This window comes from Nannobrachium achirus (genome assembly GCF_963921795.1).
Source record: "Nannobrachium achirus genome assembly, chromosome: 6".
NCBI lineage: Eukaryota > Metazoa > Chordata > Actinopteri > Myctophiformes > Myctophidae > Nannobrachium > Nannobrachium achirus.
The window spans coordinates 60,365,726-60,607,419 of record NC_137815.1 but is presented as its reverse complement, the minus strand read 5'-3'; the positions used below and the strand labels follow the sequence as shown (position 1 = coordinate 60,607,419).

At 43.2% G+C, this 241,694-nt stretch overlaps 1 protein-coding gene across 3 annotated transcripts; it reads right to left on the bottom strand.

The window, feature by feature from the left end:
- Nucleotides 1–17,930: 17,930 nt before the first annotated feature.
- pdzrn3b (PDZ domain containing RING finger 3b) lies at nucleotides 17,931–164,990 on the bottom strand. 3 transcript variants are annotated; one of them, XM_080727874.1, is made up of 11 exons: nucleotides 164,165–164,990; nucleotides 157,602–157,688; nucleotides 153,651–153,758; nucleotides 28,037–28,290; nucleotides 26,209–26,296; nucleotides 23,449–23,547; nucleotides 23,260–23,322; nucleotides 22,810–22,911; nucleotides 21,149–21,265; nucleotides 19,883–20,212; nucleotides 17,931–19,471 (listed from the first exon to the last, which is right to left on the bottom strand). In XM_080727874.1, the coding sequence occupies exons 1-11, from the start codon at nucleotides 164,876–164,878 to the stop codon at nucleotides 18,284–18,286; spliced, it is 3,150 nt and encodes a 1,049-aa protein (XP_080584000.1). In that variant the 5' UTR covers nucleotides 164,879–164,990; the 3' UTR covers nucleotides 17,931–18,283. The 3 variants fall into 3 exon arrangements, with proteins under 3 accessions (XP_080584000.1, XP_080584001.1, XP_080584002.1); XM_080727875.1 differs by having other exon boundaries at nucleotides 19,883–20,209; XM_080727876.1 differs by having other exon boundaries at nucleotides 157,608–157,688.
- Between the last annotated feature and the right edge of the window lie 76,704 nt (nucleotides 164,991–241,694).

Genomic DNA, 241,694 nt, shown 5'->3' with positions numbered 1-241,694 from the left:
ACAGAATCGCAATGAAATCGTCAACCGCACTTATTTGAGTGACAATTAATCGTCATGTAAAATAATTGTGACAGCCCTGTGTGTGCACGCGCTCCCCCTCCAGTGTGATCAAACTAAAGCTATGTGACCAGGCCATCTGTGACATTGACGGGCCTTATCTTGAGCAGAAAGTAATTTGCTCTACAAAAGTGTGCCAAAAAAGTTGATAATCCCAGGTCAATGTTTTTCCCAATGTCAACTAGAGGCTAAAGGATGCACAAATGTGTGAATTTCAAATGGAGAGTCTGGGGACGGCATATTAATCAAATTGGACTATTTCCTCAGAGAGTTTTGTGGGCACAGGAATTACTTATGGGGCTTGTGTTAAAGCTCACCAATTATATGGTTTTGTATCAGACTGAATCCATTTTGAGCCTTCTGTACAGTTCCAGCAGTAATGTCTACCTGGGATCAACACTTTTCTAACTAAATAAATGGATCTTCACAAGCCCCAAAATATGTTCTGAGTAAATGTACATTATCTGCTGCTGCTATTGTCTTGGCTGCTGAATTAGCCCGGGCTCTCTGAGGAAATAAATAAGTGGCTTACATAATCCAGCTAGCACTATTCTGCAGGAGGGGCTGTTAAAACGTCTTTGAAGAGATTCGTCTCCAGGGAAATAAATGCTAGATCGTCTGGGGAATTAAGAACGGTGTGACATAAATCGAATCTTAATTAGATCCCTCCTCCATGAATGATGCTGCCTAATTATTGTGATAGGAGCGCTGACATTTGTCTGATTTATGTTTGTCAGTGGTACATTTAAAATACGCAAGATTGCATGCCAACCATTCACACGTTTCTTCAGGAATTCAGAGTATACTCCACTTGTGTACTGTTTTGATACCCACTGCCAGTGCCTATGCAAGGATGCAATGCAAGGTCTACAAATGTACCGTATACACATTGCAGCGCTATTGCCTTTGGCATTTCTGAGCTGTCAATCCTGCCAGTCTTTGATGTCAGATCCCTGGTCCCTGAGGAGCAAAATTCATTAGTTGAGGATAAAAGCTTAACAAAAAAAAGAGGAAAAGACCATCCAGGCTTTATTGTTAGATATGCACTGAGAGAGGCTTCATTATATTCTGGTCCCGCAGACAACCAATAGACATCACAAAGGGCCAAGGCAATGCTGAAAGCCTAACATCAACGCTTTTATGGCATACCCAAACTTTAATGTTCTCATGCAAAGAGTCTATAAAGTGGAGTAATAAGAAGCAAAGGGGTTGGTGATATCAAGTGTTTGTTTTGTAATCTTGCACATAAGGCATCTGCTTGCAGATTGCTTTTTATTTGGCATGATGTTCGGAACTAAGGCTGAGATTAAATGTATCTGCCCACTAATTGCATAAGTCAGTTCAGTTGATGATGGCACTCTCACTTTGACTCAGGAGATTTGCCAGCTTTTAAATTTTACATATAGGCCTATTTGACTTTCGTCTTAAAACACTGGCTTGTCAACTGTTCAGGTTTTTGTTTGTCTAAGATAATTCAGTTAAACCTTCTAACACTTACTCTCGTGGACTCGATAACCTTTACTGTTAATGTTTTGGCTGAACAAATTGATCACATTTAGATTTATCACATTTCAAACCTAAATGTCAACTCTAGGTATATGGTTTAAAGGTGCAAACCTCACAAATATGAAATGTTGCTCTTCAAACGGCTGTAGATGTAAGTTACTGCATCAAGGAATTAGCAGCACACAGTCCAAGATACTGTACACAAGGCAAGCCACATGTGCTAGCCCGATAAGTAAATGTTCAAAATGGTCTTTTTGAGAAGAAGGCAGGATATAACCCCTTTACAAGAGTCATCTGCCTTTTAGGATAGACACTTGGAAATATCAATTAACCACTTTCAACCAAATAGCCATCCTTATTTTGGGCATGTCAAGAGTTTCAATCAAATGAATTAATTACATTTTTATATAAAGAAATTGTGAAAATAGCAGATCTATGTACAAGCTCACAATGTCTTGCATTGCAGTTGCAACACGTGAGCTTGCAGATTGTCTATTTTAGTAAACTAATGGTCACTTGTTAACTTGGTATTTGGCACCATCACTGACACAACATTTATTGATGGGATTTACAGAAATACACTGTCTCACAACATATGACCTGTGATTCTGTGAAGTGTATATTACATGTCTGTTATTTATGTGTCCGGTACATGTCAGCTGTAGAAAAGGCAATTGTTGGGTGGCCAAAATATGTGGGTTAAGATTTAAATTACACTGATGACACACTGTTTAGTGCAACAGCAGCTGCTGCATCACTAAGCGTGTACACATTGTCAGGCAGCAGCACTGGTAATCTCTGTGTCATCCAATAGAGGGTACTGTTTAGTTTCCAAGCCATAACATGTTCCAGAATGATGTCTGAGATCTCTGCAGTGTAGTGGGTCAGGAGGCGGTGACACATTCAGCATGCCTCCGCATGACATTAACCATATTATTTTCTACATACATACACAGTACACACACACACACACACACACACCAATAAAATAATATAAATCTAACCTCTACACCAGGGGTCTTCAACGTTTTCAGGCCAAGGACCCCTTGGTTAAAAGATAGATGAAGCAAGGACCCCCACAACCTGTTAATAGATTCCATATAGTTTCATTTTGTTGACAGCACATTCATCAGTGTAACTGGAATCATGTCAATTTGTGTTTTCAGATGTTCACAGCGCGAGGCGTTGTGAGCTTGTAGATCTGCTATTTTTGGCTAAAGTTCGCTAGGGTTCAAATGGTTAATATAAAAAAGGTGGAAAAAAAGTTTCTATCACACAAAGATTTGGAGGACCTCTTGTAGAAACTCTGAGGACCCCCTGTTGAAGACCCCTGCTTTACACCTATTAGAATGCAAATCAAAACTTGTTTCTAATGTCTCTCTCATTGGTGGCAAGGCATGAGCACAACATTTTTTTGGTCAATGTCAAGTTCCATTGTCTGGCATACATCAGGGTCAAACATTCTGAGCCACTGTGACAAATGGCAAGTGCTACTAGTGGGTGTAAGCTGTCAATTCAGCTGGCAGACAGAACAATGTTTATTTTCCTCCCTCGGGGACACTGAATGTACATGAAAATGTGTGTGGGCCGAGGGGACAACAGAAGGAGTTCCAGACAGACTTCACTAGAGCCGCCATGAGGCGTGGGGAGTGGGGAGATATTCCGTCAACTCTCTGAGGGGGAATTAGATGTGGGTTTATTTTGATGCCCAGGCTCACAGACAGGGGCGTCACAAGGGGGGGGAGTGGGACTGAGTTACTATGGCGGTGGAGGGGCCTTAATTATTTTATGCTTTAGCTATTGAAAAATAGCAGATCTACAAGCTCACAGCGCGGCACCGAGTGCCGCGCTGCGAGCTTGTAGATCTGCTATTTTTGAAAATTCGTGAGGATGTTTGCAAATCTTTGAATATGTATTTTTTGTAACTCAAATTTAGCTTCTGGGGGGTCCCTGGAACTAAATACATATTATTTTGGGGGTCCTTCACATGAAAATGTTTGAGCACCACTGACATAGAAACATAGGTTTTTCAAAAAACCTTTAGAAGGATTTGAAATATTCAAAGGCTTGCACTCAGTGCTGCGCTGTGAGCTTGTATATCTGCTATTTTTCAATAGTTAAAGCACAAAATAATGCGTTCCCAGTCTAACTGGGTTAAAGCCCCTATGAAGAACATTCATGGGGGGCTCGCAGTGAATCCTTGTACCCAGGGCCCAGAATTTGGTGCGACACCCCTGCCTAGGCAGGCTCACAGTTTGAAGACTGGGATTGGTGTGTGGGTGGGGGCGGGATGCTGAGTGGGTGCCATTCACAGGTAACTGTTGTTTGAATTTCCACAGACCTGTCGGGATGGAACCACGAGAGGGAAAGTGTGGGGGAGGCTGCACATGATTTATGCAGCTCTGTGGAGAAGAGGATGTCAAGCTGGGACGCTCTGACACATGAAACGGTTACATTTAGACTTGCTAATATAACAGTCGTATGAAGCTTAAGCTGGCATTCCATGTTTCTGAAGCTATTAAAGTGTTCTTGGTAATAAATATTTCTACTTAATGCGTAGAACACCAGGCGGGGAGGCCCCAGATGATTCGTGTCAGAGAGGCAATGTTCTCTGATTCCTTGACAGTTGCATATAGGTCTAATTCAGTGAATGCATAAAACTGGGTAGAAACAATTAAAACAATTATAATAATAACAGCATCACAGTGGACAGACTTTAGGGTGGTGCTTGTCATGTTAAGGGCCTCTAAGGCAGGGGTCTTCAACAAGGGGTCCGGGACCCCTAGGGTGTCCTCAGAGTTACTACAGGGGGTCCTCCAAATCTTTGTGTGATAGGAACTTTCCCCTTTTTTTTATATGAACCACTTGAACCTTAGCGTCCATATTCAGAGAACTTTAGCCAAAAATAGCAGATCTACAAGCTCACAACACCTCGTACTGCGAGGCGTTGTGAGCTTGTAGATCAGCTATCTTCCGCAAAGAGCTTTGGAGGGAGAAAAGAGCTAAGTACTAAGTACAGTGAAAGGTTAACTTTAGTAAGTATTGACCGTTCAAGTGGTTAAATATCTGAAAACACACATTAACATGAATCCAAAATACACTGTTGATTGTGTTGTCAAACTATATTATAAAATTATATCTATGAACAGGTTGTGGGGGTCCCTGCTTCATCTCTCTCTCAAGTAAGGCGTCCTTGGCCTGAAAACGTTGAAGAACCCTGCTCCAAGGAACTTGTGGTTTGGTTGGCACATGTTGGTCTTTTGACTCACAGCTTGAACCACAGACCTGGACACCATTACCTGGAGTTATCCTGTCAAACCACACCACCTCCTCCTCTTCTCTCCCTCTCCACTTCTCTCTTCCATCCCCTCCGCCTCTTCCTTCCATCCCCTTCCTCTCTCTCTCCTCTCCCCCTTGAGTGTGGGTTCATGTCCTATCAGTGCATGTCAATAAGACTGTATGGATCCATGCTCCAGTAAGGCCTGCCACTAACTCAACATCTGGGGACCCGCTCCCCAGGGTTTTTGTGTTTCCCATCCCACGATCAGGGTGGGACAATGTCGGATCTAAAGTGTCTTGAGACAACTTGTGATTTGGCACTTTAATAAAATGTAATTGATTTGGTTTATTCTCCACACTTAAAACTCTCATAATTTGTCACATTTATAAATGTATAATGTTGGTGTTCATTTAGCCTAATGTTGGCTTGCAAACAGGAGGGACAAGAGTGTTGAGTGACGCTTATCTCATAGCCTGGAAAAATTGGGAGAATTGTCCATGGCCTTCTATGAGTGTGCCTAATAAATATGAGGCTGATTGGCCTCGTCTGGTATGCAAGATCAGCTCAGACACATGCATTCCACTTAATAGGGTTCAGATGAATATGCAACACAACCAATTGAATAGAAATACTCTATAATCGAACTATTCATTTACCGAATGTCTGTCTGTCCACCGTCTGTCCGCAACATTACTTCTTCTGAGACTCCTGAGGGACATTCAATCCCTCATATACTGTGCACACCCCCGGGCACAGGACTAGTAATAATAATTTGTCATTATTTGCATTATTTATATTTTACTAGAGGAGCATGGGGAATGTTATTGATTACAATATTTTGATCTCTATTTTAAAGAGAAATCCTGACTGACGATTTTGATTACCAGAGTTGTTGGGGTTACGACCTCTCTACAAGTACACTGCACTCTAATGAAGTACAGCTAATTGACTTGCTGCACACATGTGCAGCACAGAGCTCTGTCTGCCTGCTCCTTCAACCAGCACTCAGCCTAATGGCAATGAAGGAGCTTGTTTATAATACAGCCCTAGGCTTTTAGAGGCCAGGCTGCTTTTTGTATTAGGTTGTAAAAAGTGTGAATGGGAAGCTAATAAAGGCCCAATTATAGTAAATCTGTGCTTCCTGCTGATTGTCTCCGCCAGGCCATAGCCGGAGACTATGTTTTCGCCCCTGTTCGTCCATCTGTGTGTGTGTGTGTGTGTGTGTGTGTGTGTGTGTGTGTGTGTGTGTGTGTGTGTGTGTGTGTGTGTGTGTGTGTGTGTGTGTGTGTGTGTGTGTGTGTGTGTGTGTGTGTTTTGTGGCGTCTGACCCAACCCAGCACAGTCAACAGAGGCAGTTCAAGGCTTCAAACGACAAACGCCGTTTATTAGGGGAAAATAAACAAAGTTCAGGGAGTGGGCTGCATGTCATGCACAAAAACATCAACTTAAATTCTTCCCAAGACAGGGGTACGTACGTAGCTCTGAGGATAAGGGAAGCAGCCTTTATTCACAGTCGTAAGTTGCCTAAAATGCAAAATAAAAACAACATGAGTGTCTAATTCAAACACAACAGAATAAGCTTGAGAAATGAGTGGAGTGTATCCCTGTGTTTCACCAGGGAGAGTCAGGGAGCGAGTGACAGCACCTTTTATCACCTCTGCCCAGGTGTCTTTGGCCAATTTTTGCAAACCCTTTTTTATATATTACTGCCACCAATTATGTCCAAACCTCGCCTAAATTGATTGGTACGTTATATCTCTGTAGTCATGTAATCAAGATGTATCTGTCAGATTCTTTGGATTCCATTCCGATTGGCTTTTGAAAGTTTGCGGGAGGGGCCTGTACGACACGCCACAAGCACTGCTGGACCGATCAGCAGGAAAATGTGCATGGACACCTCCCAGTAGGCCAAATAATGGATTTAGCACAAAAAAAAGAGAAACAAACTCATAGTGGCACTACAACAGCCTCAGTTTTGGCCAATAACTCTGGTAGGTACAATTAAAATATTTTCCCCCTGGATTCCTTGGATCATGCACTCTTCATACTTTTTCCAGATTACATTTTCCACCATTTTGCGCTTTCTTCAAGTCAAGACACACTTTTAGCTACTAGGATACTCCATTGTCTTTGGGGTCATGTGTGCAACATGTATACGTCTGCTTTTTCAGATGCCATTCCTCCAAAGTTTGCGGGCCCTGGGTAGGCAAACTGGCCTGGCGGACATCCATGTGCTCCGAGGAGCACACTTTTCTAGTTTTGTATGTATTTCATAATGATTATGGTGGCTTGTTAAGCCACAGTGGTCCTTTTCCTTTACTAGAAGTTCGGGCCAGTGGGGCCACCATGCATTGTATTACGGTAGGCTGCTGTATTGCGTTGCACAAGGTTTACGGTATGTTCAGGATGTGGTGTTATTACGCTCCCAGTGAGCACCAAGAATGCATCTGGCAAGTGATATGAGTGATATGACTGCCTTCCCAACGTTGTGGGCTCTGGGCAGGCAACCTTACCTGGCGGGGACCTATGCTCAGAGGAGCGTACCTTTCTAGTTCACATTCTTATTTTCAAAAGTTTCAGCTAACACCGACCAGAGCCTATTGCATGGGTCTTCAACAGGGTGGGACCCCTATGGGGTCATCAGTGAGCTTCTAGATTGCCATTTGGTGACAAGACATTTGGTGTAGAGTGAAAAAATAGCAGACATTACAGAGCTAAAGTATTGAGGGTTTAAGTGTTTAAATGTCTGAGAATACACATTAACATGAATCCAACATATTGATAGAAAAGATAACGTAATCGGTCTAATGTTAAGTAATATATATATAATAATATATATATAAGTCATATTTAGATTCTTCGAATGAGAGAAAGGGGAAGACGGAGAAGGAGATCAGCCGGAGAATCGGAGCAGCAGGAGCGGTTTTGCAGTCGCTAAATCGCACTGTTGTGAAGAAAAAAGAGTTGAGCCGGAAGGCAAAGCTCTCTGTCTACCGAGCAATCTTCGTTCCTACTCTCACCTATGGTCATGAAGTGTGGGTCATGACCGAATGTATAAGGTTGCGGGTGCAAGCGGCCGAAATGGGTTTCCTCAGACGGGTGGCTGGTTAGAGATAGGGTGAGAAGTTCAGTCACCCGAGAGAGACTTGGAGTAGAACCGCAGCTTTTACACTTGGAAAGGAGTTCGGGCATCTAGTACGGATGCCCCCCAAGTGCCTTCCTAGGAAGGTCCTCGATGCACGTCCCACTCGGAGGAGACCCTGTGGCAGACCAAAGACCAGATGGAAGGATTATATCTCTAAACTGGCTTCGGAAAGCCTCGGAAGTTGCTCGGGATATGGAAATCTGGAAGTCTCAGTTGTACTTGTAACTGTTACCCCCACAACTTGATTCCGGATAAGCGGTTGAAGATGGATGGATGGATATTTAGATACTTTGAAGGCAAAGCCATTCGAAAACCAAAGAAGCCAGAAGATGATATATAGTAATATCGCATCTACACGAGAGCTTATAAGAAGTTTGGACCAGCTCTGCTACCAGAGCCTGAGGACTCTGGTGGTCCTTGTCGTCAGTTAGGCAACCAGGTCACAACGATAAGTGACCTTATTTGCCTCTAGAGCTCAAGGCCAAGACCAAGACCTAAGAAGTTTTTCAAAGGCTGTTTATTTGTATTTTAAGCTTTTATTAGCTGCCTGTCATCTATAACCTGTGAAATTATCCACAGTCTGTCTAAAGTGTGGTTATTTTCTCTGCTTTGGGTGATACTCATCTAATACAATTTTAAAATTAAAATTCAATGGTCTGTTCAGTTTGGTCAATTCATAACATGAACGGTAGATATTTTTTGGCTAAAGCCAACCAATCAGAGGTATCTGTGCCTCCATGTTTATGACACCATACGATTTGTTTCGGCCTAAAAACGCGTTCTAAATCAGGGTAAACCAATCGGAAGCCTCTGTGCCTATGACATCATGGACAAATCAACAAAATCGAAGTGTTTCATTGGTCTGGCTAACTCATGTCATCATCATTAGTGACATCATTTTTGTAACAAAAAGCGGGGCATAGGAGCGGTTTGCACCGCTCAAAAACAATGTTTTTTCCTTTTTTTGGTGAAATATGTGGGGAAGAGGTTCTGCTCTGGCGAGTATGTGTACATAGTCTCATGACTTTCTGGCCAACGGTGCCGGAGATTAGCTGTCCACAGACGGACGGACAGACACACACTTGGTAGAAGTGCATGGCACCGTAGCCCCTTACCTTCAGGACAGACAGACAAGCACACAAGCTCAATCCTAGCTGTGACGTAGTATTTCAATGAAGTGCAGTGCTGACTGAAGAGGCAGCTCCTGAGTTCTCCATAAATAAAGCAGAGACAGCCTGCTGATATTGGCCCTGGTGGAGAGTTTAAGGGGGGGGGGGGGGGGGGGGGGGGGAGAGAGAGAGATTCCAGCGGAAATGTGTATGGGATAGCAATTAACATATCTGGGAGAAAAATAGGCATTGTCTTCACTGATTGGCTAAACCTTCCAATGAGGTTTGTGTCGCTTTACCCATATAAGTGATCGCACACTCAAACAAAAGGCATTCTTTTACAGAACGACATTGTTTCCATCCGCTTTAATCCACTACTGCAGGACTGTAAGATGTTTCACTGGACCGTTCATCTCAACGGAACACCATATGGATTCTATCGTCAAGCTGCTGTTGCCGCTGACAAAAAGCTGTATTACTTTGGCGTGTACAGAAGCACGAATGACAGCGGTCAGATGGACGTGTACATCTTCAACACTGTGTCATTACGCTGGAGGACGTTGCCTCCAGTGACAGCGGGAAGAGGAGAGCGTCACCTTGAGGTTCCATCCAAGCGTCGTGGCCACACAGCTGTGTTGATAGAAGATATCAGCTACATCTGGGGAGGAAGGTGGGATTATCCCATAAAGGATTGCTGCAACGTGCTTTATGCATTTGATATCGAAACCCAGACATGGTTCAATCCCAGGGTTTCTGGTACAGTTCCAGAAAAGAATTGCTACCACGTAGCTTGTGTCTTGGGGAAGGTCATGTATATCCACGGAGGATACAACACAAAATACTACACAAAGGATAATGGCATCCACAAGTTGGACACCACCACACTGTTCTGGTCTTCAATTACAACCAGAGGCACTCCACCTTCTGTTTCATCAAATCAATCTGCCACCATCATCGGGACAAAGATGTTTTTAATTGGGGGCCTATGGAATACAATAACCACCACAGTGTTTGACACAGAGACCAACAGCTGGCTGAGCACACCTTCTGCAAAGATTTTTCCAGAACCATGCTGCGGTCATTCAGCCTTTGCCTACAATGGAGAGCTGTACATATTTGGTGGCAAGTCCTCTGGCCAGGACTTCAATGATCTGTGGAAATACAATCCAGAAACCTTCTGCTGGATGAAGGTTCAGCCCAAGGGAACAGGCCTGTGTTCACAGATGCGTTTTATGTGCTGTTGTATGGTGAGAGATCGTATCATCTTCTTTGGAGGAGAAACAACTCCTGATGAACTGTACATCTTGGACTTGAGTCCTAGTCTCAAGACGTTATGCAAGCTAGCAGTTATTCAGTACAACCTGAAGCAGTCAGAACTAACACATGACATCAGGTGGGAACTGGCAGCCATGACTAACAAACATGACTAACCGACAGCAAGAGAAGAAATAATAGGAGAAAAAAATAATTGCACAAAAAAATTAAACCCAACAAAAACATTCACTAGAGAAAAGGCAAAAGAGGAAAAAACAGCTACAGGCCACTAACAATTTGTGTGTGTGTGTGTGTGCGCGCGTGTGTGTGTGTGTGTGTGTGTGTGTGTGTGTGTGTGTGTGTGTGTGTGTGTGTGTGTGTGTGTGCGTGGGCGTGTGTGTGTGTGTGTGTGTGTGTGTGTGTGTGTGTGTGTGTGTGTGTGCGTGTGTGTGTGTGTGTGTGTGTGTGTGTGCGTGTGTGCGCGTGTGTGTGAACGTGCGTGGTTCCCCACCAATCAGGTTCCTCTTTTGTGTTGAAAGTCCATGCATAGCCCATGAGACCCAGGCATGGGTGACCAGTTCTAAACCATGCCCACTTAGCCCATACATAGCTGACATGAGAACCAGCTATGGCTGACCAGTTCTAACCCATGCCCAGTTACCCCACACAAAGACAATTTGGGACCCAGATATGGGTGACCAGTTGCAACTCACACCCACTTAGCCCATATAAAACTCTTACAGGACCCAGACATGGATGACCAGCTCTGACCCGTGCCCACTTAGCCAACTCTTACGGGACCCAGCTATAGTTGACCAGTTCTAACCCATGCCCACTTATCCCACACATAACCCATAAGGGACCCAGGCATAGTTGACCAGGTCTAACCCATGCCCACTTAGCCCATACATAACCCTCATGGGACCCAGCCATGGTTGCCCACTTCAAGCCCATGCCCACTTAGCCCACACAAAACCCTTATGGTAACCATCAGATTTGCCCACTTCAAGCCCATACCCACTTGGTACCCAGTTACCCATATTGGGCCCATATGGTACCCAGGTGGACATGTTGGCTGAGTACCGGTCCTCTCTCACTCATCTGACAACTCTGTTGCCACACAAGTTGGGGCCCAACAGGCTTTGGTTGAGGCTGAACTTGGACGACCCCCTGTGGTCTAGCTGATGGGTGGCTGTGGTTGGTGGGTGGACTTGGAGACAGGCAACAAGTGTCTGTGTTCCTTCCTGTCTGCGCTGCTGAGGAGCACCAGCTTTGATGAGGCTCAGACCGTCCACTGAAATCCACCACCCAAATCTCTAGACATGTAGTGTTGCACTTATCACATCATGCTACAGCTGCTACGGAGCACTGCACAGGATCACACACCCTTCACCAGGCTCTTTGAACATGCACGATGGATATTAGTAAGGGAAAGTTAGCCTATTGCTACATCAATCTGGGAACTAAATCTAAATCACTAGCTTTCTTCACAAATGTGTTCACAAAGGTGTCTACTATCACCTCTGAACTTTGTCAAACCCAACTCCCTTGACATACTTTGTGGGAGCCAATCAAAGTTGGGGGTATCGGGATACCCAGGGCCTGGGATTAAAGGGGGAAAAATAAAACATGGCCAATATGAACGTATGAAGTGTGTAATTAGGGTATTGTTGGGCTGCTGAATCCATTCCAACCATTAGTTATAAGTAAAAATGACTCCTTGGCCATAAAAAAGGCCTAATTGGCTAAGGCTTAGCCAATCATGTCATTCGAGTTCACCTGCGTCCTGTTAGTCCCTATGTTTTAAACCCTGTGTTTGAATGTTCCTTGTCAGATTGCATCATGTTATCATGTGTGTCATGTGTGATTACCCACCTGATCTTGAATAGTTTTCATGAATTCAAACACTACTCCAACCTTTTTTTTTATTGCCAATATTATATGTCTCATGGACACACAAAATTAGGTGTGGCCTATTTTATGGTCAAGGAGTCATTTTAACTGAAAACGAATTGTTGGAATGGATTCAGCAGCCCAAAAATACCCAAATTACACACCCCATACGCTCATATTGGCCCATTTTTTATTTTTCCCCCTTTAATCCCAGGCCCTCGGGATACCCAATAACTTTGATTGGCTCCCACAAAGTATGTCAAGGGAGTTGGGTTTGACAAAGTTCAGAGGTGATAGTAGACACCTTTATGAACACATTTGTGAAGAAAGCTAGTGATTTAGATTTAGTTCCCAGATTGATGTAGCAATAGGCTAACTTTCTCTTACTATATGTTCCACAAGCGAGCGAGCAACTTTCACTGGATCCATCACCCTCTGAATCTACGTGATCCGTTGCCTATCCACTTGACCAAAGCCTGTAACATGGAATGTGTATAATGAATAAATTAGCTGTCAGCCAATAAATCTATGCACGGAGAGGCGTAGCGGTTCATCTGATCTGACCCAGGAAGCTCCACTGTGGGAACAGTCGTTCAGACTTGAGAGGCGAGCCGTGGGAGGACGGAGCACTGGGAGCTGCAGCTCTGACAGCCCATAAAACAAAAGCAACCAAAGGGACCTTTGACCTTAACAAGACCATGCTAAGTTCAAGGGTCAAATAGGTACTTAGGACCAGGGGTCTTCAACGTTTTCAGGCCAAGGACCCCTTAGTTGGGAGAGAGATGAAGCAGGGACCCCCACAACATTTTCATAGATTCCATACAGTTTCATCTTTTGACAGCACAATCATCAATGTATTTTGGATTCATGTCAATTTGTGTTTTCAGATTATTTTACCACTTGAACCGTCAATACTTAATAAACTTGACCTTTCACTGTGTATTTAGTCCTCTTTTCCTCCCTCTACACCAAACCGCTTTGCTGAAAAGTTTCTATCACATAACGATTAGGAGGACCCCCTGTAGTAACTCTGAGGACCCTTCTAAGGGTCCCAGACCCCCTGTTGAAGACCCCTGACTTAGAAACATTTGTGTGGAAGTGGCATTGAAAAACCCAGCACTTGGTAGCCATTAAACGAAACGGGTATTTCTTACATTGATGCTCCTACATATTATCATGCAAGCACCAGTTAAAGTTACTTTCCATCCCTCATATACTGTATGCACAGTGCACATCCCATAACCCACACACTGCACATCATTTTGGAGCTCATATCTTTGAACGGGTAAGGGCTAGTGAGGCTAACACAATGTTCAAACATTTGACAAGAAATATTGGTTGCACCCTCAAAGTTTACCCCCCGTTGAACGTTGTCTACTAGGAATGATCATGCATCCCTTGAAGGTAGGATTTGCTACCAACTGAAAGAGATGCAAATATGCTTTTTCATCCATGTCACAGTCCATCCATTCATTCAGACACCTCAGCCTCCGTTTTGCAATGAAAGTGTCATGACCTGAAGACCCACCTCCTTATCAGTTAATGGATGGAGATGGAATGTCAGCCTTTTCTCTGCTCTGCCAGAGTGCCATTTAAACACACGTACTACTCAACAGCCCAAACGTGGGACGGTCAGTCCAACGAGAAGATCACTCTCATTCACAAGATAAAAAAGCAAAATAAATACCCAGGGAAAAAGCTAAGCCATGAAGTACGTCATCAACTTATCTCCCAGCATCAGGGTGGATATTCCAAAATTGATTACAACTGCTTTTTTTGTTTGCCTGCCTGCCATATTGTTATCTCCCATTAAAAGACTGTGTACGCAGTTTGTACTCGGACATAAATCACAAGGCTTTGGCTCGCTCAGGCCTTGAGAGGAGCAATCAATTATACACTGGCTGACATAGAGGAAGAGGCTGATCCTGCACCCTTGGCTACTCTCATTATCATAATCATCCCCCTTAAAGTAAGACTCCACCACAGACACTACACTAGCACACTCACAGACCCATTCACAAGGTAAGAAAGAAGCTGTGCTCAGTTAGGGGTAAACATGGTTCAACTCACCTCATTCACTACATCTGACTGTGTATCAGGCTAAATCCTTCTAAAACATTTTGATAGAGCACTGATAATATGCCTAAAACATTTGTGTTTAGCATAAATTGAGTATTAGTTATTATTTGAAATTCATAAAAAAGGTAAAACTCAGGGATTGTGCATTTGTAAACAAATCATGATCCACAATCAAGAATCTATTGCTAAACACTGCCTTTTAAAGGGATATTCTACTTTCAACAGGGAGCACGTGGTATGGCCTCTCTCCACATACAAACCCATTGTAACTTCAAACTCCATTTTAACCATGATAGATTCATTAAAAACACCCATCATTTTTTCTGGAGACTCATTTTACCTTCCTAATACGTGAGCAGGCCGTGTTATTTCCATAACTTTTTTCATTTATTTTTAATAATTATTTGAAAAAATGAAATACAAAAAAATAATTATTAAAAATAAATGAAAAATGTTATGGAAAAAACACGACTTGTTCACATATTAGGAGGGTAGTATGAGTCACCAGAAAAAATAATGTGTGTTTTTAATGAATTTATCATGGTTAAAATGAAGTTTGAAGTTACAATGGGTGTGTGGGGAGAGGCCCTGGGCCTGGAGGGCCTGGTAACATTTACATCAAATATCTAAATATTCAATCAAGCTAATTAAAAACTGTTCAGGGTGTTCATAAAAGCCTGATTAGATGATAAAATTACCAAAAGTTTTTTTGAAAGTGAAATACCCCTTTAATATAGTAAGGGGATTTTATAAGAAATCTGCGAAGTAAATCGTTAGCAAGAAATTTCTTCACCAATGTGTTTCTAAAGGTGTGTAATAATATGTACTAAAAGGTTGAAATTCAACTCCCGGGGGAAACCTCATAAAAAAACTGATTTGTGTGTGTCCCATTAATTTACTATACAGGAAAACAATACAAAACTAAATCTGCTTTAAGTAGCATGTGAGGTGTCAAACTAGAGGTTTTTCATGATGCTGAATTCATTGCAAGCATTTGTTTTGCACGAAAAACATTCCTTGGGCTAAAATCGGACCCACAAAACGATGGTTTAGTGATGAATCATCACTTTTCACCATTTTGTGGGGGCTATTTGTAGCCCATGGAATGTTTTTCGTGCAAAACAAATGCTCGCAATGGATTCAGCATCATGAAAAACCCCTAGTTTGACCCCTCACAAGCTTTTTTCCCCTGTATAGTTAAAGGAGTAGTTACCCCCCAAAATGACTTTTTTTTCCTATTGATTACTCATGCCATGGAGAGTAGAGTTCAATAATATTTTTTGTTTTTGTCACATTCCTAAGACAAAAATTTGATTCGAGTAAATTTACCCCCATTGATTCCGGAACGAATATGGGTAAATTTATTGTTATCAAATTTTTGTCTTGCGACAAAAATGCGACAAAAAACTAAAAATATTATTGAACTCTAGTCTCCATGGCGTGACTAATCAATAGAAAAAAAGTCATTTTGGGGGTGAACTACTCCTTTAATGGGACACAAACACGAATAATGTTTTTTATGAGGTTTCCCCCGGGAGTTGAATTTCAACCTTTTAGTACATATTATTACACACCTTTAGAAACACATTGGTGAAGAAATTTCTTGGTAATGATTTACTTTGCAGATTTTCTTATGTTCCCCTTACTAATAGGATTGCTGGCTGGTGAAATGGTAAAAGAAAGTCATACTGTGTAACATTAATTTCAGTAGTCGTTTTGACAACAGCTCTGTCGTCTTTACAGCGCTTGTCTAAACGGAAGTACCAGTACTATGTATCGGCCCTAAGACGGAATACATTTCCCAGGGATTCCTTGTGACTCACGTCAGGGCAACCATAGAGAATTGCATCTTTCTAGTTGTGTTCTGTTCTTTGGTTTACTGTTTGTCATTATGTTTTTGATCATTTCATTAAAGTTTCAGTGTAATAAATAAGAGCCGGACCTCTGACATCGGGCTCATGTCACCATGACTCAGGCATAACCATATAAGAAGCTCCCAATGCAGCTACGCCCACATATGGAGTCGTCTAACCCCAATGTGTCATCAGCCTAAACTCTAGATGTGAGGACCTCGCAGCGGCCCAAACCTCATTGTCCATATATAGGCATATATAGATATCCAGTTGTCTAGAACCGCCGATCCAACTGATCAGGCATATTGGTCGGACTGGTGGTGCGACGTAGGCCTGAACTCTAGTTGTGAAAATACAAGCTCATAGCGCTGCGTTGTAAGCTTGCAGATCAGCTGTTTTCACTTCTTTTGTGTGACAGTCTTGTATGATGAAATACAGTAAGGCAGGGGTCTTCAACAGGGGGTCCGCGACCCCTAGGGGGTCCGCGGAGGTACTGCAGGGGGTCCGCGAAATTATTGTAAAAAAAAAAAAAAAAGATTTCAAAAAAATGTTTTTTTTTTTTTCATTTTTCACATTTATGTTAAAAAATAAATCATGATTCTATCCATTTTGAATAGCTTGAACACATGATTACTATGCAATTGACAGATTGTTGATATTATTGACATTGGTTCTCAGTTAATAAGTATGTTTAGAAATGGTAGTGGTACGGCCCACCCTGCTCGCTGTAACTTGTACATGTTTAAAATAAAAAAATATGTCGTAGCCCCGACCCCCCCACCCAACGAGGTGGTAGGGGGTCCCTGCTCCATCTCCCCATCAGTTTGGGGGTCCCCGGCCTGAAAACGTTGAAGACCCCTGCAGTAAGGTATTCATTTACGAAAAAACTTTTTTTTCTTTCAACAAGGTTTCTGCTCGACACCAGCAATATAAAACACCATTCATCATTTACACCGGATGAGAAAACTGGAGGATTAACACTGCCAGATCACACAGGATAAAGCATTACATTTTTATGCTTCAGTGCCGTATCAACTGGTAGTATTTGCGTAGGAGCTTTGCTTTGTGTACTTAGGCTGCATATTTTCATCTAGTGGAGCACACAGCAGTGATAAATGGCAAGTGTCAAAAGTTCTGTCAAAATGTGGATTCCTTTCTTCCCATGCCGCAGCATCTTCCTGGCCTTCTATAAATAAGAAATACTGACAACATTTCAAAGCTCGTCATATATAAAACAATAATTTATTATTTCTCTCATTTTACAAGACATCAAATTGTGTGGCTAGCTAAGGATTTATTAGGCTGTGTTATTTTTGCTCGATACATGAATCCCTACGAAAGCAAGGGTGGCTATGATGTGCTTCAACAATAAACGCAGAAATAGTTTAAATTCAACGATGTGAAGGGATGTCATCCCCAAGCGTACACAATGATATCACTTAATGATGACAGTCTACAGTTTGGAACATGGGACATCAATGGTAACATTTACAAAAACAGCACCGTCAGAGAAATGCAAACAAAAAAAGTTCTTCTTTCATAAAAAACATGTTTTGTTAAATTTACAAAAGTCCTCTCAATAAGGATTAAATGGTTCACCTTGTAGGGAAATATTATTGTGTCTTTCAATAGGCATTGGGTATGTATAACAGTAAAATACTGATAGGAGATAATTGGTAAGAACAAAATAAACAAAAGCGTAAATGCTGGCTGTTTACTTATGGCACACAGTCTTTACACACTTCCAAAACCTTCTAAAAGATTAAAATCTTGCATTTTCTCAAATATTATTCAAAAGAGCAAGCACAAAAGGTAGAAAAGGTTATTGAAAGCATTTGAAAAAGGAGAAAACATTTTCAAATCGTCCTCGTCGCAGTCGCGTCCGATTCATGTGTAAAACGTCCCAACCACAGAGCACTCGACAGTGCAAGGTCAAAAGTTCCTTCAGAAAAGGCCTTTCTTGTTTCTTATTTACAAAATGTTGCCACATTGAACGAGGCAGGAATCTCTACCTCAACTGGTAGTGTTCTATTTACAGGACTTTACATCCAACTTGTAGGCTCTCCTCGTCTGACTGACGACCATGGACTGGGGCCCAGAGCTGGACCTAGACTGTGGTCACAGACAGGAGGGAGTTGTAGACTCTCGTGCCGTCTGGCGACTTGTTACCGTGGGTGAGCAGTTCCTGGATGGTCATCCAGTTGTCAAAGATTTTCTTGTTCCTCTTTTTCACCATCTTTTTGTTGCTCAGTTCAATGATGTTGGGTTCTTTCTTGTTGTCCTCCTGGCTGATTTGCTCCTTCAGGCTGTCGGCGCGACTCTGCTTCATGAACTCGCGCCGCTGCCTCTGTTCCTTGGCGCGCACCGCGTGTTGCTTCCTCTCCTCCTTGCTCCAGTAGCGGCCCATCTTGAGCTCGCTGATGGCGTCGTCGTCCGTGGTCATGCCGCTGCGCTCCTCGCGGATGCGCAGGGCGCGCTCCTTCAGTAGCTTGTCCCTTACGGGCCGCTTGGTGATGTAGCGCGTGCCGTCACTTCGTACCTTGACCTTCCACTCCATCTTGGGGTCCAGGTCACTGGGCGAGATGGGGTCCCGGCACATGCTGACCAGGCTCATCTGGCTCTGGGCGTATTCCACGGCCGACTTCTGCTGGATCAGCTGCATGTAGCTCTGGTAGTGCTGAGCATGGGCAGGGATGTGGGCGTGTTTATACGGCGAATGGGGCATCCGGCCTGTTTTACCAGACTCTCCCGATTTCCGCTCCTTGCCCTCTGGCAGTACACCTCCATCGGTGTCCTTGGAAGAGGCCCTGCTTCTGCTGGGGCTTCCAGCCTCCTGGACAGGGGACAGGAGGGGCTTGAGCATCCTGCCGTTGAGGCCAGCGGAACTCGAGGCCCCTGCCGGACCCTGGTCCTCCGCTCCCCGGCGGAGGGAGTTGTCCGGAGACAGTTCCAAGGTCAGAGGGGTGCTGCGGCAGCTCTCCCCCGTGTTGTAGGCGCTGGAGCTGTCCTTGTCCGACTTCTCGGGCAGCTCGGTGATGTCGGAGAGCTCGTGGCGGCGCGCGTCGATGCTGGTGTTGTAGTTGCGGAAGCCGCTGTTGTGTAGCATCCACGACTCTCGGTACTGGTCCCTCAGCTGCTGCATCTTGTGGGCACGGACGATGTTCAGGCACTCCAGCTCGATGCTGCGGAGCTCCTCGTTCAGCATCTCCAGCTCTTTGTCCACGCCCTCGGCCTCCTGGCCCCCAGCACCCCCGCTGCCCTGGCAGTAGACGCCCTGGCCTCCGGGGTTCCTCACCTGTGTAGTAGATTAGATAGTATCATGATTGATTATGTGTGATGTTATTAGAGTAGATCATGTTGTGTGTTCATTGATTATATTAATATCTAGTTCTTATGATACATCATTGATACTGGATAGCTTGTAAGAGTCTAGATGTCTCACTAGGACTGAGTAGCTATTGTTTTGGTAAAGCCTATCTTGTTAGGGTACAGCTTGTCCCAGAGGCCTTGGAGCTACACAGTATAACTCTAGCATCTGACCATTATTCTTGGCAGAACTACTTTACCACTGTCCAGAGTGTGAAACTGTACTTCTGTCCATGATATCACGTTACATAAAGCATTAACCACCACCACCACCACCTAATACATTGTCTTGTCTCCTCAGTTTCTCATTGGTTATTGATTGATCTGAATTCCACCTCACCTGGCACTTCAGCTCCAGGAGCTCTCGGAAGCGCTCGCACTCGTCCGCCGGGATCCCCAGGAAGTCGGTGTCGGCGTAGTCGGCGGAGATGAAGGACTCGCTGCTGAAGGGCAGGTCGGCACTGCCCAGCGTGTCCTGGCTGTAGGTCAGCTTCCTGCGGCTGCCCAGCGTGTTGGAGGCCGTGGTCTGGTCGTCGCACAGGTTCTCCTGCTCCGAGCTCTCGTCGTTGCGCGTGCTCTCGTCGGTGCGGCCCACCCCGCTGTCCTTCTCGTGGTGGTTGGACAACAGCGTGGCTGTGTCTGTGGTGCCGCCGTCCTCCTCATGCTTCTTCTGGTACAAGAGACAGCACAACATGATGAGAAATAATGCTTCACCGCCTAGGTGTCTGTAGTTGCTATATTATTGGTATTGGTGTGTAGTAGCAGTGGAAAACAATCAGGTTGTCAGAATCTGCAATAAGTCTGCAGAGAAAGGAAATCAACCTTGATTACGTACTTACTGGTATCGTTTGCTATTATGATGTTGATGTCTGAATATACTTGCCTTGTATATGTCTGATATACAAGGCAAGCTTGTATATCATATCTTCTAGAGTCTAGAAGATACAGTATGATATACAAGGTTGTTTTGTATATAGACCAAATGTCGTCTAAAAATGTATTAATTTGTTTTCTCTGTAGGTTTACCACAGTCTTGAAAACAACGTTATTAAAATATTTACTAACAATGATGAAAAAAAAGAAAGGCAAAAATGCATTGTACCTGAACAGCTGCTGCACTCTGTGGACTATAGGTTGATTGAGATAGCCTGTCAGTTCATGCTGTGAGTACGCACATACTGTATGTGCCTGTTGTGTGTGGGTGTATATTGTCACTGTCAGGCGGAAACCTTGTATTTCCAAGTTTAAATTTGTATGTTTTTTAGGTAAATTAAAGCCCTACTTCATCTTACAAAAGTAGTGAAAACAGCAGATCTACAAGCACTTGTAAATCATTTTTTAAATAATAACAAAAAAAAAGGAAGGTTTGGGACATACAAGGTTTCCACCCGACAACAACGATATGTGTGTGTGTGTGTGTGTGTGTGTGTGTGTGTGTGTGTGTGTGTGTGTGTGTGTGTGTGCGTGCGTGCGTACGTACGTGCGTACGTACGTGCGTGCGTGCGTGCGTGCGTGTGTGCGTGTGCGTGTCTGTGTGTGTGTGTGTGTGTGTGCGTGTCTGTGTGTGTGTGTGTGTGTGCGTGCGTGCGCGTGTGTGTGTGTGTACCTGCTGCAGCATGCTGGCGGTGAACTGCATGGCCTGGTGGTGCTGCTGCTCCAGCATATCCATGTGAAGGTCATCCAGAAAGTCGTTCCTGTCATCATCCATCCAGCCCTCGTCCAGCTGACACACAACGGGGGGGTTCGTTAGAGGCCAATAATAAACTACAGCTGAGGTCCTGCACCAAAATGATGATTATGCTATGGAACTGTCACTCTCATGGAAGAAAAAAAAAGAAAAAACACGGCTACTAACCACAACATATACTTTTATATATCTGTAGGGGTTCAAGCCCAAAGGGCTGAATATTTGTGCCTGTTAACCATTTGTCTTCTGCTGCAGTTTAGCACAGTGATACTCAAACTTCCGGCCCGCTGCGCAATTTTGACACATCCAACAAGCTTTAAACTAAGCAGATTGGACCATGTGTTCCAGAGATAATGGCCAAAACCTTTTTTTCCCCCAGTGGCTCTGCCCAATAGAGTAGCATACCCCAAAACGTCATTTGTAGGCCTAATGCAAATCAAATGAAAGAGAGATGTACTGTAGCTCTACTTACAGTAACAACTGCATCATTAGCCATATAGCTAAACAGTCTGGGTAATCTATTTTAAGTAGATTGTTTGATTTTTTTTCTCCTTAGCCATAACAATCTATTTTCACGAGTTTATTTTCTGTAAAAAGCCATTTGTGTTGAATATGGGCCAAGTCATAAATAACATTGGGAAGCAATTGAAAGAGAGATGTGCTCAGCTATCTTTAATGTTATCCCACTTGATAGCAGTCAGACAGACAAATAGCAGACAAATGTACATTAGTTTTAGTGTTTATGTGGAATATGCTAATTGCACAGCATTATTAAAAAGAGAGAAAATGTAGCAAATTACTTTGATTACAAATTGTGTTATTGACAGAATATAAATGGAATTCCAAGCCATAAAATAATGCACATTGCACTTGTCTTAAGTTATGTGAAAAGTTATGTGAAAATAAAGCTAATAAAAGAGAGAAGTTATCAAGTAATGTGATTTTATCAACTGGCCCGTGGCCCCTTGACATATTTGTAATGTGGCCCACTGGTTCAGAGGTTTGAGTATCCCTGGTATAGCACATTTCTGTGAGATAATAAATGGTAGGGACATTACATTTTCACCAATGATTGGAAGCTGTGTGTAACAACTATTACCCAAATCGGCCTGATGAGGGCGCTATAATTAAAGGTCCAAATTTCTCACTTTAAAAAGTCTCTTACTTCGGTAGGGAGAATATGGTCCCCTCTGGTAGTTGCCTTTGTTGCTCTGTCACCACTTTCCCTTCACTCTAGAACTGTTTCCTCACTATACAAATCTGCCTCAAGAACTACTCAAATCGGTCAAACACCACCAAACCTTCTGGATTTCAATAATATTAAGCCATTGAAACATGTACCAAAAATATGTATTTTTTAATTGACCAATAGGGGGTGTTATCATTGAAAATTGACCTAGCCTGGAACTAATTTGGCTATGAATGAATTAATGTCTGTACGATGGTGGTAATTGAAAGTTGTCTTTAATACAGGTGTTGGAAATTAGTCTGTGTTGCTTGAAAACCCCCAAATTATTGCTTTGTGTCTTTATTATTATTTATATTTATTGTATATATTTTTCAATTCAATATTTTGTTACCTGAATTTCTGGTCTGGCTACCAATAGACAGACATTGCGGTTCTCCTCGCTGGTCAGCAGTGCTACAGCTTCCTCACGGTTCTGGATTTCAACACCATTGATCTGGGACAGGAAAGATCAATGAGATTACGCCTCCATGATTACATTGTAAGGATTTAGTCTGTTTTCCAAATAATGTACTGTATAATAACAGTAGAAAGAGCTGTAATCCCTGCTTTGCCAACACAGGCAACCGGTAATGTAATACAGTAAGCCAATAATATGTACAAAGCCCTAAACTCAAACAACAGATAAGTAACAATAAATAAAACAAATCCGTGGATACAAGTGTCTTTAACAAGTAGCTGAGTAATTTAATAATAGAGAAGTGGTATGTAGGCACAGAATTATGAGCCCAAAGTTAAACCGAAAACAAACAAAGATGGTTGCTTCAGAGCTCAGAGCATGTACCTGGATGATTCTGTCCCCTTCTCTGATTCTGCCGTCCTTTGCAGCAATACTGTGTGGGTCAATCTAAAGCAAACAAGAGAAAAGTAGAATTAATCATTGGAAGACTTTGTTAAAAAAAGTACATGTCCTTTCAACAGGCTCACTATTAACAAATCCTGAAGCTGCTCTTCAGTGTTTCGGTGGATTCACCTCGCTGACGTATATCCCGGTCTCGTCCTCGTCGTCGGTCCTGTAGCACACAGTCAGGCCAAGCTTGTCCTGGATATTGGCGCGGTACAAATCCACTTCCTAGAACAAAGACATGAGCTCCAGGTTACACCCCACTACTCATCTGACGTTTGCTTTCTTTAGCTCATCCTAAAATTGGGTCAAGAACTGTTATTTTGATATTTTTGACTTCTATAAGGACGCGTAGAGCAACAATGATCCATAAATCACTGTCATGATTCTCTTGGCTAGATGCCGGGAAGCCTTTGTCTGGTATAAGGCCGGTGACAGCATGAGGGATGATGTGCTGGCCCGCAGCCGCAAAGAGTCACGTTTGTCACTTGTCAACACCTGTAATCTGGGCGATCCGGTTAAAGATACAAGCGGCGCTTTTCTTCAGTAGCCGGGGTGGGTAGGGATGGGTCAAACCCAAAAACGCCGCCTCGAAAATGTTTCAAAGCAATTCAAGCCGGCTACTGAAATCCTTTCTAATCTGCGGCAGAATAGAATACTTCACACATTCAGGAAGAAATGCCCCGTCGAGGGGTTTTCCAAAAGACACAGAACATTTTATTTGGTGTATACTCTGTGAAGTGTTTTCAATAAACAGACTTTAATTTAACTGACCTCTTTGCCCGTAATCTGGATTCATATAACATAATCATGGTGGCCCTTTTGCTCTTCATAGTGGATGAACTAAGAGCAAAATGGCCACCATGTGAATTTGGTCACTTGTCCAGTTAAGGTTGTGGCACAGCACTACGTTCTTAAAGCATTGCATTTAATGCATTATGCCCTTATCCAAATGAACTAGAGGCGATAGGCCTTTGAAAGGACAGTGGTCAGATTGGAACTTAGTTAACAAAAGTACACATACTGTTCGTATTAAAAGAGAAAGCATGACATTTAAGTGACTCAAATAATTTGATCTAAATGTAGCAGAGTAGCCTTGCCTGATAATCTGAAGCCTAATATCAGCATCTTTTAGATGAAGTGTCAACTCAGGACACAGTCTTTAGTGAAGGGGTCAGTAGGCATTAGGCAACATGTACATTCTGCTGTGCAGCTGCCTTTTTGGTCTGTCTTAGACAGGGGTGTCGCACAAAATTCTGGGCCCTGGGTACAAGGATTCACTGCGGGACCCCCATGAATGTTCTTCATAGGGAGAGGGGGATTAACCCATTTAGACTGGGAACTAATTATTACGCATTATTTTGTGCTTTAACTATTGAAAAATAGCAGATATACAAGCTCACAGTGCGGCACTCGGTGCCGCGCTGTGAGCTTGTATATCTGCAAGCTTGTAGATCTGCTATTTTTGAAAAATCGTGAAAATGTGTGCAAGTCTTTGAATAATATTATTTCAAATCTTTCTAAGGTTTTTTTGAAAAACCTATGTTTCCCATCTCAAAATATTTAGTTCCAGGGACCCCCCAGAAGCAAAATTTTAGTTACAAATATTCGCTTAAAAAATCAAAATATTCAAAGATTTGCACACATTTTCACAACTTTTCAAAAATAGCAGATCTACAAGCTCACAGTGAGCTTGTATATCTGTTATTTTTCAATAGCTAAAGTATAAAATAATCAAGGCCCCTCCGCCTTGGGCCCTAGTAACTCAGTCCCACCCCCCCCTTGTGACGCCCTGGCCTGGCCATGTCATCCAGACCAAAACACATATAGGGTTAAATCTGCCTATTATCATACCCCTTTATACCTGCTTTAGTCCATTTTATTCATAGCTGCCCCTGTTGCTAGATTTCGGCTGCCCCTGTTGCTAGATTTCGCAGGCCCTCTCATAACTAACAGTTATGAGAGTTACTTGTCAAACCGACCCCTCCCTCCCCTCCCTTTCTAGCCTCTCCTCTCCCTGCTCTGGTGCAGAGCAGAAGCCGTTTGACAAGTAAGGGTGCCTGTGAGGTCAAAACAGCGGTTTGGTTGGTCTCAGGACGTTGTGTAAACACAATCCAGTAAAAAAATACTAACTTTGAAGCTGAAGAAATAACTGCACTAGTATAAAGTCTATCTACTCTGTTAGTTATGAGAGGGCCCGCAAAATCTAGCAACAGGGGCAGCCGAAATCTAGCAACAGGGGCAGCAATGAAAAAAATCAACTAAAGCAGGTATAAAGGGGTATGATAAAAGACAGATTTAACCATATATGTGTTTTGGTCTGGATGACTCCTTTAAGGCTCCGCAGTGGAGGACGAACGGAGCGTGTGTTTGGGGGCGCAGGGGGTCATAGGAATAGCAGCAGGGGTGAAGAGTCACAATCGCCTGGTCACATCCTCCCCATCATGTCCTGATCTGGGCATTGTTAACGTGCATCATCTGATCCGTCATGGCAGAGCTATTATCTGCTCCATCTAATTACCCACTGGGCCTGATGGCCACTACGGGCGGAGCATCTCCTGTGGAAGACGTATTACACCTTGTCACTAATAAGTAATGATGTCACAGCGCTGCATCTGCTCGGGACAAACAAGCTACTCGATTCCTGTCTGTCCTGCATGTGAGTGTCGTTATATGCGGGGGGAAGCGGGAGCCGGGGCACATCAATTATTGTGATCTATCGGAGAGACTTGGCGTTGTGGTGACCAACGGCATCGTTGGGCTGGAGACACAGAGGCTAAATCAGACCCGGCTGATGGGACCAAAATGGATTCTGCGTCTGTGTACATCTTCATTGAGGAGGCAGCAGAGAAGGAAAATGGAGAGGCTGAGATGGAGAGTACGTCATACCTCATACTCCAGCTCCTCTCGCTCCATGTCCTGCTGTATGACCTCTAGGAAATCGTTGGGGTTGAAATATGCATGTCCCGGTGGGTGCCTGTGAAAAGCGAGATGCAATAATAAGATATAAAAGCAGTGTTATCGGTTCTGCAGAAGGACCTGACACACTGGATGGAAGGACAGTAAAAAGGGGTTCTTGAATAGAACGTTGAAGACTATTGACCGCTCTTTTTGTTTTTGTTTGAGTGTACATTTTTGGAAATATAAAAGGGTATGACTCATATACTGTAAATCAGTTATGGGAATTCATTCCATGTGTACAGCTTGTATTCATTCATTCTATTTTTGGTTTTGAAAAAAGAAAAATAGGGAAGCACTTCATAATTGTTTGAATTGCATGTCTTTAGCCTGTGCTTCACAATAAAGATATCTGAAACAGAAATGTAAACAGTCAGACATTTGAGCTAAAAGGATAACGAAGTATACAGTATAGCATGGGTCTTCAACAGGGGGTCCTCAGAGTTACTACAGGGGGTCCTCCAAATCTTTGTGTGATAGAAGCTTTTTCTATATATATTTTTTTATATTAACCACTTGAACCCTAGCGTCCATATTCTGAGAACTTGAGCCAAAAATAGGTTTGGCGTAGAGGGGAAAAAGAGCAGACTAAGTACAGAGTGAATGGTCAAGTTTATTAAGTATTGGCGGTTCAAGTGGTTAAATATCTGAAAACACAAATTGACATGAATCCAAATCACACCGATTGTGCTGTCAAACGCTGAAACTATATGGAATCTATGAAAAGGTTGTGGGGGTCCCTGCTTCATCTCTCTCACAACTGCAGTATAGGGTTAATGTACGGTGGTTAGACAGAAAACAATGAGAGAGAAGGATTCGATGTAGATGTCACGCCCCGAGGCTAATCAGAAATTAGCATGTTGTGTATTTAATTTGACTCTGAAATCAAATAAATAAATAAATGATGAGTGATCATTAAAGGGCAGCTGCTTCTGGCACGGTAGGCAAAATGTACCCAGACTATCAATGCCCTGGGGCCACCCAGAGCAACAACACACCAAAACCCCGACTTCATATGCAAATGTAAAAAGAACATCGCTGTCATAATGCATTTGTGTTCCCTGGGATTATGGCAGCTCCATCTCTTGCAAGTGACAGGCAGGATGTTTTCCGTGAACCTACCAAAAAATACAAGATGTCCCTGTCTTAATTAACACGGAGAATGACAGGTTCCATGTGCGCGCATGTGTGTGTGTGTGTGTGTGGGTGTGAAACAACCTTTTCAGAGTCGCTGAGTTCTGAAAGCTTTTGAGTCCCCCCCTCCCCCCCTTTTCCCCTTCCATTTGATGTGTCATTCACTTAAAAGTCACTCTCCGGCAGGAAGACTGCATTAACAGCATCTCACTGAAAAAATCCCTTTCTCCATAAGAAAAAGGAAGGTGCTTCATCACTGCTGTCAGCGAGCGGTAGGGATGGGACGATACGCGATATTATCCTTTATCGTGATAAAAAACACACACGATAATCGTATTTAATTTATCGTGATATCGTCCTCCGTCATGCACTGGGATCAATTCACCTTTTATTTGCCGAGCTGCATATCCGGTACCACTTAAACCCTCTATAATTGGTAAAAGGTATTTATAATATGCTTACTTGTGATACAGTCTTTTTTCACTCTATCAAATGTCTGACGCTTTGGCAGCTTGTAGAGGATTTTGATTATTGCGATAATAATCGCACATCGTGATTTCTTTTGTCACAATAATCGTGATATCACATGTTCATAACGTCCCATTCCTAGTCAGCGGGTACTCACTCCTCAGGAAGAAGATATTGCTCCAGCACAGCCATGGTGGGTGCAGAGGCAGGCAGCTTGGTGAGGGCCATGATGTGCTGGAAGGTGATCTCAGTCTGGGTGCTGATGTCCGCCACGTGCGTGTCGGCGGTGGGGCCGGCTGGTTTGGGGCGCGGGGCACGACGCAGCACCTGCACCATGATGGGCTCCTTGGCTGTACGGAAAGCCTCCACCGCCTGGTCGTGGGTGGCCTTGGACAGGTCCTTTCCATTGACCTGGATGGAGACAAAACGTGACAAGAGAGCAATGCATCGTTAATCGTTACAGTGGTGGATGTTCGTTACATCCTGTGCATGCATGCACAGGATGGTTTATATGTACACACAATGTTTACTGCTTTTCAGCAGACCAGTCCCTTTACTTCACTGTTTCCCAAAACCACTTGTGGGTTGCAGACAAATTTGTCTGGTTCACGAGTCACAACGAGTGAATATATCCCTTGACATTTTGTTTTCATTATTATCATTACAAAACATTAAAAACTAAAAATATTTGAAGCGGTGAAAGCCGCTTCCAAGGAGTGGCTTTGTCTGTCCCGTACATGTTTTTTTTGAGGATTCCCATAGATTCTCAAGGAGTGGCTTTGTCTGTCCCGTACATGTCCCGTGCATGCAGAATTGAGGATTGGTCAAGCTTCACATGACAATTTGGCCCTCCAGACAAAATCATTAATTCATTCAGAATTCATAAAAATATAGAACTAAAGCACATAAAAAGTATAGATCTAGAACACAGAATGTATAGATCTAGAACACAGATTTCATAGCTCTAGAACACATAGAATAAAAATTCACCGCTTCACTTCGAACCGAGGTTTGATTTCTTTCATGAATTAAAAACTAATCCAATGATTTTTCAAAATAATTTCATAAAATGAAACGCATCACATGGCGTTGTGTTGTGAGTTTGTAGATCTGCTATTTTCACTAGCTTGGATCCCGGGGAGATTTCTCTTTTTGGGCTCTCGAGCTAAAAGGTTTGGGAACCACTGCTTTACTTCGTCCAAATGTTGACTGTAGGTGTAAAACATTACCCGCTGTAGATGTAAACCTCATGTGAATACCTTGGGAGAGGAATACTGTGTGCTAGCTTGGTTATTATTCTAGTGGTTAACAGAGTTGTAAACCTATCCGGCTAAAATTGGAAAGAAAACATGGGGGCGGAAATAAATGCAAATAAATAGTTAAAAATCTTGTAAACACTGATCCAATCGGCTCTCTAGTGACTAAAGCATGACATAATTCAGGCTTGTCCCCTTACTCAAGCACTGCAGCAGCGATATTCCATTTTCAGTGAATTATTAGTGCTCTAGCCTCTCTTTTACAGGGTCAGAGTCCCGGATCAAGTAGAATAAGACCTTAATTAGAAAGAGTCTCTCTTTAATTAATCAAGGTCATTAGCGAGGGCTGCATGGCGGAGCCCTCATTTAGCTAAGTAATTTCTCAGAGGAGGATAAATCTGACCTCCCGTCAGAGACAATGGAGCGGGAGCAGTGTGTTAACCTGAGAAGATTAATTCCGGGGAAAAGGGCCGCAGCATGCCGTAGTGAAGAGGCTAATTAAGTTTGGTCGAACCACTTAAGGGTTCTGTGTGGCGATGAAAGACGAGCACACGCCCTAAATCAGTCCTCGCGGTCCCGCCAAATGGCGCCAATACATACATACTGTACCTAATGCACCTTGGGGGTTGGGGGTTAACCACACATGAACCCAAGTTGTATTTCACCCCCAAAATAACTTTTTTTTCCTATTGATTACTCATGCCATGGAGAGATTGGAGACTTATTTTCAATAATATATCTAGTTTTGTCGCATTCCTTAGACAATAATTTGATTACAATTAATTTACCCCCATTGATTCCGGATGAAGATCCAAATGCATTCGGGTCCCCATACGGAATTAATGGGGGTACATTTTAAATAATTAAATTATTGTCTTAGGAATGTGACAACTCAAGTCTCCATGGCATGAGTAATCAGTAGGGGGAAAAAAGTAATTTTGGGGGTGAACTCCTCTAAAAACTAAAAAATAGTGAAAATAGTGAAAATAGCAGATCTACAAGATATTTTCACTATATTTGAAATAGGAATGGTCGTTAAGTGGTTAATTCAATTCACAATGTACTCTTTCCCTTCCGGGAAATGTAGTGGAGTCAAAAAGTACAATATTTGTCTTACGTAATCGCGTGAAAGTCATATCCAAAGATCCATATAACAAAGTACAGGCACTCAAAACAATTAAAAAAACTAAGTAAGTACACTTAAGTAAATGTACTTGGTATGCAGTGAGTAATAGCAGTGAACTGAATTAGGATGCCAGGATGGCAACAGAACACATGAGGTGTGCTGACCCAGGGTCCTACACACCTCAAGCCCCTGGGCTTATCAGGGTCTGAGCAGCATCACAGCTCTGCTCTCAATCATCACATCATTTGGAATTTGTTGCTTGTTTGGCTTTGATAGAATCTGAGCCTGGGGCTCTTCTCATTTCATAGGCTCTCCACGTTACCTCTCCTTCTGCACACACACGCACGCACGCACGCACGCATACACACAATAATGCTGCTATTTAAGAGGACCAGACTGACTGATGCACAAGAATTGCATGGTCCAGCGTTTGGCTTTCCAGCTCATTAGCCATGTTATTAATCTTTAGCATCCGCTCTCACTTTCCCTGACATTGAACACACACACACACACACACACACACACACACACACACACACACACACACACACACACACACACACACACACACACACACACACACACACACACACACACACACACACACACACACACACACACACAATCTTAGGATTCACTTTCTGATAAACATACAGCTGCTTGCTGCCGTTGCCCCTGGCTAGACTGCTCTCATTCTAATTCATAGCATTAGTTTGCACCTCTCGACACCAGGAGGAACTGCAACGTCTAACAGCCTCCAGACAGAAACTAATGTCCTGTGCTTTCTGCACAGTAAACTCCTCAGTGTTCATTTGAACCAGCGAAGAGTTTACAAATGGAACAACTGGTTCCATTTGTAAACTCTTTTGGGTTAAATTAACACTGAAGATTTTACTGTGTGGGGTCTCTGCATGCAAGTCATTGTGTGTGTGTGTGTGTGTGTGTGTGTGTGTGTGTGTGTGTGTGTGTGTGTGTGTGTGTGTGTGTGTGTGTGTGTGTGTGTGCGCGCGTGCGTGCTGTTGAAAAATGTTCATACATTTTCAGAAATAGTGGAAATAGAAGATCTACAAGATCACAACGCGTTGTGAGCTTGTAGATCGGCTATTTCCACTATCAATGTTATTTTGTAAGTAGTAAGTTGTCAAATATGTCAGTAATTTATTTGTATATTTAGGTTATGTGTCATATCTGCCATGTGCATCTTCAAAGCCTAAAAGCCAAACAGGAATGTAATTCTCAACGACAAAAACACAATTAAATCATTAATCGCTATTATTTGAGTGACAATTAATCGTCATGTAAAATGTCATATCGTGACAGCCCTAGCAGCACCTCCACCACTTCTATTTGAGCTGTGATGTTGCACATCAGCTGAGAGGAACACAAGTGCCTTTCTCTTGCTCTTCCTCACTCTCTCCCTACATGGCTCAAACAAACAAACCTCGTTGCCAAGGAGTCCCAGGCCCAGGGCCACTTGAAGATGACGAACCGTAGACAAAGCACCAGCCCCCTTTTCTCTAGGAGCCCCGGAGCCCGGAGCGTTCTGCCTCAGTGCGCTCAAAGGTTTGAGCCCCCCCACAGCCTCCATTCACAGCACTCACCTCTGACACAGCCTGGCCCCTGTGCAGCACACTGGGAAAATACACACAGCGCTCTGCCGACACAATGCGCCGCTGTCTACCACCGCTGTGCTCCCCAAACGCTGTGAATTAACCCTGCTCCTCCTAAATCACTGGTTCTCAACATGTGAAAAAAAAAAAAAAAAAATAGCAGATCTACATGCTCACAACGCCTTGCGGCACGAGGCGTTGTGAGCATGTAGATCTCCAATTTTCACAATAGAACCGTGTTGTACAAAATGTAATGCCTCAACTCTTAGTGCTCGTCAGGGTGGGGTGGGTCCCAGGTTAAAATATGATTATTTGGGGGGCCGCGGCCTGAAAAGGTTGAGAACCACTGCTCTAAATCACAACCTCAGCTCAACTTCATGCTTACGATTGGCGGAAAACATTTACAATGTGGGTAAACGAGCCGGGGACACAAGTTTAGAAAAACATCAAGTTCATATTCAGTGAATGTTTTCAGCAAAGTTGGTTTGGCTTTTGCGAATGCCCCGCATGACTTAAGATCTGTTGGATCACGCAGGGGTTACTTAATCAACCTCCTCTGGTGGCCACTCAGAGAGGGTCTTTGGAAATAAAAAATACAAAAAATATTTAATGAGACAAAGGCAGCAAGGTCTGTCTTTAAAGGCATAATAAAGTGATTTGAATCACATGTCCGTTGCGTTGGATGATTTGCAAGTGTGGAATATAAACTTGTGGATTTGATATTCAGAGCCTATCTCCGGTCTAGCATTATTCAATTAAAGTATTGCATGCATTAAAAAGTGGAATGAATTATAAAGCCAATGCTGCGCAAGACTTGGTTCTGCTTATTTTGAGAACATTTCAAGGCTGTGGTGGGTTTTATCACTGGGATCTTTGATGGATATGCCAGCCTTCATCCTGTGGGTAATAATTAGGGCCAGCAGGGGACAAGCATGCCTCAATTCCACACTCGCCATCATCCCTGGAATGCAAATCAGTCAGATTGAAACCTTGATCTCTGTGTGTGTGTGTGTGTGTGTGTGTGTGTGTGTGTGTGTGTGTGTGTGTGTGTGTGTGTGTGTGTGTGTGTGTGTGTGTGCGTGTGCGTGTGTGTGTGCACATGTCATCCTTTCCCTGATTGCCAACCAGCTGCCAAAGATGCTTATCTGTGAGATTGGGAGAGCAGTCCCTCTCACTGTCATCGCCATAGCTCGGGGGGGGGACCTCAGGTGAACTCCATCAGTGGAGAAAATCTAGGGCTATGATAACATAATTCACTTCTACCATATAGAAACCTCACATAGGAAAGGCCTTTTATGGAATGCTAAGCCAAATTCACTGGACACATTGTGTAAAAATGACTCTTTGATAAGGCTATTGAATCTGCAGCTAATCCTTTTATAAAGCAAAGCACATCATTAAAGAGCCACTGTTTTCTGTTTCCTTGGGGGGAAATGCAACGGAGTGAATAGAGTGGAAACTTTGCCAGCCAGGACCAACGGTGCTTTTCACTGCTGGGCAGAGAAAAGCCCTGGGAATTTCAGACTATAGACGGGTATTCAGGAAGCCATGAGAGCCACGGCTCTTGCCTCTTCTTTCTGGTCCGATACACTTCCTTAAACAAATTCTTTTAAGTCTGCATTTTTTGGAAACAGAGAGAAGCATTGACGTGATAGAGAGCGTGAAAGCTTGAAGACTTACGATCCGGGGGCCTATATAGCACTTGATTGGCAGTCTGAATATGGGTCATTCAGCTTTGAAAGCCAGTTAATCCCTCTTTTATTTCACAGCTATTTTCATACGAAAGAAAAAAAGGAAATATAACTGAGCGAGTGTGCAATTGTTTTTCACTTATCGTAAGTATCCGTTACTGTATGAGCGTGTATTTGCACACTTCATGTGTGTATTTTAGTGTGTTCAAGTTGATCTTTTTCACTTACTGGAAACTCTTTGTGGTGTTAGGACTTAAAACCACAGCAGACGTTATTTTGCACAGCATGCAGGCTTAACGAGGATTACAGAACAAACGGCGAGAAACTTAATTCTGCATGAAAAAGACACCACTGTTTACTTTTCCCTAATCTGATTTAAGCATGGGACATTGTTATCCACCAGCAGATCAATTAAAGAACCCAAATCACCTCCTGTAGGCTTTACACAGCCTTCCTCGGCTCTAATGAGCACAACGGAAGGTTTTAATCAAAGAAAGAAGGGCTTCAAACTACATTCTATCGACCGCTGAACAAAGACACTAAAGACTCCACTTCTCTTGATATAAAATACACATGCAGGTAAAACATGGGCAGCGTGTGTCTTTTACCATTTGAGAGTCAACCTCTGCATCAGTAACACACAGGCACGTGCACACATAGACATCAAAGGGGGCTTGAGCCCCTGCCTTTTACCATCTGTAAAAAGTGTCCTCTCCAGACCATGAATGCCATTTTCAATATGGTGAAAGAAACGCAAATGCCCTCTTTCCATGCCATACCTAAAGGCAAGTTAGGCAACATTCATGAGAATTGCCTTGCATTCATGAGAACTCTCCTGAACTTGAATGCAGCTTCTTATGTTGAAAGAATTGTCCTCTCTGTGTAGAAGTCAAGCATCGAAAATAGCCGACCTTCAAGTTCACGAGTTGTGAGGTCTGCTATTATAGATATTTTTCCCAAAAGGCCCTTTTAGACATGTCAACCCCTGCCTCTCTAACATTCTCTGCACGTCCCTGGTCTTCACTGGTTGAGCGGATAAAAGTGCAGCAACATCTTCCATTGTTCCTTCACAGCCAAGATAGGAAATGGAAAGGAGGCATGGATGTATGGACCTGAGACATCTCCAGACCGTGGAGTGGTGTCACCCTTGATTAGGCCTGTTATCTCTCTGCACTGAGCCAGTCCCTGTCCATCCCCAGAGACAAACTCCTTTCTCCACAGACATCCATGTCTCCTGGGAGGAAGGCTGCCCTTGATCAAATTATGTTTAGGGCCCCAAAAAGACTTGAGCCTGCACTGACAAAACTGTAGAAGTTCTTAGTAAACTAATAGTCATACACATACACATTACACAAATAGTTTATTTAATTGACAAATCTGTGAAATTGTAGTTTTATGCAGAAGGACCTCTTTAGATTATTCAGGAAATGCCTCATTCAGTGTGGGAAAAACAATCATCAAATGGATTCATGAAAAGGTCTTGGTAGACTAAGACCAAACCGACCAATTAATAGAGTAAGCTACAATAGCCCTGCCTATGAGCAACTGATAGAGTATTGGACAGAGCAACTCTACAGTCAAGTCTGCAAAATCAAGTTCAAAATAGGGTGACCAGACATCCCGGTTTGGCCGGGACTGTCCTGTTTTCAAGCTGCGTGTCCCGGTGTCCCGACAAATATCTCTAAAACACAAATATGTCCCGGTTTTCAACATTCACTACAAAATTGTTCCGGTTTTCGCCAGAATTAAAATAATAGTAGCTGTTCAGTAGTTGCATAGACATTTATCTGTATATGTTCTTTTCATGAAATCAGACGCTGATTCTGTTTGTCAATCACTGCCACTGCCTGTATGCAACCCTGCGCGAGTGTGCGTATGTGTGTGTGTGTGCACGAACGTTAGAGAATGGGCACATGCGTTCCGTGGTAACGTGCGCATTGCTTTTAGGGTCCTGGTTTTAGGCAACAGTGGTTCACGTCCCGGTTTCAGCGGCTGAAAATATGGTCACCCTAGTCCAAATAGAACAAAGTCATCAAACAGAGATGCATTCCCCCAGACAGGGGCGTCACAAGGGGTAGGAAAGTGGGACTGAGTTACTGGGGCCCAAGGTGGAGGGGCCCTAATAACTTTATCTATTGAAAAATAGCAGATATACAAGCTCACAGCAGAGCTTGTAGATCTGCTATTTTTGAAAAGTTGTGAAAATGTGTGAAAATCTTTGAATATATGTATTTTTAAGCGAACATTTCTAACTAAAATTTTGCTTCTGGGGGTCCCTGGAACTAAATATTTTGAGATCGGGGTCCGTGGCCAAATACATATCATCTTGGGGGTCCTTGACATAGGTTTCTTGCACACATTTTCACGATTTTTCAAAAATAGCAGATATACAAGCTCGCAGCGCGGCACTCGGTGCCGCGCTGTGAGCTTGTATATCTGCTATTTTTCAATAGTTAACATTCCTGGGGGGCCCGCAGTGAATCCTTGTACCCAGGGCCCAGAATTTGGTGCGACACCCCTGCCCCCAGAATTTGGCTTACATGGTGCAATAACAGACCATGTGGGCTGATGATATGTCAAACAGACATGTGATGTAACATGTTAATACAAAAAGGATCACACACCCCTGGATGTAAAACCTCCACGGAGGAGATTCAGAGATCAGAGTCTCATTTTCGGGGGAACGACTGGAACAGGCTGCCCGGGGCCGGAGGGAGCCTGTTTTTTCAGCGAGATAATGAGGAATAATGATCCTCAATCATCTGCATTTAAATGGCCCCAGCAACCAGTTCTTTAATAGCTGGTTATTGCCCACTGTTGAGATGTTTTATTCATTATAGGGAGCACACGCATGCACGCACACATGCACACACACACACACACACACACATGCTCACATGCACACACAGTGGATTTGTCGCCCTTTTCACAATGTACATTCTGGCTAATGATATATAGGGTTATCTCTTAATGATACACTATGACTAGCTCACTTATGAATTACTCATCTCTATGTGCATAGTGCATACGTCAATTATAACGGCTTTAACAGCTGACTTGGGCAAATTACAAGGACCGTGAAAAAAAGTCCATCAGGCATGCCCTCTAATAAATCCCATGATTTTCTTTTCTTTTTAATCCAGTAGGCCTACGATCTTAGTTGCCAGGTAATCCAGCAAAATAAATAAAACTGATCTCCTGATGCATCTGCGCAAATTACAAGCGCCACACAATCCCATTGGAAGCTCCTCGTAAAAGGATCAGGGCAACGTGAGCCCATCCTGCGTGATGCAAACTAACAACATCTGTGGTTCCCAGATGGGACAAAAATTGCTATGTCTATTTTGGGAAACAGGCCTGGGCCTTAATGGCAAATTTAATAATCTGTGTCTTTGGTATAATCTCTGTTTTTTTGTCCATTCTGCTTGTTGTTGTTGTCGGTGGTTGAGGGTGGCTCACATTCTGCCATTCCAAAGTCAATGAAAGGTTATGCTTCACACTAGGACTCAGGGTGGTGGAGTGTGGACCAAAAGGCATGGCTGACACAGTGCACGGTGCAGAACCACTTAAGGTCTACTGCTTTTTTTATATTAACTAGCGTCCATATTCTGGGAGCTTTAGCCAAAGATAGCAGATCTACAAGCTCAAAACGCAGAGGCGTTGTGAGCTTGTCAGCTTGTTGTGAGCTTGTCAGCTATTTTCAGCAAAGAGGTTTGGTGTAGAGGGGAAAAAAGAGCAGACTAAGTACAGAGTGAAAGGTCAAGTTTATTTGTGGGGGTCCCTGCTTCATCTCTCTCTCAACTAAGGGGTCCTTGGCCTGAAAACGTTGAAGACCCCATGTCTACTGAACAACTGTTTTAATACGCAAAATGTCTATATTAGAATTTTTTTTTAGGCTGCAGTCATATATTTGTCAATCTTACATTACATAAAGCTTCAAATGGAATTTTCGGTCATGGCCTCAGGGGGCCAGGACTGTTATGTCTCCACGCTGTCCCACTCAGTGTTGGCAGTGACAGTATGTACTGACTGTGTCTCTCTGAGGGGCACCCCTGTGGCTGCCAGCCACCTGCTCCAATGCTTGACAGATGTGATGTGTGCACCGGGCTGATCTCTATTACAGTGAGAGCGTGCGTGCGCGCACACACACACAGAGGGGCGTCACAAGGGGTAGGAAAGTGGGACTGAGGTACTAGGGCCCAAGGTGTTGGAGGGGCCTTAATTATTTTATACTTTAGCTATTGAAAAATAGCAGATATACAAGCTCACAGCGCGGCACCGAGTGCCACGCTGCGAGCTTGTAGATCTGCTATTTTTGAAAAGTCGTGGAAATGTGTGCAAATCTTTGAATATATGTATTTTTTAAGCGAACATTTGTAACTCAAATTTTGCTTCTGGGGGGGTCCCTGGAACTCAATATTTTGAGATGGGGTTCTGTGGCCAAATACATACCATGTTGGGGGTCCTTCACATGAAAAGGTTTGAGCTCCACTGACATAGAAACATAGGTTTTTAAAAAAAACCTCAGAAGGATTTGAAATATTCAAAGATTTTCATGATTTTTTCAAAAATAGCAGATCTACAAGCTCACAGCGCGGCACTCGGTGCCGCGCTGTGAGCTTGTATATCTGCTATTTTTCAATAGTTAAAGCACAGGGGCCCCCGCAGTGAATCCTTGTACCCAGGGCCCAGGACTTGGTGCGACACCCCTGCACACACACACACACACACACACACACACACACACACACACACGCACACACACACACACACACACACACACACACACACACACACACACACACACACACACACACACACACACACACACACACACACACACACACACACACACACACACAGAGTCAGGCTCCCCCAGCGCCTCTCCCAGTAGCCACTGATCTCTGCCTTTTGTCGTTCCACGCTGTCTCCGTCAAGCCTCATTACAAGGGGGGCGGACAGAGCAGACGGAATACCGAGCACGGCGGCGGTTCCCTTTTTGGTCACCGGTTTCGGCCATAATGACGAGTCTCCTGGCAGCGGCGGGGGGTCAGCGCTTGCTCTTGTACAAATATTTCCATCTCATTTTCTCTGTCTGGTCAAAAAAGATGTCATACTGAGACTGTCTGGCGGTGTTGGGGACAACTTGGCCTCTTGAACCACGGGTGACATCTTTTGCATTCCTCCTCCTCCTCATAATAAAGTGCAGCCTAATTATACATTTTCACTTGACATGTAGGACACACACACACACACACACAACCCGGTTTGTGGACTTGCTTTTCCTACTGTAAGTGGATCATTTCGATGGACAGAAAGACAGATTTTGCACCAAGGGACAATAACACAGATTAGTGCAGCGCGGAAACCAGATCCTCAATGGCCGGCTTGTGTTGAGGCTCTAATTAAGATCTGGGCATTGTAAGAGCCGCAGCAAGGCGCCACAGCCATTATAGGGTACTTGTGGGGAGATTAGCAGCCCTAGGACTGTCAGACAGAGTTTCAAAGCCCTCTAGCTTTAAGCGGCCAGACAAAAGCAGCTGAGCTTACATCTCGGCATGGTGCTTACCTTTAGCTTTGAAGACACACGGTAAGGTTCACTGCTGTCACGGGGTTCAAGTTTAAAAGGGACCGGCAAGACTAACACAAGAGTCCTAATGGGCTCGATCGAGAGAGAGAGAGAAAACAGCAAAGCCGCTCTGCCCTGACTGGCTCTGATATATAATTTAAGATTCCCATTCAGGCGTTATTGAAAATCACCAGCTACTGGTTTTCACTCAGCTGTTTCTGTTTTGTTTTTTCTCGTGGTAAAAGGAATTTGCTCTAAAAAGCCGATTTCATCATGAGAGACTGCTGAGGTTTCAAACGGCGCACCCACGGCTACTTCTGTATGGATTCATGAAAATGCTTCCAGAATAAGAATGAGATGGCACTCTGTTGATACGTGAGATACGGGGCAGAATTGCATGTGCCACGGTCTCTCCGGGAGCCAAGGTGTGTAATGAAGTGGAAACTTTTCAAGTGTTCATGGATTATTAACCCATCCAGAACGGGTACAATTGTTGTGTATCATTATTTTATGCTTTAACTATTGAAAAATAGCAGATATACAAGCTCACTGCAAGCTTGTAGATCTGCTATTTTTTGAAAAATCATGAAAATTTGAATTTTGACCTGATTCTATAAGTGTCTTTTGAATCCTTCTAAGGTTTTTGGAAAAACCTGTGTTTCTATGTCAGCAATCTGGCCGGCCATCGTCAAAGAAAATGTCCTTCTCACTTAACTGGAGCTCAGTTAGTCTGTTCTTGAGAGACTACTATGTCAGTGGTTCTCAAACCTTTTCATGTGAAGGAACCCCAAAATGATATTTATTTGGCTACGGACCCCCCATCTCAAAATATTTAGTTCCAGGGACCACCCCCAGAAGCAAAATTTGAGTTACAAGCGTTCGCTTTGAAAATACATAATATTCAAAGATTTGCACACATTTTCACAACTTTTTCCAAAAATAGCAGATCTACAAGCTCGCTGCGCGGCACTCGGTGCCGCGCTGTGAGCTTGTATATCTGCTATTTTTCACTGGTTAAAGCCTAGGCCTAAATGGGTTAACCCCCCGGAGAGGGAGGTCAGTGTTGGCACTTGGCATGGTGCCAGTATCTCTGATCAAGGGGATCTCTGTGTGTGCGCCGTTGTTGATACGGAACACAACCCCTACCAAATCCTGCTCTACACACCTGCTGCTACAAACCTGATTGATTAACATCCACCACACAGTCAAATATGCAGTATTCTACTGCAGGCACGTGCACACATACAGTAGACATGAAAGGGGGCTGCCTTGAGCCCCTGCCCTTTTACCCGTCTGTAAAAAGTGCCCTCTCAAGACCATTTACCTACTGTATGTTTTTTTTTTTTTTTTATGTTTTCCCCTTTTTTCTGACTATATCTACTTCATAGTACGGTGTTCTATCCGTCTGTCTTTCAAAGTTAAATGAGATACTTCAATGGTTTCCTATAGACAGGTTTCTGGTCCACGTTACACTGATAAGAACTAGATGCGTGCGCAGGGTCGGTACCAAAATTAGCCAATGAAACCAGCGCTCCCCAAAACAACAGGTTTGGGGATTGGACGTAATTGATTACATGATACAGTCAGCTGTGCATTTAGTCTCAATGTTTGTAAACAAGAAACCCGTCTATGGAAATAAGCTTAGTCTTTTCTAGGATCTCCTTTTAGTAGACCTTCTACCAATGAACTGTACCGTCATGAAACTGTACCTTTTCCTATGCAAACTTCTAATAAAGTCTTCAATCAATCAATCAAACTGAATGAATGCAGTTTTTACAATGGTGAAAGAAATGCAAATGCCCCTCTTTCCATGCCATACCTGAAGGTGGCATTCAAAAGAATTGCCCTTTCCAAGCTCTCCTGCCTTTTCCAAAAACTCTTTGAATACAGCATCTTATGTTAAAAGAATTGCCCTCTCTGTGTAGAAAACCATGCTGTATGCCACACTGCCTTTTTTATGCTTAGTTTAGTGTGGTATCAAGTACTGAAAATAGCCGACCTCCAAGCTCACAACGCGTCGCAGCGTTGTGAGCTTGGAGGTCTGCTATTTTCAATAATTTCACCAAAAGGCCCTTTTAGATATGTCAGCCCCTGCCTCACTAACATTCTCTGCACGTCTCTGTTCTACTGTGCGTTTTACGGTAAAATATGTAACAGTTTACTGTGCGGCAGTGGCAGAAATGACATGAAAATGACTTTTCATTTACATCAGCAGACTCACACAAACAGAGAGAGAGAGAGAGTGAGAGAGACAGACAGACAGACAGACAGACAGACAGACATACAGAGCATTCCTATGTGTATTACACAATGGTTAATAAAGTAATCTGAATCTGAATCACTTGAACTGTCCTAATTGTTGTCTCATCTCTGACTACTGAGGCATCCTGTCAACCCACTGGATGTCCAGAATGAAGGTTATGGATGAGCCCAATGTCCTGTAGCCACGCCACGGTCACAAAAAGTTCAATGTCTTTAGCACTTAATTATCCTCTCAATTAGAGGATTAATGGCTGGGGATTAATGTGCTCTTGATCGCGGCTCTGTTCAAACTTGAGCAGAATCTCTTGCAAGACAAAGACGACCTCTGACACCCCAAAAAGAGAAAAGAACTGCCCTCAGCATGGTGCCATGAAACGTTTTGGTGAACTTATCACAGTACAACTGCCAGTCTTTGTAATGACAATGTCATGAGATAGTTTAATCTGGAGAGCACAAAGGAGAACATTACATGACTACACATTAGGGCATTCACCAAATATTCGACTATTCGAATATCAAAGTCACTATTCGACTTTGTTCACCGAAGTCGAACATTTTTTTTTGTCTTTAAAAAAATATATTTCTTCATGGTTTATAAAGCTTGGCTTGATAGGAAGTCATAAGAACCCTGACAAGCACTTGGAATTCTAGGTATTACATTTAATGTGACCGGTTCTGCAGATAAATATTGTGAAAATAGCAGATCTACATGCTCACAACGCCTCGCAGCGCGAGGCGTTGTGAGCATGTAGATCGTCTATTTTCACAATGTTCGCCTCTTGCTTACTTAATATTTGACAGTTTGGTCAGTTTGGCCAGTCCTGTCGAATATTCGACTATTCGAATACTTTGAGGTCGAATAATTCGAATACTAAAAATCACTATTCGTGAATGCCCTACTACACATACAGTACATCACTTCTGACCATTTCACCTTAAGGTGCATTACAGCTTATCTCACTGAATCACATGCAGCGTTCTGTTTGAACCTAGCAGAGTGACAAATGGGTTTTTCATGTAGAAAAGAGAGTAGTGGCTTTTTTGTCAGCGGGGCCTCAAGTCTAGTCAGGTGGCTGTCATGGTTGAAGTGACCAGCAGAAGAGAAGAGCGCCACAGGCAGAGCAAACTGTGACCTGTGTCAGTCGGCGGCCTGTCAATTATATAAAGCATATCTGACACATGCTAAATGACACGTTCACTGCAACCGATGTGACCGGGACAAAGGAACCGACCGCAGGGGTGTCGCACCAAATTCTGGGCCGTGGGTACTTTAACCATTGAAAAATAGCAGATATACAAGCTCACAGCATGGCACCGAGTGCAGCGCTGCAAGCTTGTAGATCTGCTATTTTTGAAAAATCGTGAAAATGTGTGCAAGTCTTTGAATATATTTCAAATGTTTCTATGTCAGTGGTTCTCTTTTCATGTGAAGGACCCTCAAAATGCTATGTATTTGGCCACGGACCCCCATCTCAAAATATTTAGTTCCAGGGACTCCCCAGAAGCAAAATTTAAGTTGCAAATGTTCACTCAAAAGAATACATGTATTCAAAGCGCTGTGAGCTTGTATATCTGCTATTTTTCAATAGCTAAAGTATAAAATAATTAAGGCCCCTCCACCTTAATTGGGCCCTAGTAACTCAGTCCCACTTCCCCCCCCCCCTTGTGACGCCCCTGACTGACTGGCCTCCTCCTACCACGGTCACCCATTATTCTGTGTGTCATTTTCCAGGTGGAGAGCAGAGGAAAGGCAGGGTAGCAGGAGGCGCGAGTGGAGGTCTTTCTTTTGGTCCTGTTAGATTTAAAGAACCCATGATCCATTTAGCACAGGGGTCTTCAACAGGGGGTCCGGGACCCCTAGGGTTACTACAGGGGGTCCTCCAAATCTTGCAATCCTTTTTATATTAACAAGATGAAAATAGCAGATCTACAAGCTCACAATGTGAGCTTGTAGATCGGCTATTTTCGGCAAAGAGGTTTGGTGTAGAGGGGAAAAAGAGCCGACTAAGTACAGGGAAAATGGTCAAGTTTACCAGGTAACGACGGCTCAAGTGGTTAAATATCTGAAAACACATTGACATGAATCCAATATACTGTACACTGATGATTTTACTGTCAAACGATGAAACTATATGGAATCTATAAAAAGGTTGTGGGGTCCCTGCTTCATCTCTCTCTCAACTAAGGGGTCCTTGGCCTGAAAACATTGAAGACCCTTGATTTAGCATGCCACTCTCCTACAACCATTCCCTGTACAGAGAGACAGTATTCTTTGTTTGGTGTAAAGACACAGCATGATCAAAGGCCCCTGCCCGAAAAATGGAATGGGGGCATTTGTGGGTGGGCAGGGGGGTCTACTCTAAAGAGGGATATTCACAAGGAGTCTCATCATGACATTCGTTAAAGCAACCACTAGATACAGAACCCCTGCCCTCCCCCTGTCCTGTAGTAGATAGAGATATAATTTGCCCTGATGGGAGAATAACATGTGGCTGGGTTCCCGATGGATTAACAGCGGGAGAAACGTTGAGAGATCATCGTTGACACCAGCCCTCCAAAAATGACAGCAAAGGCCATCAGAGTCATGCACTGCATGGGAACCCAGCTCTGACTGCTGTCAAGAAAGATCCCCTGTTCTTTTTACTCATTAAAACAGGACCACCGTTTAACAGATCTGATTGATAAACTGACATCTCGCTTAGTTCTGACACTGGGCAACACCTGTACAGACCACAGATTAAGGTGAAGCAGGTTTGGCTGTGAAGTGTCCTGTTTTTGAAACAAAGTGAGCAATACCCATTATTGTTCCTCTGTGAAACGGGCCGCCGGTGTGGTGGTCCGGGCACCCTAGGCTGCAATGTCAGCCTGACAGCGTGTCGTGTTCCGACGATCTTTGCTGCGTGTCACTCCCCATTTCCTGTCAGTCTACTGTCCTATCAATAAAGGCATAAAAGCCCCAAAATAAAATCATAGAAAAGGGTTGTTTTTAGCCATTAACACCACTGACCATTCTGACTTCAAGAGGTAAACACTACAGTACCATCTACAACCAGCTGATGTTAACCACTTAAACCTTATATACTCTGTTGCACAACAAATAATGAAAATTGCCGACTTAAAAGCTAAAAATGTGACACATTGGAAGGTTGTAGCTTGGCTACTTTTCAAAAGTTTGGGTTACTAGCCCTTACCCGTTCAAAGATATGAGCTCCGAAATGATGTGCAGTGTGTGGATTATGGGATGTGCACTGTGCACACAGTATATGAGGGATGGAAAGTAACTTTAACTGGTGCTTGCATGCTAATATGTAGGAGCATCAATGTAAGAAATACCCGTTCCATTTAACGGCTACAGAGATACTGTGTACCGATCTGCATGATTTTGGACAACATCTGTAACAGGGCCAGAACCAACCCCCCAACCCCCCCCCCCCCCCCCCCCCCCCCCCGCCCGCCCGCCCGCCCGCCTGCCCGCCTGCACACACACACACTCCCCCCCCCCCGTGTGTGTGTGTGTGTGTGTGTGTGTGTGTGTGTGGGTTTGTGTGTGATTGTGCATGGCCTGAACAACAGCGCCCCTCCCTTAACATGTGTGGTCACAAAAGGTACTGTAGGCTAAATAGATATAGATACACCATAAAAATGCAATTATACAGCATACGATTTGTGAAAGTGACAAACGGGCTTGACAGTTATGTCAGGTGTGTTCATATGCTGATGGTGATGCGATTTCAGATCAATTGCTCCAGCCACCGAGGAGAAACGCTGTTTCATACAGACACTCACTCAGACAGACATTCGCAAAATTATAGTATAGATGGGTAGTTAGGGGAACAGAGCTGCTATTCAGGACAGAGCTGGCTCAGGACTGACAGGATGCAGTGGACGATGAGGCCTGATTTATACTTAGTTGCTCACCGGTGTCATGCACCGACAATTAGCCGATCTACAAGCACACAATGTGTAACGGTGCTACACGTTTGGTGCTTGTAGATCGGTTATTGTCGGTGACACAATGCACAACTAACGACTACGTAGAACCAGGTGGTTTATCATTCCATTACCACATGAAAAGCCAAAGAACAAATCGTCGCTGTCGGGCAGAAACCTCGTATCTCCAAGTTTCAAATTTGTACGTTTTTGTCGTGAACTAAAGCCCTGCTTCATCAGACAAGGCCGTCGCACAAAAGTAGTGAAAACAGCAGATCTACAGCACACAACGCCTCGCACCGCGAGGCGTTGTGTGCTTGTAGATCGTCTGTTTTCACTAGTTTAGTTAATTTTTTAAAATGATAAAAACGAATGGTTTTGGACATACAAGGTTTCCACCCGACAACGACGAAATCCTGGTTATTAAACCTTCCATTCGATCTGTGAGCTCATGCACTGGAGTTCTGTTTAATTGTTAGCAGCATATTTTACATTTTGGAAAGGTTCTCTGTAGACCTTTTCAAATAACTCGGCCATGTCAAATTGAAAACCGTGCACAGAGTGGAAAACGGATAATAGGATTGGGACCTGTTTATTGTTCGAAGACAGCCTGAGCAAACTTTGTTTCGTGGAATTAAAAAGAGCTTTCCGGTGCTCTCGACACGAAAACAAATTCCTGCTTTTCTTTAGTGAGGTCGTCTGTTATAGCACGCCATGTCTATTTCCTTTGACTAAAAGAGAGAAAGAAAAAGTGCAAAATAAGCACTTGAGTGTTAAACATAAACGTAAGGGGAAAGTCAAACGGGGGTTAACAGGCAAATGGCTCTGAGTCAGCATTCCGTTGACAATGAGGAGGTGGGCAGTGATCCTCACACACTAGCAGTTGCATTGAGTCAACTGTCACCTCTTCATCACCCAGCTCCTCTTAGCAACTCTCACCACCTCTCTCTGACCCCGATGCCAAGAGTTCAGGCAGCTCAGCTGCAGAGAGCTCTGTCTAAACAACAACAACAACTCTATTCTACTCCCGCTTAAAGCCACTCTCACTCTCTGGCCAACAGCCACCAAGGGACCAACATCAGCTGCCTTTTTAACAAGTCACAAAATAATGATGCAGGGGTCTTCGACGTTTTCAGGCCAAGGACCCCTTAGTCAAGATCTTCATCTCTCTCTTCAGTCTTCAGGGACCCCCACAACCCATAGATACCATATAGTTTCAACGTTTGACGGCACAATCATCAGTGTATTTTGGATTCATGTCAATTTGTGCTTTCAGATATTTAACCACTTGAACCGTCAATACTTCATAAGCTTGACCTTTCACTCTGTACTTGGTCTGCTCTTTTTCTCCTCTACCCCAAAAATATTTGCAGAAAATAGCCGATCTACAAGCTCACAACACCTCGCAGCGCGAGGTGTTGTGAGCTTGTAGATCTGCTATTTACGGCTGAAGTTCTCCGAATATGGACGCTAGGGTTCAAGTGGTTAATATATATGTATCACCAAGATTTGGAGGTAACTCTGAGGACCCCCTAGGGGCCCCAGACCCCCTGTTGAAGACCCTTGTAATGATGTATAACAGTGATGACAAAAAAGGCAAGGCGAAATCCCGCCCACACACAGTCACGCGCACGCACGCACGCACGCACGCCCGCCCGCCAAACAAACAAACTAATTATCTATGAGAATGAGAGAAAGCTTTCCTTGGTCAGCGTACCTGGCAGACTTCATAAAGTAGCTTGTATTGCTCCCGAGGCGTCTGCAGCGTGCAGAGGTTACATCCCATGATGGACGAGATCACACCATGTAGGAGGCTTCCCCTCCAGCCATGCAGGGCAGGAAGACCGGAGATCCCCTCTCTACTTGTTTCTCTTCTTCACTTCTTTCTCCTCTCTCTGAACTGACTTACGTGAAGCTCACTTTTCTTTGACTTCTTCTGCTGTTGTTCCCTCTCTCTCTCTCTCTCTCTCTCTCTCTCTCTCTTTCTATCTGTCTTTCTCTTTCTCTCACCGACTGGTCAAAGAAATGACTTTAGCTGTCAGGATTCACATGCAGACTCCCATTGCTGTGTCTTGTCCCTGTGTCTGAATGGGAGCACACACACGCGCTCTCTCTCTCTCTCTCTCTCTCTCTCTGCTCTGTTACTCTGACATGCTCCCCCCCTCAACCAACACACTCCCTCACTCTGCACGACTCTCCTGCTCTCTGTTTGAGCCAAACAGGGGCCAGTGCCAAAGCACAGTTATATACACCCCCTCATGTTTATTAAGCAGTCACTCATTGAATATTCATGAGGTGGTGGTGGGGGGGTACCTCGTTTTAAAAAAAAGAGGCTGAATGGTTTGATTGTGAAGGAGAAGTCTTAATTAATAAGCGTCGTGCGTGTCTGTAGTTTGGAAACAGAGTGAGTGACATGAGGGCCCTTTTCCAGTCGTGACAAACAAATATGGCTTTCTCTCGAGGGGCCGGTGAAGCTTGTCAGTTGCAACGGTCCCAGCTATTTAATTTGAATCACAGAGCAGCGAGACAATGGGTCTGGTCCCATGTGTATTTTGTGGTACAAAAAGGCATTAATCTGACAGCAGATTAAGCACATGTTTGTTTTTGTACATAGGTCTAAAGCTATGCTAATAGTTTTCTTACAGAAATGGGCTAGTTTTCACACCCCATTTGAGTCAGGGCTTTGTCATTGTTACATAGAACTCTGGCTTAATACCGGTACATTGATCTAACAAAGAGACACTATGTATCACCATGTATTACTTCAAAACATTTGGTCCACAGCCAAATACCCCAAATAACAGGAAAAATGTTTACACTGGTATTACAAGGACACACTTTATCTAACTGATGCTCAGTGACATATTAAGTACCATGCATAGTAGTACATAAGGACCGCAAGAATACACAAGAGACGGAGGGGGAGAGTGATTTAATCCGTTTCCTCCGGCCGTCCGGACGTAATTGATTGTCTCCGTAACCTTACGGACAACACTCAACCCGACGGATAAAAACCGCTAAAAACGTACGTACACATGAACTACCCGTGGCGAACTTGTGTCAACCATGGGGGCAGTAGAGGGAGAAATGTTTCGTCTTTTTTTCTTGTATCCATTTCGTTGGAGGAAGTAAAAAAACTAACCAAAAAATCACAAGTACACGCTGAACAGTGAACAGGCCAGCCCAGGACGCAGACCCGCATGTCAGCCTAATCAGCGCTCTGCCGCTCTCTACCAGCTGAGCTCTCTCAAATGCGTCTCTCTCCACTCCCGTGCACGGGGTGTTTTTAGTCGGTTTTGGGTCGGTTTGGGTGGCTACCGTACCGTGGCTCACTACTGTCGGCGGCGCCCCCATTGAGATTGCGCTCTAGGCGTTCGCAACGGCATGTGTCCACGCACCATTCTCCAGTCCTTTTTATATTATACCCGGACAGCACAGTGACTAGCGCCGATGGTTAGTGTCGTTCAATCCGAGTGTATCCTCCAAGGGTGTCTATAAACCTCTCTGTCAACAATGTAGGCGCTATGTATGTAGCATGTAGCATTTGATCATTGGGAAGATGCATGTGGGTGCCATCTAGTGGATATAGTATGTACATATAGGCTTTATTGAACCCTGTACACAGAGACCGTACGGTAAGTATGAATGTCAACGCAATTACCGTACGTACTGTCTAACCCCCAAACGTACACAAAATCAACCATACGTAACTATAAATGGCCCTTTAGTCTCTAGGTCATTTACTGCATCCTTGAATGCCCTTTTTAAAAGGGTACAGCTCCATACTGCAGACCTGGCATGTCGTCAGTCCTGCAAGCCTCTGCCGTGTCACACAGCCAACCAGGCCTAAATGCCAATTACAGCCACAAAGAAGGGCACTAGCTTATGTTGCTTATTATGACTTGATGGCACTGTGTTTTCCTAAAGAAAAAATATACAGACAGCCTCTGTCGCATTGCATTAGTGTAGCTCAGTGTCGCAGCCAGAACTGAAGTATTAACCCATTTAGTGCTCCAGACATGAACGGGTTAAATGTCCAGCGCGCCTTTCGCCTGCTCCGTCCGCGGCCAGTCTCTTATTTTGAAGGCCAGAAGTCGATTGCGCAAACATTTCCTGTTTGACGTCATGACGTCATTCACCGGAAGTGATCATCGTCCCATGCGGTTGGAGTAATGGCGGATCGTTCCCTTTCAGCTTGTGTTATTATAGCGAGAATCCAATGCCATCCTTGGCTTCAAAAGTGTTTTTTGGAGAAAATGGACATTAAAGATGAGATAGACAGTCGGCTACCATGTTAACTTTTTCGCCGCCGTTGACAGTCCTCACCGTCATTGAAAGGGTTAATACCATGGCGCCGTTGACGGTGAGGACTGTGAATCTTACTGTATATACAGTAAAGATATTATTACTTACTTAATGTCGCTCCGGTCCCGCTCGCATCGGTAATGTCGGCGATTTGTTTACAACGCACGTTGGGCGTGCACGCGAAGTGAAGCTCCTCAATGTTAAGTCAATGGAGAGGCCCATAAAGAAACTTCATTTAAACAAAATAGCCATTTTGAGACATTTTGCAGCAGATCTAAATGTAAACAAGGCACAAGGCAGGGCGCAGCCATCTTGCCTCTTTTTGTCCCACACTGTCATGTGACTAGATGACGTAATCGTTGCCGTCAAGTGATAATCCAAAAAAACAAAAACAACCCCCTTCCGGCCCTTCAAAATAATAGCGGCGGCCGACGGAGGAAACGACGTGGCGCCGAGGCACCAAGCAACCTTCAGATTAAGAGGCAGTAGATGTGTTAAGGAATCACTATTGTGTGCACGTGAATCCGCGATGATGATGAATCGGCGAGTCCAATCGTGCCAGGACTTTCCAACGGACCGTACGGTAAGCTTGCCAGCTTTACTGTATATACAGTATATAGCGCGAGTATACTCGGGATCGGCAGTCCGAGTACTCGAGTATTTTTCACAAGTATTATCAGGAACGGCTACAAATGGGTTAACAGGCACGATGAAAAAAAGAAATGTATTATTTTTGCCTTCAATTAACTCAAAATGTCTTTAACAGGTGTCGTGATATCACAATGGCCAACTTAACTATATCTGGTCTGCTCCTCTCTTTCTTTCCTTGGTGATAATCCTGCATACCTGGACAGGCGTCTGGGGAGAACCAATCTGGCTTACAATCGTCAAAGAAAAGTTCCTCTTCCAGTCTGTTCTTGAGAGACTAGGGGAGAACTGACGTGTGCTGATAAAGATGAACACAATGAGCTCCAACTGCTTCTTTCACTGTGATGTTTCCACTGATCCGCATCAATCAACATTCTATTGGTTAAAAAAATATTTAACCGATGAAAAGGAGTAAAGGACAAAACCTGACTCCACTTGAGCTGGATGTTTTTTCATTTCCTGAAAAACAAAAAAAAACAGCAGAGATATCTGGCCCAACCCTACATTAGAGCGTAAAGTAAAGTTACTTTACACAATTGTGAGCTTGTAATGTAGATTGGCCACTGCGTGACTGTCCATGCGTGCGAGAATGATATGAGAGTACTTTTACTTAAGTATGAGTATCTTTTCCAGTCGAGCTCGTCACGTGGCTCGCACAGCCCACGGCTAGATGTTATTCTGCTACCCTGTCTTTAAGACACCAGTGGTTCACAAAGTGGGGTCCAGGATCGCCCAGGGGTCGTTTAGGGGGTTCCAGTGGGTCACCGAAAAAATTAGTGAATATAGCATCAATATCATTTCATATACCTCAAAGATTCAGGGATTCAAATGAATAAATGAATAAAATAAAATATTGTATGGGTGTCCCTGACTCCCTGGCACAACATATTTTCAGGGTCCGTGGTCAAATATCTTACTATAAATGCGGGAAATCTCTGTCCATATCTGCGTCCATCTGTGTGTGTGTGCGTGCACTCGAGAAACGGGTACAACGGGTACTCTCTGTCCATATCTGCGTCCATCTGTGTGTGTGTGCGTGCACTCGAGAGACGGGTACAACGGGTACTCTGACAACCCGGGTATTGCATAACCGCGTGGGGCTTGCATTTCTAACTTGCATTGTTCCAGACTTGCATTGTTCCCAAGTAGAACCACTGTTATAGACAGCTTATTAAACCAACGCTCACCTCAATGTGGGATGATTGTGTTTTTATTTCTCTCACAGCCTTCGACACAAAGCATGTTGGCTCATTTGAAAAAAATGTATGTTAACTTAAAATCCTTAAAGCATATAAAGATCATCCAGTGCTGAGAAAACGCTGCCCCAGGCAGCCTATGAGTAAAGCTGTGTGAAGTTTACAACTACTCACAATTACTGTAGGGACAGGCTATTCTTTCCTGGGTGCCAAGGTGGGATTCTTCTTGACGAGTAGCATGAAAACCAATGCTATGCTCCCATTAACTCTACTGCTGTGCCTAGCGGCTGGGATCAGCGGAGGGGTTTAGTCTGCGCTCTTGCTCGGCTAATCTCTCTTTCACACTGAGATTACCCATTCATGGAGCCAAGACAGTGCTAGCTCTATCTACGGTGCGAATGACTGCAGTAGGAGTTTGTTGTTGATGCAGAAAGGAGTGCATCTGTTCTCATGAACCGTCATCAACGGTCAAATGTGCAAATGTGCGAAATCAATCCCGACAGCCGATCTCCGTTGGATCTGTGGGTTCCAGCATCTGCCTGCCAGGACATTCATTGATTTCATTCCTTTGTTGTTAATTCAGTGCTGCTTTGCCCTAGTGACAAAACATCTCTTTCCTCATCCCCGGCATGTGGATGTGCCAGCAGATTATCTCGTGCACACGCACACGCACACACACACACTTTGTCTCTCATTCATTAACGGTCCAGACACTGACGGAGGTTCCTGTCTCAGTGGGTTCCGATAACAAGTTTTAGACCAAAAAGGTAATAATATATTTTTGTCAGGGGGAGGGTTGAGACAAGCGGGTGACAAGAAGATGACGGGTTACCACATCCCCTCTAATTGGCAACGTGATCCCCTGATATATGTGGGGGTCTTATGCATTTGATCTATGCTTGGCTGGATCATTCATATTCATAGAGGCTGCAGTGGTGGTGTCGTACCGGTGTCCCCGGGTCCCACAGGGCCCAGTTTAACCGTCGTGGTTTCAAAAGAGGGATCAGGTGGCCCCGCACATTGGCTCGCTTGTAACCCTCCGAACACACACCCTTTGTGTCTCCTCTCCTCCCTGTCCATCGCTTTAAGTCGCTCACAAAAACTCACTCACAAAATCTCTGTCATTGCTTCAACAGCCTCTGCATCGCTCTAATGTAGGGTTGGGCCAGATATCTCTGCTGTTTTTTTTTTTTTTTTTTTTCCAGGAAATGAAAAAACATCCAGCTCAAATGGAGTCAGGTTTTGTCCTTTACTTTACTTTTCATTGGTTAATTATTTTTTTTAACCAATAGACAGATGTAAAGACTAGCACTGATTTGTGAAAAAAGAAAAGAAAATGGAGTTTCTGCCGGACAGCGACGATATGATAGATATGATTTTGATATTGTGATGGCATTAGTGCCGTTTTTGCACATTTTTAAAAAATGTATTTTCTTTTACCCAAATCAAATGGCAGCAATATATATTTTGTCCATATCGCCCAGCCCTAATTTAATGCAGTTTGCCTGTGGCTCATTCTGTCATTGGTTGGCAAACATTTACAGGAATTGTCCTGAGTGGACGACAGTCTGAGGGTTAACAGTGTTAACAGTGGCCCTCAGCAGGGCTAGCGGTCACCGCGCTATTGCGGGGCCACGAGACAACGTTGCCATATATTTCACTACGGGGTTGTCATCTCTCCAAGGTAGGTTAATGTGTAGTGACCTAGACATTTTAGTGCTCCGTGGCAAAATGCCAAGCTATCCATCGCTCCATCTGCCCCCCCAACCCCCTCGGCTGTTGAGTAGCGGAAGTGGGAAGTGGTCCAGCCTGAGTGAGACTTCAGCTATCTGAGAGGAACAGGGAAATAGCGATGTTGAGCCTGGAAGTCTGCTGAAGCCTGAAGGTGATGACGTGGTGACATCTGATGAAACATGAGCATGATGGCTGTAGGTGATAGCACCAGAGAACACATGGCATTCAGGTGTTCACACACCACTCCACCGCGGTCCAGACAGGGACACACAAGGAGGAAGGAAAGGGTGTGGAGATCGGAATGGGAAATTATAAAGGGGGCAGAGGACAAACCAAACATTACACTAGGGATGGGACGATATGAAAATGTCATATCACGATTATTGCGACAAAAGAAATCGTGATTTACGATATTATCGTGTTAATCAAAATCCATTATCCTGGGTCAGAACATTTTCCAAAGAATTGAACATTTTCCCAAAAAATAGCAGATCTACAAGCTCACAACGCGTCGCACAAAGACATTTGAGAGAGTGAAAAAAAAGGCTTTACGTCTGTGTGTTGGTTAAAATAATATTGAACCAATGAAAAGTAGTAAAAAGCCCTTCGGTCAAAACCTCCTAACTCCACTTGAGCTCATTTTCCAGAAAATTATTATTTTGGAGTTAGGAGGTTTTGGCCCGACAGCAGAGATATGGTAATTCATAACCTCCTTGTCCCAGCCAGGTCCATGATAAGCGGGATTAGCATCGTCCACCTCACTTGACTTTGGCCTTTCGCTGTAGGATCCCCTGACTTGACTTGATGTTGGCCTAAACACTCCTCCCCTGGAGTTGACCTGGGTTTTTTGAGCGCTACCTATCAGCCCTTCTAATCTGCAGAGAGGATATGAGAGGAGAAGGGAGTTGATTTAAGACATGCACTCTCCTAATGGCTAGAGCAGGTGAGATGCCCTGTCACATCACACTTCCCATCTTCAGACGGAAAGTCAAGCAAGGCTGCATGGGGTAACAGCCAGAACAAACGCAAGGAATGTTAAAGAGAGAGAGAGAGAGAGAGAGAGAGAGAGAGAGAGAGAGAGAGAGAGGATGATCAGGAGGATGGTGGTGGTGGTGCTGTAGCAGGGACGTGCAGAGAATGTTAGAGCGGCAGGAGCAGAAATTCCTAAAAGGGCCCTTTGTTGGAAATATCGGAAATAGCAGACCTCCAAGCTCAAGACGCGCTGCACTGCGACGCGTTGTAAGCTTGGAGGTCGGCTATTTTCGGTGCGTTATACCACACTGAACTAAGTAAGCTACATCAGTCAATACTGGAGATGTGGCGTAACGGCATGGATTTCTACACAGAGAGCGCAATTCTTTCAACATGAGATGCTGGGTTCAAGTTCAGGAGAGTTTGGACAAGGCAATTCTCTTGAATGCTGCCTTCAGGTATGGCATGGAAAGAGGGGCATTTGCATTTCTTTCACCATACTAACAAGAATTGACACAGTCAATATATAAGCTGGTCACTGGGTTAAAAAGTAGGGGTGCAGGAAAAAATCGATTTGAATTCGAATTGGGTTTCTAACAAAATTCGATTTTTTAATTTTTTTTTATATATTTTTCTTTATGATTTTTTTTTCTTAAATTTTTCATTAGATATTATGTTTTGTTTGTACAAGTTAAAAGAATGTGTGCAAGCATGAATAAATCAGACATGTTGTCTTGGATTTACCTTTGTGTGTTTACATTATTGCAATAAGTTGATAAAACCTTTACAATAAAAGCCACGTAAATGTACTCTGCTTTCAGGCCAGCAGACTGGAGTAGATCCTGATATCCTATTAATTGAATAGAGAATCGTTTTGAATCGAGAATCGTTTTTAAATCGGAAAATAATCGTTAGAATTTGAAGGATATTAAATTGAAGTAGGACTGTCATCTAAGGGGTAGCCTACTGTCATTTTAAAAAGTAATCTTACAATACTAGTTAATATGTTTATGATGTCATTGTGAGAATGTGCTATAGTGTTGTAGTCGAGTCCACCTAAAGTGTCCAAGTCAAGTCCAAGTCCTAGGGGGTTCGAGTCCGTTTTGTCTTATTAAAAAAAAGGACAAATAAGACTTGGACTTGGACTATATGTAGTACAATATCCCAAATCACAGACGATAATTATCCAGTCTAATATCATGATATGGATACAAAAATAATATGAATTTAAAAAGAATTATAGATTATAGGTCTACTACTGTAATCTATAACATTTTTAAACATTGCTGTTATAGCTGTGTCATTGTAATAAAGCTGCATGATTATGGCAAAACTTATATTATCAAACAAAATCTTATTTTAATATTTTTTAATAAAAGCTAAAATAAATAAATAAGGTTTCCCTATTCAAACACATAGCAGTACGTGCATGTCTGCATTTCATTGTTTAAGGTGAGAAATGTACCTTATGTCATTAGTCTGATGCCTTCAAGTATATGCAAAGCAAAAAAATACCCCATGTTACTGCTTCAAGTTGTTTTGATTCGTTTTAACCTCTCTACAGAGACTTACAATGTTACACTTCTCTCTATTGATCAGTGCACTTTAAAACGTACGAGGCTAACGAGTTGTAATAGGCTACACCTGGAAAGACAAAAAGAGAAAAGACGTCAATTCTTAATCCAGCGGTACGGGTGGATTAATGATCACAAAGGCTGTGTTTGGAATTGGAAGCTGTGTAGGCCTACTGTTTAAATAAGGACTTATTTATTTGGGAACATGTCGAGGATGTCCTGCAGGCTGCAGGTAAGAGGAAAGCAGAGAGAGTTGTCTGTTGGCGAAAAAAGAACTTTTGGGAACTTGCTTGCTGCTGCTGCTGCTGCTGAGCGGAGGGGCTCTGCGTGTGTGGCTGTGTGCCTGTGTGTGTGTGCGTGCGTGCGTGCGACTGTGTGTGCCTATCAGATGCGCATCAGATAATTCAGATATGCTCCGGCGCAACATTAATAGGCTATATACCATTAAAACCAAAGTAACGAGCCTGTTTTGAAAATGTAGCAGAGTAAAAGTACAGATACTTGTGTTAAAATGTAACGGATAAAAGTAAAAAGTACTCAGACAAATAACTACTCAGTAAAGTACAAAGTACTGAAAAAAGTACTTTGTTACAGTAACAAAGTATTTGTACTTCGTTACTTCCCATCTCTGTAACTGAGTACATCTACAGTGCAGTATTGATACTTTTACGATACTTTTACTTAAGTAAAACATTTGAGTACTTTTTCCAACAGCTAATTTCCCCCATAGCCTGGAGGAGCGGTAACTGCTATTGGCCCAGTTCTTTCCCCCCCATTGTCTGGAAGGGCACTCCTGGGGTACTGTCCTGCGATTGGCCCTTAGCTCAGTACCATGTAACATGGATAGCCTATCCAGAAGAGGTAATCAATGGTCGTCTAAGAAAATGACCTGATTACCGAAGCTGGTGGCCCAGCTTAAAAACTGCATTTATGGTCTGGAGAGGGTGCATAAAAGGGCTGGGGCTCGAGCCCCCCTTTGATGTCTGTGTGCGCACGTGTCTGCGCTGTAGGGGGTTGGTTTGGAGGTGTTAGTAAAAGCAGAAACAAAGAATAGGGAGAAGTTTAATGAGTCTCCAGTTCCCCTCAACTGTACCGCTGGGGTTTGTGAGCACACGAGGATGTGTGTGCAGCACCAGGGGCGTCACAAGGGGGGGAAAGTGGGACTGAGTTACTAGGGCCCAAGGTGGAGGGGTCTTAATTATTCTATACTTCAGCTAAAAATAGCAGATATACAAGCCCACAGCGCGGCACCGAGTGCCGCGCTGTGAGCTTGTAGATCTGCTATTTTTGAAAATGTGTGCAAATCTCTAACCCTAACCCTTGCTTCTGGGGGGTCCCTGGAACTAAATATTTTGAGATGGGGGGTCTGTGGCCAAATACATATCATTTTTGGGGGTCCTTCACGTGAAAAAGTGTGAGCACCACTGACATAGAAACGGTTCTTCAATAGTTAAAGCACAAAATAATGCATAATAATGTGTTCCCAGACTAAATGGGTTAAACCCCCTCCCCCTATGAAGACCATTCATGGGGGGCCCGCAGTGAATCCTTGTACCCAGGGCCCAGAATTTGGTGCGACGCCCCTGTGCAGCACGCGTGTGTGTTCTACTTCTGGAACGCTAGGCTGTGCATAATTCATTAGACAGCTGTCAGCTTTGTACTCCTGTTTACTTGGCTTGCCAGATCCTGGGCCCACAGGGAGCCCAGCCAGAGGGAGTGACAGCCACCACAACAGTTTAATTGGAGGCTAGAACAACTAATAACGCCATCACTGTCACCGGGAACGCGTCTCAAAAGTAGTGCGGGAGAGATGTTTAATGAAAGTGGCGCGTTTAAAATGCTATGATGATGATGCGGCGTCGCTGCACATGAGCTAAAAACGACTGGGGGGCTGTGCATGGACGGGGGAGGAGGAGAAACGCTAATGGAGACATCAGGCGTAGTTGTGATATAAAATGTTTTTTTTAGTTCTCCGTTTGCCATCGACACCCAGTGAAAAGAAATTATAAAATAAATAATATTAACACACACGCACACACGCGCGCAAGCAAGCGCGCGCACACACGCACACGCACACACACACACACACACACACACACACACACAGTATACAGTATATATATCATTTCAGGATATATGTTAGTTTTTTTTTGTCATGCTGTATTTTGTTGTGTCGTGTCCTGTATTTTCAAATGCATGTATTCCATCTGATTGCTGCAGGACCAATTATGTTTTCCTTCACAATAAGCTTTTGAGATTTTCTTTTAGGATTAGAGTTACCACAGGTGAGACACCACAGGTGTCCATTGTACTCTAATCGACACGCGTGGTACCTTGCCTCGACTGCTTGCAAAGTGCTTCCGGACAATTGTGTGGCCTTGATTGAGCAATTTGACCTGCTGGGCGGTGGAGAGGGAGAGAGAGAGAGAGAGAGAGAGAGAGAGAGAGAGAGAGAGAGAGAGAGAGAGAGAGAGAGACGCACGTAACAAACAAACGTTCTAAACCTCCAAACGTTTGGTTACAGCCCTACGAAAGTATAGTGAGACAAAACTTTCACTGGAGAGAGATGGGGGGGGGGGGGGGGGGGTGACACACACCAAAGGTCGTCGGGATACGGGACTCGAAGCCGTGACACGCTGTCAGGCCTAGGCGCCTAGGTCCAGGCCTAGGTGCCTGGACCACTACGCCAGTGGCCCAGGCCCTCCAGTCATTTTGTAATTCCGGAAGTAAAGAAATGTAGTACTTTTTCCACCACTGGTGTAATGACACAGATGTGATGCAACACTAGACTGTTGTTTCTTTTCTGAATGTGGTGCCGCCGTGCCACAGCAATGAGGGACTACTGTACATGTAAGGCGGGCACTGTTTGGACTATGTAGACAGACAGCAAAACGTTTTAGTGAAAAGAACGATTATTATTCCCATTCCCATCACTACTGCCCCAGTTTGAGTTCACTCTGAGCAACTCGACACAACCTTCTCCAGGGGAAAGACGACCATCAGCATCAATGTTTTTATTGTGGGGGATGAGGAAGGAATGACCGACTGTTATAAGGCAGTGCTTCCCAAACTTTTTAGATCGTGACCCAAAAGAGAAATTAAGACATTGGCCGGGAACCCAAACTAGTGAAAATAGTAGATCTACAAGTAGAGCTTGGCTGCGTCTTTAAGATCGATCTGGGGATCGGTCGTATTATAGATAAATATTGTATGACTACTTGAAAAGGTAAGAAAACTGAAAATTGGCAGCAGTGGGTGGTAAGTAACTAGAAACTAAAGTTGTCAAATAATTGTAGTGGAGTAAAGGTACAATATTTGGTAGAAATACAATTATTAAAAAACAAAACAAAAAAAAACTCTGGAACTTGGCCATGACGACCACGTAAAAAAAGACCTCCAAGTACCTAGTACGTGGTACCAGGTTTTAATGGAAAGGCACAAGAAATGGGTACAGAGTCTACAGACATGGCATGCCGAGGCAGGACTATGCAGTGGAAAGACGCCAAAAGTGACTCCAGTCCCTGCAAACCAGCGCCACCTTCAACTGACACCACAGACCTCCGGATCAACCTGTATTTAGTGACATAAAAGCTCCAGTAAAATTGCCACCTAACCTTTAGCACTATAAAAACCTAGACGACGACGGCATGATGGCGAGGCATAATAAAACACTATTTACAGCTAATTATCCAAATGCCACGACATTCCTGCAGAAGGTAACTCATTAGCAACTCGTTATAAGGCTGGATATTGAAAGGAGTGCATATTTCATCACCACCCACAGCACCCACCCAACACACACACAGGGGCATCACAAGGGAGGGGTGGGGGGGTGGGACTGAGTTACTAGGGCCCAAGGTGGAGGGACCTGGAATTATTTTATAATTTAGCTATTGAAAACTAGCAGATCTACAAGCTCACAGCGCGGCACAGTGTGATGCGCTGCTAACTTGTAGATCTGCAATTTTTTGAAACGTGAAAATGTGTGCAAATCTTTGAATATAATGTATTTTTTAAGCGAACATTTGTAACTCAAATTTTGCTTCTGGGCGGGTCCCTGGAACGATATATTTTGAGATGGGGGTCCGTGGCCAAATACATATCATTTTGAGGGTCCTTCAAATTGAAAAGGTTTGAGCACCACTGACATAAAAGGATTTGAAATATTCAAAGACTTGCACACATTTTCACGATTTTTCAAAAATAGCAGATCTACAAGCTCGCAGCGTGGCACTCGGTGCCGCGCTGTGAGCTTGTATATCTGCTATTTTTCAATAGTTAAAGTACCCAGGGCCCAGAATTTAATGCGACACCCCTGCCACACACACACACACACACAACAATGAGCTCCCCCAGGTTGGAGTGGCAGTACCTCAAGACACCACTTGGGAATAGGAAAGCCTCCCAGTTCAATCCCTGCCTCTCCCCGAGTTAAGTTAAAGGACAACTTTAGTTTTTTACAACAAGGGTTCATATTTTAGATTGTAATTAAAGAATATAAAATATGAGTGTTAAATTGATTTCATTTACTTCTTTCTATTGTTTTAGGGATTCTTATTTCAGTGGTTGGGGGCATGCGTTCCCAAGATACAACGCAACCTTTCATGGTTGGATGTGACTTATGGGGGCTAGAAGTGTTACTGTAAATAGCAATAAAGAAACTGCTGGCTTATTTAGTCTAAAAATACATATTTAGCCACTTGTACGCATGCCCCCATGCGTACGCAACGAAGCAAATGAAAACATTTTAACACTCACTTTTTCTTTTCTCGAATTACAATCTAAAATATTAACCCTTGTTGTAAAAAAACAAAGTTGTCCTTTAAGCATCGTCGTGCCCTTGAGCAAGACACTGAACGCCTAACTGCTCAGGTTGATACCTTGCATGGTTTCCTCCGCCGTCGTGTGCGAATGGGAGAAGTAAGTAATGCACATTGTGGAGAAAGGCGCTATATAAAAGCACCACTTACCATTTCCACTCTGCCAGCTGGGAATGGACTCTTAATGTCACAAGCTAATTCCCAGAGCCACCATTGCTCCTGGTGGTACCTGTCTGGCACATGGGCAGCAAAAGTCACCGACAAAGTCCACAGCACAGGTGTGAAAGTGAGAAAGAATGGGTGCACTGCACAGTACACACACCAGTGGTGGAAAAAGTATCAATTCTGCAATGTAGAAATACTCTGTTACAAGTAAAGGTCCGGACAAAAGTATTGGTGTCAAAATGTACTTAAAAGTAGAAAGTACTCATTATGCTTTATGTCCCATTTCACAAGTTTTCAAATGTACATAATGTGTACAAATAGCAGATCTACAAGCTAACAATGCATCGCATTGCAACACAATGTGAGCTTGTAGATCGGCTATTTTCAAAAGGCCGAAATGTATATACTGTAGGGCGGAAGTGGGTAATGTAGTATGTACAGTATGTTTTGTAATGATAATCAAAATCTACAAAGTAAATAGGAACCTAAGTTTTCAAATAATTGTAGTGGAGTAAAGGTACAACATTTTCCTCTGAGATGTAGTGGAGTACAAGTAAAAGTATTGAAAATTGTAAATACTCCAGTAAAGTAAAAGTTCCACTGCTGCCGTCCTTCACATACATCTAAAAGAGTGGTTCTCAAAGTGGATTTCAGGGACTCTCTATACAGTCTATAGGTTCCTTTATGGAGGTCTAAATGAGGGACAGCGGCTTCTTCAAACGGCCCCGGCCAGTCCCGTGTCCCCATGGAGATAAGTGACGCAGGTGAAATGTTAACCTGCCGACGGCCTTGCTGGAAATAGACTCATACAAGTCGGTAACTTTGACAGTGTACAAATGGAACCAAATGGACCTGTTAGGGTCCATTTCGTTCCATTTGTACACTAAGATTTAAAAGTTTGAGAACCACTGATCTAGAACTTGCATTTCTGTGCTTCCAGGGAAGTCCGTCTAAGCCTGCCTTTCTGCACCTGTCTGAGCATCTATGAAAGGTGAATTATGTCCCTCTATCTCATTACATTACCACGCTCCAACAAATTAAAGATTCCAAGTAAGTGCTTAGGCCATCTATGAAAGGCAACGGGAGGTGGAATGGGAAGTGAGTGACATTCAGAGTGACATCACTCAAGCGTCTCAATAACCCACTAAACCCAGACGGACGTACCTAGACTAACAACGCAAGAGACAGCTGTGATGAACGGCCGCCCTGACCTGCTTCTAGCAACAAATGGCATTATTCCAAACATTCCAGACGTATAGCTCTTTACAAGAAATTGATGGAATTGATAGTGAGGCCAACAAGATGTCTTGGTCAGTCAGTAAATCTCTTTATTAATGACCCCTGGACCTATTAGTCAGGCACGGCAGTGACCTGGCCCGCCTCTCCTTCCCAGCCTGCCTGTTGTTTGGCCAGCCGCTCAACTGTTTCAAAGCAAACCGTCTCACTGCTTCGTCAGGCCCCGCTGGCGGCCAGATACAACTTTGGGAAAACGTCACAATGAGTGATAGTCACCACCGCCTTATGTGCACATGAATACACCTCTGTCTGCAGAGCAGAGATGCACAAGCAAGATGTAAGCGCTTTGGGCTATTTTCCGGTACATTACCTACACAAATGATGGGAAGCAAACTAGACAGACTGTTAATGCTTGAAAGAGAGAATAGCCAAAACAAAACAATGTCCAATACAAATGTACTGGATAGCAAAAATAGAGTTAAATTGTTATGAAATATATTATTAGCATGTCTGCTATAAAGTCATCAGATATTCATGTTTAAATCTACGGAGGCAAACAAGCCTCGTGGGGAATAGCAAATTGGATATTTGTACAGACGCTGGTTGAAGCCATTTCATTTTGGAGTAGGGCTGCATGATAATGCCAACATGATAATCATGATAAGGTAAAAGTTATATACTGTATTCACGATTATTGATGGTCTTTGGTGGAAAATATGTTATAATTGTGTTGCTTATTGTGTTCATCAGTGCCATATATTTGGTCACAAATGGTACTGTATGTAGTGTGCCTCTGTAAGGCTGATGGATTGGGAGATGATTCGGATTAACCTCCGTCATGCACTGGGAACAATTCACCTTTTATTTGCCTAGCTGCATATCCAGTACTATTTAAAGTTTTAAACCCTCTATAATTGGTCAAACGGACCAGGAAATAACAAGATACAGTCTTTTTTTCACTCTCTACCAAATCTCTTTGCCAAAAAAATAGCCCATCTACAAGCTCACACCACGTCGCATTGCGGTGCTTTGTGAGCTTGTAGATCTGCTATTTTTTGGCAAATGTTCCGTCCCAGGATAATGGATGTTTTGGGATATTTTGATTATCGCGATAATATCGTAAATCACAATTTCTTTGGTCACAATAATCACGACGTGACATTTTCATATCGTCCCATCCCTAGTTCTGGTTACTTTCATTTCATGCTATCACAGTACAATACAGTTCCTAAACCCAAAGGATAATAACTCTACTAACTATTGTATAATGGGGAGACGAGGGCAAGGTCCAACAGCCGACCAAATGAGATGTTTGACTCAATTGCTAATTTTCATAATTACATAAATTGTGAAACCTAAAATCACAAATTTCAATTAATTGTGCGGCCCTATTTTGACCCATTGAAATAAAGGAAGCATCCCTTTGCTTCCCATATCATGCCAAAAGCCACGAGACGTGTCCAATTTTACAACACAATGATGTTCTAGTGGTTCTAATGGAAGATAATTATTCAGTCTTTTGGCATTTATGTCTTTCAAAATGATTAGCTATTAGGAGCTAAAATTGTGAAGCCGAGTGGGAAAACACAAACTGAATATGAGCACATTTCATTTCGGTGCCATCAAAGGAGCTCTCTCTGTGTTTCACCACAAATTGGAAAATTACCACGGAATATAGTTTTCTCCTTTGATGCCCGTGCCTTGTTCACCAGAATGTAATTCTGTTCCCAACAACACATCCTCAAGAAGCTAATTCATCCTCTCCCTCAGCCTTTTCTTCCTTCCAAATGGAAGGGAGTACAAAACACACAGGCTTTTAAAGAGTCCAAGGCCTATAATTTCCATCCAATTCCGACAGGATTTGCACTGCCAGTGCCTGGCAATGTTGTCATTACTGAACACAATGCTGCCAATGCTAAGAGGACATGGTCCATGGAAGAGTGTAAGGATGGTCAGACCCAGGGACGTGCAGAGAATGTTAGAGATGCAGGGGCTGAAATTTCGAAAAGGGCATTTTGGTGAACATATAGAAAATAGCAGAAGGTCGGCTATTTTCGGTGTGTGATACGACACTGAACTAAGCATAATACGTACGGCATGGATTTCTACACAGAGAGGGCAATTCCTTCAACATAAGATTCTGCATTCAAGTTCAGGAGAGTTTAGACAAGGAAATTTTGTCTTGAATGCTGCCTTCAGGTATGACATGGAAAGAGTGCGTTTTCATGTCTTTCACCATAGTAAAAACTGCATTCATGGTATGGAGAGGGCACTTTTTACAGACGGATAAAAGGGCAGGGGCTCAAGCCCCCTTTGATGTCTATGTGTGCACGTGCCTGGTCAAACATCTTCTGTTGGAAGAGGAGTGCAGAGACAGAGGGGTGGGTGCAGGGGCTGGAGACGGACAGTGGAACTGGGGGCGGGGGGGGGGGGGGGTCTGTAGTTTAATGAGCAGACAGTGATTCTGAAAGAGAGCAGGGGGATGCTATGATCTTTGACCCCCAGATCCCTTGGTGCGTATGACAGGCCTTAGTGCAGACATAGGATTAAGGTAATCAAGGGAATAATGACAACAGGGCACACATTCATGAGCTGGGGGCAGCAACAACCCCACCCGCCCACCCCTCGAAACCAAGGATTCTGCACATTACTCACTCTCCTGCGCGTGTGTGTGTGTCTGTGCGTGTGACTGTCAACTGTATCTGTGTTGTCTTATGACCATTCTGCATGTTGGTTTTGTTCCCATGACAGAAATGGGCCATTCCAGACAGATACAGGCATGTCAAACAACAACCCCCAGAACAACACCCCAGGGTAAACCCCCTGCCACACAGGTGAAATGTCTACCCTTTGCCCCACTTTGCTACAACATACAAAGTACAAACTTTGCTTTTTGTGGGTGGAAAACACTTTGATTGGCACAAATTCAAACTTATTGTAACAAAAGAGTTCAAATTTCAGATACAGAGAATACATCCTCTGAGCCTGAAGCCAACTTATGTATAGAATAAGAATTAGAATAAGAATTAGATACTAATATATTGTAACCTATGATTAAAGGGACTGATGGATTGAGACAGATCTCAACACCTCAACTAAGCTAGCTGCTAGCTGTGCAAGTACAAAGAATGAATGTACACTTAATTGGGTTTTATGCGAAGGACCTTTACTTTTACTCTTGTACTACAGGCAGTGGGCAAGGAGACGTACAAGCTTTTGCCAATCCCAGCAGAACTCTCCACAAGGCCCCATAGTCACCTCAACTAAGCTAGCTGCTAGCTGTGCAAGTACAAAGAATGAATGTACACTTTATTGGTTTTATGCGAAGGACTTTTACTTTTACTCTTGTACTACAGGCAGTGGGCAAGGAGACGTACAAGCTTTTGCCAATCCCAGCAGAACTCTCCACAAGGCCCATAGTCACCTCAACTAAGCTAGCTGCTAGCTGTGCAAGTACAAAGAATGAATGTACACTTTATTGGTTTTATGCGAAGGAACTTTACTTTTACTCTTGTACTACAGGCAGTGGGCAAGAAGACGTACTGTACAAGCTTTTGCCAATCCCAGCAGAACTCTCCACAAGGCCCATAGTCACCTCAACTAAGCTAGCTGCTAGCTGTGCGAGTACAAAGAATGAATGTACACTTTATTGGTTTTATGCGAAGGACCTTTACTTATACTCTTGTACTACAGGCAGTGGGCAAGGAGACGTACAAGCTTTTGCCAATCCCAGCAGAACTCTCCACAAGGCCCATAGTCTAGGAGGCACTTTAAAATGCTACGTTCTGCCTGCAGCAGACTAGTGGAACATGCATTTTCACAGCCTGGGACAAGCCCTTCAAAACAGTGGAAAAAAACACCTACAGTACTCAAGGCCATGTATTTTGATGAGGGTGCCACGCACAGACTATAGGGATGGGACGATAATCCTTATCGTTTATCGTGATTAAATAAAAATCAAACCTCGGTTCGAAGTGAAGCGGTGAATTTTTATTCTGTGTTCTAGAGCTATGAAATCTGTGTTCTAGATCTATACATTCTGTGTTCTAGATCTATACTTTCTATGTGCTTTAGTTCTATATTTTTATGAATTCTGAATGAACGAATGATTTTGTCTGGAGGGCCAAATTGACATGTGAAGCTTGACCAATCCTCAATTGGTCGAGCATGCACGGGACATGTACGGGACAGACAAAAGTGACCAATCAGATGGGACAGACATGTACGGGACAGACAAAGCCACACCTTGGAAGCGGCTTTCACCGCTTCAAAAACACTGCACTGTGAGGTGCCAACTTGCCTCTTGTGCACTTCCATGCCTATGTGGCAATGCCTTAGTGGTATGTGCCTGGTCCAGTAGGCCAGCGGGCGTCCTGGACACAATAATCTCGACATTTTCATATCGTCCCATCCCTAGCACAGAGATCAACTTTTCGTTCTTTTGAGTGATGCTTCCGATGCCGTCATATCATAGCCAGAGCTTGTCCCTCCATTTTGCTGCCACTCCGTACTTATCGTATGTTTTCAGTTACTTTGTGTACACAGAGGCATACTTGGGCAGTTATTCAACAAGGACACAGGTCAAGGGGTGGGGCCATCTCGTATTGTTCCGGGACAGCTGAGTGACAGCGGTGAGCACTGCGGCTGCTCTGCGGGACCCCGGGGTTGCAGGGGGGCTACTTTGTACCTGTCAGTCAAGCCGGGATATGGAGGGACCCGCTGTGATCTGGCACAGGGTGTCTCTAGAAGTGGGCGAGGTGAGAGGTCCCGAGGCACAGGGTCAGTCCCCCAACAGCAGGTGACTCCGACCCAACCCTGTGCGTCAAAAAGACATCGCGCAACAATGGCAAGAGCTGAGCAGCTGGCTGGCTGGCTGGGACACGACACGACAATTTATGCTAAATGATGATATGCACTGTGGACTCTAAAAGACCTCCGCCGGGCTGCACAGGCTGCCTCGAGAACTCCCAAGAACAAACTGGGTCCTATCTTATCTAGAGCAGTGGTTCTCAACCTTTTCAGGCTGTGATCCCCAAAATAATCATATTTTAACTGGGGGACCCCCAACCATGACAAGCACTAAGATAACACGGTTCTATTGTGAAAATAGCAGATCTACATGCTCACAACGCCTCGCAATGCGAGGCGTTGAGAGCATGTAGATCTGCTATTTTCACAATTTCTGCCTCTTTTTGACAATTTGTCCAATGTTTCATTTGTTGTTTTAGAGGTATTAAAAAGTCCTTAAATTGTCACTTTAGAAATGTGCATATACCATCTATACACTTAAACTTTATGTTGGTTTGTTTTACTGTTGAGTGAGAAAACAATGTTGCACATTAAGTTAATCATCTGGGGACCCCCCAAAATAATTTGGGGACCCCTCTGGGGGTCCCGACCCACAGGTTGAGAACCACTGATCTAGAGGACATGTGACACACTAATATCCAACCTTGATTTGCAGCCTTGTGATTGTAATGCAGAACCTACTATGTAGTACTGTATTAAGTTGTTTTTAGATTCTCCTGGAATGTAGAGGAACAAATCAATCTTTAATCACTTTCAACACCGCCGTTCCTATTTTGGATCCTTGTCAGAAATGTTCCAAGATTTTGAAAACTTTGAGAATAGGAGACCTTCAAGCTCCTTCACACTCTATGCTATTTTCACATGACGTCGTACAATGAAGGGAGTATGTGTTAAATAACACAGAATAATAACTGTGTTGAAATCTTCGATATTTTAGGAAGCCAATGTTCACTCTGCAACACCAGACCCTCCATCTTGACCTTCCGCTGAGGATGAAACTCTTGCAAAAAATATATATATATTTCACCAACACCCGTAAACCTCTGATGTGACAATTAGAAGTGAATCTGATTCTGAATTGCCCCATTCCCTGGAGTGGACATCCCCAGCCAAGGCACACACAAAAAAAGCCTCAATAACAGCACAGACTGAACTGGATAGGAGGGTAAGTGAGATCATAGAGGTTGAGGAGGGCCCTGATATAAACATTAATGGAAGGGACATGGACTGCATAAATGTCAGACCATAACCACCTCATATAAGAAAGATAGAAGTTATGAGAACTGGTCTGGGGAAACCAAGGCAGTGCCTGAATGGAAACCTAGAGAACAAGAATGGAAAACCCCTGGTTTGACTTGTCTTTGACCGGTATTTTCAGTCTAGTCTACAAGTGTACAAACCTTTCCTATATTTGTAAAGTTCACTCAAATAGTTAACTTCCCAGACTGTAGATAATAAAAAGAGAAAACAATCCCAAAGTCCTAAAATGTTCAAACAGATTGAAAGTCGGTTTGTCTGAAGTCTTAACGGCAAAACAAAACTAAAAAAGCTAAACAAAACACTTATCTTTTAGATTCACTACCTGCCCAAAAGCAAACCCTCCCCCCACCTGTCATGTCTCATTTCTCCTGCCTAGCCTCCTCCCGTCCGGGGGTCCCAGGTCCCAGTGGGGTGTCATTAGCCTTCCTAAGGTAATAATTCCCTCAGTCCTAATTGAGAGCCACAGGTTGACATGGCCTCTCATTACCCCCTCTGCTTTGATGCTGTTGTCTCCTTCATGGCTCACCAGACACCAGCTCCTAATGGCAACAACAGGTGAGCAGAGGAAAACCATTACCAAGTCTCTCTTACTAGAACTGAGCAGGACTATGTCTACAAGTCATATGGTCCGTCTTTATTGTGGTGGTTATTAGGGCATTTATTGTGACTGTAGGTCGCAGTTAACTATGGAAACGGCACATCTTCTCCGTATCTCTGTCAGTCACGCCTGACACTGTGGTTCCCCTGACACGATACTCAGAGTAGGGATCTCCATGTATGGGCATAAACAGGTCACATCAAAGTGTGTGGCTGGTTTAGACAGGAATCTCCAGGTATGGGCATAAAATGGATTGTATGTTGTGATGTCATGGGAACCACTCTAAATCCCTTTTATGACCATATATGGAGATCCCTGATGTCATCAATATTAAGCCCATATCTAACAGGACTTCATATGAGAATGCCCATACAGTATATGGAGGAAGACAGCCCATATCTGTGTGGCTGGTTCAGACAGGGATCTCCATGTATGGGCAAAAAAGGGATGTACCATATACAGGGACATGGATCTCCATATATGGGTGGGTACCAAGGGTCTCCATATATGGGTAACTGATCCGATATATATCACTGGCCAGATGGCCAAGAATTGGCGCGACCTGAGGCGTCTTACTAGTTGGCTCTGTAGGAGCCGCTTGCCAACATACAGGCTGGAAATGGTTTGTGTGAATCTTAGGAGATTTGTGCAGCCTTGCTGCTGAATGGAGCGCAGACACTGGCAAGGAGGCAGACAGGGAGCCTCAGCCTGAGAGGAGGCTAACAATGAAACTAATGCACACTCCGAGCAGGACGCCAGTCGCCAAGGAAACGCAACCTGTTTCTGATCGTCACTATGGCAACCGGCATCCCAAAAGTGTGCCGGGATTTGAGGATCCTGCTCTTATGGTAACATGTTACTGTTTTTCACAAGAAGTACACGAGAAGAAATGAGTGCAGGCTTGGTTAAAGCACAATGGAAACACAAGCTCTGCAACTGCAAGCTCTGACACATAAGAGACGATTTGTAAACATTTATCATAAATAGCATATAGTTCACAGCTATATGCTCTTGTAGATCAACCCGCTCAAGGACCCTTGGGGGTCCCCAGATCCCACTTTGAGTACCAGTTTTGTAGGAGTCTATAGCAAATGTCATGAGGTCAAACACTGTTCATGTGAAGATAATCCATTCTGATATATAAGACAGGATCACAAATGGAAGGTATTAATTGTGAGCTTGTAGAGGCTATTTTGGCTTATTTCGAAACTTTTTGAAAGTGGTCAAGTCTGAAGGTTTTAGAAACTGCATGGGCATGTATTCGACAATAATGTGACTGAACACCATGTGTCTTCGTTTCCAAAAAGAACATAAACCAGTAAGACTCCGTAATCGGGAGATAAGCGACCGCCATGTCGCATACACAAACTTTAGAAGGGAATCGTAGCCAATCAGGAGGGAATATGGGAAATCCATGTTGATGACATGACTTTAGAGATACTGTGTACTGTGTACTGCGTGATTTTAGGGCAAAATCTGTAGGAGCAGTGTTCAAAAATGTGTTTTGCAAAAATCGGCCTGATGGTGGCGCTAGAAGAGGGGCATGTGAGAAATGAGGGCAACGGTGCAGGAGATCTGAGTAGGGCAAAAGTGTGGACGTGACGTGTGACGGACAGACTGACTGACAGAATGACAGACTGACAACCGGCGGAGGTTTTGATAGTAACTAATAAAAGGCGCACATTGACCATTCCATCCGTAGTCTTGTACATCAGAAGACTTGGCCTTCATCTCCGACCCTGGTAGCCGCTCAGCCAGCTCAGTCTCCGTAGTCATGTTATGCAACCTGATCTGGCTTGGGGCAATGTGATTACTCCGTCCTGTGGACTCTAATGCCGCTCTTCATGTGTAATGAGTACAAGGGTTCAGGTGAACCAAAGCTTTTGTTCTCTTGGCGTGCTCACTCCAGTAATGAGATTACAGGTTCAGATGGGAGTTGTGCTGCGGGGGGAGGGGGGGGCTTCTCAGAAAAGCAACAGAGGGGCGCAGATTAATTTCTGATTACATCACAAATCTGCACCAAACGAATATCACCACCACCATGCCAATACATCCAGCACAGGAGATTTGGATTGAACGGATAATAATACACATATATCTGTAATACATGTCTGTGATAGTCACATCTAGGGCTGTCCGGATTATGACATTTTACATGACGATTAATTGTCTCTCAAATAATTGCGATTAACGATTTACATGTGTTTTTGTCGTTGACAATTACATTTCTGTTTGGCTTGTAGGCTTTGAAGTTGCACATGGCAGATATGACACATAACCTAAATATAAAAAGAAATTACTGACAAATTTGACAGCTTTATACTAAAAAAATAACATTGATAGTGGAAATAGCCGATCTACAAGCTCACAGCGCGTCGCAATGTGACGCGTTGAGAGCTTGCTATTTCGATCTGCTATTTCCACTATTTTTTTTAAATGATATGATCGTTTTTCAACATGGAAACGATTATGACGATTATGACAAAATAATTGCGATTATGTCAAATCATTGCGATTAGACCATTATGTCATAATTGTGATAGCCCTAGTCACATATCGCCGTTGTCGGGTGGAAACCTTGTATCTCCAAGTTTCAAATTTGTACGTTCTTTCGCAAAGTAAAGCCCTGCTTCATCATACAAGGCTGTGACACAAAAGTAGTGAAAACAGCAGATCTATAAGCACACAACGCCTCGCGGTGCGAGGCGTTGTGTGCTTAGTAGATCGGCTGTTTTCACTAGTTTAAATCATTTTTAAAATGAAAAATGCAAAACAAACGGTTTTGGACATACAAGGTTTTCATCGGACAACGACAATGTGCTTTCTCTCTCTCTCTCTCTCTCTCTCTCTCTTGCTCCCTCCATCACGTATGCATGCAGGAGTACAGAGCCACATGAGCACGCACACAGCTGCACATGATGCGCTGTAGCACAGCTGTGCGACGGCACAGCAACACATTCCTCCGGCGATGTGGAAACAACAGACCCACTTAGCTATGCAAACATAAACAAAACAATAAGAGCCCAGACCATCGCAGCACAGAGAGGAAGAGTGAAACGGAGACAGTGAGAGGGGCCACTTAAGAGTTCAGCGATCTTCCTGCAAACCCAGACTAAACAAAACCTCACACAGACAGGGCTCCGTTCTCTGCGAGGAGCCCGTTGTCCCGGCTCACTTTAATCTACTCATTCAACACAGAGGTCATGTAATGTGAGAGGGAGAGATTGAGACTCCTTCCTCGTGGTTCTGTCCACTAGGTCAGCCCATTCACACACAGGTATAGAGAGGAGTCAGATGATCTACACCAAATCATATTTTAACTGGGGACCTCCCACCCTAAGCACTAAGAGTTGAGCCATTACATTTTGTATAACACGGTTCTATTGTGAAAATAGCAGATCTACATGCTCACAACGCCTCGCAACGGCTATTTTCACAATGTCTGCCGTGACAATTTGGCCAATGTTTAATTTGTCATTTTAGAGGTATTAAAAAGTCCTCAAATTGTCACTTTAGAGATGTGCAGATACCCTCTATACGCTTAAACTTTATGTTGGTTTGTTTACTGTTAAGTGAGAAAACAGTGTTGCATATTAATTAATCATCTTGGGGACCCCCCAAAATAATTTGGGGACCCTTCTGGGGGTCCCGACCACCCACAGGTTGAGAACCACTGATCTACACCACTGGTTCCCAAGCACTGGGTCGGTGTTTTTCTTTTTTTTTTTTTTTTTTTTTTCAAATTTCATTTAAAAAAAAAAACATCTACAAGCTCACAACATGGCGCGAAGCGACACGTTGTGAGCTTGTAGATCTGCTATTTTCACTAGTTTGGGTCCCAGGCAATTAACCCATTTAGGCCTAACCTATTAGAATAGGGCTAAATCAGAAATTAGCCTACAAAACAAATATGTACTGTACATGTACTGTAAGGCCCTCCCAAACAGCAAAATGTGTTCCCGGCCTGAATGGGTTAATGTCAAATTTCTCTTTTGGGTTACATGCTAAAAGGCACACCGTAGTTTTGCAACATTATGGGTTTAAAATGAATCGTGTAACTTTTCAAGAATTTGACCCATTCACATAAGTTGCTCGTCCATGTAACTGCACAGAATAAAATAGGTTCCTGTCAGTTTCAATACTGGGTCAGAGCTCGAAAATATATGGCTGACAAACTCTCTAAAGAGTGGTTGGGGTCTTATCCTCATAGTGAAATCTGTCCACACAGTATGACAGAGACTGACCTCCGTAATCCTCAAATGATTGAGTGTGAGTGTATAGATTGATCCCAGTGGGGAAATTCAGGTTCCATATACAGTAATACCCTGTGATGAAGCCAGGACCTTGCTGGGTACCATAATGATGCTGGACGCTGTGGGGTGCTAGAAGCCATGCGAGGACATCTCAATCACTATCTGACAGTGAGCAATCCATCAAATCAGGTGTAAGTACCTTTTGAGACTCTCTTTTTAAAGGACAACATTGTTAGGGGTCATATTTTAGATTGTTGTAATTAGAGAAAAGACTAAATGAGTGTTAAAATGTTTTCATTTACTGTTTTCTATCGTTTTAGCGATTTGAATTACTTTGATTTCAGTGGTTGGGGGCATGCATGCAAGTTGCTAAATATGTCTTTTTAGATACAATAAGCCCATTCCCAAGATGTACCACAATCCTTCATGGGCAGATGTGACTTATAGGGGCTACTATAAATAGTAATAAAGAAATTGCCGGCTTATTGTGTCTAAAAATACATATTTAGGTACTTGCATACATGCCCCCAACCACTGAAATCAAAGTCATTAAAATCTCTAAAACTATAGAAAGAAGTAAATGGAAACATTTTAACACTCATCTTTTCTTTTCTCTAATTACAATCTAAAATATGAACCCTTGTTGTAAAAAAAAACAAAGTTGTCCTTTAATCTTCATATCCTTGCTGGCCACTAACGCACAGGGCTTGCTGCATCTCAGTACAGACTCTATTTGTGCTTGCACAATATCCCACCGTCAAATACATATTCATGATGACTCTCAGTATAACAAGAGCAGCCGGCTGAATATGGATAAAAAATTAAAAAAAACAAGGGGGAAAGAAAACATGAGAAAAAAAGAAAAACAACATATATATTTATATCTGCAGCTGAGCAAAATTCTGAAACCCCAAATGTGTTTTTAAAAGAACATGCCCAGCACTAACGAGACAATGTTTTGCTGTGGAGAGAGGGATCAAACAAGGGCAAGGTAGAGGTGATTCTCAATCTAAAAATAAACAAACAGCTTTTTTATTGAGGTTATAAAGAGTCATATCGCCACCTACTGGTGATGTTTTGAAGTATAGAAAGAAGAGCTCTCAACAACACAAAGCTCTACAAATGATGTACTAATGCAATAACTACAAGATTTACATTGGTGGGTAAAATAAAAGAGAATAATTGATTTATTTGAAGATAAATGAATAAATAAATACATAAAAATACACACACACACACACACACACACACACACACACACACACACACACACACACACACACACACACACACACACAGTAAAAAAGACAGTAAAAGGTCTTATTTGGGATGTTCCTTTTAGGCAGGGTGTTTAACTGTACTTGTACTGTACTACATTTCAATTGAATTGACTATACTTGTACTGTTCTCCATTTTTTTCTAATAAAATAATCAATCAAAACACACACACGCACACGCACACGCACACACACACACACACACACACACACACACACACACACACACACACACACTTTCTTAAGTAGAAAGGACAGGAGAAAAGGATACACAGACAGAGATAGAGACAGATAGAGCAGGGGTTTTCAAAGTGGGTGACGGGGCACCCTGGGGTGCCGCGACGGCAGTCCAGGGGTGCCGCGAGATCATTTGATAATATTTGGAATTTATTTGGACACTTGAAGAAATATTTTGTATCATCTTAAACTTGAAGTACAAAGTTATTTTCAGTCACTTCTAACCAAAATGGCTATTATCTCAACGTTTTCCTCGCAACATAATCGCTAAAATATCGTCACTGTCAGGCAGAAACCTCTTTTGCACAAAACTAGTGAAAACAGCCGATCTACAAGCACACAACGCCTCGCGATGCGAGGCGTTGTGTGCTTGTAGATCGGCTGTTTTCACTAGTTTAGTATATTTTATAGATGATAAATACAAAACAAACGGTTTTGGACATACATACTCGACAACGACGATATGCTATAAATTTAAGGTGCTGCGTGAAAATTATAATGTAGGGGTGCCTCGGATTAAAAAAAATATTCATGGGGTGCCCTGAGACAAAAAAGTTTGGAACCCCTGAGATAGAGACAGCGAGTCTGTCGAACAGGTTGGACAGATGGCAAGACAAACCTGTAGTAAAGTAAAAGTGGGAGGTGGGGGAGTAGAGCGGCGAGGGACCTGTTCAAACCCAGAACTTTTGTGGAAAGAGCTTGGACAAATGGCCCTAATCCCAGAGCGCCGTCCCACACGGGAGGAGGGAGGGAGGGGCCACACTGGAGTTTACCTGCTAGATTCTACAGAGGCCCCCTCAATCTGCCTGGGGGCCTTGTTGTACGTACGGCCCCCCCCACCACCCACCCTTTGCATTTCATCACTCCTCTCTGCCACCTCGCTCTTTCCATTACACACTACTTCTCCAGCCTGTGTGTGTGTGTGTGTGTGTGTGTGTGCGTGTGCACGTGTGTGTGTGTGCACGCGCGTGTGTGCGTGCAGGCACGTGCACACATAGACATCAAAGGGGGCTTGAGCCCCTGCCCTTTTATCGGTCTGTAAAAAAGTGCCCTCTCCAGACCATGAATGCAGTTTTTACTATGGTGAAAGAAATGCAAATGCCCCTTTCCATGCCATACCTGAAGGCAGCATTCAAGAGAATTGCCTTGTCCAAACTCTCCTGAACTTGAATGCTGCATCTTATGTTGAAAGAATTGCCCTCTCTGTGTAGAAATCCATGCCGTTACACCACACCTCCAGTATTGACTTGATAATTCTTAGTTCTGTGTGGTATCAAGCACTGAAAATAGCCGACCTCCATGCTCACAACGTGTTGCAGCGCAACGCGTTATGAGCTTGGAGGTCTGCTATTTTCAATATTTCCACCAAAAGTCCCTTTTAGAAATTTCAGCCCCTGCCTCTCTAACATTCTCTGGCACGTGTGTGTGTGTGTGTGTGTGTGTGTGTGTGTGTGTGTGTGTGTGTGTGTGTGTGTGTGTGCATCTGGATCTTTCACGAGCCCAGCTGGTTAGGTAGGCAGTGGAGAAGAGGGAGACGGAGGAGGTGGAGTGAGCCAGAGAGATGGCTCCAGTCTAGCATGACTCAGGCTCAGTGCATCCATGCCCCCGAGGCAAAAAACAGCCAACACGCACCACAACAAGCACACATGCACACGTACACTCGCATGCACGCACGCACACACACACAACCCCCCCACCCCCCTGTAATTAGTGTGTTCAGATACACACTTTCCCCCTTTAACGAGCATTTCCGTGTCCCCCTGCCCCAGCTGTGCAGAGCGGTAATAACAGCAATGACAGGAGGGGTGTGGGGGGACTGGAAAAGCATTAGCGTGACTGCGAAAGCCTGAAGAGAACGCAGGAGTGGAACAGACCGGCTCCTATCTTGAGCAGACTTGCAGTTGGAGACGTGTGTGCGCGCGCGCGCGTGTGTGTGTGTGTGTGTGTGCGTGCTTGGGTCCATTTTTCATTTTTTTTTTAAAAATTCATTAACGCTGGGGATTTTTTCTGAGCTCCTCTGCCGTGCAGAGAGTGCTGGGGGGGGGGGGGGGGGGGGGGGGGGGGAATGCGACACCCAGGAGAGCGCAGACTGGACGGACGCGACGCTCCGGGAGCCACTGGAGCATTCGCAGGCCCCCACGCAGCTCGGGCCACCTGTTCAAACAGCCAGCAACTATCCTGGGGAAATGAAAACTTCCATCTCTCCACGGCAGAGCTGTGTGTGTGTGCACGGATCCAGCACACTAAATCCCCCTTGCTTCCTCGCTGGCTCAGTCGCTATCTTCTGTTTCCACAGCTGGCCTCTGGCCTGTGTTGTTTCCCTGGCCGTTCTTATAGGTTCCAGTGTCCCTCCCGACACCACAAGCAAAGAATAAATACAAATCTAATTAACATTGAAAAGCCCTAAAAACTAATTAAAGTGGATAATTAAATGTCAAGCAAATTATGCAGTGATGTAGTTCTGCATGAAGATGTGTGTGTAAAATGTCAGGTGAGCGAGCCAGCTTTAACAACGTGAAAGCACCGGCCAATCTACATGCTCACTATGTGTCACCTTGTGACGCTTTGTGAGCATGTAGATCAGTTATTTAAGAGATTTTTTTCAAAGGGAAAAAGGGAGCAGACCAAAAAAAAAACTGTGTAGAGCCCTGGGGGACGCTGGTCAAACAAGTATACGGGGTTAAATAGGTCACGGTTGTTCGGCACGTTCAAGTGCGTCCATTATCATTCACCGGTCTTTTTTTGTCACAAAGGAGGAGACCCTATTGGTTCAGATATAACCTGGGCATATAGGGGTGAACCAGTTGAACTTTTTGGTTTGAACAGAGAGGCGTGGAGGGCTGGAGGCCGGTGGAGATACTGGAGAGTCCACACCACAGGTCAGGGCCAGACATGGACAGTGACTGACCTCTCAGACTGACATTGTAAAATGCACTAAAGAAAAGTTGTGAGCTTGTAGATCGGCTATTTTCGGCAAAGAGCTTTGGTGTAGAGGGGAAAAAGAGCAGACTAAGTACAGGGTGAAAAAGGTCACGTTTATTAAGTATTGATGGTTCAAGTGGATAAATATCTGAAAACACAAATTGACATGAATCCAAAATAAACTGTTGATTGTGCTGTCAAAAAATTTAATTATATGAAATCTATGATAAGGTTGTGGGGCCCCCACAACCCCCAAGGTGGCGGTCCCTGCTTCATCTCTCTCTCAACTAAGGGGTCCTTGGCCTGAAAATGTTGAAGACCCCTGCTATAATGGCTTGATACAAATCACTTGTGAGCTTATAGAGAAAAGGCAGTATAATTGATTTATCGAGGATTTCTGTTACTTCCCCACACTGTAACTTTAAATTGTTATACACCCTTTCACGCCACGCATGGGTAGACTATATACCTCACACACTCTCTTGCACAACTTTACCCTGGAGCTATAGCACACTTCTCCCAGACATCAGGTATATTAACCTTCTTCTCTGTCTCTTTCCCTCAGCGTCTCTGTCCTTATCAGCAGAGACAGACGCCTGGCGTCGCGTCGCGCTGGGCAGACTGCCTTACCTGCAAATAAACACACCGCCTTAACTGCCCTTGGGGAAGGGCCCAATGAAATGCCTGGCGAAGGGGAGAACAACTCGGTGATAAACACTGTCGTTTCTCATTTTATGAGCAACTAATGTACTCTGTTATATGTGTCAAGGTAGGTCCTTTGTTGCCGCTGGTTGTTTAGCACTCTCACACTGACAGACAGATAGACAAACAGTTAAGGCTCTCGACAAAATGTGTTATATATATATGCGGCAGCTCGTCACACGACTCCCGCTGGGGACAGGAGAGAGAGTGGTGGCTCCTGGACCCCCCTGAGTCCTTCCACTGGACAGACAGTCTAGCCAAACAACTAAAAATTGGACTGATTTTCAAAATAGTCAATGCAAAACTACCCACATACCTGACCAAACACCTACAAAAGGTTAGCGACACCCACAGCTACAACACTAGAGGGAGCGCACAGCCGCACACAACGATTTAATCATACAAATCCATAGTACAAATATGGGAAATTCTCCTTTTACAACACTGCCACTCGAGTGTGGAATTCCTTAACGATTTCCCTTAAAACATGTAAATCGCTGGCCCACTTTCAAAACGGCCCTGAAGATTCACCTTTCAGGTGAGCAGAGGCGAAGGTAGTCATCACTTCTCCCATAAGACAGGCGAGAAGTGAGATCCCCCCCCCCCCCTTTTTTACCACCCACCCCCACTTTATATAATGTATTTTTATTGTGTATATCACTGTCGGGCAGAAACCTCGTATCTCCAAGTTTCAAATTTGTATGTTTTTTCATAAAGTAAAGCTCTGCTTCATCATACAAGACTGTCGCACAAGACTAGTGAAAACAGACGATCTACAAGCACACAACGCCTCGCAGTGCGAGGCGTTGTGTGCTTGTAGATCGGCTGTTTTCACTAGTTTGAATCATTTTTAAAATGATAAATGCAAAACGAACGGTTTTGGACATACAAGGTTTTCACCCGACAACGACGACATAGGCGACTCTAGCCTCTTCCAGCAAGGGGTGCACGACCTCTATTACCTCATGCACGCGCGCACAGCGCGCGTGTACGACGTTCGCGCGCGCGCGAAAAAATTGCGGATATTAGCGGTTTTGTAATGTTGTTTTAGCGGATTTCTGCAGTTAATTTTGTACCCAATGCATTTTTTCAAGTTAAAATCGGTTCGGTTCTACACGGCGGCAGAACCATTTTGGGCTTAATATAATAGGGTTTATAAAAGCATGACCTGACTGTCTTAGTCTTACCTTGGGCTGGTCAGGAGGAAATGGTTCAGTCACGCACAGTGAGACAAGAGTCCTGGCTGATAGAGCCTGAGGTCTGTGTTTTGTAGAGGAAAGTCAGGTACAAAATGATCCTCTCCATGTGATGTTTCAGGGCAAGCAGCTATATTATAATATCTACCGGTAGTCACGTCCATAGTAGTGAAGAGCTCGAACTCCATGCTTTATTTTTAACAGATGTTGTTTTCAATTTCAATACTGGCGCGTGGATATGACATCACATCAGGAGGGGAGGGGGGGGCTGCCTGGAGCTGCCAGCCTCTATCACTACCACTAGGGGGTGTTGTTGTATTCGGTCTGAGTGGATGTAAAGTTACATTACAAAAAAAAAGAAAAATCAAAATGGCCGCCTGGCGGCCAGGGGTTGCACGTGCACCCTAGGACACCCCCTTAAAATCGCCTATGAACGACGATATGCTACAAATGTTATTGTGTTGCTATGTTTGCAAATTGAGTGCCAAGGACTTCCGACGTAAACAAGACTGTAAAGGCCTTATTCGGGATGTTCCTGTTGGGCAGGAGGTTCTGTACATGTGCCGTGCTGCATTTTAAATGTGACTACTGTACATGTGTTGTTGTTCCAGGGTTCCCACACATTTTTACCAATTAATTTCCAAAACTTTTCCAAAACTTTTCCAGGATATTTAACCCAATTTCCAGGACTATATAACAAGATAGATAAATAGATAGATACCTTTATTATCCCAAGGGGGAAATTCAGTTGTCCAGTAGAAGCACAGCAGTATACAGTAATAATTCAGCTCAATAACAAGTCGCTTACTCCTATGCGCAATGCCCAAAGACAGGTAGTGTATGCCAGTGGTTCTCAACCTTTTCAGGCTGTGACCCCCGAAATAATCATATTTTAACTGGGGACCCCCACCCTGACGAGCACTAAGTGTTGAGGAATTTTGTATAACACGTACCTATTGTGAAAATAGCCGATCTACATGCTCACAACGCCTCGCACTGCATGTACTGTAGATCTGCTATTTTCACAATTTCTGCCTCTATATATTTGACAATTTGGCCAATGTTTAATTTGTCATTTCAGAGGTATTAACAAAATCAATAACGAAAGACAACACATACAGTAGCAATTTTTTTTCCAGGACCTTCGAGGACCCTTGATCAATTCCCAAACTTTTCCAGTACTGGAAAAATATTTTTCTAATTTCAAAATATTTCCAGAATTTCATGACCATCGGAACCCTGTTGTTCATTGTGACTAATAAAATATTCAATCAATCAATCAATCAATGTGAGAACTGTTGTGTTGTTGTTGTCGTCGTCGACCGCATGATCTGACAGTGGAGCGACAGCTCCACATGACAACCAACCCCGCCCCCTCCCCCCAAAGCTTCCACTAAATTATACCTTTCAGTGGGAGTCATAAATCATGCCTTGTTACGTTAAATGTTTCTCTGTCAAGAGATAAAATAAAAGACAAGCATGATTGCGCACCGGCTGCATCAAGAGTGAGTCAGCCAATAAACCCGCAAGAACATCGACAAGAGAGAGGAGAGAAAGTCCAAAACAATGAAACAGGCAATGAAACAGTGCTCCTCCAAAGCAGTGTTTCTCAAACTTTCAAATTTCAAGGTCTCTCCTCAACTCTGACAGTGTACAAATGGAACCAAATGAACCCGTTAGGGTTCATTTGGTTCCATTTGTACACTGTCAGTTACAGACTTGTATGGGTCAATTTAGACCGCCCTAAAGGAACCCACAGAGTCCCTGGAATCCACTTTGAGAACCACTGCTCCAGAGCATGAGAAGTTTTCTGTCTTGAGGTTGTGAGAGCACACAGCGAGAACGCAGTGTGACCACTAGGAGTCTCTCTGGTGCTGTGCCTTGCAGATCAAGTCCAGGGCCCTTTGCTGGACGGGCTTTATTCACAGCAATGATCTTCACAGAACTGAGCCTCCGTCCGAATACAAAACCCAGCCTGTGAGCCGAAATATGGCTGCGGCACCTTGACCCACAAACCCTTTTTTTTCTGACGGAGGACAGCTTCAGTTACACATAAAATGCATATTTCAGGGAGCATATAAATACTTTATGGAACAGCCACAGCTGGCACCAAAGCACGTAAATCCCCTCTCACTTGTGAAAATATTTGTCAGAATATTCCTCATGCCTCCCCCTCCGAAGGCACTCCTGGGCCCCGACTTGCACGTTTATGATGAACACGGTCTAGGTGTGTGTGAGAAGTAACCGCAGTAAACAAAGAGAGAGAAAAAATTAAAAATGTGGCATGGAAAGAAAGACACAAGATGACAATGAAACCAGCTCTCACGACCAGGCCTAAACCAGGAACGCAGAGGAGATGAGAGCTCTCACAGCTAAACATTTAACTGACTCGGCAGATGTGGGAGACAAATCTATTTGCCATCACTCATTACAAAGAGAGAGAGAGAGAGAGAGAAAAGGAAAAGGGAGGGAGCGAGAAAGAAAAGAAAGAAAGTGAAAATAGTTGGATGTTTAAGCAATATAGGCCTAGAATTATGGAATGCTTTAACTATTGAAAAATAACAGATATACAAGCTCACAGCGCGGCACCGAGTGCCGCGCTGCAAGCTTGTAGATCTGCTATTTTTGAAAAATTGTGATTTATTTTTTGCAAGTCTTTTTGAATATATCTTTTTAAAAGCGAACATTTGGGTGGTCCCTGGAACAACATGTTTTGGGGGTCCGTGGCCAAATACAAATACAATCTTGGGGGTCCTTGACATGAAAAAGTTTAAGAACCACTGATTTAGAAGAAGGATTTAGAAGACATTTATAGAATCGGGTCAAAAATATTCAAAAATAGCAGATCTACAAGCTCACAGCGCGGCACCTGAGCTTGTATATCTGCCATTTTTCAATAGTTAAAGCATAAAATATGTGTACCCGGCCTAAACGGGTTAAAGCCCTGTTTGACTGGTCCCAGCGGGCCGTGCAGGAGCAGAGGTGGCGTAATGCTCAGGGTTCACTTGGCCCATCATGGGCTCACTCATGCTTTTCCAACAGGCGGACAGGAAGCACCTGGAACCCGAGGGCCACAGAGTGGCAGACAGGCAGCAGTCAGGGGGCCCGAGCTGAGCCCCACCCAACACAACACAGTGTCAGCCTGACAGGGAGGATCCTGGGCAGGCTCCATGGCACTAACAGGGCTGCCTGGCTGCCAGTGTGTGACCAGCGCCACCCTCCCAACCCCAGAAAAATGGTAGCAACACGGGGGACTCCCATCTTTCGTTGCAGCGTTTCATTCCGACCCCCCAGGCTTAGAAAAACAACGGAACCAAAAGGTGAGTGGTTGAACTATGATTCCTATCTTCTTTGTACACTAAAGCCTCCAATGAATTAAATGCCTTTGCCCTCAACTTGAAATCCAACCGTAGCAAGCGGCCACTACAAAAAAAGCAGTGGTGTAAAAAGTACTTGATTGTTTTTACTTACTGTAAGTAAAAGTATCAATACTGCAACATAATAATACTCCGTTACAAGTAAAAGTCTGGAATTCAAAATTTACTTGAGTAAAAGTACAAAAGTATTGGCATCAAAATGTACTTAGAGTGCCAAAAGTAAAAGTACTAAATGTTTGAAAATAGCAGATCTACAAGCTCACGGCGTGTCGCAATGCGACACGTTGTGAGCTTATAGATCGGCTATTTTCAAATAGCCTAGGTATAAAATAGGGCTAAAGTAGATTAATGTATGTTTTATGATATAATCATTCATCTGCAAAGTAACTAGTAACTACAGTTTTCAAATAATTGTAGTGGAGTAAAAGTACAATATTTAGATCCGAGATGTAGTGGAGTAGAAGTAAAAGTACTGAAAACTGGAAAAACTCAAGTAAAGTACAATACCTCAAAATTGTACTCAAGTACAGTACCTATAGGTAAATCTACTTAGTTACGTTACACCACTACAAAAAAGGAGGGAGGAGGGAGGTTTTGCTTAGGGAAACATACTGAGCCGAGTGAGGTTTTGGGGAGGAGCTCAATTGTCCACGCGGGAGCCGGGATAAATGGGCCGCCGGGTAGCGTTCTGGTGAACGGTGTGTGGCTGCCCCTTGCTGGACTCAATGGGGGGGACGAGAGGTCGGCCACAGGAGCCAGAGGCTAGTGGCCCAACGTAAACAGCTCATTGTGGGGAGTCGGTAGGGGCAGAGGAGCTGCTGTAATTACTGGTGGTCATGAGAAGATGAATCAAGGCCCGAGAGAAGGGACAAGCAAGAAGGAAAGAGAGGAGGGATGGAAGAGGTGCGGAGGGCATGTTTCCAATCCTCACAACGATCGTTGTCTGACTGCCACAGAAGTCCCAGGGAAGGAAATTAAACTCAGGCCCGGGAGCGGCGGCTGTAGTGTGCGAGCAGGGGTGTCACAAAGGGGGGGGGGGAGTTACTAGGGCCCAAGGTGGAGGGGCCCTAGTATGTTATACTTTAGTTTTTGAAAAGTTGTGAAAATGTGTGCACATTTTTTGAATATATGTATTTTTTAAGCTAACATCTGTAACTAAAATTTTGCTTCTGGGGGGGGGGGGGTCCCTGGAACTAAATGTTTTGAGATGGGGGTCCGTGGCCAAATAGATATAATTTTTGAAAAAGGACTTGAAATATTCGAAGACTTTTTTCACAATCTTTTTCAAAAATAGCAGATCTACAAGCTCGCAGCGCGGCACTCGGTGCCGCGCTGTGATCTTGTAGATCTGCTATTTTTCAATAGTTAAAGCACAAAATGTGAGTGAATCCTTGTACCCAGGGCCCAGAACTTGGTGTGGAACCCCTGGTGGCGAGCGCGGTTCACACTTCACACCGACTGACTGCACTCTGTGCCCAGAGAGTTTTCAGAACAGCTCCGTGCTCCCAGAGGCCCCTGGCAAATCATCTCCCATGCTACTGTGGGAGCCGGTCTGCTGAAACAACGCTGCTGGTAGAGAGTCAGTCTGGTGACAGGTTAACACTGCTGCAATGACTCCGTGCATGACTCTGTCTTTTTCTTTTCATTCCAACCTTTGCTTACTACTCTCCTTTCAAAGAAATACGACCTAAGGTAGTGTGTATTGAACAGTTGTTGTGTGTGGGCTTTAAGCGACAAAGGAGACTGAACTATCTCTCAAACTCAAATCCGCAGGTACAGTAGAAGGAGAGAGAAAAGTCTCGAGGTAAATGAGCGCGGAAGGCTTTATAGACACGGCGTTGTGTATTTTCTCCACTCGCCTGTCTCCTTTTTTTATCCAGCAAAGTCTCAGAGGAGCTTGACACCGCTAGCCAATTAGCAATAAACCTGGAGTTTTGCTTCTCACATCACTCACACCTCGCTCTATCCAAACAAAAAAGGCTCAGGGCACTTTATCTTTCAAGAAGCTTTCGAGTGCTGTTGATTAGGAGTTATTCTTTAACTTTGAGTGTAAAAGTTAAAACTCCAGTGTGAGTGAGAGCTCTCTGTTAACCATTTTCTCCAACACCTACTAAGGACTTCAAACTACAGTACGTCCACTGAGAGTGGGACACAGTCCTGACATGAAATAACCCCACCATTCCTTCTCATTTCCATCTTGTTAATGTAGCAGAACTCGCCATCTTACTGTACACATGGGTACACTGCTACAGCAAACAGCTGCTTTAAAGAGGCCCCACCATGCTTTTCAAATATATATTTTATATAAATATTGGTCCATAATACGGTTTTATACAGGTTTTAGCCTAAACAACCACTCGGATATTGAAATTTCATGTTCTGTCTGTCTCTAATTCCAAGCCGTTTCAGATGCAATACCGAAATGCAACAGGGCGCTGTCTTTGGGCTAAAATTGGAACGATACAGAGAATATTAGAGAACCACGATGAGAACCATGTAGAGTCAATCGTTATCTTCTCTGTATCGCTTCAATTTTAGTACCACTATACCTCATGGTTCCACCTCATATAGTCTCAATAGAATATAACCTCCCAAAAAGTACTGCCCGCTTCTTGAGGGGGCCCAATAGGAAATGAGCCCCCTGTGACATAGCATGGGGCCGATTTCAAAAGAGTACCGTTCAGTCACGCCCATTCAGAAAATCACTGAAATTAAAGGCAAAGCTTAGAGTTAATTAATGGGTTTTTTGGGGGGCTGGAAGAGACACTGGGAAGACCAAAAAACAAGAAAAAAATGAAAGAAATTGAAATTCATGGTGGGGCCCCTTTAAGACAAAAGTGTGGCGGAATGTACTGTACATATGAATATGAATGTGGATGTGTGTCCTCATTATTCCGTGCATTAGCATGTCTGTATGATCCCGTGTGTACGTCCGCGTGTGTGCAGCTCATCCTCCGCTGATCCTCCGCTCGGACCTCGCACCAACCCGGCTCTGATTAACAAATTAACGAGCTTGAGAAGTGATCCGGGCTTCAGGTAGCAGCACAGGAGTGCGCGACCCCTGCCCCCGAGGATTAAACCCTCCTTTCTGCACAGATTACACAGCACTTAGTTTGTAGTCCTCCTCCTCCGACAGAGGCAGGGGCGTCACAAGGGTGGGGGGGGGGGGGGGGGGGGGGGAGTGGGACTAGGGCCCAAGGTGAAGGGGCCTTAATTATTTTATAGTTTAGGTATTGAAAAATAGCAGATATACAAGCTCACAGCGTGGCACCGAGTGCTGCGCTGCATGTGAGCTTGTAGATCTGCTATTTCTGAAAAGTTGTGAAAATGTGTGCAAATCTTTGAATATATGTATTTTTTAAGCGAACATTTTGTAACTCAAAGTTTGCTTCTGGGGGGTCCCTGGAATTAAATATTTTGGGGGTCCTTCCTTCACATGAAAACTTTTGAGAACCACTGACATAGAAACATAGAAGGATTTGAAATATTCAAGACTTACACTTTTTCAAAAATAGCAGATCTACAAGCTCCCAGCACGGCACTCGGTGCCACGCTGTGAGCTTGTATAGCTGCCATCTTTCAATAGTTAAAGCACAAAATAATGCGTAATAATGTGTCTAAATGGGTTAAAGCCCCTCCCCCTATGAAGAACATTCATGGGGGGCCCGCAGTGAATCCTTGTATGCAGGGCCCAGAATTTGGTGCGACGCCCCTGCTCCTCCGACAGAGGAAAGGGGTGGTAGTGGATGGTGGTGGCCTGGTGGGGTATGTCAGGTGTGCCCCCGCAGATTAGTGCAAAGCTCTCCGTAATGAAAGAAAGGATGGCAACCACTCCCCACATCGCCTTTGAAGTCTGGCAGGGGGGGTTGTGGGGATGTGGGGGGTGAGGAGGGTATTCAGGGTTGGGGGCATTTGAGGCATTTCCCCAGTAGGAGCCCTGCAGGATCAAGATCCACAAACACATGTCTCCCATGAGAGGCCTGTGCTGATAAGGAGGCCCGGGAGGGATTAGACGGAACCACCTTAAATTCTGGTACTTTTTCTTTTCCCGTTCTCTACTGTGCACTGTTTTGCTTCTCTATGCTACCTCACCGTAACAAACCTTTAGGACATTTTGAGTTTTGTATAATTGTACTTTTTTGCTGTTCAAATGTTCATCTTCCTCCTCTTGTCTTCCCCGCTGTCATTCGAGCCTTCATGCGCTGGCATCCTACTTGCTGAACTGAATCAGGTTCCTTAAAAGTAGGGATGTCCCGATACCGATACCAGAATCTGTACTCGCCCCGATTCCAGCCTATTTTACTCTACTCGTACGATATTGTTCACGAAAATAATTTCCCCTTTGTATGTACGAAGGACAATTTCACGATAAATTAAATCTCCGCAATACGATTACTGTGAGCGTCTTTTATCACAATATACGATCATAATGATCGTCCCATCCCTAGAGCCAAGGCTGGCACAAAGACAAGGTGAGGAAGATCCTCTTCTCAAGGCACACCATCTTATTGGTACTCGTATACTTGCGAGTACTGGAGGGAAAAGACACGTGTGTCATGTGTGTGTGTGTGTGTGTGTGTGTGTGTGTGTGTGTGTGTGTGTGTGTGTGTGTGTGTGTGTGTGTGTGTGTGTGAGGGGTCTGAAATCATGAAACCAAAACATAAATAATAAGACAAGGTGTGGAGAGACAGCGTTGAACAAAAGACTAGGGCTGTCACGATGACATTTTACATGACGATTAATTGTCACTCAAATAATTGCCATTAACTCATACCCTGCCAAAAAATATGTTTCTATGATAAAAACGTCTTTAAAACGTCTTTTTCACTATGGACCTCCCTGCCAGACGTCTTCTGAACGTCTTTTTTAAAAAAATAATAAAAAAAATAAAAATAAAAAATTGAAAAAAAAATGTTTTGAAAAAAAAAATTTTGGACCTCCAACAGTGTACTAGGCATGATCGCGATCGCGAAATTGCATGTTTAACCCCCATACCAACCCCATCTTTCAAACATGGCAGCCATGTTTGTTTACATTTGAAGAAAACATAAGGGCCCCTTTCTCCTGAATGCCTGAACGGATTTCCAAGCGGATTTTTTTGTTTGAAAGCTGTGAAAAGCATGCACATGCATAGTGCATGATATGTGCACGAATGTGTGCACCAGCGTGCACACTATTTTTTTAACCCTTTGTTGGTGAACCGGCAATATAAGAGGTCATCCCACTTTAAATATGGCACCGACTGAGTTAACGATTTAATTGTGTTTTTGTCGTTGACAATTACATTTCTGTTTGGCTTTTAGGCTTTGAGGTTGCACATGGTAGATATGACACATAACCTAAATATACAAATAAATTAAGGACATATTTGACAACTTCATACTTAAAAAATAACATTAACAGTGGAAACAGCCGCTTGTAGATCTGCTATTTCCCCTATTTTTTTATTTTATTTGAATTTTTAATATATGAAAAATGTTCAACATGGAAATGACGATTATGAAAAATAATCGCGATTATGTCAAATAATCGTGATCAGACGACTATGTAATAATTGTGACAGCCCTACAAAAGCCATAGAGATGAACAGAGCAGAGCACCAGACAGAGCTGTGGTTGGAGGCTCAAACGCAGAGCAGTGAGGTAAGGGATGACACGGATGATGTGTCATGTTTGATATTGCATGCAGCATGTGGATGGCGCACGCACATGCACACTGCATGTGCACATACTGTAACGCACGTGTAAACAACATGCAATGCAGGTGTACGAACACACAGCTTTCAGTACAGTATGTATGTGTGTGCAGTTTCAGTTACTGCACTGGGGCTCTTAACAACCCATTCAGAACGGGTACACATTTTGTGTATCATTATTTTATGCTTTAACTATTGAAAAATAGTAGATATACAAGCTCACAGCGCTTGTAGATCTACTATTTTTGAAAAATCGTGAAAATTCGAATTTTGACCCGATTCTATAAGTGTCTTTTGAATCCTTCTAAGATTTTTTGAAAAACCTTTCTATGTCAGCAATCTGGCCAGCCATCGTCAAAGAAAAGGTCCTTTTCACTTAAATGGAGCTCAGTTGGTCTGTTCTTGAAAGACTACTATGTCAGTGGTTCTCATACTTTTTCATGTGAAGGACCCCCAAAATGATATTTATTTTGCCACGGACCCCCATCTCAACATATTTCATTCCAGGGACCACCCAGAGGCAAAGTTTGAGTTACAAACGTTCGCTTTGAAAATACATATATTTAAAGATTTGCACAACATTTTCACGACTTTTTCAAAAATAGCAGATCTACAAGCTCGCAGCGCGGCACTCGGTGCCGCGCTGTGAGCTTGTATATCTGCTATTTTTCACTGGTTAAAGCATTCAATAATTCTAGGCCTAAATGGGGCTCTTAAACGGGTTAAAGGTTTTCCCAACCAATCTCTGCCCTGGGTAAGTGGCAGGGGTGTCGCACCAAACTCTGGGCCCTGGGCACAAGGTACCCCAAGAATGTTCTTCACAGGGGGAGGAGGTTTAACCCATTTAGACTGGGGACGCATTGGTACGCATTATGTTGTGCTTTAACTATTGAATAATAGCAGATATACAAGCTCACAGCGAGCTTGTTAGATCTGCTTTTTTTTTTTTTAAATCGTGATTTTATTTTTGTCAGTAGTGCTCAAACGTTTTTATGTGAAGGATCCTCAAAATGATATGTATTTGGCCACGGACCCCCATCTCAAAATATTTAGTTCCAGGGACCCCACAGAAGCAGAATTTGAGTTACAAATGTTCGCTTAAAAATATATTCAAAGATTTGCACACATTTTCAAAAATAGCAGATCTACAAGCTCGCAGCGCGGCACTCAGTGCCACGCTGTGGGCTTGTATATCTGCTATTTTTCAATAGCTAAAGTATATAAAATAATTAAGGCCCCTCCACTTTGGGCCCTAGTAACTCAGTCCCACTTTCCCCCCCCCCTTGTGACGCCCCTGGTAAGTGGAATATGCACTCTTGTGCATGGACAACTCTGGGTTTCAGGATGGATGGGGACGGGGGACGGGGACGGGGGGGGGCGGGGGGTCTATAGAACGTTCCAGTGGAGATTTGTATGGTATCCCTCCAGCTGCAGCACACCAGGGTTATTAATGGAACACTACAGCGCTAGCTGTTTTAGCTCTCCCTCGAGCCTTCCGCTTTTCTTTAAAAGACCATGCAATAAAGTACATTATTGATGCCGCGATTCTCTAACCTATTTCCTATTCAAATGTTCATCCTGATTAATGGTAGTGACGTGAAATTAGTTTTAAAGAATTCTAGTATGAGTCTGTTCATGATTCATTGGCGATAGCTAGGACAGTTTCAGAGGGGGAAATTAGAACTTACTGTACTGTATTGCAGTATGCATACGCTTGCAGCAATATGTAAATACACTCCTATTGCTGTGATTTTGCATGGCCAGCCCGAAGACCTACAGCTAGGACGGCCAAGGCACTGACCATTTGCCCTGATGAGTTGGGGCGGAGTTAACTACAGTAACTTCATCAGAAAGCTATGTATGGCTTATGATAGTCAGTCACTCATAAGTGATAAAGCCTGTTTCTAGCGAAAATGTAACTAATTTTGGGACAGTAACATTAGCGTTTTTTCACCATCAGTTGATTCTTCATATCCATATGAGTCATTTGTTTATAATTGGAACACAGTTCTTATATGACGCGATATGAAAAAGGTCTATGGGAATTCAGAATGGGGGAAGAAAACCGCGAACTACTCTATGTGGATGACAGGAGGTTGGCCAGTTTGGTCCGCCCTCAGCCCTCCACTTCCAGTCCACGTGTCTTAGTTTACATTACTAACATTACGTTTGACCTTGTACCAGTGATTTGTACTGTCATGAAACTGTACTTTTTTCTATTGCAAACTTCTAATAAATTCTTCAATCAAAAAACTAACTCTACACATTTTTTGGGACGCCCAATACTCAATTAACCTCTCCCCCACGTCATATACAACCCGAGTACTCTACACGTTTTAACTGGAGCTGCTGACAGATTCAGATGCGGAGCACTGAATCTGTCTTGAGAGCTTAATGAGGAAGAAGCTCTTCCCAGGTCAAAAGACTTAAGGCCGTTTTCTGTAATGGACAGCAATGGGTTTGGGAGGAAGTTTTGTGTTTTCATCACAGCCATATTTTATCCCAGATTTATACTTGGTTGTGCATTGTGCCACGTACTGAAAACAGACAATCTGCAATCTCACAAGTGAGCTCTTTCAGATCTGTTATTGTCACTGTGTGACACCGGCAACATCAGGCATTAGTTAACCCATTTAGGCCTAGAAATGATTGAATGCTTTAACCTGTGAAAAATAGCAGATATACAAGCTCACAGCGCGGCACCGAGTGCCGCGCTGCGAGCTTGTAGATCTGCTATTTTTGAAAAAGTCGTGAAAATGTGTGCAAATCTTTGAATATATGCATTTTCAAAGTGAAGGTTTGTAACTGAAATTTTGCTTCTGGGTGGTCCCTGGAACTAAATACTTTGAGATGGGGGTCCGTGGCCAAATACATATCATGTTGGGGGTCCTTCACATGAAAACGTTTGAGATCCACTGACACTAGTAGTCTCTCAAGAACAGACTAACTGAGCTCCAGTTAAGTGAAAAGGACCTTTTCTTTGACGATGGCTGGCCAGATTGCTGACCTAGAAAGATGACTTAGAAGGATTCAAAAGACACTTATAGAATCGGGTCAAAATTCTAATTTTCACGATTTTTCAAAAATAGTAGATCTACAAGCTCGCAGCGCGGCACTCGGTGCCGCGCTGTGAGCTTGTATATCTGCTATTTTTTTATATTTAAAGCATAAAATATTGCGTCATATTGTGTTCAGGCCTAAATTAGTTAAACTACTACTACATGCTACGTGTTCTAACAAAAGCTAAAGTGACACTTTGCTTCAAACAAGCAAAGTGCATCTCGTTACCCACAAAATCAGAATATGCAGAGTATTGTACTGTAGGGATGTACTCTACTATTGTTAATTATGTAAAAACTGTGGGGATTTTATTGTAAGAGGAAGCAAGAGCGACAGACAGAAATACAAATAGACAAAGAGGGAGACAAAGTGTTGCATGCCACAGATGAAGTGCCATCAGTGTGGCAGATGGCATTAGCTGAATGGAACCTCCTTTTTTTTCATTATCTTCTCTATTCGCATCACTTGGCATTTATCACAACCCTCAACTCCTCCTCAAATACCTCTCCCTTTCCCTTCTGATAACAACCCCAATATGGCCCCTCTGCCTCTATCTCCGATGGACCCAGCATGGAGCCTCTTTACCCTCTATATCACTGATACGATACCACTGCCCACTCCAATTAGAGACAGAGCTACAGCTATTTTTAAGCTACTGTAATAGGAATCTGATACTATGATGACAAAGGCTGGTCACTGTAGTTTGCTGGCTCCTGAAAAGTGTCTCTTTTCTAAAAGAAATATTAACCAAATTCTGTATTGAAAATTCATTATTCATTATCTTCCCTCTATTCATTTGTGATTGCATATTTCTGCTCATGCTGGCTACTTATGAACAATGTTGGACAACTCACAGACAGCGCAACAAAACACCAGCCAAAACAACGATGTGTAATCCTTTTCTTCTTCTTCTTTAATCAGCTCAACATGGAAAGTGAAATGAGCAAATATATGTTTTTGTATGTTTATGGTTGAGGACATAACGCTCCTATAATGTGCTATAACTGTGATAGAGTGATAATTCTGGGTTATTACGAGTGTCGCAAAACATTCTATTTTTCCACCATGCATTTACAATTTAGCACTTATCCAATATGACTTACAAGAGCGAAATCAGAATATGGAGAGTATTGTATTGGATATATGTACTCTGCTATTGTTAATTATGTAAAAACTGTGGGGATTTTATTGTAAAAGGAGGCAAGAGCGACAGACAGACAGGAATACAAATAGACAAAGGGGGAGGACATAAAGCTTTAGCTCCTTCTATAATGTATAACTGTGATAAGAGTGATAATTCTGGGTTATTACGAGTAAAAAAATTCCAGAAATCCTCTTCTATTTTTCCGCCAAGCTTCATTGACCCCCCCCCCCCCCCCCCCTGAAAGTCCTGGCATTTGCAGCAGAGACAGACTCACAGATAAAAGACTTCATTTCAGAGCCAAACCCTCAAAATCAGCACAAGACAGCTGATGTTACCGAGTGTCTTTAATTTGTTATGAACGCGACCGTGCTCACCAACTGTTTCTGTTAGCATAAACAGCCCCAAGACGGCTGTGGACAGGCACGTGCACACGTAGACATCAAAGGGGGCTTGAGCCCCTGCCCTTTTATCCATCTGTAAAAAGTGCCCTCTCTAGACCATGAATGCTATTTTCAATATTTTCACCACAAGGCCCTTTTAGAAATTTCAGCCTCTGCCTCTCTAACATTCTCTGCACGTCCCTGGCTGTGGATATATCAGTCCTGTAACGGACCGACATGCCTGACTCACCACACGTCCACAAGTTTGTTTTATCATGTCATGTCTCCGTAGCCTCACCCTACCGTGCAGGCAAACCTCCACACTTTGCCTTCCAATAATGAAGAGACTGAGAGAAGAGAAAAAAAAATCGGTTCAAGGGATGTTGGGTGTGAGCCTGTGCTTGCAACAGGCACGTTTCTGTCGACCTTGCAGACAAACAATGATTTCCAGAACGTTTAGTCGAGCAAATGCGATCAGAGATGTTTATAAATACTGTGGGGGCACATCAAGCTGCGCTCCGCTGTAAAAACGTACATGAAACCGAGGGTAGTTATCGGCCAGGTCCGACGCGATCCCTATCGGAGGTTGTGATTGTGTGATTGTGTGTGGTTGTGTGCGAGGGAAAGATTATACGCACAAGCCAGTTACAGAAATATCGACGTTTAGGATGTGTGGTCTGGGCAAAGACGATGAAGGTTTGGAAGGGAAACTAAGTTGAATATGAGTTTGCACAACATGCTCAGTTTCCTCAACACTTGGGACTGGCTGGCTCCATAAAGAACCCAGTTCAGACGCTCCGTTTAACAAGAAGACTAAAATACACCCTCGACCTGGTCTTAAGGTGACGCAGCTGTTTTTCAGAGAGAGAGAGAGAGAGAGAGAGAGAGAGAGAGAGAGAGAGAGAGAGAGAAAGAGAGAGAGAGGCAAATGTTATGCACTGAAGACATCAGACGAAACAAGCAGCGTAAAGATAGAATTGCTGAATTCAGTTACAGAGAAAAGTCCCTCCCTTGTCACCGTGGTTGGATCAGAGTTGTACAATGGAATTTGTGGTTGGTTATGTAGGCCAGACGTGCCAGATCTTCGGCCATTTCTTGCCACGGGCCAATGTTTATGTTACCTCCCAATGCTTGAGCAGCAGAAGTGCTTTAAGGCCCTTAAAGCCTGTCCATACTTTCTCCGAAACCGAACTTTTCGGCGAAAATTTGCACGTTGGAAAGTCGTAACTCACCGAACAAAAGTTTGGTTTCTGAGATACTATGGACAGGCCTTTAGTCTGACTCTAAGGAATCCTTAGATCCTTAGAGTTCTGTGCTTACACTTCACTTGTGGATGGTCCACTGCTGCAACTTGTCCAGCCCCAAACCTATACCGTAAAAATGTGGCTAATCTATAGATTCTTACAGCTAACGGCCACCAGGGGCGCTCTAGCAGGAAGCGCAAGAGACACCTGCGGCTTATAGCCAAGTGCGGCCTGAATATGTACACATTATGTTTTTCGTTCAAAATTTAGCTGGTGCAGCTTATATTCAGGTGCGGCTTATAGTCCAGCAATTACGGTATATTCCACATATTGTTGGCCATTGAATCTTAGCCAATAAACCTCTGTGCAGGGAAACACTAGTGGATGTAGGCTCAAGACGCTGGCTCTGTTTAATTGTGGTACAAACCCTGTCTTGTTACTATTGTCTGTATTCCAAACTTGACATTGCTTTAGCTGACACTAGTGGATGTACACTCAAGAAATACGCTAGCCCTGTTTAATTGTGATTGAGTACAATCCCTGTCTCGTTTCCATTCTGTCTGTAATCCAACTTGACATTGGCTTTGGCTGTTGGCAAGGAAACAAACGAAGAGAAACAACGTGAAGAAAGAGCTGTGCAGCAAAGGCCTTGTGTGTTTTGTTGACAATAGAGTGGATGTTCCAAGAAAGCAACAATGTTTACATGCTTTTCTGTTGTATTCTTTGCAGTCCTTATCATTGAGAGCTTCTAAAGCTCTTGATTACCCAAATGAAGGCTATAGTAACTCCTGCACATATTCTAAGGCAGTGGTTCTCAACCTTTCCAGGCCGCGACCCCCAGAATAATCATATTTGAACTGGGGACCCCCCCCCCCCCCCACCACCCTCACGAGCACTAAGAGTTGAGGCATTACATTTTGTATAACACGGTTCTATTGTGAAAACGCGAAGCGTTGTGAGCATGTAGATCGGCTATTTTCACAATTTCTGCCTCTAATATTTGACAATTTGGCCAATGTGCTGGATCAGAGTCCCTGACTGAAATGTTAATGTCAGGTGCTCTTTTCTTTAACTCTCTCTCTCTCTCTCCTTCAGCCCTTCTGCTGTTTATAGGGTGGTGTCTGGTGGAGGTTCAGTGCTAAGGATGGCAGGTTATGTAAGCAAAGGTTATGTGTGTGTGTGTGTGTGTGTGTGTGTGTGTGTGTGTGTGTGTGTGTGTGTGTGTGTGTGTGTCTGTGTGTACTGTAGGCTAGTTGCTATTGGCCATGGCCATTGCCTTCTAGAGGTTCTAACCCCTTCCAGGACCCCACTCTATATGACCTGCTTGCCCCTACGCCCATGGATGGGTATAGCAGCTGCTGCTTCCATCCCCAAAACATCACTGTGATCCAGACTCCATCGCTCACTTTTGATGTCCAACGTGAGCGCCAAGGAGGCCCCAAGCCGTGCACGGTGACCAGGCATCTCGGTTTGTCCAGGACTGTCCTGGTTTCAAGCAGGGTGTCCTGAATACAGACTGATTGTCCCCGTTTTCAACATACGGTACCGAAATATCCTGGTTTTCACCACAATTGAAATAATTATACTTGCATAGATCTTTATCATGTTCTGTTCTGTTGAAAGGTGCAGTCACTAGGTGCGCTAAACACAAAAATAATTGTCTCCCATCAATGGTGAAAAAGGGCAATGGTGTGCAATCTGCGCATACATATGCGTTTGCATCGATGTATGATCGTGCACATGCATGAACATTTCGTCATTGTCAGTCAGAAACCTTGTAGTTTCAAATGTGTTTTTTTCTCGAAATTGAAGCCCTTCTTCATCATACAAGTGTTGCATAAAAGTAGTGAAAATAGAAGATCTATTTTTTAACAATAATAAAAAAGGAACGTTTTGGACATACAAGTTTTCCACCTGACGACGACGATTGTAAGGGTCCTGGTTTGGATGTTTGAAAATATGGTCACCCTAACCCAAGCCCCTCGTTCTCTCTCTCTCTCTCTCTCTCTCTCTTTCTCTCCCTCTCTCCCTCTCTCTCTCTCTGTAACCTCAGGCCTCGGACAACAGGGGCCCCTTGAGTCAGGATTACTGTGCTGCTGTGTCACTGGTCTGTTTACTTCTACGCTACTGCCCTTGTAATAACCGCATGCCTCTCTCCCGACTGGAAGTTACACTTTAGCTTCGGCTCAAGGATTATGCAAAGGAGTAAGTCAATATAGGTTAAGTCTCTATTATCACAGAGCCAATACTCCCTGGTGGTAAATTGCCCACGGTAAATGGGCTCCTTTTGTCAAGGCGGCACAATAGAAAGAGGGGTGGGGGGGTGGGGGGTTAGTGATAGCATCAGCTTGTGCCGGTAATCAGCGGGCTATGTCTGACTGACGCACGGGATTATTAGCATGACAGGCGGCGGGGAACAGGAGCTCCCAGCTAACAATTCATGCACTATCTCCCAACGAGACTCAAGTGAAGAGGCTGTCACAACAACAGGTATCCTGAGGATATCGCACGCACGTTTGCACGCACGCACGCACGCACGCACGCACGCACACACACACACACACACACACACACACAGGAAAGGCACCGGGAATTAAGGAGTGTGGCAGAATGGAAAGACAATTCAAACTCTGACATTTTACTTACATGGCACCTCACAAAGGCTTTTAACAGCTACAATTTTCCCCTTACCTGCAACAGACACACAGAGAAAGAGACAGAGAGAGACAGGGAGAGAATGTTAGGCCATTACGCATTCCTTTTACACAGAGTGTGTGCACATCAATTGTCAGGCGGTTGGTTTGGACTGAGGGTGAGCAGTTGTCCATATTTGGCTGTGTGGGCGCTCCCCTAGACGGTTTCTGTTTAATAACACACTGCCTGCCTGCTTCTCAGCTGGTTCGGCTGACGGGCAGAATTCCTTTTTCCTCGGAGTTAACTCTTATCTCCAACAAGCTCATCCCACACAGGGGCCTCGCTGCATCATACACTACACATACACCCCCTCACACTCCCATACTCTCTCTCTCACACACACACACACACACACTCTCACATGCACGCGTGCACAGCACACCGAAACACCCACCCACCCATTGCACTCTTTTCATATATCATTGTCTCCACCAGCCGAAGGCATGGGGAGAGACTGTTTTCGCCCCTGTCCGTCCGTGCGTGTGTCCGTCCGTCCGTCTGTTACCAGCTAATCTCCGGCGCCGTTGGTCCGGTCTCGGCCAAACTGCGCACACACACTGCCTGGATGCCATTTCAGAACCTCTGCCCCACAAATTTCTCATGGGCCTTTTATAGCGCCATCATGAGGCCGTTTTTTGTCAAACTCATTTTTTGACAGTACTCTTATAGATTTTGTCCAAAAAAAAAAGAAAAAACTGTCTACCCGAGTAGACGTTAAAAATAAAATGATCCCATTTGTTGTATGGAATCTCGCTTTAATGTTGTAATGTGAATAGCCCAATTTCCAGACAGTCCGAGCTAAAATACATATATCCACAACTTTCCAACATCCCATCGTGCATTGCGCAGAAGTTGCACGGAGCTTCCGGCACCGCAGCCGAGAGTGATCTACAAGCTCACAACGGTTCATCTGCGAGAGGAGAGGAAAGGGGAGAAGAGGAGGGTCTTGGCTCATCCCGAACCCCACCCCATAAATCCACACATCTGCGACGCGACGTGAGCTTGTATGTCTGCTGTTAACCGGAAGTGTGGTGCAAAAAAGTCTCCAGTAAATTCCCGCGGAAAGAGGTGGATAGACAAAAGAGTCAATTAATAATGGCTCAGTTAATGTCTAATAATAATGGTCTCACCTGAAGAAATATTGCCACCACTGCTTGTCTCATGAACAATCTTGTAATATTTGCATAAAGAGTATGGGTTGGAAACACATACATTTGCATTTTCTTTTGGTGATTTTCAGTTAATTCTGCGTACATTTTAATTGATTCCTCGTTGTAGCCAATCTCGGCGCAAGATAGTGACCAACAGCGAGAGAGAGAGAGAGAGAGAGAAGACAAATAAAGATAAAGAGCGGGCGCTTCCTCTTAATTCCCCGTCTAATTACTCGTCCCTGGCTCACCCCATGGGTCACAGACCCTGCAGGTCCCGCTCTAATCCCTCTCCCCCGGCCCACTTCAAAGAGCCCTGATTACAGGGAGCAGAAGAATGGAGTGAGAGAGAGCTATGGAGAGACAGAGGGAAGAGGGAAGGGCAGGTCTGGAGGAAGCAAGGAAGGAGGAAAGGAAGACGGGAAGGGAGGGGGGGGGGAGTGGGACTGAGTTACTAGGGCCCAAGGTGGAGAAGGGGCCCTAATTATTTTATATACTTTAGCTATTCAAAAATAGCAGATCTATACAAGCTCACAGCGTGGCACTCGAGCTTGTAGATCTGCTATTTTTGGTGAAAATGTGTGCAAAGCTTTGAATATGTGTATTCTTTTAAGCGAACTTTTGTAACTCAAATTTTGCTCCTGGGGGTGTCCCTGGAACTAAATATTTTAAGATGGGGGTCCGTGGGCCAAATACATATCATTTTGGGGGTCCTTCACGTGAAAAAGTTTGAGCATCACTGACATACAAAAAAACCTTAGAAGGATTTGAAATATTCAAAGACTCGCACAAATTTTCAAAAATAGCAGATCTACAAGCTCGCAGCGTGGCACTCGGTGCCGCGCTGCGAGCTTGTATATCTGCTATTTTTCAATAGTTAAAGCATAAAATGATTGAAGTGAATCCTTGTAACCCAGGGCCCAGAACTCGGTGCGACACCCCTGCGGGAAGGGAATCTAATCAGCGTGACAAACAAACGCGTTGCAGCCTCTGGACAGTCCGAGGCTGGAAGGTTCATTGGTTTTGGCTCCCCACTGAGAACCTGCAGAGAACCCTGCCCGATCCGGGAAGGTTAATGGCCATCAAGTCCCACTTCAAATCCACTGCACTTGAGGTTTTCCCAGTAAAATGTGCACCCATGCACAGTGCACACACAACCTCTATTCCCCCCACTGTCAATTAGCACAATTAGGCAGGCACATTCGGAACAATAACAGTAGCACATGGCATCTGTGTGTGTCTATGTTTGCTTTTGAACATTATCCCAAGCTGTACTCTTCAACGACAGAGAGCCTCTCAGGCAGTCCCTTACCTGAGAACAGTCTACCACAGGGGTCTTCAACGTTTTCAGGCCAAGGACCCCTTAGCTGAGAGAGAGATGAAGCAGGGACCCCCGGATTCCATATAGTTTCATCGTTTGATATCACAATCATCAGTGTATTTTGGATTCATGTCAATTTGTGTTATCAGATATTTAACCACTTGAACCGTCAATACATAAGAAACTTGACCTTTAATTCTACTCTTTTTTCCCCCCTCTACACCAAACCTCTTTGCCGAAAATAGCCGAGCTACAAGCTTATAGATCTGCTATTTTTGGCTAAAGTTCTCAGAATATGGACGTTAGGGTTCAAAAAAGGAGAAAAAAGGTTTATATCACAAAAAAAGATTTGAAGGACCCCCTGTAGTAACTCTGAGGACCCCCTAGGGGTCCCGGACCCCCTGTTGAAGACAGCTGGTCTACCATGCACAGTATAGATTCAAAGCTGCAGTGTGAGGAAAGGGAGGGAGAGGCCGATGAGGGCAGGGAAGGAGGGGAGCGAGAAGAGTAGGAGGACAGACTCAAAGGGCTGACTCTCTCCTCTCTCCCTCTGCTGTGGTTCATCAGTGGCTGGAATGAACCTGGCTGCTGGCTAGACTTGTCTGTCCACAGGTTTAAATTTAGGCAGGATCAGACAAGACGCGCCCCGATCCGCTCCCTCCAGTCAGCCAGCCAGCCAGCCATACTTGTGAAAGCCTTCACAGAATGTGCTATCATTTGTCCTCACCTCACACAGCAGTGGGAGAGATGCTGCTGAATAACACAATGTTATACTACACGTGGCTCCATGACTACCGAGGTCAAATCGTTTTAAAGTGTACAGGTCTGGAACTGAGGCATCCCATCCCCTGTTGAAACACTGCCGACGCAAGTTGTTAACTTATAATACATATTGTTGGGGACCATATTGTTAATCGTGGTACAGTAAGTGAGAAAAGTTCCACAAGGCGAAGAGATTTGAGGAATTTTTAGTTGGCCAAAGTTGAAAAGATATTAAATGAATAAATCAAGTAGATAGTGGACCACAGTTCATCTGTGAATTGGCAGAGAAATGGAGTTGCTCTGAGAAATGGCCGCAAAACTTCAGAAGGGTCACAAAACAAATTCACTCGGCTAGAAACGCCGGCTTCATAGGCTTCTCCGTGTGACCAGTGCATAAACAACAGTTCAAGCCGAGGTAATGATAATAGTGAGATACTCTTATCAGCGCTTCTGATGTGGAAAGTCTGACGAGCATCAAATCTGCAAATAACACGTAATTACGGCGTGGGTTCGTCCAGCTCTCCGAGGTACGAGTCTTTTTGATCAAAGAATATGGGTTTACAAGCCATTACTCACTTCCCTTTCTTTGCCGGTCTGTTGTCCATGTTGTGCTATCTATTCTGTAATTGTGCCTTATTATGGCGGCTCGATAAGGGCTGGTGAGGCGGGGAGGGCCGCCTCTCATGTAAACATTTGGATGTGATTTGACTCTCTTTATCTAGGTCTGTTTCTTTTTCACTGTTTAGCGTATGTAATGTCTGCGCATGTGTGTGTAGTTTGTGTTGTAACAAGGGTTCTCTCTGTGTTATTTGTACATTGGGGGTATAAACCTCATACTGGAGATGGGCTCCGGCCCTCTCCCTGCAAGCCGAGGCTGCAGCAAGGACAGACAGACAGTGTGGAGTCTGTGCAGATGTTTCTCCGCAGCCACGGAGGGGAGCTTTTAATTGAATGTGAATGCAGTGGCAAAGGCTTTTAATTTAGCTCTGGCTGGAGGGACAGGCACACCGAGGAGAGGTGGTAGTGGGAAGAATACATGAAGAGGAGGGAGGGGATGCAGGGGCAACACAAGGGGGGGAAAGGTGGGACTGAGTTACTAGGGCTGGAGGGGCCTTAATTATTTTATACTTTAGCTATTTTTCTAAAAGTTGTGAAAATGTGAGCAAATGTGTGCAAATCTTTGAATATGTGTATTTTTTAAGCGAACATTTGTAACTCAAATTTAGCTTCGGGGGGGTTCCCTGGAACTAAATATTTTGAGATGGGGTCCGTGGCCAAATACATATCATTTTGGGGGTCCTTCATATGAAAAGGTTTGAGCACCACTAGCATAGAAACATAGGTTTTTCTAAAAACCTTAGAAAGGATTTCAAAGACTTGCACACATTTTCCAGATTTTTCAAAAATAGCAGATCTATGCCGCGCTGCAAGCTTGTATATCTGCTATTTTTCAATAGTTAAAGCACAAAATAATGCGTTCCCAGTCTAAATGGGTTAAACCCCCTCCCCTATGAAGAACATTCATGTACCCAGGGCCCAGAATTTGCTGCGACGCCCCTGGGGGGATGGGAGGACAGGAGAGGAGAGGAGAGATGAGGAGAGGGGAGTTGGTTACAGGGGAGGGGAGGACAATAGATGATAGGAGAGGAGAGGGGAAGCGGAGAAGAGGAGGGTCTTGGCTCATCCCGAACCCCACCCCATAAATCCACACAATCACACGCCCCCTAATTACCAGCCATGAGGAACGCTGGGAAAACAACACAGGGCGATGTGATGTTCAGAGCGATCAAGCTGAAACATCCGCTTGGTCAGGGACGTGCAGAGAATGTTAGAGAGGCAGGGGCTGAAATTTCTAAAAGGGTCTTTTGGTGAAAATATTGAAAATAGCAGACCTCCAAGCTCACAACGCGCCGCAACGTGTTGTGAGCCTGGAGGTCGGCTATTTTCAGTACTTGATACCACACTAAACTAAGCATAAAAAAGGCAATACTGGAGACATGTCATACAGCATGGATTTTGTTCTACACAGAGAGGGCAATTCTTTCCACATAAGATGCTGCATTAAAGTTCAGGAGAGTTTGGACAAGGCAATTCTCTTGAATACTGCCTTCATGTATGGCATGGAAAGAGAATATTTTCATTTCTTTCACCATAGTAAAAACTGCATTCATGGTCTGGAGAGAGACGGATAAAAGGGCAGGGGCTCAAGCCCCCTTAGATGTCTATACTGTATGTGCACGTGCCTGCTCTTGGTACTCAAATCAAATGAAAGGGAACAGAGACGAGTATGAAGAGGGTCGTACCGCCTCTTATTTAATTTTTTTGCATAACAATCCATCCAGACAGAGACATATCCAGTCGTGGAGTCGGAAGCCTGCGGTCCAACTTTGATGGGTATTTACTATTTACACACATGGTAAGGCCGTTTATTCAAACAGCCCTAATTGTGCGATAACTCAATTGGCTCGGAGGAGACGGGGAGAGTCACGTGCATCAACAACAGAGGGGCTCAAATCCACAGAACCCTCCCTCCTCCCCTCCTATACCCTCCCCACTCTATTCCCTCCTCCCTCTTCTCCCTTTTCTGCCGTAGCACTGCAGTGGAAAACATTGCATGACTGAGGACTTGATGGAAACGCATACACGCGCGGGGTCATTTTTCGATTCAGTAACTCACAAAGCACTGTGTGACGGTTCATATGGGTTTGATTTGAGCTCTGCTGTAGGTAAGAGTGAAACAGAGGTTCTGGGTAGGAGAGTTAATAGCCCCCCCCCCCCATAACTAAAGTCTCAAGGATGATAGAATGTGGATTTAATGTCATTGTGGGAAAGGGTACTTCCCTCCAAATCTCTCGACGGACTGCTGCCTCACCTTCCCAGCACTTCCAATTGAGTGAAAATGCTGAGCAACTGCCAGGCCTGTTCTCTCTCTCCCAATGAGTTATGGGACGGCGTAGAGGCACCGATGAGCCTGTTGCTGTAACATAGCCTCCTCCTTCCCTTCCCCTTCTACACAGTCAAATCCTTAGCTTAGCTTCGGAACCTCTCCCTCTGCTATACAGCTCCGAGATGAGATTCCTGCTCATAACTAGCCCATATGAGCTGAAACAATACTTTTTAAATCGATCGTTTTGTCAGCCAGTTCCATGTTTTCGTCAGCCTGGCTGTGGCCATTCCTCGCCCCGACCGCTTGGTGGCTGCAACACAGATTAATGGCGAGTCACGTGTGCACACATCCGCTTCCGTAACATTTCACTGGGGAAAACATGGAACTGGTTGACAAAACGAGCGATTTAAAAGTATCGTTTCAACATATCGCTTGGATTACCGCAGTTAAAAAAGTAGACATGAGAGAGATGGGTATAGGACCTTTACTTTTTGGATACGATGTTTGGTGAAGGTAAGAATGGTCAAAAACGTGGCGAACTATCCCCGGAAAAGCCCATATGGGGTCGTTATGAGCAGGAACCTCATCTCGGAGCTGTATAGTGGAGGGAGAGGTTCTGAAAGGAGCTATCAAATCCTCAACTCTGAGAGTGGAACTGCGCAGAGGCACCAATGAGCCTGTTAGATATGGGACGTTCGCGAACAAATCGAGTCTTTTGAACGGCTCTTTGAAATGAACGATGGGATCCGGTTCGCAGTAGGGTTGGCCTTTCCTACCTAATGAACAGTTGTGGGAAGAGTACTCAAATTCTTTACTGAAGTAAAAGTATCAATACTGCAATGCAGAAATACTCCGCCACAAGTAGAAGTTCAGAATTAAAATGTACTTAAGTAAAAGTACAAACGTATTGGTATCAAAATGTGCTTAAAGTACCAATAGAGTAGAAAGTAGCCATTATGCAGAATGTCCCGTTTCACAGGTTTTCCGATTCCGATGAATAAAATGCAGAAATGTATATACAGTAGGGTTGAATTGATTTGTAATTCTAATAAAAATCTCCAAACTAAAACGAGTCTTTTGAACGGCTCTTTGAAACGAACGGATCCCAGAGATACGGCTCACTTCAAAGAGCCATAAATCCCATCTCTAGAGCCTGTTGCTGTAACATAGCCTCCTCCTTCTCTTCCCCTTCTGCACAGTCAAATCCTCAACTCTGAGTGTATTCATACAATGCAAGGTCTGTGTATCCATCCATGAAAAAACAGCACTGCGTGCCCCTGTTCTCCACATCTCCAGCCATTTAGACACAGCACCTTTTCACACAGACAGACAGGCAAACACGCAGACAGACTAGAACGAACTCATTGGTTGCGTTCTGAAATGGCCGCGGGGCCGCAGCATGCCCCGGAGGGCGTGTAAACACCAGGCGACGACAATGAGCAGACTGACCAGAGTGCACACTTTTGTGTCAATCATAGCCCGCTTTACAGCTCCGTTCCCACAAGCCGCAGAGCAACGCTGGAAAACAATACATGCTGGTTTAGCATCACTCACGTACTGTCAAGCCTCGGCTCACTCCAGCCAAGCCGGAGTGGGAGCGGAGTGAGCAGAAAAGAAAAGAAACCCTGTACTTGAACTCGGAGGAATGCTGCGTTGAAGAGGAGAAACACTCGAGGAAGAACTTTCTATCTGACGTGATGTTTTTTGTTTCGACATCGGGAAGACGAAAGTTTGAGTTTTTTTTACTGCTTCTCTCAAGCACAACACAACATTCATAACATATGTAAAAAAAAACTGAAGAAGAACAACAATATAATCTTAAAAGCCTTTAGTTAGGAGAGAGACATTTTTTTCTTCTTCAAATTACATCTGGAGATGTTTAAATGTCATTAAAATATGTGCTGAGTGAACTGCTGGGGGCTCAGATTACCCCCCCACCCCACCCCCACCCAAAAGAAAAGAAAAGAAAAAAGGCTGAAGAAGAAGCGTGGAGATCTTGTGCCCGTCGTCCCCGCCACTGGTTTCCACACGTTCCAGTCAGAGGCACCAAAACTGTTTTACCAGTCAACATTTACTCCCCTAGTGGTGTGAAACCCAGAGTCTGACCCAAGAGTGATAAAAGGCCTTGGTGTCCTTCGCAAAGGTATGAAGAAGAGAAGAGCAGAGGTGCACAGATCATCAGAGTGAAGAAAAAGGAGAGGTGGTGGTGGGGTTGCGAGAGGGAACGGTTTTTTTGGGAGCTTCAGAGTTGTGTGTGTGTGTGTGTGTGTGTGTGTGTGTGTGTGTGTGTGTGTGTGTGTGTGTGTGTGTGTGTGTGTGTGTGTGTGTGTGTGTGTGTCTGTGTGCGGCCCGAGCCAAGAAAAACAAGGCTCGGGCGATGTTGGGATCTGATTTCAACGCAGAGGCATGACAGGAAACGGGGCTCCTCTGAGAGGAGGGGTGGGGGTCCGCACACACACACACACACACACACACACACACACACACACACACACACACACACACACACACACACACACACACACACACACACACACACACACACACACACACACACACACACACACACACACACACACACACACAGGGGTGTCGCACCAAATTCTGGGCCCTGGGTACAAGGAATTCACTGTGCGGGCCCCCGCTTTAACTGTTGAAAAATAGCAGATATACAAGCTCACAGCGCGAGTGCCGCGCTGCGAGCTTGTAGATCTGCTATTTTTGAAAAATCATGAAAAGTCTTAGAATAGGTTTTTGGAAAAACCTATGTTTCTATGTCAGTGGTGGTCAAACTTTTTCACGTGAATGTATTTGGCCACGGACCCCATCTCAAAATAGTTAGTTCCAGGGACCCCTGGCACTTGGTGCCGCGCTGTGAGCTTGTATATCTGCTATTTTTCAATAGTTAAAGCATAAAATAATGAAGGCCCCTCCACCTTGGGCCCTAGTAACTCAGTCACACTCCCCCCCCCCCCACCCCCTTGTGACGCCCCTGCACACACGCACACTCCATAGCCTCACAGAGTGAGAGAGTGAGAGAAACATCCCGCAGCCCTCCTCTACAGACTTCACTCAACACAACTGCAGATATGATTTTCAGCGTGTACTCATCGTTTTGAGTAGGTGGCCCTATTTACGCCCGCACCGTGTTGTCATCGCCGTTGTTTCCTCCCAATAACACTCTCTCGTGGCGATCGGGGAGCGTCGTCGGGCACAGCGATGCTGCCCCTGCCATGCATGCCAGGGACCCTTTATGCCACAGGGAGGTCAGCTCAGTTCAGAGCAGAATTCTATCTGCATCTGGATTACTGACTCCACTCCTGGAGGGATATTACTCACCACATGTGCAGGGAATTAGTGCTGGCTACGCAGCATTTGGAGGCTTAACCCCCCCCCCTTTATTCAACTCGCCCTCCATGTAACGTGTTACCCGGTTGGAACTGTCCTGATCTTATTTGTCATTGTGCGAGTACTCTTCACAAGCCGTTGTGTATTGCGACTGGTGGCTCCCGGCAGCGATCTGTTGCAGTCAGAGACAGCTGCTGCTGGCACTCCAAGCCAGGGGCTAATTTCCACCCGAGCACAATAGGAAGCGCAGACAAACGAGACACTCGGAGCAGAACGCCCTGATTAAAAGGAGCGGCTAGTGTGGTGGAGACAGTCTGCTGCTGGCCTGGAGTGGTGTGGAACCAAGGGAGGAGGAAGACTATAACAGTGTTTCTCAAAGTGGAATTTCAGGGACTCTCTATGATCCTTTATGGGGGTCTAAATTGACCCATACAAGTCTGTAACTCTGACAGTGTACAAATGGAATCCGGGTTCATTTGGTTCCATTTGTACACTGTCACAGTTAACACTCGCATGACTAACAGGTCATTTTGGCCTGTTTTTGAGATTTAGAAATGGAACTAGAATGCTCAGGAAACACTCAAAACATTTTATTTCATATTTACAAAACGTCTCAAAAACAAGACTTTGCTTGTATGATAAGGAAAAATCATGAAAGGGAAAATTTCTCAGAGTTTCAGGGGCAAACAGAAACCACCTAAAAAATCTCAAAATCAGGTTCAGTCATGCGAGTGTTTTAAGGGAAGACCTTGACATTTCAAAGTTTGAGAAAGACTGGACTAGAAAACACAAAGCCATCCATGTTGCTTTTAGCTAAAGCCCTCACATCCAGGTCTGAGTACTGTACCCCCCCCCCCCCCCCACCCCCTCAGTCACTAACACAACCCCCACCTCTTTCCTCCGTGCTGGACAACTCTAAAAGGTGGAAGTAATGATGCCAGATGTGACCAATCAGGCTGATAAAGAGCGCGGTCTGCTGTGGTCCAACACACAGCTGTGGGCGCAGCTGTGCTCTACCATCAACCCAGTGAGTGTGAGAGAGAGAGAGAGAGAGAGAGAGAGAGAGAGAGAGAGAGAGAGAGAGAGAGAGAGAGAGAGCTGGAGAGAGAGAGAGAGCTGGAGAGAGAGAGATAGGGGACAGAGCGAGAAGAAACAGTGGCACAATGCTGAAACCATCAGCCCAATCAAAGCATTGACAACTCCCAACAACTTCTTTGAACTCACCGAGGGTTTCACTTTGTATTTCTCTACCTTCCTGCCCTGTTTTCCTTTCTCCCTCTCTCTTTAATATGTCTCCCTTCCGCCTACCAACCCACCGCCCCTCCCTCTCTCTCTCTCTCTCTCCCTCTTCTTGGCGGAGCACGGCCTGCTCAACACATTAGCCAAATATCCCATTCTGACAGCAGCTTTAGCTGAAATCCAGCTATCATGAAGAGTTATGCCATTGTAGCGAGCTGAGAATTTGAGAGATATAATACAAACCAAACCAATGGGGACCTGGGGGAGACCTATGCTCCCATAAATAGAAGATTGAGTTTCACTGAAGACATCTTCAGTGCATGTAAAATAATTGGTCAAGGTTTCTGTTCAGCGTAATGTACAAAATGATAGCCAGCACAAGTTCTAGTCGAACCGACTTCCATTATGACATTAAAGTTAAATAATTTTATAACTACAAATCATTATGTGAAAAGAAAATAATGTGCTGTGGCCCACTGGCAGTGTGCATACCTAGTTTGGTGGTGAGTGGTCCAGCCACAGCCACGTCACAAAAATAAGTAATTATAATATAAGTAATTCACATCATAACGTGACCATGGGTTAGTCAACGTTTTCAGGCCAAGGACCCCTTAGTTGAGAGAGAGATGGAGCAAGGACCTTATCATAGATTCCATATAGTTTCATTGTTTGACAGCACGATCATCAGTGTATTTTGGATTCATGCCAATTTAATGTAAACTTGACCTCTCACTCTCTGTACTTGGTCTGCTCTTTTTTTCCCCTCTACACCAAACCTCTTTGCCAAAAATAGACGATCTACAAGCTCACAGCGCCTCGCAGCATGAGGCGTTGTGAGCTTGTAAATCTGCTATTTTTGGCTAAACTTCTCTCCGAATATGGACGCTAGGGTTCAAGTGGTTAACACTTATGTTGCTATGATTTCCTCTCTTCAATGTCCCACGTTGCCATGGTTACCATAGACTTCCATGTAATTGCGCAATTGTGTAAAAAGTGCACGCCCATGCCTAGATGATGCACCACGTGTGTGCACACTGTTCACAGCTTTCAAACAAAAAAATCCGCTTGGAAATCCGTTCAGGCATTCATGATTTATCAGCCATTATGTTTTCTTCAGATGTAAACAAACATGGCTGCCATGTTTGAAAGAATGGGTTGGTATGGGGGTTAAACATGCAATTTCGCGATCGCGATCATGCCTAATACATTTCTGGAGGTCCAAAAAACATTTTTGAAAAAAATAAAAACTCAGGAAACTCGGGGTTGGCACAGCGGTAGTACCTTTTCAAACTCGGGAAACTCGGGGTTGGCACCAGATGTGTTAATATAAAAAATACATTCTATCACATAACGATTTGGAGGACCCCCTGTAGTAACTCTGAGGACCCCCTAGGGGTCCCGGACCCCCTGTTGAAGACCCCTGGGTTAGACAATGAAGCAAACATAGGTTTTCCAACATTTTCTCCTGATTATTTGTCCACCGATATCCTGCACTGCACACATCCCTGTCAACAATGACAACAACCTGATGGGAACACGCTTAGAACAGTCAGTGCCAAATTACCCATTTAGGCCTGAACACATTATTACGCAATATTTTATGCTTTAAATATTAAAAAATAGCAGATATACAAGCTCACAGCGAGCTTGTAGATCTGCTATTTTTGAAAAATCAGCAGATATACAAGCTCACAGCGAGCTTGTAGATCTGCTATTTTTGAAAAATCTTGAAAATTTGTGCAAATCTTTGAATATTTTGACCCTTCTAAATCTTCTAAGTTTTTTTTTCTTTTTTTTTAAGCTATGTTTCTGTCAGTGGTTCTCAAAATGTTTCATGCCAAGGACCCCCAAAACTACATGTATTTGGCCAAGGACCCCCATCTCAAAATATGTTGTTCCAGGGACCCCCCCACCCCCCATCTCAAAATATTGTATCAGGGACCCCCCAGAAGCAAATATTTGAGTTACAAATGTTCACTTTCAAAAAGATATATTCAAAAAAAAAAAAAAAAAAAAAAAGTAAAAAAAAAATATATATATATATATATATATATATATATATATATCACGGTTTTAAAAAAATAGCAGATCTACAAGCTCACAGCGCCGCAGCACGGCACCGATATCTGCTATTTTTCACTGTTAAAGCATTCAATAATTCTGTAAATGGTGAAGAAAGACAAATGGATAAATGAACACTGAGGATTTTACTGGGTATGGGCCAACTCTCCTGAGGTCGACTGACACGTGATACAGAAAGAAACAGCTTGCACTCCAATATCGGCCATATTTAAATGGTGTCAAAGTTGACTAGATGGATGACTGTGTTTAGAAGACTTTGTCACCTGTTGGGAATGGTTCCAGGAAGGTTATGATGTGCTGCAGTCATTTGTGTGTACTGACCAGTTCCGTCACTGACTGTACCAAACCTTCTGGAATATGCGTTTTGTCTCGCCCCCTGGAGGACCGGAGGTCCAGGGCTTAGGGATTATGTTTTCAGGTTGTTTATTTAACCAATAACATTGCATTGACAGGGTCAGTTGAGAGGGGTACAGCAAACGTATACCAAAGAGCTTGGGAAAAAAAGAATATGCAAAACAAGCACTGTAAATGAGAGTCTAATGAACAAGGGACAGGTGAAGGTAACTGAAATTGAAGTAGCTGAAGCAAGAACTGAGTTTCTACATAAGATATCTACATATCAGAACCGTTATTCTTTTCATGTATTATTTTTTTATTCTTTCATTTGAAAAAAAGAGAAAATAAATGCATTACAAGGACAACCACCTTAATATTGGCATAGGAAAAAACTATGGGCCCTTCCCTTATACTGTATTACTGGTGTAAAGTAACTAAGTACATTTACTTTAGTAACATTTTGAGGTATTTGTACTTTGAGTATTTCCAAATTCCAATACTTTTATGCAGAGGAGAGAGACACTGGAGCAGCTCAGACGGTTCATTCAGACTGACGTTTCCATGCAAATGCATCTTCCTCAGAGTAGTACTGTTGAAAAGAATATTTTGCAAGGACACGGTCAAACCGGTATTGATAATGAACAGCTAGGCTGTTCATTATCAATACCGGAATGGATGAGCAACCTTGTGGCTGCTGGATAGGGAACAAAACAGAAATGTTTTCATAACGTTGGCAGCAGCGTGAAAACATACACAGCTGTTAGGGTGAACTTGGTGACATACAAAATGATGTGACTCATATTTATATTGATGTACTGTATTACCTGCTTATTGTAAGTCGCTTTGGATTAAAAGCGTCTGCTAAATGCCTAAATTGTAATTGTATGGTGCAGTGGAGAGGATCTAATACGAACATCTATTTCTTTTCTTTATAATTTTTATCTCACGATTTTGTAACCCATTTTCACCCAGTGCCAAATGCCTATGAAATCCTGGGCTCTGCTCTCCCTCTGCCACGCTTGGGGAGACAACGGACTGACCTCATGCTTCCTTCTATGCATGAAGAGTCCAAGTTGCTTCTTTTCACCTGACAGTGGGGATTTCCCCGGTTTTGGACGTAGAGCATGGAAGGAACACGTTATTCCAACCAGTTCCTTTCCCCTCCATCAGGCGCCCCAGCTGGCCAGGGGGAGGCATTATAGAGACCAGGATTACTGCATGCTTTTGTGAGGGTATCTACCCTAGGAGACACGGGGAGAAAATGCAAACTCCACACAGAAAGGCCCTATTGCCAACCCCACCTAGGGGCTGATGACGCTAACCACTGCACCACCGTGCCCCCGATGTTTCTTCTAATGACAGAAAAAGAGCTGTAGTTCCAGTCACACAACTTCATGATGGAGTTGGAGAGCGCTTGTCCCAAATACAGTTTTCAGGGACAGCAGAACTTGCAACTAACAAGACTGAAAGTGGCCAGCCATATCAGACCTACGCATGATATCCTATACTCCATAAAAACACAACTACGTATCTAACATAAGACTTGCAACATGGCCATAGACTCACAAACCATGCCTCACTTGACTGCCGTTTTAGATGAAAGGAAGTCTAATGAGTGACCGGAACGTGCACACAAATATACTTAACTGACACTGACACGACAAAATATCATATCTCGATATTCATTCGATATAAATTTCAATATAAGAAAAGTGTGCTACTAGGAGCGCAGATCCCTGCCAGGCCAGGTCGCCTACCCAGGGCCTGCAAAGTTTGGAAGGCAGTCATAGCCAATTGGAATGGAATCTGCTAAATCTGACTGATACATCTTCATCACATGTCTCCAGAGATAGTATGTACTGATTTGTGTGTCGTCTTATGGACAAAGTTTATAGTAGCGAAACGTGTATTTAAAAGAAATCGTGAAATGCCGAATAATCTAGTCTGGTACAAATGGCCTATTTGAGGATTTGCACAATGATCTAAGGAATCCAGGGAGATTCCAGATTTAGATTGTATGACCTAAGGTTCAAGATCATATCTAATCACAATCAGAGGCTATGTTCCTGATTGTGGCATTTTGTGCAAAATGGAACGCTCCTGCATACTTGAAAGCATACACATCATGATAACGTGACCAAAGAAATGTTGTGTACCAATTTCATGAGTTTTGGACTAAATCTGTAGGAGTAGTAACAAAAGGTGTTTTGAAGAAAAAAATCGGAAATGGACCTATGGTTCGAGGAATCCAGAGAGGAAAACAAATCGATTTTATGACCTACGGTTCAACAGTTATAGGCCAAACAAAGTATTGCAGGATAGATGGACAGACAGACAAGCAGTGAAAACACAATCCTCGCCTTTGGCCATATAATGGGTTCACTTTTGTTATTTTAAGTGCAGAAACAGTGAAGACTAAACTTTCGAATTTGAATTTGGAAGACAATAAGAAAATGTTTAGTTTTCTACGCCTTGACCTATTTTGAGCCGGAAGTCTAAATATGTTCGTTTGACTTGACAAAGGAAATACAAATGCCCCCGTGTCAAAAATATTGCTTGTAGCGGATTACTGCCCACGCTGCATCACTGTTATAACAACATACAGTAGTCACTTCTCTGGACACAGTTGTGAATTGTGATGAGGTGGCGCTTCAGGGGTTGGTTGCTACAGAGTACATCTCACAATCGTCACATTGATCAAATATACCTTTCTCTCATATTTTCTGTACAGCATATGTTTCATGGGTCATTCATACGATATTACCCATGATTGATTGACCTTCAAAGTCCAGGTAGGGCTTCCTTAAATGCCCTAAATTTACTGTATATTTTTCACGGAGGCAATTCCTGCATTTCAGGAGCTGACGCACTTCTGGTCAGATCACACAACAGGCGCTCTGTTGTAGAGCCAACGAGTTGCTAGGTACTAGTGGGCCTCACTGGATGAATGTGGACCTTTACCAAGTGCTTAAACTGCACGCACGCACGCACGCACGCACGCACGCACACGCAGGTAGACACAAATAATCTAAGCACAGGTGTGAGGACGAATGCACGGATGCGCACACACACGCACGCACACAAATGCATGCACGCATACATATTACGCACACTGAAGATCTGCTATTTTCACAATTTCTGCCTCTTAATATTTGACAATTTGGCCCATGTTTAATTTGTCATTTTAGAGGTATTAAAAAGTTCTTCAATTATCACTTTAGAATTATATATTCTGATTATATTATACCCTACGCTTAAACTTTATGTTGGTTTGTTTGCTGTTGAGAGAGAAAACAATGTTGCACATTAAGTTATCATCTGGGGGGACCCCCCAAAATAATTTGGGGACCCCCAGGGGGGTCCTGACCCACAGGTTGAGAACCACCGACTTAGGACTTGCATAATTAAAACCCCATGTCACAATGCAGGATGTTTGTAGTTGAGCAGTACGCCGCTTAGTGTGCAGGATGTTAACAAACACGGGAGCACAATCGTGACAGAGCTGGGGAGAGAGAGCAGCCACACACAGTGTCACTTAAGTTACTGTACACGAAACCCACAAAAAAGACGAAGTGCAAACATTTAGACTCGGCTATTGCTCTCTCGCTTTCATCCTAGAGCTTTGCTAAAAGCGGGCCTCCAAGGTGTAAGGATACAAATGACCTAATCCAGGATAAACATATAACCGGGGCGGTATAGTGGAGCAGGTTTATATGTCTGGGCTACCTACGGAGCGAACAGCGTGCCAGTGTTACAGCAGGCCAACCACCCAGAAGACCTCCATAGTGAATTCCTGTGCAGATGGAATCCTGACACCTGAGGACCGGGCTATTAATAAAGGCCGTTTATGAGCCGCGGCGCGTCGTCTTGGAAAACGTATGTGATTTTTTTTATGCACTCAGCGCCGGGTTTATGTCGGTGGTTATCAGCGTAAATCCACAAGGAGGCATGCGCTGGCTTGGGGATGAAGTTACGTGCCAGTGCGCTCTTCAACGCTATTAGTTTCCACTGCTGCTGATTGCCGTTACACATCGAGCCGCCCGGGCACGGCGATAAAACAGATCAGTTTCCCATGCCAAATTAAAGGCTGATATACTACTCCGACTTGGACGGCAAAGGATGTTGATGCCAGTCCGAGAGCGTGCAAACAAGCCACAGACTCGCGGCTGAGACACAGAGAGAATGAACACACGCCAAAGAAGGGAACGACCAAGCGCCCTGCCAAAACATGCATGGCTTATCATGATGAGACAGTGCATGCCATGCCACCTGTTAGTGGATTCGTCGGAGTCACACATGCACGACAAAATGGCGCGTTCGCGTCTCGCGTGAAACAGCATATCATGAAAACGTGAAGCGACGGCACTGCCGTGTCTAGCATACACAGGCCTGGCGATAAATACAGTGCGTGAGTGGATTCCCTTTCCTGAGACATTACATAAGGACCCACAGTTTATAGAAAACTCATAGTTCATGTTTCCAAACTCTCAACGAACTGAGTAAAATCAGCGACACACGGAGGGCAGAGCAGAGGTTCAAATTCCTCACAATAGGAGATGCTTGGAAAGACTTGTACGTCAACAAAAGGCTGACAAGATGTCAGAGATCATGTCCATAAGCACCAAGAACACGTGGGAGTATTACCATGAGAGAGGCAAGGCACTCTAAAGCCTCAATGTTCTAAATGTTCTTTAGAGTTTGTTTCTAAAAGATTGAGGTCAGTACTGGAGCCAGTTCAGAGCTGCGCCTTTATACTGAAGCGCTCCCTGATGGGCCGAATGATGTCTCACAGCAACAATGTGACCACCCAGGTCATGCAGATATAACTGATGAATGTTAATGTAGCTCTCCCAATCTGATCCAACAGCACAGCATGTACACACATGCACAAATTCACATCACACGCACGCACGCAGGCACGCACACACCCAGACACAGACACATGCATCATCTGCTTCTGCGATCAGCCCTGAGTCAGAGATGTGAAATGAGCTCAGCTCCAGCTGGATGCTTCCTGCGTCAAGAGCCAGTTTTCTGGCTCGAAACCCAGTCAGCCGCTCCCCCGGCCCAGCGCGGCCCAGCACAGCATAACCCAGCACGACCCAGCACCGCCCGGGACAGCCAAGCTTAACATGGCTGCTACAGCACCTAAATCAGAACCTCTCTAAATCAGCACACTCCAAAGAAAATGCCATATTTCACCCATTTGTTGGCTTTCCACTTTCCAGCCATATTGGCAGAGGTGGTTGCATACTAGTCTGCTAATGAAATTAGAATGGCTCGTCTGTGCGCACGTGAACAGCGATACTGTACATGGACCCGGTCGTGCTCCCCGACATGGTGTCTGGGGCGGCCTTAAGCAGATTTACGGTCTCCGGTGGGGAATAAGGGGGGATTCTGACCCAGACCTAAATCATGACTGGGACTATGAGGAGCTAATTAGCAGAGCAGAGCAGCAGCAGGCAAGGGGCCTGAGTGGTTTTCAGCTCCGCAACCGTGGACTAGGCTGCAGCATACACATGTACAACCATTTTTCTACCATACTGTAGATGGTGGCTAGCTTATTGGTGGGGGTGAAGCATGGTCAAATCCATACTGAGCTGTGTTTGGACCTGGAGTCACCTCCAAGGGAGAATGACTGGGGGAAATTGGAACAGCCATCTGGGCAGCCTTCAGTAGGCAGAATCTGTTGCCGGAGAAGTTCTCAAGCTCAGATACTAGCTGCCTGTGGTTTGCGAGCACATGATGTGCTCTGGGCCTCATCTCAGCATAATGTTAAAAGGCAGTAGCCTTCCTTGAGTGCTGCCTGTTCTATGGAAGGGACTTTGAGATTGTATGTACCGTAGCTACAGTAGGCTACATCTGTACTGCAGTAGACCTTGGCAGCAGTCTTTCAAATCAATTCAGGTCAACCAATTCCACTTAAACACGTCGCCTCAAGTAGGTAAACTAGAACAAAGTGGCAGAGCAAAGACAGGGTTAAGATGTCTCAGCAAACATCCCACTGGCTCAGAAATGAGCATGCCGCATTTTACAGGCCGTGAGTCACGGCGCACAGAAATAGCATCCAAAGTAGCATGGCCGTTTCATTCCCAGCCAAAAGCTCCCACCCTGACTTACTTGACGCCCTCAATGGGTGGGACGTGTTCAAGGCACAGCGGAACAGGGTCCCACCTCCTGCATGTGTTGGGGATTTGCGAGCAGTTGATGTTGATTAAGTAAGTGGGGTATGACACCCCAACACCCGCACCCTGTTCTGTTTGACGATAAGGCTTTACGGGACAATAGGGAATGTGTACAGGCTGGAAGGAGAAAAGTCTGTATTGTTCCAACACACGTGCACAGACACACACACAGGTTTTTGCCTATGCTGAGAAATCAGCATAGGCAAATAAAACATATTGGGAATGTTTTTTTTAAATAAGGCAGCACACACACACACACATCCGATCTGTGACGTGTGATTGTCTGACAATCTCTCTTATGTGTAAAATAAGGGCACCGTTTCCATAAGAAACCCTTTCTTGTCCTTAGTTCTTCATTTAATTTGAAAGTTGTAAAAAATATGTGCATGGATATGTTAGAATTGCACATTTAAACAAGATTCTAGATTCCACAATTAAACATTATGCTTATAATGATATTTGAATATCCTATCTACAGTATGTTGTGTTACTTTAATGTAATTACAAATTGATAATGTGATTGAAAATATTAGACGTACACATACTGTAAGGTGCTGCTCATTGTCCTGTAATCCTGAAATCCCCTAGCTAGATCAACACAGTCCAGCTCTGTGCTTATGATTTTTAATATGTTTGTACAAGTCAACATTGTGACCTGTTAGATAGGGTTGATTAAACTAACTCCAGGTGCAGTTAACCTTGTCACCAATGTTTTGCTGCTTGTACCTGTATGAGTGAGTGGCGAATAAGCCCTCTTGAATCTTGATATCCAGTACAGAACTAGCAAGACAGTCACAGCACAATACATTCTTGGCTTGCATTGCAGCCGAGTGACAGATTTAGCACTCATTAGATCAGATGCTATGGGCCCCAAATTGCTTGATAAACCGAAGCTGACATTTTGAGTGTTCAAGTGGAAGCTAGCATCTGAAGGGCTGGGAATGGTTAGCCGATGGTTGTTGCTGTCCATTTCACAGTGCCAAGGTCACCAGAAACTATGGGCTGTGCTGCTATGACAGGACATCAGATCAATTCAGGGCCCTCTCTCACTGTGGCCAGGACTTTGGTTTATCCATGGACAGAACCCCATCCAAGCAGGCTGTGTGTCAATGACCACCATAGGCATTTGTCTCTCTCCCACACCCACACACACACACACACACACACACACACACACACACACGTAGGGTGTGGGGTACATAATTGATTGTCTAATCACAATTATTTGACATAATCGCAATTATTTTGAGATAATCGTCATAATCGACAAATGTTTATATATGTTCATTTATTTAAAAAAATCACACCCGTGTGAACTGAGCGGTGGTTCACCCCCCCCCCCCACCCCCCCCCGTGTGTGTGTGTGTGTGTGTGTGTGTGTGTGTGTGTGTGTGTGTGTGTGTGTGTGTGTGTGGCCTGGACAACAGCGCCCCTCCCTTAACATGTGTGGTCAGAAAAGGTACTACACAGGCTTGAGGCTACATACAGACCCACCCACATACAAACAAACTAACAAACAAACATACCTACACACACGGCCACGCTATGGAGACAGTGTGACCACCGCTCAAAAATAGTGGAAATAGCAGATCTACAAGCTCACAACCCTCGCGCGTTGTGAGCTTGTAGATTGGATATTTCCACTATCAATGTTCTTTTTAAAGTGTAAAGTTGTCAAATATGTCATATGTCATTTCTTTGTACATTTAGGTTATGTGTCATATCAACTTCAAAGCCTACAAGCCAAACAGAAATGTAATTGTCAACGACAAAAAACACAATTAAATCGTTAATCGCAATTATTTGAGTGACAATTAATCGTCACGTAAAATGTCCTAATCGTGACAGCCCTACACACACACACACACACACACGCACGCACACACACAGTATCTGCAAACCAATACTGTGAGGCACTCCTGTGGGTTTCATGCAACAAGCTAGACCAGCTCTCGAATACGAAAGAGCTCCAGCTCACTCAGCGAGAACGACCCCCCATCCCATCCCATCCCACGTTACTCCCCCGCTCCCGTCCTCCTCCACCACCCCGCTCCCTCTCCTCCTCCTTCTCAGACATGCACTGATGAAGAGATAAGTTGAAGGTCATCCAGAGAGAACAGAGGCTCCGCTGAGGAATGTGTGGAATTGCACTCTCTTGTTCTGCAGACAAGGAGCGTATCTGAGAATGGATGTCAGGGTGTCACATGGGCCTGTGTCATCACGGCGGTTAGTATGAGAGCTGGGGCTGATGATACGTGCCATCTAAAATTATTGCAGCCTTGTATAATACAGGGGAGGGCCCTCCGAGAGCTGGTAACAAACCCCTTGTTTATATAACAGGAGCAATTTACTCCATACTGTACACCAGTGTTTCTCAAATCTTTAAATTCCAAGGTCTCCCCTTAAAGTAGGACTGTCATCTAAACTGTCACTTTAAAAAGTACCGGTAATCTTAAAATATTAGTTAATATGTTTATGATGTCATTGTGAGAATGCGCATATAAGCCAATCAAATTAATTGACTGTACTTAGACTACTTACTGTAGTGGTCAGCTGTTGTTGGGGATCGAGGGGCAGATTACACTGTGACATGAGTTTCAGACTATTTCAGACCATTTTCAGAGAGACCACGTGACCTACTGTATCATACTATTATAATTTCGGGCGTGTCAGCGGGCCTTTAACTCCGACAGTTAAAGCTATACTGTGTAAGTTGCTAAACTAGTGGTCAGTAGCGGTATTGCCGTTTTTCGCCCGGTGTCGCCGCGGACCACCGGAGCGGGGCTGCAGACCACCGCCGCAAACCACCGCGACCGATACGAATCCGTAGAGGGGTAGAACTTAATTTTCTGACCAGGATTTGGGGAGTAAGAGGCAAGAATCCTTCACCATCGTAAACACTGTTGCTGATGTAGGCTACTTCCTGAAGAGACGGCAAGACACGCTGTGATTGGCCGGTAGTGTATCATGTGTGTATGATCCGCGATGTGATTGGCCAACGTATACACAACGTATACAGATGATGCAGATGACATAATTTTGCCGCGAAATCCGGACCCCAGACAGGATCATAGAAAACATATGTACAGAAGGCTTTAGGGGCTGAAATTAACGGAGTGGGTGTTCTAAAACTTTAGCGATTTAATAGTTAGGACAACTTTAAGATTTGTTTCATAAAAAAAGTTACATAGTATAACTTTAAAGTATAAAATATTGATTGCATGACGTCCCAACATCTGAACGGTAGGTTAGGTTGAACAGTGAACGAGGCAGTATTAACTTTGGCTATGCACAAACACCAATTTCAATAGCTTATGATTCCAATACAATGGTCTGCATGGGACAATACAGGCGGTGGGGGAAGAGAAAATCAACATATGATGAGATGGGGGATGAATGAGGATGATAATAATGAACTTCAGTGTCAGAGTTACAAACTTGTAAGATTCAATTTATACCATCCAAAAGGAACCCACAGAGTCATTGGAATCCACTTTGAGAAACACTGCTGTACACTGTGCACTTGTGCGGCCAGCCAGGCACACACTTTATTGGCCGTTCTTTGGCTAGCAACTTGGCTAACAGTTGCAGTGTCTCTACACAAACAACACCCCTTTTTTTGCAATTGCAGCAAGACGCATGTCTTTTTTTCTGTTGCAGCTGTACATGTGGGGAATTTATTTGAGATTCTGATTAAAACAATGCCAGAAGTGAACCCGATTTATAGCCCTGCAATGAAAGGCTGACTAGTAAATGAAATTGCTGTTGAGAAATGGGACGCACCTCTGACAGCAGAAGAAAAATATATATAAAAGCGAACCGCCTTTAACTTAACGCCAAGGACTTTTGTTTCCCAAAACTCGTAATCCCAGATCACACTATCAGGTGAACAAAGTCAGACAGATGGCCTAGTTTCCTCCTCAAAATACCATTGCTCTTGCAATAACACATTTTTTGAGAGTGTGCAAATGGACTGAAATGGACCCACTGGGGCTTTTTGCTGTGCAGAGTGCCAGAGAGATGGAACTTGGCAGACCGGTGCTATAGGAGCGCAGAGTGGGTAACGGAAGATCTCTATTGGCAGCGCCTTCCAATAACACATTAGTAATGAGTTGGTGTCATGTGAGACTCCCAGCTGTTCCAAATGCATGCTATGCAGGCCGGATGAATCAGCGAGCCGAGAAAATGAAGAGCACCGCTCACTGGATCATCAGACACTGTAGGTCTGTACTACAGCAAGGACAGCGACCTCGCCAAGCATGTCGACTCAGATCCACTGTAGGCTACAGTAACCAAATTAACTCTAGCGTCCCTGTTCTGGGTATGTCAAGATAGGCTAACATTTGGGGCGAAAAACACAAATCCATAAAGCTTGCGACGCATGTGAGCTTGTAGATCTGTTTTTGTCAAAGAGATTTGGTGTAGAGGGAACAAAGGAGGGGGGGGGGGGGGCAAGTACAGACCCCAGGGGGACCGCAGTAAACAAAGTATATCATACTACAGAAATCCTTCAAAGTAGACTGTGTGTGTTTCATCCGACGATTAAGAAAAGAAATCACACCTGTGTGAAGTGAGCGCTGCTGCTGATGATGGAACCACATGACGTCACATGGACGTCATAATTCCAGGAATCTCTGTCTGTCTGTGTTTACGCCTGTAGCCAATCACAGGGCCACAGGCCGTGTATGCCCGTAAGCCAATCAGAGAGGGGCAAAGATTTAAAAGGTTATACAGGTAAGAGAGAAAAATAATTATCCCGGGGAAATGTGTTAACAATAAATTGCCATTGGTTAAGAACAAATACAGTGCCTGTTAAGTGTGAAGTTTGGTTGGTCTCTCAACTCACAGTAGCTTAGTGTGCCGTTCTTTTACCTTGGTGGTCTGTACACGCTGCCAGCATTTCACCTCACTCACAATGGACCACACATCCAACTCAATGCGTGGAGGAAACCCCGGAGCAGAATGTGAGCAGTGGGTCAAAACTGGACCAGATTGGATGTGCTTAGATAAGCACAACCAGAGTGACTTGCCCTCAAGGAACCACAAAGCCAGCCAACAGACAGGCCAGTAAGGACCACACCTGCAGGCTTTAGTGGTACAGTAGGTGTTGTTCGGCTTTTTGAAATTAAGCTGCAAAAATGGTGGTCAGCCGACCACATGCTCCTTGTGAGTTGGGAAGAATCGAGTTCCAGTCCAAATCACATCGTGTGTGTCTCCCCTCTCTCTGCCCTCAGTTTCCTCTCTCTCTGTACTATCCTACCTAAAATAAAGCAATAAATGCCCAAAATAAATATTTAAAAAAGAAAATATAATATGGTGCTCCAAATGTATTTCATTACGTTATTTTCTTTGTACAAATTTTTTATTTTTTACCTCTATTTCTCCTTTCCTTTGTCTCTCCTTGTCTTTTACAATACAAGGCTCCTTTTAGTCAGTCAACAGAATCTTTGTACAGACTTGACAAGCTGGTGATCTCACACTTGCTAATCAGTGTAGCACCTGCCTGCATGGCAGAACCGTTCACTGTAAATCCTTCCCTGCATCTTAAAAGACTTTACTGTTCTGCACATTCAAACATCCAAGAGGTTGTAAAGTTGCCATTCACATAAGCAATTTGCCCCCTTCCGTTTTCAGCAAAACGAAACACAGCATCTTATGTTGCAAGGATGAAAAACACTTGGAATATGTCTCGTCAGGGATGGGACGATATGAAAATGTCATATCACGATTATTATGTCAAAGAAATCGCGATTTACGATATTATCACGATAATCAAAATCCATTATCCTGCGGAACATTTGCCCAAAAATAGCCGATCTACAAGCTCACAACGCGTCACAACGAGCTTGTATTTTTTGGAAAAGACATCTGATAGAGAGTGGAAAAAAGACTGTATCAAGTACGTATATTATAAGTACCTCTTACCAATTATAGAGGGTTTAAATGGTACCGGATATGCAGCTCGGCAAATAAAGGGTGAATTGATCTCAGTGCATGACGGAGGACGATATCACGATAAATTAAATCTCCACGATACGATTATCGTGAGTGTTTTTTATCACGATAAAAGATAATATCACCTATCGTCCCATCCCTAGTCTCGTGTTTAATCTATCTATCAGTGCCGCAAAATCAATACTGCATCAAGAAGGTTAGTGACATCGTTTGAGGAAATAAAGGGTCAATTTGACATATTAGGGCTGCTAATTTCTTGCACTAAAGCAGCTCCTCAACACTGCAGTTTAATCCTCCTAAAACTGTGTACCAGAGTACCAGACCACAAATCCTCCTTCTGTTATCCACAGCAGTGTGCCAATACTAACCAAACTCTTTTATGAGTTTTATAAAGCCCAATATGTATAAAATGAAATCCTCAGTGTTCATTTAACCCTGGGGGCCCTACTTCCTGAGAAGCAGTGTTTTCCCCATTAGTGTGTAGGGAACTTTGGGACTCATTGGGTACTGATGTTGGAGGCAGTGTAAGAGTTGTTTGGAAATCAGCAGCTTATTGCAATTTTGGTGTCAATGATGTCAACGACTTGTGCAATCCATCTTCATCTCCAAAATCACACAAACCCACTTATTGTAAATATAGTGTCAGCAAGAAAAAAAACATTTAGTACATGTTTAATACATTCTAACCATGCAGTTAGAATGCATAAAATAATCTACAGTTTCAGACAAGGCAATGGTTGTGTGCCATGCACTGAGAATATTGAAAGCAAATACCCTTACACTGTAGTTTTCCCCTTCATAATATTTACTGAGGTTACTAGTGAAGCATGATATTATCGGTAGCATATCGATATCATAAAAAATAAATATTGGTATTGAACCAATGTCAAAATAATCCAGATGTTTTTTCACCGATACAGAGCGATATTTCACTGACTTTGACTGATAATTCACTGATAAAGCAAAGCCTTTGTGAAATATTCAACAATGAGCTCAGTACAATTGCGACTGACGGTCGCAGTTTACTATAAGAAACGTCACAGCTCGTCCGCGTCCGTCCGTCCGTGTACACATCTTTGCGGTCTATGGGTTTGCCGCTCTGACATCATGCTCTGATGTCACTGTGATGTCAGGGGAACAACTCTACCAGAATGGGTTTGCCACTCTGACATCACTGTGATGTCACACTAACAGAATCCCTTTTATGCCCATATATGGAGTTCCCTGATGTCATCAATATTAATGATGCCCTGTTAGAGAGATCCCTGTGATGCCAGGGGGAACAAATCCCTTGTATGCCCATATATGGAGATATGGAGATCCCTGTGATGCCAGGGGTACAAATCCCTTTTATGCCCATATATGGAGATCCCTGATGTCTACTACCCTGATGTCCTCATCCATGATATCCACCTCACTGTGGCGCGACCTCGCCCTACGTATATAATAATGTAATATATATCGGTAATGGTATCTGTATTGGCCTATATGACCCTGCATATTATCGGATACCGGCCAAAATTTCAACATCGTGCATCAGATAACACATAGCTCCACATTCTAAATTATATAATTAATCTGTTTATTACACTAAGAAACATTTGTCTCTGGACCAGTGCCAGACATAATAACTGCATTTGGTCATTCCTCCCAAGATAATTTGACATCATTTGCTGTTGGTGGTCTATCTGAGGCGCTGTAATTTTGTCGTTTAAGTTGATGACTGCATCTCCCGCACAAGGACATCAGTTTGCTTTTGGGAGGTGTTACATTTCCAGTATGGGGTTGTGAACTCTGGTCCTGAAAATACCAAAAATCCATTGATTTACAATCCATTGACCAGCTGTTGGTGGCACTACACACTGAATTCGCCAGTTAAAACCAAAATAGGGCCCCGAGAGTGAATACCATGCAAAATGTAATGCAAAATGTGTTAACTGGAAATGTTTTTTATTATATTTTAAGTTTTTAAAGAGGTGGTGCTATAGTTTTGTACTGTCTATGGCAGTGGTTCTCAATCTTTTTTGGCTTGAGTACCCCCTTTCGCTGATTTTTTAATCCAAGTACCCCCTTTACCCGACAACAATATTTTCCCAACTGCAATTAAAACAATACTAGCGGTATATGATAACCCCCCTTTTCAAGAATACAACATCACAAAACATAAAAAGGGAGTGAGAGTTGGCCACAACACTGTGGCCATAACATTTCAGTCCAGTTTTCATGTCAATAAGTTACATTCAAACAACATTCAAACACATACCATTTGCCTGGTACCATGTCATTTGGGTTGTCAACTACTGTATCAGGCTCACAACAAGTCTCTCCAAGTATCATCATTAAACATAACAGTAAATGTTGTTTCTCCTTCTAATTCAATTGTAGTTAATTATTTAACTATGAATAATAGTATCATGATTCTATTTTTCTTTTTGGGGGGCATCATCTTGAGTACCCCCTGCAGTACCTCCGCGTACCCCTAGGGGTACACGTACCCCCATTTGAGAAACACTGAGTTAACATTACTCTAATAGACCCTCAGGTGTGGTTATAATATGCAAATATGTCTTACTATTATGTCCCCGTGTACTATTTTTGGTTACTTCCTGAAAGCTGATGAGTCAAAAGGCCCAACTGAAATACTGTACACTGATATAATGACATCTTAATATCACCCCTCCCCTTTTTACCACACAACAACACTGTCAGCTCACTGACAACCAAGCATACTTAACACTTTGAGTGCCTAAAACGTCCCCAAACGTCTTATAGTGTTTACCCCCTGTGGAGTGCTAAGTCCCCGTTAAGACGCACAGAGACGTCTTACCTGGTTACCATGGTTACCAGGTAAACAGACGCTACTGCAGACGACTGGTGAGCGAAACAACTTCATATCCCATGATGCAACGCGGCCGCCAGTGTCAGGAAGCATGTCATCTCCATAGGCTCCTATTCATTGCTGCTGCAAAGAAACAGCTTTATCTCTGAATCTATTTCCACAAAAGCTTTGAACGTAGAGAACCGATTTTTTTCACGGCGACACTGGGCCGTGACGATCGGCCGCGGTTAGGATTTTTCATTTCCGTTTGAAATAAACATACTGTCTGCCATTACAAGACTGAATTTCCACAACATGGACTCGATATAAATAATGGCATCCTACTGTATGTGTTAATGAACAGGTGGGTGTGGCCACATGAAAACAACTTTAACACTTTCTGTACACTTTTTTGAGAAAGAAAAATCTTCCTCCAAATATAATCATAATACCTGATGATTGTTGTAGGGGGGAAAATATCTCAGCACCCCATCTTTAAATGAACATTGAACATTTTACTGTGCATGCCTCACCATTCTGATTTCTATACTGATGGAGGATATACCCAGCAGACATAGTATTACTGATTAACTCATTTCCCGCGACCCCCGTCGAAACCGTTGATTTCCCGCTGTACCACGCTGCGATGCCCGTCGATCCCGGAAATTTAATTAGCTTTAATCATTATGAAACGATTAAAAGTATGGTCGCTGATTATAGCCGCTTCGGAGACTTTAGGCCCGCCCCCTAACTGTATCCGGTCGTATTTCCTGTTTAGACCAGATTTAGGTTTCCATATCCGGTCTGACGTCAAATCGTAGCTCCCGGCCCATAGGGTTTCCTCGTAAACAAACGAAGGAGTTGCACGGACACAGAATGCTCTTTTTTCACACAGTTTTTTTTATTTGGTAGCTGTTTGATTCTTGTGCCCGCTTGGCATATCGTGGCATATCGTCTGCTATGTGCGCGAACGTGTCCACGTGTTACCATAGCGCACAGCTGGCCGTTTCCAATGTGTTCTTATGTAACACTGGCGGATACAGCAGGGGTAACTGCCTGGCAACGGATTTGTCTATTCCAATGGATTTTTTTTTATTCGAAAGCTGTCACCGAGTCTACACGTCTACTAGATGAGTCGCGCACAGATAGTGCACAATGCGTGCGCGTGCCCACGTTAAAAGGTAAGGACAATTTGGCAGCTGCTTACTACAGCTATGTTTAAAATGGCAGCAAAATTGTTAAGCTTGAAATGATCAGCAGCTGTCACTGTGCATAACATATTTAAAAGCACCTAGTAAAACGTTGTATTCCCTGCCATCCATGGCAAGAAACACTTTATAATTAAATACAATGTTTTTGCCTTTTGGATAAACGGTAGGCATATAATTGTGTGTGTAGTTATGTTGTGTGGATGTATTTACGTGTCAGTGTGTGGACTTCCTTTCTTCTCCATTGTGCATAATTTGGTTCAGCACCTGTGGATTCTTTTGAGATGTGCACACTTCCCCCTTGGACTCTTATTTCTGTATTTACGTATGCATTTTGTCTTAACCTTCACATCAATCTGGAGGTGCACATTTATAACTCCTAACCTTTACCAATTCCTGGGGAGTTAAAGCTCTAACCTTTTTCTAAAATGTAAAAAAAAAAAAAAAAAAAATACTCTCATCCATTCCTCTTCCTCCCCAGGCTGTGCCTTCGCTTAAAACTCGCTTGTTTACCAATTACAGATGAGCCTCTGGAATGAGGCGCACAAAAGCAAGGCATTTTTCTAAGGAGGTATAAAAAGGCTATGCTGAATGGAGGGGGCTAATTTGCCTAAGCGAATCATGTGTTCCTAGGCAAGAGTTTCTCCTCAAGTTACAGCTGGATAATTCTTGTTCTAGTGATTTGATGAGGGGGGGTGGTAGGGGTGCAGGAAAAACAAAGTCTCCATCATACCAAGTACTATACTGGTGGGCAGTCCGTTTATTTCACAGAATAGGTTCCATCGAGTCAATACATGTAAATGTATCAAACCTTTTGAGTTTTTATACTTTCTCAACTAAAGTGTCCTAGTTTCTCTGTAATACTCTGTTGTACTAGCATACAGTATGCACAACTATTGTGCCCCACCCTTCAATTGAGTATCATCCATCCTGTATGAGTTACATTGACCCATTTAGAACGGGAACCCCTTTTGGTTGTTATACCTTTCGATCTGGGAAGTAGCTGTTGCTATATACTGTACACAGCAACGTATTCGTTTTTTACATTTTTGAGCGGTGGTCCCGCCGCTCCTGTGATTCGCTTTCAAGATGTTACTGGCTGGCTGGCCGGCCGTGTATGTCTGTCGCCTGCCATACCTCTCCTGACCACACACACAGACCACACACACACACACACGTTAAAGGAGGGGCGCTATTGAGCAGGGCAGGCAGACAACACACTCTCTCTCTCTCTCGTGCACGCACGCGCACGCACACACACACACACACACACACACACACACACACACACACACACACACACACACACACACACACACACACACACACACACACACACACACACACACACACACACACACACACACACACAGTCAAGAGATATAGAGCAGCAGCAGCAGCTCCAGACACACGCAGTGAAGGGCGAACGTGAACTGAACGTCCTTTGTTTTCGCTTGATGAACGAATTGTCGAACACGATCATTCTGACGCCCGTGAACGGCGTTCGTCGGCGTTCGTCGGCCGTTCATGTGGCGGTCCGCGCCTCCGTGCGGTCGTCTGTCCTCTCGTCTCTCTTTTCATTCACATGCTCCAATAGTACGCACTTCAAGCAGCTCCTCGTGAACGTTGATTATGCGGTGCTGTCTGCAGCTGCACTGTGAATCTCCTCCTCTCGCAAGTAAAGCCTGACTACTTTGTAGGGATGCCCCGATCAGGGTTTTTTTGCTCCCGATCCGATACCGATCAAATATTATTGCTTCCGATTCGATCCCGATCTTTCCCGATCCGATCTTTTGGCAAGGCATTAAGAAGAAAAAAAAATTCTATTCATTCTATCACTTGGTTCTCAACCTTTTCAGGCCGTGACCCCCAAAATAATCATATTTTAACTGGGGACCCCCGACCCTGAAGAGTTGAGGAAGTATATTTTGTATAACACGGTTCTATTGTGAAAATAGCAGATCTACATGCTCACAACGCCTCGCAACGCAAGGAGTTGTGAACATGTAGATCGGCTATTTTCACAATTTCTGGCTTTAATATTTGACAATTTGGCCAATGTTTAATTTGTCATTTTAGAGGTATTAAAAAGTCCTTAATTTTTCACTTTCGAAATGTGCAGATACCCTCTATACACTTAAACTTTATGTTGATTTGTTTACTGTTGAGAGAGAAAACAATGTTGCACATTAAGTTAATCATCTGGGGACCCCCCCAAAATAATTTGAGGACCCCCCTGGGGGTCCCGACCCACAGGTTGAGAACCACTGAGCTAGTTGACAGTGCAGAGAGACATAATTGCCTTCCTTTGATCCATTAGCAAGGGGCCAATTACTACTTATTGGCATCAGCTGCCAGCTGTACACAGAGTCTGACACAATCACCTTCCCTCTGCAGTGCTCTGTCTGTCTCATTTCTCCAAAAGCCCTTGAATATGATTGAAAATGATTAAGGATTACTGTGATTATGGTAAGCTTACATTTCATATCGCATTCACCTTACCTGTAACTTTCAGTACTCCCAGAAAATATTCTTTTGAAAAAAAAAAAAAAAAAAAATTCGATTTGTTTTCCCCGATCTCCGATCTTATAAAAACGGCCATATCGGCGGCCGATCCGATCACGTGATCGGGATCGGGCAACACTACTACTTTGTCATGTGTGTTGCACGGCGAAAATAGCTGATCTGCAAGCTCACACACACACGCTCCACTTCAAACGAGGTTTGATTTTTTACTCATAACGTAACCACTTAACCACTGATTTTTGAGCGGTGGTTACACCGTCTCCTATACGTGGCCGTGTGTGTATGCGTGCGTGTGTGCGTGTGTGTCTGTCTGTATGTAGCCTGCAGGCCTGCAGTACCTTTTATGACCACACATGTTAAGGGAGGGGCGCTGTTGTTCAGGCCAGGCCAGACACACACACACACACACACACACACACACACACACAGGGGGGAAGGGGAGAGGGGGGGTGGTTGGTGGGTAAACCACCGCTCAGTTCACACGGGTGTGATTTTTTATTGTTTTTGAGCGGTGGTCACACCGTCTCCTATACGTGGCCGCGTGTGTGTCCGGCCGGGAGGGGTGCTGTTCTCACACACACAAACACATACACACACACACGCACGCACGCACGCACGCACGCACGCACACACACACACACACACACACACACACACACACACACACACACACACACACACACACACACACACACACACACACACACACACACACACACACACACACACACACACACACACACACACACACACAGGGGGGAAGGGTGGGTCAGCATGTGTGGTCAAGTATTATTATTATTATTATTAACAAACTGAATGTTTTAGGGTCAAATAAATTAGAGTGTGTGAAGAAACTACAGCATTGTAAAGCACACTAACCCCGCTGCACCCACCCAGTAGTGCTGTTGCACAGCCTCCACGACCACCGCTCAGTTCACACGGGTGTGATTTTTAATTAAAATCTGAAGTTTTTCAAAAAGGTCAGGATTTAGAAGGCATTTTTAGAATCGGCTCCAATCTAAATGGGTACTCATGATGATACTAATGAAATATGATTGATTCTGCATTTTAAGCTCAATATCATGTTACAGAAATGTCTCATCAAATAGAGTGATTTGTCATTCTTTTGATGATTAGTCATCAACCTAGTTCGATAGAACGCTTTCAATCTTGTTCAGTGATTGGATCTGATTTAATCGGTCCTCACTTGTTCATTGCTTGTCCCGCTTGCCATGCCTTTTAAGCTATGATAACAGGCAGTCTCGAGTGGTAAAATGGTCAGTCAGTCCACTTCACAAGCACTCCATATGTTCAGTACTAACCCAGTACATAACATACCAGACAAAAAACTACATTTGTTTGTTATTATTCACCTATTAATAGTAAGAAGGCATGTTGCACACCTTAATATGGATTTATTCAATTCAAACTGTCTGGTTGTGATGTGTCTTGTAAATGTTATGATTCACCAAAACTCAAAACCAGGACCTCATCTGATTTTACTGCAGGGTTTTGTATTAAGGTAACCATATACAATGATTAACTGTCAGAAATAGCTTAATCGATTGTAAGGGTGTTTTACAGTATGTCATCCATCCTGGCTAGATTTGACATTCAGCTCCCTATACATTTCATTGTCGGACACAGTTGCATTTTTCTTTCCTCTAAGATTCCACATTTCATCGGTCGGAGGTTGAGGAATGAGTGAATATGAGACCGTAGTCGAGAGGAGGAGAGAATAGCATGAATAAAAAAAGAGACTCTGGTAAGAGCGACATAAGAAAGAGACAGATATAGAAAGTAACAATGCTGTCAAAAGCTACTCCTCATCATTTTCACACAAGAACCTACCAAAGGGAGACGGGGAGTTGTTTCAGTGCCTCTCACTGCTGAGTGAGCACTGAGCGGTCTCCAGTCTGCTCCCCCCTAGAGTTCTGTTACGTACTCTAATTCATAAGCCACAAAACGTGGCTAAACAAAGCTCAAGCATAGCTAACTACATACAACCGTTCATGAATGACAGTGGTGGTTACTTATATTGCCCGACAAATGACTCGAAACCTCAGAGAAAACATTTCCCAGTAATTGTAACAGCAAAGTTACCCACTTTCTACTTGCAGAGAATAGGGTCCTGGAATACAACTCATGACCAGCACTTACAGTACAGTGTGATCTTATGGGGAAGGCTTCACCGCAATGGCACCAGTGCTGACTATAATGGCTATTGACCTCCTAATAACTACTGTAATTCTTGTCTCTGCACATGAGAATGTCTGCTTTCCTTTTAATTATTTTATGGGATGTCATAATACAGGATCATTTGAGACATGTCATATAATTACAAGAAAGGATTGAGCCGTTTCTTTACAGATATTCCTCGATTCTGTCTTCTTTTCACTTCCGAGTGCAGTACGCGTCGAGGAATGTACACTTTGCTGCTCCTGAGGCATGTCGAGAGCGAATGTATTTGGGTTGAGACCCAAATGAGAGATTAGACGTTTGCCCACAAGCATACAACGCGTCGGTTTGGGCCGCGTTGCGAGCTACAAAGGCTATTTTCGCTGCTTCTACTGCTGAATTACTTTTTTAATGTTATTTCTTACGTTTGTTTGTTTGTTTGATTTAACACTTTTACTGCCAGGGGTTTATGATTTTGGTAGATTAGTTCTGCCAAAGAAGGAGATCTCCGTCTTAGCGTTTTTTTTTAAATCAGCGTATTAAGATCGACGTTGTGCACCGTTCGATCGAGCTACGGCTGCTAATAGTTGCCGGGAATAACCCCGGAAACAAAACCTCTGTTCCCCATCCGGTCCCATTTAACTGCAGAAGAAGAAATGCGCTTTCCTCGCCGTTCTAGGTTTCGAGAGGTGAAAATGGCCCCGCCCGCATTAATTTGTGCACTCGTCACACAGAGTACATTTAACAAGAAAGTGAATCCACTGCACGCTCACACACAGTAAGGGTGTAGAAATCACCGTAACCAATCGGAGATCACGCATGGCAATGTGCGAGCGCGCAAGCGTCCTCCAAAAACAGGTAAAAACACCAAAATAACTGAACTATCAAGTGAACTATCAAAAAAAAAAAGACGGAGATCTCCTTCTAAGGCAGATAATATGTATAAAAAAAAAAAGAATGGAGGAAAAGAAAATGATATTTTTACTCATGTCATGAGTCATGACCCATATAAATTGTGTTGGGAGACCATGGGGGATGTGCAGTAGCATCAGCCCCCCCATGTACGGGGCATCGCTCGATTCCGTGGCGAACACCCAGCTTGACATCTGATTACCCCCGGCCTGGCTAGGTGCTTCTGTGAGCCAAGTCAGGGGAAGGTCACACATGAAAGAGATGTTTGATCAGAGCACCGCCCGCCCTGCCCCCTAATGTACACGCTTACATAAATATTGACCAGCTTTTTGAGGGCCGTGTAAATTGTTCCACAGGAGAAAAGGGGAGAGATAGTTGAAACACGCTCGACAGACTCCTTGAGGCTTTGAACGTGTTTGAAAGTGTTGACTAGCACTACTTGACTAATCGCTCGCCCTTCAAAACGAAATCCCCTCGTGATGAAAATGTTTGTCCACATCAACTGAGCTGTGGCACTGACGCGCAGTTTTAAAGCAGCGCCGCAGACCAAATACACCTACGTCGCCCTCTCCGACGTATATGATCGATGTGAAATCCATTTGTCTGGACACATTGTGAAGGCACCTTCAAAAGCTTGGCTCGAGCAAGGATTTGTATATTTGTCTAAAAACCTGCCTGCTGACTACCTGACAAATGATGTTGTGCAAATAAACTGAGTCGAGGATAAACCGGGGGCCTGTGAGGTGCTCTGTTCTTACCAGAGGAATGTTTTATAGCAACATTTACAGAGGAAGAGCTTAGGAGGACAGCAGTAGCGGAGGTGGAGGGGGGGCAGTACTTTTTGTGCTGCGCACATCAAGCTACTCAGCAAAGTAAGGCTTTCGAGAAAGGTCAGAAAGCATGGCACATTTGGTTCAGATCAGCAGGGTCATGACCCACACGGGGGTTTATTTGGACCTTTGCACCAAAATAATCACAGGGCTCTGGCTCTGCTGTGACAGACATTAACAGTCTGGAACCACTTCGCTTTCGGACTAAATTATGAGAACACAGCCCATAACTTGCGGAATACCTGCGACGCCGTTAGTGTTGGCTGGTGCTGTAAACGTTTCCTATATTTACTGGGTGAGTTATGTGCTACTCGGGACGGGCGCGCGCGCGTGTGTGTGTGTGTGTGTGTGTGCGTGCGTGCGTGCGTGCGAGCGTGTGTGTGTGGAGGGTCCCTTATTCCTGCAGATAAAATGTGTTCTGGGGCAGCCGGGTGAGTCTGTCTTATGTACTGTGGCTGTGGTTTGTTTGCAGTAGCATGTCTGCTGCTTGGAGGTAAGGGACAAGTTGGAGGTCCAGGACAGACAAGAGGAGCTTTCATTTCACTTCAGCCACATATGCACATGAGAGTGTTGTCCCAACATGTGGTACTCATTTCCACGGCAAAGCTTAACACGGGGTGATAATGTTTAAAAATATTATTGCAGCCATTGAATACAAGTTTTTAGAAATTGAAAGAGCTGAATTGAAGTTATGTCAAGGAATCAAACGAGGACGGCAGAAGATGTTAACCCCCCCCCCCCCCCCCCATTTTTTCCCTTTTTTGTGGGACAGCCATGACCCCAAAAATAAAGGGCCTTGTGTAAGATCCGGTGTGTGTGTGTGTGTGTGTGTGTGTGTGTGTGTGTGTGTGTGTGTGTGGTGCGTGGAGGCCAAGCCCAGGGAGCCAACATGCCTTTGCTGAGAGACAGCAGCTGCTGGCCTGATATAGCATGGCTGGAAAGCAGAGGGGCCATGGTGTTAAAACCAGACTCTCTCTCTCTCTCTCTCTCTCTCTCTCTCTCTCTCTCTCTCTCTCTCTCTCTCTCTCTCTCTCTCTCTGAGTGAGAGTCACACAGGGTGCTTTGCCAATTGATTGAGGAAAAGTCCTTGGGAAAATGTTCCTACTCTCAATCCAACATTGACAATTGACCAACGGCTTTTCATAACATAAATGTCAGTGGTGTAAAGTAACTGAGTACATTTACTTAAGTACATTTACTTAAGTACTGTTTTGAGGTATTTGTACTTTACTTGAGTGTTTCCAGTTTCCAGTACTTGTACTTTTACTCCACTACAACTATTTGACAACTTTAGTTACTAGTTACTTTGCAGATATAAATGATTATATTATAAAACATACATTAACCCACTTTAGTCCTATTTTATACCTAGGCTATTTGAAAATCTATTTGTAGATCTGCTATTTTCAAACATTTTGTACTTTTACTTTATTAAGTAAATTTTTTCATACTTTTACTCAAGTACATTTTTGTAACGGAGTCCTTCTACATTGCAGTATTGATACTTTTACTCAAGTAATAAATGTGAGTACTTTTTCCACCACTGATAAATGTGGGACACGGGCCGATTCTCACTTTATCTTCATCAGTGCTGCATCAGGTGGCTGGATTCCTGAGCTCCTAAATCTCACATTGGCCTTGTTGTTTGGTGCCTCTTATCCCTATGAGTGCATGTCCTGGCAGAATACGGCTGGATGATGGCATATGATATGAAAACAAAAGAGAAGATATCTGACATGAATCTAGGCCAAGTTTGAAAGGAAAGTGGCCACCACACACGTGCGAGCAACGCTTGGCAGGAGGAAGAAAATGAAAAATGAAATGGAGAAAGAAGGGAGCAGCAAAATACACAGTTGTCGGTGTGTTAGCACTCTTCCCTGTCGGAGCCTATAGGGCCTCTACAGTTGCCGGGAGGTTTATTTAAGATCACCCACCTTGACCAATTCGCACAGCTGAAATCCCAAAATCTGTGTCCTCTTGGCCCCCATCATGAGCCCTGTGTAGCCTCTGCTCTTCAAACAGTAATATATTTTAACTTGACTTCTATTTCATTTCTGACCCACTTCTGCTGGAAGGAAGGCATCAGCTCTGGATTCCAATCTGTATAGGTGTCTGACTCTATTAACTGCTCCATTTCTTTTTTACACCCAATCTAAAAAGTCAGGCAGTTACAGGTATAGGCTCTCTCACAGCACCTACTTTTGTAACGGCAAATCACCGGGGCTTGTACATTAAATCAGGGGTCTTCAACGTTTTCAGGCCAAGGACCCCTTAGCTGAGAGGGAGATGAAGCAAGCAAGGACCCCCACAACCTGTTCATAGATTCCATATAGTTTCATCGTTTGACAGCACAATCATCAGTGTATTTTGGATTCATGTCAATTTGTGTTTTCAGATATTTAACCACTTGAACCGTCAATACTTAATAAACTTGACCTTTCACTCTGTACTCAGTCTGCTCTTTTTCCCCTCCACCAAAGCTCTTAGATTGTAGATCTGCTATTTTTGGATAAAGTTCTCCGAAAATGGATGCTAGGGTTCAAGTCGTTAATATAAAAAAGGAGAAAAAAGTTTCTATCACTCAAAGATTCTGAGGACCCCCTGTAGTAACTCTGGGTCCCGGACTCCCTGTTGAAGACCCCTGATTTAGCACACTCTTTTACACCTGTAAACTTGTGATTCGACAATAAACTTGAAGCTTGAAGTTGAAGACTCACTCTGCCTTACACCACAGCACAAGTACGCTCACCTGGTCATAGGTGAGACAGAAAGAGTCCTGCAGATGTGGGGTTGCAATGGTAAGAAAAGGCTACAGACCTTTTTTGAGCGGTGCTCCTGGAAGGAGCTAAGCTCCAACATCTGGCTTTGTCCAGTTCCCAAAAGATGTCCGGTTACAAAACAATTTCCGGGCTCTGAAGCGTGGCCTACATCTGGCCTAGATTTGGCCCACATCTTGGCACAGATGGCTCAAAGTTTTTGTCCAAGCTTCGTAGGACAGGCTGTGATTGGCCAGCGGGACAGTTAAATTAACTCGTAAATAGCACCGCTCACTTCACACTAAGTGTGATTTTTTTAAGTGAACCTGAGCTGAACAGGCTTACGGTATTGACTGAAAGGGAAAGAAATAACAATATCTACAATGGACTATTGTCAAGCATGAAGACATCCACAACATTAGACAATGTACTTGAAATACGCCTCCTTTTCTTTTACTGGGCTTTCCTATCTCTCTGCTGTGGACTACTGTTTTCTTAAAACGGCAAGGGAGGGAAATATTCCCTTTCAAGTTTGCAGGGAACTTTTACTCATGGGGATATCCTTTACCACCTGCACATATCAATCGTGCATCTGGCCGAGCAGCAATCCTTTGGAATAATAGGGGGATGGGGGGGGGGGGGGGGCGCGCTCCTCTTTGGATTTCCATCCAAGATAAGACAAAATGGCTTCCACTGTAGGCTGGTGTGATTGTCTGATTCGGTCTTGTGATGTAGGTGTCCTTGTTGTAGATGTTCTAATCAGAGCCCAACAGTTGTCAATGGTATCTTTATTGACACTTTGAAGTTGACATTGGAACCAGGCTCTCCGCAGCTCAGCTGGTGGCCCATGGCTTCCCCTAAGCCGGCTAGTTACCCCCTACCTTCACACTATCATGTGTCATAATCTACAAGAATTTGTGGACACAACCTCTTTAACTTCAAGTAAACACTACTCAAGATATGGTGTGGGTTTTAGGTAGGGGTGGGGGTTGGCATATGCCCAAGAAGAAGAAGAAGAAGAAACATAAAACACTGTTACTGTGCTTTTAAACTAACTTTTTAAAATCCAGTTTAAAAATAACTCGGCAAGCACACCCTGGCATAAGTACAGAAAATAACTGGATTCTCACAAAAAGTGAAAGAATCCCTGGTGGATTCGGAATAAGCACATTGTTGCTGAGGGTGTGATTCAAAAATAGCTTCCTTTCCGCTGTGTCCTTGAGGTTTTCACTAATAACCTATGACAGCTAGCAGTTAGTGTAATACAAGCCTGGAGCAGAGCTTAAAAAACACAGGCTATCCATCGCCAATGTGGTCTAATTCACAATGACGTTTGTTTTGCCTCCATTACGTTCTCAAACATTCGTAATGAATAACAGCTCTGTTTTTTCTGATTAAGCAATGATACATGACAAGTGACATCAACAAACACATTGCATAAGTACTCCTCTTGGAGGAAGAGTTTACTTGCAGGGACCCAGCAGCTGTACTGTATAAGTATCCTCATCTAAAGTGGGAGGACACAGTGCGAGAGAAAGTTACCCCACGCTTTAGAACACAGCCTCTGAGAACACAGGACAAAAATGGAGACATGTGGGGAGAGACGCCTGCAAGGACATATCTCTCTCTTTCTTTCTATATCTCCCTTGCTCTCCCTCACAAATCTGCTTTTCGTCAAAGGAAGGAGGAAGTCTTGAATGAGAGAGATGAGCACTTGAAAGGGAATATCTCTCTCACAGGACCACGGAAAAGGTCCCGAGCAAAGCAGCGTTAACACAGACCTACAACCACGCTCATGAACAATGTTTTCTATTTGCACACATTTGCATCAGAAAAGGCAACGCAGCGGTCACCAGTTCCACTTGTTGGCCACTGAATGAGTGCCATCTGAAAAAAAGATAAAGAAAAGAAAAAAGAAACCTCTGCCAAGGCTAGGAAGAATGGGAGAGATTCTAAAGCTGGCTGTATTGTCAAGATTAGTTGGTGGAAGGAAGAAAACATTTCGACAATAGAAGCCTGGCCTCTGCTTTGGTACCTTTTAGGGGTGTAACGATACATTTGAACAATGATACGATGCGCATCACGATACATGGTTGACGATACGATACATGGACTATATTGGTTCATTCATGGCGATACGATACAATTCGATTCAATGATTTAAAATCGATATAGTAACTATTTAGCAAAGACATTAGATCTGTGTGAAACGTGTCAATAGAGCAGGTTTTTTCAGGGAAAGATCTATTATTATGGATATAAATAAGTAAAGACTGATTCTTTAGCAAATACATGGACATTATATTACAACACATGGACAAACGTGCACCTTGACATGAACACAGATTACACACATTTATCGATAGACCAAGAGTTGCTATATGGAATAGAAAAGTAATTAGACCCCTCTTTTTAATTTTCCCTCTTAAAATAGCTAAATACAGGGCACAAATACTTAGTTTCCATACAATTGATTATTTGCATTGCAAAACGATTCAATACCGATTATGTGCATTCAAAAACGATATAATACGACACAAAGCCAAAATGGTACAATGTGTTGCTTTTGCAAACGATATAGTAGATCATTGCAAATTAAAATAGATTTTTCGATTCAGTTACCATATCGTTACACCCCTAGTACCTTTGTAACTCGTCAAAGAACTCTGACTGGGACACGAACCTTCAGCTGTCAAATGATACCAATTCGCTCTCCAGGCTTGACTTGAAATATGGCATCCGCCGGACAGCAATGTTATTCTAAACTCTACACATCCGTAACATCTGTGTGTCGATGTCAATGTGGTCCAATTAGCTCCGATATAAATGAACATCTGCCAGTCAGAGTGGGGCGAATTATCCACGGTGATGCCAATGCCATGCTTTCTTTCTTTTGCATATCATCTCAAGGTGGAAACCTTGTATGTCCAAATCTGTTATTTTTCAGGAAATGAAACATGTGTTTCAAAGGATCGTCGAATGTAGTTATGATTACGTTATGATAATCTCTCAAGATTATGATGATGATTAAGATGTTTAGGGCAAGAATGTTTAGAAGCACCCGGGAGGAAGTGGACTAAGAAAGGGGGGGAGCCAAACCGAGTTCCTGCTTCTGCACAGAGGACCCCAGAGGCAAAAAAGGAAATATATTTTTCTCCTTTTCTTTACCGAATGGGTTCCCAGATTGCGTTCTGGATAATATAATTATAAAACTCATAGACAGAATTAACCAATTTCAACCTGTCCTTTGGGTATATCATTATAGGCAAAAAGTTTTTTTCACAACACATGTCCCTTCGCAACGCGATCGTGAGGGGACATGAGCTATTTTTTTTCCCCTACTTTTGCACAACACTGTCAAAGTATAAAATTGGGGGGCGGGGCACCCGCTGGCCTACTGGTCCAGGCGCATACCACATAGGCTATGATGCCTGACGGCACGTCGCCGGTTCGATTCCCGATCCGGACAGTCTACTGTCAGTCTACTGTCCTGTCAATAAAGGCATAAATTATAAAAAGTATAAATAACAGGGTTTGAAATATGGAGATACACGGTTTCTGCTCGACAGCAATGATATGGAACATCCTAATGGGGCCGTATAGAAATAATTTTAACATCTGTTGGCAGTAGCTGGAACCACACCCTAATTTAGTGTAAAGTGGAAAAGACAGTTTGGAAAGCGGTAGGCCTACATTATGCTATCAGCGTAAGATGTGTAATTGAGTTTGAGAGTGTGTAACAAAGAGGTCCCCACTCCTATTTCACTGGAGCACAGCATCCATTTGAAAGGAATATAAGAATACTCTTATCATTTTTGATTTATGATAGGAGAGCAGATATCTTGGAACTATATATCCAATAGTATAGTAAAAGGGGCGATGTTGGATCATGAAAATGTCACACAAAACCATGTTGTAACCACTAAGGGTCCATAGCCATCGCCTTACTGGAACGTCTGAAAATATCAGCGCTCCTGCTGCCAACAGGCAAAATATGGGATTCAAAGTACTGAAACAGGAAAGTCCCATCATGTATCACCATAATGTTGGGGTTGCGTCATAAAAAGAGCGCGCCTCCAAAAGCACATTCACTTCTGCCCATAATGGGGCAGCACAATTGCGTACGGTTTTACCGTAGGCTACATTGTAGAAATGCTATTCCCGTGGGCACCTGCTGGCCTACTGGTCGAGGCGCATACCACTTAGGAATTGCCACATAGGCATGGATGCCTATGTGGGTTTGGACGACTTTTGCCCCATGTCACTCCCCATCTCTACCCCCATTTCCAGCAAAAAAAAGAAAAAAAGAAATGCTATTCCCCCCAGCTTCCTCGCACTCTGATGGGCGCAACCTTCGACATACACAGCCCTAAGCAACCCAGCTCCATAGAGAATACACTCTGAGCAATGCAGTTTTCTAGTTTCCACTGTACAAGCACTTTTTCTGTTTTTAACAAGTGTAACAGTGTACACCATATATCTGACAGACACAGCATCAAAGCACTATGTTTGACTATGTTTCACGATTTCCTAAAGAAAGAGAGAGAGAGTACTTTGTCAGACAGTGTAAGTATTAATAAGGCATGCCTCCTGGCGCAGATTTGCACTCTACTGAACCCACCTTATAGTTTAAGTTTAACACAATCATTGCCAGGTATTGCCATGACAAGTATGACGAGTTGTCAATATGCTGTAATCGCTATAAAACAATTAAAATATGATCGCCGATCCACCATTATTTTTTCCGGTTGTATCTGCTTGATATCTAAAGGTAACGGCAATCTGGCAAGTCCCGGAAAAGACGCGCTGTGATTGGCCAGGCGTCATTTGAGTGGCAGCCTCGCGAGGCTTTTCCTCCCTTACTAATACAGACAGAATACCATTCCCAGCACCTGCCTCCGTGGCTTAGTGGATTGCTCTCTAGGATTCTAATCCATGCGGCCCAGGTTCGTATCCCGGTCGTGCCACTTTTTCTGGCTACACCCCACGGAGGTTAGGTTAGGGGTAGAGTTGGGTTGTCGAAAAGATAACATGTAGACATAGCGACAATGCGGCTCAAAGGGACTGTAGTGCCTTGGACTGCTGCAGTCCAATCACACGCTGCCAGGGTGGGGCTTGCCAGATAGCCGTTACGGGAAAAAATCACGCGTTGTATCTGTAGGTCAGTTATTTCCGGTTTCTCCTACATTCATATGTTGGTGAAGAGCGCCATCTAGCGTAATCACTGAGAACCAGGGTTTGACATAGATCTCTGTCTTTCGCAGTGAAGCTTTGGAGTTGACATGCCGTAGATCTGTCTCTGGTGGTGAGTGTTTTAATATACCTACAGTACAATGGGCCTACCACCACTAGAGTGATTAACTGCCACCATGTTAAAGCTGACAAATCTACCAGGTAGAAGACGTCTTAAATCTCTCAGTCTGTGTTTAACTGAACAAGGCCACAAGAGGGCACCAGAGTGCCAGAGATACTCCCATAGCCCACCGTTGTAACATACGGGGACCCACGTAGCAGTGACGCGTGCGTTCACGTTGTGCGTGTCATGAAAATTACCCGGATGAAGAGAGCTACAAGATAGCAATAGGCTATCACTCATTTTAGAAGCCCGATCTTCGGCGATTTAGCCGTAAAAAAAAAACGTTTCCGCTTCCATAAGAACACAGTTCAGAGAAAATGGGCTTCAAAGATGTGAGAATGTATTGGATTCGGCGGCGCGATTTGGCGGCGTTACCCTCTCGTGGGCCGGTGTAAACAGATCGCGGTTGGCGGCCTGGATGAAAACTTAGAGCCAGGCTTCGGTGAGGCCTCCGATTATTTAATTCATTTTATTAAAAAAGCCGATATTGTTCGGGATCGGCACCCCGGAATACGTCGCGCCGCCGACAGCATAGATGGAGTAAAAATTGGGGGGCTCTAAACTTGGCATTATTGTATGTATTGTATATTGTATTGTATTGAAAAAAAGCCGAACTTGTTCGGGATCGGCACTGGAAGGGTTAACTGTTCTTCTAAAAAAGGTGTGCACAAGCCCATTGGTGGAATAATGGAGCATCCACAGTTTGTCAGGCCAGGCTCTTCCATGCATGAAAAGAGAGTGAAGGAGAGAAGTAGAACAAGAATGAAAGGCAGACAGGCAGGCAGGGAGAGAGAGACACAGACATAGTTTCACCCCTTTCAATTGTACGTATTATTGCAGTTTACCATGAGAAACCTCACAGCTTGTGCATACGGTCTACTATGGGCAAACCCATAGACCGTAAAAATGTGTCATCATGATGTCATCATGCTCTGATGTCACTGTGATGTCAGGGGAACCTCTCTACCAGAATCGGTTTGACTGCTCTGGCTTCACTGTGATGTCACACTAACAGAATCCCTTTTATGCCCATATATGGAGTTCCCTGATGTCATCAATATTAATGATGCCCTGCTAGGGAGATCCCTGTTATGCCAGGGGGAACAAATCCCTTTATGCCCATATATGGAGATAGGGAGATCCCTGTGATGCCATGGGAACAAATCCCTTTTATGCCCATATATGGAGATCCCTGATGTCCACATCACTGTGGCGCGAGGTCGATTGTCGCCCTGAGGCGTCTTACTAGTATTTTGAATGTATTATATCGATTGATTGTATTGTTTTGTGTACACTTCTGCTTTGGCAATGTAAACGTATGTTTTCTCATGCCAATAAAGCCAATTGAATTGAATTGAATTGAATTGAATTGAGAGAGAGAGAGAGAGAGAGAGAGAGAGAGAGAGAGAGAGAGAGAGAGAGAGAGAGAGAGAGAGAGAGAGAGAGAGAGAGAGGGGCAGAGGCAGAGGCGTACTGTATAGAGTGATATGGGAGTAGGCAGTGATTAACGTGCTGCAGTTGGGCCACATTTCAGAGGGGGACTCTGAGAGGAAACGACGCGCCATTACAGCACAGCCAAGGGTCTGTTAATCAGCCTATTAGGGTTTAATTGAGGGTAGTTAATTAGGGGACGGTGGGCAGTCTGAGCGTATGGGTCTGGACTGACAAGCAGAGCAGCTGGGAGGGCAAGCTGAGACGATTGTTACTGATCCATTTACACAAACCTGGTGATTGATTGGCGGGCAAATTTGCCTTAATTACACCTGTCTATTTCTGACCCCCCCCCACTCCCCCTGAAAACCTTTTAGGGGCCATAAATTAACCCAGCAGCTCCGATGAATAAGGAGCCAGTGGAGCGACCATAAAGAGGCCATATTGGAGCAGAGCAAACACATTTACAGTAGGGCCAGACTGTGCGTCTCCACGAAAATCATCAAGTGCCGGCTCGCCTTTGAGGACGGCAGGCTGTTTAAACGGAGTGGAAAATACAATGTTGTGTGTGTGTGTGTGTGTGTGTGTGTGTGTGTGTGTGTGTGTGTGTGTGTGTGTGTGTGTGTGTGTGTGGGGTGAAGGACATAGACAAAGGGAGCCTTCTGGCTTCAAGCAAGGCGCGAGCTCACCTCACACCATCTCAGGGTTGAAGCGACTCCACAGCCTGGAAAAACAACAACAACAAAAACGACCATGTCTCTCCTCCCCCCCATATGGAGCAGCAAGAAAACAAAGATGTGCCTGTCTTCATCTCTTCAAACCAACCCTTGCATAGCACAGCGGCTACCACCAGAAGCTGATTATGGACGCTTTAAAGTTAGATTTGATTTAATGTCCTGCTCCTTTCCTCAGCTGGTCCACGGGGCAGAGGAATGTGGCTTGCTGCTAGGCTTGGCCTGAACACAGGGGCGGCCTAAAGGGGGGGGGAAGGGGGGGGGGGGGTAAGTGGGACTGAGTTAGTAGGGCCCAAGTTGGAGGGGCCTTAATTATTTTATACTTTAACAATTGAAAATTAGCAGATATACAAGCTCACAGATCTTGTAGATCTGCTACTTTTGAAAAGCCTTGAAAACGTGTGTAAAAATCTTTGAATGTATTGTATTTTTTAAGCGAACATTTGTAACTCAAATTTTGCTTCTGGGGGGTCCCTGGAACTAAATATTTTGAGATTGGGGTCCGTGGCCAAATACGTTATCATTTTGGGGGTCCTTCACAATGAAAAGGTTTGAGCCCCACTGACATAGAAACATAGGTTCTTCAAAGACTTTCTCAAAAGACTTTTTCACGATTCTTCAAAAATAGCAGATCTACAAGCTCGCAGCGCGGCACTCGGTGCCGCGCTGTGAGCTTGTATATCTGCTATTTTTCAATAGTCAAAGCACAAAATGTGAGTGAATCCTTGTACCCAGGGCCCAGAATGTGGTGCGACACCCCTGCCTGCACAGCGTAGGGTTGGATCCAACCTGGCTAGGAGGCTGACAGTGCTGCTGCAGAGCAAAGCCACACTCATCCAGCCTGCCCCATCTGGGGAAGAGACAGGCTGCCTGCACAAGGCCCAAAATCCAATAAAGGGCCAAACAAAGGTCTGCTTCTTGCTGCAGAATGCCAAATAACATGTGATCCCCCTTAGGGAAATAACTGCCATGTCTGTTCCTCATAGCCCTCCTCCAGGTCAGAAATAAACGCCTGGGGAACTCGCAGCACATGTCCTGCCCAAGGATGCCATGTGCTGTGACAACCCATTAGTGACAGTAGTTAGGACCTTGCAGTGTGCCGTGATGGACCGACTGACATTTTGCATAAAGTCGTGCGAGAACCGAAGCTCTGTCTAAATGAATTAGATCAGGGGTCTTCAACGTTGTCAGGCCAAGGAAGGACCCCTTAGTTGAGAGAGAGATGAAGCAGGGACCCCCACAACCTTTTCATATATTCCATATAGTTTCATCGTTTGACGGCACAATCGTCAGTGTATTTTTGGATTCATGTCAATTTGTGTTCTCAGATATTTAACCACTTGAACTGTCAATACTTAATAAACTTGACCTTTCACTCTGTACTCAGCCTGCTCTTTTTCCCCTCTTCACCAACCCTCTTTGCTGAAAATAGCCGATCTACAAGCTCACAAGTGAGGCGTTGTGAGCTTGTAGATCGGCTATTTGTGGCTAAAGTTCTCAGAATAGGGACGCTAGGGTTCAAGTGGTTAAAAACGGTGAAAAAGGTTTCTACCACCAAAAGTTTCTACCACACAAAGATTTGGAGGACCCCCTGTAGTAACTCTGAGGACCCCCTAGGGGTCCCAGAACCCCTGTTGAAGACCCTTGGATTAGATTAAAACCAAACTAGAAGCAGTGCTCTTCCGAGCACAGGTCTCCACCAGGCCACACAAATCGGCCTGTTATAGCGCCACCATGAGGCTGATTTACAAAATGTGGGGCAGAGGTTCTGAATTAGCATCCAGGGAGTGTGTGTGCTCAGTTTGGCAGCGATCGGGCCAACGGCGCCGGAGATTAGCTGGTAACAACCAGGCCACACAAATGGGCCTGTTATAGCGCCACCATGAGGCCGATTTGAAAAATGTGGGGCAGAGGTTCTAGATTGGCATCCAGGGAGTGTGTGTGCTCAGTTTGGCAGCGATCGGGCCAACGGTGACTGAGATTAGCTGTTCACAAACTGCGAGGACGCACGGACGGACGGACGCACGGACGGACGGACGCACGGACGGACGGACGGACGGACGGAGGGGAAAACATACTCTCCCTCAGCCTTCGGCTGGTGGATACAATAAGAATAGCAGTAAGACTCCCTAATCGGGAGATAAGCGACCGTCAGGTTGCATGCATACACAAACTTTAGAAGGCAATGGTAGCCATTCAGGAGGGAATATGGGAAATGGGACAGATCCATGTTGATGACAAGACTCTAGTATCTTTAATCCTGAGGTTATGTTACTAGGATACAGCAGAGCTACTTGAAATTGATTTTAAAGTCCCTGATTTACAAATCTCTGCACCAACAGCAAAGCCACAAAAGAGTTATTGAATCAAAAAGAAGTAATGAACATTTAACTTTTGGTAGTCCCAATTTTCCAACGATTAGAGCAATATTTGGAGTGTTTACAGGAAAAAGTGACAGAGCCAGTAGTATGCCACAATGCTGGAAGCTAGCGACGCTCATTTCCTTGCTCATTCTCTCCACCAAACGCTTCAGACAACTCAGTGCCCTTTTGCCTGGGAGGAGGAGAAATACTAACACCCCGAGATCGGAAAGAATAAAGGGCCTTCCCTTAACACAGCTCACATCAGCCACCATTCACAAGTGGTGGCTTGGCTGTGGCTGACAAGGTTTGTGATTCTGGCCTGGTAAGCCGATATGAAAATAAGGTACGGGGTGTTAAGTGGTACACGGTGGGTTACCTCACAACTCCAACGTAGACAAGTCATGCAAGTCACACAACAGAGCACCACAGCCTAAGTGTGGACACGTACGTACATCAGTTAACCCTGTTACAAAGCTAAAGCAATTCAAAACACTCTGACAGCTGCTACTTAAAACAACCCAATTAACTGATTTGCTCCAAGTTAAAAACAGCAACCCCCATCAAGAAAAGCCACAACAACAACAACAACAAAGCAACAGGGGCGACCTAGAGATGTGCATAGCTGAGCGGCTACATGCCAAAGTTTAACGTTGATTTATACATTGGCTCTTTTATGTCATCTGGGAAACTTTATGCAGTGGGAGTGAAATTACGTAGATGCTTCCAAATGCAATCAGTGTCATCCTTCTAGGATGAATAGCTGGTTTTAGTAGTGTGACAATGTGTTAATCAATAAATGACTTTATCTTGAACACCTAATTGCACCATATGTCAGATACTGACTTGGGGATCTGACAGTGACCATGCATTAAAAGCATTGAAGCTGGTCTAGACGAGTGAGGAGTCTGCGGTGTTTAATCAGAGAGACCTGTTGCCTTAGATTAGAGCATTGGTTCACAAAGTGGTGTCCGGGGACCCCCAGGGGTCCTTGAGGGAGCTCCAGGGGGTCCCCAGCTAAATGATTGTTAGAAACCAAATGGAACCTTATGGGTATGCAACTCAGAGAGTGCATGAATGGAACCAAAATTCGTACACTCTCAGGGTTCAATTAACATTGATTTACAATACAAATGGGGTCTCAGAGATAGAAATGCCATTAAATGGGGGTCCATAGCCTAATGCATGTCAAACTGGGGGTCCTTGATATTAAAATGGTTTGAGAATCACTGCTAGAGCCGATATGCCCGTGGCATATCTTTTCAAATGGGGGTCCGTGGGCTAATAGGTTTCAATTTGGGGGTCCTTGACATGAAAAGGTTTGAGAACCACTGCGTTAGAGCCATCTAACATATAATTTTCCGAATGTCTGTCTGTCTGAGTGTCTGTCTGAAACCGCGTTTCTCCTCAGTGGCTGGAGCAATTGATCTGAAATCGCATCACCATCAGCATATGAACACACCTGACATAACTGTGAAGCCCGTTTGTCACTTTCACAAATCGTATGCTGTATAATTGCATTTTTATGGTGTATCTATATCTATTTAGCCTACAGTACCTTTTGTGACCACACATGTTAAGGGAGGGGCGCTGTTGTTCAGGCCATGCACAATCACACACAAACCCACACACACACACACACACACACACACGGGGGGGGGGGGGGGAGTGTGTGTGTGTGTGCAGGCGGGCGGGCGGGCGGGGGGGGGGGGGGGGGGGGGGGTGGTTCTGGCCCTGTTACAGATGTTGTCCAAAATCATGCAGATCGGTACACAGTATCTCTGTAGCCGTTAAATGGAACGGGTAGGTCTATTTCTTACATTGATGCTCCTACATATTAGCATGCAAGCACCAGTTAAAGTTACTTTCCATCCCTCATATACTGTGTGCACAGTGCACATCCCATAATCCACACACTGCACATCATTTCGGAGCTCATATCTTTGAACGGGTAAGGACTAGTTGTATTTAAAGCAGATGCAGACTCTTTTGCTTCATACATGCTTGATTGCGACCTGTGGCATTTTTCCACGACGCACCTACTCCTCTTCCCGAGCCAATCGTGCAAAAATATATTATGCATCTCCAACAGGTTAGACAAACAGTGGTAATTGCCAGTGAACAAGCCTTGCGTCATCTGGTACACTAATCTTAACATCACAAATTGGACTGGAGTCCCTTTTTTAAGATGCATTGTTGAGCCCTGTGGAGCCAAATTGTGCAGCCAGTTTACAGGGGTGAATAATCACAGTGGAAAAACACATGGATTTCTGGGGGGGAAAAAAACTTGATTAGTGCCATATGGTGTTAATCAAAATGATATAGAGTCGTTAACAGAATACAAAATAAATAAAGCGATCATTATGCCCAAAGTTTGTGCTGATTTGCGGAAATAATGCCCTTGCAGTCTCCAATTGTCATTTTAAATGTTACTTAACTTAGGACAGACCTGAATGCTTCTAAGCTTTGTTTGGGTCCATAGAATTAGAATTGCAAAATATATGTTTTAAATGTATAACCCCTCATCTCGTCTAACCGTAACGAGACTGCTGTGCCTCCAATGCAACATGTTGTATGTTTTTCTCCTCGTTAACACCTCCTCTCGTCGAGTTGACAAGTCCACCATGCATGTTTACCTGGAGCCTGTACACTCTGCTAGTGGCTAACAGCTAGGCTAATTGCACCAACGAAACTAAACAAACCCAATATGGATTGAATTCCATCTTGAGGAACGTGCAGCTAAACGCAAGTGACACGCAGTATGGGGCAACGTGACATTGACAAGTACTTCACCATCAGGTTGACCATATGGAACTGTGAAGACATCACCATCAGGTTGACCATATGGAACTGTAAAGACATGCAAGTACATTACGGAGACGGCTCATTAGGATAAGCAGCGATGAAGACAATGCAGCTCACATGATATTGTCCGTATAGAGAATACTGTACATGTACATCTGTATTCTGTAAAGGATTCTACGTAATATCCACACAACATTTGGAAGCAAACAGTGATTTACTGCTTAATGTCAGCAAGTGTGACACGTAAATCGAACACATTCACATACTCTCCAGAAAAAAAGAAAGACAGAAAAAGTCTGGAGTGCTCAATAGTCCAAAAAGGTGGAACTGGGAACCCAAAAGTACAAATTCCAGTCCACGGCACTAAAGACATATTTAAAGAGCCTTTATTGGGTCTTATTTCCTATTGGAAATATTTATAACGATCTTAAAAGCATATTCTATGACTATACATCTATATAATTTATCTTTTGCTTCTAGTAGTTTAAGGCTGCAACTCATGTAATACAATTTCAGCCACTATTTTAGAGCAGCCACACAGGCCGCAAGAGCAGCACAGCTCAAGCTCCACGAGTATTATTAATTCCCTTATTATTATTATGAACAGCCCCCCCCCCCCATATCCCAATTGTTGAATACTCAAATTAATTCGAAGTATAGCTCCAGAAGCTGCGATGTCCCAAAGAAGCTTTGAAGCCAGCTAGTGTAAACAATGACAACAGAACAGCAGTGGTATAAACAAATGTTTATCTCAAACCAACTGGCTTTAGCACCACAACCACAACACTGCTTTCTTCCTAAGCCTTCTAAATGCTTACACTGCTGTCAAAACCCATCTGTAGGGTACAACCCAGCAAGCACGTCAGGACCTGGACCAATCAGTGACGTCTCGATTGGGGCCAGATCACAGCCCATATGGGGACGATCTTGACGTCATTACCAGGACGTCATATGGACTTTTTTGTTTGACAGGATTATTGTTATTGTTTGTAATGTTAGTTGAAATGTGAGCATATAAGGTTATATTCTGGGACATATCTAACTAGTAATGATATTGATCTGGCCTAGAATATCACCTGATTTCAACCAACATAAATCCTATCAAACTAAAAGGTCCATATGACGTCCTAGTAATGATGTCAAGATAATAATCCCCATATGGGCTGTGATCTGGCCCCAATCGAGACGTCACTGAATGGTTCAGGTCCTGACCATGTTTGCTGGGATGTTTCTGCAGGCCATTGATTGACCCACCCCCCCCTCGTCCTTCACATTGGACCTGCATCTTCCCAATGTAGGTTTATTTTAAAAGAGTTGTTGTTGTCCACCTTCTGTGACCCGAGTATGTTTGCACTTTGCAGAGGATTTACAAGGTGACATTTACAACTGTAGCCTTTTAGCGCCCATTCCCAGAGTCAGATGGCCACAGACAAACAACCTTTCCTCTACCCTGACCTGGCCTACTGATTAAAAAAATTTGTGAACAGGCCTGGACTGCTGGCGTAATGGTCAGGGCACCTAGGCTCCAACGTAGCCTGATCACAGGTTCAAGTCCCATTCCCGATGCTCTTTGCTGCATTTCTCTTCCTATCTCTCATCAATCTACTGTAATCTATAAATAAAGTCCAAAAAGCCACCAAAAATATAAGCGAAAAAAAAGGTGTTTCACAAGGAATATCTGAGCTAAGATTTTAATATATAGGGTGACTCTTGAAAGTACATACATTTTTGAATTTAAATTAGTGTAAATAACACAGATTGGTCCTCATTCAAGCAGTGCCCCAATATAGTACTGAAGCAACACCATACTGTATTAGTTATGATAATATAATAATAATATAGTTATAGGTCCCACGCCTTGGGGTGTCACAGTTTTTGTCACAGTACATTTGCACTTACATGAAATTTGTCCTCTGCATTTTACCCATCCTATAACAACTAGGAGCAGTGAGCAGCCATATGTGGCGCTCGGGGAGCAATTAGGGGTTAAGAGTCTTGCTCAGGGACACACTCAGCTAAGGCCGCCCCTAAAACTACTACCAAAATGTATTTATCAAAACGTAAATGGGACAAACACAGGCAGCTCCTGACTAGAGAGAGTGCTAAGATTTTTCTGCTTTTTCAGCTAGCAAAAGCAAATACGGCTTGAGTTTTTTTTTTTTTTTTTTTTTTTTTACTTAATTTTTATTAGCAGATTTCAAATACAGAAACAGTTGTAGTGCAGGGGTTCTATATAACATTATTATGCATCTCATTCCAGACGGTTCATTGTTGTTCGTTTAGTCCTTTTGATTTCCATTTTCAGTCCATTTCTCACATTCTTTGAGTTTTTTTTTTTAATGAGAAAAAATGTCCCTGGCTGAACAAGGAGGCATTCATACACTGATTCATACCAGCCTGTATAGCATGCTAGAGGACCGCCATCTGCTATCACACTCCCCTGCTAAGAGCCTGTTATAGAGGGAACAGCCACGGATCATCATGTACATGTTACATCCATGTAGACTTACTGGAACTAACACCTCTGGTACAGGAAAAGAAAACAGCCGTGACTGTTTGGAATACAGTGGTTATGATGGCTGCTTATGGGGAACTTGTTATTGACCTTTCCATGTTATAACAACAACCCCCAGCTTGATCTCCCATATCAATATGGCTTCATAAATAGCTTTCTACATTAACTTTTTGTCTGTTTGTTTCAGAACGATGACAGAAAGAAAGTCACCTTCGTTTTCAATGTCACGATTGAAATGCAAAATGGAAACTTTGTCAAGAATAAGCACAAAATGTTTGCAAGCTCCCAAATTTGAAAGCGTTCGTCGTCTTTGACTGGAGAGAACAGGGCAGAGTAACCAGTGACAGTAGGGAACGTTGAGTTTCCAAATCTGGAAGCTAATGTGAAACATTTTGTCCACTGGCTTGGAGTCGATTGAACTCACTTCAGGTTCCAGATAAGCTCTGGAGCCTGAAGCACAGGAAAATAAACTGAGCGAGATGTGTTGTGTGGAATAACAACAACATTCAGATGACATTCTGGAGGACCAGATCTTTAAAAATGCACACTCACGCAGTGTCCAACAAAGCACGCAAAGTAGGACGGACCTACGGGCTGTTTGGTTTTGTCAAGCCACAGATGTTCTCTACACAAGACATAGAGAATTGCCTGTGGGTTCTCGGTATTGAATTCTCCCTCAGTGTACCACTATACAGTATATCCCAATGGGGATGGTTTCACAAGCAGCATCACCTCAGGTAAAAGATGCAACCTACGCAATTGCAAGCCTCTCCTCGTGACGCAGCAATTCCATCCTTATTATGGTTCGAGAAACATGACAAGGAACCTTTCTTTTACCAAGTAATAGAAAGAGACTCAGCGAAATTTGAACCACCACCGCCGGTATCGGTTTTCCTAACCAGTGGAAACCACCAAGGGAAAACAGCAACTATGAGCCGTCTATACATCACCGTTTCAATGCCTGGATGATTAACGGTAGTTTTTGTCTAGTAATGCCTCACCTCTTCAAAAAAGGTCACTCAATAGGGCCCTTTGCTGTGTCCTTAGGCTTAATATGTCCCCTTTCTGCTCATGTTTTCTGTTCTTTGGACATATTTGGTGACTTCTCTCACAATGGCTCAAAGACAATATGAGGACAGAATTGCCCACGTAAGTGCAATACCATCCTTAAGCTAAATCTCTTTTCTTTTAAGCTGATAAAGGGTGAATGGTTACATTAAAGGTAGTTCTCAGGTAACCGAGTATCTAGTCTGTTAATGTGAAACTCCAGCATTCACACATAGTACACACCTACTACACAAAAACATACACAAAGTTTCAGTGGTATATCCATATGACATGAAACAAATCCCCTCTCCCACACCAGCTAGTGGCCCACTTGGAGGCCTCATCAGCCTTAAGTCACCAGGCGCCAAGTGAATCACAATCACATTTCGGAGGCTCAATCTCTCCATTGTTAAAGGAGCTTATGACAAATGTCAACATGCAGAGGGCTTTGAGACGCTTGATTCTGATACTTGAAGAGGTTAAGACTGAGGACTTAGATATCACATCTTAGTTACACCATTGACAATAGACAGTGGGTAGAGCAAGAGAGGTGGATGAGAGAGAGAGAGAGAGAGAGAGAGAGAGAGAGAGAGAGAGAGAGAGAGAGAGAGAGAGAGAGAGAGAGAGAGGCAGGCTTGTATGTTGTATCATTACTCTGGTGATTATAGTTAAGTAGCTGGCATTAATCTGTAAGAAGGCAAAGCGATACAGTCATCGATATAGTCCAGATGTTCTCTTCTTGTTAACATTTTTCCAATGGAAGCAAGCAAACATCAACACGAATCCTGTGCTGGTCAACTTTCTCTGGTACAATTTAACTGAGGTTTGACAATGCTGCCTGTGACAAACCATATTTGTCATCTTGCGGCATACAGCAATATACACTTGTGATCCACATAAACCTCCCAGTTAAATGCTTCCTTTGTGAAAAACCTCGGGTTGACACTCTGTTATAATGTAAGCCTTTATGGTGTTCTTTTCCCCCCCCAAAGCACCCCTCAAGTTGACCTCAGAGAGACATGGCCTTTCCACATGACATTCTGCTTGAAGGCAAAGGGAGATGCGGCTACAATGCTGTCATGTCATGTGAGATTTCTCAACCAAGGGCTCTCAAAAACCAAAGACAGGCGGCCAAGCCTCGGATTTATCTCATTTCACCCACTACCCACTGCTGTTTGCTTGAGCACTATATGCCAGAGAAATGCATTTCGCTTGTATTTGCTTGCCATAGGATTCATTATCCTGTGACACTGAAACCTAAATGCTGAAACGGAATTTCTGCATTTCATGTTGAATGAACTGAAGGTTCATTCAGATGTCACTGGCACACAGTGGTTCACATGTACAGCATTAACCCATTTAGGCCTAGAATTATTGAATGCTTTAACCAGTGAAAAACAGCAGATATACAAGCTCACAGCGCGGCACCGAGTGCCGCGCTGCAAGCTTGTAGATCTGCTATTTTTGAAAAAGTCGTGAAAATGTGTGCAAATCTTTGAATATATGTATTTTCAAAGCGAACGTTTGTAACTCAAATTTTGCTTCTGGGTGGTCCCTGGAACTAGATATTTTGAAATGGGGGTCCGTGGCCAAATAAATATCATTTTGGGGGTCCTTCACATGAAAAGGTTTGAGAACCACTGACATAGTAGTCTCTCAAGAACAGACTAAATGAGCTCCAGTTAAGTGAAAAGGACCTTTTCTTTGACGATGGCTGGCCAGATTGCTGACATAGAAACATAGGTTTTTTCCAAAAATCTTAGAAGGATTCAAAAGACACTTATAGAATCGGGTCAAAATTCAAATTTTCACGATTTTTCAAAAATAGCAGATCTACAAGCTCGCAGCGCGGCACTCGGTGCAGCGCTGTGAGCTTGTATATCTGCTATTTTTCAATAGTTAAAGCATAAAATATTGCGTCATAATGTGTTCAGGGCAGGCCTAAATGGGTTAAGGCTGCAAGGCTTTATGTATATTCAGTCATAATCTTTACTAGGAAAAACGACAGCTGTCTCATAATCCAAGAACTCTGGCCCGACAAAACCCTGCTTTTTTCCCATCACACCAAACTGCCAAAAGGGGCCACATACCTCTATTATTCTGTCGTGGATCTGAAGTCCTCCCTCTTTATCCGCAGGACCTCTCTCAATGATCTTGGATACAAATATGCCTTCATTAGAAGTACCGTCTTTCTCCTCCTGTGGAGAAAAACACTTATATTAGTGGTACCAGGGCAGGAATTTCAGTGATGCCGTTAAGGCCATGGCCTTAAGTTCCCCCTCACTTTGGCTTTGTGCCCTTCTTAAAAATGGCATCCCCTGAGGCCAAAGTGGCCTTAATGCCCCAGCTGCAAATCCAGTATCTTTGATTTGTGCTGAGTGAGCATGGATCAGATTGTAAATACAAATGTATTTATTTCACAGCAGATAGTCTACATGTTACATTTAAAATCATCCTTAACCCTTAAATGTCTTCGTGAAGAAATGACTTTGGAGCCGGGTCGGAGCCGACCACCGTATGTCCTGGGTATCTGATAGTGAGATCACCGGACTAGATACTGATACTGACTAGGACTGATACCTGAGTGGACCCGGCCATTGGCTATTACAGCTGTCAATCACCCCGCCCCGCTCCCCTGTCTTTCTCCTCTGGCCAGTGTGAGGCGAGCTGTCTGCCTGCCTGCCTTGCTGCGTCATGTGAAGTCAGGAAGTAATGGCGCTAATTTTAATGATAAACAATAACAATATGCTCTGCTGCAACAGTGGAGAGAGAGAGAGGGCGAGATCAGTTTGCGACCTCCAACCGGGGTCGGGTCCTGGCCGCTATCGGTAACATAGCGGCCAGGACCCGACCCCGGTTGGAGGTCGCAAAATGATCTCGCCCCTACTGACAGTGGATTATAACATTAGCAATGGCTCAGAAGAAAGATTACACATCTAAAGAATAAATGGTCTACTCTGGGAAATACGTTAAGGAGTGAGCAGCACGCAGCGGTAAGAAAGAAAAAGTCCTATTTAATGATAATATACATCTCTTCATAATAACGTTGGCATTCGGTCATTTCGGAACTCGGCTCCGGTTCCGACATCTCTCGGTGCTGCTTGGCTATCGGCTCTCATATTTCTAATAATAGGTGGGTCCATTTGGGTCTGGGAGTTTTCCTGGGTCCTTTTGGGTTCGGGTAGGTCAAATTGGACCCGTGAAGACCTCTACTTCCTGCCCTGGCATTTGGCCTTTGTGCCCTCAAAAAATGGACAACACCAAAGGCCAAGTGGCCTTGCCCCTAAAATGACGAAATTCCAGGCCTGAGTGGTACCAATTATTGTTCAGCAAAATAAGATACTCATACAGAGTAAGTGTTTGTTAGTTTACCTTGACATAGCTTTCTGCAAAAATGAAGGTTTTGCTTTCTATTAAACTCTGATCAAAACTCTAAAACCTAGTAGAAAATACCCGAAGGATATTATGTAGTCAATGCAAATACCTTGCTGTTTCAACCAATTGCGCTGCATGTGACTAATCCCAGAGTCTTTTAAACATGTACAAACAACAAAACAGCAGTCAACAACATACCACTGACTGTGGGGCTCAACAGCCTACAGTGGCTGACAAGTGGTTGCAGGTGTTATACAGTGCTTAGTGTACAGCCAAACACTGTGCCATAATGGCTATGCGCCACTTCACATGTTTCCCAGGGTTGTGCCTGGCCTGACTGGACATGTTGGATTGGTCATCTACCCAGCGATATAGCGGCTATGGCCGTGACCCGTGACCGCTGGGCACCAGTCATCTCTTTTTTTCTCTCTCTCTCTTCAAAACCACATCAAATCCATCCTGCACTACTCAAATCCATCCTGCTACAGACTGGCAGTCGAATGAAGTCAGGAGATCAGTCGGTTGGAAGGTGTGAAAAAAAGTTGCTGAATGCACCTGAGAGCCGACACCAACAGACGGTGATAAAAATAGCCCATGGCTTGATGTCTTTTTCAACAACAAGCCCGCTGCTATTTGACGCTTCCCTGCAACTTGCGACCTGAAGCCACAGTGTACCCAGCACCCATTCAACAGCATATTTTAGGGAAGAGACAGTTAGGTTTCCAAAACACCGTCAGTGCATTATGGCCTATAGTTTTAGTTTTTTGGCTGATAAACTGTATTTTCTCAGAGTTTCACGAAGGTACTAAAGACATCTCCTGTCAGCATCGATATTCCCAAATATTGTGAGCCTGAACCATCACCATGGATGTGGTGTTCCTATCATGGGTGCATCAGAAAATATTCCACCGACAATGTGCAAGTTTGATTAATGACAGCCATATCTAAACAGTTACAGTAAAATAAATACTGCATTTATTTGGAAAGTCACTTAGACTGGATAGGTCACACAGCTAAATATGGAGAAATAAAATCCAAGAAAAGCCAGTGCTATTGTGGTGGGTTGTCCCTTATTATTAGGGTCACCTTTTTAGTTTGTTAAGGTCAGCCGTACCAGTTACACTGCTGTGTGTCAAACCTCTGAACCCATCAACTGTGCTGACGTTCAAAGTTCTCAAGTTAGAGAGGCCCACGTGTCAAAAACTAAAGGGCTTCATTTACTTATTTCCATCTGAACCAACAGTTTCTTGCAAAGGATTTGGGAACAATGAGCTTTTTTAAGACAAACCCTGGAAGCTAAAAGTTGACATGGTCTCTGATCTCTAGAGTCTGAGTTGGATGTTCAGTGAGGAGAGCTAGAAAGGGTTGAATCTAAAAGATGTTGGGACATTTTTTATAGTTTCCTGCTATAAAATGTTTTAGTGTAATAATCCTTGTTGCGACAGCAAAGTGCGTCACTGTGGTTCTAGGAAAACACCTCTCAAACATTTGGGCAAATGTTAAGGCAGTGAAACGGATATGGAGAGTTAATGGCTCAGTGGAAACTAAAGACACACCATGTGCAGAAGATGAAGTTGTATCTAATGTAGAAATAATGTGAATTTCTTAGTTGTAGCTAATGTTGAGATAATAGGAATCTATGACCAGAAACTGTGACATCATTAAAGGTTTTCTCTTCAGCGGCATGACACTAAAGGTCTTTGCACACTGCTGCGTTTTTCTGGCCAAATATCGGAGTGAATTTCGGAGTGCGTGAATAAAAAAATCAACCTCACGTTATGTTAATCACGTTTGCACACTGCCGCCCGTTTCGTATTTATTTTCGGACTAGGGTTGATTTTTTCCGATTTTCGCAGCTGTTGCACTGAGTCCCTTGCTCTCTCTCTTTCCTCTCTCTCTCCCTGGCTTTTGGATTTCGGATTTCCTAAACGCAACGAAAACACGCAGTGCAGTGTGCAACCAGCTTAAAGGAGTAGTTCACACCCAAAATGACTTTTTTTCTATTGATTAGTCACGCCATGGAGAGTAGAGTTCAATAATTTTTTTTTTGGTTTTTGTCACATTCCTAAGACAAAAATGTGATAACAATAAATTTACCCCCATTCATTCCGGATGGTGACCCGTTTCGAAACGGGTCACCATCCGGAATCAATGGGGGTAAATTTACTCGAATCAAATTTTTGTCTTAGGAATGTGACTAAAACCAAAAAATATTATTGAACTCTACTCTCCATGGCGTGACTAATCAATAGAAAAAAAGTCATTTTGGGGGTGAACTACTCCTTTAAGACAGGTTATCGTCATGCTGGGATGAAAACAGCTTTGCATTTACCTCGCCATCAAAATCCCCTAAATTAGAGACAAAAAAACTGTGGTCAGAGTCGTAAATCCTAGATTTGACTCTCATAAAAGTAATTATATATTTTTTTAATCTGTAATGCCAAATCCTCTAAACCAGACAGACACACAAACACAATAAAAAGTGACCGATGTGGTCCATCTATCCACAGGAGTTGAAAACATATGCGTGCCTGTCTGAGATATGTTAGCGCAGAGGTTTGTGGTGCATTGGGAGTATGTGCTCTTCATTCCTGGGTTGCCATATGACACTTGGCTGACCATTGGAGGAGATAAAAAACCTCCAAGAGACTCCGCTTTGGACCTACCGCACACGGTCGTCCGCCTATGATGTTAAATCCCAGAGATCCGCCCTCTCGGTGGAGGATTAGAGTGACATTTTTCGTCTCACCTTCCTGCGGAAACATGACAAGACAAAGACATAATTATGAAACAGAGAAAACACATATCAATAATCTTTAATAACACCAGTCTTATTCCTTATTCCAGACAGGTTCAACTTAACCGGTTACAGAACTGAAAAGAATCATCAACCATTGGAGTCGGTTAAACACTTAAAACTGCTGGGTTGAAAAATAACCCAACCGTAACCCAGCGCTGGGTCACTATGGGACGCACCCAGCGCTGGGTTGTCTTAGCCCATGTGCTGTGTTGGATCATTTTAGCCCATGTGCTGGGTTGATCATTTCACCCAACGTAGTGATTGAAATTAACTATATCGCTGGGTTAAATGTGAACCATACACTGGGTTGTTCATTTGCCAGTGTGTTTACAGTATACCAAATAACCCAGAAGTATGACCCAGCAAAATCAACCCAGCAAGGTGTTTACATAAATAACCCAGCACTTTTAAGTAGTAAACATGAGCAGGATGAAATGTAATATGGTCAGTGATGGACACAATACAGTAAAAACCCTCCCTTACGGGTCCTTTTCAGTCAATGTTTACACTCACAGAGTTAAATTAACACTGATGACTACGTGCAGATTCACCTCCGTCTCTCATCCTTGGAAAAGCTAACCTATTGCATTCTGTGAGTTCTAAGCCTTCCCTCAGTGAAAGAGAAAGTCAGGTCACAAACGGGTCTGGCCTTATGTACACTATATACAGTAGGCCTCTCAGGGTACAGCGGAGTGACATGAAGAATGCAGGGAAACCAATGTAGTCAGCTCTTAATCCTTTTTTAAAGGGGAAACATGGGGGGTGGTACTAAGAAACATAATTTCAGCTGTCATTCCAGTATTCTTTAACGTACAGAGACTAAATATAAACCAGATATTATTGGCATGTACAGTGCAGTGACTGCCATACAGGCCGAGACCACGCTGTGCATGTTAGGCAATGCAGGAATGTGCACGGCTGGACCATGTCACAGCAAAATTAGCAGCACATGTTTCCATGTGACGATAACGGCAGCCTATTATTTATTGTAAGAAGTAATGGCCTTTTTACACAGAAGATAATAAAGCTTTACATAAATGAAAACATAATGGACACATCAATTTGATTCGTAATTGTTTAATGAAAGCTAAATACATTAAAAGCATGCTGGATTAAATCAAAATAATTTATAGTGAATCTGCTTAAGGGTTGATTTAGAGAACAGTGTTGGGTGAGAGTGTTGTCTTTTTCAGCCATTCAAGGGAATTCTGAACAACTATAGTCAGCATTTAAGGACATCTGTGAACACCCCAATCCAACCGTGATCCCTTGAAAAGAGAATTCAGGAGGTGACATTTTACAAAACTGTTAAGCACCATAGGCCTTATCATGAAGCATAAACTAAAAAAAAAGAAAAAAAAAGAAAACCTTTGGTTAACACATTGACCGCCATTTTAACTCATTGAGTGCCTATCCCGAATTAGTTCGGGATATATGATCGTATCACAGGGTGCCTATCCCGAACAAGTTCGGGATAAAAAAAAAAAAAAAAAAAAAAAAAAAAAATTTTTTTTTTTTTTTTTGAAAAAAATTTTTTTGAATTTTTTTTTTTTTTTTTTGGACCCCATCAAATCTGGTGAACATGATTTCAATCGCGATTTTGCATGTTCCACCCCCATACAACCCCATCTAACATACAGGGCAGCCATTTTTGTTTACATTACATGTAAAACATAAGGGCGATTATCTCAAGAATGCCTGAACGGATTTCCAATCGGATTTTATTGTTTGAAAGCTGTGAACAAACTGCACAAATCCACTCCAATGCAAATTGGATTTTTCAGAGCTCATTCTTCTCTGTTTTTTTCCCATGCATGAGGTGTGCAAGGTTTAATCATGGCTAAGTTGACGAAAATAAGGCTTCTAAAATGCTTGGTAGCCAATAGCTAACTTCAAGCTAACTTCATCCTCTTCCTGTACATGCAGTCATGCACAAAGGAAAGTGTTCAGGCAAGTCATGGCTGCAGGGCTTCTGCATATACCAGCATATCTCTATGGGATTTTCTCTGGCCACTGGGCGCCCTCTAGTGGTGAAAGGGGTGGCACTAAATGAGTTAACATACCTCCGTACTCCCACCTGCCATTCGTCTCCATAGACTTCCATGTAATTGGGTGTGCACGGATCATGCACACCCATGCCTAGATAATGCACCACGTGTGTCCACATTGCTCACAGCTTTCAAACAAAAAAATCCGAATGGAAATCCATTCAGGCATTCATGAGATAACAGCCACTATGTTTAACAAAGATGGCTGCCAAAATGGCTGCCATGCTTGAAAGATGGGGTTGCTATGGGGGTTAAACATGCAATTTCGCGATTGCTATCATGTCTACTCCATTTTTGGGGGTCAAAAACAATTTTTTGAATTTTTTTTTTTTTTTTTTTTTTTTTTAATTCTCGGGACTATCGGGCCTGGCGGGGAAAGACATTGGAATAATCTCGGGACTATCGGGCCTGGCAGGGAATGAGTTAAGTGGAAGCAAAAGAATCATATCATAAATAAACATAAGTTTGACAACTTCAACTACTTTGTTGTCAAGAGTTTGTGATGAGCAAAGAGAGGATAGTTCAAAAGAATCAGGCTGGTGCCCCGGTCACTTGCTTCAAGCTCTCACTTCACCACTAGTCACAATTTCCAATGCAGTCTGTACCTCCGTTATGTTGCTTTCCATCCATCTGTCTCTTTAAAACAGCGTGTCTAATTACAGTGTAGGTAATGCTGAATGAAACCAAGAATAGCCTAACAGGAAAATATTTTTTGTTTCACAAACTACAGACCTACACTTAAACGACACGTTGTGCCTAGTCACGAGACAGATCTGGGAAAGAGATTTGTAAAGAATATCTACCAAATAATACATCCAACGGATATTTCTATTAATGTATTTCACAAAGCTTGTGAAAGACATTGCATGGTTGCTTTCTGAACAATTAGTTGGGCGCCACATAGGCTACTAGAAGTAAGGCTGACACACACAAAAGAAACATTGGGCTAATCATGTGGTCAATTTCAAATTTAGCTCAGGCCATCAAATACAATTTCAAGTTTATTTTGTGTGTTTATTTTGTGCCTGTGTATGTGTACGGTTGAGGGTGATGGAATTGATTTAGGCTACATTCACCATTGCTGTTTAGGCGAACAACCAAAAAATCAAATCTCTGCCGCAGCCCATTGGCAGTTGGCACCCATGGCAATGTGACAGAAATTAGTCTAATATCAGGCTACAAAAAAATGACCAATTACACCATCATTAAACTAATCAGCCTGTGATTACCCTCATCAGATTCAGTAAAAACAGCATCCCTTTTCATGTCTTCTTCATCACATCCAGAAACAACAAACATTGTCACCAACAAAACTGTAAAAGAGCTCAGTGAAAGCTTGAGTGCAATCTTTGCAGTAAGAAATAGATGCATGACATGTACTCTCAAGAGATTATAGGGCTGTGCTGCAAAATATAGATGAAAAGGAAGTTGCACTTCATTATTTCATACCACACAACATTGTAAATGTTTACCTTACTGCAGAATGTGCGTGCAAAAGGAACTCAAGTTTGTTTTCTTCTGGTCACGTTCAGCTGATTTTAAAAGTGGTAGGGCTATTAGTGAAAACACTGCGTTCCATTCAGTCAGACATTCCACATGGCCTGGTCATCCTCATGTGTCTTTCTCAGTAACCACCTGGCTGTCACAGAAGCACATTGAAACCCTCCACTGAGGCCAACCATTGTAAGCCAGCCTGACCCAGACCCTTACAGAGGACTAACAAAAAGTAGATAACACGTCAGAAGTTACACAAACTGATGGACCCATTTGACTGTTTTCCCCATAAGTAGTGGATTAGGGAACAAAAGTGTCATAACAAATTTCCAATAAGCCAAGAACTTGCACTAAATCTGATAATACATGATCACTGCAGTGCAAACGGTGCTGCATGCGGGCCAGGGCTCTAACTGCGTTCCAGTGCACACAGACAGACAGGGGCGTCACAAGGGGTAGGAAAGTGGGACTGAGGTACTAGGGCCCAAGGTGGTGGAGAGGCCTTAATTATTTTATACTTTAGCTATTGAAAAATAGCAGATATACGAGCTCACAGCGCGGCACTCTGTGATTGCACTCGGTGTGCAAATCTTTGAATATATGTATTTTTTAAGCGAACATATGTAACTCAAATTTTGCTTCTGGGGGGTCCCTGGAACTCAATATTTTGAGATGGGGTTCTGTGGCCAAATACATACCATTTTGGGGGTCCTTCACATGAAAAGGTTTGAGCTGCACTGACATAGAAACATAGGTTTTTCAAAAAACCTCAGAAGGAAGAAAATTTTCATGATTTTTCAAAAATAGCAGATCTACAAGCTCGCAGCGCGGCACTCGGTGCCGCGCTGTGAGCTTGTATATCTGCTATTTTTCAATAGTTAAAGCACAGGGGCCCCGCAGTGAATCCTTCTACCCAGGGCCCAGAATTTGGTGCGACACCCCTGCAGACAGATGCAGTCTGCAAGTCGCCTGCCTCCCACAGCTAGGCCTAATTCCACTAGTGTTGTTCCATTTCATACAGCCCACATGTGCATGTGCTCAGCTTTTCCCACCAAGCGATCCCGTTCACTGTTTGAGGAGATCGATTTGAAAGAAGGACTCAAACCATCAAACCAACTTCAAAAAGGAACCATCTTGTCCACATAATGTGATTTCTGCTTTCTTCAGACCTGCTCTTTCTCTGTCGCGGATCATCTCTGAAATTATTCCCATGTCCTGTCCATGCTTCTTGGAATGGAGTTGCAGGACTGTGTGTGTGTGTGTGTGTGTGTGTGTGTGTGTGTGTGTGTGTGTGTGTGTGTGTGTGTGTGTGTGTGTGTGTGTGTGTGTGTGTGTGTGTGAGAGATAGATTTTATTCATCTATTGAACTTGAGAATACCTTTCTAGCATGTAACACCTATGTATATAATGCATATTGTAATATTGCAAAGACAATTTTGTATTTTCATTCTACTACAGACAAAAATGCATGATGTTGAACAGTGTTGCTCCAGCCCTGGTGAGTGTTGCTCAACCCCGAGCATAAGTGTTTTTCTCCATTTTCTTGTCTCAATACTTTTGAGGAGTTGTTTACTATACCTATAGCATGCCATGGAGTATAACAAAATACATGCAGTAACTCTGCATTTTGACCAGCAAATAATTGGCAACATTAAAATGTCATGACAACAAATGTTGTGGTTCATTAGGAACAAAATCTTACAAGGGAGGATAAGTACAGTTTTTGCAGAACTGTAGTGTTGCTATTAGTTTTGTCCCAGAAGTACCTGTAATGAATTACTCTAATTTGACACAAGATCATTGTGGCACTATGTTAAATATGCCACACGGGTTGCATTTATGCTCATTACAAATGCAACCAATTATAAAATAAAGACTTTGTTAACTTCCAGATACTTTACAATGTCTAGAATTTATCAATTACAGCAGGGCCAGACTATTAGATTTTATTGCACCACAAAACACAATATATGCCATCTTTCCCAGCTTAAAATAAAGCATTAACACTATTAAATGGCATTAGCTTACTGCTGCGACATTCGTGCAGGTTTTGTGGCTTTACCAGGGAAACCAAGAACATTAATGATCAGAGAATGTCTCAAACTAGCAGGATATAAGCAGGCAGGCTAATTGGGTCTTGAGTTTTTGGTGTGTACAGAACAGCAGTAAATATTTGCCCCTCCTCCATGACTGCCAGCTGGCCCATAAGCGCAGCTGACATGCATGCCTCAGCGAAGACAGCGAAGAAACAAACTTGTGAGCAGAAAGCAAAAGGGCCAGTGGTGGAAAAAAGTACTCAAGTGTTTTTACTCGAGTAAAAGTAGCAATAGCACAATATAAAAATAATCTAAGTAAAAAGTCTATGTTCAAAATTACTACTTGAGTAAAAGTTTTCAAATAATTGTAGTGGAGTAATAAAAGTATAATATTTTCCTCAGAGATGTTGTAGTGGAGTAGAATTAAAAGTGTTTAAAATTGGAAATACCTCAGTAAAGTAAAAGTACCTCAGAATTGTACTTGCACTTGAGTAAATGTACTTTACACCACTGACAAGGGCTGGAGAGGGAGGGGGCAAGCAAGGACTGGCCCTAACAAAAGTTCCTTCATGTAAACTGACCACACGAGAGTGACGAGACTTTTCAGCAGTTCATGATCAGCAAACAGGGCCATTTCATGTCCCTACTGTAGGTAACGGTCCGTCCGAACTAACATTCAGGCATAACAACAACAGCTGGATAAACTACCAAAACTAAAGCGAAGAAACCTCAAGTCAGAAAAAGCAAATAAGGAATAAACATGGTTGAGGAGGGGGGCATGAGGACTGGGAAGGGGGGGGGGGGTGCAACAACAACAAGCCCCTGAAATTCAAAACTTTTGTGTCGCTTACCTTGCATGGGAACGCAAGGGTTTTGGTGAGCGAGTCGATCCTCGCACTGTACTCAGTGAACTTCTTCTGGTACTTTAGCGCTGTCATTTGCAGCTCGTTGTGAACGGCGGAGAGCTGCGCGAGGAGCGACTTCTCTCGCTTGTTCGACTTCAACGACTGCTTCTTGAACTCCTTGTCCAGGCTGACAACTTTGCCGTGCAGGGCGCCGTTGTGCGCCTTCAGAGCTCGCAGACAACAGTGGTCGCCCAGTTTCTGCTCCCTGTGCGTGAGCACCAGTCCGCATCCACTCTCGCATATCCCCACGGGTCTGTAGTCGCACGTCTCGCGCATGTGAGCATCCATGTCCTTCAGGTTGAGCACCTCGCTGCATCCTTTATTCCGACACTTGGCCGGCGAGTAGTCGCACATCTCGGCGTGCTCGGCCAGATGCTGCAGCTTGACCACCTTCTCGCAGCCCCGCGCATGGTTGTCGCACTTTATGTCCAATTTGAGGATGAGGCTCTTCAGCGGCAGGACGTGGTTGAGCTCCTTGGCGGAGATCCGCTGACATTTGACGGGGCAGCTGCTCTGCTGGACGACCCACGGCAGCACGCAGCCGGCGCAGAAGACGTGACCGCACGGAGTCGTGAGCGGGTCCTCGAGAACTTTGTTGCACAAGTTGCACTTGAAGTCCGGGTCCACGTCCCCTTTGAACCGGTCCAGCTCGAATCCCATGTTTTTAAAAAGTATAAAAATCCGACGGTTCGGGATTCCCACGAGTGAAAGTAGGAGCGCAGTGGCTGTTTAGCTTGTCATTGGTGGAGCGCGTACAGAGTACTACAGACTGACTACAGGCTCTCTCCTTAGTGTCTAAACTAATTGACCGAGACTTCCTTGGGGGGGAAATGTGGAGGAATTCTCTACCGTAACTGCTGTATGAACGGCGCAAGAATAATGTGGAAACTTTGGTAGACCAGTGGTTGTGGTTCTCAAACTTTTTCATGTCAAGGACCGCCCAAATTGACACTTAATTAGCCCGCGGACCCCCATTTAAAAAAATATGCCAGGCACCCCCGTAAGAGAAGATTTTTACAGCTCTAGCTGTGATTCCCAACCATTTTAATTTCCACCAAAGGACCCCCAGTTTGACATGCATTAGGCCCCCCATTTAAAGGACAACATTTTTACAACAAGAGTTCATATTTTAGATTGTAATTAGAGAAAAGAAAAGATGATTGTCAAAACGTTTTCATTTTCTCCATCCAATCGTTTTAGCGATTTTAATGACATTGATGTCAGTGGTTGGGGGCATGCGTGCAAGTGGCTAAATATGTTTTTTTTTTTTATACAATAAGCCCACAAGATGCACCACAATCTTTCATGGGCAGATGTGACTTATGGGAGCTAGTAGTGTAGTAATAAAGACATTTCCAGCTTATTGTGTCTAAAAAGTCATTATAATCGCTAAAACAATAGCAATAAATGAAAGCATTTTAACACTCATCTTTTCTTTTCTCTAATTACAATCTAAAATATGAACCAAAGTTGTCCTTTAATGGCCTTTTTATCTCTGAGACCCCAATTTATATTATAAAATCAATGTTAATTTAACTCAGAGTTACTCTGAGTTAGAAACTATCATTTAGCTGGGGACCCCTATAAAGCAATGCTTTTGCTCATTATTGAGTTAACTATAGGCCTATATTGATTTGTAATCGACAACAAATGTTGTGCGAACAATATTCAACATAATTATTTGCCAAATTGATTAAAGAAAGGAACAAACAACAACAACAACAACAACATCAACAACAACCAGGTATTTCATCAAGTTCAACACATGTAAAAAATAAAAATCTGCAAAGAAAAGACCATAGTAGTATAACAGCAAACAAGACCTGTTATTTCACCATTTAAAACTTTTTTGGAAGGTTGAGTGACAGCCAATTACATGCAGCACACACACACAGCAGCTATATCTCAGCAGCAAAGTGCTTCAATTATGGAAGCATTTTAGTTGTAAATGCTGGAATAGCTTCATGAAGAACAAGAATATTGACTACACTGGAAGCAAAGATATAAGAGTCTTTTGTGAGTATGGTGGGGTATACCACTGTTTCCGGGGACCCATTTGGGGGTCAAGGACACATTTTTATGGGTCCCTTAATTTTTGGTTTCCTACATGTATTTGTAATTATTATTATTTCAAAGCATTCTCAATATTGTATCAATATTGTTTATTTGATTGTTTGTACAAAAGAAGCTGCTACTCACATTATTATATACCACTTTATTGCCTTAAATGCTTCAGTAGAAAATAAAGAAAAACAATCCCCAGAAAGATTTTCATGAATTTAAAAAATTGCAATGATTTGTCTAAGTATTTCAATAATGAATAAAATAAAAATCTAAGAAATTCCATAAATTAGAAAACAAATATTTAAGAAGTAGTGAAAATAGCCGATCTACAACTCACAACCCAGCGCGAAGCGACGCGTTGGTGAGCTTGTAGATCTTCTCTTTTCTCTAGTTTGGGTCCCGGGGAAACGTCTAATTTCTCTTTTAGGTCTTGAGCTAAACAGTTTGGGAACCACTGGTCTATATACCAAGTATACCATGCTATGTTCTAAATTCTAGGAGAGCTAAGGCAAAACCACGCCCCGGACTAATTTTTGAAGCTTGTGATTGGCTGAACCGGAGATAGGGAGCGCTCCATTGTAGTCACTTGGACCGCGGCAGGTGCACCAAAACCTGAACCTATCCTTAACCATTCCTAACCCTAACCCCAACTCTAACCCTAACCTTAACCTTAACCCTAACCCTAACCCTAATCCTAACCCTAACCCTAACCCTAACCCTAACCCTAACCCTAACCCTAACCCTAACCTCAGTAAAACTGACGCTGGTGAATTCTAACCTGGATTGCCTATTGATTCCAATTGGTTATCAGTTCATTGTCAAATAATTCTAAGTAAAAGTAGGCTATTGTGCAATAAAAATCTCTCTGCATAATGACTAGGCCTATAACCAAAACTGAAGTAGTCTCATAACAGATTTACTGCGCTAGGATGATTCAGTGATGTTTGGCGGTTGGTGTACATGTAAATACCAGACACACTGTTGCCATCTAGAACTGGAATAGGCCTCCTCCTTCTGTCAGTGCTGGGGAATCAAATCAACAATTCAACCAAACCAAAACCAATCAACTGACATTCATGATTTATTATTTCAATTTAGGAACAAACCACCTGGCTCTGAGGCCGTTTACTGTGTATCTGTATGTTTATTCTGTCTATTAACCCAACCTAAATGAAACATTTGTTCTCAAAAATGGAAAATACATTTGTATTTGTAGAAATTGTAGTTCTTTTTTATTTTTCCACACAACTCAGCAGCAATATTTAAATGATTTAAATGTATATTTCCTTTTAAAAAAAGAAGCAAATATAGGATTTCTTTCCCAAACTAAATGGATATGTTATCTCTTGTGGTTAGGAATGCTCTGTTGATGACATCTGAGCCGGTTTCCCATGATGTTGGATGAGGTGGCAACAGGGGGGCTCAGACATTTCCATGTTGACTCCAGGCCTAAAGACAGTCAATGCCCCAGTGGAGATAAGACGTAATCCCAAGCCTCCGACTCCTGACTGTGAGTGAAGGCTGCAGACAGGCTGGAACTACTCCCACCAGACCTGACTCTAATCATTCTACAGTTGTACTGGTCAAATTATTTTTAATTGGTTTATTCAACTCATGCGCTACAGCAAAGGTCTTCAACAGGGGGTCTGGGACCCCCAGGGGGTCCTCAGAGTTACTACAGGGGGTTCTCCAAATCTTTGTCTGATGGAAACTTTTCTCCTTTTTTATATGAACCACTTGAACCCTAGTGTCCATATTCTGAGAACTTTAGCCAAAAATAGCAGATCTACAAGCTCACAACGCCTCGCGCTGCGAGGCGTTGTGAGCTTGTAGATCGGCTATTCTTGGCAAAGAGGTTTGGTGTAGAGGGGGGAAAAGAGCAGACCAAGTACAGAGTGAAAGGTCAAGTTTATTAATTAAGTATTGACAGTTCACATAGTTAAATATCTGAAAACACAAATTGACGTGAATCCAAAATCCACTGATGATTGTGCTGTCAAACAATGAAACTTATATGGAATCTATGAAAAGGTTGTCCCTGCTTCATCTCTCTATCAACTAAGGAGTCCTTGGCCTGAAAATGTTGAAGACCCCTGTGCTACAGTATATGGCTGGGGTCTACTGGATATGGTCAAAATGATTACAGAATCACAGGAAAGTGTTTTAATGTCATTTGCTGTTGCTTCATTTAAAATGCATCTTTATTCTTTTTTTTAAATGATCCAAGATGATTCAGTATCCCAGATCTCTGCAGGCAGAAATCATTCTGACTGCTTACCATTTGTCATCAAGGGAGCCTGAGGCTTGGAAATTGCACGGTGAGGTGTGCTACTCATTTGACTGTGAAGAGGCGCATGATTGCCTCATAGTGATGGCGATAAAATACTTTTGGGTTTCATTGCTGAATCCTCTCCTTCTGTGCCTTTCTTGTAAAGCGACAGATGGATCTACGTTTCAGCATGTGTGATGAGGGTGCTCTCTAAGGCTTTGGATTTGAGCCATTTGGTAATCATCACCACCCCTTTTCAGATTATGTCAAACACATGAGGGCTATGAGGGAAACGGCGATGATGAGTTATTGCTTTTTGGGATGTCTTTCCATGTCACACTGAAACATGGCGTACAAACGGAACACGCTATCCATCTCCATGTGGGTTCCTATGCTCCATCAAATCTCCCATAAGTCCGTGGTATTGTCTGTGTTAACAACCAACAGTGAGCTAAGACAGTAGATCAAAAGATTTACATTTAAACAATTTCACCCGCGGCATCCACATGTTTGCCATGTGATTCTAGGAAAAACATTTCAGTGTCTCTCAGAATGATTTAAAGTGTTTTCTAACTTTGCACTTTGCTATGCATTGAATAGTATTTTGAGTAGTATACAATGTGGCTTAAGTCAGTGTTTCTCAAACTGTCATGTCAAGAACCCCCAAATTGTCACTTATAAGCCCATGGACCCCCATTTGAAAAGATATGCAGGGACCTCCATTAGAGAAGACTTTTACAGCTCTAGCAGTGATTCTCAACCATTTTAATTTCAAGGACCCCCGGTTTGACATGCATTAGGCTACGGACCCCCGTTTAATGGCATTTCTATCTCTGGGACCCCAATTTATATTGTAAAATCAATGTTAATTTCACTCTGAGAGTGTACAAATGGAACCAAATGGACCCGTATTGTAAAATCAATGTTAATTTCACTCTGAGAGTGTACAAATGGAACCAAATGGACTGGACCCAAATTTAATCGCATTTCTACCCCAATTTATATTGGAAAACCAATGTTACTTTAACTCTGAGAGTGTACAAATGGATCCATTAGAGTCCATTTGTACACTCTACATTGTCCCATTCGTACATTTGTACACTCTATTTGTACAGACCCATAAGGGTCCATTTGGTTCCCAACTCATTTAGCTGGGGACCCTCTGGAACTCCCTCAAGGACCCCTGGGGGTCCCCTAACCCCACTTTGAGATCCAATGGCTTAAGTGATTAATGAATGTGTTGCACTAGCCCTTCACAAATCACAATAGCTTTAGCTTTTTAATTAGATCATTTCCACTATCCAACTCTAAAAGCATGTTTCTAGTGAACTCTGTGTAACCTTGTGACCAGACTGCTCAGAGCAGAGCAGGAGAGCTGAGGTCAAGGCTGGGAATGGACAAGGCCACGCTCACCTCCCTCAGGACGCTGCTGACAGATGGTGCGAACCGAGCAACCATCCGGGTCCTGTCGCTCTGTTATGACAGTGAACAGCAGCTCAACCATCAAATGGTTTTGACAGGCATTAAACAAAGCAGTGCGTTGGTGGAAATGATTGCACAACGCGCCGTGTTAAGAAGCAACAACGCCTTACATTCTCAATTTATTGCTTAGCATTTTTGTCTCACATTCTCTGATTCATTGAAGAGTTTTTTTTTGTTTTTGTATGTGACGTGATGATGGAAGTGGACTTGATTTATACTCAGGATCAGGACTTTGAAAAATAGCACACAACACATGTCCACAAAAGACTGCAATAGTTAATAGGATTGCACCGTGATTACAGTCACCCCAGAGATTGCTATTAGAAGCTGCTTAATTAAATATTTACAGTCTGTTTTGACCTTATTCCAAAGAGCTAATAGGACATATAGGTCAATACATATTTTGTCCACACATACAAAACTAATTTTAATTCTCTCTGGGACAATAAGAAACTTAGTTCAGGCCGGGAAATGCAAGGAGCAGCATCACCAAAAAGAAGGGAAAAAAAGAAAAAGGATACAGAATCCCCATTTAATATATGAAAAGTCCCAAAGTCTAAGTACCAAATCTGACCTAAATCTACAGTCACATACAGTAGCTAATTAAATCTCTGCGATACTATGTCCAGGATTAGGCAGAGAATAACGTTGGGCATGAGTCCTCAGACAAACAATGCAGAGGTCATGTTCAAAAGAATATATCATAATACATATGTACAATATTGTAAAATATAACAAAGGGTTTTTGGGTGTGTACATCTACATATAAAATACGTTTTATCTGTAGAATGTGATCTGGAGTAGATCTTGAATAAAGCCTTTGGCATTTTGGCAGATGGACAGGCCTAATGCATTAGTTACAGAGGTTTCCAGGGGACAAGTGTGTAGTATGAGAAACAGATGATTCCTTTTGCAGCGGCGAGGCAAGGACACCCAAGACCATTCAAAACAGGATGAAGCTAGATAAATAATCAAAAGTTCCATTATGCACAAGTCAGACAAGCGTGTCACTATTGATTTTGTGAAAGGTCTGTACACAGAGCACACACAATAACACACAAAGTAAAGTATCTCCATTCCAAATTGAATTCTTAAAAGTAATTTATGAGGTTATTTTAACAGTTTTTTTAAAATTCAAAATATATTTATATATTTTTTTGTATGTAAAAAAAGTATATAAAAAAAAGAAATCAAGTAAAGCTCTTCCAATGAAAGCCTATGCATCATTGCGAACAAAATCTGTGTCACGTTCACTGGCTGAATCCAAACGATTGGGATTTTGCACAAATGGGTTTGGGCGTGTCACTGCATTCTGCATTCTTTCTTTCAAACTGGACCCATATCATCCTGAGCACTGACTTATCCGTGGGAGAAGTGAGAACACTATCTGGTCTAGCTTGGACGGCCTTGTTGGGGGAGCTGTTCCATCGTACCACCTAACACCTAAGACAGGGCGACAGCAGCGCTGGCACAGCCAGATATGCTGCCACGCTGAAAGCTGGCTGATAATGAGAACAGTGACCATGAAGCAACAAGCCGTGACTGCAGTGTTGACAGGCCATCAAACAGGCTCCGTTCACACTTGTTCACTGCTACTAACATGCCATGCATAATAGCATGAATACGAGCAGTCCTGAGATCCTATTTTTGAAAATGATCCGAACTCGACTTGTGAGTGCTAATCGTTTGCATATGTGTTGAAAATGCCAAGGCGTAATGACACAAAACAAATCAAAACAACACCCTACGCCCATAGGCCTTTTTGCTCAGTCCAGCACTGGGCAAGCGAAGCGGAATATAGGCTTCAGGTTGAACCAGTTTTCAGCTGTGTACTTTGGGTCTTTGCCCAGGGTCGGGGGAAGGGATGTGTCACAGTGAACACAACAAGCCGAGCACAGCACACACATGTGGTCTATCTCTGCTGTCCTCAATTTGTCCTTTGGTTAATATATACCGGTATCTTTGTTGTTGTTGTTGTGGTTGTTGTTTTCTGCCACCACTAATGACTACTTGAACACGAAGCATTTTGAACATTCAAAATCTCTTTATTTAAAACACACAAGTCTAAATAGGTCATTAGATACTTGATAGAATAAGTCATTATTTACCAGTAAGGCTCCCTAATCGGGAGATAAGCGACCGTAGGTCACTTATCTCCACAAATAGGGCAAAAATGTGTTTTGCCAAAATCTTCCTGATCCATGTTGATGACATGAGTGTAGACATACTGTGTAGTGATTTTCGTGATTTTAGGGCAAAATCTGTAGGAGCAGTGTCCAAAAATGTGTTTTTAAAAATCGGCCTGGAGGTGGCGCTATATGGGAGAGATTCATGTTGATGGGATGAGTGTAGACATACTGTGTACCGATTTGCGTGATTTTAGGGCAAAAATTGTAGGAGCAGTGTCCAAAAATGTGTTTTGCAAGAATCGGCCTCATGGTGGCGCTAGAAGAGGGCCATGTGAGAAATGAGGGGTGGGATCTCCGCGCCGGCAAGGCGGACGAATAGGTACCGGCCCCGGCTGTCCCGGTCGCTCCTAGCCGGAGTTACGGCATTTTATGTGAGCTGCAGTGTAGGGGGTCCTCCACTGGGGGCGCCACCACTTTTGCATCCGTTCTGGAGCACCAGGAGTCGGTGGTCCCCGGGAATTCCCTGTGAGCAGCTCCGTTGGGGTGGTCATTTGGTCAGTTTAGCACATTTGGTCATTTTTTACATCTGGGGGTCCCCCAGGGACCTGGGGGTCCCTGGAGCTCCGGGGGTCCTTGGAGGTTGTAGTTTGGCAGGTAAGGAGTGTGTGTGCAAAATTTGGCATGGATCGGGGCAACGGTTGCGGAGATATGAGCAGGGCAAGAGTGTGACGTGTGAGGTGTGACAGACAGACTGACGGACTGACGGACTCACTCACAGTTTGTGCAGGTTTTGATAGTAAGTGCGACCTACGGTCGCAATCAAATTGACTTAATTATCGAGATGCAATTATCTGGTCATGAAGTTATCTTTCTAAACCCAGAGGAAATCACATTCATCCGAGATTGCACATGAAATGACAGTAATGGTATTGGTTTGAGTTTATTTTCTATGACGTGGTTATCTTAAAAATAGGTCAACTCATGATGAATATGGGATACTCATGGCTGGGTTTGTCTGCATAGCAGTATTCCACAGGGATGAAAGCACAACTGTTAAGAATATACGAAGCCGAAGTAAAATAAAGTTGGGGTTAGTCTAGCCTCTACTGCAATATTGTTGTCACATGAATTTAGATAAGAGCCGGCTTCCATTGGGAGAAACAATCATATGTGAGCTGTTTGCAACGAATGGTTAGTTTCATGTGGTAGCTTAATAAATATATTCAAGGCAAGCCTAATCCTGCAAACTTCGAGACAATCCTACTAATTCTATTTCATCAAACAGTATATGAATGTATAAAACCACTGGCAATACAAATAAATACGCATGGAAATTAAGGGCCATGCAAAAAAGGAAAAAAAGACAATCTCTTTCACAGATTATTTCCAACCAAGAGCACCCTTCCAAAACTCAATCTCTTTTCCAGAGAATCTCACAATGCTGTTTCAAAGAACCACTTTATTGATTGGAAATTGTATGTTGTGTGGCTGGAAATGGGATTACGAATTCCAGCGGTAAAGAGTCAGACCCACAACCAACTGTAACTATGTGAGTGATCATGGACAAAAACAAACAGCCTGATTGAAATAGACAGTCAAAGCAGGTATTCCAGCAGTTGGCCACTGACAGGGGGCTCATGGAGGGATAATTCAATATACACGGAAACAAGGCAATGGTCTGTGTAAGTAACATTAGGAGCTAATCGGAAACAAGCCCCTTCTAATTAGCCATTACCAAAATAACAGACTGAGGTCATAGTTATTGCTTTCCCTTGTGGGGAGTGCCGCTCCAGGCTTGATTCAATCTAAATGGCTGTTGAAATGAACTATTTATAGACTCAAGAACTGTACGTGTGGTATTTATCATGATGGACACCCACATAATCAAATGATTGTAGTCATTTTCACCTAGCATCATTTTTGTTGTCATGTAAGCCTATTTAAATTTCATTAAATTATTGTAGAGTTGTGTATTTTTCACTAACCTCTTCAGTAGCATATCATACAAAAAAATTATGTATTTGTGTGTATAAAATGGCCAGCTATTCACTTCAAATTAGCCTTAAGAGGCAAATACCTGGCCTCCATTTAATCTACCGAGACCTCTTCCGCCAGCACTCTGTTTAGCTGGAAAAGATGTGACTGGAGATACTGATCTGCTCATACATTCAGTGCCAGCGTGAAAACAAACAGAATTCCACAGCTGAGGAGAGCTCTCATGTAAACCATCTAGAACCCCCCCTCTTTATCATCTGACTGGTTATGTGTTAAAGCTCAGATAAGTGTTTTGATAATGGGAGATGCAGGCTATTTTGATGAGGATAATTGAGAAAAGCGGATTTTCCACTCAAAACCCCTGGCCTGAACAGAATGTAACGTATGTTGTTAGGTTTATGATGAGAATATATTGGGTTAATATATTGCCTGCAAGAATATGTGAATCCATCCTATTTAGTATTCCATTTACACTACATGACACAATGATCAGTGCTTGAATAAGCGTAGGAGGATAAGGATGCAAAAACATCAGCCTCAAAGGAGTAGTTCACCCCCAAAATGACTTTTTTTTCCTATTGGTTACTTACGCCATGGAGACTTGAGTTCAATAATATCTCTTGGTTTTTGTCACATTCCCAAGACAAACATGTGATTATAGTAAACTTACCCTGACGGTTTCCCCATCCAGTGCCATGCATTTGGGTCCCCATCCGGAATCAATGGGGGTAAGTTTACTATAATCACGTTTTTGTCTTAGGAATGCGACAAATACAAAATATACTATTGAATTCAAGTCTCCATGGTGTTGAGTAATCAATAGAAAAAAAAAATTTTTGGGGGTGAACTACTCCTTTAAGTTTGATTTTGCATCTATTTATAGATCTAACTTTTCAAACCAGTATTACATAATACTTCACAGAAATAAAAACAAGAAATAAAAGCATCAATTAAAGTGAGGGGCAGTGACTTCCAATAAGAATAAGTAAAGCAAACTGTAAATAGATTATACATACCGTGCAGAGCACACATTAGGATAATTAATGTCTCGCCCAGTGAGACTCGCCACTTGAGGATATTGACTAATTTATCAGATATGAAATCATTATCACAAAGTATAACTTTCCCACTTTTATGACGGATATAATGTGAAAATCACTATTGGGGGGCGAGGCGTAAGGCGACAGACCTTTTTATAAGTAGGATCCATGGATGTACACAGCACTGTCCAGCACCATAAAGTGTGTTGTGACCAATATACTGTATTTAGTCATTTTTATAGTTCTTATATATTCTTTATCATTTCTTTGTTACTGTTTATTGTTTATTGTTACCGTCTCCTACAGATGTAATTTAAAAGGTGCAGTAATTGAGACAGAGCCTAGGAGGCCAGGCTCGATCACCTTTGACTGAAGTTGTCAGAAGAGCCTCATGTAGCCCAGGACCAGACCAAGCTATGGCTTAACCACTTAGTGTAAGTGTGTGTGTGTGTGTCTGTGTGTGTGTGTGTGTGTGTGTGTGTGTGTGTGTGTGTGTGTGTGTGTGTGTGTGTGTGTGTGTGTGTGTGTGTGTGTGTGTGTGTGTGTGTGTGAGCGTGCTGTGCATGCGTGTGTGCGTGTGTGCGTGTGTGCGTGTGTGTGTGTGTGTGTGTGTGTGTGTGTGTGTGTGTGTGTGTGTGTGTGTGTGTGTGCGTGCGTGTGTGTGTGTGTAGGGATGTCATGCAGCTGCTTTCTGCCACCACCACAAAGCTTCCCTTTGCTTTGTTTGCAATTAAATGTTTAATCCAGCTCTTGGATGTTGATATGAAATGAAACATGGATAAAAACCTTTCTATTCTGGATGGAGACATCCAGGTTTTAGACCATAAGCACCTTTGTTTGACCCAGACTCCGGGTCAAATAAGGAATCACATAACATTGCTTCCCTTCCCCTATTCGCTCATAACAGGACATGACATTATGAGAAGAATATGTAAGGGATCATCCATGACGAGCATTGAAAAGTAATGCACAACACAGATTCTAATTGTCTCTCCACAAGGGTTTGCCTTGCATTATTTTTCAATAACCACAAGGCCTGAGGTGGATTATCCCACTTATACTATAATAATCACAACGTAACTAGTGTTGACTCATAATTTTAGGGAAATGCACTTTTTAATAGAAACTTTGTTTTGACAGTATCTTCATCAACCTTAGAATAAACATTAACTTGAAGTATGGTCAGTAATAAAAGAGATATTGAAATATTAAATACCAAAGACAAGCGTGGTACTATTTAGGAAACTTGACGCAGGACAACACACATGGAGAGTGGACTGGACATGTATCTGGTCAAGGTGCTACTAGCAGCCAGCAAAAAAGCAATAACGAGATTGTGGTATAGAAGTGACGGTAACCGGTAGAGTTGCCGGAATGAAGCTCGCCGGGAAACGGGGGGTGCGTTCGGAAATGTGCACCGGGTGGGGCAGCGGTGCGCTTTTTCAGTCTGAACTCTGAAGGAAAACTTTCTGAAAAGCTGCAGTTGCTAACCTAATGTTGCTATCGATGTTTATAAACTAGGGTAAATTATAATAAAATATTAGAATATTAATTCATCTTGATACTGAAGAAGGCATACTGTGATTGTTTGTCCTACTGTACATGTTTGTTGTTTCTAGGATTAACATTTGTGATACTGTGAGATTAAGACTATCACCATAATTTACCCTAGTTTATGAACATCAATAGCAACATTAGGTTAGCAACTGCTGCTTTTCAGAAAGTTTACCTTCAGAGTTCAGACGGAAAAAGCGCACCGTTGCCCCACCCGGTGTGCATTTTCCGAACGCACCCCCCGTTTCCCGGCGAGTTTCATTCCTGCGACTCTACTGGTATTCGAAGTGACTCCCCAACTTGTGAGCAGTGGCAGTGCATTGTGGAGGAAATGTATTTAATTGATAGATTTACAAATAGACTCAGGATACAGGAAGAGTTGTTTCTTGAAAAAAAAGAAAAAAGAAAAAAAAGAATAAACATTAACGTACAAATGGGAGAAATAACCTAGAAATTAGTACCAACTGAGTCAACGAGTCTTTTACGACACATTCATTTTGTTGAAATGATATGGTTGAAATTGTATTGATATCCATGTTGTTTATGAGGATAGCGTGTGGTTAATGTTGCTTTACACGCACCATTAACACAGTAAAATGTGTGTTATGCATATTAATTTAGATCATTGATGAGACCGCAGCTATGCAGTTATCTGGAAATATCACTCTTCCTCCATCCACCCAGAATTGAGTACCCTCTCTGGTCATGGTACACGGTCAAATGATATACTGCACACAGTTTGGCGGTGCAATGCCAAATAATATGTCAAAGAAAACAATGATACAAAGAAAACAGCTCTTTGCAAAGAACTGGGTCTTTCATCAGCTGACCATTAATAATCCTGTGCGGGGCATTTTCAGTATTATGGTGCTTAAAGCTTGGGTTCAGGGCACATTCAAACAGCTTTTTCTTCAAAATGGAAATGTAGGTTACATAAGGTAATTAATACATTATTATTATAATTAGTGTGGTTGCTATATAGGCCAGTGTTTCTCAAAGTGGATTCCAGGGACTCTGTGGGTTCCTTTAGGGGGGTCTCATAATAAGTCTGTAACTCTGACAGTGTACCAATGGAAACTAACGGGTCCATTTGGTTCCATTTCTACACTGTCAGAGTTAAGAGGAGGACCTCAAAATTTTAAAGTTTGAGAAACACTGCTATAGGTAATATACACTATTGTATTTGATCCGAGAATTCTTTCCCAGCAAAGTGAACCTGTGTTTTGTAAACCTTCTGTGTGATGTTATCCGTGTTGTAAGGCTGAAATGCACAGACATTGTAATGTCCAATTAGACACGATTGATCATGCTTCGCTTGACATCACAATATACTAGTAAGACGCAATATATACTAGTTAGACCCCTCAGGGCGACAAGCGACCTCGCCTTAAAGGGCCCTAAAGGGCGAGGTCGCGCCGTGTCTTGGCCATCTGGCCAGTGATGTATATCAGACCAGTTACCCATACTGTATATGGAGACCCCTGGTACCCTAAATGGGGATCCATGTACTGTATATGGAGATATGCTGTGATTGCCCAAACATGCTTACTCAATTATTCATTATGTGAAAGACCTATGACGACATCATACATACAATCCCTTTTATGCCCATACATAGAGATCCCTGTCTGTAGAACCAGACACACAGATATGGGCTGTCTTTGCCATCTGTCTTGGCCATATATGGATTCTGTTAGTGTGGTATGTCATATGTGGCCGATGTGGCCTCCATGTATACATGGGCATGTATGAGTTCAGGGAACTCCATATATTGGCATAAAAGGGATTCTGTTAGTGTGGTTCCTCTGATATCACAGTGATGTCAGAGCATGAATCATGATGTCAGAGTGGCAAACCCATTGACCTTAAAAAAGTGTACACATCCAGACAGAGACATGATGTGCCGTGTCACATAGGCTAATGATCGCAATAAATGTTGTCAACCTTTTCTCTGATTGGACAATATAATGTCCAATAATAGACAAGTGATATCACAATATGTAAATTCAAAACAGAATTCAAGAAGGGAGCTTTCTATTAAACCCATTGATTATACAAGTGTGCAAATGGAGAGTATAATGTGCTTGGATCTTCTTGTCTTTCAGGAATACAAAAACTTTTGTATGCACGTGTCATTGAGCTAGAGAACAGGGACCCGATGCCATTATTGATGTGATTGGAGTGTGCAGGAATGCTGAGGAGGTGTCTCAGATCACGACTAGTGGTTTGAGTAAAAAAATGTGTTTTGTAAACTTTTTTGTAAACCTTTTTACTAGGTATCTGTCTGTCCAAAGTTTCACTATACTGATTAACTATTATGGGATTTATCCACCTCAGCACTGCAGACATCCCAAGTCTCCCGGATGTTGCATCCTTTACAACTGTCGGTTCTTTTTCGCTGGACATATAACTGAACATATAGCTGTGTCAGCCTGTGCGACGCACGGCAGCCTGTGTCTCACTGTGAGAGTGACAGAACTTTCTCCTAAATAGGTAAGAAAGACATAATGCTATAAATTAACCCGATTATATTAAGCCTAAAATGGTTCCTTGCAGAACCGTTTTTAAAGTGATCCCTGGCTAATACGACAAATATGCCTTAATACATTATAATTGTCCTCTATAACTACAATGTCAAATTAAAAACACCTTAAATATTGTATTTCTTCTAGAAATAGCTAATCTTTCACTCAATGGGGGAAATGCCTGTCGCAAGTTGATGATGTCATAAATGTCATGTGTGATCTATCCTTATGGAATTTATGGCATGCATGTGCAAAAAATACATTTGAAATATTGAATATTGATGCTCATATTAACCATAGGAAGTATAAGTTTGTTTTTATTTGCACATGCATGCCATAAATTCCATAGGGATAGATCACACATGACATTTATGACATCATCAACTTGCGACGGGCATTTCCCCTATTGAGTGAAAGATTAGCTATTTCCAGAAGAAATAAAATATTTAAGGTGTTTTTAATTTTACATTGTAGTTATAGAGGACAATTATAATGTATTAAGGCATATTTGTCGTATTAGCCAGGGATCACTTTAACAGTTTTTAACAGTTTTTAACAGTTTTTAACCGTAGACCGTAAAATGAGTAAAATCCGAGAAAAAAAATATATTTTTTCACACGCGCTCGCACGTGCACATGCATGCACATGCACATGCACATGCACATGCACATGCACATGGAACCTCCCGGAAATGTGGATCTCCAAGGTGGGATATCTGGCACTGTTCTGGAGTCTGAGCCATTGGTTCATTGTGCTTATTGATCCCAGTCAGCCTACACATCCATGTGATCTATCCTGGAGACTGACCCATGCAGCTCAGATGTCAACATCCCATTACATTATGGAATGTTGTCTTCTAGCCTACTATGCTCCTGATTCAAGCCACAAAACCAAAAAGACAACATAAAAGAGTCACATACCGAGACAGACCTTAAATGGCTCCCATCTCCTGGAACTTTTATCTGGAAGTATTTCAGCAGTGGATTAAGTCAGCAAATGATGTAATACTCTTCAGTGCTGAGGCGCAGTAAGGGCTTTTGTCATATAGGCCTATGTCAATATCTTGCTTAGCCAGAACAGAGTAACCACAAGAAAGGTATGGCTTTGACATGCAAGAGGGTTTTACAAAGTAGAACAACTGCACACCCCCACTTACAAATATGCTCAAACACTTAGACTTTGTTCTTTGAATATAACAGCAGAGAACCACATGGCATACTCACCCAACCATGACAGCTGTGGTGAATTCAACTCCGCTGGAGTCAGATGTTAGGAGTTTGGTGGGAATTGCACACAATTAACTGAACCTAATTAACAGATTAAAGGGTTTTGCCCTCACATCAAGGTGACACTTTTGCTTTATAATCAAGGGAAGTATTGCAACTCTATGAATCTGTGAGTAGATACTATAAGAACCAGATCATGATTAAGCTATCATTAAAACATCACTACAAACAATCACGTTGATAAATAAAGCAATATGTGTTCTTCTAACATAATGTAAATGTAGCAGAGATCCATTACCAAAACATTTGGTGAAAAGCTGTAACTGTACTGTAAGTGCATTTTAGTGGGTCAAGTCATGTACAGCCTTGCTGGGCTATGAGGTCCATAGGGCAGGAGCCTATCTCCTGTTTCTGTAGCGTGAGGCAGCTTGATGTACAAGTACACCCCCTGGACATGACACTAGTATGTCGCAGGGATTTACCCCCAATCCAACAAAGCAGGGAGGCACTGGGTGAACTGATTGTCAAGGGTCATACACATAAAAACTATAGTCTTCCAAATGTACATTATGGTTTAAATGCTTTGGGTATGTGATCACACAAAAACAGTTTCCACAGTATGGTAATTAAAACATACATCCTCGAAGCTTTGATAACAAAATAAATCATAATGGTGACAGTATGTCATTATTCCCAGATATGGTTATCAATATGATACAGTCACCAACCAGAAAAGTAAATAAAATAAATTAAAATTAAATCTGAAAACAACAGCCACACAACTACAGTAAATGGCACAAGCTATAATTATGACACATCATATTTTCCAGTGAGTTCTGTCTTGTGGCCTTCATTAGGTCATGATGCTTGCGGTCCTTAGTGTACAGACAGATTATCTCCGCAGTAATTGACCATATTCACATGGCAGCAATTTTGCTCTTATGTCTCCAAAAAGCACATCACCCACACTGATTTGATTGGTTGCGGGCACAGTTAAGCTTAGGCATTGTGAGTATAGCTATTTTAGGCATGGGTGTAATTAATTAAGTTTGGTTAAGGTTGACACTATTAGCATGGTTATTTTAGGCGTGGGTCTAATTCATTTCATTTATTTAAGGTTGGGCACTGTTAGTCTACCGGTAGTTACGTTTAGGCACTGACTTTGTGTGGGCAAGGTTAGGATAAGGATCTGGGAAGGCATTACCACTAGACCAGTACATCTTAATATGGCACATTCAGTGCGTACAGATTTTTGGATGACAAACTAAGCTATAATCTGAAAATCTGCTCATATAATGATATTGATGGAATTTTGGATCATATTCCATATGGATAAACCAGTTTTCCCCAACCATAATAAAGTACTCCACACACAAGAAATGATGAATGTCCACACCAGGGAATATGCGTTTTGTGTTGAAGTTTAGTCAGAGTTCAAAGTACTGTACAAGTAAGTACAGTATAGAGCATTTTCACCCATAGTATCTCTCTGAGTCACAAGCATAATGATTTCACAGATATATGGATTTACAGAATACATTAGTCACATTCTGATTGGACAAAGTTAAACATGACAAGTACAGTAGAGCAATGGATATCAGATGTTTTCGTGTTACAGGCACCAGTCGTAAGGGCAGATAGTATGTTTGGCGTTTTGTTATCCTGTGTCCTGTACATAATGACCTGATTGGCATCTCTCAGTGGTCATTCTCCTGCGTTAGTTAGTTGTTCAAAACATCATGACATTGACACTGAAAATGGTATCTATACCATGTTAAACAACAATAACATATTTTACTATCAGATATTAATACAAATTTGACTTAAACATGTTCAACATTCCACTCCCTCTAGGATGTACAATAATGCAAATCAGTGTACAAACAACAGCAAATGCTACATTCTCTGCAACAACTCTTTACTGATTCTGAGAAAAAGCTACATTTTATTAATGCAAGTTGGTGCAAATTGAATGTGTCTGGAGTGAACAAAGACCTCTGATGTAAATGAAAACAAATTGTGGTAGTCACTGTAATGAAAAAGCGCTTCTTGCTCAAATCAACAATTCCCGTTATCCCCAATAGAACTAAAATCAACCCCAATCTACTTTCACATCTTTGTCATTGAAACCATAAAGAATAAGGAGGTAATTAACTGGAAACCATGCAATAATTCATTCATGCATCAATTATTTAGAGGGGAGAAGTGTGCGACAGAGCAAGAGGCAAGACGAATGTCTGCAAAACATAATGTTCTTCGATGTGGATAGTGCCCTGCAATTAGCGTTTGAAATTTGGCAGCTGTATGGTTCAATGTTTTCTCTCAGTGCTTCTTTAATCTGTGTGCGCATGCTAAAGCCACTTCAGCACTAAAACCGCAGAGAAAGATGTGGAGTCCCAGTGGTCAAAGCCTCATCATTAACCTCCTGGAACCAAATTACCAGCAAGCAAATGCAACCTTGCTTGTCCATCGTTGCCTAGCGATGGACAATCAAGAGAGACGAAACATAATCACAAAATCAATGGCATAGTCACACTGTTGGGGATGCACTGAACAGGCTTCATCGGGGATAATTTATACAAAACAGATACAAACAAAAAGATTAAGGGTTCCGAAAACACTTTTTAAAAGAAGCAATGAAAAGTGAACAGTAAAACACAGGACTGCAGAGCTTTAGTGCAGTCCTGTGAAGGTTATATGTTCAGAAATCTTTGACTGCAGTGTACAGTTTGTGAGAGACAATATAAGAGTCACTTGAGTGTCTACCAGATCCACCCCTGGGTTAACCAGGCTGGTGAAAGAACTAAACCTCTGGCCCAACAGTTTGTAAACTATCCCAACCACACGTGTGGAGTCGGGCATCTGCTGCTGAAATGTTGGCTGTGTCGTGTGCAAACGCTAAACCCATGGGTGATAGGATAATTAAAAGGGCCCTTTTGAACACATGACATGGATTCAAAACCAAGGGCTGCAATTCACGACAAATCTGCTCAAGGAAAAGGGAAAAATAGACAATGGTGAATGAAGGAAGCCTGTTTTTTCCTTCTTTGTGCGTTACAAAGAACTCCCCGGTCCTCGCTCGCTTAATTCAAGCAGGCAGCAAGCAGTAAGGGATATGGGGCTCCCAGAGGCCTCTGTTGCATGACATATGTGTTCCATTACGGTCCGTTTTCAAACATTTCTTCAGGTTTTGTGGCTTCACAGTCTGCCTGAGAGGAGGATTAGGCCCTCCTGAAATTGATTTATTTCTGCACCATAACTGTTTATTAAATATAATTGACCATCAAAGTTGTCAGAAAGAGAAGGAAAAAAACAGAGCTGCTGGATTTACCACAGAAAGGGGAGCTTTCTTTGAAAAGCTATTTATCTAAAGAATGTCTTAGTCAGAGACCGTACTGGGAGGCTGAAAATGGGTCATATTTCAGCCACTAATACTACCACAGTTGGTGGCTGTAGGATTAATTAGAGCTAAAGTCATAATAAATGTGATAACTTGTCGCAGTGAAATAGTATGCTACATTATGTTCATCCAGTGCTCAAAGGACTGTAATAATTCTCACTCATTCTCTAGTAGAAAAGTGCCAAGAAATAATGGTAATGTTGATTTATCACCAACTAAGTTGGTTTCGAGAATCAACTAAACAACCTCAGCGTTGAAGTTAGAAGGAACACAACTATTTCATATAGCAGCCAAACAAATCAGGAGTTATTTGATTTAACACTGGCAAATGGGATAGTGAGACGTACACAGACCGGACTGACTTCAACCATATCACTATACACATAGCGTGTCACAGCCATGGTGGTCTGATTACCATTATCTGCATCTTTAACAGACACATGGCTGGATACTTTTAAACGCTGTGTAGCTGCCAGATACACTAGCAGAGCCTCAACTGTTTTCTCTTTCATTCAGTTAGCTGTGTGTAGGATGACATAGTTTCAAGCAAACCCTTTCATTTAATCTCTCACAGAAAAAGAAAACATCTTATCACAGATGGCTAGTCCGCCACCCAGTAAATTCAGAAAGACAAAAGAAGTCATTTACAATTGTTATTCTGTCTTTATTTTTTATTTTGTTAACATCTGCTCAACTGTCTTTCTAATTACATCTGCCAACGAAGGACATTGGATATTATCCAGAGCCACTTACAATCTGCTGTTGGGGAATCACTCTCAGCATGAGAATGACATTTAACAATGTGGAACCGAGATTAACAATGTTGAGGGGAAAAATAAATCTAGCTATGGACAGTGACATTATCTGCCATAGTTACATGTTGTTGGCTTTTATTGACTTATGACAGCCGGGGAATATAATGCTGCCGTTTGTGGAGAGAATGTAAGCCTAATCAGTATCACCACTACCCACAATGGCGTCAAGTTAGATAAACAGGCGTTTATCTAACTTGACGCCTTCTGACCAAAATCTCGTAATGACACCAAAGCTGTGCATTTTAAACCCTTGCTTTGAGAAGGGGGATGATGTGTTGTTAATGTTATTGCAAAATGGGAACAACTTCATAGATGAATGGTAGGCTATTATAGTGGCTAAATCGCAAAACAATAAAAGGTAAAAATACAAAATAAATTGGAAACAAATCCAACAATCTCAATGAACAATAAATCATAAATGTGCTTGAAAAGGAGCAGGAAGAGGCTAATGCTTATAATGCCCTAACCTAATTTTTAACACAAATCTTATAAGTGAAAAACAGAAGAACCTAAAATTACACATACTGTACATTAATACAACTTCACAATGCTGTACCCTCACAAACATTTCTGTCTTCATCTAGTTCATTCTAAAGAGTCACCCCGCAGACTGAAATACACACCTTTACATTTTCTTTCCTTCTCAGGTCTACATTACTTCTCAATCCTTGTTGTTCCATGTTCAAAGGTTCCTTGCAAGTAAATAGTTTCAAATGGGTCAGGGCATTTTGTCTCCATGTGGTTGAAATTTGTATTTGTGTTCAATACAAGATTACATGAGACTTTAACCTCCTGCAGAAAAGTCACCTGTCTTTTAGAACTATTTCCTTAACGTTGTATTGCTTCTCTCTCTTACTTATAGCCCTGAGAGGTAACAAGAGTAGACAAAAGAGATCACAGACGTAGGTTCCTGACGCCTTTAAGTAACATTGTAATTATTTGTCCAAAAAACAGACTCTGCAAACAAAGAACAAAGAGATAAAGGCGACAGCATATCCTAGATCGTTATTCTGCCTTGGCTGTTTTGATGTGGTCGAAATGAGCTGTTGCTCCTTTGATCGATAGCCCAAGGGAGTCCCATTCAACAGCTCACATTGACAAATTGCATTGTGGCCCTGACATTTGTTGACAGCCATATCAGTTTGATATATCCTTCTCCATCATCATCATCATCATCATCATCTACAGCCCTTTTGCTTTTTTTTGCAGACATCATGTCCTGCTGTTGGCACAGTAGCAAACTGGAACTGTAATGATCTGTGTCATTGTTGAAAGCTTCCCACATAACTGGGTTGCAAGAGCTTTTTCAGAACATTGATTCTCAATCATTTCAAGTGAGAGAGCTACATTGCAGTATACTTTTAGTTAAGTACAACACGTGAGTACTTCTTCCATCACTGGTAAACAGAAAACGTCTCTGTTGTGCACTGAGGAAATCTGCTCAAGAGGTTCAGACCCCCGCTAATGGGGCCCAGGTTACGAGGAAATGGAAACCGTCCGCAACTGAGGACTCATACAGTGTATCAAAGCCACATCTGAAGCATCCCCTGGTGTTTGTCTCCCCCCGCGATATGACCTATTGCCTTGCACGGTGCTGCGTTTGTAGATTATGTATAAACTATGTTCAAACACAACTTTTCTTCCTGCAAAGCTTAGCTCAGTGAACCACTCAGAGGGGACCAACTGCCGGGGGATTTGAGTTGAGTAATGGAGAGGAGACACATTCTAGTCTGCTGTCAAGTCAGAGATGATGGATGGAAACTCATACTGAGAACTACATTGAAATGCAATTGTGGTATTGTAAGATATACCCATATATGGCTTCAAAGAGATCAATTGCCCAAGGAGGATGACAGGTTGGGGAAATATTAGATGCAGGAAAACAAAGCCGAGTTCTACGGGATGTCTAGTCAAACCCATGAGCTGAACATTTTTTACATCACATTTTGCAGAGAGCATGGTGTGGTGTGAGAGGAATCTATCACCATTTCTCATGGCTGCTTCATATTATCGCGTGTCCTTATCGCGGCATGGTTTTGAGAAACATCAGCACTCGCTTGTTCCCAGGCCAAAAAATCAAATGGCTTATCTCCTCTGACTGCATGGTATCCACAGAGACGCAAGGATGCATGCGGGACAATCGGGGCACGTCTGTTCCTGCAGGCTGAAAGCTGCTTGTCAGGTAAGAGAGATCGTGGGAGACAAGGAGCCATCAGCCAGGCCCTGACCTGTCTAATGAGACATTTGTTTTCTGTTCCAGAGAAGGTGTCACAAATATAAAAGAAGAATAATGTTCAATGTCATTGCGCTGATTTTGGAAGACAATGTAGAGCCGAAGAGATGAGGCATTTTGAAATTCACCTCCATAGAAAGCAAATAAAGCTTGACTTGCACAATGCAAATAACCCTGAGCATCTTTGTTTGACAGGTGAAACTGAAAACCTATGAAAACCTATGGTACTCTATGGGAAAATGTGTATATAATGAGCTGAACCACCACAAAGACACGGGTGAGAAACAATTACAATTTCAATAATGCTGTGTATTCTACTGTGTTGGGATGTGTCTATGTATATTATGTATATGTACTCTGTCCCCAAATTTGTCCACAAGACCAGAGCGTTCTGCAGCTCAATTATGCACAACTCTTGCCTTGGTTGCTTTGCATTTTGTGAAGATAAAGAACTATTCTCCTAGGAATAGAAGCTGACAGAATGTCAACAGAATGTAAAATGTGCACTTCCAAATTAACTTTTAAATGCTAACTAGTAGTGGTCGTATAGCCCACATAAAACAACCCTGGTTACTGTCCCAGGCTCCCAGCTGACGAGCCATAATGGAGGAGCTTGTCTCTTGATGACACCAGTGGAGTCACGCTTTAGATGTCAACTAACCGTTTAGGAATAACAAAACAAATATTATGAGTCAAAATATCTATTAAATGTGGCTGTTGGGATGTCTGATATGCTGTTGAGTTGAGAATGATACCCAGAAATTATTTCTGCACAGACATTATTCATTAGGGTTCGAAACATCAGAGAAAACTATATTTGCTTTTTATTTTCACCATAAGGGGGTTGATGTTTGTGAAATGGAAGCCTGAAATGTTCTATGGGGAATAAAATGCTTCACAGCCTTGACTGATTAAGAGAAAATTACACTACACTCAGCAGAACTAAATTGTCACTTTAATTGTGAACACTAATCATTGTGCCTTTAAATAAGCATGCGTCAAAGAATTTGTCATGGCTGTTTTTCTTCCAGTTTTTTTGGGGGGGTTGTTTATATAAAACAAGAGGAGGATTATTAAGAGGCATATCCATGATTTACTTCATAGTCATGGAACATAATCATTAGGAGTGGATAATTCATGCAATGGGCCTGGTTTTCAGGATACTCATGGGACCAGTGCCCAGTGCTGTGTTCTACCTGTCACGCTTTATGCTGTGAAGACATAAAAAAATTAAAAAAAAGAGTACGGTATGCCTTTGTGAACTTTTCAAAGTAGCGTATCTGATAGACATTATGCACTGGCTTATGCGCTGGCCACACGAATAGCTGCGGATCATATATTATAGTATGGCCTCAAAAAAAGTCTAGAACACACCACTGCCAGTGCCCATGTATGTATCTGTAAAAAGACTTAAAAAGAGTGACAAACGGCCACAGGCACAACACCATAGAGGGAGCTCCACTGATCTCATTCCCCCCAGATTCGGCATAAACATGCATTAATTAATTCTACTATTACCACCAAAATGTGGAATGCCCTTCCACCAGCCATCAAAAAGTGTGACTGCCCATCCTCCTTCAAAACCACCATCAAGGGGTGCCCGCTGGCCTACTGGTCCAGGTGCATACCACATACAGTAGGCTCAGTGTAGACTGATAGCGTGTTGCTGGTTCAAGTCTTGATCCCGATTACCTTAACGAAAGAAAATGCCATAAAGAGCATCTGTCTACAATTTGCAATTGGACCTGGTCAAGTCCTCCAGCTTGCCTTTGAGCATTATTGTATAACTGTACGTCTGTACTTTTAGCAAATTGTTAATACAGTATTCAATCAATCAATCAATCAATCAATCAATCAATCAATCAATCAATCAAACATCTTTGTTTTCATGAAAAAACTGAAAATGCCCTACTAGCAGCGGTTCTTCAAAGCCTGATTTATATTTGAAAATGATCTACAAGCCCACACCACATCTCAGTGCAACGCATTGTGAGCTTGTAGATCTGCAACACACCGCTGCCAAGTATAAATGACCAATATCACCATCAGTCAGTACTCAGTAGGAAGGTCATCTGTGGGTTCACCACTTGAAAACTACTGCCTGGACAGCCATGGCCGTGTGCACTTTCATCATGCTCCCTGGACGATGAACCCTTCTGATTTTGATGGTATTTCCTCTAGTGCCACCAGAATGTCCACATCTCAAAACAGAAAGGGGGAAATTGCTGTGGAAACTTTTGATCGGATTCATGCTCCCTGGAGGATGAATCCTAGTGACCCCATGGCCTTATAGCACCACCTTCAGGCCACAGTTTCCACTTGCATACAATATACCTCCAAATCTGTTGGGCATATTGCCATGACACTTACTGAGTGACCCCATGACCTGTAACACCACCCTCAGGCCAAAATGTCATGTTGTATCTCATAATCTAACAGAAAGATTGCAGGATAATCCCTACTGATTTTTGGGACCATGTGACCTTTTCCCTGCCAGAACTGTCTGTTCTTAAAGGTACTTTGAAACAGAAAACAGCTTTTTAATTATGGGACTTTTACCTTATAATTCACTTTAAAGCCTGTGGGAATCTAAGGATGGCAATGTGGGTCAGTTCACACCACTATGGTTTGAAGAACCACATGAACTATTATGGGGATGTCAGAATAGGCGAACATTCGGCGAAAATAGCTGTGTACAAGCTACACAGCGTGTGATGCATTGTGACCGGCTGTGAGCTTGTAGATTGGCTATAGACGAATGTCCACCAATTATTTTCACTGAAGAAATGTGGTGTAAAGGGAAAAATGGAGGGGGCTAAGTATGACCCCCTGGGGTATTATAGTATTATAGGGTTATAGTATAGTATTATAGGGTTTAAGTGGTTAAGGAGTAGCACAGTTCTCTAGATGTAACTTGCAGACTCTTGTTTAAGAAATGCCACAGACAGACACAATATCTTATTATATATATTTTTTTTTCCTAAGATTTGTTTGGGGCTTATATGCCTCTATTGATAGGACAGTAGACTGACAGGAAATGGGGGGAGGGATGGGGAGTGACACATGGCAAAGGTCGTCCGGATCGGGAATCGAACCGGTACCGCCACCAGGCATCCATACCTATGTATGCCTAATTGATATGCGCCTGGACCAGTAGGCCAGCGGACGCCCCATCTTAATCATATTTTCATGCTGTACCCAACATTTTTACAATTGAATGGTGATATTTTGTGCCATATATTGTATTTATTACATGTTTAAACAAAGCTCTGCCACATTTGAACCAGAAATCAATATCATCCACATGGGGTTTTTTATGTACAGCCTGGTCTGATAATAAGTGCCAACAGTTTTCCATACGTAAGTAGGCTTACATCCTAAACTTGAAGCATTTTCTCTGTCAGAAAGCAAGTGATACACATACATAAGAAACAGATGGGTAGCTTGTTATGAGTGAGAGCAGGAGGAGGTCAGTTTTCAGTTCAGACATCAGGATCGGTTCATGAGGCATTAACAGTATTGTAGGTAGTCACCATGGCTGACAAAATGCCAAATTGGAGTGACCTTAGTAGTAGCTGAGTATATTTAATGTTTAGGGTCCTAACCATATATGCCGAAACAACAGAATAATTATTCTCATTTATGTATAAGAAAACATTCTGAAGTCTGCATGCTATGTTAGGCTTAAACAAAGCATTATCAAAGAAACCTAACCGGTTGCATTTTCACATGAAGAAATCTAATGTCTAGTGAAGAAGTCTAATGTCTAGCCAGAACATTAAATATAAATATATACCAGAGTCGGCCCTGGGTTTACCATACTAAATATAAACACATGAGCCATGTGATTGCTTTTGATCATGGTCTCCATTTTAGAAATGCCAGTCATAATCAACACCCTGGGGCAGTAATCTCTAGCAGATGTTTTGTTATGTTTTGTCACATTGCATGGTCAACGGTCAAAAGACTTTCACTACTGTCATTTTGATGAGCTAAAACAGAATAGTGCCCCCCCACCCCGAACAGGGAAGTGTGCGTGTGTTTGTGTGTGTGTGTGTGTGTGTGTGTGTGTGTGTGTGTGTGTGTGTGTGTGTGTGTGTGTGTGTGTGTGTGTGTGTGTGTGTGTGTGTGTGCGCGCGCGCGTGTGCGTGTGTGGTGTGGTGTGGTGTGCGTGTGTCCCTTGTGCGTGTGCGTGAGGGCCGCATAGCATTCCTTAAAGAGCAAGGTTTCCAGATTCTTACCACATTCCCTATAACCTTTTTCTATAACTATAAGCCCCATGGAACACAAAGAATGGGATGTTTTCTCATTCCCTTTCAGACATTTCATATAATGTTTAGTGTTAATTTAAAACACGTTGATAGCTGATTTTCTATATTTGCAGTACAAATCAAGGGCTTGAACTGATTGAAAAGGCTCATGTGTGCTTTTTAAGCTATTTGAATCCGCACATATATTGCTACACAGGTCTTCTTTCTGTGAAAAGCTATAACTTTGGCATAAAAAAAACATTGAGAATGATCAGTGACCACTAACTAGTAGAATGAAAGCAATCATAAACTGTCCCTTTAAACACGATGAAACAAGAGACCAGATGCTGAGCATTTTGATGCTGGCCGGTCCAGGCTTACCAGCACAAGGTGATGTGATCCTCATGAGCTTAACACCAGAACGTGTCTGCTTCCGGGGTCAACTCCTCCAGCCAGGGGTGTCGCATCAAATTCTGGGCCCTGGGTACGTGTTGGGGTACAAGGATTCACTGCGGGAAAAGTCTTTGAATATTTCAAATCCTTTTAAGGATTTTCTATGTCAGTGGTGCTCAAACTTTTTCATGTGAAGGACCCCCAAAATTATATGTATTTGGCCACGGACCCCCATCTCAAGATATTTAGTTCCAGGGACCCCCAGAAGCAAAATCTGAGTTACAAATCTTCGCTTAAAAAAGATTCGCACACATTTTCACAACTTTTCAAAAATAGCAGATCTACAAGCTTGCAGATCTACTATTTTTCAATAGCTAAAGTATAAAATATTTAAGGCCCCTCCACCTTGGGCCCTAGTAACTCAGTCCCACTTCCCCCCCCCCCCCTTGTGACGCCCCTGCCTCCAGCCTCAGCAAGCAGCATCTGCTCCTGTTTAGAATCAACACTTGCGGGATTTCTATTGGCCTTATTGGACGGATGGCTCGTTTGAGTGAGTGGACTCCCATTAGACAAACATCTCCATATTAGATGTGTCATATCACATGACCCCTTTGTTGTTGTTGATGTTGTTTTTCACCTGGATTATATGGTGACGTGGCTGCTGGATGCTGGCCCAGATATAGCCTGGGTGAACCCCCCCCCAGGCCGAGGTTGTAAAAGGATAGCCCCTCGGCCCTGTGGGGAGCGGAGAGAAATCACTCAACTCAAACAACAGAGAGAGATCCGAATTAAACACAATCCTGTGTTACGTTACGGTATAATGCCTTTTCAAGGCTGTGTGCGACTCACATATTTAAATGTGACACAGCACTTACAGCAGATGGTTATCGGGTGTCGCTTGAAGAGCTTGTGTATATCTTGGACTTGGCCCATATCTCTTGCATTCCAAGACTCCGAGCCTACCCTCTGGCACCCGGTTCAAGATGCCAAGGATTAAAACCGAGAAATACAAACACTTGTTTGCCCTGTCAGCCATTACGCCACAAAATAGTAATACAATCACCATAAAGTGCACATTAGGTGCTTGAATGCAGGCTTCTGTTATATCATGCCTGTGTGTTAATGTTATTGCATTTTATTATATCGTGCTGTGTAGCATAATTTGCAATATTCTCCGCAAATCAGTTGGCCAGCTGGAAACATACAGTAATACGTTAAATTAATTAAATAGAAATGCTCAGAACCTCAGAAGTTTCATATTTTGTGCACTTTCACGATGCCGACAAACATCTAAATGGGTATTTTCGTACGACCTGACACATTTCACAGAACGACTGTGCTGGAGTACAGTAAGAGAAACAGGCTGAGATCGTCTCCAAACCCTCTGTTCTTGACTTCAAGGTCTCCATCCATCTGATGCTAACCCGTCTCATGAAGTAAAGCTCAAAAGAATGACCACGATGCTGTTCTTTCTCAGAAACCACCTGGCACATGTCCTCATTGACATTCTGCCCCCTGGCTAAAAACTGCCACTGGGAGGTGGATGGAGGCCGCCTTGCTGGCTGAATACCTTATTTGTGTTACGTAAGCTGCATTAGGAGGACTTGAACGTAATCTGCACTCAATTGACATGCACTTCATGCGTCTGTGAATTAGGCTGGTCGGCAAATGCAAAGTCGAGTTGAAACACAAAAACGACATTCTTCACGAGCTGAACAGTCCTGTTTAGAATCTCTTTGTAGGGGTTTTAAAGCTGAAGAGCGGCTTATTCAAAGCAGATTTTATGTTGTTCCTGAACCCTGCCTTGTACTTGGACATCCAGGTCAAATCATTTCTACATCCAGCCCCGGCCACCTCCTCTGAGTCGCTCGCATGTGAGCAGAGATTGGACGGACTACAGACAGCTAAATTAGAGCCTACAGATAACGTTGGAGGGACTTTCCTTTCGGAATCAGTGGGGAAATGAGGAGTCGGAGAATCAGATGGAGTAGATTAGTGGTCCTGAAGCCAGCGCAGCTGAGGAAGAATGTGCCTCTGATGATAATGAGTCTAACAGGGCATCAACTGCACCCTCTCCCATCACTGTGCTCCGTCGTGATGTTAACAAAACAAGGCACAGGCGACCAAACCCCCCCAAAAAACAACAACATGTACTTTAGGTCAGGAGTCGTGTTGTCGCTCCTACTCGAGTGATGACGTTGCGAGTATTTCTGTCGTTGGCGTTTATCACAGGCGACAGACGGCATTTTGTGTGTCACTCAGCCTGAAGCAGAACAGGACTGACATCTAGATGTTGTTTACACAAGCAAAGAGTCTCCACGCAGACGAAGGCGGGCGAATGGAAGAGAAGACGCAATATCAAGATGTTTTATCTGCAACCACACATTCTGATTGTGACAGAGTGAGTTCTCTCTCCCCCGCTTTCTTGGAGAACTCTCAAAATAAACTATTGACCTAAAAGCTCCCCCCGTGCAACCCCCTGAGTTCTGCCTGTCGTCTCAGACACTTACTGCACATGGCATAACCCATAAGTCCACAAACCACTAAATTACATACCTAATTTTCCCTGTTTGACCGTTTAATGTGAAGTTGTTGTAAAAACTCAGCAAAGTCAGCAAAATGTTGAATGTCTTTTAAACAAGCAGGCACAAAGTAATATGTCATGATTCAATTAGATGTCAGAAGGCCTATAGTTTACTAGGCTAGTGAAAAAAGAAATGAAAGGATAAATATGTAGAAAATATTTCTTACTGATCTGTTTCTACATATCGTTCTCAATGCCCTTTCTTAACCTTTAGCCTTCATGTTGTTGTTTACAAATCGCTGTCAAAGTAACGATGCCAGGTATTGCACATACCAGCATGCGTGCGCAAGCCCTATAATTGCCAAACCACTGGTAGAGGAAATGCAATCATATACAGAATACAAATTATGGCCCTATAAAGATTAGGTAACAGCATGAACAAATTAAAGCGCTGTGAAAACGGAAGGATTAGCACAATTACACTCATTACACAACATCCATCTCGCTGACCCGACTCTGGGCTGAAAAGCACAAGGAACAGGATGGCAGAATCCATAAAAAGTGAAGGAGGGCTAAGAGGGAGGATTATGAGGAATCCAGGAATCTCCTCCAGTGCACAGAGCCAGATCTAAGGTAGAAAATGGCAACATGCCTGAACAGCAGTTAGAGGAAGCTCAAAGTCACACTGTGTCACTTCTTGCTTCAGGGCTGCAATATAGTGTGCGCTGCGCCAATATACTGTAATTCACATGCAGAACATGAATGGATTATGTTTAAAGGCTCTGGGGAAAAGTCGAGGGAGCTGCTTCGTACGGACGCCTGCTTCCATGTCCGGAAAACGTGTACTAATGAGATACATACAGTATTGTGTTATAACTTGAAAATATCACGCTATAGCGTGATATGTATCACCTCTACAGGGACCTCCCACAGGTCACAGACAAGATCAGGGAGAGAACAATTAGGCTGGCTGTGCACTGTGTGGACCTGGTGGCAAGCAAAACGACACTGTGGGAACCAACCCAAAGTACAGCTATGAAGGGAAAGAGACGCACAACCGATGTAGACACAGTGTGTGGCGCACACCAGTGAAGCTAACAAACAACACTGTAGAGCTCAATGCCCTGATGCTAGACAGGAGAGCGTGGAGGGCAACAATTCAGGAGTCCCAAGGTGGTGTTGGCTAGTCTCTGCATTCTTGCATGTGTGTGTGTGTGTGTGTGTGTGTGTGTGTGTGTGTGTGTGTGTGTGTGTGTGTGTGTGTGTGTGTGTGTGTGTGTGTGTGTGTGTGTGTGTGTGTGCGCCAGGATTTACCAACTGGCTAGGCCTGGCACAATGTGGGTGGGCACTGGGCACAGATGCAAGCTTGTACATTGGATATTTAAAAATAGCAAACATTTAAATATTTACAGGGACACAATACAGTCATTTGTCATGGAAGTGGACTTCCCAAGCAATATGGAGACATTTTATTTTAGAAACCACTTCATAATTGAACTGTGGTGTCTTTTTTTGCTTCCTAGATAGCCGCACATCACGCTGCACCATGTTGCGTCACACCGCAATTATTAGGGTTATTTTTGTGTGGGCACAAAAACAAAATGGCTGGGCCTATAGGCCTATCCAGGCCCACTCTTGGCTACGCCCCTGTGTGTGTGTGTGTGTGTGTGTGTGTGTGTGTGTGTGTGTGCGTGCGTGCGTGCGTGCGTGCGTGCGTGCGTGCGTGCGTGCGTGCGTGCGTGCGTGCGTGCGTGCGTGCGGCATATTGCTGCCATATCAGGTCATTTGTTTAAATCAAGTAATAACACAATGTATCACATGATAACGTGATACTTTAACAATATAACTTGACACACATATCACGCAATGAAAATGTATGAATGAGTTATGACCTATGAGTTATGACTTGAGTCATGACATATTAGTAATGACTTAAGAGTTGGCACATATTAATGTGAAACGTATACGTGTCGCGGTTTAACATGAGATTTTGTTCCAGACATATAGCAGCATAGCTTTGTGACAAATAATCAACAAAAATATTTTCAATATAATCTGGATACTTGAATGGAACAGTGACAGAGGATGGGTGTAGCGGTATAACAGATGTGTAGGTACTTAAAGGGGTAGTTCACCCCCAAAATGACTTTTTTCTATTGATTACTCATGCCATGGAGAGTAGAGTTCAATAATATTTTTTGGTTTTTGCCACATTCCTAAGACAAAAATATGATTAGAGTAAATTTACCCCCATTGATTCCGGATGGGGACCCGTTTCGAAACAAATAAAATTACCAATTTATTTTTGAAAGTGAAATATGCCTTTAAGGCTCTGAAAATAATTCATGAGACAACAGCCATCATGACATCAAGCAAGAGATATAAATTAAGATCAGTTATTTATTCTTTCTGATGATTTGTCATTGATGTAGGGCTGCTTGGCTCTGGTGATTTTGTGAATGATGGAATCATTCGGGCTTCAAGCAACTATGAAGAAGATTTGTGCATGGTCCAAATGCAATTGTGGATGAAATAACTCAAGTGATAAATAATGCAGCAATGTGTCTGTGTTGGATTAAGAATAAGATGAGGGCCGTCTGGGTGGAAAAGGAGTAGAGTTCCTTCGCACTGTGGAGGCAAGGCAAGGCAAGGCAAGGCAAGGCAAGGCAAGGCACCAGGGACGTGCTGGGCCCCTGAAAAAGCCCGGGAAAAAGAGTTGGAGAGGCCCTCATTGCGCGCTATAGAGAGAGATCTCTCTCCATAGCGCTGCTGCTACTCAAAGATTTGTAACAAAGTCACAAGCCAGCAGGCCAATTACATGAGTTATATTTCGTCGTTGTCGGGTGGAAACCTTGTACGTCCAAAACCGTTTGTTTTGTATTTATCATTTAAAAAATGAATTAAACTAGTGAAAACAGCCGATCTACAAGCACACAACGCCTCGCACCGCGAGGCGTTGTGTGCTTGTAGATCTACTGTTTTCACTACTTTTGTGCGACAGCCTTGTATGATGAAGCAGGGCTTTGCTTTGAAACTTGGAGATACAAGGTTTCTGCCCGACAGTGACGATTTACTTTGTTGGCTGCCCAGCCCCCAAAATGGAACGAAGGCCGACATTTTATTTTTATTTATTTCCTAATGGCCGGCCTGGACCGGCCGGGAATGAACCGGCCGTTCGGGAGTTGTCCCGCTTTTCCCAATGGCCAGCACGTCCCTGCAAGGCACAGTACTGTAAAGTAAACTAAATATAAATTATGATATTATAAAACACATATTAATCACTTTAGCCCTATTTTATACCTATAGGCTATTTGAAATTAGCAGATCTACAAGCTCACAGCTTGTGAGCTTGTAGATCTGCTATTTTCAAACATTGGTGCTTTAAGTATATTTTGATGCCAATACTTTCATACTTTAACTCAATTACATTTTCAATTCCGGACTAGCAGGTTGACTTTGTGACATCATGTTAAAGGGGAGGACCACCCATTTTCAATATTGAACTATGTCATTAATATACCTTAGAGGAGTTGTGTGGAAATAGAAAAAAAGTTCCCCCCCTTCTGTGTTGCCTAGAACTGGAGGATTGATTTTGGGGTTTGTATTGTAAAGTACAACTTGATGACATCACACCGTATTAATAATAATAAGTTATATTAACTAGTCCTTACCCGTTCAAAGATATGAGCTCCGAAATGATGTGCAGTGTGTGGGTTATGGGGTGTGCACTGTGCACACAGTATATGAGGGATGGAAAGTAACTTTAACTGGTGCTTGCATGATAATATGTAGGAGCACCAATGTAATAAATACCCGTTTCTTTTAAAGGCTACAGAGATACTGTGTACCGATCTACATGACAACATCTGAAAGAGGGCCATCCAACACCCCCCCCCCCCCCCTACCCCCCCCCCCCTCACGCACACACGCACGCACGCACACACGCAAGCACGCACGCACGCACGCACGCACGCACGCACGCACACACGCACGCACACACACACACAGAGCTGGTTAAACATGTTGCCCCATGCTAGATGCAGAATAGATATGCCTCATGCTAGATGCAGAATAGATAGTAGTTACACCATAAAAATGCTAATATACAGCATATGATTTGTGAAAGTGACAAACGGGCTCCACAGTTATGTCAGGTGTGTTCATATGCTAATGGTGATGCGATTTCAGATCAATTGCTCCAGCCACTGAGGAGAAACGCTGTGACAGACAGACACTCAGACAGACAGACACTCACTCAGACAGACATTCGCAAAATTATAGTATAGATTGCGACCGTAGGTCGCATTTACTACCAAAACCTCCACGGGCTGTCCGTCTGTCTGTCTGTCAGTCACACGTCACACGTCACACGTCACACTTTTGCCCTGCTCATATCTCCACAACCGTTGCCCCCATCCATGCCAAATTTTGCACACACACTCCTTACCTGCCAAACTACAACCTCCAAGGACTCCCGGAGCTCCAGGGACCCCCAGGTCCCTGGGGGACCCCCAGGTGTAAAAAATGACCAAATGTGCAAAAATGACCAAATGACCACCCCAACGGGGCTGCTCACGGGGAATTCCTGGGGACCACCCACTCCTGGTGCTCCAGAATGGATGCAAACGTGGTGACGCCCCCAGTGGAGGACCCCCTCCACTGCAGCTCACAAAAAATGCCGTAACTCGGGCTAGGAGCGTCCGGGAGAGCCGGGGCCGGTACCTATTCGTCCGCCAAGGCAACGCGGAGACCCCACCCCTCATTTCTCACATGGCCCTCTTGTAGCGCCACCATGAGGCCCATTCTTGCAAAACACATTTTTGGACACTGCTCCTAAAATGTTTGCCCTAAAATCACGCAAATCGGTACACAGTACGTCTACACTCATCCCATCAACATGAATCTGTCCCATATAGCGCCACCTTCAGGCCGATTTTTAAAAACACATTTTTGGACACAGTATGTCTACACTCATGTCATCAACATGGATCAGGAAGATTTTGGAAATAAGCCCTATTTGTGGAGATAAGCGACCAACGGTCGCTTATCTCCCGATTAGGGAGTATTACTGGTATATAATAGATCTGCGTGGCATCACCTTGACAACGTGTAGGATACAATTACATCTGTTCTGATCCCTCAAAATGGATCTGCTGAGTGTAATGCTCCCATGTATAATGAGAATAAAGAAGTTTACAAGGTTCAATCCACCACCACCAAATAATAAGCTAACATGCAAAGTATATTATAAGCCTTTTCTGTCATGATCTGTGCCACACGGTGGCACTTCCAGGGTCTCACCCCAGCCTTTTCCCCTCCTGTGAGTACCTGATTGACAATCTGAGCTCCTCCCGGCTTCGCAGCTGTGAGGTGTTGGCCTAAAGACTGCCTAGTTGGTCAGAGACTATATATTCCTGTCTGTGACTGCTCTCTGTGTTGGTTCATTGTTTGAGTCAGGTTCCTTCTGTCTGAGTTTCCGTGTTTTCGCCCTGCGAGGTGTACCTTTGTTTGTATTACTAGCCCTTACCCGTTCAAAGATATGAGCTCCGAAATGATGTGCAGTGTGTGGATTATGGGATGTGCACTGTGCACCCCCCCCCCCCCCCGTGTGTGTGTGTGTGTGTGTGTGTGGGTTTGTGTGTGATTGTGCATGGCCTGAACAACAGGGTCCCTCCCTTAACATGTGTGGTCACAAAAGGTACTGTAGGCTAAATAGATATAGATACACCATAAAAATGCAATTATACAGCATACGATTTGTGAAAGTGACAAACGGGCTTCACAGTTATGTCAGGTGTGTTCATATGCTGATGGTGATGCGATTTCAGATCAATTGCTCCAGCCACTGAGGAGAAACGCGGTTTCAGACAGACAGACAGACACTCAGACAGACAGACAGACATTCGGAAAATTATATGTTAGATGACATATTCCCCATTAATGTGGCTGTTAAAATGTCTGAGTCTGAAGTCTGAGTCCATGACTACATCACTACAACAAGGTTTTTGACTTGGATAGAGGTTTTTAACATCACCGATTGGAGTTGGGCGCTGACTTCCTTGGCTTCAAAAACTATTACTTCAGTTTTATATATTTTGAAGAACATTTTGGCACATCCAACTGTTGATTTGTTCGTATTGGACCATAGTCCTCTCCTCTGGTGATACAGTGCTGTGGTTGAAAATCTGACTGGAAGATATCAAGGCCATTGTTTAGTTGTTGAAATACAGCTGTTTCAATTATTTTACTTAGAAACAGGAGGTTTGATATGGGACTAACTGTTTAATAAGTTATTCATGGGTGGGAAGATGGTTGGGGAAGGTATTTCTGACCCAGCATTAGTAACTAAAATGGGAGAAAGGGGAACAATGAAGTCAATGTTAGACTATGTTTATTGTTAGACTTTGTTTTATTTATTTTTTGTTACAAATGTTAAATGCGAAATATGTTGTCATCCAGGCCACAACATGCCATGTATCCCCCAAAAAAGCCATTACATTGAGGGAAGCTAAATCTGACTTGTGCTACAAGGATGAGGCCCTGCTGACTCTGACAATGCTGCAGATAATGAAATGATGGCACAATTATGTTATGTTGAAGATTACAGTGATGGTAATGACAATGATGATGATGATGAGAAGGAGGATTAGGGTAATAATGATGATCAAATGACAGTGGTGATAAGAACGAGTATAATAATGACGAGACCAATAATTATGACAAGAAATATTCCAGTAACTGAAAGAGGAAAGACTGAGAGAAGATGAAGTCATAGAGGCCTTGTATCAGCAGAATCACAGAGAGCTGCTTGCTGCTAACATTTTTACCTTTTTAACTTGAATTATACTGTTATAATATCTTGTTTGATATTGTTACACCAGTTATTACAGTCTATAAGTGGCAAACAAAATCTTGAAATAACACAACACATATTGCACAAATGCTCCCATTACTAACAGCCACAGGTAGTACTTGATTTGGCACAAAGGAATCATGAGGACATTACACGGTTCTTGCTCTTTCAACTTGGCTTGCCATCGCCCGTTATTTGGTGGGCAGAAAGCTTGTTCTGCTCGGCTTCAGCCAGCCGAAGGACAAGAGAAGCCCAACAGAGTTAATTGAAAGTGTGTGATGGAGGAACATGCTCGTCTCTCAGCGGATCTGCTGCTGTTGCCTGTAATCAACACAACTCCTCCTGACACCACATTCCTACACCTCTCTGTCTCTCCGGCCAAGCAAGATGACAGTTCTGTCAGAGCCAAATGGCCCTGCACTTCAGGCTTGCTCTAAAGCAGGGGTATACCACATTTTAAGTCCAAGGACCCTCTAGCTGAGAGTGTGTCTGTCTTGTGTTGCAGGTTAAACCTTTTCATAGATTTCATAGATGACTTCATAGACGTGTTTTACAGCACTGTCATCAGTGTTGGATTCAGTGTATTTTCAGACACACAGAATGATTTGGCGGCCCCCCTGTAGTAACTCTGAGGACCCCCTGTTGAGGACCCCTGCTCTAAAGCACTGTTTCCCAAGCAATGGGTCAGGGTCCATTTTAGGGTTGCGGACCCATTTTTATGAGTTGTGATGTTTCTGTTTCCAAATGTATTTATGTATTATTTCCCAAGATTTCCCAACATTACAAGCAACAACGCATCTCAATACGCTTGTAGATCAGCTATTTTCAAATGCTGTGCGGGATCAAATGCATATAGAAGCTACTGTAACCAACTTTCATACAGTGACCCTCTCAGAAAGAGGCTTTTAGAAGCCTAGGCACACCTCTCAGAAGTTCAAGGGGGAAAAAGTGAAAGGAAATCTGAACACATGACCCACTAAAAGGATATGCATCAGTTGGCTTTTTGTATTGGCTTCGCTTGACAGACACCAGGTGCAGGGAGAAAACGTGTGGAGGGGAAACGCCATTAGATTGTAAAAGCTCAAGAGACATGGGTTTTAGTTAAAAAGACAGCTAGTCGGTAACACATACATTTGATAAGTAACCTATTCACGTTGCCACTGTACATTAACAGAGAACATCTTGTTTACCATTAAACTTACTGTATATGGTGCTTACATTATTTGTAAGCATTTTGAGAATTGCACCAGTGTTTTAGAGAAGAAAATCACACCCGTGTGAACTGAGCGGTGGTTTACCCCCCCCCCCCCCCTTCCCCCCTGTGTGTGTGTGTGTGTGTGTGTGTGTGTGTGTGTGTGTGTGTGTGTGTGTGTGTGTGTGTGTGTGTGCCTGGTCTGGCCTGGCCTGAACAACAGCGCCCCTCCCTTAACATGTGTGGTCATAAAAGTGTGTATGCGTGTGGTCACACGCATACACACACGGCCACGTATAGGAGACGGTGTATCCACCGCTCAAAAAGAAGGGGAAAAAGACTAAAGTGTGCAATGTGGGCCATAATGGAGACTCTAGGTGCATGCATGAGCACACACACACACGCACACACACGCACGCACGCACGCACGCACACACACACACACACACACACACACACACACACACCTACACACACACACACACACACACACACACACACACACACACACACACACACACACACACACAGTCACACACGCACACACACACACACACACACACACACACACACACACACACGCACACACACACACACACACACACACACACACGCACACACACGCACACACACAAACACACGTCCAAGTGAGAAGAGAGACAGAGCCTAATAGGAGATAATGGATTCTAGGTCAACACCTGGCAGTCCTTAGATCAGTAAAGGGGAGGGCTTTGACATTTTCCAGATCTGTGCCATAGGCTACACACCATTTCTGCAACAAGAAGGCCAGCTGAGCTTCCACAATTTGAGTTGAAATGCATAAAAGAGAATGCCACTTCATTAGCCATTGAAATAAATAATGACTGAGGATGAAATAATTGCTGACCCAGGGAAATCACTTGATAAATCAAATAGATTGCCTGTTTTCCTCTGTGGGAAAGGGACTCTTTTGGAAATTCTGAATGGATCTTTTAATCACAGGGTTGGTAAATTGAACTTCCAACCAGATAATCCTGTTCTGGCATTCAAAGGCAACATGTTCAGCCTCAGTAGCCTTTATAGGTTGGCTGTATGTTGGCTGTGTGCATGTGATTGTGTGTGTGTGTGTGTGTGTGTGTGTGTGTGTGTGTGTGTGTGTGTGTGTGTGTGTGTGTGTGTGTGTGTGTGTGTGTGTGTGTGTGTGTGTGTGTGTGTGTGTGCGCCCGCGAGTGTGCATGCACGTGTGTTTATTTTCAACCACACTCATTAAATGAAATGGCAGATGTCACCAATGTTTCAGACCATTTATCTATTTATAGACGTGTAGAGGATATGGTTTTGTGCTGACCAAAAGACCTTTCTTCCCAAATCCTCTTGTTTAAGTCTGGCGTCAGCAAAGTCAGTTAAGTTACTTTATAGTACCTGCCAATGTCGTTCAGTTTCAGTTGAATCCAACTTTCAAAAAAACGAACCCTCTCCCGTATAGGCCTATTCTGTATAGCATCTTGTTTGGATGTTGAGTCCTAATCGGATTGTGAGTCTGGAAAAACAATGTCGCCCCCTGCTGTTAAGAGCCCTCTCCACCCGTGCTCCAACCCCGAGCCTGGCCCCATGCCTCTGGGTTGGGCTTTGTGCCTCGCTCGGGGTGGTGCGTGACCCCACGACTCATCCACTCTTCATGTAGACCCATCATGATAATGAACTCCTCGACCCCTCGACCCTCTCCTCCTCACCACATTTACTCTCACAGAGCCAGCCAGAGCGCATGCATTCCTCAAGGTTTGGTTTGGAGCGGTCCAAGGAACCACATCTGGTTTTGCTTTGCAAAATCTTTCCCCACTTTCAATTGGGTCTTAAAAATAGTCTTCAAGTAATAAATGGGAGGTTGTTGTGTGCTGCTTGTATGTATGGCGTATGACGAAATTACAAGGGCCGTAATTGGTTACTTCCATAATTACATTGAATGTAATTTATGTAGTGCTATACGGGATGCCAAATGAGATAAACTGAACTAATGATAGTGTTGGATAAAGTAAACATTGTTGGATGTTCTTCGTGTAGCCTGTCATTTCGGTAGCATCGTGAGGCTCAGGGACAGCACTGTGCTGATGAAACCAACAGTCAAGGGCAGTGCAGGCATGAGCATCAGTGACACCAAGCCGTATTATTATTAGGAGACCACTGGAGGGCAGTGAAAGAACTCCCTATAAAGGCTATCGTTACCACGCTCTACATGTACATACACCCAGTGAACTATCAGCTGGGTGTGACAGAGGGGTCATGCATCATTGGCCTAGAAACACAAACATCATCCTTCTCTCTCTCTCTCTCTCTCTCTCTCTCTCTCTCTCTCTCTCTCTCTCTCTCCCTCTCTCTCTCCCCCCCCCCTCTCTCTCTCTCTCTCTCTCCCCATTTTGGAAGCAAATATCCTATAGGTGGAGAGCACAATGCAGACATGCTTTGCCTTTTTGTTCTACAACATAATGGTTCATACTGTATGTTATACAGAAAACAAACAGCTTTTCAATCATTCTTAAAGGTCTTCAAGTGCAAATAATTCCTAACCTAATCTTTGGAGAATGCATTAATCGATCACTCTGGTTCTGGTTCAAGGTACAACATTGTTATACAAATAAATAAAAAGTATAAAGTCAAACAGCATCCCTTATGCACATAACTCATCTTTTTATTACAACAGAAATTTCAACCAAAGGGGAAAAGAGACTGTGCATCACTATGGCAAATACATGGCTATTGACAGACAGACAGACAGACAGACACAATTTTGCATTCATTTCTCAATTTGAGAATTCAAGTGAAGCTCTTAAATTAGAGAGCAGGATTGCATTCCTGCATAGTTCATTAGACTGCACTTCCTGAGAGGAGAAATACAACCGCTTTAATGTAAACGTTCAAGGCTGGGGGTGAGAGATGAAATTCCACTTAGTGTCAGGGAGTGGGGAAAAGAGTGATGGGCTGCTGGGAAGGCTGGAAGCGTGTTTGATACCCTCACACTTAAAGCTCAGAGACCCAGCCCGTCCTTGTGGCTTCAATACTTCTCTTCTCTTCTCTTCTCTTCTCTTCTCTTCTCTTCTCTTCTCTTCTCTTCTCTTCTCTTCTCTTCTCTTCTCTTCTCTTCTCTTCTCGCCTGCGAGGTTCTTAGCTTTCCAGGCCAGGGTAATTTAACGGTGACAGCTTCTGGGGTTGGCTGATGATCAGGTTTCCTGCTTTATCTAAATCTGCTATCATTCACAAGCTTATTCATATTGCATCAATCTCCATGCCCCTGGGAACTGCATCCTGAGCTTGACAGGTAGTAATGCTGTTCCACCTCAGCCTTGGCTAACCTTGCTCACTTCTGCCCTACAACAATGTTTACATTGATCGAGTCAGTGATGTCCTTTCTTGTTTATTCTACAAAAATCCCAGATGTCCTTCAAAACCATTAAAGTCTGGCCTCTTTGGTGTCAGTGTTGCAGTGATATGTTACATGGGGATCATGGGGGGCCACACAGAAATCTGATAATCACCATGTCCAGTGTGGGAGGCATTGATCAGGAAGCAACCGTTTTGTAATGATACTGTAAGAAGAGACACTCTGGGCGAGAGGAAAAGGAGAGAAGCTCTTAATCACTTCAGTTGCAGAAGAGAGTCAAATATTTCAGTCGGTATCAGTCTGTGACCAACATTGTGGGTCATCATTGCAAGCAACTATTATTGGAATAGTTTGGATTGGAGAAACACAATTTCTTTCTTTTCTTGCGACACTCCTATTTTGGATAAACAAGAAACAAAATGCTCTCAAAACATATTTGAGTAAATTCTATTTCAGTTTTTAAATATGTATTTGCAAAAAAAAAAAATAGAAATATAGAGCTGGATTTACTCACCTTTGTATTGGATTTTCATGTGAAGATATGGAGCATGACAGGGCAAAGTGCGCTCTGGCTCTGGTCTGTCATACATATTAAATTAGCGCAAATCAGGCAAAGAAATAGACAGACAGAATAGTGAGCTATTATGTATTCCACTGAATATACTAATGCCTAGGACATGACTAAGTAGAAATCAGGCTCCCACACTTTAAAACTTTAGTCTTAAGTGGAATTACTATACCTTTTAGGAAAGCTGCCCATAGCTACTCTGATAGATTGTGTCGTGTGAGCAATGGCTAGCCTACTTTCCCTATAGCGAAAAGAAGGTTGTCTTAACTTGATCTATTTTGTGTCAAAAACTAGAAATGTGTGGAAATGCACAATATATGTCTCATACTTGGTTTGATGTTTAACTATCCTAGTTTCTTTGAAGCACTACATTAGTGCATAGTTTGTTGATATTGTTGCATATTTATTAATACATTGTTTTTATTCCTTAGATCAGTGTTTCTCAAACGTACGCGGAGAACTACAGGGGCTACTTGAGAGAAAATGGAAAATGGAAACAAATATTTTACTGTTATGTTTAATTATAAAAACATTGTGTATGTGAACGTGCTGCTCCGTAAAGTTTTAAACCAAATTAAGTAAGGATTTTACCGTTTACAAAACAACAGGCTACTTACTCAACATAACAAAAAACTGGACTTTTGATGTCAGTATTTTTTAGTCAAAATGTTGTTGTCAAGTTCACTTAGGAGGAAGGAAGACACTTGATCATGCAATGCCACAACTCCTCTCAGCCAGTATTGAAGTTCTATGAATACAGGAACTACTCCCATTTGTACTTCAGCTTTTGTATCCCCATTTGATTTGATTAGAAAAGCAATAACCGTAGGTTAGTACAATTCGAGGATAAGACCCAATAAAATCCAGGTCGTATTCCACCAGGCTGAAGGCATGTTTTCGGCCCGTCTGTCCGTGCGTCCTTGTGTGTGTGCGTGTGTTCGTCCGTCCGTCTGTGCAAACTCCGGCACCGATAGGTATGAAACGGCACACACACTCCCTGGAGGCCAGAGCAGATCCATTTGCCTTTTTTCTTTTCTTTTTTTGAGATTAATACTTTTTATTGCTTTTCAGATTTTAACGGACACATTTGAAGAAATAATGAACAGACATATAAAAACCTTGTGTACATAACAATATCACAGGCAATCTTAAACAGGCAATCTTAAACAGAAAAAGAAAAACAAGAACAAAGAAACAAGGATGCACAAATACAAAAAAGCATATTAAAAACAAAAAACAAACAAAGAAAAACCTGTCATACTTATAAATGTCCACTTCCCTCCCCCTACAGAACACAGACCTTCTCAAAAGCATTTGGTGAACAAGAATGGTATTCAATTAGGCATGATCCAATATCCAATATATCTTCTGGAAATTACGTAGACTGTTATTCATTTTGTGGATAAATTGTTCAAAGGATGCTACCCTGGTCATCTCATCTCACCATTCTTTTGATATTATTTCTCTCCTTTGATTTCCAATGTCTCAATACTATCCTGCATCCTGTTATGAGTGCCAATTTCACCCATCGACCTGTTTTACTACTACAGATTACTACTACATAATAAAGCAAATCGGTACACATAATCTCCATAGTCATGTCATCAAGACAGACCTGTCCAATTTCTCATATTTCATCCTGATTGGCTAAGATTCACTTCTACTACCCGTCCTGGTCGTAGACCTGCATGTGTTCTGAGAAGCAATTTCTCCAAGTTTCTATTGTGGTCCTCACAAACAACAAACAAAAACATGACAGTTTGAATGAGTGACAGTTTATAATCACCTTCTCTCTGTCTTCTCTCACTCTCTCTTCAGGTTATGCACATGGGGGCTTCATCTTCATGTACTATACAGAGAGACCACCAGGACCACCAGAAGCCCAACAAATCCACGGTTAGGCCTTTAGGAAGACCATTCAGTTCTACCGCGGTCCAATCCTTGCACTGCCCAACCACCTGCATCAGCTGAATGAAATGTTTGGAGCGGGAGTCTGGTGCAACGCACATGTTCTGGACCTGGTGAGAGCAGGAAAGGACCTGGTGAGACGTAGGAGGAGCCCGGCTAGGAGGCAACCCATAGAGCCTAGTTCTTCCACGCGCCAAAGTGGTTTATCCCCCAATCCCGGCAGAGTAGTTCCGGTGCAGCACATTGAGTGACCCTGCATGTCTTACCCTAATAGGACTGATCGTGGATAGCTACTGGGACGTAAGTCGGAACTTGATCACCCCGGCTGGGTCACCTGGGCGAGGGTGTATGATGTTGGTAGACCCGAAACACCCGTCGACCTCAGGCTACATCACTGATGATACGTCCCAGTTGCATCCTCATGATGTTTTTTTCATTAGTTCTTCTATTTATAGTGACTCATAGGAATAGACTATGTGACAACCAGGAATGGTTTGGTGACCACCGGAGAGTCGTTGATGGCTTTGATGTAGACGGCACCCGGAGCAGTATGGGTTAGCGTTCCAGCCTGTGTCTTCCGTGAGGAAGAAGCCCAACAAATCCACAGTGAGGCCTTTAGGAGGGCCATTCCAGCCGCACTGATCGTGGATAGCTACAGGGACGTAAGTCGGGCGAGGGTGTATGATGTTGGTAGACCCGAAACACCCGTTGACCTCAGGCTACATCACTGATGATACGCCCCAGTTGCATCCTCGTGATGTTTTTTTTTCATCATTACCAGGACTGCCAACTTAAGCCACAGAATTCAGAGGTTGGAGATGATGTGGCCATACAGCCATGGGTGTACTGGAGTAGCTACTTTTTAGAATTGGTACAGAGTTAGCGTTAGTAAAGTCGCCTGGGGGACCCTGGTCAAGACGTATAGGGTTTAATTGGTTAACATCTGTGTTTCTGTCCTCGGAGTTCATATGTCTATTATCATGTCCATTTAATAACTGTGGTATCTTTAGGTTCTGCCTCATGCCCATGGCGATTTGTGAGCTCAGTGACAAGTCTGTGTCATGCTTGCGCAGATGTGTTCTGGAGCATCACAGGAGCAGAGCAACACTGACAATAAATACAATGCATTACATCATCATGTTTTTTCAACTTGACATCCATTTTTCTCTTTCTTGACCAAACCTTCTGTCAGAGATGTGCTTGGAAACACATCCAGGCACTTAGGGAGTCCTAGAATGCCAGTTAATGGTGGTGATGGTGTTATTTTCTGTCAGAGTGAATAACTGTGGAATTGTACTGTACGTGCATCATACTGGGAGCACAAAGAGATCAATAACAATGGATTGACAACTTGGCCAGGAGGATATATCTAAGGGCCAATTTGCTGCAGAAAGACGCAGCGTCTGAGCAGGGATGGGACGATAAGCGATATTATCGTTCATTGTGATAAAAACACTCATGATAATCGTATCGTGGAGATTGAATTTATCGTGAAATCGTCCTCCGTCATGCACTGGGATCAATTCACTTTTTATTTGCCGAGCTGCATATCCGCCGGTACCACTTAAACCCTCTATAATTGGTAAAAGGTACTTATAATATACATACTTGATACAGTCTTTGCCAAAAAATAGACGATCTACAAGCGTCTCAAAACGTGTCGCAACGCGACGCGTTGTGAGCTTGTAGATCTGCTGTTATTTGGGATATGTTCCGCCCCAGGATAATGGATTGTGATTATCGCGATAATATCGTAGATCACAATTTCTTTTGTCACAATAATCGTGATATGAAATGTTCATATCGTCCCATCCCTACATCAGAGCAGCTGATCCCTTTAGATAAGAACGCTATAGGCTCATCTCCAGCTTCTAACAAAGATATTCCACCAGCCATGGCTTTGTTTTTTCCTCCCCAAGGTTATTGAAGGAACCGCCTCTGTTCAGTTAGAGGTTTAGTGACAAAGATGCTAAAATCCATACTTGGTTATGGGGGCAATAAAACAAAGTGTGACACTCAGTGTGTGCAATGATATTCTTTAAATCCTCTGCTCCCTATCCCTCATTTTAACATCACAAACATAGTTTGAATAATATCTTATTAAATCACAAAACACACATAAGCATACATTTAAAATGTGTGTGTGCAGTTAAAATTAAACTGTAAAATAGTGGTGACCCAGGACAGGAGTTGATGGACTGAATGAAATGGTCTTACACAAATGGTCAAAATTGCAACTTTGAAATGTTAATGGTTTTGTCGAACCACACACTACCTAAGAAAGTTTTTTCCTTCTTTGTAAATATCCCTATAGCGTGTGTATTTATAAGATAAACTCTCATGTGCCATGAAAAGGCAAAACATAATAAATTATTTAACCTGCTCGAAATTTGAGCCAAGAAAGCCGACGCTACAGAAAGATGAGCACTGAGCATATATTGCATACTGTATATCGTAGAAGTGCACACTACCAGCATATTTCTTGGAGATAAGGACCCAATGCAAAATGTTGTCAAGCATACAGTAGGGCATAGGCTACAAGTCAGGGGAGTGAATATATTGTGAAGTTGATTCTTTTGATTACAAGCAACTGTGCCCTTTAATCTTCACATTCTCTAAGATCGGTTTGTGTTAGGGGGCAGTAAACATGTTTACACCAGCAATGAGAGACCTATTAATAGTAGATGATATGTAGTTTTATCTAGCTAGTTTATTATGTCTTTGAACAGCTATGCCTCCTACAGACGCCGGTCAAGGATTGATGGAGATGCTGAGGAAAAAGGGAGAGAAAACAAACAGAATTCTAGTAAATGCTCCAATGAGGACTGTGATGCATACAAATGAGAGAGGAGAGACAGAGAGAGAGAGAGAGCACAGCCCCCCAACTGGAGAGACACTGGTATAATTGCGTTGACCACACAGCAACATCAGTGGCTAAGGCCACAGGGATGTTAGGCTATCATTAGGTCTTTGAGCAGCTGAGACACGTGTTCACGCAGAAAGAAACCCACCCCCTCCCCCTCTGATGTGAGCCTTTGACAGAGAGAGCCTCCCGTGGGTCGCTCGCCTGACTCCCCCACGTTACTGCTTCCCTCTCAGTCTCACCTCAATCATCGACAGTCTGGCCTAAAGACGAGCACAACGGCTCCGTTGGGGCACAAGTGGGTGCATTGGTTTGCGTGTCGGCATGAGCACGACATGGCTGTGCAGTGTGCATGGCAAACACACACACACAGACACACTAGGGATGGGACGATATGACATTTTCATTTCACGATTATTGTGACAAAAGAAATGTCGATTTACAATATTATTGCAATAATCAAAATCCATTATCCTGGGGCGGAACATTTGCCAAAAAATAGCAGATCTACAAGCTCACAACGCGTCGCAAATCGGCTATTTTTTGGCAAAGACATTTTAAAGAGAGTGAAAAAAAAGACTGTATCAAGTACGTATTATAAGTTCCTTTTACCAATTATAGAGGGTTTAAGTGGTACCGGATATGCAGCTTGGCAAATAAAAGGTGAATTGAGCCCAGTGCATGACGGAGGACGATATCACGATAAATTAAATCTCCATGATACGATTATCGTGAGTGCTTTTTATCACGATAAACGATAATATCGCTTATCGTCCCATCCCGCACGCACGCACGCACGCACGCACGCACGCACGCACGCACGCACGCACGCACACGCACACACACACACACACACACACACACACACACACACACACACACACACACACACACACACACACACAATCAATAATGGAAACTGACAGCTTACGCTTTTTCAGCCCAATAAAGATCCAAGGACAGGCATGCATCATAACCCTGTCACAAAGGCAAGGCTTAATGTTTTGGCCAATATAGTTATTATGTGGTTAGCAGACTGGCTGTGCATTGGTCCAGTTGTTGAGATAACATGAAGATGCAATTAACCCTTCACATGGGTCTTAGTGCTTTACATAACTGCAGGGCTGTTCCACATGTTTCCTTGAAGACTAGGAATTTTGACATGAAAAAAAGTGTCACTCCTTTTCTCCGGGTTCTAAAGAACAGAGGAGACCGAGGATGTTGGGTGGCGCCCCAGGCCCAGACACCATGCTCCGTCTCACTCGGGTCACGGCGTTCTCCTTTGCTCCAGGGCCCGTTAGCGTCATGCACTGAGGTGGCAGCGGCAAGTGCGACAGCTGGTCACGGTGCCTCCCTCTATTCTCCATGCAGGAGCTTCTCAGCACCGCTGTGTCTCACCGGGTCCGGTGAACCAATCCAAGCTTTCATTTCTTGACAGCTGACATCTCACGTCCCTTCACAGATGCTAGTTTAAATCATTTATACCAACAACAACAGCCTGCCTTCCCTTTAAGATATATATCGTCACTGTCAAATTTCAAATTTGTATGTTTTTTTCGTATTGCAAAGTCCTGCTTCATCATACAAGGCCATCACACAAAAGTAGTGAAAACAGCCGATCTACAAGCACACAACGCCTCGCACCGCGAGGCGTTGTTTGCTTGTAGATCGGCTGTTTTCACTAGTTTAAATCATTTTAAAACTGATAAATACAAAACAAACGGTTTTGGACATACAAGGTTTCCACGGTTCCACCCGACAACGACGATATACTGTATGTACAGTAATGCTTGTGGAAAGTACTACAGAATCTTTCTATATATTTTTCTGCCAGAAGATGCTTGTGGATTGGACCTCACCTCGTTGATTAGCCATTGGGTTATTTTGAGAACTTTGCTGCTATTTCCATTGCTGTAATGCAGATATGACACACCGCTCATAAGCCTGATGAAGCTATGGCTCATGGCAATAGGCTGAGAGGCTCAGCGAGATTGCCTGCTGTAGAGTCGCAGGGCTTTGGTGGTTTCCACTTGATTAAGCCCGGCTCAATGCACTCAGCACTTGCTGTAATTTAAAGACCGGAAAGGGAGAAAAAAAAGTGTAATGAGAAAGTCAAATTCATAGATATGATGTAAATGACTTTGGAGAACATCTAGGAATTAGTGGAACCTAATCATAGTTTAATTAGTAGAGTTTAACTAGACTCCTGTGAAACAGCAGAATCAGGAGATGGCAACAGAAAGAGCCATCTTGATAATGTTTCCACTAGCAACAGTATAGTAGCCTACCTCTCCTTTTTCTTGCCTAGGTTCAGTTTTCCCTGTCAGATGGAACTTCTTTTCTTGTTGAACACGCTTCCTTGATCACGTTTCTCACATAATAAAGTACCTTGTGATGTATTTCAGTCTGGCACTGATAGGCAACGATAAAATCTCAAACTCTATGCATGTTTTTTGTCCTCCATCTTTTGCCGTTACTTCTTCCAAAAATCTCTGACATTTTCTATGACCTGGCCTTCCTCTTACTATGTCCTCTCCTTCCTGCCATATTTGATAATATTCCAATCTTCCATTGCCATCTTTTTTCATTTAACCACTTAAACCCTCTATACTTATAGTGTACTAATACTTTACCGGGGTCGGCTCTGTACTTGGACAGCTCTTTTACTTGGACAGCTCTTTTTTCCCCTCTACACCAAATCTCTGCAGAAAATAGCTCATCTACAACCTGACAGATCTGTTATTTTCAGAGAATATTCCACCCAGAATATTATGGGATTATGGGATGTTTATAGAGATCACCAAAAGAAAACTGTATTTTGAAAATCCTAAACCAACCCATCTACCTGACGGTCTCCTTTTATTGGTTTTCCTTGCTTTCTAAACGTTATTGAGGGACAAATTACTCCACACGTATTTGTCATTGACCTATAGTTCAGGAAACCAGTAATATTTTAATTATTTAAAAAAAGTCATTAAACAATATTATGAAGGCAGGGGGATTGCGGTTTGGCTTGCAATTTAAAATTACGAGCACAGCATCTCCAAACGTCAGTGGCTTTCCATCACCAGGCACACATGCATGCAGCGAAAACGTATCATTTAAAGTTATGTGTGCACCACAGCTCTTTCTACCATACACAACATGGCATTGTGCAGTTTGCACACCACACAATAGCTAATTTCAAACTCATCAAGGTGCAATGGGGCACTGCTGCTATTCAGTTGAAGAGGTTATTGATTTTAGTAACCACCCTCTAGGTTCTCTGCACAACAAAAAGCACTAATGGTTATTTATTTACTCATTTAGCGCTGCAGCGGTTGAAGCTATGGCAACTGATGATCCTCATGTGAGCTGACAACCTGCAGCGTTGCGCAGCAGTCAGCACAACACAGAAAGAACTCAGGGTAGGAGATGTGTGCAGAGGGAAGGCATTTCTAACAAAGCTGCAGCTCGCTCTCTTTCCCTTCCAAACAATAAAACACCAGTATCTGCTCGAGCAAAGAGGAAACATTCAGCGCTACAGTCAGTGAGAAGATGAATCTCCCCTGAACAGGAGAGCGTGGCCACACGTTTCTAGTTCTCTCCCTGCCACATTTGAACAAGCCCAACAAGTATATGTCCCACATACACTGGACAACAATCATTTATCCATGTGCCTTTAACAAGGTACCGTAAATCTCAAGCCTCTGGCTACTTTCGCAAAGGCAAAACCCCAATAGAGTGGCGTCTTCTCCAACACTCCCTCTTCCCCTCCCATTAATCTAGCGGTCCCGCACCCGGGGGTCATCCATTAACCCTCCCCGTCTCTGCCTCCCTTGATCTCAGAAATCATGCAGACCTGCCTCTCATGCTGCAGCCTCAGTCGACTGGCTCCTTTAAGCAGAGGCAAAGGGTTCAAGGTTTTATCAGTGGAACTATACGAGAGCGATCCCATTGCAGGGTGCATAATGGAGGGTGGGGACCAGCCTTCGGGTGATTAATCCATAGGCCCCTGCTTCTTCCAGATGGCATTTCACTAGGGGAAATGCATTAAAATCCATGGACCTTGCTGTTATTGCCGTTAGTCTGTTGCTGTGACTCCTACAGTAGGTTGCCTGCTGAAATCAATTCACCCCCCCCCCACCCCCCGTGGAATGATAGCTGCCCACTGCAGGTTTATGGTTGTGCATATATAAAGGAGGTACTGACATTTATATCAAGCAGGGACGGATTAGTGGGGGCAGACAGCTGTTACATAAGATAGACCCATATGTATATAGGCTACAAATTAGACACACGTTACAGAAAGAACATGATTCAATGCTGTTTACACAGAAATATACACATTTACAGGTGTCATGCACTTCCTAAGACAGCTTTTCTTTAAATCACCATATTGATGTCAATATATGCAACTGTCTATTCACAGCACAGGCCCTACAGTATTATCGTACATCGATTTGTTTACATTTTCCATGTTACAGGCTATAAGAAGTAAGTCCTGAACATTTGCATTGTGACTATTTTTGGCTAGACGTTTTAAATAAATCCACACTTATAAATGTATTATAATGCACTGATAATTATAACTTTGACAAAATATATGAAGTTGTGTTTGATTATCTGTCTCAAGCAAGTGTACTGAAATTAATGTAATCCAAAGGCTATGGAAAATAGTCAGCAGCAGTAATATCATGTATGCGGTACCATGGGCCGTAGTCAATGGGATAAACATGCTGGGCTGCCAGTATGGTCCTTTAATATGATGTACAGGGACGTGCAGAGAATGTTAGAGAGGCAGGGTCTGACATTTCTAAAAAGGCCTTGTGGTGAAAATACAGAAAATAGCAGACCTCCGAGCTTGGAGGTCGGCTATTTTCGGTGCTTGCACATCGAACTAAGCATAATCAATGCCGGAGATCTATACACTGAGAGGGCAATTCTTTTAACATAAGATGCTGCATTCAAGTTCAGGAGCGTTTGGACAAGGATATTCTTCTTGAACGCTGCCTTCAGGTATGGTACGGAAAGAGGGCATTTGTATTTCTTTCACTTATAGTAAAAAATGCATTTGTGGCCTGGAGAAGGCACTTTTTACAGACGGATAAAAGGGCAGGGGCTCAAGCCCCCTTTGATGTCTGTGTGTGCACGTGCCTGATGAAGTATATGCGAACGAGGGGAACGGAAGTGTTGGTGTGAATGTCACATTCATGCCGTACATGAGATACCACCAGAACTGCAAATGCCATGGCAGCGAGTGGAGTGACATTTGTCATGAGTGTTATTTGCAAGACTAGTGATCACGACATAGAGCAGATTCCTTAGAAAGTCCTCTTCATGCAGTGAAGATCACATCCACATCCAGCCTTATATCTGCTGCATGGGGGGCGGGGATTATGTTTTCCTCCCTGTCCGCCCGTCTGTCCATATGTCTGTGTGTGTCTGTGAGCATCTAATCTCGGACACAGCTGTACAGTTCAGCATGAAATTCCCAGTAGGCCATGGAAGATCCTGCACTCCACTCCAGCCAAATCGGCCAGGATTCTTGGGATCATGACGCTACTCCCCATGTCCATGTCCACCTGACAAGATTTTCCGCCATGTTGTGTCTTCTTCAAAACACACTTTTAACTATCACTCCTAGGGATTTTGTAACTCACAGGAATCGGTAGCTCTTGACTCATGTGATAAGCTGCATCACTCAGATTGTTCATATTCCATCGCGATTGGCAATAATTGGCTTCCAAAATTTGCAGAAGGGGCCCAATTAGCGAAAACTGCCACAAATCATGAATGCGGCCTCTGATCTGCACCAAATCTTTATGAAAAATATAAGTGTGCCTCTTAACAACGCAGAGCCAAAATCGATTTCACTTCCACCCATATGGGATGCCACAAAAGTTACAAATGTCAATGTTTGTTGCCATATTTCACGAATGCAACGTCGAATCATACTCAAACTGGGGAGGGGCCTCTACAGAGCACACATGGAAGAGCGCTTTCACATTTGCTCATATAGGGAGCGCCACAAACGCAAACAGTTACACCACCCTGGGAGGTGCACCCAGAGTGCACCTTTCTAATTGGGTAGGTTCTTCATATCGCCGCTGTTGGGTGGAAACCTCGTATCTCCAAGTTTCAAATTTGTATGTTCTTTTGCGAAGTAAAGCCCTGCTTCATCATACAAGGCCGTCGTACAAAAGTCGCGAAAGTGCGAGGCGTTGTGTGCTTGTAGATCTGCTGTTTTCACTAGTTTAAATCATTTTTTAAATGATAAATGCAAAACAAACGGTTTTGGACATTCAAGGTTTCCACCCGACAACGACAATATATTGTACTCATTTAGTTGCCCACTATAATACCACCATGCAAATTCAGTTTTGTGTGTGGAAAAGTGAGAGATTTCGATTGGAAGGAAAATCTCCTTGTCAACCTAATACAAGATTAGTCTGTGGAATCCTACAAAACGGCAGTGTTAAAGAAGCTTTGATGACTCAAAGGACAAATCTCATTTGTGGGGGTTTGGGGGTTAAAACAACAACAACAACAACAACAACAACAACATGAAAATAAACTCAGGTGTGACAGAGATGCTGCATCTAACACCATGGGGAGATAAAAAAAACAGCACATCTGCTGTGGGTCACAGTGCCGTCAAGCAGGCTAGCCATATGTGCTGCTTCCATTCAGCACCGACCATCAGGGGCGTCACAAGGGGTAGGAAAGTGCACCGAGTGCCGCGCTGCGAGCTTGTAGATCTGCTATTTTTGAAAAGTCGTGAAAATGTGTGCAAATCTTTGAATATATGTATTTTTTAAGCGAACATTTGTAACTCAAATTTTGCTTCTGGGGGGTCCCTGGAACTCAATATTTTGAGATGGGGTTCTGTGGCCAAATACATACCATTTTGGGGGTCCTTCACATGAAAAGGTTTGAGCTCCACTGACATAGAAACATAGGTTTTTCAAAAAACCTCAGAAGGATTTGAAATATTCAAAGATTTTCATGATTTTTCAAAAATAGCAGATCTACAAGCTTGCAGCGCGGCACTCGGTGCCGCGCTGTGAGCTTGTATATCTGCTATTTTTCAATAGTTAAAGCACAGGGGCCCCGCAGTGAATCCTTGTACCCAGGGCCCAGAATTTGGTGCGACACCCCTGCCGACCATATCTCAGCACCACTAATCTGACAGGAAAGACACCTCCAGAGAGGCTGTGAGCCACGTTTTAATGAACACTGTACGTCATTAAACTCATTATGTCTGGACTCTCTCCTTGCCACTGTCTGCTTCCCTGTCGTTTCTGTCTTTCCCTCCGTGCACGTGCATGCAAACTGTATGTGTGAGTGTGTGTGTGTGTGTGTGTGTGTGTGCTTTTGATTTTTACCTTAAGATATTAACCTGAACATCTTGTTCCGTTTCAGCAGTCAGCGTTACATTGGTAGACTGCAGATTGTATAATGTTAAGGGCACAACCTCATTTTGTTTTTCCTGCAGCCCTGAAGAATTGTATGCAAACATTGGTATTTCCTGAACAAAGAATATATATGTTACAGTTAGATGGGTAACTCAGTTAGATCGTGGTAAGAGCACTCATTTTGTTGTTCACCACACGCCCCTACCACCACCTGGATCAATTCACTTTGATAGTCTCTTATCAGCGCACCTGTGTAATTCTGCGTAGTCACCATGAGATGGTGACAACAGCCATTCACTTGTGTAGTCGCTGACGTCACTTGATTGCGACCCCTCTTTCTTTGTTTATCTACTAGCCTAGCTCAGGTGTGTTTAGCCATTAGCTTACTATGCCTAACGCTAACCCTAACCCTAACCTCAGTAAAACTATGCCTAATCCTAACCTCCGTGGGGTGAGGCGCTATCATTCCTGCCGACACTACGTTGTCGTTGTTGTGGATCAAAGCGACCGCAACAACCACTCGGATATTGAAATGTCATGTTCTGTCTGTCTCTAATTCCAAGCTGTTTCAGATGCAATACCAAAATGCTCTTTGTTGGCAACGGGGCGCTGTCTTTGGGCTAAAATTGGAACGATACAGAGAATATTAGAGAACCACGATGAGAACCATGTAGAGCCAATCGTATAATATTCTCTGTATCGTTCCAATTCTCGCACCACTTTACCTCATGGTTCCACCTCATATATACGTATAGTCCCAATAGAATATAGCCTCCCAAAAAGTACCGCCCCCTTGGGGGGCCCAATAGGAAATGAGCGCCCTGTGACATAGAATTGGGCCGATGTCAAAAGAGTACCGTTCAGACACGCCCATTCAGAAAATCACTTAAATGAAAGGCAAGGCTTAGAGTTAACGAATTGGGTCTTTTGGGGCTGGAAGAGACACTGGGAAGACCAAAAAACAAGAAGGAAAATGTGAATTCCCTTTAACTATTACAAAAATAGCATTAATCATTTGATAATTGTCATTAGTCTCTTAAATTACATTATAGTGTCTGAGTAAAATAATTGCCTGCGTTGGCGTTCTGGATTGGTTGAATTGGGCTCGGAGATCATTTGTTGCCATGTATAGATTTTCAAGTGGAACCTTGTTGTAATTATCTTTGCAAATTAAAGAACATTAGCAGGCATCTCTGTAGCTGAGCAGGGGCATATAACTTCATTAGCCTTAAAGAGGGAATCAGCACTAGTAAAGATGTAATTTGTGATGGATATTTCAACAGTTATTCCAATTGTAGCCGTCTGCTATGGACGCGTGCTGCCTTACTGATCAAGGAGAAAATGCACCAGTCTGGTTATGAGCAGAAAAGCAGCATTTAAACAGAGCAGTGCATCCCACAGTCCAACTAACCCCTGCAAATTGGCATCTTGCGAGAATACAAGGTGAAGCTGTTTCCTGTTGCTTTGGTTAAAAATGTTTCAACACTCTGGAACTGCAAACTGATAATAATAATTGTTTGGTTTAATGGTGGTTTACAAATCATGTTCTATTAATATTTTTTATTGTGTTGTAGGCTACATAGGTAGAAGCCTCATAAATCCCTTTGGGCTTCTTGTCTCCTCCTGGCACTTTTCTTTTTTATATTTTGTGTACTGTTTTTTGTATTGTTTTTCCATTGTGCAAAATAAATCAAACTGAGCTGGTCTATGCCATATTAATGATATTAAAATTTAGATCTACTAAACGTCATGTGACTGATGCTGAGATCTGCCTTCAGAATGGCATTTAGAAAATAGAGCGAGAGAGAGAGCAAGAGAGAGAGAGAGCGAGAGAGACACACACACACACACACACACACACACACACACACACACACACACACACACACACACACACACACACACACACACACACACACACACACACACTATAGCTGCTCAAATGTACCGCTCCACTTCGAACTGATGGTTAGATTTATGTACATTTTGACATGTGCCATTTAATTTCTGATTTGTGTTCCCAGTCCACCACCACCTCTGTACAAACATAGTTGAGACACAGACAAACACACATGCACGCACGGACGCACACGTGCACACACATACACACAAGCACGCGCACACGCACACGCGCACACACACACGCACGCACACGCGCACACACACACACACACACACACACACACACACACACACAGACGCACGCACAAGCACAAGCACACAAGTATTTAACTCATTCATTCAGAGACCCATGCAGTGTGACACTAGTGGACGGATGTCTATAGTGTCAGAAACGAAGTCTAACTATCTTAATTTAATTTAATGTAATTACTGCAGCTGATACTATCCACTCCAATCTATGGCACCTGAATTTCACATGGTATATGTGAATATACCACTCAGTCTGAGCAATTGACACAAGTTCTTTCACATTTTCTGGCTTGGAAAAAATAAATACAAATACAAGAAAAAGAAATGACTGAGGTTCCCACCAACTTCTATTTTTGCTTTTTGGCCATACAGCATAGTGCATCCCTTTGAATGGTAAAGCTTGTCATCACACTTGTTATGATTCTGTCTGAAACTGGGCTTTATTACTGGTGGGTGCACACTGAAAATAAGGCTCTATGAGAGTTTGTAGTTTGACAGTGGTACTACCTTCTTGAAAAACTTTTTGAGTCTGTGCAATCCTTTTGGAGTGGGGGTTCTGCTGTGTCTTTTAGGACAGAATTCAGAGGATTTGTCAATTTCCTTTGGCCCTCTAGCCCCCAGACCCCCTTGGATGGATTGGTATCGCCTTCCCACGAGGAGCAGTTTATTTAAGGATAGCATTCAAGTCCATCCTAGAAGTAGTAAATATAAAGCGTCAGCTTCCCATCACTACAAGGGCAAATACACAGTAGAGTGAGTTCTTTCCTCTGGAAATGTCTCCACTAACCATCACAGAAATGGACAAAAACAACAAAAATTGCATCATAAGAAGCTGTCAGGTAAACTTGACTGACTAGAATAGCTTTTGCACTTGGCAACGAACATTTCATTCCAACGGGATTAATGTGCAGTATTTTCTGATTCATACTGTATGTTTTCTTCCACTTAATATACTTCATTGACCAGAGTACCCCAGGGGTCTACCCTATACTATGCCCCCTCCTCTTCCCTTCGACACCATGTCAGTTTGCCAAAAATAGCCGATCTACTGTACAGTGCAAGCTCACAATGCATCGCGTTGCTGTGGGGGAGCTTGTATTTCGCAGAATGTTCGCTCCAGAATAGGGACCACGGCACCATGCATAGTTAAAGTCATTATACTATGAAGTATAATTCAGGCTATAGGAAAATAAAGAGACAAGACTGAAGGCACGGTGGGCGAAAGAAATGTCTCTTCAGATAAACCCGTAGGTGGGATACAAGCTGCAGAGAGAGAGAAACAGAGCACAATGCCCCAGAGCCCTGTGGTGCTGTTGGGAGAGACAGCTTAATGGAAGGCTCCTGTGAAGAGAGAGCAGAAAGTCTATTTGCATCAACCCGGTCAGCTCGTCTCTTCGTAGGACAACTGAGTGCAGGTGCTCTGTAAAATCAGAACAAGAGGGATTTTGTACTTGCAAGCGGATCGCTCCTAATTAAAGAAAATACATATTTAATGAGCTTGAAGTGGTCTGCTCCAGCACCTCCTGTTAGGTTGTCTGCATAATGTCCAAGCTGCACTAATTATTGACACAGAGATGAGGGGGGGGGGGGGGGGCATCATGAGAGATTGTGAAGAGAGAGAGAGCGAGAGAGAGAGAGAGAGAGAGAGAGCGAGCTCTAATATTAGAAATGTACCATTTGTTCCCTTTCTTTACCCATATTTCTTTGTGGTTTAATTACTGTGGTAGCTAAGTTGCATGAACAGCAATGATCACTGCATAGCACTAGGAATCCATCCAAGCTTTGACATAAGCCATTATTGTGTGATGCGTTTAAAATGTGGGTCACATACCGGAGCTGTAACCTTGGAATTTGGGGAGAAAATAAAGGCCTCTTTGATGCTGAATACACAACATAACCACTGCATGAACAGTGCATTCATCTAAAAAGACATGGTGCATATCAGCTATTTAGCAAAAGATATTACCCTCCCCATACACAGATATTCTTGCTAAAACATTTATACTGCAGCTATATAAAAGTTTACAGGCCACATGCTGCCTGTCAGGTACAGATCGAGGCACGGCTAACGAATGCAACAGTGGTGAGATTTTGGCAGTTGTTTTCTTAAAGCCCTACAGCATTTTGTCCTTCCAAAGCAGACCTGCTGTGAGAGTAAATGTGCAAAGCTAGATAGTGACTGTGGTTTCATTAGTGCTCCTATAACAAAATATTTATGGAGGCAGACCATTTTAAGGAATATATTGTACCAAGTGTACTAGTCTGAATAGTGACATCAGTCAGTCCGTCAAAAGCTGTTGCCCCAAATTATCTTGAAAATTCAACAGTAGCTGTAATCTTGCTCTGGAATTTGCTCCATACTGCTCGGAGGATGAACCCTACTGATTTTTTCAAACCAATGGCCTTTCCTCTATAGCACCACCATTTGGCCAAAATATCCACTTTCACATTTCTCAAAATTGTATGGACGGGTTTGAAACTTGCTGAGTGCATTAAAGGACAACTTTGTTTTAATTTTTTTTTCTAAAAGGGTTCATATTTTTGTAAGAAAAGATGAGTGTTAAAATGTTTTAATTTACTGCTTTCTATCGTTGTAGCGATTTTAATGATTTTGATTTCAGTGGGTGGGGGCATGTATTTAAGTGGCTAAATATGTATTTTTAGACATAATAAGGCAATTCCCAAGATGCACCGCAATCCTTCATGAGCAGATGTGACTTATGGGGGCTAGTAGTGTTACTGTAAATAGTAATAAAGAAATCGCCGGCTTATTGTGTCATATTTAGCCTTGTCCTTTAAATGAGGGGAATAATATATGAACTGGGAAAACATCCAACCCCAGCTCCTATTTTCAATTATCCAACTACCCGCAGTGTTTGGTCAAATAAAACAGCTGGATTTCATGCAGGCTATAATTCGATCGCATTTGTTGATATTTTCATGCTCCTGAGAACATACAGTTAAGTAAGTAACTGTAACATGCTGTTGGGCACATTATTCATAGTATGAGTGTTTTCCAAATAAAGTCTTGCCAATCCATTAGGTTTTGTTTTTACATTAAAGTGGTGCTTGGGGAGACAAAACCCGATCAATCCCAGAATGTGAGTAAAAGGGAAGCCAATTGCCTAAGTGCACGGCTATTCTGATCGGAATCCCAGGTGACTAATGCTGTCAGTAATGAGATAATATCTAGTGCCCTAGGAGAGTTCTATTCACATAATGCCTGGGGAGACAGAGCAGTGGCATTTGAAATGTAATGGGAAACACTTTCAGGATGTACGTATTAGGGGAGGACATTTAGTGCTCTTGCTATGCAGAGCACAGATAAATAATGAATCATAGCACATTACAAATAGTCAACAACACAGGGACAATGCGTCAATGAACCAGCTGTTGAAATAGAAAGAGGCTTGCCGGCTAGTGGGTTGAACCTCCCCAGTCACAACGTTCTGTGCAGCACCTCATGTATCATAGTTAATTCTACCCATCATTAACACTCTGGGTTAAATAGGGGGACAAGGAGCAAAATGTTTGTGTCGGAGTGAAGATACAATGGGAAAGCAAAGCAATCAGTTGCAGCCAGTGGAGAGCACACATGCCTGCCATTTAACTGCAGAAAGAGCATTCATTGTGTATTTCACTTTGGATTTGCTCAAACTTCCTTCTACATCCTCATAACAAGTAGGTCGGGAGTGGCTTATAGACCATATTCACACCGCGGCCATCTTGGATCACATGACTTCCTGGGATGGCAGCCTGCATTACAAACCATTGTGAACAATGGAGTGATGGTCCCAAAATATGAGTTCTATTCAACCAATTTCTTTTTACCAAATTGACAAATGGGCAGATGACAACATCAACATCAAAAATAGGATTAAATAGAAGGGTACATCCACAATATTCATGGTAGTTAGGTTGCTGGATTTTGATTGTCTTAACTCATTTAGTGCTCCTGAAATTAATGGATTATAAAGTCCACGATGCCACCCTCAGGCTGCATTCACTCCCGTTATCTTATTTTGAAGGCCAGAAGTCCACAGCGTAAACACTTCTGGTCTGACGTCATCGCGTCCTGCGCCGGAATCGATCGTTGTTTACGTGGTGTCATGGCGGATCAGCTCGGAGCTTTTCTCCATGTGCTTTATAAGCGAGCATCTGCCTCCATCTTCGCTTCTAAAGTGTAGTTTTGAGATAATGGACATTAAAGATGAGATCCCCCGTCCACCTCAATGTTATGGGATGACTATTTTGTGCTCGTGGAGCCGTGATGATGAGAAATCAGCGACGGATTTCGGCTCCGGACCTTCCGCCATTGTACTCGGTAATATAACCGCCGTTACAGTAATATATTACTTTTCACGAGTATACTCGGGATTGGCACTCCGGGTACTCGAGTACTTTTCACGAGTCTTCTCGGGATTGGCACTATATGAGTACCAGCTCTTATGCCTTAAGTTAAAGGCCTGTCCATACTGTCTCCGACCACCAAACCTTTAGTCGGAGAGTTCCGACTTTCCGAACTCTAATTCGGGGTGATGCTTTACAGAAGATGCGAGTGACGTAATTTTGTAGTTGAACTGGACCTTTCCAGTGAAAAGTTCGGTGGTCGGAGACAGTATGGACAGGCCTTTACGTTAACAACTTGGGTGCCAAACTCGTTCAGTAACGAGTTAAGGCCACTAGGGGTCACCCTGCCAAAAGGAGTTGTCTCGTTCCTGAACGAGACAATGAAGGGTTAACTGTACGTGCAGCTGCCTGCCCTCTGAATGACCCGAGTCCATACGTCACCCCGTAGCTGAGAGAGAGAGAGAGAGAGAGAGAGAGAGAGAGAGAGAGAGAGAGAGAGAGAGAGAAAATGGCACGAGCTGGTTGCATTGATTTCCATTCTACTCTGAAACATAAAAAGGGCTTTGTCTATGAATGAGGTGAAAAGAACGCCAGGGAAGCAGAGATCTGATTGTTTTCACGGCGACACTTTACCGCGATGGTCGGCCGCGGTTTGGATTTTAGTTTCGCGAGCGTTTGTAAACAAATGGATTTTCTTCCTCAATCGTCAGCGGACACCCACGTGCACACGCACGAAGCTTCCGAGGCTCTTCAAAATAAAGCGTGAGTGAACGGCGGCAGCAGCAACAGCTAGAAATGTGATAAACCTGAGCATCCCATGTGTTAAGGCATAAGAGCTGGTACTTGAGACAATCAAAATAGAGCCCTCTGTGCAAGTCCCTGCATCCTCAGGTCGTTCTACAACTGCACCATCTTACTCATGCTTCAGCCGACTCAGTGCCGTCCGAGTTATGTCCCTAGGTCTGTACCTCCAAGACGTAAACACCGCCTTGCGCGGTCCGAGTGAACACAGCTGAGTGCTCCCTACCCCCGTCTTATCAGGAACCGCGTCTGGCCCCGCTCATCCTAGAGTGCCTTGGATTCTTTTTAAGATCACCTGATTCTCTCACTTTGATGTCAGCCTACTACAAAAGGAAGGAACTTAAATGCCTTGACCTACAATAACTCTCCAAAGACCACCTGTTTCAGTTTCTGATCATCACGGACCCATGCAGCACTCCCTCGCCTCTTAATTTATCAGTGCATTATAGCTGTTGGGAATGGTGAGAAGAAGAGATCACAAAAAGTTATCTCCAAACTTGGTGAGTCTTGTGTGACATGTACTAGAGGCCTGCACATGCATGGGTAATGATGACAAAGATACATCCAGACAATGACTACTTGGTGAAATTCTACGTGTCATTACTTCGACTACGGGAATATCACCAGTGTCGGCAGGTTGGCTACTCACCAGCGTCTGGGTTACTGAGGTTAGGGTTAGGGTTTGGGTTAGGTTTAGGGATCGAGGTAAACATTCACCAGCGTCGGCAGATTAGCTACTCACCAGCGTCGGCAGGTTAGCATTTCACCAGGTTAACATTCACCAGCGGCGAAATACTAGGACGTAGAACAAATGTTAGAAATATCGACACATACCGACTACTCTACCCCATCCTTGACTTCATAATGGTGAGGAAATGAAAAGAACATTTTTGAAAACCAAATTGTTTAATAATGAAAGGTATTCAGGCCTTAAACCCTAAAAAGCAATATCTTCTTTCAAGACGACCAGTATTTGGGTGAAATGTATGGTTGCGATCATGAATCTTACTCATGAGCTTCGATAGGCTAGGAGAATTTTGAAAAGGAAGGCTGAAGACCCTGACACACTGAAAGCGACCTTGGCCGTGAAGTATTATTATTGGTATTATTATAAGCGTCAAATTTGTCTAAATTCAGTTGTGTTACGTATTGTTGCTTCGTGTTTTGCATTAAACCTCTGTAATTCTGAGTCTGTGATGTCCCTCATTGCTCTATTGTAGTTGAACATCTTCCACACACAATGCCACAGCAGTCAGAAAATAAACAGTCCACTCTATCACTCTTCTCTTCCTGTGTGTCATTACATACGGTACTGTATAATACAGGCTTTTAACCTAGCATTTCACCAGTTTAGCATTCACCAGCGTTAGTTTTACTGAGGTTAGGGTTAGGTTTAAGGTTAGGTTTAGGTGGTCGGAACACCGGGCCCGTCGGCATATTGACGCGGACCCATGTACTCCGTCATTCCATTCACTTTCTTCTTCTTTGTTTCTCTCTGGTCTGTGCTGAGAGCCGATGATTCAAAATAGAACCGCCAAGTGGAGGCGTCAACAGGTTTGACGCGTCCATTTGACGTCTCCAGTGTGGCGACCACCATTACAAATGATGGGTGGGGTGCGTTTGATGGCGCGAACGTGTCTGACGCTTTCAGTGTGTCAGCCCCCTGAGGATGGGACAGCGCATTTGGCAAGCATTCCAGACTTGAGTTATTAGAACCGCACCAAGAGGTGTTCCATGTGCTCTTCAGACTGTGAAAAATAGATGTAGCCCTTTCCACTCAGCAGCGCTGCCTGTGAGCAGAGATTTTCAGCTCTAAAGCTCATTAAAAATAATTTGCAGACAACCATGGCACTGTAGATTGCAGGCTAAGCCATTTAGTTGTGCTAAGCACTGAGTCAAGAAGAGCATTGAACATGGATGGCTTTATATTAAGTGTTTGCAAGTCAACACAAGAGGCAGCAATACACTGTTTTGGCTGTATCCTGGGTTGTGTTGAAAGAGGCAGCTAGTAGCCTACAACTTTAGCAATTTATTTTATTGTAGATATGTAGATTTTATTTTATCGCATCGTATTTTTGAATTTGCATTTTACAATTGTTTTATATGTAGTCTACATTTGGAGAAACAATCTATTTAAAGAATAAAGAAGCTTTATATTATATTTAAGGTGCCATTCTGTTTCGTTTGGCACTGTAGGCTATGTCTATTTATTCAAGTAATTAAAGTAATGAATGCCATTCCGAGAGACAGAGAGAGAATGTGTGTGTGTGTGTGTGTGTGTGTGTGTGTGTGTGTGTGTGTGTGTGTGTGTGTGTGTGTGCGCACACGTGTGCGTGGGCGTGGGCGTGCGTGTGCTCGGGCCACACCAGTCAAAAAGGTCTGGACATCCCACTGTCAGGAAACTACAAACTGTACATTTCTCATATATTTCATCTCCAGGCAACATTTCCAAAGTCAGCCCTCTACATAACTTATCACCTATCTAGAACAACGTCTCTCCACTCTCACAGGGCTATATTTATATCCAAAGAGATATATTTCTTGTATGCACATCAGTCACTGAATAAAATGCATCTCAGTGATGTGGAGATAAAAAGCAAGCTGCTCCTTTAGATTCCACCGCCCTGACTATTGCATTGTGGAGAGAGTGATGTCTGGATGGAACAAGCACTGTGGGATGTTTGTGGCTGATGGATGGGCTCATGGCACCAGGGGAGGGTTGAGATGCTTACCACAGTGAGTGTGGAAGGTGGATGGTTCTGTGCCCAGGCCGCGTCACCATTGGGGCTGCACATTAATAGAACATAAGTCATGGCCCGGGCAGAGCGCCCGCGCGAAAGCTCCATGCATTGGCTGTCCAGAGGCCTGGCGGAACACAAGGGCTAATTAACTGACAGGCACTGAGGTTATGGAGACTTTAACAAGCAGTCCTGGGTTTAAGGTCAGCCTGGTAAACAACTAATTTGGTCCCGTACAGATCAACAGTGTTACTGGCAAGCTCAGACAGTGCACAGCTTTGGAATAAGTGTACAGTGCATAGTATTCATATTGTAGGCACAAATGCACCTAATTATGTTGACATTTCATGTGGCATACATTTCAGAAAGAAAATGTGGCTAAAGAATTTACAAATAAATACAACCTTGAAATTAAAAGCAACTACTGGAAAAAGTGAAGCATGAGGCACATTGAAATCTCCTTTCTCCAAAAACTTTCCACTGACAAAAACTTGGCATCCCCAGGGGCAGGTGCGGCAAGCGGCTGGATTTTATGTTGTGGATGTGCAGCCCAAAAGAGGACTTAAACATCCTCACAGTACAAGTCTGAATATGAATAACTTTCCCTCGTCCTCAGTCTTAGCTGAGGAGCTTTAATGCATGAGTTTACTATGAATGTACAGTCATAAGCCTCACATTTCCAAATCTAAGGTCCTCACAGATCTAATATTGTGCTGACATACAGCAAATTGATGTATCCAATGGTAAATAATTTGATAAAGTACTATTTCATCACCCGTTATTACATCAATTTGCAAATGTATCACATTCTTCTCACTCTGCATAATGCATGGAATTTGACAGCTTAATCTTGTGAAGTATGAAGGATTTTTATACCACGACGAATACTTGATGCTCCCTTTTTAGAGAAATCTTTGCAGAAACGTTTGCACCGGCACTTGAGATGATAATAGTTCAAATCCTTGCAGGGTGTTAGAAGCAGAAAAAACTGCTTAGCCCGTTTAATAAATTAATGTTCTAGTTGAAATGTATTTATTTTAAGTGGACTTGTGGTCAGAGCGTTTTTTTTTTTTTAACAATGTGTTTATTTTAGAGCGGTATTTTTCAACCTTGAGCAGGAAAATCTACCTGACAAAGAGTTTAAGGGAGGAGTGCACTTTGCATAAAGACTGTATTTGGTACATAAGGCACATGGATCCTGGCAGTGTTTCATAATCTCTAAAGTATCTCTATTGCAGAGCAGTGTGACTGTACGTAGTACATGTTGAGTGGACAAAAACATTTGCTGAACATTCTTGCTTTCTTGGTATGACATATGTGTACCGAAATGAAATGTTGTTCCCAATAAAAATAAAAATTGCAAGTGAAGAAAGACAGTATGCGGGGGTCCTTTCTTTCTACATTAGTTGGCCCATCTCTCCATCAGCAAGTAGTTTTCAAGATAATGTTGTTTGGGACTAAAGTGGTGGTTGGATGAGCAGACAGAGAGAAACAACTGAGCGACTTACACGGAAAGATTTCCACTGCCAGCGGGCTAAAAAGAAGAAAATGTCAAATACACAACCAAGTGAACCTCATGTAAATGTCAACCAAACGTGTCAGAAGAAATAGGAGCATGTGTTGTGGTAGGAAAATATGTATATAGAGCGAAAGTTCAAATTGTGGTAAAGGTCACTGCAGCGGGACTGGAGGTGGAGGGCAACTAGATGACAACACTGACATTATGCTAATTATATACTTCTACAACAGCTGTGGCTACAACACCGCAGATACCGCACCATAATAACACCACATGATGCACTGTTGCCACTGCAGTCAATAGGAGTTTGAATCGTTTTTGTCTGATTAATGCACTGAAATCTGTCTATTTCAACTGATGCTGGAATTCCTCCTTAACCTGCGAGTAAACTATTGTTCTGAATAATGGAGGAGTTCATTTGTGATCAAGACAAATTAATGATCAGTCAGTGTGGTACTCAGACATCTCACCCACAGGAGCAGAATAACAAACACACAGGGTTGCCTGTCCTCACTGGTGGATGCTTTTAGGGGCAGAGTAGCATTTTCCAAAGCATGAGCTGCTTCGACCCCACCCCACCCCCAACTGAGTGCTTGAAGGGGGAAAAACTAGACAGTTGCACTTGGATGATTTTTTTGGCCAGTGTGGATGATAATCCCTTTGTCCAATTTCCCCTGCGTTTACTTTCTCCTGAACGTCTGCTCTTTCTCAGACTGTGCAACACAGGAGTGGTGCACTTTATGTGTGGGCGTGCGACAAACAAAGATGAATCGCCAGTGTGGTGATAAAGGTTTCTGTCTGTCTGTCTGTCTCTGTCCTTTCTCTATCTGTCACACATCACACTGGACCATCTCCCTTTGATAAAAACCCTCTCATCACGGCATGCCTACCACCTCTGCCAAAGCAGGCGCCTATAAATAGCTGGGCAGACATGTGTGAAGAAGACAGAACTAAAGCTCAAGCCTTCACTCCTACTTCTTCCTAGTAATTTATATATTTCTCAGTGAGTTGGACATCTGGCTAATTTCGCATGATGGACTGTGCGTGGCATGGGAACAGAGGCAAGCATGAAAGGAAGGTGGAGGGGTTAAAGATGTGTTGTTCCTGCCAATGAAAACCTGTCAACACCCTTTTACAAGGAGAAAAGGAATCTGCAAATACTTCAACAAACTGATGGCACCATCATCAGCACCTTAATCAGGCTTTCCCTGATGAAGGCTTTAATTGTCAGCTATAAATGAGGGTTTCCCAATTTCCTGATGAAAGCTTTGTCAGCTGAAAACCATTGGTTTTATGATTAAAGTTGTTGAGCTCTTTTTTCCTGTTCAAGAACCTTGGTTGAGCTCAGATGTTCCCATTCTGTTAAATGTTGAAGATTGTCCTTTGCTGCTCTTTGTTTTGGTGCCTCTCCATCCTGATCAAATGTTACCATATCATCCACAGCAGGTGGCCAACCACGTTTAAGAGGTTGCCTGATTGGTCAGCTGCTGTATAACGCCAAGGATAAGATACGGCAGCAGACCAATTATTACCATTATGACCATATTAGCCTCTCTATCATCCTTTTATCACTCCCTTCACTTAGGGCAATGTATGATGAATTTATCATAACTAGAAGCTGGGTCTAGTCGGCGACCTGGCCAACTCGGGAACGATGTAAATAGGGAATGAATGCCCCGCCCTTTAATGCAAACCCCATTATACCTGTTGTCATAGGACCCGTTTTGACCATCTGTTTGCCTGTGTCCATTTATGCCCATATATGGAGATATCTGTATCTGTCTGTCTGTCGGCGTCCATTTTATGTCCATATATGGAGATCACTGCAGATATAGTTCTGGGTCCATTTTATGCCCATATGCCCATATATGGAGATATCTGTCTATTTGCGTCCATTTTATGCCCATATATGGAGATCTCTGTATCTGTCTGTCTGTGTCCCTTTATGCCCGTATATGGAGATCTTTGTGATTCTGCGTCCATTTTATGCCCATATATGCCATATATGGAGATATCTGTTTATCTGCGTCCATTTTATGCCCATATATGAGATCTCTGTCGCTTTTTGTTTGTTTCTTCTTTAAGCAGAATACGCAGCCTGCTTAAATCTGCATCATTCAAGTCATCCTCCCAGTCCCACGCTTTGTTGCGTGTCTTATGTTTGTCTTTGTCTCTTCTATTTTCTTTTTCTTTTTTGGAGCATACCCCATGAATGCCCCACCCTTTAATGCAAACCCCAATATACCGGTTGTCATAGGACCCGTTTTGACCATCTGTTTGCCTTTGTCCACTTATGCCCATATATGAAGATCTCTGCACACACAGTACCGGTTGCGGAAAACTCTGATGTCAGACATCAGCTCCGCATACGGGCCTTCATTTTATGCCCATATATGGAGAACGCGCGTGCCGATGGGACGAACGGTTCTCGACATACGCGGATTACATACATACATACACACTAACAGAGATTTTTTGTTGACTCATGTGGCGTACGTGATGTCAGAGCCTTTTATGAAGTGATGTCACAATGAGTCAGCGCTTGCGCCGATTTCCTCCGGAACAGCCTGATGTCAACAATCAACCCTGCATAAGGAGATTCCGAACGTTTCGCGCCGGTTCGGGAAAACCGCGCGTCGGGTCGAGTCGAGACCCAGCACTGCACTCCGTGCCGCGGCGGGGAACGCGCGTGCCGAATCTGAAGCCGGTGGGACGAACGGTTCTCGAGATACGCGGATTACAGACACACAGACAGACAGACACACACGCAGAGACTTCTCGCATTTATAGATAGACTAGAAGCTGGGCCGCCCTTCGGGCGGCCCAGCGTCTAGTCGGCGACCTGGCCAACTCGGAACAATGTAAATAGGGAATGAATGCCCCGCCTTTTAATGCAAACCCCATTATACCTGTTTTCATAGGACCCGTTTTGACCATCTGTCTGCCTGTGTCCATTTATGCCCATATATGGAGATATCTGTATCTGTCTGTCTGTCTGTCGGCGTCCATTTTATGTCCATATATGGAGATCACTGCAGTTATAGTTCTGGGTCCATTTTATGCCCATATATGGAGATATCTGTCTATCTGCGTCCATTTTATGCCCATATATGGAGTATCTGTCTGTGCCTCCAACTGTGTTGCAGACACAGTGCCGGTTCCCCCTTTAATGCAAACCTCATTATACCTGTTGTCATAGGACCCGAACATTTGTTTGCCTGTGTCCATTTATGCCCATATATGGAGATATCTGTATCTGTCTGTCTGCGTCCATTTTATGCCCATATATGGAGATCTTTGACCATCTGTTTGCCTCTGTCCATTTATGTCCATATATGGAGATATCTGTATCTGTCTGTCTGCAATCCATTTTATGCCCATATATGGGGGCATTCATTTTATGCCCATATATGGAGAACGCGCGTGCCCGTGGGACGAACGGTTCTCGAGATACGCGGATTACATACATACATACACACTCACAGAGATTTTTTGTTGACTCATGTGGCGTACGTGATGTCAGAGCCTTTTATGAAGTGATGTCACAATGAGTCAGAGCTTTCGCCGATTTCCTCCGGAACAGCCTGATGTCAACAATCAACCGGGCATTCATTTTATGCCCATATATGGAGAACGCGCGTGCCCGTGGGACGAACGGTTCTCGAGATACGCGGATTACATACATACATACACACTCACAGAGATTTCTTGTTGACTCATGTGGCGTACGTGATGTCAGAGCCTTTTATGAAGTGATGTCACAATGAGTCAGAGCTTTCGCCGATTTCCTCCGGAACAGCCTGATGTCAACAATCAACCCCGCATAAGGAGATTCCGAACGTTTCGCGCCGGTTCGGGAAAACCGCGCGTCGGGTCGGGTCGAGACCCGGCACTGCACTCCGTGCCGCGGCGGGGAACGCGCGTGCCGAATCTGAAGCCGGTGGGACGAACGGTTCTCGAGATACGCGGATTACAGACACACAGACACACAGACAGACAGAGACTTCTCGCATTTATAGATAGATGAGGTGAAGAATGCACTCCATTATATAAAGTTCAAGTTGTTCCGGATGGTTTCTGTCTGCATGTGCAACACTTGTGATGCTTTCTCAACGCAACAACCCCGAATATGATGGGCAGTTTGGATAATGGAAGTCCAAATATGGACATGCCTGACGTCAACCCGAATTGGCGAGGCAATTCATGATGCCTTACTTGTGTGTATAGCTGCAACAGGAATACTGATTTAATGTATGAAATGACTGTATTCCGCAATTTTAGCTTGTGTTGAAATAATTGATCAAATAAATAAAAGCTGGTGAGAAAAGATGAGATACTGTAGTAGGCGATGACTGTTCTGTCTGACAGGCATCTCAGAAGTTGCAGCATGCCACTTCCACTTTTGTGTATCCTTCTCAGTCTCAGCAGCCCGACGTAAAGCATCCTGCTAATGGCTTTGGGCACATTGTTGCTTGGTTATTTCCTCAGTGTCACTTGCCTGGTCTTGCCTGTTCTCAGCGACTTTTCTGGCCCTCAAAGCGGACATTCTGGACTGAGTGTAATTTAAGGTCCATGGAAAACAGGCCGTTTTGACCAAACGATATGGTAAAAGAAGCCCAGATATATGCATTTTTCTTCACCCAAGATGAATACAATTCAATGGGCGACGGATGTTGCCGGATGTAGTATTCTGTGAGGCATCATGGGAAACTGAGTATTTTGTGGCAGCGCAGGGGCTAATGGTTAACCTGGTAACCAGTTAGTTAACACGTCAGGGAACGTGTTAACAGTCTCACAGGCAGATAGATTCACAGAGATGAAAACAAAATCCCTGTGGTTGGCGGAGATAGTTCTTCGCTGAGAATCAAAGTGAAGTTCACAAGCAGTGGTATCTACTGTTGTGCTTTCAGTCACCAACCAAACTATTCTGGCTTATGGAAAACAATGAAATATTGACATGTTACACCATGCCACACATGTTGGTTCATTAAAACATTTCTTGAACTGTAAAATACACACAGTAAAACATTCTTCCAGTGTTAGTTTTTTCCCCAGCTGTATGTGATCTCTACAACTGCTGCTGATCAAAGTGCAACATAAATAAAAGGCACTGTTCCCAGCTACATCCTTCTGAACTAAAAATGGAGCTCCATGAGTCTTTCTATTTGATTAAGGGATCATTTAGTGTGGCCTCCATTACAAATTCTCTTAGAATTGATTTAACAGCCCATAAGCCTGCCTCCTTCTCTCGTGTGCAAAACCCATCTGTTTGTCTCCTTTTAATATGAATGGAGTCACTCAGGCTGAAAATGTGTAGCAAGACTAATATTTACAAAACACCAGTTATCCTAATGCACGCAAGAGCTAGCAGCATAATGCCTCAACAGTGAGCTTATGATGCTTTCTGCATGACAAATATGTGCTGATGTACGTGGTACATATGATTAGAAACTGCAGTCCCTGGAGCATTATAGCCTAATAAAGACATAGCGCTTCGGGTTGGGGAACTCAACACTGTTTGACAGGAACCACGCAAAGGAGCAATAATGATGTAACAAAATCTATTTCTTTTTACACATACAATCAATTCATTTGACTGTCAAGCGTTGATAATGGGTCATGACCACATAATTGTTATGCTCAGCGTCTTCCATTATCCCTTTTAGCCCTTTCATCATTCTGTGTAGTTATGGGTCGACAAATAATTCATAGAAATAATGTATTATTGCCGCTGTTTCTTGTAAGGATAAGAGGGGCCGCTGACGTATGCATTTGGTTGTACCTGCCCACACGATGCAGTAAAATCAATTTAACTCAGAAGTTCTGCAGATTTGACTGTGCATAAGTGTATGCACATCCATGTTAATAATCAGTTTATGGAGTAGTGTGTGAGGATGATGGCCTCTTTTCCTCAAATGGAGAACCAGCATTCCCACATTCCCAAGGGGGCACACTGAAAATGGTACACACATTACTCAGTTCAACGCAACTGAAACTGGTTAGTGGTTAATCATCTGATGATTTCTTTCTTTCTTTCTTTCTCTTCCTTTTCTGTATTTACTGTTGGCTGTAAAGCCTCTGCAGAGCTTCCCGTTGTGACCATCACTCTGCGTTATGGAAAAGCAGTATTTTGCCATTGTCGGGTGGAAACCTTGTATCTCCAAGTTTCAAATGTGTATGTTCTTTCCCAAAGTAAAGCCCTGCTTCATCGTACAAGGCCATCGCACACAAGTAGTGAAAACAGCCGATCTACAAGCACACAATTTCTCGCAGGGAGTTTGAAATCATTTTTTAAAATGAAAAATGCAAAACGAACGGTGTTTGGACATACAAGGTTTTCACCCGACAACGACGATTTCTTGTGTTGGGACAAATAAACAGCCTTCCAACCATCGAGGATATCAAGACCTGATATACTGTATGCCTCTGTCATCATTTACACCCAAAAGTAGTCTTATCAGCTTTCTGAGACCATGGCAAATCTACAGTATTCCTCTGGCTTTCAAGGCGTCCCATTAGTGTGTTGACACAAGTCATTCATCTCCTGACTTGATGATCTGACCTATAACCTTTTAATCTCAAATGGCTAAATGACTAATTCTGATCTGGACTGCATTAAGGCTCTAAATGAAATTCATCTAAACAAATAAACTATTATTGGATCTTAGTGTTATGTTTGACATATAGATTAAAGAATGGAGGTCCGCACACAGCTCAATGCTCCACAGTGTTTATTTAAAACATAAAGTTAGACGACGTTTCGGCCATCAACTGGCCTTCATCAGGTGAGCCCAGCACCAGCACTTGGAAAGGATGTGCGCATCATCTTGTTCTTTTAACTATGTTTGACATATAGCCCATACAATAGATACAATAGGCCTACTGCTTAACAGATTAGAAAACCGGATTGGATTTTAGTTTAGAGCATCCTAAATTGGTGCACAACTTCACATCTCCAATGTATGGACATTGGACAATTGTGTCTATTGGCAACTCTGCATCTGCCATGACATTTGGAGGTTCAAAAATTGGACCTCTTCAATTCAACCATAACATTCCATGGCCACAATAGTGGTTTTGTCATGATGACAGGGTAATCATGTCAGAGTGACAAGCACCTGCTTGGCTGGCTGATACTGCCGATACATCGCTGGCTTCATCCTCCGGCCCCTCCAACTGTCCCGATATGAATAGCTGGCAGAGCTAAAATGTCAACAGCTACAGTAGGGATCAAGCACACCACTCGACAAAAATTGATTTCAATTAAAGTGCATTTGACTATCGCACATGTCTGAACATGATGACTTAATATTTTTTGAGCGATGCTCCAATAAGGAGCTATACCGCTCCTACATCTGGCTTTGTCCGTTTATCCCGAGAAAAGGGTCGCCCGGGGTCACATTGGCAAAGCTTTGCGGGATGCTTAATCAAATTAACTAATTAATAGCTCTGCTCACTTCAGTGTGATTTTTGTAATGATCCATTGTCACATTCTGCCCGTGGTCCTTCACGTCCATTGGTTGCTGTTGCTTGGTCCTCTCTATCGCCATCCTCTCTCATCCACAAAAAGGTGCCTTCCATGAGTTAATTTCATTAAGCGGCCTGCAAAGCTTTATTTAGCCTGACTGATAACGTAGATTCACCCACACGTTTCTCCGCGGTATAATGTTGTGTGTGTGTGTGTGTGTTATTTCTAGGTTTGTTTACTTGTGACTTCTACAGATAAGGTTATATTAGAATACAGACATGAAATGAACTGTAGTCACAGTTATTTGGAATAATCAATTTAATCAATTATGAAAAATCATCAATTACAATTGTTCATGTCAATTTGATGATACAAGAAAAAAGTTTTTTATAAAATAAAATGTACTTCGCAATTTTTATTGCGACCGTAGGTCGCACTTTCTATCAAAACCTGCACAAACTGTGAGTCAGTCCGTCAGTCAGTCCGTCTGTCTGTCACACCTCACACGTCACACTATTGCCCTGCTCATATCTCCGCAACCGTTGCCCCGATCCATGCCAAATTTTGCACACACGCTCCTTGGCTGCCAAACTACAACCTCCAAGGACCCCCGGAGCTCCAGGGACCCCCAGGTCCCTGGGGGACCCCCAGATGTAAAAAAAGACCAAATGTGCAAAAATGACCAAATGACCACTCCAACATGGCTGCTCACGGGGAATTCCCGGGGACCACCGACTCCTGGTGCTCCAGAACGGATGCCAAAGTGGTGGCGCCCCAGTGGAGGACCCCCTCCACTGCAGCTCACATAAAATGCCGTAACTCGGGCTAGGAGCGTCCGGGAGAGCCGGGGCCGGTACCTATTCGTCCGCCAAGGCAACGCGGAGACCCCACCCCTCATTTCTCACATGGCCCTCTTCTAGCGCCACCATGAGGCCGATTCTTGCAAAACACATTTTTGGACACTGCTCCTACAGATTTTGCCCTAAAATCACGCACATCGGTACACAGTATGTCTACACATTGCCCACACAACTAGGAACCAATGGCAGTTACAGCCCTCTTTGTGTGTACATGTGACCTACGGTCGCTTATCTCCCGATTAGGGAGTCTTACTGGTTAGAATAATCTCATAAGTAAACTAGAAGCGGTGCTCTTCCAAGCACAGGTCTCCACCAGGTCAGGAATGTTATTGTGGCCTCCTGGTGACACTATAATAGGCCAATGTGAAAATGGTGCCATGTCTTCTTCGGCCTTTCACAGCAATCGGACAAGAACGAGCCTTACCCAAGATACTAACAGTTCTAAGAGTAAAAACATGGTGAGGCAGCATTTACGTATAGTGATTATAACACATAACTGTACTGTAGATGGAACAAATGTACAGTGGATCTGCAGCTTGTGCCAACTTGGTACTTTTAAATCCAGGCCAAAAACCTTTATCTTCTCCATTGCTTTTTACTATGCAAGTTTTTCAGCTTACACATTTCACTTTCTTAATTAAAAAAATAAAAATAAAAATCTTATCTTACCGGTATATAAAACACTTGAATTGTGCTTGGTATGAAATGTGCAACACAAACAAACTTGCCTTGCCTTTAATTTACAAAACATATTCTATAACCTATAACATATGAAACATGTTTTATTGCGACCTGACGGTCGCAAGTTACTTTGAAAAGCTCCACTGTCTGTCCGTCTATCTGTCTGTCTGTCCGTCTGTCTGTCTGTCTGTCTGTCACGTCACACTTTTGCCCCTACTCTATCTCTGGCACCGTTGGCCCTATCGATGCCAAACTTTGCACACACACTCCTTGGATGGGAAATCAGCCCTGATTTCTCCCATGGCCCTCTACTACTAGCGCCACCATCAGGCCGATTTTTGCAAAACACATTTTTGGACACTGCTCCTACAGATTTTGCCCTAAAATCACGCAAAGCGGTACACAGTATCTCTAAAGCCATGTCATCAACATGGATCTGTCCCATTTCCCATATTCCCTCCTGATTGGCTACAATTGCTTTCTAAAGTTTGTGTATGCGACGTCACGGTCGCTTATCTCCCGATTAGGGAGTCTTACTGGTGAAAATCTAGTAGCTGCATTCGGTCACATTATCAATAAATCAGCTGAAGCATTTTGATGCCAACATCATAGGCACGGAGTTGTAGATGCTTTCTGGGAAATGAGGGCATGATCTTTTTTCAGATATGTTTAATGAGATACAGTAGATGGCATAGAAAGACAGAGTGGGTTCATGTCCACAGTGCCTCATGAGCTACATTTTTCTAACTTTGATTAATGAGCAAGCTGCCTTTCAGTTTACTGTATGTTATTGTTTCAGTATCTTTTGGAAATCTTCAAATTTCATCTCTGAAATACGCAAATTATGAATGATGGGAAATGTGCCATTGATTGTATCTACATGTGGGGTAGTCTAGTGTTAATTAAGCAAGCTGGTCTCTTAAATCTGTGTTTTAATTAACAGTGAATTACTCACTGCCCAACATGAGTGATGTCTAATCAGCAGAATAAATTTCACCAATTAAAGCGCCCTCCAATCTGGAGGTGAGAGTAAAAATATGCTCCAGTCTTGCTCATAAATCCAACTATTGATTTGGACGGGGAGGATGGTGATTCAATAAGAGTACACTGTAAAATCCTGAGAGCGTAAAACATTGTATCCATATACCAGTAAGACTCCCTAATCGGGAGATAAGCGACCGTCAGGTCGCAGCGTGATTTTAGAGCAAAATGTGTAGGAGTAATGTCCAAAAATGTGTTTGAAAAAATCTGCCTGATGCTGGCGCTATATGGGACAGATCCATGTTGATGACATGCGTGTAGAGATACTGTGTACCGATTTGCGTGATTTTAGAGCAGATTCTGTAGGAGCAGTGTCCAAAAATATGTTTTAAAAAATCGTCTTGAAGGTGGCGCTAAATGGGACAGATCCACGTTGATAATAATAATAATAATAATAATAATAATAATAATAATAATAATAATAATAATAATAAAACTTTATTTGTATAGCACCTTTCATGACATGAAATGCAGCTCAAAGCGCTTTACAGAGCAGAAAATGAAGCACAAGTGCTTAACAGAGAAACAGTAAAATAAAATAAAAAATACAGAATAAAAAGAAATAATTAAAATTATTACAATTAAGCAGAGAAATAACAATTTCAGAACAGTGCGGACGTCAATTAGCAGCACAGGGATTTAAAAATTTAGCTAAAAGCAAGAGTAAAGAAATAGGTCTTGAGCTGTGCTTTAAAGCTATCCACAGAGGCTGCCTGTCTTAGGTGTAGTGGGAGTTTATTCCAAGCTGTCGGTCCGTAGAAGCAGAAAGCTGCTTCACCATATTTTTTATATTTCATTGTTGGCGCCTCAAGTAGGTCTGCACTAGAGCACTATAATGTGTACCGATTTGCGTGATTTTAGGGCAAAAATTGTAGGAGCTGCGTCCAAAAATGTGTTTAGCAAGAATCGGCCTCATGGTGGCGCTAGAAGAGGGTCATGTGTGAATTAGTGGGTGGAGGTTGTGATTTGGCAGACAAGGAGTGTGTGTGCAAAATTTGGCATGGATCGGGGCAACGGTTGCGGAGATATGAGCAGGGCAAAAGTGTGACGTGTGACAGATAGACTGACAGACAGACAGCTGGTCGAGGTTTTGATAGTAAATGCGACCTGACGGTCGCAATGAGTCCATTTTTACATGCTCAGAGTTAAATGAACACAGGATTTTGTAGTATACCTTGACTAACTGATAGCTTACAATATACTGTAGACACACAGAAAGCCAGTGGGTTGTTTGTAAACATTAAGATGAATGAATATGTAACTTTCCTCTTTTCTCCCCCGGATTTGAACCCGGTTTCTCAGGCACATGCACACATAGACATCAAAGGGGGCTTGAGCCCCTGCCCTTTTATCCGTCTGTAAAAAGTGCCCTCTCCAGACCATGAGTGCAGTTTTTACTATGGTGGAAGAAATGCAAATGCCCTCTTTCCATGCCATACCTGAAGGCAGCATTTAAGAGAATTGCCTTGTCAAACTCTCCTGAACTTGAATGCAGCATCTCATGTCGAAACAATTGCTCTCTCTGTGTAGGAATCAAGCATCGAAAATAGCCAACCTCCAAACTGCGACGCATTGTGAGCTTGGCGGTCTACTATTTTTGAGATTTTCACCTGCCTCTCTAACATTCTCTGCACGTCCCTGCGGTTTCCTGCGCAAGTTCTGACGACAAGTTTTACGAGTGAGCTATTAGAGCCAGCCTGCTTGAGGGGATGAATTTAAAAATTCAAAATTCGTCTCTGTGAGACATGACCTTTGAAACGATCTGAATGTCGAAGAGCAGGGAGACATAATTTTTTTTATAAGATTTGTGACACAAATGTGATGCCAGGTTG

What these genes read in the sequence shown, in the direction of transcription:
- pdzrn3b (XM_080727874.1), bottom strand. Translation starts at nt 164,878, where the DNA reads ATGGGATTCGAGCTGGACCGGTTCAAAGGGGACGTGGACCCGGACTTC. An exon ending in CAATATCTTCTTCCTGAGGA is followed by an intron (nt 26,297 to 28,036) that starts GTGAGTACCCGC and finishes CGCTTTTCACAG; the next exon opens with GCACCCACCGGGACATGCAT. An exon ending in TAGCCAGACCAGAAATTCAG is followed by an intron (nt 21,266 to 22,809) that starts GTAACAAAATAT and finishes GTTGTGTGTCAG; the next exon opens with CTGGACGAGGGCTGGATGGA.